The sequence below is a fragment of the Bos mutus genome, unplaced genomic scaffold (assembly GCF_027580195.1).
Source record: "Bos mutus isolate GX-2022 unplaced genomic scaffold, NWIPB_WYAK_1.1 CTG243, whole genome shotgun sequence".
NCBI classification, from domain to species: Eukaryota; Metazoa; Chordata; class Mammalia; order Artiodactyla; family Bovidae; genus Bos; species Bos mutus.
Window position 1 is genome coordinate 1 of NW_027219749.1, and position 214973 is coordinate 214973.

Sequence of the window (214973 nt, forward strand, 5' to 3'; positions counted from 1 at the left end):
ATAGTTTGATGTAGCACAAATGGTGAGATTATAGAGATTGGATGTAACTATATCAGGCAAAACTTTATGAATCATTATTATTCATTCCAAACAGAGACATGAAAACACTATGTTGTTTTCTTTGTAGAGTACTTTTCTACATTCTCTTGTCTATGGTATTTTTCTACATCTTTCATTTAAATATCTGATGAGTGTTTTACTCCAGCACAGGGTACTTAGAATTCTCTGGTATCTCCCTGTCACTTCTTACTTTGCACCTTTGTGGGGGCCCTCCCTCTGATGGGAATACACTCTCATCTTCCTTATTCTCTGGCCTCTGCCAACCCTGACTTCAGCTTATCTTCTCAAGATCCACATTCATGCAACTTGCTCTCACTCCACTGCTCCGTGTTACACAACTCTGCTCTGAGCTCCTGTGGGGGCTGTGTGGCTGCCTCTGTCTAATGTCTTGGTGTGTCACAGTCTTGGGGTGTCTTATTCTGTTCCTCCACAAGTTCATGAGCTCCTGGAGGTGATGGGCTGTGTCTTTCTGTCATCAGTGAGGAGCCTGGCCCAGGACTTGTGGTTTTGAATGCATGTTGAATGAATGTTCAAACTCAGTCTCATTGGTCCAAAATGTTTAAAAAAGTGTGACTCTAAGTCTTCTTTTAGTTGTAAGAGTGAAGTGGTGCTGCAGAGTGTGGTCCTGGTTTGGGGGCAGACCTCTGGGTGTGCACTGTGTAGTGTTTTCATGATGTGAGGGATAGTTTATCTGTGCCCACTCCCTTGAAAGGGACCACTCACACAGGGCACTTGAATTCATGCCTTGGATGTTGATGATTGTTTTAAAATCTACTTTCTACTCTCTTTTCCAGGAAGGAAATTTCCAAGATTCTGCAAAGTTCCTATCTTAGAGGAATGAATTTGGCATCATTTTTTGCTGTAACCAAAATCATGATTTTTGTCACCTTCATCACCAATGTGGCTCTCAAAAAGGTGATTACAGCCAGCCAAGTGTTTGTGGTGGTGATGCTGTATGAGGCTCTGCGGTTTACGAGCACCCTCTACTTCCCCATGGCCATCGAGAAGGTGTCAGAGGCCATCATCAGTATCCGAAGAATCAAGGTTTGGGAACAAATAACTTTTTTAAGTTGTAGGTGTATTTTACATAAAATGCCTTCTTTTATTTGGTGTGACTGTGTGCCAGTTAGATGAGGTTTAGCTTTCTGTGCCAAAGCTGGTAGTCATTCCAAACTCTCTTATGTACCCCCTCTCTTCTTTGATAGAGTATATTATAAATATCATAAGTTCCCTGCTCATTTATTGGCAGCAGTAGCAACAACACAGGACTCTCTACATACAAGTGATGATGTCAGGGTGATTAATATGTCTAAAAACAAGAGAAGTGAACAGGTTGCCTCTCTTGTGCTAACTCAAATGACTAGATAGGGACTGTGCACAGTCCTGGAGTGAACAGGATTCCTCTCTGGGCTGGGAAGGAAAAAACTTGCTGAGAGCTCCTTGTTCCTTGGGCAGGAAGATTTACTTAGTTCTCTGTTGGAAACGGGTTCTTTCCTGCATAGGTGGTTTGCTTGTTAATTTCTGAGCTTGCCTTTTGGATCTGCCTTTTCCTCTCTGCCTCTTTTCACTGCTTAATTCTGTCTCTAGCTGGACTCTTCCCTTCAAATTTGTGATTCCCACCATACCCACTATGTTTTTTTTTTTTCCCCTGGCTGTCCCTAAATTGCCTTGGGCAAATAATTTACATCACCAAGACAAGGGTCTGGCACACAGTAGGTGATCAGTTATTCATGTGTTTGTGAATAAATCTAAAATTAAAATAAAATGGTTCTGTGAGTCAGCCTGGGCATGAGCTTGAGTGTCTAGGAATTTTGAAAAATCTGACTTGTTTCTACTTCTCCACAGTGATGGGCAACTAGTAATAGATCTCTAGTGAAGTTAGATAGTTCTCCATGTGATTATATTTTATTTTTGGGTCTTGTCATAAAAGCCAATCTTTTCTGTGATGAAGTTTCTATGCTATAAAAAAACCATTTCCCATAAAACACATCAGTCATATGGGGTCAGTTCTGGTCCCCTGAGTTTGTCATTCTTTCTGATGGGGGCTTCTAGCAATACTTATAAGGCTTGGTCCATGCAACTTGTTAAAACATTCCTTTTTCATGGCTTTCACATCTTGAAATAAGACATTTAGGAAAATCCTTGGACTGTAGTGACATTCTTAGTGACACATTAACCTATCCAGATGGAAGCTTCATATGTGTGTTGTGCTATTGTGGTTTTGTTATTACTGCTGCCACAGCTGCTGTCTTTGATCGTGGCTACCAGTGATCTACTTGTGGTCTGGGCCCTCTTGAACTCTTTATGCATCATGCCATCTCATTTAATCAGGAAAGCAATTGAGTGGGTAAACATTAGTGTTGCCACTTTACAGATAAGGAAACAGGTTCCTGTATCAGTTGAAATAGCTCACCCATCCTCACACAGCTTGCAAATGACAGAAGTAGGATTCTGACCAAAGCCTGATTTCTTAACCACTGTTACATTGCTTTCTATGTACCTTCTGTCATGTGGACTATCTCATTAAGTATGGTTTTTATCATCTTTTCTTACTCTGAAGACCTTTGAAGTCCCTGTTTTTTGAAGAATCAAGTTTTAAACTCTGGGCTCCACTGGCCTCTCTGTCTGTTTCTCAGCACATGGGGACTGGGGTGGGGAGGAGGAAAGGGGCTTGCCTGTGACCTGCCTTATCCATCCCTACTTTGAGGTCTTGGCTCACTCTGTTCAGCCTCTTGGATTGATTTCTCTTCTGTCCTTGATTTAAGTAAATGCTTCTGAGCCTCCAGCAGCCCCATGACCCTCTCCCAGCACTTTTGTTGACATTGATCTGGGGTTTCCATCTATGTGCACAGCAGCCTCTTGTCAGGTGGGGTGATGCTGACTCCCTGGGAGTGTTCTGAGCCCCTTGACAGCAGACTGTCTCTAGTGGTTCTTTAGTGTAGTGCCTGGTCCATGCTGGACACATCATGGGTATCAAATAAATGCTGGGTTGACTGAGACAACAGTTACAGGACATGACTGGGCCCCTACAAAGGCCCAGGGTGGGTCAGTCTGCACTAGAAGCTGGAGAAATGCAGAGGAGGGAGCAGATTGGTGATAGGCATCCCTGGAACATTGGGTCTTGATGGGAGTGTCAAATCAGGGGAACTGAATCTTATCCAGAGTGGGGATAGGTCTGAATCTTCTGCTTGTTCTGTGCATCCATCTGTGTATCTGAACCCAGCCCAACTGGACTTGGTGGACCTGCTCTCTAAAGAGAGGAGCTAGCTGTGCCCTGCACAGCCAGGTGTTCATGTAGCTCCTGCTGGCCTGGCTCCTGGGCTTTTTAGTAAACTAGAAACACTCTTACTTGTTTAACAAAAAAGTCTGTCTTGATGGCCATCATAAAAGAAGATTTATACCATGAGGCTTTATGCTAAAATTCATCTCTAGTCTGAAGGTGCTCTTGAGACAGAATTCCCTCCTCTTTGGAGTTGGTCAGTCTAGTTTCTCTTAAGACCTTTGACTAATTGGATGAGGCCTACCCACGTTATGGAGGATAATCTGATTTACTCAGACTCTACTGATTTAAATGTCGATCTCATCTAAAAATGCTTTCACTGTAATATGTGTTTGAGCAAGTGTCTGGGGCTGGTCTGCCAAGTGTCTGGTTAATAAAATTAACCATCACACCCTCTTGAATCCCCATATCTTCCTTTGAGCTCCTGGATATGACGTTGTCCTCACTAAGCCATGTGTTTATGGATTTATTTCTTTCCTGAACTCCAGACTTCTTACAGACAGTGCCTTGTTCATTTTTGTAGTGCTCAGAAATAGCAGATGATCAGAACATGTGCAACTGAAGGGACCTTCCAGCTCCATCATGTCTGGGATCCTGCAAATACCTAACCATTAAGCATGGTTGAAGTGGAGACAGTGATAACTCTGATTCTCTGATGGATGATGTGATGCACCAGAGAGTGTAGTGGGAAAGGGGTCCTGTAGAAGGTTTTCAGAGAATTGTGCTCAAATACTTGGGTGGATTTTTTATTTCTTTTCTACTAAAATGAACTCAATGTCTAAGGCCTGAGACTTCTTCCTGTGTAGGTGTGTGCAGTAACATTAAAATTATGATCTGGGGAGAGCTTTGAATTTTCCAGGTGCTGACTTTGTCAGGCTGCTTTGTGTCCTGATGAAGGACACACCTTTGATTTGGGAAAAACACCTAAATTTTCTCTTCATGGCTGGAAGGTGGTCTTGGAATTTAGAGATCTGTTGATGGTAGTTTGCAGTAAAGGCAGGGCAAATAGCTGAGAATAAGAGTGGTGAGATTGTTTGCATTGGAAACTGCTCCATGGTGTGTTGAAGTAATCTTGGAAGTTTTTTTTTTTCTTTTAGATCCTATTAATAGAAACTTCTTCAACCCATTTAGTTTTACAACCCTATAAAGAATGTAGGTCTCTAGTTCATGAGAATCACCTGGTGTGCTTATTAAAACTAAATTATCACATCTTGGAGTTTCTGATTCACTATTCCTTTGCTGGGGTCCAACTTACCTATGTCTTTAGTAAGTGTCCCTGTGTCCCTGAAAATAAATCACGTTTGGGAAACATTGCCCTAGTTGTAGAAAGAAATCTAAAATGTACCTTAGCAAATGCAAAAGATAACAGGACCTTTTTAAAACTAAAATCAGTTGAGAGGAAAAAGCTGTCTTGATTTATGCTTGACTTTTGCGGGTCAAATTTGAATTTATTCATCCAATCATTCCACAAAATAACAAGTCTGGTGCAGCCTTGAGTATGGTACAGATGAGTATATACAGTGGCAGGTAAGCAACTGCAGAGAAGTCCTTCCTACTTGCAATTTATGTTTCATCAAGTGGGAGGTTAATAAAGTATCAAACAGTGATACCTGATGTGCATTTCTGTGTCAATAGTCCTTGGGAGGAAAAGTCTGAGGGGCCATGAGTTGCTTTGGCAGAGTCACTGGTGTAGTTTTGGAGGTTGTGTTGAGAAGTTTGAGCAGGGAAGGCTAAGCAAGTTACCTGGAGAATTCCATGTGTGGGGGTGTGGGAGATGGGAGGCTGATGCTTCACATTTCCCTGGGGATGGTCATGTGACAAAGGCCTTTTGTGGATAAGAAGGGGATCCGTGCATTTGAGTAACCAGAAATGTCTGAGGCTGCAGAGTAGAGAGCTGAGGCCTGAGGAGGGGCCCATACAGGATCCTACAGGAAACATTAAGATTTTTATCATCTCAAAACTCAGCCTGGCTGCAGCCTGGAGAACAGGGCATTGAGGTGGGTTAGGGACCCAGAGCAGAGTCAGGGAGATGAGTGTATCAGGAGTGTGTGCAGTACATGGTCCAGGGACGAGATGATGTGGTTTGGTTTAGGGTGAAATAGAGAGACTTGGCCATATTTGAGAGCCACTCAGGGGCACATTTTGAGTTGGGTATTAGGGGCGGGGAGGGGAGAGGTGGATGTCAGGCTGCTTTGGTTTTTCAGGCTGTAAAATCACCTGGATTCACTATGATAAGGAATGCTAAGAGAGAACCAAATCTGAGGAGATGACTAGCCTGGACTTAGTTTTGGATTCTGAGAGCATTTTAAAATACTCAGTGTTTGCTGTAAGACCCACCTCACTGAGCAGCCATTGGCTGGATTCAACCTCCTGTCCTGTTATCTAACAGGTAGCAGCAATTATCAGATAATCATTTTCTTCCTTTCCCTGCCTCTCACTTAGATGTGATGATGCCCAACTAGAAGGTGAAAAGGGCTGCAGGAGTGGAAGAAAAGGTCAACTGAGTTTACTGACCAGGTGGTCAGAACTGGGCAAGATTTGACCACAGATGGGCTGGAGGTGTGGTGGGCATGCAGAGTTTAGAACACAGTGTGGTGTGGAGCCCTGCTGCCCCACGGCCTCCTGAAGCCTGGGGCTCAGTAGACTAGGTGGTTCATCATCCAGAATTTCTGCTCAGGTCATGTCTGGCAGCCCCAGGAAGGAAACCCACTACCCCTGCCCACCTTGGATGGGGTGCGGTGGTCCATCCCCATGGGCAGACCTACACATGGTCTTCATAGTGTTGTGTCTTCTTGTTTACATGTGCTTTTCAATGTCATTTTTCCCATGTACAAAATATGAATGATTTACTGTGACTTTATAGGCCCCAGAAGTCCCTCTATTTTATCTTAATAAGGAAAATGGACTGAAGCTCTTTTCTTTGAATGACTCCAATAGGATTGTAAATATCTTGAAAGCACTATAAGTCTTCAGTGACTTTCACATCCAGTAAAATCTGTCTCTGAAGTTATATTATTCACAAAACTGCTTAGATTTTCCTCCACCAGCCACTGGGAAGTCAATCTTTTTGGCTGAAGTTCTGACTTTGATATTTTCCCACATGATCTGTTCTGGGTCTGCACATCATCTGTAATTTATTTTCAGCTTTTTTTTTTTTTTTTTTTTTTTTTAATCAGCCTGAGCCCTAGAAAAAATCCAGCCAGCACTTCTGACACCTTTACAAGCTGGTTATGTGTTGGAATCTCATTTAACCCCTAGAAGATTGTGACATCTTTCCTCACTCAAACCTATTATTTGTGGAGAAGTGTTGGGAATTTCTGTCCTACTATGTACACACTGATGGTGTCTGGTATCACTGACTCAATGGACATGAGTTTGAGCAAGCTCCAGGAATTGGTGATGGACAGGGAAGCCTGGTGTGCTGTAGTCCATGGAGGACAAAGAGTTGGACATGACTGAGTGACTGAACTGAACACATGCACCCACTGAATATTGAGTTTTTGTCTTGGTAACATATTTAAGCTGAAATTGTCATTTGATTCTGTCTAGACAAGATGGCAATGGCACCCCACTCCAGTACTCTTGCCTGAACTGATGGATGGAGGAGCCACATGCACCCACTGCAATATTGACTTTTTTTTGTGCTTGGAGAAGGAAATGGCAACCCACTATTTGCCTGAGAATCCCAGGGACGGGGAGCCTGATGGGCATTTGATTCGAACAGAGTCGGACATGTCTGACGTGACTCAGCAGCAGCAGCAAGACAAGATGTACAATATATGCATACAACTTTTTGCTTGTTGCTGTGTTAGCTCAGTCTATGTAAAGCTGTAGCAATGCAGGTTGGATGGATTTGAAGAGCCCTGTAATCTATTCCTTCCCTTACCCATGATTTGCTGACTCTGTACAAGGCTTGGTCTCTGTTGGAGTTGGAACTAGTGTCTGTAAGTGTGTGAGTGATGTAGTGTCTATATCTCCTGTGTGACATATAGGAGAATCCCTCATGGGATTCAGGGGTAGGGAGGGCAGTGCCAGCTGGTGATGTCCTGACAGATTCCCAGGAGGATTAGCTTTTGAGATGGACTGGAAGGGTGGGTGGGTTAGTACTCAGGGTGTCCAGGCAGAGGCCACCTGGGGAGTGTGGACTTAGGTGCTTATGGATCACTGGGGGATATTAAGTATGGTGGACATTCTCAGAGGTGTTGTAAAGAGATCAGGAAGGAGTGCTGTTGGGGAGGGCAGGGAAGGAACTAGGGAAAAAACCCAAGAACATTGTATCAGTATTTGAAATGATTAATAGTAAGTTAGACTCTGAAATTATGTTGCTTCAAGAGAAAAGGAAAATTGGGAGATGAATGAGCTGTGGCAGAACAGACAAGAGCTGCTACATGACTGATGATGGGAGAGGTGATGTGGAGAGAGAACTCAGGCTGTGGTGATTGAGAGCCTGCAGAGGAGTCCTCAGACCACCGTCCATCCATCCTGCCCCCTGCTGGACAAGGGCCTGGGGGGGGAGGAGTAGCTGTGCCCCATGTTAGGTTCTCAGTGAGCCTGGATGAGAGGAGGAGGAAACGAGAGGATCTTATCTCCTGACTGCTGGTCTTTGAGAGAAATGCAAGGGTACTGCTTTCTTTTTCCTGCACAGAAGCAGGTTTTCATGATCAAGTTTTTGCCAATTGTTCTTTGGAAGAGGAAGATTGCAATCACATTTGTAGCTCTGTGGTGTGATAGATGAGAATGTCAAGGACTTGAAGGATGTTTATGATTTTAGGGGAGTAGGTTCCTATTCAAATGTTTTCTTTCTCAAACATCCCCAGAAGCTTTTATCAGTTGCCCCTGTGTTGGTAGGGATTTGGTTTGCCTCTGGGTCCTAGAATTGCCCATATTAAAGCTGCTTACAAGGATAGTTTGCTTTTCTCTCATGCAAGAGTCCTTGTAAGGCTCTATATTCTCTTCCTGGGGCTGCCTTTACAAAGTAACACAAACCACAAGACCTAAAATCACAGAAATATATTGTTTCACAGACCTGGAGGCTGAAAGTCTGAAATCAAGGTGTCAGCAGGGCCACGATCTCTCGAAATCCTGTAAGGGGGACTCCTTTGTCAGCTCTGTTAACTTAAATGGTTTCAGACAAACCTTGTTTTTCCTAGGCTTGTAATTGCCATCACTCCAGCCTCTGTCTCCATCATCATCTGCCTGTTTTCTGCTGGTGTGTCTGTCTCTGCATCTCTCTTCTTATAAGGGCACTAATCATGTTGGATTCAGGGCCCACCCTACTCCACTGTGATCTCACCTTAATGGATTACACCTATAACAACCCTGTTTCCAAATAGAGTCACATTTTGAGTTAACTGGGGTTAGGACATATCTTTTTTTGTGGTGATACAGCTCTCCCTATAACAAGTCCCATGGCTAGTGTGAACCTCCGTGGTGTTGGGACCCAGACTCTTTCTATCTTATTATGTTACTCCACTGCATGTGACCTTGACCCGCTGGCAGCCTCCAAGGCCCAGGCCGTGGGGTGGAGGAAGGTCCTGGTTGCTGTCACTCTCCACTGACCTCGATTTAGCCACATGGCTGTGCCTATCTGCTTGTGAGGCTGGAGAGAGAGGTCCTCCTTCCAAACTGCCATGTGCAGCCAAAATCCAGGGTTTGTTACCACAGAAGAATGAGAGCAGATTTTGAGGACAGTCAGCAGTCTCTGCCACACATTCATAGTTCTTAGGGGTGTGGGTAATGGAGGTGGTCTCAGTTGTTTACTCAATTTCTCTACCACTGTAGTTTCTTTCATTGAGTTATTAATACATCTAACATTTGCAGGGCAAGAGAGAGTTTTCTGGTATATGTTTATGTTAGCTTTGTAGTGGTTCACAGGACTTGGTTTTATTCAGCTAAATCACATTGAATGACTGCTAAGTGCTGTGAAAATAGCAAGAAGTGGAAGATGCAGCCATTCCTGTCGAGCTGGAGAGAAGGCACTGACTAAAGAGAAGAGATAAGTGACAGTGAAAAGATGCTTGTGAAGTATTTTTAAGAGGTAGAAATTTAATAAGAACATTTTCTTTTTAGAATGATAACAAGTGGTAGTTAATGAAAAGCAGTGATATTGATTTAACACACATGAGAAAAGCAGAGTGGTCTTAAGTGCTCACATGAGGGTCATGACCCACAATAGAGCCAGAGTTTTCATTCAGCATCTCTGCTATAGGTCTTGTGTTTCCAGCCTGTCTTGTGCCACCGGATTGAAGAAGGCCTGGGAATGGCCTTCCTCTTTATGTTCCTAGCAGTGTCACATGGTGCTTGGTGCATAGTGGGATTCAGTAAATATGTATGGAATAATTTCCTATCAGCTCCCATGTTTATTGCTGGTAACACAAGACTAAAGCAATATAAATATCCAGGTTCTAAATGTGTTGGATTTTAGAGCTATATTTTCTCCTTAGGGAAAAAATTTGTACACTGAGAAATGTTGAGAACATTGCAGATAGACTCATGGCCAGGCACTCTATTTATGTCATATATACACATGCATATACACATATTACACACACACACACACACTCCCTTATATAAAGAACTCTATGTATACTATATGTACTATATTATGAATGTACACACTATATGCTGTAATAATAGTGTATATTATCTATATATTAGTTTGTTCTGATGTGAACCAACACTTCAAATACAAATGACAAAAAAATTTGTAGGTTGTATAGATTTTTACTGCAAATTCCAGGGAAGCAATTATTTTTGTTTGTATTTCATCCTGCAGACTAAACTGTCTATGTTTTTCCTTTTTCTGTAGAACTTTTTGTTACTTGATGAGATATCACAGCTCACCACTCAACTGCCATCAGATGATAAAACAATCGTGCACATGAAAGATTTTACTGCTTTTTGGGATAAGGTAATAAGTCCTCCATTCCTAGATCATGACTGCTAATAGATAACTGTGACATAGATTTATTGGAGAATTTTGAGATTTTACTCAGGGTGTAAAATGTGACTTGCACATTTACTGAAAGTATGTTATAAAAGTTCTCAAAATCAGAGATAAAATTTGCAACTAACAGAGATTATGTGTAAAATCAGCCTAAGACATTTGATGCATTCTCTATATCATTTTCAAGAGAGCTTTCAACATATTAGCACATCTTGAACTTAAAGTACATATGTTTGTAATGTTAGAATTTACAGGACTGGAGAGACAAAATGGCAGAGCAATGTCAGATTCTGAAGCCTGAACAGGGAGGGAGCTCAGTGTCTGGCCCTGGGAAACTGTGAGGTGTGGGGACAGGAAGCTGAATGTATGTGGCTCATTATTTTGTTGTCATAACTGAGTGAAAGTAGTAAAATAGAACTCTCAGTATCAGACAAGAAAGGAGTTGAGAAGCTTAAAAAATTTCTCATGTTTAAAAATCTAGCTTCTTATTGATAGATTTGTATTCCTATAATATCCAAGTCTCCTTTTTAGTGATGAAAAATAATTGTCATTTTTTAGTATGTTAATATTTTAGACATATTTTAGAATGTTTTTTAGGATTTATGTTCAAGACAACATAAACAGATGAAGAGATATTCCATGTTCCTGGGTAGGAAGAATCAATATTGTGAAAATGACTATACTACCAAAGATTCAATGCAATCCCTATCAAGTTACTAATGGCATTTTTCATGGAGCTAGAACAAAAATTTCACAATTCTTATGGAAACACAAAAGACCCCAAATAGCCAAAGCAGTCCTGAGAAAGAAGAATGGAGCTGAAGGAATCAACTTTCCTGATTTCAGATTATACTGCAAAGCTACAGTCATCAAGACAGTATGGTACTGGAACAAAAACAGAAATATAGACCAATGGAACAAGATAGAAAGCCCAGAAATAAACCCATGCACCTATGGGTACCTTATTTTTGACAAAGGAGGCAAGAATATATAATGGGGCAAAGACAGCCTCTTCAATAAGTGGTGCTGGGAAAACTTGACTGCTACATTGTAAAAGAATGAAATTAGAACACTTCTTAACACCATACACAAACTCAAAATGGACTAAAGACCTAAATGTAAGACCAGAAACTATAAAACTCTTAGAGGAAAACATAGGCAGAACACTCAATGAGATAAATCAAAGCAAGATCCTCTATGACCACCTCCTAGAGTAACAGAAATAAAAACAAAAGTAAACAAGTGGGACCTGATTAAGCTTAAAAGCTTTTGTACTTCAAAGGAAACTATAAGCAAGATTTAAAGACAATCTTCAGAATGGGAGAAAATAATAGCAAATGAAACAACTGACAAGGGATTATTTTCAAAAATATTTGAACAGCTCATACAACTCAATGCCAGAAAAACAAACAACCCAATCAAAGAGTGGGAAAAAGACCTAAACAAACATTTCTCCAAAGAAGACATACAGATGGCTCACAAACACATGAAAACATGCTCAACATCACTCATTTTTAGAGAAATGCAAATCAAAATGACAATGAGATATCACCTCACACTGATCAGAATGGCCATCATCAAAAAGTCTACAAACAATAAATGCTGGAGAGGATGTGTAGAAAAGGGAACACTCTTGCACTGTTGGTGGGAATGTTAATTGATACAGCCACTATGGAAGACGGTATGGAGACTCCTTAAAAAGCTAGGAATAAAACCACCATGCTGCAGCTGCTGCTGCTAAGTCGCTCTAGTCGTGTCTGACTCTGTGTGACCCCATAGACAGCAGCCCACCAGGCTCCCCTGTCCCTGGGATTCTCCAGGAAAGAACACTGGAGTGGCTTGCCATTTCCTTCTCCAATGCATGAAAGTGAAAGTGAAGTTGCTCAGTTGTGTCCGATCGTCGTGACCCCATGGACTGCAGCCTACCAGGCTCCTCTGTCCATGGGAGTTTCCAGGCAAGAGTACTGGCCATATGACCCAGCAATCCCACTCTGAGGCATATACCCTGAGGAAACCAAAATTGAAAATGATACATGTATCCCATTGTTCATTGCAGCACTGTTTACAATAGGTAGGACATGGAAGCAACCTAGATATCCATTGACAGATGAAGGGATAAAGAAGTTGTGGTACATATACACAATGGAATATTATTCAGCTATTAAAAAGAACACATTTAAATCAGTTCTAATGAGGTAGATGAAACTGGAGCCTATTATACAGAGTGAAGTAAGTCAGAAAGAAAAATACCAATACAGTATATTAAAGCATATACATGGAATTTAGAAAGATGGTAATGACGACCTTATATGCAAGACAGCAAAAGAGACACAGATATAAAGAACAGACTTTTGGACTCTGTGGGAGAAGGTGAGGGTGGGATGATTTGAGAGAATAGTATTGAAACATATATATTACCATATGTGAAATAGATGACCAGTCAAAGTTCGATGCATGAAACAGGGCATTCACAGCAGGTGTACTGGGACAACCCAGAAGGATGGGATGGGGAGGGAGGTTGGAGGGGGTTTCAGGATGGGGGACACATGTACACCCGTGGCAAAAAATTTCTAAAAAAGAAAAAAAAGTTAATGTTTTATAATTCATTTCTTCCCAGAGAAATTTTTTCATTTTGAAGATTATTGCAATAGTTTGTTCAGACTTTGTACTTTAAGTTTTTTGGGCATTTTACTGATGAACTGTAACCTCTCTTTAAAAACAAAAATTATCAGTTACTGACAATTTTCTTAACACTAAGAACATGTAAAGACATACACACACCCTTAAGTCTCTCAGGAATATGACCTGTAATTGGCATGACTTCTCCCTCACACTGGATTGTGTGCTGTTGCATGTACCTCCATATTTTTTTGCTTTCTTACAGCAGAAGTACTTTATGGCCCCTGTTTAGCCAGGACAGGTAACACATTTAACACATATTAAAATTGAGGTCTCAACACTCTGACCCACAAAGTCATAATTAATTTCTTAATTCCCTATTTTATTTTTGTTGTCATTGTTGGTGTTAAATTAGAGCTCTTGTGAAATTAGAGCTTTGAAGGGTATTTATAAGAGTTACTTTGCCAAGAAAGACTTCATCATGCAAAGTGACCTGCTCCCTTAGCATTACTGAGATTCATTCTTTATCAAATGAAAATGGAGAGATAGTGGAGGTTTCAATTTATTAGTCGAGGGCAAGGCTCATCATGTACTTAAGCTGCCACATCGTGGAGATTAATGAAATAGTTAAAACCAAGGGTCATAATGAAAACATAAATGATTAAAAACTTCCTATATTGACTATTCTATTAAGTATATTATTCTAATAAGTTATAAAATATGATGTTTAGTATACATCATAAAATTTGCATTTCAAATTTCAGCTTGTCATTTCAACTGCTAAATTCTGTGGCTATCTAATACTGTGTCCATATGGATAGCTGGTAAAAGGAGCCTTCTAAAGGCAACTGAAGTTGTTTCAGACCCTGGAGGAGAAAAGATTGGATGAAAAGTCCTGTAGAACACATTATCTTAAAATAGGAAGGAGAAAAATGTGGGCTATGTTTAGCATATCAATGACTATTTTGTTATTTTCTCCATTTTCTAAAGTAATGTGTGTTCCTTTATTGAAAGGGGCACATCTTTATAAACTTTAATTTGCAGGAATCAGAAACCCCAACCCTACAAGGCCTTTCGTTTACTGTCAGACCTGGTGAACTGTTAGTTGTGGTTGGACCTGTGGGAGCAGGAAAGGTAAGCCATGATACCTTGTTCAGCTTGCTGCAATGCCACAGCCCCTGTTAAATTCTCAGAGTTGAGGGACTTCCCTGGTGGTCCAGTGGTTAAGAATCTGCCCTCCAATGCAGGAGACACGGGTTGGATCCCTGGTCGGGGAACTAAGATCCCACATGCCTCGGGGCAACTAAGCCTGTGTGCTGCAATGAAAGATCTTAAGTATTGCAACTATGACCCAACACAGCCAAAAATAAATAAATAAATATTTTAAAAAATTCTTAAGAGTTGAGCCTAAAGCTGTGTATAACACAGTTTGAACTGGGCAAATCTAGAATCGCTTTCCTCTAGGTGTGTTCCATGGGACATTTGTTTTGCAAGAAGGTTTCATGGCCACATAAATCTGGATAAATGCACACTGTGTTTTCCTTCTTGGTGCTTCATGTTGCACAGTTGGGAACTGCTTGTCGGATGTTTGGACATCTCAGTGAAGGACATTATTTATGTGACATCTATTCAGGACAGAATGAGACAGTGGGGACTTCTTTTTGTGACGGTGGTCCCTCCAGGAAGTCTGGAGGTTGTGAAGGCTCTTCCAGGAAGCTTTGAGCGTTTTCTCACATGACTTGACTTGATCCTCTCAGTGCACATGTAGTGAATGTGCAGCCATGTGCTGGAGCTAAAGAAACAGATGTGAGCGAGACCCTGACACCTCTGCCATCCAGAGACAACCAGGTTCTGGGGTGAGACAGATATGCAGGCAGATTATTTTAGCCCAGTGCGCTAGCACTGTGATGTGGGGACACAGACACACCACATCTGTGTGGTGTACAAGATTTGAAGGACATATGTACATTCACTTAGTCTCTTGTGTTCTGTACAACAAAATACAGAAATCTAAATGTAAGTGTGTACATGAGAGGTTGATGATTTCTTCTGTGATGGACTTTTGCTCTTTGGACACAACTCACTTCAGAGTTCTTTTAATAATGATCTTTGGATATAGTTTTTACATGTAGCTTTTTAAGAACAAGTATTTGCCAAGTGAAGGATACTCAGATGTAGGAACAGCTGCATAAACATCAGATGCAAGAAATACACATCCTGCTGGGCTGCTCTGCTAGTTAAGAATGTTAAACATTTTTATTTAGTCTTTGTTGAGTATAGTGCTTCATTTGGGGGAAATTCTTGGGCACAGTAGATTGTTATAGCATTTTATTAGTATTTCTTGTCAACTGTGGGTTTACATTGACCAACAGTGTTATTTTCAACTTTTTGGTTGCAACTGCCAGAACTATACATTATCGTGTTCTAAACACAAGCGTTCTATCATGTATCAAGCGCCAGGGTGGGGTCGGCTGTGCTGCGGGGCATGTTCCGTCCTGAGTGCTGCCTGTTCATGTGTGTGTTGCTGTCTGTTTCAGTCATCACTGTTATGTGCTCTGCTGGGGGAGCTGCCCCCGAGCCAGGGGCAGGCCAGCGTGCATGGGAGGATCGTGTATGTTTCTCAGCAGCCTTGGGTGTTCTCAGGAACTGTGAGGAGTAACATTTTATTTGGGAAGAAATATGAAGAAGAACGATATGAAAAAGTAATAAAGGCTTGTGCTTTGAAAGAGGTGGGTAATGACTCCTAAGTTGGATATACTTGAATTTTAAATAATAATAGTATTGGTTTAACCTACAAGATTTGTTGAGAGTTTTTATTTATTTTTTTAATTTGAAAAATCTTTGTTGCTGATTATTTAAAACTGGTCTTCTGGGTAAATATGCAGGTATATACATTGCTGTTTTAATCCTGATGTGATAACACTCACAGAATGCCTTTTTTTTTTTCCCCTTGAGGGGATCAGTCCATTCTATGAAGTTTCATTCACTTTTAACAATTATAGAAATTTCTAAAATAGCAAGCACAGTGTAATGAATCCTCATGTACCACTCCCAGCTTCAGCCAGGATCAGCTGGTGGCCGGTCTTGCTGCATCTCTACCCCTGTGCTCTGCCTGCCCCACCCCCAACCTACATTATTCTGGAGCAGATCCTAGACATCATATTAGTTCATCTGTCTACATTTCATTAGTTTCATCTAAGAGAAAAAAAAATCTTTTCCCTTTGGAAAAAAATCACCACATTATTTCACCTGAAAAATAACCCAAATTCCTGAATGTCATCAACCTTCTAATCTGAGTTTACATGTTGTTAGACATCCCACTGAGAAATCTTGTTCACTGTTGTTGGAATCAGATTCCACATAAGGTCTGTCCATTGTGCTTGGTTGTTGCCTCCTCGATCCCTTTCAGTCTGTAGGTTTCCTGCTTTACTTCATTTTTTATTTATAATTTATTATTTAAAGAAAATAGAATGCTTATGTTTCTTCTTAATACTGTATCATTTTGTTGGAGAAGAGATTATTTTCAGAAAGGGCATTGATTTTCACAGAAAATGGCAAAGTGAAATGTTTAACTCTACATTAGGATTTAGATGAAATTAGTGAATGAATGAGGAAAACTAAACTTATCTGATAGAATATAATTTGGCAGAAACAAAGAAAAATGTAAATACCGATAAATAGTTTGTTATTCTCTTGGGTTATAAACATCAGTGAAAAACAGTTTTAAAGGGCTCCCCCTGGTCTCTTCAGGGCAGTTTGGACATCTGAATATTCTTTTATACAGTGAGGAAAAAGCTGGGACAAACTTTCAAAGGTTTGGTGTTAAAGGCTGCAAACTCTCTTTGTGAGGAAATAGTAATTCTGCTTGAACAATGGCTTGAACACCATAGACAGTATTAGGTGAGCAGCATTTTATGATAATGTGGACAGAACAGAATTATTCATTTAATGGCTGCTATTTCTTTCTCTTGGGCTCATGTTAACAGGAGATTGTGCTTTTGCAGAAATGATGTGAAGTTAGGAGGAATGAGCTAGATTTTTATTAAATGGTACATAGACTGGGTAAGAAAAGAAGAGGGGAAACAAATGTGAAACAGTGAGACAATAGCTCCTATTTATTCAGAGTTCATGTGCAAATCATTTTTGTATCTGTCTCTGACACGTGTGCATGCACACACATAAACAGGAAACAGTTCGGTTCAGTTCAGTCGCACAGCCGTGTCCAACTCTTTGTGACCCCATGAATTGCAGCATGCGAGGCCTCCCTGTCCATCACCAACTCCCGGAGTTCACTGAGACTCATGTCCATCGAGTCAGTGATGCCATCCAGCCATCTCATCCTCTGGCGTCCCCTTCTCCTCCTGCCCCCAATCCCTCCCAGCATCAGAGTCTTTTCCAATGAGTCAACTCTTCGCATGAGATGGCCAAAGTACTGGAGTTTCAGCTTCAGCATCATTCCCTCCAAAGAAATCCGAGGGCTGATCTCCTTCAGAATGGACTGGTTGGATCTCCTTGCAGTCCAAGGAACTCTCAAGAATGTTCTTCAACACCACAGTTCAAAAACATCAATTCTTCAGCACTCAGCTTTCTTCACAGTCCAACTCTCACATCCATACATGACTACTGGAAAAACCATAGCCTTGACTAGACGGACCTTTGTTGGCAAAGTAATGTCTCTGCTTTTGAATATGCTATCTAGGTTGGTCATAACTTTCTTTCTAAGGAGTAAGCGTCTTTTAATTTAATGGCTGCAGTCACCATCTGCAGTGATTTTGGAGCCCCTCCAAAAATAAAGTCTGACACTGTTTCCACTGTTTCCCCATCTATTTGCCATGAGTGGTGGGACCAGATGCCATGATCTTAGTTTTCTGAATGTTGAGCTTTAGGCCAACTTTTCCACTCTCCTCTTTCACTTTTATCAAGAGGCTTTTTAATTCCTCTTCACTTTCTGCCATAAGGGTGGTGTTATCTGCATATCTGAGGTTATTGATATTTCTCCCGGCAATCTTGATTCCAGCTTGTGCTTCTTCCAGCCCAGCGTTTCTCATGATGTACTCTGCATAGAAGTTAAATAATCAGGGTGACAATATACAACCTTGACGTACTCCTTTTCCTATTTGGAACCAGTCTGTTGTTCCATGTCCAGTTCTAACTGTTGCTTCCTGACCTGCATATAGGTTTCTCAAGAGGCAGGTCAGGTGGTCTGGTATTCCCATCTCTTTCAGAATTTTCCACAGTTTATTGTGATCCATACAGTCAAAGGCTTTGTCAATAAAGCAGAAATGGATGTTTTTCTGGAACTCTCTTGCTTTTTCAATGATCCAGCGGATGTTGGCAATTTGATCTCTGGTTCCTCTGCCTTTTCTAAAACCAGCTTGAACATCTGAAATTTCACGGTTCATGTATTGCTGAAGCCTGACTTGGAGAATTTTGAGCATTAATTTACTAGTGTGTGAGATGAGTGCAATTGTGTGGTAGTTTGAGCATTCTTTGGCATTGCCTTTCTTTGGGATTGGAATGAAAACTGACCTTTTCCAGTCCTGTGGCCACTGCTGAGTTTTCCAAATTTGGTGGCATATTGAGTGCAGCACTTTCACAGCACCATCTTTCAGGATTTGAAATAGCTCAACTGGAATTCCATCACCTCCACTAGCTTTGTTCATAGTGATGCTTTCTAAGGCCCACTTGACTTCACATTCCAGGATGTCTGGCTCTAGGTGAGTGATCACACCATCGTGATGATCTGGGTTGTGAAGATCTTTTTTTGTATAGTTCTTCTGTGTATTCTTGCCACCTCTTCTTAATTATCTTCTGCTTCTGTTAGGTCCATACCATTTCTGACCTTGATCGAGCCCATGTTTGCATGAAATGTTCCCTTGGTATCTCTAATTTTCTTGAAGAGATCTCTAGTCTTTCCCATTCTGTTGTTTTCCTCTATTTCTTTGCATTGATCACTGAGGAAGGCTTTTTTATCTCTCCTTGCTATTCTTTGGAACTCTGCATTCAGATGCTTATATCTTTCCTTTTCTCCTTTGCTTTTCACTTCTCTTCTTTTCACAGCTATTTGTAAGGCCTCCCCAGACAGCCATTTTGCTTTTTTGCATTTCTTTTCCATGGGGATGGTCTTGATCCCTGTCTCCTGTACAATGTCACGAACCTCCATCCATAGTTCATCAGGCACTCTGTCTATCAGATCTAGTCCCTTAAATCTATTTCTCACTTCCACTGTATAATCATAAGGGATTTGATTTAGGTCATACCTGAATGGTCTAGTGGTTTTCCCTACTTTCTTCAATTTCAGTCTGAATTTGGCAATAAGGAGTTCATGGTCTGAGCCACAGTCAGTTGCCAGTCTTGTTTTTGCTGACTGTATAGAGCTTGTCCATCTTTGGCTGCAAAGAATATAATCAATCTGATTTCAGTGTTAACCATCTGGTGATGTCCATGTGTAAAGTCTTCTCTTGTGTTGTTGGAAAAGGGTGTTTGCTATGACCAGTGCATGCTCTTGGCAAAACTCTATTACTCCAAGGCCAAATTTGCCTGTTATTCCAGGTGTTTCTTGACTTCTTTCCCCTATAATGAAAAGGACATCTTTTTTGGGTGTTAGTTCTAAAAGGTCTTGGAGGTCTTCATAGAACTGTTCAACTTCAGCTTCTTCAGCATTACAGGTTGGGGCATAGGCTTGGATTACCATGATATCAAATGGTTTGCCTTGGAAATGAACAGAGATCATTCTGTCATTTTTGAGATTGCATCCAAGTATTGCATTTCAGATTCTTTGTTGACCATGATGGCTACTCCATTTTTTCTAAGGGATTCCTGCCCACAGTAGTAGATACAATGGTCATCTGAGTTAAATTCAGCCATTGCAGTCCATTTTAGTTTGCTGATTCCTAAAATGTTAATGTTCATTCTTGCCATCTCCTGTTTGACCACTTCCAATTTGCCTTGATTCATGGACCTAACATTCCAGGTTCCTATGCAATATTGCTCTTTACAGCATCGGACCTTGATTCTATCACCAGTCACATCCACAACAGGGTATTGTTTTTGCTCTGGCTCCATCCCTTCATTCTTTCTGTAGTTATTTCTCAACTGATCTCCTGTAGCATATTGGGCACTTACCAACCTGGGGAGTTCCTCTTTCAGTATCCTATCATTTTGCCTTTTCATACTGTTCATGGGGTTCTCAAGGCAAGAATATTGAAATGGTTTGCCATTCCCTTCTCCAGTGGACCACATTCTGTCAGACCTCTCCACCATGACCCGTCCGTCTTGGGTGGTCCCAGATGGCATGGCTTAGTTTCTTTGAGTTAAACAAGGCTGTGGTCTGTGTGATCAGATTGGCTAGTATTCTGTGATTATGGTTTCAGTGTGTCTGCCCTCTGATGCCCTCTCACAACCCTACTGTCTTACTTGGGTTTCTCTTACCTTTATCATGGGGTATCTCTTCACGGCTGCTCCAGCAAAGTGCAGCCGCTGTTTCTTACCTTGAATGAGGGGTATCTCTTTACGGCCGCCCCTCCTGACCTTGAACGTGGAATAGCTCCTCTCGGCCCTCCTGCGCCCATGCAGCTGCCGTTCCTTGGACGTGGGGTTGCTCGTCTCTGCTGCCACCCCTGACCTTAGACATGGGGTAGCTCCTCTTGGCCGCTCTTGCGCTGTCGCGGTCTGGCACTCTTGGTTGTCGCCCTTTACCTTGGGCGAGGGGTAGCTCCTCTCGGCCACGCTTCTGCGTGGTCCTTCGCAGCTGGTGTGCTTATGCATGGTCACGTGATTTATTAATTCTTTATGAGTATCCTTGATGTTCCTATCTTAATTTTATAGTAGGAGAAACTGATACTTGAGGGATCAAACAGCTCATCTCTGAGTTTACAGCTCAAGTTCAGATCTGTTTCTGCATAACCCTAGATTCCATGGAAGGTGGGGTGTGGAGTAAACAGATTTCAGGCATTTCCTCTTTGCCTTAATCACATCCAGCTCCTGACACCCAGATCAAATTCCAGAGACCCAGCCAGGGTGTGCCCCTTTCTTTGGTGACCTTGCTTTTCTGGTGAAGGAAGAGACACACCCTGGTTAGGGTCTCTGTTTACATGCCCCCTTACACCTTCATCCATTGCTCACTTTTTAAGAAGTTCTTAATTCTAAACTTCCTCAATTGAAAGGCAGCACAACACCATGGATAAGCATGGAAACTAGAGGCACTATGGTGTGAAAGAGCAGAAGTCTCTGAACTGACATGAGCTGGGTCAGATTCTAGTTCTTCTGTTCAATAGCCAAAAAGGAAACATATACCTATTTGAATGCAGAGTTGCAAAGAATAGCAAGGAGAGATAAGAAAGCTTTCCTCAGTGATCAATGCAAAGAAATAGAGGAAAACAACAGAATGGGAAAGACTAGAGATTGCTTCAAGAAAATTAGAGATACCAAAAGAATATTTCATGCAAAGATGGGCACAATAAAGGACAGAAATGGTATGGACCTAACAGAAGCAGAAGATATTAAGAAGAGATGGTAATAATACACAGAAGGACTATACAAAAAAGATCTTCACCACCCAGAAAATCACGATGGTGTGATCACTCACCTAGAGCCAGACATCCTGGAATGGAAAGTCAAGTGGGCCTTAGGAAGTATCACTATGAACAAAGCTAGTGAAGGTGATGGAATTCCAGTTGAACTATTTCAAATCCTAAAAGATGATGCTGTGAAAGTGCTGCACTCAATATGTCAGCAAATTTGGAAAACTCAGCAGTGGCCACAGGACTGGAAAATGTGTTTTCATTCCAATCCCAGAGAAAGGCAATGCCAAAGAATGCTCAAAACCACACAATTACATTCATTTCACATACTAGCAAAGTAATGCTCAACATTCTCCAAGCTTGGCTTCAACAGTACATGAACTGTAAACTTCCAGATGCTCAAGATGGATTTAGAAAATTCAGAGGAAGCAGAGATCAAATTGCCAACATATGCTGGATCATCAAAAAAGAAAGAGAGTTCCAGAAAAACATCTATTTCTGTTTTATTGACAATGCAAAACTTTGACCGTGTGGACCACAACAAACTCTGGAAAATTCTTCAAGAGGTGGGAATACCAGACCACCTGACCTGCCTCTTGAGAAATCTGTAGGCAAGTCAGAAAGCAACAGTTAGAACTGGACATGGAACAACAGACTAGTTCCAAATTAGGAAAGGAGTACATCAAGGCTGTATATTGTCACCGTGCTTATTTAACTTATATGAAGAATACATCATGAGAAATGCTGGGCTGGATGAAGCACAAGCTAGAATAAAGATTGCCGTGAGAAATATAAAAAACCTCAGATATGCAGATGACACCACTTTTATGGCAGAAAATGAAGAAGAACTAAAGAGCCTCTTGATGAAAGTGAAAGAGGAGAGTGAAAAAGGTGGCTTAAAGCTCAACATTCAGAAAACTAAGCTCATGGTATCCGGTCCCATCACTTCATGGGAAATAGATGGGGAAACAGTAGAAACAGTGACAGACTTTATTTTTGGGGCTCCAAAATCACTGCAGTTGGTGATTGCAGCCATGAAATTTAAAGACAGTTACTCCTTGGTAGGAAAGTTATGACCAACCTAGACAGCATATCCAAAAGCAGAGACATTACTTGCCAACAAAGGTCCATCTAGTGAAATCTATGGTTTTTCAGTAGTCATGTATGGATGTGAGTTGGACTATAAAGAAAGGTGAGCACCGAAGAATTGATGCTTTTGAACTGTGGTGTTGGAGAAGACTCTTGAGGGTCCCTTGGACTGCAAGGAGATCCAAACAGTCCATCCTAAAGGAAATCAGTCCTGAATGTTCCTTGGATGGACTGATGCTGAAGCTGAAACTCCAATACTTTGGCTACCTGATACAAAGAACTGACTCATTAGAAAAGACCCTGATGCTGGGAAAGATTGAAGACAGGAGGAAAAGGGGACGACAGAGGATGAGATGGTTGGATGTCATCACCGACTCAATGGACATGAGTTTGAGTAAACTCTGGGAATGGGCGATGGACAGGAAGGCCTGACCTGCTGCAGTCAATGGGGTCACAAAGAGTCAGACATGGCTGAGCAACTGAACTGAACTGACCCTCAGAACAGTGATGTGACCTCACTTAGTCTCAGTTTCCTCATCTGGGAAATGGGGTCAGTACTTACCATGTAGCTTGTTGCAAAGATTAGAGATAATCAGTATTAGGGTGCAGCACAGTTCTTGGTTCACAGATCTTACCCACCAGGAGCTGAGAGAAGCTATGTGCATGCATACAAATTATTGAGCAGAATAGGACAGGTCCTTCAGAAGAAATATATGCAAAGCCTTAGGAACCCAGCAGGAAGAGAGTGAGTCCAGGATGGTTTCCTGGGAGAGTGTGTTTGGGCTGAGCCTGGAAGGATGGGCAGGATATTGACAGGCCATGAGAGGAGGGGCAATTCCAAATGGAAGACAAGCAGTAAATGAAGGTGTGGGGTTCCATTGTTTGACTCCAGAATCCAGCCCTCATCTGCCAGGGTGCTCATCAACTGTTTCAACAGTCTGTTCCATAGCATTTCTACTGTTAAGTCTCCACCATTGCTGAAGGGTCCTTGGTATGTTTTTGGTAGATGGTATCAAACCAGTTTCTTCATTTCCTAGTTCACCTCTAGTTTGTGTATCTGCTGTTCAGTGAAAATTGGTTAAATTTAACTTAGAGGAAAATAACATGAATAAGAACACTTTCCTGTCAGTGGGAAGAATTGTAATATATGCTCAAGTCAGGCTTTTCCCTTTAACCTAATCAGAAAATCCTGGCTGGGAAATTAGCCTGACTTGGATTTTACCTCAAATCCTTTAAAATGTTCTTCCCATCTGGGACTTGTCCATTAATAATTTGCAAAGTCAACAACACACTCAAAGTCCTACCACCAGAGTTGAAGAGAGCCTGTTTCTTATGCTCGAACTGAGCTAAGTGAAAGAGTGAACTTTTCTAGAGCATGTTGCGATTGCTGTACTATAATGCAATGCTATTTGGGAAGGAAACCAGAAAAATACATTAATAAAATTAAAGGATAAAAAGTAATAACAGTTTGCAAGGACTGTCAACAGTGAAACGGAGGTCCAGAAAACAGTGTGTGTGTATGTATGGCTGGAGCCTATCTTAAAATGGTATGAAAACCAGGAGGGAGAGATGGTATTAACTTCTGAGCTTGATGAAGAAATAAGATGAAATAATGAATTTTCATGACAGAACAATTGCTGCTTTTCATTTGATCCTCCCTTGTTAAGCTTTGAGTGAGCAGGGAACCTGTGTCTGTCTATGTGTCTTTGTGGCTGTCAGGGAGGGTTATGATGGAGACACCCTCTTTCTTGTCCTCATGGTCACAAGCTTTGAATGTTGTGATTCACACTGTGAATGGGGTCCCCCTGTTGGATTAATGAGAAAACAGGCATCAATCATCAGTAGCAGAGCTTCCCTGATAGCTCAGTTGATAAAGAATCTGCCTGCAGTGTGGGAGACCTGGGTTTGATTCCTGGGTTGGGAAGATCACCTGGATAAGGGAAAGGCTACCCACTCCAGTATTCTGGCCTGGAGAATTCCATGGAGTCACAAAGAGTCAGACATGACTAAGCGACTTTCACTTTGACTTTCATCAGTAACAACTCAGTAAACGGTGACCCTGTTCTTCCTCATGCTCCAAACACCATGGTGCTCTTCTTACAACCCACACCCATCCCATCAGTAGGTCTTGCAGACTCTGCCTTCAGAATGTGTCTGGAGTGTGCTCCATCTCTCCATCCCTGCTGCTCCCACTGTGGTCCTGGCCACTGTCATCTCTTACTTAGATTATTCCAGTAGCCTCCATACTTGTATCTATCCTCACTCATTCTCCCATATTGCTTGTTTTCTGCAAAGCACAGAAGTGATTCTGTAGAAATCTCAGACCAGGTCAGTCCTCCCTTCTCCCACTCCTCCTGTTACTGGAGTGACCCCAGGCTCCTCCTGCTCTGTCTCTGCCCTCACTTCCCTCATTCTTACTCAGCTCTGCTCTCCTGCCTCCTTGCTTGTCCTGAACACCTTGGGCACCTCCCCGTGGCCCCTGCACTTGCCCATCCCTCTGTGTGGAGCAGCCTCTCCAGGTCTGCCTGAGCCCCTCCCCCTCTCCCGGATCTGCTCACCCCCGCTCTGAGCAGAGCCCTCACACCCCAGTGTGGACTCACTTCCCTCCTTTACTCTCTGCCCCCTGAGCCCACTTCCTTTTCCTTCTCATCCTCAGTACTTGCACTCAGGTTAATTTTCCTTATTGTTCATCCTCCACTGTGGAGAGAAACTCTAGGGGCTTTGTTTCCTCATGGCTGAATTCATTGTGCCCAGAACAATGTCTGGTGTATATTGATACACAATAAATATCTGTTAGAATGGTCAGATGCATAAATGTTGTGAAAAACTACAGAATGAAAACAAACAAACAAAAAGAAAACCTGAGGATTTTTTAAATTGTTCAGTGTTATGGTTTAGCCACTATGAAATATACTCGTTGTTGTTGATCAAACACTGTGGGGAGAACTGATGCTAAAAAGTTAGGATGGCAGGAGAACATATTTTAGATCTTTTTTTTTTTTTTTTTCTTCTCCTTTTCTATCTCCATGTAGGATTTACAGCTTTTGAAGGAAAATGATCTAACTGAGATAGGAGACCGGGGAACCCCACTGAGTGAAGGACAGAAAGCCCGGGTCAGCCTTGCCAGGTAAATGGGGTTTCAGTTGCCATCCTGCCCCTCCTCCTCTGCACCTCCCAGTGGACGTGAGCATGCAGACCCCGCTCACCGGGTTGGCCTGTGTGAAGCAGGGTCTTGGCCCTTTCCCTGGGCTCCTGGAATGAACCTGGAGTTGTTGGACGCCGTCATGAATTCAGAGGTGGGACCCAGGGAGTGTGTAGTATCCTCTCCTGACGTCTCTCTACGTTTTCTAGAGCCGTGTATCAGGATGCAGACATCTACCTCCTGGACGATCCGCTCAGCGCAGTGGATGTAGGAATCAGCAGGCACTTGTTCAAACAGTGAGTTAGCTCCTGTTTTCTATCATCTCTGCTTTCCAGGAACCCTGTAGAGATTGGGGAAGAGAGCTCAGGAAAGCCTTTGTGCTTCAGGAGACTCAGCTCGCTCTGCCCTGGTGTCCCTCTCTCCCCTCCCTTCCCTCCACAGAAGATCCATCTTAGAGAATTTTGCATCATGATGAGGTCAGGACAGGAAAATACAGCAGGTGCTTCCAATGTGTGAAGGACAGTGGGGTCTGTGCTTTAGGGAGTGAGGAATAGATGGGAGATTTCCCCGTGACCTGCAGTTAATAACCAGACACTGTGATGGATCCAGAGCCTTGAAGTAAGAAAGATGGTGAATGGTTTTTAAATCGTAGAGTTGGACCCAGTAATCTAGTACTTAGTGTCAGTCCTTTTCCTCCATCATGTGTTTAAGGCACATTAGAAGCAAAATTTTCAGTACTGACACAGGGCTTCTGTGGAAAGGCCCTGTTGGTTTATGCTTATTATTCTGTAGGTTTGGAAATTCTTAATAAGGCCTAGAATTAAGACTAACTTATTCCACATCTAAGTATGAATTTAATCATTTAGCGTTGCTTCATGGATGCTTATTTGATTTAATACTTAGACCCATGATGTAGGGTTAGCCTGAATGTGGAACTAGAGATCTAGAATCTGGTGGAAATCTTGACTCTCATTTTTGTGTTTCTGGAATACAAATTGCTTTTGCCTGGCCACAGAATGACTGAAGTAAAACAACTCTTATGCTTTTCTGTGAATAATGTGTCCTAATACACGCTGACTGAAGCCTCTGATGGAGTCTAGACTGGCCTTTTTGAAAGCTGCATGAGCTTGCTTTTGCTACAACAGCATCCACATCTACCCCATGGTTGCTTACCTTGCTGTTGTTCACCTTGTTAAAGCCAACAAGCCTTCCAGCTGCACTTATTAATGCCCTGCTGTGTGCACTGGGATCAATGCCCTTACAGATGTCCCTGCACAAAACCTCTTAGTTTATAAGGAGGACGGAGAGCCAGGAGAGGGGAAGGACCCATACTGGGCAGAATAAGGGAGACTAGGATGCCCAGCTCTCATTTCTGCCTCTGAGGAACCTGTCTCAATGTGGAGCTTGTTAAGACAGATGCCTGGGAAAAGGTCAGCTGAGTCAGGGTTTAGAGGTTTCTGCTTCCCTGGTGGCTCAGAGGTTAAAGCGTCTGCCTGGAATGCGAGAGACCTGGGTTGGATTCCTGGGTCGGGAAGATCCCCTGGAGAAAGGAATGGCAACCCACTCCAGTACTCTTGCCTGGAGAATCCCATGGAGGGAGGAGCCTGGTAGGCTACAGACCATGGGGTCGCAAAGAGTCATACATGACTGAGCGACTTCACTGTACTGGATAGTAAGTGCTGAATGGAAGTGGATGTTGGAAAGCTCCCTGTGCCCCGGGCTGGGCGGGAAGTGCCCTGGGGGCGTGCAGGCTGGGTATGTATGTAGAGGCTGAAAATAAGACCCAGTTCCCTTTGCTGGAGGAAGAGTAGAAGCACAGGAAGCGAGGCTGTGAGAACAGAAGGCACGTCCTCGCCTGGACAAGGCAGGTTGTACAGCAGAGAGAAGCTGTTTGGGAATTCTCGCTGTCAGGTCCTGTGTTAGTTTGCTGGGGCTATGTCTGTCCAGGCTGATCTCACAGAGACCAGAGCTCAGGCAAGTCCAAGGTGAGGGTGTTGGCAGATTTGGTGTCTGGTAAGGACCCAATTCCTGTGTCCTCATGTGGTGGAAGGGGTGAGGGAGCCGTGTGGGTCCCTTTTATAAAGGCACTAGTCCCATTCAGGCAGACTCCACCCTCATGACCTGTCACCTCCCAATGGCCCCATCTCCAGTACTTTCACAGTGGGGATTAGGTTTCAGTGTGTGTATTTTGAGGGCATAAACATTCAGTCACAGCAGGCTGCCAGAGATGGCAGAGCTGGGGGAGCAGTGCGTAAATAATAGAAATTCATTCTCTCACAGTTCTAAAGGCTAGACTTTCATGATCAAGGTGTGGGCAGTTTGGTTTCTCCTTAGACCTTTTCCTTATCTTCTGATGACAGCTTCCTCACTGTGTCCTCGGACATGGTCCTCCCTCTGTTCATGCACACCCCTGTGTTTCTGTCCTTATGTCTTAGTCTCCTCTTCTAAGAACACCAGTCATATGGGATTAGGCCCACTATAATTGAGGGTAACAACTACCTCTTTAAAGGTTCTGTCACCAGATTCTAAGGTTCTGGTGGTCAATGTGCCATCATATGAATTTTTGGGGGAACAGAATTCATTCACAGCAAATCTTAAATAGCAAATAAAGAGACTTAAGCAGATTAGTGGAGTGAGTGAGAGAGATATGTGAGGAGCTCTGAGCTCTGGATATGAGGAGCTGGGATTCCACATCCATTAAGCAGGGGTCATGAGGCAGGTACCACTGAAGGCTGTATGTGAAAGGTGCTTAGTGTTGGGGCAATGAAAGAGCTCTGGAGATGGATGGTGGTGATGGTTACACAATGATGTGAATGTACTTAATGCCATTGAGCTGTATGCATAAAAAATAGTTAAAATTGTAAATTTCATGTTATGTATATTTTACCACACACAAAAATGACACATTAGCATTGAATCTTTCAGAACAAAAGAGAGCAGGGCAGCTGACATGTGGCATGGCCCACACTCCGATCTGACCCCCCCTTTCCCACCCTCCTTTGATTGTGATTTGATAAATTTTCTCTTATTTAAAGCACCTAGTGGCTCAGATGGTAAAGAATCTACCTGCAATGCAGGAGACCTGGGTTCAATCCCTGGGTCAAGAAGATCCCCTGGAAATTTCTTGCCTGGAAAATCCTGGGGTTGCAAAGAGTCAGACATGACTGAGTGACCAATACTTTCACTGATGACTTTTCCCTTAGGTAGTGCCTTGTGGCTTGTCATGAGTTCAGTGATGGAATACTAGTAGTGAGACATGAGTTTCCATCCCCCACTCTCCTGGCATCATGAGTAGCTCAGCCTCCCTGTTCCCAACACTCCACCCTGAACTTGCAAGTGTCTGCTACCCTGTCTTGTGTGCCTCTGCACAAGTTCCCCATCACTGCAAGAGCAGTTTCTGCTGGCTCTTGTGTCTGTGTCACAGGGAGGGGAAGGGAAAGTTTATGGATTGCCATGTATCAGTGTGCTGAACACAAAAACTCTCTTAGGTGTTTATAAAGGTGAGGTGTTTATAACATGTTTATAAAGTTCTCTCCAACCTTTCGGTTTAATGACCTTGGATGTACACTTAATAGAAGCAAGCTTGTTAAGACTTGTATGCTAATCAGAACCACATTCTCTGGGGAAACTTAGGGCAGGGATCACAAAGGCAATTTAGGAAATCACTCAACAGTGACTGAGAATGTTCTCAATGAGTTAGGCATTTGGACAGAACAATATGCTATGAGAGATGGTGGTCGTGTTGAAGCTTATTTGTGGTGAATATTTTCTATTAAAAGTGAATGAATCACACTTCTACTTGCCATTTTCATCTTCCTTTAGTCATGAGTATATTAATATATACCAGGTTACTAATATTTGTGATTTTTATAACTATATTTTGTGATAATTAAGTGGGTTCTATTACCTATAGAAGGTGAGAGTCCTTAGATGAACTGATGCAGTCTCATTTGTGTCCAGCCATGGACCTTCTCCTGGATCAGCCCCACATCACCAGACCCCTGCCTCCTGCGTCATCAGTTTTTCAGGTCTGTCCTGATCAGACTCCCATGCTGCTGTCTACACAGCTCACCCTCCTGGTCCAGCCCTTCATAGACCTCCCCCTGCCCTCCCCTCCCATTCCTCCCATGTTTAGGAAGCAGCTCCAGGTCCTCAGAGAACAGGCTTCTTTGCCATCTGCCCCCATCAGCCTTTCTAGCTCTTCCCCACACCTACTCGGTAATCCACTGTGCTGGCTTTGTGGGGGTCCTTTCTCACCCCTGTCTGTCTATACATAGTGGTCCCTCTGTCCCAGAGCCAGGGAGCAGTGCACCAGGACACAGAAGGAAGATGGAAGACAGGACCTGACATTCCCTCCTCCTCCTCCAGGTGCAGCCCGTGCCCTCTGTCTTCTCACTGCCCTCAGTGGGTGCACTTGACTATTTATGAGTCTCCCCACCCTCTAGAAGCTATGAATGCAGGAAGGTGCCTCAGCCCAGCATGTTCTGTCCCAGACCCCTGCACCTGCTGTGTCTTCTTCCAGGGATGTTTCCCCAGAGAATCTCAGGGCTCCTGTGTCTCCCCAACTACAGCAGCCCCCTTGCTTTTTCTTCAGAGCACACATCATGGCCTGATAGTACATGTCCTGTACTCATTCAGTGTATCCCCCTTTTACATGGTGCAAAGTAATGTCTGCTTTCTTGGCCTGTGTTGTACGTCAAGAGAGTGGCACCTCAGTAAACCTTTGCTGATTGAATGGATGAAGGTGCGGTTTCTGAATTATTTGTATCCCCTCTACCATGGAATGTATCTCCTCTTAACACAGCCCCTATAGAGAATGATACTGGATTGGCCAAAAAGTTCAGTTGGGTTTTCTGTAAGATGTTATGGAAAAACCTGAAGGAATTTTGTGGCCAACCCAATAAATAGAACACAGCCCTTATATAGATTTAATAGCTAACTTGTTTTTGAATCATTTTTATGACATAACTTGGAAATCTTTACTCTGAAACTTGAAAAATAGACTATCTTCTTCAGTTCAGTTCAGTTCAGTTGCTCAGTCATGTCTGACTCTTTGCGACCCCATGAATCACAGCACGCTCGGCCTCCCTGTCCATCATCAACACCTGGAGTTCACTCAGACTCAACGTCCATCGAGTCAGTGATGCCATCCAGCTATCTCATCCTCTGTCGTCCCCTTCTCCTTCTGCCCCCAATCCCTCCCAGCATCAGAGTCTTTTCCAATGAGTCAACTCTTTGCATGAGGTGGCCAAAGTACTGGAGTTTCAGCTAGAGATGGATAAAAAGCATTATTTAGGAAAATTTCAAAGTCATTAATTGGCCACTTTGTTGTAATTATTTATATTACTTCATCTCTGATGGAATGTTAGGAAGCAAACATTTTACCACTTTTGGGTGGCTCCATCTTGGACATAGAAACCCATCAGATTTGATTAACATCTGCCTTCAGGGACTGTTGGCAAGTAATTATGAATTAAGGAGAAACAGTTCCATTAAAAGCTTTAGTACTAAGTCTGAAGAGGTTTGCTCACTCAGGAATCTTAGATACAAATGCTGAACTAAGATATGTCAAAGGGCAAAATGAATCCTTTTGGACTTAATGAAGCAATGGTGTATGTGTCTACATCCTGGGGTCTTGCTTCTCATCACAGACCCAGTGTTCAGAGTGTCCCCTTAGGACTTTTCTGTCATGAGTCCAAAGCACATGACTGCTCATGGTTAGGGAGGAGTGGAGAATGGGGCTGACATTTACTGAGTGGATTGGTGGTTTCATTTCTCAGCACCTGTGGGTGAGTTGTCCTTGGCCTTGTTTTGAGATGAAGAAACTGAGGTTTCATCACTCATCTGACATCAGGCTCGTGAGAGGGACTGAGCTGCAGTCTTCTGCCTTCACACTCTTCATTTGACTCACTCACAGACTGAGTTCTGGCCCAGGTTCCTGAGATTTGCTCTGTGAGGGACTTGGGCACCCAGAGTACCTGCTTGCAGCCCTGACTGTGGTCACCAGGGCCCCAAATCCAGCCACTTGCTTCCCTGGAGAGGTTGTGGACCTTGTGGGATGAGACTGGGGCTGAGTTCCTAGGGGTTTGCATTAAAAATGTGAAGCAGTTGGAGAAGTTACTGTAAAAACACTTAAGGTTGGATACTGAGAGAGGTTGTTGGCCTTCCAGACCTGCCAGGCCTGTGACTTGCCCAGGTTAGACTTAAGAAAGAGCCCAGAATCAGTGACAAACACACATATGGTTTAATTATTAGGGCCCACTTACATGTGCAAAGGAAATCCTGGAAGGGCATCCTATCATTTGAGGCCCACGTTGGAAGAGGACATGGTGGTAGTCTTTGCTCCCAGGGCAAGGCGGCAGGAGAGGGGGGACATGACCTGTTATAGGGGAAGTTGATGTCAGGGTGGGCCATTGGTCACCATGAAAACCAGCAGAGGGTCATGTCCTTCTTGCCCCTTTGACAAGCATCATGGAGGATTGTGATCTGAAGCTAGAGCCGTCATTAGCTGGGCTGGGACAAGCATATAGGAAGGTCAGTCATGTAAGTAGGTGTAGGTGAAGCAGACACTGGTCGAGAAGGGGATGTATAGAGAGCAAGAGAACAGCCATTTTGGGTGGCCTGATCACACAAGGGTCTTGGGTAAGAGAACTGGTGTGTCTTTTGGCCATTGGATGATTCCCATTGTGCTTTGGGCCATCTGAATTCTGTTCTTTAATTTTCATATTTGGAAGGTGTTCAGTCCTTATGAAAGAAGACTGATTTCCTGGATGGGACTGGGACTGTTGTAGAGACTGATGGAGGCCACGTTGGCATTCATTTTCTGTTTAATATTATTTGGGAAGAAGTGTCTAGAAAAGGCACTCTAGCAAAGGTTACCAAGATTCTATTAATTTTTTGTTGTTAATGTATGCATCATAAATCATAAATAATCCCCTAGAAAATTGTCTAAGGAAAATGCACACGTTTTTATATAACATAGATGCCTCTTTTCCCCTTCCCACATAGTGATAAAATATTAAGTTCAGTCAAGTTTTGGAATCTCAGTATTGCTCAATTATTTTTCATTATGAAATGTAAATTATTGTTAAGCTGAGTTTTCAGAAAATATTTAGCAAGTGCCTCCTTCACTGGACTGTTTTTTAGAATTTTTTTTTAGCAGAGCTGGGTTCACATTTGCTGCTGATAAATTTGAGGACCTATTCAGGATCATTGACATATTTGTATTTAATTTGTATTATTTGTTTTTTATTTAAACTATAGACCTTTGCTGTGTTGTTTTTGTCTCATTATGTTTTCAGAATATGTGTTTTCAGTTTGGAGCACCCCCACTAATGTGCATTTGCATTCTATACTTTTTACATTTGTAGGTGTATTCGTCAAGCCTTGAAGGAGAAGATCACAATCTTAGTGACTCATCAGCTGCAGTACCTAAAAGATGCAAGTCAGATTCTGATACTGAGAGATGTAAGTAGTTTCTAGAAGCCTGTGAAATTGCTAGCACTCAGGTGTGTTGAAGGCCAGACCTCCCAGCAGGTCACTCTCCTTGGATTCATGGTAAATGTCCTCTTCTCCCTCAATTTAACTCCCTCTTTTTCTCAGAGCTGATGCTATTCATGTTTTTGAGGATCAATCCAAAGACCTGTAAAGTGTCACTATTAAACTTGAAGCCACATAAACACTAAAGCATATAGGAGTGCTACCACAGGACTACTGAAATATGACTGTTCTATTGAAATTTGTTAAGGATAATGATGCTATTTTATTTATAACTTGTGTTTTCCCCTTATATAACTTAAGTCAAAGTTTTTTACTTGGAAATTAGAGCTACTGAGACCTGTTTGTATCCACATGATTGTCAAGCACAATTTGCCTAAAGTGCATCTTCCATTAACACTAGAAGCAAGGTTGGGTAGCTAAGCACCTGGGTCAGAGATGCCCACTCTGCAGGTCTCCCTGCCCAGGTCTCTATGTGCCCAATATGTGTGGGAGCCTGTGCAGCAGGAGGACAAGGCCCTGCCTTCATGGGACTCCTGTTCTTATGGGGATGGATGTAATAAAGAAGGTGACATCCTGGCTGTCTCCTTGAGGAGCTGGTGCCTCATAGGGTCTGAATGACATGAAGGTGGGGGCCATGCAACACCTGGAGGAGGGGATCTGAGGCAGGGAGTCTTGAGGAAGGAGCTGACCTGGCAGATTGGAGGAACGGCAGGAAGACCAGTGTGTCTGAGGAGAGTGAGCAGGGGGATTTGGAGGGAGATGGTCCCTGAGCAGTGGGCAGTGAGCCTGGAAGTGGGATTGAAGCCTTGGATGGTCCAGAGCAGAGAAGCGAAGTGTTCTTATCCTGGAGTTAAGATATTCCTCTGATGGTCATTGGAGGGGCGACAGCAGAAGCAGTTAGAAGTCTTAGTAAAGCTTAGGAGACAGAAGTGTGGGCTCAGGATAGGGTATCAGTTTCTAGAGCTGCTGTAACAAAGCACTGCAAACTGGGTGACAAAACAACAGAAGTTTATCTTTTTCCTGTTCTGGAGGCTATAGATCCCAGATCCAGGTGCCGGCAGGGCCATGCTGTCTCTGAAGGCTCCAGGGGAGAATCCTTCCTTCCAGCTGGTGGTGTTCACGGATCTTCCTTGTGTTCCTTGGCTTCCAGCTGCAGCACTGTGGTCTCTACCTCTGATGTCACATGGCTGTTGTCCCCGTGTCTGAGTCTCTTCTCATAAGGATATCATTCACATAGGATTTAAGGTCACCCTGTTCCAGTGTGACCTCATCTTAACTTCATTACATCTACAAAGACACTGAATGCAAATAAGATCATGTTCACAGGCATCATGTTTAGGGCTTGAACTTACTTTCTAGGGGCTACCAATCAACCCCAACTCCTAGCATGGCTGGGGATGGGGTGGAGATTAGTGAGAATATTTCAGGCTTACTGGTTGTTTGATGCTTCAGACCTTGGCTTCTTTGTTTCTGAGCCTCAGCACCTCCGTCATTAATCCTTGCCTGTTCCACAGGCCCTTGGTCAGTCAGTTCAGTTGCTCAGTTGTGTCTGACTCTTTGCGACCCCATGGACTGCAGCACGCCAGACCTCCCTGTCCATTGCCAACTCCCAGAGTCTACTCAAAGTCACTGAGTCGGTGATGCCATCCAACCTTCTCATCCTCTGTCATTCCCTTCTCATCCTGCCTTCAATCTTTTCCAGCATCAGGGTCTTTTCAAATGAGTCAGCTCTTCACATTAGGTGGCCAAAGTATTGGAGTTTCTGCTTCAGCATCAGTCCTTTCAATGAATATTCAGGACTGATCTCCTCTAGGATTGAGTGGTTTGATTTCCTTACAGTCCAAGAGTGTTCTCCAACACCACAGTTCAAAACCATCAATTTTTTGGTTCTCACATCCATACATGACCACTGGAAAAACCATAGCTTTGACTAGTTGGAACTTTGTTGGCAAAGTAATGTCTCTGCTTTTTAATATGCTGTCTAGTTGGTCAGATCCCTCATTTGTCAAATGAACTTCTGTCCTAAGAAAGATTATTAAATGCAGAACCTCTGCCTCTCTAGAAGCAATATCTCACGTCAACTGTTAACTGCTCTTTCAGGAATGGGGAGTTCAGGTTTCTCAGATTTGATAACAGTTAATTTCATGTTGGAAGAGGGTGATACTAGTGTGTAAAACCTCAACGATGACAATATTATGAGCACAGGATCAGTGGGAGACAGAGTAACCTATTTAGTTTGTCCCTAGATCTTTTAGGGTCCCTTATTGCTTCTTTTGAGGACACTACCCTCAATTTTAGTGCTATTAGAACAACTATTTGTCCACTCGTGAGCACCCCTGGATGAGTTGGGGTCCATCCTTACTCTTTGTCTGGTTCATCTCTAACAGCAGAAAGGGAATGGTTGCCCTCTCATCCCCTCAGAGTTGTCTGTGCTTGGCTGCTCAGTGAAATTCCTATCCTTGTACCAATACTTGTTTCCTTGTGCGTCTTATAGGTACTATGTAGAAAATGGTAATTTCATTAAATAAAGTCTTTGAATTTTGCTTCCCAAGTGGAACAAGGCACAGTATACCCTGAATAGTTTTCTAATTCTGTAGTATAGACAGTACCCAAATGCTTCATTGAGTTTCGCACAATGGATCACCTTAGGAGATAGGGTGAGAGAGGTCCCAGCTAGGGTCCTGGGGCACCTTCTTCCATCTGACCTGCCTTAACCAGAGATGCTCTCCTCTGTTTAGTTTTGCATCCTGTGATTTTTCTCTATATTTTGTTTGACATTGAGTGAATGAGCTGAGCCATATTTCGTGGGGTCAGAATATAGTGAAGATATTTGCACATTATTTTATAGGATTTTGTAAGAGAGGGATGAAGATTAGATGGTTGGATGGCATCACTGACTCAATGAACATGAGTTTGAGCAAACTCAGGGAGATATGAAGAACAGGGAAGCCTGGTGTACTGCAGTCCATGGGGTCACAAAGAGTTGGACATGACTGAGAAACGGAACAACAACAAAAGGAGGGAAACTGCAATGATGTGTCACATGTGTTCAAAGAAAATGATTAGATTGACTGTAGCTTAAACAGTTGCCTGAATAGAGGATACCTGGTTGACTGCTTGTGACTGGTTGTTCTTATGTTTTATTTTTTAATTTTTTTGTTAGATCTGAGTGCATTGGTTCTTAGTTGTTGGTTTGCTGGCATGGGAGGTCAAGGATTTAGAGCCACCTCAGTCTCATGGCCTCTTTGTTTAAATACTATGGCAGGTAGAATATTGAATTTTCAGCTGGGAACTTCCTGCATTTGTGGGGAAGTGGTAAAGACCATGAAGATAAAGCTCATAGGTACTCTGTTTAGGGCTGGTTCCTACATGTCTTTCTCCCAGTGGAGCACATGATACTATAACAATGGTCTGTGAAGATTTGATGAGAGAGCATTACCTCTGGAGATGTGCTTGTTGCCACATCTGGGTCAGCCTTTTTAAGTTTCTTTCCTGGAATATCTTCCCAATTAACTGTTTACTTGCATTTTAACATGATGCTTCTCTCAATTTCCATGTTGTCCAAAAACACTGTACTGATACTTCTACCCACATCAGTAGTTTTAGCATCCATGAGTTCCCATGGTAGTTATGTCAATGGCCTCCATTTTTAAAACATGAACATACATTTCTTTCATATCCCCCAGCACCTAGCGTAGGGTTTGACAGTGAATACCATGCTCATTTTGCTCTTTGGAAGAAAAGCTATGACCAACCTAGACAGCATATTAAAAAGCAGAGACATTACTTTGCCAACAAAGGTCCAACTAGTCAAAGCTATGATTTTTCCAGTAGTCATGTATGGATATGAGAGTTGGACCATAAGGAAAGCTGAGCATTGAAGAATTGATGCTTTTGAACTGTGGTGTTGGAGAAGAACCTTGAGAGTCCCTTGGACTGCAGTGAGATCAAACCAGTCAATCCTGAAGGAAACCAGTCCTGAATATTCATTGGAAGGACTGATGCTGAAGCTGAAACCCCAATACTTTGGCCACCTGATGCAAAGAACTGACTCATTGGAAAAGACCTTGATGCTGGGAAAGATTGAATGCAGAAGGGGATGACAGAGGATGAGATGGTTGGATGGTATCACTGACTTGATAGACATGAGTTTGAGCAAGCTCCAGGAGTTGGTGATGGACAGGGAGGCCTGGCATGTTGTAGTCCATGAGGTCACAAAGAGTCAGACGTGACTGAGTGACTGAACTGAACTGAATCTAGATTTTTTTACCAGAATTCCAAACCTAGAGATAATTTTCTTAGGAAAATAATAATTTGAGACTAGTTAACTTTTCTTAATTAGTATGTAGATTGGATTAATATTATCAAATGTAAATGAATTCCTCTCAAATTCTTTATTTTAGGGCAAAGTTATGCAAAAGGGGACTTTTGCTGAGTTTTCAAAATCTGGGATAGATTTTGAAGATATTATTTTCTGGGAGAAGGTAGAGAAGGCTGAACCATCTCCAGGTCCAGGAACACTCACTCTGATCTCCGAGTCTTCAGTTCAGTCTCAACCGTCTTCCAGACCCTCTTTGAAAGATGCAGCTCCAGAGGACCAAGATGTGAGTTTCTCATCCTGCAACATGCCCTTGTCTGTCTGCTCTTGGTGGCCTCGTGGACCTTCAGTCTGATTCTCTCATGACATCTTTGTTTATCCCAAAGTAGATCCTAAGATTACAAGCCTAATTCCATGGAATTGGTAGAATTAGAAGAGCATGAAGGGAGCAAGCCTGCTTGGTGTTCTCCTTTGGGTGTAGGATGAAGAATCTTATGGAGCTCAGTAGGGGTGCACTGCTATGAATTTCCAGCTGTTTGTGGCTCATGCTGATATGAGAACCCATCAGTTTACCGTAGTTACATCTACTCACTCTGGTGGCTCCCAGCTTCCCTTATGCATCCAGAGGTTTAATGTGAAGATCTCTTTAGACTGAGTCTTTCTGTGACCACATTAAATCAGCTACTTTTCCTATATGTTGGAATGTTCTGCAGGTGATTGATGGTAATATTTTGCCCCTTTGTTAGATCATTTGTTGTAGGCCAGACACTTTAGAGTTAGTTCTTGTCTTCCTATTTTTTATTACCCTTTGAGACCTAGAGCCACATTGTATTCATCTTGAATGCCCAATGGTCAGCATAGAGTTGAGTACATCTTTGGCTCATGTGACTCTATAATGCATTCTAGGTCCTACAGACAGAAATGAAGAAAAGCAGTAGCTCTCTCTTAAAAACATACACAGGTTCTCTCTTGGTATCCAAGCCCACAATATCCAGACCTAGGAACCTGGATGATTCTGATAAATATTCAAATTAGTCCCTCACATTCTACATTCAGGAATCACTCCCTGAAATTCAGGAATTAAATAGATTTGGGTCATATGCCATCCTGTGCTGTCCAGACTCACATTATTTCAACTTCCTGTGTGAACTCATGTTGCTGTATTTGTCTAGGATTTGGAACACCAAGTATGGTTTACATTTCTATCATTGGAAGTGATACAAGTCATTTAGAGGGATATGTTAGTGCCATATCACTTTGTGTATTATTTTGGAAGAAGCTTCTGCATTTGTACTTGAATCAGGTAGTTGTGCTTGTGCTGAGTCATGATTGACTTTAAGCAAAGCCACCAACAGTGAATAATTTCATGCAAATGATGTTCTTTTTCTAATAGATTTCTGAAAGTAGGATGGCTGAGTCCAAGGGTAAATGCATATGTGGTTTGGCTAGACATTTGCCCACCCTTTTTGTAGGAAATGGACCATCCTGCACTCCTACGAGCATATGAGATGTATCTGTTTCCTCACAGCTTTGCAGTGGAGGGCATTGTAAACTTTTGAAATTTGAGGGTTCCTTACTTAAAATTTTGTTTTCACTGCTGTTCTCCCTCCCAGACTGAGAATATCCAGGTTACATTACCACTGGAGGGCCGTTTGGTTGGAAGAGTTGGTTTTAAGACCTATGAGAATTACTTCACAGCTGGTGTGCACTGGTTTATCATCATTTACCTTATTTTAGTGAACATTGGAGCTCAGGTAAATAAGAACATTTATTTTGGTTTTGTGCCCTCTTCTTGGTATTTACATATTTTTTATACTGTATTTATTTAATTTATTAATATTAACATGTTTAATATATACATTAAGAGATTTATTTCAGAGATTTGGCTCATGAGGTTGTGCAGTCTAGCTGGTCAATGTGAAATCAGAAAGGCAGGCCTACAGGCTGGAACCTCAGGCAGGAGCTGACCCTGCAGTCTTGAAGCAAAATTTCTTCCTCCTCCAGGAAGCCTCAGGTTTTGTTCATCAGGCCTTTGACTGACTGGACAAGGCCACCACAGTGTTGAGGGTGATCTCCTCTACTTCAGTTCCGAGGATGATGTGAATCATATCCACTGAATACCTTCATAGCGACATCTAGACGAGGGTTTGGTTGAACCACTAGAGACTGGCCTGGCCAAGCTGACAAAGAAACTTGATCATCACAGTTTCTATCAAATTTTTTTTTCTTTGAAAAGTCCTGACTTTTATACTGTTTTTATTATGCTTTGCAGTCCATTTTGGTTTGCACTGAGTGAAATCTGTGAGGAAAATAAGTGAGGCTTACTTATTGAGGTGAGGTTTTGTTTGTATATAACAGAAAGATTCTAGGAAGAAAAAGAATGTCTTGTAAAGATATTAAAATGTAGCATGCCCTCCCCTGACCTGTGGTCATCTGGGGTGTGGGGCTTGGCACAAACCTGAGCTGGAAGGACCGTCTCCACGTTCTGGAGCCTTTCCATCTCCCAACCTAGTGAGCGGGGTGTGAGGCTCAGTGATGTCAGTGTGTGAGTGACTGTTGTTTCCTGCTCCAGGTTACCTATGTCCTGCAGGATTGGTGGCTTGCATACTGGTGAGTGATTCCTGGTCTGACCCAAAGGGCTGTGAAGTCTACATGAAGCCTCACTTTCCCACAGCAGGGGGGTTAGTTGGGGCTTGTTCAGCCTCTTCTTCTGACTCTCACATAGTTTCTCTGAAAAAGAAGTAAACTTCTGGCTGATGGAGTGAGACTATCCCCGTATTTGACCCTCAGCAGCTTCCTCAAATTCTTAGAGCTGACAGTTGTGATTCAAATGGACTTTTTATAAGGTAGACGGACACAGGGCCCAGTGAGCTGGGAACCATTTTCCACCATAAAACACGTCTTCTAAATCGAGGTTAATTTTTCTGTTATTTACCTAAATTCTATCTAGAGTGTAATATTTTTTCTTTGTCTTCCCTTTTCCCTAGGGCAAATGGACAGAGTACCCTATATGCCATGAAATATGGGAAAGGAAGGGTAATTGAGATACCTGATTCTGGCTGGTACTCAACAGTTCACTCAGGTAAATCATCTGGTCTGTTATACAAGAGTCTGAGGTGTTTACTAGGAGCCTGTGTGAACAACTAGAGCTCCCAGGAGTAATTCAGTAATGTCTTAACAGATGAAGAGTCTGAGTTGCATTTACTCTGTGAATTAATTAGAATGAGTATTTTTAAAATCTACTAGAAGAAAGTGGGTGCATGAAGACTCTTAATTTGCTCTGTACTGGATTTTGGTAGTTAAACCAGAATTGCATATTGAGAAAATCAGCCACTGGAAATATGTGCTATTGTCTATTTTAATGGGTTGCTTTAGCTAAAGCTTACATCATTACATGAATGGGCAAAGGGATTAGAAACGGATCCCTACCCTCTTGTTTGGATTCTTTCAATTCTTTCCGAATAAACCATGGCTTTTATTGATCCTGAAAGAAATCCTTTGGCAGCAAGTGTCCCATGTAAAAGTGTTATTCCCTTGTAGGTATGCAAACTCCCCTTCAGTACACTCATCTCTTGGGCTTCACTACTTAACAAAGAAGTTAAGCAGGGAGAAATCCAGTGTCTAGAAATTAGAATTCCTTCTCTTTCTTTCCTTGAGATCACAATATTATTGTGTCCTCAACTATGTGATTAATATCTGGCTTGCCAGGCCAATATTAACACAGCTCTCTGTGTTTTCACAGGAGTGCTTAGAATATATGTAGCATTATATACTTTTTAAAGGAAATCCTCACCTAAAATATTATATATTTCCACAGGAAACCTTCATACAAGCTTTCTACAAAGGTAGAGTGTGTTATGTTTGTTAGAACCCACTTATTGAAATTTGGTGTCTATTATGTTGATCACTTGCTGAGAAATGTGAATCTATTAGTTGTTTACCTTCTGAATTGAGGAACTATGGTAACTTAAAGAAAGATGGACTTATATTATATATTCATATAAGATGGTGTGTTAGTCGCTCAGTTGTGTCTGACTTTGTGACCCCATTGCCTGTGGCTCACCAGACTCCTCTGTCCATGGAGTTTCTCAGGCAAGAATACTGAGTGGGTTGTGATTTCCTACTCCAGGGGATCTTCCTGGCCCAGGGATCAAACCAGGGTCTCAATGCACTGCAGGCAAATTCTTTACCATCTGAACTGCCAGGGAAGCCCAGTAGGCTAAGGCAAATGCCCATTGATGGAATTCAGGAATTTGAACAGCTTTCAAAGCTGAAATAACAATGACACATCAGCTAAAGAGGAAAACAAAATATTTGATGGAATGTATATTACAGAGGTTTCTCCACTCTCTTTAGCATTGTGAATTCAAGAGATGTTAGGAGGGCTATTTTCATTTTTGTATGCATAGCAGGTACTAATTTATGTCATTAATAAAGTTAAATTTAGGTTATTGTATTCATTTCCAAATGCTTTGTGTTTCTTTTTTTAATTAATTTAATTGGAGGCTAATTACTTTACAATATTGTAGTGGTTTTTGCAATACATTGACATGAATCAGCCATGGGTGTACATGTGTTCCCCATCCTGAACCCCCTCCCACCCTCCCCATCCCATCCCTCAGGGTCATCCCAGTGCACCAGCACTGAGCACCCTGTCTTATGCATTGAACTTGGACTGGTGATATGTTTCACATATGATAATATATATGTTTCAATGCTATTCTCAAATCACCCCACCCTTGCCTTCTCCCATAGAGTGCAAAACACTGTTCTATACATCTGTGTCTCTTTTGCTGTCTCACATATAGGGTCATCATTACCATCTTTCTAAATTCCATATATATGCATTAATATTCTGTATTTGCTTTTCTTTCCAACTCACTTCACTCTGTATAACAGGCTCCAGTTTCATCCACCTTATTAGAACTGATTCAAATGCATTCTTTTTAATAGCTGAGTAATATTCCATTATGTATATATGCCACAGCTTTCTTATCCATTCATCTGCCAATGGACATCCAGGTTGCTTTCATGTCCTAGCTATTGTAAACATTGCTGCAATGAACATTGGGGTACATGTGTCTCTTTCAATTCTGGTTTCTTCGGTGTGTATGCACAGCAGTGGGATTGCTGGGTTGTATGGCAGTTCTATTTGAAGCTTTTTAAGGAATCTCCATACTATTCTCCATGGTGGCTGTACTAGTTTGCATTTCCACTAACAGTATAAGAGGGTTCCTTTTCCTTCACACCCTCTTCAGCATTTATTGTTTGTAAACTTTTGGATAGCAGCCATTTGACTGGAATGAGATGGTACCTCATTGTGGTTTTGATTTGCATGTCCCTGATAATGAGTGATGTTGAGCATCTTTTCTTTTTTTAAAATTTTATTTTATTTTTAAACTTTACAATATTGTATTGGTTCTGCCATATATCGAAATGAATCCACCACAGGTTTGTTAGCCATCTGTATGTCTTCTTTGGAGAAATGTCTGTTTAGTTCTTTGGCCCATTTTTTGATTGGGTCATTTATTTTTCTTGAATTGAACTGCAGGAACTGTTTCTATATTTTTGAGATTAATTCTTTGTCAGTTGCTTTATTTGCTATTATTTTCACCCATTCTGAAGGCTGTCTTTTCACCTTGCTAATAGTTTCCTTCATTGTGCAAAAGCTTTTAAGTTTAATTAGGTCCCATTTGTTTATTTTTGCTTTTATTTCCATTACTCTGGGAGGTGGGTCATAGAGGATCATGCTGTGATTTATGTCAGAGAGTGTTTTGCCTATGTTTTCCTCTAGGAGTTTTATAGTTTCTCATCTTACATTTAGATCTTTCTTCCATTTTGAGTTTATTTTTGTGTATGGTGTTAGAAAGTATTCTAATTCATTCTTTTACAAGTGGTTTACCAGTTTTCTCAGCACAACTTGTTAAAGAGATTGTCTTTTCTCCATTGTATATTCTTGCCTCCTTTGTCAAAGATAAGGTGTCCATAGGTATGTGGATTCATTTCTGGGTTTCTATTTTGTTCCATTGATCTATATTTCTGTCTTTGTGCCAGTACCATACTGTCTTGATGACTGTAGCTTTGTAGTATAGTCTGAAGTCAGGTAGGTTGATTCCTCCAGTTGCATTCTTCTTTGTCAAGATTGTTTTGGCTATTCGAGGTTTTTTGTATTTCCATACAAATTGTAAAATTATTTGTTCTAATTCTCTGAAAAATACCATTGGTAGCTTGATTGGGATTGCATTGAATCCATATATTGCTTTGGGTAGTAAACTCATTTTCACTATATTGATTCTTCTGATCCATTAACATGGTATATTTTCCCCTCTATTTGTGTCATCTTTGATTTCTTTCATCAGAGTTTTTTTTTAGTTTTCTATATATAGGTCTTTTGTTTCTTTAGGTAGATTTATTCCTAAGTATTTTATTCTTTTCATTGCAACAGTGAATGGAATTGTTTCTTTAATTTCTCTTTCTGTTTTCTCATTGTTAGTGTATAGGAATGCAAGGTATGTTAATTTTATATCCTTCAACTTTACTATATTCATTGATTAGCTCTTGTAATTTTCTGGTGGTGTCTTTATGGTTTTCTATGTAGAGGAACATGTCATCTGCACACAGTGAGAGTTTTACTTCTTTTCCAATCTGGATTCCTTTCATTTCTTTTTCTTCTCTGAGTGCTGTGGCCAAAACTTCCAAAACTGTGTTTAATAGTAGTGGTGAGAGTGGGAACCCCTGTCTTGTTTTTGCCTTTAGGGGAAATTCTGTCAGGTTTTCACCATTGAAGATAATGTTTGCTGTGAGTTTATCATATATAGCTTTTATTATGTTGAGGTATGTTCCTTCTATGGCTGCTTTCTGTAGAGTTTTTATCATAAATGGATGTTGAATTTTGTCAAAGGCTTTCTCTACATCTATTGAGATAATCATATGGCTTTTATTTTTCAATTTGTTAATGTGGTGTATCACATTGATTGATTTGTGGATATTAAAGAATCCTTGTATCCCTGGGATAAAGCCCACCTGGTCATGATGGTATGATTTTTTTTTTTAATAAGTTGTTGGATTTTGTTTGCTAGAATTTTGTTAAGGATTTTTGCATCTATGTTTATCAGTGATATTGGCCTTTAGTTTTCTCTTTTTGTGGCATCTTTGTCTGGTTTTGGTATTAAGGTGATGGTGACCTCATAGAATGAGTTTGGGAGTTTACCTTCCTCTGCAATTTTCTGGAAGAGTTTGAGTAGGATAGATGTTAACTCTTCTCTAAATTTTGGTAGAATTCAGCTGTGAAGCCATCTCATCCTGGGCTTTTGTTTGCTGGAATATTTCTGATTACAGTTTTGATTTCCATGCTTGTGATGTGTCTGTTAAGATTTTCTATTTCTTTCTGGTTCAGTTTTGGAAAGTTTTACTTTTCTAAGAGTTTGTCCGTTTCTTCCAAGTTGTCCATTTTGGGGGCATATAGTTGTGATAGCAGTCTCTTATGATTCTTTTGTCTGTTGTGATTTCCCATTTCTCCATTTTCATTTCTAATTTAGTTGATTTGATTCTTTGCCCTGCTTTTCTTGACTAGTCTGGCTAATGATTTGTCTATTTTATTTATCTTCTCAAAGAACCAGCTTTTAGCTTTGTTGATTTTTGCCATAGTCTCCTTTGTTTCTTTTTGATTAATTTCTCCCCTAATTTTTATGATTTCTTTCCTTCTACTAAACCTAGGGTTCTTTATTTCTTCCTTTTCTAGTTGCTTCAGTTGTAGAGTTAGATTATCTATTTGATTTTTCTCTTGTTTCTTGAGGTAAGCTTGTATTGCTATGAACCTTCCCTTTAGCACTGATTTTACTGAGTTCCAAAGGTTTTGGGGTGTCGTGCTTTCATTGTCATTTGTTTCTATGCATAGTTTGATTTGTTTTGTGATTTCTTCTGATTTGTTGGTTATTCAGAAGCGTGTTGTTTAGCCTCCTTATGTTTGTATTTTTAATAGTCCTTTTTTCCCCCTGTAGTTGATATCTAATCTTACTGCAAATATCTAATCTTGTGATCAGAAGAGATACTTAGAATGATTTCTTTCTTTCTTTCTTTTTTGTTTAATTTACTAAGGCTAGATTTATGGCCCAGGATGTGATCTATCCTGGAGAAGGGTCCATGTGCACTTGAGAAGAAGGTGAAAGTCATTGTTTTTGGATGAAATGTCCTATAGATATCAATTAAGTCTAACTGGTCCATTATATCATTTAAAGTTTGTGATTCCTTGTTAATTTTCTGTTTAGTTGATCTATCCATAGGTGTATTAAAGTCTCCCACTATTACTGTGTTGCTATTAATTTCCCTTTTCATACTTGTTAGGACCTTACATATTGTGGTGCTCCTATGTTGGGTGCATATATATTTATAATTGTTATATCTTCCTCTTGGATTGATCCATTAATCATTATGTAGTGTCCTTCTTTGTCTCTTTTCACAGTCTTTATTTCAAAGTCTATTTTATCTGATGTGAGTATTGCTACTCCTGCTTTCTTGTGGTCTCCATTTGCATTAAATATATTTTTACAGCCCTTCATTTTCAGTCTGTATGTGTCCCTTGTTTTGAGGTGGGTCTCTTGTAGACAGCATATGTAGAGGTCTTGCTTTTGTATCCATTCAGACCATCCCCATGGAAAAGAAATGCAAAAAAGCAAAATGGCTGTCTGGGGAGGCTTTACAAATAGCTGTGAAAAGAAGAGAAGCAAAAAGCAAAGGAGAAAAGGAAAGACATAAACATCTGAATGCAGAGTTCCAAAGAATAGCAAGAAGAGATAAGAAAGCCTTCCTCAGTGATCAATGCAAAGAAATAGTGGAAAACAACAGAATGGAAAAGACTAGAGATCTCTTAAAGAAAATTAGAGATACCAAGGGAACATTTCATGCAAAGATGGGCTCGATAAAGGACAGAAATGGTATGGACCTAACAGAAGCAGAAGATATTAAGAAGAGGTGGCAAGAATACACAGAAGAACTGTACAAAAAAGATCTTCACGACACAGATAATTACGATGATGTGATCACTGACCTAGAGCCAGACATCCTGGAATGTGAAGTCAAGTAGGCCTTAGAAAGCATCACTACGAACAAAGCTAGTGGAGGTGATGGAATTCCGGTTGAGCTATTTCAAATCCTGAAAGATGATGCTGTGAAAGTGCTGCACTCAATATGCCAGCAATTTGGAAAACTCAGCAGTGGCTACAGGACTGGAAAAGGTCAGTTTTCATTCCCATCCCAAAGAAAGGCAATGCCAAAGAATGCTCAAACTACCACACAATTGCACTCATCTCACACGCTAGCAAAGTAATGCTCAAAATTCTCCAAGCCAGGCTTCAGCAATATGTGAACTGCAAACTTGCTGATGTTCAAGCTGGTTTTAGAAAAGGCAGAGGAACCAGAGATCAAATTGCCAACATCCGCTGGATCATTGAAAAAGCAAGAGAGTTCCAGAAAAACATTGATTTCTGCTTTATTGACTATGGCAAAGCCTTTGACTGTGTGGATCACAATAAACTGTGGAAAATTCTGAAAGAGATGGGAATACCAGACCACCTGACCTGCCTCTTGAGAAATGTGTATGCAGGTCAGGAAGCAACAGTTGGAACTGGACATGGAACAACGCACTGGTTCCAAATAGGAAAAGGAGTACGTCAAGGCTGTATATTGTCACCCTGCTTATTTAACTTATAATCAGAGTACATCAGGAGAAATGCTGGACTGGAAGAAGCACAAGCTTGAATCAAGATTGCCGGGGGAAATATCAATAACCTCAGATATGCAGATGACACCACCCTTATGGCAGAAAGTGAAGAGGAACTCAAAAGCCTCTTGATGAAAGTGAAAGTGGAGAGTGAAAAAGTTGGCTTAAAGCTCAACATTCAGAAAACGAAGATCATGGCATCCGGTCCCATCATGTCATGGGAAATAGATGGGGAAACAGTGGAAACAGTGTCAGACTTTATTTTTGGAGGGCCCCCAAAATCACAGCAGATGGTGACTGCAGCCATGAAATTAAAAGACGCTTACTCCTTGGAAAGAAAGTTATGACCAACCTAGATAGCATATTCAAAAGCTGAGACATTACTTTGCCAACAAAGGTCCGTCTCGTCAAGGCTATGGTTTTTCCTGTGGTCATGTATGGAAGTGAGAGTTGGACTGTGAAGAAGGCTGAGCGCCGAAGAATTGATGCTTTTGAACTGCGGTGTTGGAGAAGACTCTTGAGAGTCCCTTGGACTGCAAGGAGATCCAACCAGTCCATTCTGAAGGAGATCAGCCCTGGGATTTCTTTGGAAGGAATGATGCTAAAGCTGAACCTCCAGTACTTTGGCCACCTCATGTGAAGAGTTGACTCATTGGAAAAGACTCTGATGCTGGGAGGGATTGGGGGCAGGAGGAGAAGGGGATGACAGAGGATGAGATGGCTGGATGGCATCACTGACTCGATGGACATGAGTCTGAGTGAACTCCGGGAGTTGGTGATGGACAGGGAGGCCTGGCATGTGGTCACAAAGAGTTGGACACGACTGAGTGACTGAACTGAACTGAACTGAGCTGGGCCCATCTTTGTCTTTTGATTGGGGCATTCAACCCATTTACATTTAAGGTAATTATTGATAAGTATGATCCCATTGCCATTTACTTTGTTGTTTGGGGTTTGAATTTATACACCTTTTCTGTGTTTTCTGTCTAAATAAGATCCTTTAGCATTTGTTGAGGAGAAGGCAATGGCACCCCACTCCAGTACTCTTGCCTGGAAAATCCCATGGACAGAGGAGCCTGGTGGGCTGCAGTCCATGTGGTCGCTAAGAGTCGGACACGACTGAGTGACTTCACTTTCACTTTTCACTTTCATGCATTGGAGAAGGAAATGGCAATCCATTCCAGTGTTCTTGCCTGGAGAATCCCAGGGATGGGGGAGCCTGGTGGGTTGCCGTCTATGGGGTCGCACAGAGTCAGACACGACTGAAGCGACTTAGCAGCAGCAGCAGCAGCATTTGTTGAATAGCTGGTTTGGTGGTGCTGAATTCTCTCAGGTTTTGCTTATCTGTAAAGCTTTTGATTTCTCCTTCATATATGAATGAGATCCTTGATGGGTATAGTAATCTGGGTTGTAGGTTTTTCTCTTTCATTGCTTTAAGTATGTCCTGCCATTCCCTTCTGGCCTGAAGAGTTTCTATTGAAAGATCAGCTGTTATCCTTATGAGAATCCCCTTGTGTGTTATTTGTTGTTTTCCCCTTGCTGCTTTTAATAATTGTTCTTTTTGTTCGATATTGGTTAATTTGATTAATATGTGTCTGGGATATTTCACCTGAGGTTTACCCTGTTTGGGACTCTCTGGGTTTCTTGGACTTTGGTGACTATTTCCTTCTCCATTTTAGGGAAGTTTTCAACTATTATCTCCTCAAGTAGTTTCTCATGGCCTTTCTTTTTGTCTTCTTCTTCTGGGACTCCTATGATTTGAATGTTGGGGCATGTGACATTGTCCCATGGGTCTCTGAGGTTGTCCTCATTTCTTTTAATTCTTTTTTCTTTTTTTCTCTCTGCTTCATTTATTTCCACCATTCTATCTTCCACCTCACTTATCCTATCTTCCACCTCACTTATCCTATCTTCTGCCTCAGTTATTCTACTGTTGGCTCCATCCAGAGTGCTTTTGATCTCAGTTATTGCATTATTCATTATTGATTGACTCTCTTTTATTTTTTCTAGGTCCTTGTTAAATATTTTGCACATCTTCTCAATCCTTGTCTCCAGACTATATATATGTAACTCTGTTTTGTTCACAAAATTTTGGATCATTTTTCCTATCATTATTCTGAATTCATTTTCAGGTAGATTCCCTATCTCCTCCTCTTTTGTTTCATTTGTTGTGCATTTATCATGTTCCTTTACCTGCTGAATATTTTTCTGCCTTTTCATCTAGTTTAGATGTCTGTGTTTGGGGTGGCCTTTCTGTATGCTGGAACTTTGTGTTTCCTCTTTATTGTGGAGGTTCCTCCCTGTGGGTGTGGTTGGAGGAGTGGCTTGTCAAGGTTTCCTGGTTAGGGAAGCTTGCGTCAGTGTTCTGGTGGGTGGAGCTGGATCTCTTCTCTCTGGAGTGCAATGAAGTGTCCTGTAGTGAGTTTTGAGTTGTCTATGGGTTTGGTGTGACTTTGGGCAGCCTGTATTTTAATGCTCAGTGCTATGTTCCTGTGTTGCTGGAGAATTAGCTTGGTATGTCTTGCTCTGGAACTTGTTGGCTCTTGGGTGGAGCTTGGTTTCATTGTAGTTATGAAGGCTTTTGGATGAGCTCTTGTTCATTAATGTTCCCTGGAGTCAGGAGTTTTCTGGTGTTCTCAGGTTTTGGATTTAAGCCTCCTGTCTCTGGCTTTCAGTCTTATTCTACATTAGCCTGAAGACTTCTCCATCCATACAGCACCAATGCTAAAACATGTAGGTTAAAAGAGAAAAGATTCTCCACAGTGAGGGACACCCAGAGAGGTTCACAGAGTTACATGGAGAAGAGAAGAGGAAGGAAGGAGATAGAGGTGACCAGGAGGAGAAGAGGATGAATCAAAAGGGGAGACAGAAATCTAGCCAGTAATCAAATTCTTATGTGCTGTCCACAGCCTGGAACATCCAGAGAGTTTCACAGAGTTACACAGAGAAGAGAGAGGGAGGAAGGAGATAGAGGTGACCAAGAAGAGAACATGGGGTGTCAAAAGGCAAGAGACAGATCTAGCCAGTGATCATTTCCCTAAGTGTTCTCCAAAGCTCAGAATACCCAAAGAGATTCACAGAGTTGAGTAGAGAAGAGGTGGGAGGGAGGAAATGGATGTGACCTGGGGGAGAACAAGGAGAGTCAAAAGAGGGAGAGGGCAATCAAGCCAGTAATCACACTCCTAAGTAAAAATGGATACTGAAGATTGGATTCTTAAAGGTACAAAATTGATAACAAATACCCAAAAGAAAAGATTGAAAATCAAGAGTAGAGGATAAACTCTCAAAAATACAATATTAAAAAAAAATCACAAAAATTATAAAAAGTATATATGAAATTTGCTTTAAAAATAGGTTCTTTTTTGCTAGATAGTTCAGTTCAGTCCAGTCACTCAGTCGTGTCCGACTCTTTGCAACCCCATGAATCACAGCACGCCAGGCCTCCCTGTCCATCACCAACTCCCGGAGTTCACCCAGACTCATATCCATCGAGTCAGTGATGCCATCCAGCCATCTCATCCTCTGTCGTCCCCTTCTCCTCCTGCCCCCAATCCCCCCCAGCATCAGAGTCTTTTCCAGTGAGTCAACTCTTCACATGAGGTGGCCAAAGTACTGGAGGTTCAGCTTTAGCATCATTCCTTCCAAAGAAATCCCAGGGCTGATCTCCTTCAGAATGGACTGGTTGGATCTCCTTGCAGTCCAAGGGACTCTCAAGAGTCTTCTCCAACACCACAGTTCAAAAGCATCAATTCTTCGGCACTCAGCCTTCTTCACAGTCCAACTCTCACATCCATACATGACCACAGGAAAAACCATAGCCTTGACTAGACGAACCTTTGTTGGCAAGGTAATGTCTCTGTTTTTGAATATGCTATCTAGGTTGGTCATAACTTTCCTTCCAAGGAGTAAGCATCTTTTAATTTCATGGCTGAAGTCACCATCTGCAGTGATTTTTGAGCCCCCAAAATAAAGTCTGACACTGTTTCCACTGTTTCCCCATCTATTTCCCATGAACTGATGGGACCAGATGCCATGATTTTTGTCTTCTCAACGTTGATCTTTAAGCCAACTTTTTCACTCTCCACTTTCACTTTCATCAAGATAATAGTGGGTTATAAAAATGAAAATTAATGGAGTAATAAAGTAGTTAGAATTAAAAAATTTAAAAAATGATAATAAAATATATCTAGGAATTTCTCTGGAGCTATTGCAGGCAGTGATGGATGGGTCATTTCAGTTTCAGATAATTCCTTGTTCTAGCTTATACTTCCTCTCAAGGTCTATAGGCCCCTTCCAATGTAGTCAGTGCTAACTACAGGGTTTTAATCTGTTGCACCTGTCACTTCCAAAGCTGTTCCCTCTGTTTATTTTGGTGGCTTTTGTTTGCGAGTCTCTTCGGTGTCTAATTTCTGCCCTGACACAAGGTGGCGAAGGTGGTCACTTATTTAGGCTCACTTGTTCAGTTGTGCTGTGGGGAGGGAGGAACACTGCAAACAAATATCACTGGCGTGTGTGGGGAGTGCTCGCATTGTCTGGACCACACTGGGTTTGCCCCCACTCATGGAGACTGTGCTTTCCCTGTCTACACTGCTCAGGCTCTGCAGGGGAACTGTCCAAGCGGGTCCTGGGTTGCGTGCACTTCCCAGGTCTAAGCTGCTCAGGTTCAGGTTCTCAGGTACTCCACAAAGGCACATACTTGGTTGGGCCTGTGTTTTGTGCCCTTCCCAGGTCCGAGCAGCTCAGGTGACGAGGCGCTTGGGGAGCACACTCCCCAAGTGTGCAGTGTGTCTCATCGCCTCCCCGGTCCCAGCCACTTGGTTTCCTGGGAGCGTAGTGGGAGCACCGTCCCACGTGTGCTGTGTGTCTCCTCTGGGGAGCTGATCTCTGGCTGTGACCCTCCTGTTGGATGTCAACCGTCCAGTTTCCCAGGAACATTTGGTTAGCAACTGGGAGCCTGCTTGCAGTTTGGTGGAGGATGCCATCTCTGGGGCCGAGATTGCCCCTTTCCAGCTCTGGCTGTCACCCGCCTGCCTCTCTGCCTCTCACGGGGGATGGGCCAGTCCGCAGCAGGCTAGCTCTCCTCTGGTATTCACTCAGTCCTTTGTTCTGTGAGTGGGCCTGGCAGTGCCTTAGGTTAGAGCTTTTCATGGGAAAGTTCTCTCTCGCTCTTTCTTTTTTTCTCTCTGGCTATCCCACAGTTTGGGTTGCTGTCTCATGTTAGCTCCCTGAGATTGTCCTTAGGGCATTCAGGCCTGGTCCTTACCCTAAGCAATGCAGCCCGTGCCTTCCTGTTCAGCCCCCGCTTGCTGATGGCAGATGCGAGCATCTGGGCTACTTCTCTGCTGGGAGTTGTGGTTAGGCACATAATCTGTGGGTTTTATTTACTTATTTATTTCCCTCCCAGTTATGTTGCCCTCTGAGATTCCAAAACTGCCCACCTACCTGCTGGTAAGAGTGTTTTCCTGGTGTTTGGAAACTTCTCCTCTTTTACAACTCCCTCCCCAGGACGGATCTCTGTTCTCTACCTCTTTTGTCTCTCTTTTTGTCTTTTATATTTTGTCCTACCTCCTTTTGAAGACAATGGGCTGCCTTTCTGGGTGGCTGATGTCCTCTGCCAGCATTCAGAAGTTGTTTTGTGAAATTAGCTCAGCATTCAAATGATCTTTTGATGAATTTGTGGGGGAGAAAGTGGTCTCCTTGTCCCAGTCCTCTGCCATTTTAGAACCACCCCCATGCTTTGTGTTAAAAAAAGAAAGTATAGCGTGATGCATCCAGAAGTACAGCGTAAAGATCTGGGCGTCCTCGGAGGCACCTGAATGGTCTCAGAGAAAAAATAAATAAATAAATAAAACAGTGAGAGATTACTTGCTCATTTTGATTAATTATCTCATGGTAAAATATAGTACATGTTTTCTTTTTAATTTAATTTTATTTTTAAACTTTACATAATTGTATTAGTTTTGCCAAATATCAAAATGAATCCGCCACAGGTATACATGTGTTCCCCATCCTGAACCCTCTTCCCTCCTCCCTCCCCATACCATCCCTCTGGGTCGTCCCAGTGCACTAGCCCCAAGCATCCAGTATCGTGCATCGAACCTGGACTGGCAACTCGTTTCATACATGATATTTTACATGTTTCAATGCCATTCTCCCAAATCTTCCCACCCTCTCCCTCTCCCACAGAGTCCATAAGACTGTTCTATACATCAGTGTCTCTTTTGCTGTCTCGTACACAGGGTTATTGTTACCATCTTTCTAAATTCATATATATATGCGTTAGTATACTGTATTGGTGTTTTTCTTTCTGGCTTACTTCACTCTGTATAATAGGCTCCAGTTTCATCCACCTCATTAGACCTGATTCAAATGTATTCTTTTTAATGGCTGAGTAATACTCCATTGTGTATATGTACCACAGCTTTCTTATCCATTCATCTGCTGATGGACATCTAGGTTGCTTCCATGTCCTGGCTATTATAAACAGTGCTGCGATGAATATTGGGGTACATGTGTGTCTTTCCCTTCTGGTTTCCTCAGTGTGTATGCCCAGCAGTGGGATTGCTGGATCATAAGGCAGCTCTATTTCCAGTTTTTTAAGGAATCTCCACACTGTTCTCCATAGTGGCTGTACTAGTTTGCATTCCCACCAACAGTGTAAGAGGGTTCCCTTTTCTCCACACCCTCTCCAGCATTTATTATTTGTAGACTTTTGGATTGCAGCCATTCTGACTGGTGTGAGATGGTACCTCATTGTGGTTTTGATTTGTATTTCTCTGATACTGAGTGATGTTGAGCATCTTTTCATGTGTTTGTTAGCCATCTGTGTGTCTTCTTTGGAGAAATGTCTATTTAGTTCTTTGGCCCATTTTTTGATTGGGTCATTAATTTTTCTGGAGTTGAGCTGTAGGAGTTGCTTGTATATTTTTGAGATTAGCTGTTTGTCAGTTGCTTCATTTGCTATTATTTTCTCCCATTCTGAAGGCTGTCTTTTCACCTTGCTAATAGTTTCCTTTGATGTGCAGAAGCTTTTAAGGTTAATTAGGTCCCATTTGTTTATTTTTGCTTTAATTTCCAATATTCTGGGAGGTGGGTCATAGAGGATCCTGCTGTGATGTGTGTCAGAGAGTGTTTTGCCTATGTTCTCCTTTAGGAGTTTTATAGTTTCTGGTCTTACATTGAGATCTTTAATCCATTTTGAGTTTATTTTTGTGTATGGTGTTAGAAAGTGTTCTAGATTCATTCTTTTACAAGTGGTTGACCAGTTTTCCCGGCACCACTTGTTAAAGAGATTGTCTTTAATCCATTGTATATTCTTGCCTCCTTTGTCAAAGATAAGGTGTCCATATGTGCGTGGATTTATCTCTGGGCTTTCTATTTTGTTCCATTGATCTATATGTGTGTCTTTGTGCCAGTACCATACTGTCTTGATGACTGTGGCTTTGTAGTAGAGCCTGAAGTCAGGTAGGTTGATTCCTCCAGTTTCATTCTTCTTTCTCAAGATCGCTTTGGCTATTCGAGGTTTTCTGTATTTCCATACAAATTGTGAAATTATTTGTTCTAGCTCTGTGAAGAATACTGTTGGTAGCTTGATAGGGATTGCATTGAATCTATAAATTGCTTTGGGTAGTATACTCATTTTCACTATATTGATTCTTCCAATCCATGAACATGTTATATTTCTCCATCTATTAGTGTCCTCTTTGATTTCTTTCACCAGTGTTTTATAGTTTTCTATGTATAGGTCTTTAGTTTCTTTAGGTAGATATATTCCTAAGTATTTTATTCTTTCCGTTGCAATGGTGAATGGAATTGTTTCCTTAATTTCTCTTTCTGTTTTCTCATTATTAGTGTATAGGGATGCAAGGGATTTCTCTGTGTTGATTTTATACCCTGAAACTTTACTATAGTCATTGATTAGTTCTAGTAATTTTCTGGTGGAGTCTTTAGGGTTTTCTATGTAGAGGGTCATGTCATCTGCAAACAGTGAGAGTTTTACTTCTTCTTTTCCAATTTGGATTCCTTTTATTTCTTTTTCTGCTCTGATTGCTGTGGCCAAAACTTCCAAAACTATGTTGAATAGTAATGGTGAAAGTGGGCACCTTTGTCTTGTTCCTGTCTTTAGAGGAAATGCATTCAATTTTTCACCATTGAGGATAATGTTTGCTGTGGGTTTGTCATATATAGCCTTTATTATGTTGAGGTATGTTCCTTCTATTCCTGCTTTCTGGAGAGTTTTTATCATAAATGGATGTTGAATTTTGTCAAAGGCTTTCTCTGCATCTATTGAGATAATCATATGGTTTTTATTTTTCAATTTGTTAATGTGGTGTATTACATTGATTGATTTGCAGATATTGAAGAATCCTTGCATCCCTGGGATAAAGCCCACTTGGTCATGGTGTATGATCTTTTTAATGTGTTGTTGGATTCTGATTGCTAGAATTTTGTTTAGGATTTTTGCATCTATGTTCATCAGTGATATTGGCCTGTAGTTTTCTTTTTTGTGTGGGATCTTTGTCAGGTTTTGGTATTAGGGTGATGGTGGCCTCATAGAATGAGTTTGGAAGTTTACCTTCCTCTGCAATTTTCTGGAAGAGTTTGAGCAGGATAGGTGTTAGCTCTTCTCTAAATTTTGGTAGAATTCAGCTGTGAAGCCGTCTGGACCTGGGCTTTTGTTTGCTGGAAGATTTTTGATTACAGTTTCAATTTCCGTGCTTGTGATGGGTCTGTTAAGATTTTCTATTTCTTCCTGGTCGAGTTTTGGAAAGTTGTACTTTTCTAAGAATTTGTCCATTTCTTCCACGTTGTCCATTTTATTGGCATAGAATTGTTGATAGTAGTCTCTTATGATCCTTTGTATTTCTGTGTTGTCTGTTGTGATCTCTCCGGTTTCATTTCTAATTTTATTGATTTGATTTTTCTCCCTTTGTTTCTTGATGAGTCTGGCTAATGGTTTGTCAATTTTATTTATCCTTTCAAAGAACCAGCTTTTGGTTTTGTTGATTTTTGCTATGGTCTCTTTTGTTTCTTTTGCATTTATTTCTGCTCTAATTTTTAAGATTTCTTTCCTTCTACTAACCCTGGGGTTCTTCATTTCTTCCTTTTCTAGTTGCTTTAGGTGTAGAGTTAGGTTATTTATTTGACTTTTTTCTTGTTTCTTGAGGTGTGCCTGTATTGCTATGAACTTTCCCCTTAGGACTGCTTTTACTGTGTCCCACAGGTTTTGGGTTGTTGTGTTTTCATTTTCATTCGTTTCTATGCAAATTTTGATTTCTTTCTTGATTTCTTCTGTGATTTGTTGGTTATTTAGCAGCATGTTGTTCAGCCTCCATATGTTGGAATTTTTAATAGTTTTTCTCCTGTAATTGAGGTCTAATCTTACTGCATTGTGGTCAGAAAAGATGCTTGGAATGATTTCTATTTTTTTGAATTTACCAAGGCTAGCTTTATGGCCCAGGATGTGATCTATCCTGGAGAAGGTTCCATGTGTGCTTGAGAAAAAGGTGAAATTCATTGTTTTGGGATGAAATGTCCTATAGATATCAATTAGGCCTAACTGGTCTATTGTATCATTTAAAGTTTGTGTTTCCTGGTTAATTTTCTGTTTAGTTGATATATCCATAGGTGTGAGTGGGGTATTAAAGTCTCCCACTATTATTGTGTTATTGTTAATTTCTCCTTTCATACTTGTTAGCATTTGTCTTACATACTGTGGTGCTCCTGTGTTGGGTGCATATATATTTATAATTGTTATATCTTCTTCTTGGATTGATCCTTTGATCATTATGTAGTGACCTTCTTTGTCTCTTTTCACAGCCTTTGTTTTAAAGTCTATTTTATCTGATATGAGTATTGCTACTCCTGCTTTTTTTTGGTCCCTATTTGCATGGAACATCTTTTTCCAGCCCTTCACTTTCAGTCTGTATGTGTCCCCTGTTTTGAGGTGGGTCTCTTGTAGACAATATATGTAGGGGTCTTGTTTTTGTATCCATTCATCCAGTCTTTGTCTTTTGGTTGGGGCATTCAACCCATTTACGTTTAAGGTAATTACTGATAAGTATGATCCCGTTGCCATTTACTTTATTGTTTTGGGTTCGAATTTATACACCTTTTTTGTGTTTCCTGTCTAGAGAATATCCTTTAGTATTTGTTGGAGAGCTGGTTTGGTGGTGCAGAATTCTCTCAGCTTTTGCTTGTCTGAAAAGCTTTTGATTTCTCCTTCATACTTGAATGAGATCCTTGCTGGGTACAATAATCTGGGCTGTAGGTTATTTTCTTTCATCATTTTAAGTATGTCTTGCCATTCCCTCCTGGCTTGAAGAGTTCCTATTGAAAGATCAACTGTTATCCTTATGGGAATTCCCTTGTGTGTTATTTGTTGTTTTTCCTTGCTGCTTTTAATATTTGTTCTTTGTGTTTGATCTTTGTTAATTTGATTAATATGTGTCTTGGGTGTTTAGTCTTGGTTTTATCCTGTTTGGGACTCTCTGGGTTTCTTGGACTTGGGTGATTATTTCCTTCCCCATTTTAGGAAGTTTTCCACTATTATCTCCTCAAGTATTTTCTCATGGTCTTCTTTTTGTCTTCTTCTTCTGGGACCCCTATGATTGAATGTTGTAGCATTTAATATTGTCTTGGAGGTCTCTGAGATTGTCCTCATTTCTTTTAATTCGTTTTTCTTTTATCCTCTCTGATTCATTTATTTCTACCATTCTATCTTCTAATTCACTAATCCTATCTTCTGCCTCTGTTATTCTACTATTTGTTGCCTCCAGAGTGTTTTTAATTTCATTTATTGCATTATTCATTGTATATTGACTCTTTTTATTTCTTCTAGGTCCTTGTTAAACCTTTCTTGCATCTTCTCAATCCTTGTCTCCAGGCTATTTATCTGTGATTCCATTTTAATTTCAAGATTTTGGATCAATTTCACTATCATTATTTGGAATTCTTTATCAGGTAGATTCCCTATCTCTTCCTCTTTTGTTTGGTTTGGTGGGCATTTATCCTGTTCCTTTATCTGCTGGGTATTCCTCTGTCTCTTCATCTTGTTTAAATTGCTGCGTTTGGGAGTCCTTTCTGTATTCTGGCAGTTTGTGGAGTTCTCTTTATTGTGGCTTTTCCTCACTGTGTGTGGGTTTTACAGGTGGCTTGTCAAGGTTTCCTGGTTAGGGAAGCTTGTGTCAGTGTTCTGGTGGGTGGAGCTGTATTTCTTCTCTCTGGAGTGTAATGAAATGTCCAGTAATGAGTTATGAGATGTCTATGGTTTTGGGGTGACTTTGGGCAGCCTGTATCTTGAAGCTCAGGGCTGTGTTCCTTTGTTGCTGGAGAATTTGCTTGGTGTGTCTTGCCCTGGAACTTGTTGGCCCTTGTATGGTGCTTGGTTTCAGTGTCAGTATGGAGGCGTTTGATGAGCTCCTGTCAAATAATGTCCCTTGGAGTCAGGAGTTCCCTGGAGTCAGGGTTTGGACTTAAGCTTCCTGCTTCCAGTTATCGGTCTTATTTTTACAGTAGCTTCAAAACTTCTCCTTCTATACAGCACCATTGATAAAACATCTACATTAAAGATGAAAAGTTTCTCTACTGTGAGGGTCACTCAGAGAGCTTCACAGCGTTACATGGAGAAGAGAAGAGGGAGGAGGGAGTTAGAGGTGACCCAAATGAGATGAGGTGGACCCAATAGTGGAGAGAGTGGGCTAGCCAGTAGTCACTTACTTATGTGCACTCCACAACTGGACCACTCAGAGATGTTCACGGAGTTATACATAGAAGAGAAGAAGGAGGAAGGAGACAGAGGTGGCCTGAAGGATAAAAGGGGGGAATGAAAAGGGGGGAGGCAGATCCAGCCAGTAATCAGTTCCCTAAGTGTTCTCCACCGTCTGGAACACACAGAAATTCACAGAGTTGGGTAGAGTGGAGAGGGGTTAGGGAGGAGACACAGGCGACCTGGTGGAGAAAAAGGAGAGTCCAAAGGGAGATAGAGCAGTCAAGCCAGTAATCTCGCTCCCTAGTGAAAAATGGGTCCTGAAGATTGGGTTCTTAAAGGTACAAAATTGATAACAAATACATAAAAGCAAAAATTAAAAACCTAAAGTAGATTTTGGAATTTCAAAAATACGATATTAAAGAAAAGAAGAAGGAAAAGAAAGAGAGAAAAAACGAACAAAGAAAAACAAACAAGGTCGTGAAAATTATAAAGAAAATACAGGTACAAAATTGATAACTAATACCAAAAAGCAAAAATTAAAAATCTAGAGTAGAGTTTGGAATTTCAAAAATACAATGTTAAAAAAAAGGAAGAAGAAAAATGAAGAGAGAAAACAAACAAACAAACAAAAACAATGTCGCAAAAATTATAAAGAAAATACAGGTACAAAATTGATATCAAATACCATAAAGCATAAATTAAAAATCTAGAGTAGAGTTTGGAATTTCAGGTATACAATGTTATATAAAAGAAGAAGAGAAAGAAACAGAGGAAGAAAAAAAAAAGTCACAGAAATTATAAAAAAACTATAGGTACAAAATTGATAACATATACCAAAAAGCTAAAATTAAAAATCTGGAGTAGAGTTTGAAATTTCAAAAATACAATGTTAAAGAAAAGAAGAAAAAAAACAAAAAAAAAAAAACAAAACAAGGTCAAAAAATTATAAAATATATATATATGAAGTTTGCTGAAGAAGAAAAAAATAGGGTTTTTTTTTTTTTTTTTTGCAAAGTAATAGGTTATAAAAGTGAAAATTGAAGGAACAATAGAGGACTTAAAATTTAAAAAAAAAAAAAAAAAAGAAAAGAAAGAAAGAATGATCGTAAAAATAGTAAAAATATATCTAGGACTTTCTCTGGTTTTGTTGTGAGTATTGTGGGTTCAGTTCATTTTTGGCTAGTTCCTTGGTCTGACTTATATTTCTCAAGATCTATAGGCCCCTTCCTATGTAGTCCGTAGTAACCATGGGGTTTTAATCTATTGCCTGTAGCTTCCAAGGCGTTTCCCTCTGTTATAGCTTCTTCTGATTGCTGGTCTCTTCAGTGTCTGGTTTCCGCCCTGACACAAAAGGGAAGGTGGAGGACACTTTTTTTTTTTTTTTTTTTTAAAGCTCACTTATTCAGTCGCGCTGTGGGGAGGGAGGGAGGGATGCTGCAAACAAACAACACTGGCGTGCACTCGCAGTGCCTCAACCACACTGGGTCTGCCCCCACTCACGGCATGTGTAGCCTCCCTGTCCACACTGCTCGGGCTCTAGGTTGTTCCGCCAGGAACAATCCAAGGCTGGCCCTGGGCTGCATGCACCTCCCAGGTCCAAGCCGCTCAGGTTCAGGCACTCGGGTAGTCCTCAGAGGCACAGACTCAGTTGGGCCTGCGTTTTGTGCTCTTCCCAGGTCCGAGCAGCTCAGGTGATGAGGTGTTTGGCGAGCGCCAATGCTGCGACTTATCGCCTCCCCGCCACTCGGTTATCTGGGTGTAAAGCCGGCGCACCTTCTCAGGCAGATGTTGACCGTCCAGACCCCCAAGAAGTTTTAGTTAGCAAAGAAGCCTGCTTACAGTTTTACAGATAATGTCTCTCTGGGGCTACAATTGCCCCCTTCTGGCTCTGGCTGCCTGTCACCAGAGGGGGAAGGTCTGCAGCCGGCTATCTCTGTTCAGTCCTTTGTTCCGTGCATGGGCCTGGCGGTGTCTTAGGTTAGGGCTGGCTTTTCGCATGGTAGATATCCCACAGTATGGTTTGCTAGCCCAAATTATTTCGCTCAGATAGTGCTCAGGGTATTCAGGCCAGATTCTTACTCTAAGCGATGCAGCCCACGCTGCGCCTCCCTGCTCAGCCCCCACTTGCTACTGGCGTGTGCAGGCGTCTGCGCTGCTTCTCCGCTGGGGGAGTTACTGTAGGGCTCGCAATCTGCGAGTTTTAATTGTTTATTTATCTTTTCTCCCTATTATGTTGCCCTCTGTGCTTCCAAAGCTTGGCACAGTTTCGGCAGTGAGAAGGTTTCCTGGTGTTTGGAAACTTCTCTCTTTTTAAGACTCCCTTCCCGGGATGGAACTCTGTCCCTCCCTCTTTTATCTCTGTTTTTGTCTTTTATATTATTTCCTACCTCCTTTCGAAGAGTTAGGTTGCTTTTCTGGGTGCCTGATGTCCTCTGCCGGCATTCAGAAGTTGTTTTGTGGAATTTACTCGATGTTTAAATGCTCTTTTGATGAATTTGTGGGGGAGAAAGTGTTCTCCCCGTCCTACTCCTCTGCCATTTTGGCTCCTCCTCCCACATGTTTTCTTGTAATTCAATTATTGAAGAGATTGTCTGCTTGCAACTTAATATGGTCTTTTTATACTCTTTAAAGCTGCTTGGGCATGGAAATAGTTACTTTACATGGAAGTAAATTTCCATATACATTTACCATTTATAAGGAAATGGTAAGTCATCTCTCTTATTCCCTTTTAATTCATGGTGGTATCAAAACATTTCTCAGTTTTAGATTATGGGACATGTTGTAAATAATGAGATTTGAAATATGGCAAAAGGAAGATACTAGTTTTTATCATTTTCTTTCTTCTGAGGTTTTATTAGTACTTGTAATTGGATTAGGAAAATCTGAGTTTGTATTTTACACCTGATTTTTTTCTCATGTTGTTTCTATTTAATAAGAGAACCATACTTATTTTTATATTCTTCTTTGTAAATATACCTAGTGAATGTATTAAACTCAAATAGAATCCATTATATATTTATTCTATAGTCTATAGGTGAATTTATATATAAATTATATTTATAGAATAAAGCGCATAACATTTTTGTAAGCTGTCTGCCATGCTTTCACATAATTGAAGGAAAGACAGAGATCTTTTGCTGAGTGATGCTGCTTTATTTCAGTTCTAACCATAGGTATCATCCTTTATGGCATCATAAGATCTTTGTTGATATTCTACGTCCTTGTTAATTCTTCACAAACTTTGCACAACAAAATGTTGGAGTCCATTTTCAGAGCGCCAAAGCTGTTCTTCGATAGAAATCCAATAGGTAAGTCAGACACCAAGTTTCTCAGTAAGTATGTCTTATTAATGCATTTAGTTCCTGATTACATTTGATATTTGACAATGGATGAGATACTTAGAAGATAATCACTGTGCATATTGATCTATTTTCTACATAAAACTTTACTGATCTGAATATGGGGGCATATAAGTTTTTATTCCAATTTTAGTGTGTGTGTAAAGATAAATGTTCACTTTGCAGAATGACTTAGAAACCCATTTGTTATGTGGCATATAAAATATCCTATGTTAGATGCAAACATGTTTTAATGTTGTTGACTAGTTTCTAAAAGCTGGCTGTGTCATACAGTGTTAAGTTAGGCTGTTGTCTAGATAGGACCTTCTTACAATGAATCTGCAAGAGACAGGCTGTGTGTTTCTTTCTTTTCCCATCCATTTCTGGAATCACAGAGCTCTGACATATGCCCATGCATTGAGGTTTACATAAAAATAGTAATAAAAATTCATTAAAATATCAAATTGGTAAAATGTAAGCATCTTTTTCAAAGAAACTAACTTTATAGTTTTACAGTGGACACTTGGTGACATGTAAGACCCTTTGTAGTACATAGCACATGGATCTTCAGTAGTAAGTTTCTCAATATGAGTGTCCCTGGAGGTTTCTCAGTGGTTTTTTCTTCCACCTTGAGGCCTTTGACTTGTTTTGCTTCTAAAGGTAGCCTCCTGACCTGGGTTTCTATGAAGCGTTATTTCATCAGTGTACATGCTCCTTTGTTCAGTTGGTTGGACTTGTGCTGAGGTCCAGGGCAGCTTTATTTTTGTAGGCGATGATTGACAGGACTTGTTGAGGCAGGTATGTGGACTGGAGGGAGGATAGGAGTAGCCTTGGCCTGGCCATCAACTCACCATGTGACCAAGGCCAAAGCAGATGGATCCTATTGGACAGGCAAATCTCAAGGCAGGATGTGGTCTGTCTTGATTTAAAAGTGTGACTCTGCCTGAAGTCAGCTGCCTGGGTTCAGTCCTGGTGCTAGTTACAAATGGTAATAGTAGGTTATAGTTATATTAATATAATTCTTATGTGCTGGTTACTTAATTTCTTTGTGTCTGTTTTCTTATCTCTAAATGGGGATTCTATTAATACACTTTTTGACTGTGTTAGAAATAAGCTTATTGATATACTCACAACACTTAGCTCATGGTCAGTGACTAGTGAACCTTACTGATGACGAGGAAATGCTATCTGGGAACTTCCTTTCTTGTGAAATGGGAGTAATTTCACATGCCCTTCCTGTTTCACAAGACTCTTGTGAGGATTAATGCAAACTATTCAGGGAAGCATCTTGTGTAGATGTATTCAAAACATATTGTTTGGTCCAGGTAGTGAGCCAAGCACAGAATGGTTAACTACAAAGGCCCATACAGATCTCATTTTATTATGAAGCTGTAGTGAGGAAGTATTTGGAGAAGTCCATACTATTATGGCTGTGAAGTTGCTCCACTTTGTCAGTTAACGTAAAAACTATGGGCATCAAGTTGGGAGCCTCTGTTATTTCAGCCTCTGGGTGCTCATGACCACAGTTAACCAGGTTTTTCATGTTTAAGACCTGTAGGCTTCTCCAAATGCTGATTTATTTATTATTCAAGGATTTGGGATCAAGTTTAAATCTTCAAAGTCTCTAATCTTAGAGCAGTCAGCACACTGGTGCTTGTCTTCCTCCCCTTCCTCTATCTCTTAGCAGAATCTCATTCTTTCAGGAAAATAGAAGCCCAAATAAGTATTATACTGCAAAGATTATAGGCCTGCTTTGCACAAAATGCTTCAGGGCCATCAATTATTTACTCCTTCAGTGATATATTCAGTTGAACTCTTTCCTATAGTTTATTGTCAAAGTAAAATTTACAATAGATTATTTATGGTGGACTTGATTGCTGGTTTGTGATCACATGAAGAGAAAACCACATGTATTTATACTTTGGAAGCTCTGGTTCCTAGAACCAGACTATCTAAGCTTCCAAATTCTGTGTCTGTCAATCAAGGAAATGAAACCGTCAGACATGTAATACATTTCCCTGGGGTTTAGTTGAGCATTGAAGGCAAATCGTGGTGCTTATGTGGGTGAAATATTTGGTGCCTAATAGTTTTGTCTTTGGAAAAGGCAATGGCACCCCACTCCAGTACTCTTGCCTGGAAAATCCCATGGACAAAGGAGCCTGGAAGGCTGCAGTCCATGAGGTCGCTAAGAGTCGGACATGACTGAGCGACTTCACTTTCACTTTTCACTTTCATGCATTGGAGAAGGAAATAGCAACCTACTCCAGTGTTCTTGCCTGGAGAATCGCAGGGATGGGGGAGCCTGATGGGCTGCCGTCTATGGGGTCACACAGAGTCGGACACGACTGAAGTGACTTAGCAGCAGCAGCAGTTTTGCCTTATAAACTAAAGGAAATTAAGAAATAATGAGGAATTCAGCCATTTTTAAACATAAGTAGACATTTAAAAACTATTGTTGGACAGGCTTCAGCAATATGTGAACTGTGAACTTCCTGATGTTCAAGCTGGTTTTAGAAAAGGCAGAGGAACCAGAGATCAAATTGCCAACATCCGCTGGATCATGGAAAAAGCAAGAGAGTTCCAGAAAAACATCTATTTCTGCTTTATTGACTATGCCAAAACCTTTGACTGTGTGGATCACAATAAACTGTGGAAAATTCTGAAAGAGATGGGAATACCAGACCACCTGATCTTCCTCTTGAGAAATTTGTATGCAGGTTAGGAAGCAACAGTTAGAACTGGACATGGAACAACAGACTGGTTCCAAATAGGAAAAGGAGTACGTCAAGGCTGTATATTGTCACCCTGCTTATTTAACTTATATGCAGAGTACATCATGAGAAACGCTGGACTGGAAGAAACACAAGCTGGAATCAAGATTGCCGGGAGAAATATCAATAACCTCAGATATGCAGATGACACCACCCTTATGGCAGAAAGTGAAGAGGAACTCAAAAGCCTCTTGATGAAGGTGAAAGTCGAGAGTGAAAAAGTTGGCTTAAAGCTCAACATTCAGAAAACGAAGATCATGGCATCTGGTCCCATCACTTCATGGCAAATAGATGGGGAAACAGTGTCAGACTTTAATTTTCTGGGCTCCAAAATCACTGCAGATTGTGATGGCAGCCATGAAATTAAAAGACGCTTACTCCTTGGAAGGCAAGTTATGACCAACCTAGATAGCATATTCAAAAGCAGAGACATTACTTTGCCAACGAAGTTTCATCTAGTCAAGGCTATGGTTTTTCCTGTGGTCATGTATGGATGTGAGAATTGGACTGTGAAGAAGGCTGAGCGCCAAAGAATTGATGCTTTTGAACTGTGGTGTTGGAGAAGAGTCTTGAGAGTCCCTTGGACTGCAAGGAGATCCAACCAGTCCATTCTGAAGGAGATCAGCCCTGGGATTTCTTTGGAAGGAATGATGCTAAAGCTGAACCTCCAGTACTTTGGCCACCTCATGTGAAGAGTTGACTCATTGGAAAAGACTCTGATGCTGGGAGGAATTGGGGGCAAGAGGAGAAGGGGATGACAGAGGATGAAATGTCTGGATGGCATCACTGACTCGATGGACGGAGTCTGGGTAAACCCCGGGTGTTGGTGAGGGACAGGGAGGCCTGGTGTGCTGTGATTCATGGGGTCGCAAAGAGTCGGACACGACTGAGCGACTGACCTGATCTGATCTGATCTGATCGGGCAGGGAATTGGAACGTAGGTGGAGATGTTAGATATTCTGGTTCTGCTGGAACAGAGCTTTGGAAGAGCTGTGCTAGCCACTTCTCTTGGCCTCAGGTTCTAACAGGTAAGAAGAGGGGGCCTTTTCACTCATCAAGCATTTACTGATCATCTACTGGTTATTAAGTTGTGGTCCCCAGCATTGAGACAAACAGTCCCTGTCTTTCTTTTCTTCTTCTTTTTTTTTTTTTTTTTGTAGTTTTCCAAGTTTATCTCAGTTTATAACATAAGATATTTCAAATAAACCCTTAATTATACTGCATCAAAAAAAGTGCCCCCAATTAAAGTCATCATGTGCAAAGGTTATTGTGATGTGGCCCATTGTTAAATAGATAGTTAGAAAGTTATTTTTTTTTTTCCCAAATAAAGAAATTGTGTCTAAATGAGAGGGAGAAAGAGAGATTCCATTATTAAACTTGGAAACAAGGAAGTAGTGATATCAACTTGCTGGGCTGAAAAAAATTTGCAAAAGACCATCCAAGAGCATCTGAGAGCAAGTGATTGGGAAAAATCATGTAAGGTAATTTCCCAACACCTGACACCCACACAAGAAGGATGTCATTGTTAGTACTGTGGTGTTAGACTGTTGGACCTCTTTCTTTTTTTGAAGTGTTTATTTTTAACTTTTTTTATATATATATATATTTATTTATTAAAACATTGTTGACTTACAATGTTTCAGGTGCACAACAAGGTGATTCAGTTATACATATATATTATTTTTGAAATTATTTTCCATTAAAGCTTATTGTAAGATATTAACTATAGTTCCCTGTGCTATACAGTAAACCTCTGTTACTTGTTGCATGTCTATTTTTTTTTTTAAATTAGACATCTAGCATTCTATTCATACTAAGTCAAACAAGTGGAATCAAAATGTCATAAATTTTTAGTTAGGCAAGAATTGTTCAGTTTTCTAAAATACATATATTATACATATTATTTATATATATGTATACACAAATTTTTCTACTATGCTTGATAAGGGTTTGAGAAAGAACATCAATAAAAAAAAGATGGAGAAATTGGAAAACAAATAAATGGAATGGGAGTACTGAATATGAAATAGAAATAGTGAAACAAGCTAGGTAAAATTAAAAGATCACCATATTGTCCAATTGTTTTTAAACATGGCTGCTTATTAGAAACATCTGGAGTTCTGGAGGAAAAAAAGCAATACCTGGTTATTTATATTTTTCAAAACATTCCAAGATAATTCTGATATGCATCTGGATTTTAAAAAATGATTACGGGTTTTTTAAATAGCAGTTTTGATGATACAGATTTCTATTATTTTTCTGTTGACCAATCATGATACAATGGTATTATGTGAGTAATGGTTACATAATCACAATAATAAAAGATGTTTATCAAATAAATCAATAGCCAGACCCCCCCCAAAAAAAAAAGATAATTAAAATTGCAAGTCATAAAGGGAACATGATTAACTTAATAATATACAATAATCACATACAATTTGGGGGGATCAAGCAGAGTAACATGATAAGTGGAAATGCATCCATGCAACATGTTCTCATCTGCTCAGCCAGTCTCTGTCTTTTTTGGTGCATTTAATCCATTTATATTTAATGTAGTTATCCACATATGTGATCCTATTACCATTTTCTTAATTTTGGGTTTATTTTGTGTAAGTCTTTTCTTTCTCTTGAATTTCCTGCCTACAGAAGTTCCTTTAGCATTTATTGTGAAGCTGGTTTGGTGGTGCTGAATTCTCTGAACTTTTGCTTGTCTGGATAGCTTTTGATTTCTCCATCAAATCTTAAACAAGAGTCTTGCTGGGTGGAGTATTCTTGGTTTTGCTTTCTTCCCTTTCATTACTTTAAATATATCAGGCCATTTTCTTGTAGAATTTCTGTTGAGAAATCAGCTGATAGACTAATGGGAGTTCAGATCAGCTCAGTTCAGTCGCTCAATCGTGTCCGACCGTTCATGACCCCATGGACTGCAGAACATCAGGCCTCCCTGTCCATCACCAACTCCCAGAGCTTGCCCAAACTCATGTCTACTGAGTTGGTGATGCCATCCAACTATCTCATCCTCTGTTGTCCCCTTCTCCTCCACCTTCAATCTTTTCCTGCATCAGGGTCTTTTCAAATGAGTCAGTTTTTTGCATCAGGTGGCCGAAATACTGGAGTTTCAGCTTCAACATCAGACCTTCCAATGAACACTCAGGACTGATCTCCTTTAGGATGGACTGGTTGGATCTCCTTGCAGTCCAAAGGACTCTCAAGAGTCTTCTCCAACACCACAATTCAAAAGCATCAATTCTTTGGTGCTCAGCTTTCTTTATTATTTTTTAATATAAATTTATTTATTTTAATTGGAGGTTAATTACTTTACAATATTGTATTGGTTTTGCCATACATCAACATGAATCTGCCACAAGTATACAGGTGTTCCCCATCCTGAACCCCCCTCCCTCCTCCCTCCCCATACCATCCCTCTGGGTAATCTCAGTGCACCAGCCCCAAGCATCCAGTATCATGCATAGAACCTGGACTGGCGATTCATTTCATATATGATATTATACATGTTTCAATGCCATTCTTTGCTGGGAGCCGGCATGAGGAGCTCCGCCCATGGCAAAGGTCATGAGGAAGGAGGCTCGGCACACGCAAAGGCGGGATCAAGCCTCAGGAGTCCCCCTGGATATTCTCGAGCATCTACCCCAAAAACCAGAGTCTGCCTACTTTATTGTTGTGTGCTCTCACCTCTGACTTTACGGGGGCTGTCCTCCACCACCATCTCACTTTCTCTAAAAAGAGTTAACTTACAGCTCCAGTTAATAAGTTCCTGGGCATTAGGAGTGTTTAAATCCAAACCCCTCAGATAGCTCTCTAACTAGCCTGACAAGTTTACCTGGACTCCTACAGTTATGCATACTATTGTTTACAGTCTCTCAGCCTCGAGAGGCAGAGGAAGCTTAAGATATTCAAATAGCTTAGAGCCTCTCAGAGAGTTAGAAACTGTCAGAATAAAACTAGTAGAAGATTTCATTGATGAGCCAATGCTTGTGGCCAAGTTTCCACATCCCATGTATTGTATCCTTGAATGTGTATTAATTAATATAGTTGGTATGTAGAAAAGATAAGTAGTGGCCTTGGTGTTAGCAACTTTAGACCCTTAAGGTAATAAATTCTTTCCTTTGTTGTAAACCCACTGCACCTCTGCCCTATAGGAATGCAACTTTATTTAACACCTTCGGAGGATGGTGCCAAACCTTAAAATAATTACTTTTAGAGAAAATAAGTCTTATGGATTGACAAACCTTTGTCAAGAGTCATAAAATGTTAATAGGCCTTCTGGCCAGAAGATGATGTAAATCACCTAAATCATTTGTATACAATAAATTTGCAGGAAAGAAACCCTGGTTTCGATAAGGATCAAAGACTGCTGACTTTGCATGATTTCACATCCCCTATTATCCTCTATGTACAACTTATGGTATAAAAGCCCCTGTTGAAAATAAAGCTACGGGCCTTGCTCACTGAAGCTTGGTCTCCCCGTGTCATTCTTTCTTGTTTCCTTGACCTCCTTTTCTCTTCTGTTCTTCCTTCATGCCAAAATAATTTGGAGCGCGGGGGTCCTCTGCGACCACTTATTTGCCTGGGCTTCTAAGACCCACTCGAGAAGGTGCCTAAGGTGGGGCACCTTCCGCTATTCGAGAGGGCGCCTGCGGCCTCCATGGTCAGAGCAAGTTTGGTGTCACGAACTTTATTGATTTCCTGTGTAAACCAGTTATTATTGAGCATCTAATAAATCTCTCAGCCTTTGCTATCTCTTAATCGCCAACGCTGTCATCCTGAGGGAATCCCTGGATCCAACCGGGGCAGGACTGGCAATTCTCCCAAATCATCCCACCCTCTCCCTCTCCCACAGAGTCCAAAAGACTGTCCTATACATCTGTGTCTCTTTTGCTGGCTCGCATACAGGGTTATCATTACCATCTTTCTAAATTCCATATATATGCGTTAGTATACTGTATTGGTGTTTTTCTTTCTGGCTTACTTCACTGTGTATAATAGGCTCCAGTTTCATCCACCTCATTAGAATTGATTCAAGTGTATTCTTTTGAATGGCTGAGTAATACTCCATTGTGTATATGTATCACAGCTTTCTTATCCATTCATGTGCTGATAGAAATCTAGGTTGCTTCCATGTCCTGGATATTATAAACAGTGCTGTGATGAACATTGGGGGTACACGTGTCTCTTTCAATTCTGGTTTCCTCGGTGTGTATGCCCAGCAGTGGGATTGCTGGGTCATAAGGCAGTTCTATTTCCAGTTTTTTAAGGAATCTCCACACTGTCTCCATAAGTTTCAGGATATAAAATCAACACACAGAAATCCCTTGCATTCCTATACACTAATAATGAGAAAATAGAAAGAGAAATTAAGGAAACAATTCCATTCACCATTGCAACGAAAAGAATAAAATACTGAGGAATATATCTACCTAAAGAAACTAAAGACCTATATATACTACTACTAAGTTGCTTCAGTCATGTCTGACTCTGTGCGACCCCATCAACTGCAGCCTACCAGGCTTCTCTGTCCATGGGATTCTCCAGGCAAGAACACTGGAGTGGGTTGCCATTTCCTTCTCCAATGCATGAAAGTGGAAAGTGAAAGTGAAGTCGCTCAGTCATGTCTGACTCTTAGCGACCCCATGGACTGCAGCCTACCAGGCTCCTCCATCCATGGGATTTTCCGGGCAACAGTACTGGAGTGGGGTGCCATTGCCTTCTCCAGACCTATATATAGAAAACTATAAAACACTGGTGAAATAAATCAAAGAGGACAGTAATAGATGGAGAGATATACCATGTTCATGAATCAGAAGAATCAATATAGTGAAAATGAATATACTACCCAAAGCAATTTATAGATTCAATCAAATCCCTATCAAGCTACCAATGGTATTTTTCAGCTTTCTTTATAGTCCAACTCTCACATCCATATATGACTACTGAAAAAAAAAAAAAAAAAAAAACATAGACTTTGACTAGACAGAACTTTTGTAGGCAAAGTAATGTCTCTGCTTTTTAATATGCTGTCTAGATTGGTCATAGCTTTTCTTCCACGGAGCCGGCATCTTTTAATTTCATGGCTGTGGTCACCATCTGCAGTGATTTTGGAGCCCAAAAAGGTAAAGTCTGACACTGTTTCCACTGTTTCCCCATCTATTTGCCATGAAGTAATGGGACCGGATGCCATGATCTTCGTTTTCTGAATGTTGAGCTTTAAGCCAACCTTTTCACTCTCCTCTTTCACTTTCATCAAGAGGCTCTTTAGTTCTTCACTTTCTGCCATAAGGGTGGGGGTCATCTGCATTTCTGAGGTAATTGATATTTCTCCCGGCAATCTTAATTCCAGCCTGTGCTGCATCCAGCCCAGCGTTTCTCATGTAAATGAGAACTTTGCATATAAATTAAATAAGTAGGGTGACAATATACAGCCTTGACGTACTCCTTTTTCTATTTGGAACCAGTTTGTTGTTCCATCTCCAGTTCTAACTGTTGCTTCCTGACCTGCATACAGATTTCTCAAGAGGCAGGTCAGGTGGTCTGGTATTTCCATCTCTTTCAGAATTTTCCACAGTTTATTGTGATCCACACCGTAAAAAGCTTTGGCATAGTCAATAAAGCAGAAATAGATGTATTTCTGAAACTCTCATGCTTTGTCAATGATCCAGCAAATGTTGGCAATTTGATCTCTGGTTCCTCTACCTTTTGTAAAACCAGCTTGAACATCTGGAAGTTCACAGTTTACATATTGTTGAAGCCTGGCTTGGAGAATTTTGAGCATTATTTTACTAGCATGTGAGATGAGTGCAGTTGTGCGATAGTCTGAGAATTCTTTGGCATTGCCTTTCTTTGGGATTGGAATGAAAACTGACCTTTTCCAGCCCTGTGGCCACTGCTGAGCTTTCCAAATTTGCTGGCATATTGAGTGCAGCACTTTCATAGTATCATCTTTTAGTGTTTGAAATAGCTCGACTGGAGTTCCATCTCCTCCACTAGCTTTATTCATATGCTTCCTATTGCCCCCTTGACTTTGCATTCCAGGATGTCTGGCTCTAGGTGAATGATCACACCATTGTGATTATCTGGGTCATAAAGATCTTTTTTTGTACAGTTCTGTGTATTCTTGCCACCTCTTCTTAATGTCTTCTGATGGGAGTTCACTTATATGTAATTTGTCATTTTTTGCCTTATTGCTTTTAATATTTTATTTTTGTCTTTAATTTTTGTCAGTTTGTTTATTGTGTGTCTCAGTGTGTTCCTCCTTGGGTTTATCCCACCTGGGACTCTGTGTGCTTCCCAGATTTCGTTGACTATTTCATTTTTCATATTAGAGGAGTTTTCAGCTATTATCCCTTCAAATATTATTTTCAGGTCCTTTCTCTCTCTCTTCTCATTCTGGAACCCCTATATTGTGAATGTTGTGTGCTTAATGTTGTGTCAGAGGTCTCTTAGGCTGGCTTCATTTCTTTTCATTCTTTTTCTATATTCTGTTCTGTGGCAGTGATTTCCACCATTCTGTCCTCTAGGTCATTTATCTGTTCTTCTGTCTCAGTTATTCTGCTATTGATTCCTTCTCTTATATTATTCATCTCTGCTTGTTTCTTCTTTAGTTTTTTAGGTCTTTGGTAAACATTTCTTGCATCTTTTCAATCATTTGCCTCCATTCTTTTCCTGAGATCCTGAATCATCTTCCGTATCATTATTCTGAATTCTTTTTCTGGAAGGTTTCCTATCTCCACTTCATTTAGTTGTTTTTCTGGGGTTTGATCTTGTCCCTTCATCTGGGACATAACTTTCTACTTTTTCATCCTGATTGACTTTCTATAATGTGGTTTTTGTTTTAGCCACTGTGGAACTGTAATTCTTTTTGCTTCTTCTGTCTGCCCTCTGATGGATGAGGCTAAGAGACTTGTGTAAGCTTCCTGATGGGAGGGATTGGTGGTGGGAAAAACTAGGTCTTGCTCTGGTGGGCAGAACCTTGCTCAGTAAAGCTTTAATCCAGTTATCTGCTGATGGGTGGGGTTGTGCACCCTCCTTGTTAGTTGTTTGGTCAGAGGCGACCCAATCCTTGGGTCTTTGGTAGGGTTAATGGCCACTTCCAAGAGGGCTTATGCCAAGGGAGACCTTCCCGGGCTGCTGATGCCAGTGCCCCTGTCCCTGTGGTAAGCCCCTGCTGACTCACGTCTCCTCAGGAAACGACCCAACAGTAGCAGGTAGTTTTGGTTCAGTCTCCTGTGGGATCACTACTCCTTTCCTCTGGGTCTTTGTGTGCACAAAGGTTAGCTTGTGTCCTCCAAGACTGGAGTCTCTGGTTCTCCTAGTCCTGTGGATATAATGAAGTCCTGCTGGTCTTCAAGGTCAGATTCCTGGGAATTACCAGTCCCTTTGTTGGATTCCCAGGCTGGGAAGCCTGATGTGGGGTTCAGAACCTTCACACAGTGGGAAAATTCTTTGGTATTATTGTTCTCCAATTTGTGGGTCACCCACCCAACTGGTATGGGATTTGATTTTATTGTGATTGCCCCTCCTACCATCTTGGTGCAGCTTCTTCTTTGTCTTTGGATGTGGGGTATATTTTTTTGGTGGTTTCCAGTATCCCCTGTCAATCAGAGTTCAACAGCTAGTGGTAATTTTGGTGCTCTTGCAGGAGATGAGTGCACACCCTTCTACTCTGCCATCTTGACTGAAATTTTGTCAGTCCCTGTCTATCAAGGCATTTACACATGTAAATAATAAAAAAAAAATTGCTGACAGTGGATTGTTTGTTTAAACTAAATGGTGTCAATATTCTGTGATTCCATATAGAAAAGATACAGATTCACATTTTAATACAGCTGTCAGTTGGAGATCTCAATTCATAGATATGCACCACATACACACTGACAAGCATAGCCCTATGCTGCAGATCTTTTTCATAGTATGTTATGTAAAGGTTGCCCTCGGCTTCAGAAAATTTTACAAAAACTGTTCTCCTGCAACTTTAAGATGAATTGTTTTCAAAATGAAATCACATCAGTGGGAGTCAGAGGAATTTAGGAAATAAAGTAAGTAATTCTTTATTTAAGATCATCATCTCTAAGCTTACAGCAAATGCATCCCAATTTCTAAACAGTCTTAGCGATACTGAAATGTTCTCCTGACCCATCAGAGACTGTCTAGATGCTAGAGGTCATCTCTGAAAATGTGTTAGGAAAAGAAGAGGGAAGCCAGCACTTCTAATGTTGCTTTTTACAAATATCTACACACACTTCTCTTCAGGCTTTATAGAAGTGTGTTAAAATGCTTTGACAGTAGGTGAAATGTAAGCAATGATGTTTTCTCCATAAGTAATGAAATCAATTATGATCTGTTGAATGTTCTTTTCATTCTTGGTAACCAGGATTAATTGGTTAGAAATTTCCCTCTTATTTAGGGAAAACTCTAGTACCTAGAATAAAGATGATAATGTCCAAAGTACACTTTGAGTGGAAGTTTATTAAAATAATGTAGTTATGTGGAAAGCTATCATGAAATTAAGTTCTCTGTTCTGGAAATATTTTCTCTTCATTTCTTTTTGGCATTTGCATTTTCATAGATTGTATCATATGGGGAACTAGTTCAACCTCTTGAACACCTGGAAAGTCTATTTTAGACTTGTTACATGTATAGGAATCTTTATCCAGGCATTATTCCAAATACAGTCATGCTCCTCATGATGGGAAAGTCCTGCCTTTGGGTCTACTGTTGGGAGAAAGTAGTGCTACAGAGTGGCATATTGTTACTATATCAGTAGAAGGAGAAGAGGGCAACAGAGGATGAGATGGTTGGATGGCAACACTGATTCAATGGACATGAACTTGGGAAAACCCCGAGAGATGGTAAGGAACAGGGAAGGCTGGCATGCTGCAGTCCATGGGGTCATGAAGAGTCAGATATGACTTGGCAACAGAATAACCAGAGTGTCTGCCCTGGGTGATTTTCAGTTGAAGTCCCTAATTTTGGGCTCAGTCAATAATTAGTGATTTCTCTTTGAACTTCAAGTGGATGTTTCTAGAAGTGTTCTTTTGGTTCAGTGACTGATCTTATCTTCACTCTGATTGGGGCATGTAATGAAAATGTATACTTTTTGAGCATGTGGTAAGGAAAACAAGGTATTCATTTCTTTCTTTTCTACACAAAGATGTTTGAACAGATACCAAAGTACATCTGGATTTGTCCTTATATGTGTTTTCTCACAATAAAAAATTCCATAGATTTAGCTTTGAGAAGTTCTTAGGATCATGGATTAATCTTTTTATTACCTTTAAATATTTAGAAAGAAATTAAGGAGGAAGAGACATAGAGACCAGACCTATGGATATGGAGAGAGGGGAGCAGGGAGAAGGGGGGATGTATGGAGAGAGTAACATGGAAATTTACAATACCATATATAAAATAGATAGCCAATGGAAATTTGCTGTATGACTCAGGGAACTCAAACTGGGGCTCTGCGACAGGCTGAAGGGTGGGATGGGAAGGCAGATGGGATGGAGGTTTGGGAGGGAGGGGACTTGGGTGTACCTATGACTGATTCTGGGTGGCTACGACGGCTCACAGAGCACGGCCGAGAGGAGCTACCCAGTGTCCGAGGTCAGGGGAGGCAGCTGAGAGGAGCTACGAAGCGTCCAAGGTCAGGGGCAGCGGCCAAGAGTGCCAGGCTGCAACAGCGCAGGAGCAGTCCAGAGGAGATACCCCCACCTGAGGCCAGGGGCAGCGGCTGGGAGGAGCAGCTGCATATCAAAGGAGCGGTGGCTGCGCGGGCACAGGAGGGCCTAAAGGAGCTATTCACGTTCAAGGTCAGGAGGGGCGGTGGTGAGGAGATACCCCTCGTCCATGGTAAGGAGCAGTGGCTGCGCTTTGCTGGAGCAGTCTTGATACCCCACGTCCAAGGTGAGAGAAACCCAAGTAAGATGGTTTGTGTTGCAAGAGGGCATCAGAGGGCAGACACACTGAAACCATAATCACAAAACACTAGTCAATCTAATCACACTAGGACCACAGCATTGTCTAAATCAATGAAACTAAGCCATGCCCCGTGGGGCCACCCAAGACGGGCGGGCATGGTGGAGAGGTCTGACATAATGTGGTCCACTGGAGAAGGGAATGGCAAACCACTTCAGTATTCTTGCCTTGAGAACTCCATGAACAGTATGAAAAGGCAAAATGATAGGATACTGAAAGAGGAACTCCGCAGGTCAGTAGGTGACCAATATGCTACTGGAGATCAGTGGAGAAATAACTCCAGAAAGAATGAAGGGATGGAGCCAAAGCAAAAACAATACCCAGTTGTGGATGTGACTGGTGATAGAAACAAGGTCCGATGCTGTGAAGAGCAATATTGCATAGGAACCTGGAATGTCAGGTCCATGAATCAAGGCAAATTGGAAGTGGTCAAACAGGAGATGGCAAGAGTGAACATCGACATTCTAGGAATCAGAGAACTAAAATGGACTAGAATGGGTGAATTTAACTCAGATGACCATTATATCTACTACTGCGGGCAGAAATCCCCTAGAAGAAATGGAGTAGCCATCATGGTCAACAAAAGAGTCTGAAATGCAGTACTTGGATGCAATCTCAAAAATGACAGAATGATCTCTGTTCGTTTCTGATGCAAACCATTCGATATCACAGCAATCCAAGTCTATGCCCCAACCAGTAATGCTGAAGAAGCTGAAGTTGAATGGTGGTATGAAGACTTCTAAGACCTTTTAAAACTAACACCCAAAAAAGATGTTCTTTTCATTATAGAGGACTAAAATGCAAAAGTAGGAAGTCAAGAAACACCTGGAGTAACAGGCAAATTTGGCCTTGGAATACGGAATGAAGCAGGGCAAAGACTAATAGAGTTTTCTAAGAAAATGCACTGGTCATAGCAAACACCCTCTTCCAACAACACAAGAGAAGACTCTACACATGGACATCACCAGATGGTCAACACTGAAATCAGATTGATTATATTCTTTGCAGCCAAAGATGGACAAGCTCTATACAGTCAGCAAAACCAAGACCAGGAGCTGACTGTGGCTCAGATCATGAACTCCTTATTGCCAAATTCAGACTTAAATTGAAGAAAGTAGGGAAAACCACTAGACCATTCAGGTATGATCTAAATCAAATCCCTTATGATTATACAGTGGAAGTGAGAAATAGATTTAAGGGACTAGATCTGATAGAGAGAGTGTCTGATGAACTATGGATGGAGGTTTGTGACATTGTACAGGAGACAGGGATCAAGACCATCCCCATGGAAAAGAAATGCAAAAAAGCAAAATGGCTGTCTGGGAAGCCTTACAAATAGCTGTGAAAAGAAGAGAAGCAAAAAGCAAAGGAGAAAAGGAAAGATATAAGCATCTGAATGCAGAGTTCCAAAGAATAGCAAGAAGAGAAAAGAAAGCCTTCCTCAGTGATCAATGCAAAGAAATAGAGTAAAACAACAGAATGAGAAAGACTAGAGATTTCTTCAAGAAAATTAGAAATACCAAGAGAATATTTCATGCAAAGATGGTCTCAATAAAGCACAGAAATGATATGCACCTAACAGAAGCAGAAGATATTAAGAAGATGTGGCAAGAATACACAAACTGTACAAAAAAGATCTTCACGACACAGATAATCACGATAGTGTGATTACTCACCTAGAGCCAGACATCCTGGAATGTGAAGTCAAGTGGGCCTTAGGAAGCATCACTACGAACAAAGCTAGTGGAGGTGATGGAATTCCAGTTGAGCTATTTCAAATCCTGAAAGATGATGCTGTGAAAGTGCTGCACTCAATATGCCAGCAAATTTGGAAAACTCAGGACTGGCCACAGGACTAGAAAAGGTCAGTTTTCATTCCAATCCCAAAGAAAGGCAATGCCAAAGAATGCTCAAACTACCACACATTGCACTCATCTCACAGGCTAGTAAAGTAATGCTCAAAATTCTCCAAGCCAGGCTTCAGCACTATGTGAACCATGAACTTCCAGATGTTCAAGCTGGTTTTAGAAAAGGCAGAGGAACCGGTGATCAAATTGCCAACATCTGCTGGATCATTGAGAAAGCAAGAGAGTTCCAGAAAAACATTGATTTCTGCTTTATTGACTATGGCAAAGCCTTTGACTGTGTGGATCACAATAAACTGTGGAAAATTCTGAAAGAAATGGGAATACTAGAACACCTGACCTGCCTCTTGAGAAACCTGTATGCAGGTCAGGAAGCAACAGTTAGAACTGGACATGGAACAACAGACTGGTTCCCAATAGGAAGAGGAGTATGTCAAGGCTGTATATTGTCACCCTGCTTATTTAACTTATAATCAGAGTACATCATGAGAAACGCTGGGCTGGAAGAAGCACAAGCTTCTTCAAGATTGCCAGGAGAAACATCAATAACCTCAGATATGCAGATGACACCACCCTTATGGCAGAAAGTGAAGAGGAACTCAAAAGCCTCTTGATGAAAGTGAAAGTGTAGAGTGAAAAAGTTGGCTTAAAGCTCAACATTCAGAAAACTAAGATCATGGCATCTGGTCCCATCACTTCATGGGAAATAGATGGGGAAACATTGGAAACAGTGTCAGACTTTATTTCTTTGGGCTCCAAAATCACTGCAGATTGTGATGGCAGCCATGAAATTAAAAGACGCTTACTCCTTGGAAGGCAAGTTATGACCAACCTAGATAGCATATTCAAAAGCAGAGACATTACCTTGCCAACAAAGGTCCGTCTAGTCAAGGCTATGGTTTTTCCTGTGGTCATGTATGGATGTGAGAGTTGCACTGTGAAGAAATCTGAGCACCAAAGAATTGATGCTTTTGAACTGTAGTGTTGAAGAAGACTCTTGAGAGTCCCTTGGACTGCAAGGAGATCCAACCAGTCCATTCTGAAGGAGATGAGCCCTGGGATTTTTTTGGAGGGAATGATGCTGAAGCTGAAACTCCAGTATTTTGGCCACCTCATGCGAAGAGTTGACTCATTGGTAAAAATTCTGATGCTGGGAGGGATTGGGGGCAGGAGGAGAAGGGGACAGCAGAGGATGAGATGGCTGGATGGCATCACTGACTCGATGGACATGAGTCTGAGTGAACTCCGGGAGTTAGTTATGGACAGGGAGGCCTGGCGTGCTGCGACTCATGGGGTTGCAAAGAGTCAGACACGACTGAGTGACTGATCTGAACTGAACTGATGACTGATTCTTGTTAATGTATGTCAGAAAACCACAAAATTCTGTAAAGCAATTATCCTTCAATAAAAAATTTAGAAAAAGAAAGAAATTAAGAAGGAAATTTCTTTCTTTCTTATGTGTAGCCATTATTTTTAGAATTTTGTTCTTTTTTCTCCTGTTGGTGTCAGCATGCCTGGGCTCATAAAATTTAATTTCCTTTGGAGAACTATAAGTTTATTAGTCTTTATTTTTGGAGAATAAAATGATCCTATTAATAACATTTTAAAATTATGCCTCATCCTAGTATAAATCTTCCCTATATTCTCCTTTTTATTTAGCTGAAAAGTGAAAAGATTATCAACTATGGCTTAATCCATTGTACCAATGGGTGATAGAGTAGGCAGAAATATTTATTATTGGTATTAACTTTTAAATGTTAGTCTTGACATAGCTCTATCAATGGAAGAAAAATAAATGCTGATTTTAAGATGATGAATAATTTGTATTATTACAAAATTGTCCTTCCTTGATTCAAAATTAAATAGATATTTGTTGACAGAAATATCCAGGGAAATAAAAGGTAACACCTGTGTAATCCAGCTAATCATAGATTTATCAGATAAGCTACAATCAGATGAGCTCTTGTTTATTAAGCAATTGTTAAATCTTTATACAGGGTGAATAGATTTCACTCCTACATTGCTGCTGCTGCTGCTAAGTTGCTTCAGTCGTGTCCGACTCTGTGCGACCCCATAGACGGCAGCCCACCAGACTCCACTGTCCCTGGGATTCTCCAGGCAAGAACACTGGAGTGGGTTGCCATTTCCTTCTCCAATGCATGAAAGTGAAAAATGAAAGTGAAGTCGCTCAATCATGTCTGACTCTTAGCGACCCCATGGACCACAAGCCCACCAGGCTCCTCTGTCCATGGGATTTTCCAGGCAAGAGTACTGGAGTGGGGTGCCATTGCCTTCTCCACACTCCTACATTAGGAAGTTCTAAAACTCGAATGCAGAAAGTTTAATTTCACTTGGTGCCAAATGCTCTAACCATTCACATCTTTCACAAAGGAGGCACTATAGGAGTTTCATACCTAATTGAGCTAGCCTTCAAGCTAGCCATCATCTCTTGGTTCCTGTTATATCCAAGTTGCTAAATTTTTTAAGGTGAGGTTAAGGTTTGTAATATTAGGTAAAACAGTGAATACCTTATATATTTTAGATAAACATTAAGTATTAAAAAAATATATATAGCTTTATTTTCTCTCCCCTTAGTTCTTATATCCATTTTTTTGTTGTTGTTGTTTGATATAAGAGAGACAACTTTGGTTGTCACCAGTAAGCAGTTTTAAACTATTAATGGACAGGGAGTTGGGATGTAGGTGGAGATGTTGTGATGTTTCAGTTCTGCTGGAATAGAGCTTCAGAATAACTTTGCCAGTCACTTCAATGGCACAGTCAAGATCTTGATTGAAGCACAGTTATCTTAAGCAGCACTATGTGGGATAGCTGTGTGTGTGTGTGTAGACCTCTTTTGTGTTAGATCATCACACAAATATAAGCTTCATATTATTAGATTCCATTAAAGAGATGTGAAATTTAAAGTTTGAAAATTGCCCAACAAAAAGATTGGTCATTGACTTTACCCAGAGTAAACTGAATGGGTTTCTTTTATTTTTCAATAGTGGTTTTGAACCACTGTGTAATTTGAGATCTGTGGTGCCCTGTGCTCAGAAAAATAGACTTTGGTGTGAGCTCCTCTGAATGTGAATCCCAGCCCAGATGCTGACAGACAGCCTTTGTCAAGCAATTTAACCTCTGTCTCCCTCAACTCTCTGTACAGTAGGGATGAAAGTACAATAATAATCTCAACAATTTTTGTGTGTGTGAAAATCAAGAGAATTAATGTATGTAAAGCATTTAAAGCAATGTCTGGCAAATAGCTGACTTAACTTGTTTTTTGGACTAAGTGACCTGATGAAATTTTAGAGATTTTAAAATCTCTCTTTTTCCTACAAAACTGAATGAATATGATAACTTGATAAAAAGGTTGAGAGTGGGGAAGGATATGTGTGTTTTCCCAGATGCAAGAGAAAAACAGATAAGTGAGTAAGACTAACAAGTCACAAAACAAAATCTGCAGATTGCTTTCACTTTGCTTGTTTTTGTTTTTGTCAGGGCTTGACTTCATTCCTGAGCTCGTTTTATTTTTTTAAATTTATTTATTTTAATTAGAGGCTAATTACTTTACAATATTGTATTGGTTTTGCCATACATCAACATGAATCTGCCATAGGTATACACGTGTTCCCAATCCTGAAACCCCCTCCCACCTCCCTCCCAATACCATCCCTCTGGGTCATCCCAGTGCACCAGCCCCAAGCTTCCTGTATCCTGCATCAAACCTGGACTGGCGATTCATTTCTTATATGATATTATACATGATTCAATGCCATTCTCCCAAATCATCCCACCCTCTCCCTCTCCCACAGAGTCCAAAAGACTATTCTATACATCTGTGTCTCTTTTGCTGTCTTGCATACAGGGTTATCGTTACCATCTTTCTAAATTCCATATATATGCATTAGTATACTGTATTGGTGTTTTTCTTTCTGGCTTACTTCACTCTGTATAATAGGCTCCAGTTTCATCCACCTCATTAGAACTGATTCAAATGTATTCTTTTTAATGGCTGAGTAATACTCCATGTATGGATGTGAGAGTTGGACTGAGAAGAAGGTTGAGAGCCAAAGAATTGATGCTTTTGAACTGTGGTGTTGGAGAAGACTCTTGAGAGTCCCTTGGACTGCAAGGAGATCCAACCAGTCCATTCTGGGATTTCTTTGGAAGGAATGATGCTAAAGCTGAACCTCCAGTACTTTGGCCACCTCATTCGAAGAGTTGACTCACTGGAAAAGACTCTGATGCTGGGGGAGATTGGGGCAGGAGGAGAAGGGGACGCCAGAGGATGAGATGGCTGGATGGTATCACTGACTAGATGGACGTGAGTCTGAGTGAACTCTGGGTGTTGGTGATGGACAGGGAGGCCTGGCGTGCTGTGACTCATGGGGTCGCAAAGAGTCGGACATGACTGAGCAACTGATCTGATCTGAATACTCCATTGTGTATATGTACCACAGCTTTCTTATCCATTCATCTGCTGATGGACATCTAGGTTGCTTCCATGTCCTGGCTATTATAAACAGTGCTGTGATGAACATTGGGGTACACATGTCTCTTTCAATTCTGGTTTCCTCAGTGTGTATGCCCAGCAGTGGGATTGCTGGGTTGTATGGCAGTTCTATTTCCAGTTTTTTAAGGCATCTCCACACTGTTCTCCACAGTGGCTGTACTAGTTCACATTCCCACCAACAGCGTAAAAGGGTTCCCTTTTCTCCACATCCTCTTAAGCATTTATTGCTTGTAGAGTTTTGGATCACAGCCATTCTGACTGGCATGAAATGGTACCTCATAGTGGTTTTGATTTGCATTTCTCTGATAATGAGTGATGTTGAGCATCTTTTCATGTGTTTGTTAGCCATCTGTATGTCTTCTTTGGAGAAATGTCTATTTAGTTCTTTGGCCCATTTTTTGATTGGGTCGTTTATTTTTCTGGAATTGAGCTGCAGGAGTTGCTTGTATATTTTTGAGATTAGTTGTTTGTCAGTTGCTTCATTTGCTATTATTTTCTCCCATTCTGAAGGCTGTCTTTTCACCTTGCTTATAGTTTTTTTTTTGTTGTGCAGAAGCTTTTAATTTTAATTATATCCCATTTGTTTATTTTTTTTATTTCCAATATTCTGGGAGGTGGGTCATAGAGGATCCTGCTGTGATGTATGTCAGAGAGTGTTTTGCCTATGTTCTCCTCTAGGGGTTTTATAGTTTCTGGTCTTATGTTGAGATCTTTAATCCATTTTGACTTTATTTTTGTGTATGGTGTTAGAAAGTGTTCTAGTTTCATTCTTTTACAAGTGGTTGACCAGTTTTACCAGCACCACTTGTTAAAGAGATTGTCTTTTCGCCATTGTATATTCTTGCCTCCTTTGTCAAAGATAAGGTGTCCATAGGTGTGTGGGTTTATCTCTGGGCTTTCTATTTTGTTCCATTGATCTATATTTCTGTCTTTGTGCCAGTACCATACTGTCTTGATGACTGTGGCTTTGCAGTAGAGCCTGAAGTCAGGTAGGTTGATTCCTCCAGTTCCATTCTTCTTTCTCAAGATTGCTTTGGCTATTCGAGGTTTTTTTTTTTTTGTTTTTCCATACAAATTGTGAAATTATTTGTTCTAGCTCTGTCAAAAATACCGTTGGTAGCTTGATAGGGATTGCACTGAATCCATAGATTGCTTTGGGTAGTATACTCATTTTCACTATATTGATTCTTCTGATCCATGAACATGGTATATTTCTCCATCTATTAGTGTCCTCTTTGATTTCTTTCACCAATGTTTTATAGTTTTTTTCTATATATAGGTCTTTAGTTTCTTTAGGTAGATATATTCCTAAGTATTTTATTCTTTTCATTGTGATGGTAAATGGGATTGTTTCCTTAATTTCTCTTTTTATTTTCTCATTATTAGTGTATAGGAATGCAAGGGATTTCTGTATGTTGGTTTTGTATCCTACAACTTTACTATATTCATTGCTTAGCTCTAGTAATTTTCTGGTGAAGTCTTTAGGGCTTTCTAAGTACAGGATCATGTCATGTACAAACTCAGTGAGAGTTTTATTTCTTCTTTTCCAATTTGGATTCCTTTTATTTCTTTTTCTGCTCTGATTGCTGTGGCCAACACTTCCAAAACTATGTTGAATTGTAGTGGTGAAAGTGGGCACCCGTGTCTTGTTCCTGACTTTGGTGAAATGCTTTCAATTTTTCACCATTGAGGATAATGTTTGCTGTGGGTTTGTCATATATAGCTTTTATTATGTTGAGGTATTTTCCTTCCATTCCTGATTTCTGGAGAGTTTTTATCATAAATGGATGTTGAATTTTGTCAAAGGCTTTCTCTGCATCTATTGAGATAATCATATGGCTTTTATTTTTCAATTTGTTGATGTGGTGTATTACATTGATTGATTTGTGGATATTGAAGAATCCTTGCATCCCTGGGATAAAGCCCACTTGGTCATGGTGTATGATCTTTTTAATGTGTTGTTTGATTCTGATTGTTAGAATTTTGTTAAGGAATTTTGCATCTGTGTTCATCGGTGATATTGGCCTGTAGTTTTCTTTTTTTTGTGGCATCTTTGTCAGGTTTTGGTATTAGGGTGATGATGGCCTCATAGAATGAGTTTGGAAGTTTACCTTCCTCTGCAATTTTCTGGAAGAGTTTGAGCAGGATAGGTGTTAGCTCTTCTCTAAATTTTTGGTAGAATTCAGCTGTGAAGCCGTCTGGACCTGGGCTTTTGTTTGCTGGAAGATTTCTGATTACAGTTTCAATTTCTGTGCTTGTGATGGGTCTGTTAAGATTTTCTATTTCTTCCTGGTTCAGTTTTGGAAAGTTGTACTTTTCTAAGAATTTGTTTATTCCTTCCACATTGTCTATCTGAGCTATTTTAATTTGGTTTCACAGGGAGAGCTTAATTTTGCATATAAACACTGAGCATCTGATTTATTTTTGTTTGAATATGATATGGCAAAGTTTATTACAGAAGTCTATTGTATAATTAAGGAAAGAGAGTGGGAAATTTTATAAAGTTGGTTCTGTTTAAATGGAACATTGTAATTATTCCAGGAAAGTGGATGTAGTTATTAGTAGTGGTAACTTAACTATTTTTTAGAAAATTCTTTAACTGGTGAAAATGGAGAGCTTCTATGTATTCACCTTTTTCAAATAGCATGGAAAATGGCAAATTTCACAAGTGAAAGTTGAAGTTGACCTAAGGTAAACGCTGGGCTGGATGAAGCACAAGCTGGAATCAAGATTGCCAGGAGAAATATTAATAGCCTCAGATATGCTGATGATACCACCCTTATGGCAGAAAGTGAAGAAGAGCTAAAGAGCCTCTTGATGAAAGTAAAAGAGGAGAATGAAAAAGTTGGCTTAAAGCTCAACATTCAGAAAACTAAGATCATGGCATCTGGTCCCATCACTTCATGGCAAATAGATGGGCGAGACAGTGGAAACAGTGGCAGACTTTATTTTTTGGGTTCCAAAATCACTGCAGATGGTGACCACAGCCAGAAAATTAAAAGATGCTTCCTCCTTGGAAGGAAAGTTATGACCAACCTAGAAAGCATATTAAAAAGCAGAGACATTACTTTGCCAACAAAGGTCTGTCTAGTCAAGGCTATGGTTTCTCCAGTGGTCATGTATGGATGTGAGAGTTGGACTATAAAGAAAGCTGAGCACTGATGAATTGATGCTTTTTAACTGTGGTATTGGAGAAGACTCTTGAGAGTCCCTTGGACTCCAAGAGATCTAACCAGTACATCCTAAAGGAGATTAGTCCTGGGTGTTCATTGGAAGGTCTGATGTTGAAGCTGAAACTACAATACTTTGGCCACCTGATGCAAAGAGCTGACTGATTTGAAAAGACCCTGATGCAGGGGAAAATTGAAGGCAGGAGGAGAAGAGGATGACAGAGGAAGAGATGGCTGCATGGCATCACCAACTCAATGGATATGAGTTTGGGTAGGCTCCGCAAGTTGGTCTTGGACAGGGAGGCCTGGTGAGCTGAACCTCCTGGGGTCGCAAAGAGTTGGACATGACTGAGCAACTGAACTGAATTGAACTAAATTTTAGATTTTCAAGCCTTCAAATGTTATTTGCAGAATGTTTTTAGAGACATTTAATGCTTGTTCACTCCAGTTAATTTCAGGCAGCTCTTCTACATTTCTATTAGATGGGCATTCTGATAGTTAGGAACTTCTCCTTTGGTAAAATATGGTTAAAACAGCCTGGGACAAAAATAGGATTCTTGGTTAGTTCTTATCAGATCAGATCAGATCAGATCAGTCGCTCAGTCGTGTCCGACTCTTTGCGACTCCACGAATAGCAGCACGCCAGGCCTCCCTGTCCATCACCAACTCCCGGAGTTCACTCAGACTCACGTCCATCGAGTCAGTGATGCCATCCAGCCATCTCATCCTCTGGCGTCCCCTTCTCCTCCTGCCCCCAATCCCTCCCAGCATCAGAATTTTTACCAATGAGTCAACTCTTCGCATGAAGTGGCCAAAGTACTGGAGTTTCAGCTTTAGCATCAGTCCTTCCAAAGGAATCCCAGGGCTGATCTCCTTCAGAATGGACTAGTTGGATCTCCTTGCATTCCAAGGGACTCTCAAGAGTCTTCTCCAACACCACAGTTCAAAAGCATCAATTCTTCGGTGCTCAGCCTTCTTCACAGTCCAACTCTCACATCCATACATGACCACAGGAAAAACCATAGCCTTGACTAGACGAAACTTTTTTGGCAAAGTAATGTCTCTACTTTTGAATATGCTATCTAGGTTGGTCATAACTTTCCTTCCAAGGAGTAAGTGTCTTTTAATTTCATGGCTGCAGTCACCATCTGTAGTGATTTTGAAGCCCAGAAAAATAAAGTCTGATACTGTTTCCACTGTTTCCCCATCTATTTCCCATGAAGTGGTGGGACCGGATGCCATGTTCTTATAAACTGTCAATTATATTTTAAAGCTGTTAAAGGCATAATGTACACAACAGAACAAATACAACTCTCCTATAAATACTGCCCAATTAGCACTAATAAATGAATCATTTAAATGCAGTAAATTGCTGGCTGGGTTATATAGTGGTATTGAGGGAGATGAAGAAATATATAGTTCTTGGTTAAGAGTTCTGAGTGAAGAAAGACAGCACTTACTTCATTAACACCAAGCTGCTAGTAGCTGTTAGGCAGGCAGGAAGTGAGTCTTGACCTCAGTCATATCTGAGAGGCCTGAAGCTCTGAAATCCAATGATTCTATCATCCTGCAGAACTTACTTGGAAATAATTATGTGAAAAAGAAAGCCAAAATAGGTTGTAAGGACTTCAGAAGATTTTTGTGATAGTAGTTTCTGTACACTGTCTAATGTTTCAGAGATCTGATGAAGGACAGAGGTTTCATCTGTTGGCAGTTAAAATTCTCCCAGAGATATGAGATGGAGACTGTGCATTTTGCCTTGAAAGATAGTTGAGATGCACTGTGCCAGCAAAAATACCCTTCTTGAAGATAGTTGTGCATTTTGTAGCAGGAGGAGCCTGTGACAGGTGGTGTCCTGTTCCCTCAGAATCAGCAATTCTTACCTGGTCCACATCTCTCTGTGGCCACCCCACTTCCTGTGGTTTATGGTTTAGAATCCTCAGAAATCATGAAGCTGAGTCCATGAGCATTTTCTAGCAGACATGCTCCATAGCTTTCATCAGATGTGCAGTGTTTCAGAGTCACTGTCTTAGAGACTTTTCTGCCTGTTAATTTCTCCACTGTCCATTCCTGACAGTGAGTGAGCTGTTAGCCAAACTCCTATATGATAGTGGTGTGTTATGTATGGATGGGATCCACAGGTAAAGGAACTAATCTGGTCTAGTTTCCCAGTACCCTACCCCTGCCTCTGATACTTAGGAAAAGTAAAGTGTCAGTTACACCCTGTTGCAAAGCATTTATGGTGGCTGTAGCAGAGGTGTTCCCTGGGGCCATGTGTGAGGTGTGTCTACTCCTTCAAGGTCAGTCTCCTACCATATTTAGCAACAGGCAATGTGACTTGCCCCAAGTTACAGGACATAACAAGACCTGGGATGAAGGGGTCTCAATTCCTGGACTTTCCTAATCAATTATGCTTTTTTTAGACCATCTGTCCCAATTCATTCTTTCAGTCATTTGTTCATTTGTTAATAAAATAATACAACCATAAGTAATTTACATAATATAATTTTGAGGTGAAGTTATTTTAAATGTTTTACTTTAATTATGCTTTGGTAAGAGAGAATTCCTCTAACTTTTAAAAACTCTTTTAATATTTAAGGTATTCAGCATCCAGTGGAGCAGGCAGTACCCAATCAGAAGGGCCCAGGCTGTCAAAGGCTGGTTGGCCATCACTGTTCATATCAACTTAACACCAGCCCTGCCTATGATGTTACTGGCTTATCTTTAGTAGTAGATATTTAATAGAGGTTTCCAGTGTGTCCAGTAAAATGGCTGTGTATCATAGATGTGTTGATATGAATTTTCTGAGTCTCTATAACCTGGGTGAATCAGTCTCCAACATGTGTCTTTCTACCTGGTGTTGCTTGTGCCAACAGAATGAGGCTGAGTTCAGTTCAGAAGTAAAGGAAATCTTTATTCCTTGATCAGAGAATGGAGAGGTACGAGCTTGCACTCTAAAGTTCTTGTTCTCTCCCCTAAAGGTGGCCCTAAACAAGGATGCTTTACAGGTTTCTTGTCATTGCACCTGCCCTCCACCACCATCTTAAAGCCATTTCCCACTAGGGACTCTGATCTGAAGAGTTAGGTGCAAAGCTTCTGCATGTAGTACTCTATGAGCACATGAAATTTGACTAAACTGAAAGGGAAAAAGGAGTTAGACTTTATCTTATTTCCCAGATTCTACCTTTATTTCATGAGAATCATTAATGAGTTTTGTTGGTGACAATATGATGGACCAGATACTTCACTTTGAAACGAATTTCCCCAGGTTAGAAAACAACAGAGAGAGAGAGAGAGAGAGGGAGAGAGGGAGAGAGGGAGATTGTTTAAAATATCAATAGAGACTGGAATTTGAGGACAAACTGTTTATTTAGAGCAGAAGAGCTTGTTTTATTGATTCACTCAGAATATTCAAGTGCCTTCTATTTGAGGTGTTCCAGTGAGGCATTGGTCCAGGCACTGGGGTAACAGCAGTGAATAAAGTAGACAAAATCTCTGTCCTAGCAATGTCTGTTATTATTGTTAGTTGCTAATTCATGTCTGACTCTTTGCAACCCCATAACTGCAGGACACCAGGGTTCCCTGTCCTTCACCATCTCCCCAAATTTGCTCAAACTCATGTCCATTGATTTGGTGATGCCATCCAATCATTTCATCATCTGTCATCCCCTTCTCCATATTCTAATTTAATTTGTGTGAATAAAAAGAAGACAAGGGGTTGTTAGCCCCTGAAAGTAAAGAATGGAATTTAAAAGGGCAATAGTTATACATGTAGATAAGACAAGATCAATTTAAATATTCTTGAGACAGAAGGTATAGCTAATTCCCATTGGGTCAGTGACTCCTGAATGGGTTCTTTGCCTGGAATCACAAATGCTACTTTTTAAACCTGGTTGTGTATAGTAGAGCAGAAACTTTATTCATTGATTAAGGAATAAAGGGAGAGCTCATGCTCTAAACACACCTTCTCCCCAAGGGGAGAGGGGAGTAGAGGAACTTTAAGGGATAGGAGGCAGGCATGCCACTGGGGCTCTAGGAAAGGGGCAGAGATTTCTGGGAACAGCCAGGTTAGCTGGAACATGTGCAGTCTTCCACACTCCTTTGCACATGGCAGGAATTGTGCCTAGTCCAGTACAAATTCCCACCTTGGGTAGAAATCTTAACATGGTAATGAAGCAAAAATAACTTTCAGACAGTTCCAGTCTCATCTGTGCATGGCCATTCCTGTAGTTAAGTCAGAGGTGGTTCAGGGCAGTTGGCCACAGCATATCTCTCAAAACACAGCTGCAAAACATCTCTGTCAAATACTAGATGCTTTAAAAACAAACACAGAGGTAAATTAAGACAAAGATCCTTTAGCTGCCAGGGGTAGGTATGAGTGACAAAGGAATGTTATCAGAAATGTTTAGTTTCTTCCTTGCTACTCAAAGTGTGGTCCCTGGACCCAGCAACATCAGCATCACCCTAGAGTTGTTAGCAATCCAGAATCTCAGACCTCACACATGCTCTTGAGAATTTACATTTTAAGCAGATCCCTGGGAGATCTAAGGAAGACACAAGCATTGGTAGACTCCATAGTGATCAGAATTAATCTTTCCAACTTTTCCACATATTGACATGTACCAAGATGGTCACTGAGTGGGTTACATGTCTTACAATCTCACTTCAGTAAGAGCCACTTTTAAAATACTCATTTTACTAATATGTTTTCTATTTTTGTGTAAGAGTCCAGAAGCACAGAAGTCTTCCCATCTTAAACCAAAAACGGTTGGAAAGCCACTGGGTTTATGGTGTATTATTAGTAAATGCCAGTTGACCACTAACACCTGGCAGTTTCCTTTTTGTTATAGATTGTATGTGAAGTGTGGTCCATGTTTACAAAAGGTGTATAATCTAGATGTGAGTTCAAGGCTAGTAGACATAGACAGTAGTTAAACCACTAAATAGATTATACCATAATATGTCCTGAGGATAGACCCAGGTCTCTGGTGGAATCTGAAAGGACACTGAAACAGTTTCTCATCAAATGAAGTGTCAGAAAAACTATGTCTTTAAATATGAGAGTTGCTTATGGCTTTTCTAAAAGCCTGTGAAGTCTTCTTCTGGGCCCCACTTGGTTTCAGGATCTCCTTGATTCTCAGCTACAAACATAAAGATTGAGGGTGGAGTCAGATGCTGACAACAGCAAAATGTATCAGCTGAAAGCATAGTGTTATAAATTTTTTAAAGAAAATAGTGGATAGGTGGGGGTTGGGTGCATTTTAGGCAACCAATATTAACCCCAAAGGACATTGCCATATTTAAAAACAATTAAATCAGACCAAAAGGGGGAAAAAGAAGAGAAAAACCCAATGAGACCATTGATGCTCAAAATTTTAGATCTGAGTTTCAAGAAAAGATGTATTTCTGTTAGCTTTTAAGATGACAAAACTATGCAGTCCTCATGAAGAAAGGTTCTCACTAATAGTTTCTTCCTAAGTAGTAATTTGAAAATTTAACTTTACAAAAACATCTCATTTTCCCAACTAATTTTAGTATGCAGTCTTTTGTTGTACTTGTGGTAACTGTTTTAGTCAAGGCTTTTGGGTTGCTAGTGGCAGAATCTACCCAGGTTAGTTCAAAGGAAGAGGGCTTGATGGAAAGGAAATGGGCGTCTTGCGCAGCTGGAGCAATGCTGACTTTCCTGGAGCTAGGAACTGGGGTCCTCGTGGGTATTGGAGCCACTGCCACAGGATGCATGCATGTGCCCAAGCTTCCTGGTCTCTCAACTTTGCTGGGTGCGGTGACTCTGCTCTACTTTCCTGCTTTTTCCTGGCCTTATAATTCTCAGGAGGGGAAATCAGAATGACTTGGTGGCTAGTCATGGGTTAGGATCCCCTGGTACTTTGGTCCATTAGCTGTGGTCAAGGCTCTAGCAGTTTCCTGGGAGAGGAGCAGTTATTCCAAGCCCATCTGATAAAGTTAAAGGAGTTTAAGTGAGTGGCAGATTCCTGGGAGCTATATTTGTCATCAAGAGTCTTAGGAAAAGAAAGGGCTAAGGTTGAGATCTGGACAGAGTGGGTGGGGACTTAAGGACCTTCTTAGTGGGTGAACAGAGGAGAGAAAAGAGTATTTTATCAGAATAAGGGTACACAGTCAAGAGTGATGGGAGGTGAGACGGGCACTATCCCTAGTGAAAATAAGAGGCAGTGAATGATATTGCAGGAAATTGCCCTGAAAAGTGAGGTTCCTTGTCTCCTCTCTCTGCTGGATGGAAATCTCAGGATGGCTTGGCAGTAGCACCCACCCCATGATGAAATATTGTATGCTTAATACTATTGCATCATCCTGAGCAAGGTGGGACCTTGTCTCCTCCATCATCAGAAGCTTGGTCTACAAAGGGATTTGAATATTTCTGTTTGCTGTAGAACCCCTTCTTGAAATACCATCTCTAAGGTGAACATCCAGATGAATGAAAAGGGCTCTGTTTGCAATGGATGGGCAGTAAGGGAGACAGATGGGGTGTCTTTTTCTCTACTTCTTCTCCTTCATTTTCCAAGGCACCTCTGTTAAATCTCAGATGCTTCCCAGGATAAACTTTGGGAAGACTAGGCATGGTTATCTTTTATGTCCCCTCAAAGCTCTAAAATCCCAAAAGGATAATAAGAATAACACATGAGAGGTGGCAAGAAAACTAGAAATAACAGAAAAACTATACAAAAAAGATCTTCATGACCCAGATAACCATGATGGTGTGATCACTCACAAACATCCTGGAATGTGAAGCCAAGTGGGCCTTAGGAAGCATCACTACAAACAAAGCTAGTGGAGGTGATGGAATTCTAGTTGAGCTATTTCAAATTCTAAAAGATGATGTATGGAAAAACCAATACAATATTGTAAAGTAATTAGCCTCCAATTAAAATAAGTAAATTTATATATATATAAATAATAAAAATACAAAAAATAATATATACCTCAATAAAAATATACCTTGATATTTTATGATACATAAATATTTAATTTTTGTAGCTTAACAAAGATAGAGCAAAGACCAGATGTAGGAACTTCAAAATTTTAAGTTACAGTTTGGTTATAACTAAGCTGAGACATTCTAGTTGTGGGTCAGGTGTCAGAATTCTAAAGGTGACTGAATCCAGCTTAGAGTATAGACTTGATTCTTAAAATACAATCATTATGAATTTGTATTTTGACAAGTTCAATGGCATCTTTTGTGATATTCTGTCTTATGGACAAGACAGAAAACTGTGAACCAGAGCAGTTAGGAGGACCTTGATTGGTTCTTGGATGTCATGGTCTTCAAGGGGGTTATCTCTCTACCCCTGTTTCTCTCTGCCTTTCTCTCTTCCCTTCCCCTGATCCTCCATATCACCCCTTTCTTTCTCCTCCTTCTTGTCCCCCCTCTACTTTACATTTTTACACAAGTAATACACAGTGTAGAGAAATAAGAATGGAAAGAAAAAAAAATTAAAATTGTGCGTAATACATTACAGACTTGTTTCAGACTTGTTCAGGTTGTTTTCTACTAGTGACTTTATAAATATGCCACATTCAACAGATTGATGCACTTACTGACTCCTGGGGATGTAATCCCAGACATGAATTTTCTGGGTCAGAAGGGATGCACTCTTAGAATGGTTTACACATATTGTTCAATTGTTCCCAAAAATCGACCTGTGCTTACAGATGGAAGTGATCTGGCCTGTAGAATTTACTGTGGTTGTAGCTTTGTGACTGGCTATGCAGGACGAGGGGAGGTGGTGATACCACTTTACCCTAAAGTAATCAAGACTTGGGCACAAGGCATTAGCTGAGACTGGTCTGAGTCTGGTCAAGAGACTGCAGACAATATAGGGCCATGCCTTATGAGGGATCATTGAGGCACCAAGGAATAGTTGCTAGAAAGAATATGATTCATTTCATTCAAGTGTTTGCAAGGCTGTCATATCAAGAGAAATTAGATTCACCTTGTGTGGTTATAAGGGCAGAATAAGTAGGGATGTTCCAGGAAGACAAGATTCAGTTTAATATGAGAAATCCTTAAACACAGACAGTCTGAAAATGGATTGGGTTCCCCCTGTTCATCTGAATCCCTCTTCCCTCTATATCCCTGGAGATCTTCCATCAGGGGCCTCATGTTATTTGGATGAAGAGTTATGGCATGTATGTGAAAGGAATGCATGATAAGGATTTAATATTTCATTTGGAGACTTCTGAGAAAACTTTATTACTACAAGGCTGTGGGCTTGGAAATCACAGCTGCAGTTAAAATGTGCTCAGTCGCTCAGTTGTGTCCTCCTTTTTGCGACCCCATGGACTGTAGCTCACCAAGCTCCTCTGTCCATGGGATTTTTCAGGCAAGAATACTGGAGTGGGTTGCTATTTACTCCTCCAGGGGATCTTCCCAAGCCAGGGATTGAACCCCTGTCTCCTGCTTCTCCCTACATTGGCAGGCAGATTCTTTACTACTGAGCCACTTAGGAAGCCCAGTCTATCCCAAAGCCAGAGGAAATATTCTGCAAACACCATATGTTCTCTTAATGTTTCTTAGAGCAAGGAAGAAACTGTTGAACTTTCTGATCTCACATTATTTTACACTCAGCTCACTGGTGAATAAGTGCTTAGTTTTTTGATGATCTTTGATATTAGGTTCAGTTTGTGTAGTCATCGTGTGGGGAGATATTTTTTCTCATTGTTTCTGTTCTTCTTGTATTTTGCACTCTTTGCCAACCCTTGGTCTCTCAGACCTTAAGGTTCACATATCCGGAGAAAGATAAAGTGGTGTGTGTGTGTGTGTGTGTGTGTGTGTGTGTGTGTGTTGTGTGTGTGTGTGTGCCAAATCCTCTTTGTGACCCCATGGTGTGTGGGTGTGTGTGTGTGTGTCAGGGTCAACCTGTGTCTCGTGCATTGCAGGCAATCCTCTGTGTGCAAACTTGTCTCCATGTTTTGCAGTGTGTGGACACCTAGCTGAGTGCTGAGTCCACAGTCAGTGGAGAAAAGGGAACCCTCTTACACTGTTGGTGGGAATGCAAACTAGTACAGCCACTATGGAGAACATGGACCTTAAAAACTGGAAATAGAACTGCCTTATGATCCCAATCCCACTGCTGGGCATACACACTGAGGAAACCAGAAGGCAAGAATACTGGAGTGGGTTGCCATTTCCTTCTCCAGGAATCTTCCCAATGTCCTCAGGGATGGATAAGAACCTGGGTCTAAAAAGAATACATTTGCAGGCAGACGCTTTATCCTCTGAGCCATGCAAAGCAGCCAATTACATCATTCTCTGCAAACTTGTCTCCATAGTTTTCAAAGCAGCTATTGGTGGACTTCTTCCCAGTGCCTCTGTAGCCATAGGAGAAAGGCTCTTCACCTAGCTGAGTGCTGAGTCTTACACACTGTTCATTTAATCTTAAAAAATTTTCAATACTTCCTTCAACACTTTCTAAGCCAAATCATACTTGTAGTGTTTCTGAATCTTGCCAGTGTTAAAAAGTTGCATTTTTCAAAGAATTACAAGCACTTAAACCACATTTTAAATATTTTTGACATATATTTTCTTTATTTAAAAATTGCTACTTTGAGAAGTATAAAAATGACCAGAGTGGTCACAACTTTTGTAAGAGTATCTGCAAAACTGCCCATCTGATTTTAATGTTCCTGAAGCACAACTGATTAAATAATAACCCAGTTTCTTGCCCCTCAAAACCGCCTGGGCAATAGCAGAAAGGGCATCACCTGCCAGCTTGGAGGGAATGCAGACTCTCTGGCTCCCCCAGCACTCCTGAGTCAGAATCTGCATTTTACCAGGTTGACCTTCCTGCAGCTCCTGGTGGACTTTCCCAGGAGACGTGATGCTGCAGAACCTGGGGCTCAGAGTCATCATCTCACGTTGGTGGTTGAGCACTTGGTAATTTATGTGGCATCATGACTGGGTTTTTTCACCTGCATGAGCCTGTTAAATCCTGAGATTTGCCCTCTAAAGCAGGCATTCCTAGAGGCTCAGAAAAGTTGTCACTGGGCCTGCAAAAGTGTCACTGAGAGACAGTTTCTGGAGTCTGTATTTCCTAAACCTGAGAAAGGAAAATTGAGACACAGGCTGTGATGGCCTGGCCAAGGGTGAAATATTCCAGCAGCTCCAGCTCCTGGCATGGGCACACCCTGTGCTTCTGCCAGCTAGATGCCCTGTGGAGGACAGCAGAGCCACATTCAGGCCACATAAACTCAGCCCTCAGCTGCTGCTCATTCATGGTCTTGCTAGCTTGCTGTGCAGGCCTTGGGAGGAAGTCATCTCTGACAGAGGTCAGAAAGAGCAGGTCAGGTTCCCATGTCTCACCTGCAGCCTGGCTTCCTGGAGTCTCAGTTATAAAAGAAATTCAGGGGTCTAGGTAACAGGAGTTGCTATACCAAAGTCGTGTGTGTCTGCACGCATGTGTGTAGCTTCAATTTCTTTAAATTTGATCATGAAAGGACTAGATATTCATTAGAAATCAATTCTAATCTTCCAGTCTTGCAGCCTTTAGGATATACTGTTTTAGTGGATTTTGAGAAGGGAAATAAAATCAATAATGATAAGTGATCTGTAGTCATCACATAATATTGCCATTTTCCTGCCTACGTCCCTCTGGTCTTCTTGGATGCTTAAGCATGAGTCTATGTTTGTCACATCGGGTACACCTGTGAAAATAATGACATTACCATGATAGTAAACTCACAACATGAAGACGACAGGAATCTACAATTTCCTGAAATGTGAGTTGTTGGGAACCATTTTGTGGGGGAAAAAAAATTACAGAGAGATTATAATAGTGTTTATTTTAAAAGTATCACATCAAAATTAATTTTGATAACTAAAGCAAAATTAGTATAATGATTAGGATTAATTGAAGTATTTTGCAAGTGTTTATTCACTGACTTAGCACTTGGAATGAGTCTTAGATAGGATGGATCTAAAAGGAGAGAAGATTCTCAAATCCACCAACTCTTCTTGATGCTGCCACAAGATTCCCCCCATTCTTTTAAAAATCAGGGCTCAATTTCAACATCCCACCCACTGCTATTTGGTAGAATTTTATCTCTATTTAGATATCATCCTATTTTCTCTTTCTTTACCACTGACATCAGCTTATTTCATATGACGCTATAATAAATGCATATAGTTTAAAAATATTGTTTTAGTTTGTTCATGAGTTATTTCTCTTAAAGGGCTTATCTGGGGAAGTAATTTCTTGTGTCCTGTTCTTGCAGGAAGAATTTTGAATCGTTTCTCTAAAGACATTGGCCATATGGATGACTTGCTGCCCCTGACATTTCTTGATTTCATCCAGGTAATGTAACAGTCCTGTCAGAGTTCTCACAGGAGGAGCACAGAGTCTGTTTCTCAAGGTCTTTTCACAGGGGCTGAGGGTGATCCTTTCAGCCTGGCAATGTGTCCTATTATCTTAAGTGAAAGGTCATGTTTGTAAGAGAAAGGTGCAGTTGTGATTGGGAGGCTGAGTTAACATGAGGAACACCTGGGGCAGGAGTGTCTACACAGTCACGTCAAGGTTGGTCTGAAGCAGTGACATGCTGGGTAAGTGGTTCTCCCTCTGCCTTCCAGGTGTCTGGCATGGATTCCTTTTACTGTGAGGGCATTTAATAACAGGATCACCTCTCATGGAAAGATAGCCTAGATGAACTAAATTATGTGTCTTATGACCACAGAAAAGAGAAAGTGTTAGTTGCTCTGTCATTTCTGATTCTTTGTGACCCCATGAACTGGAACCACTAGTTTCTTCTGTCCATGGAATTCTTCAGGCAAGAATACTAGAGTGGATTCAGTTCAGTTCAGTTCGGTCACTCAGTCATGTCTGACTCTTTGCAACCCCATGGACTGCAGCAAGGCAGGCCTCCCTGTCCATCACCAACTCCCAGAGCTTGCTCAAGCTCATGTTTATAGCGTCACTGATGCCATCCAACCATCTCATCTGCTGTCATTCCCTTTTCTTCCTGTCTTCAATCTTTCCCAGCATCAGGGTCTTTTCCAATGAGTTAGTTCTTTGCATCAGTTAGCCAAAGTATTGGAGCTTCAGCTTCAGCATCAGTCCTTCCAATGTATATTTAAGACTGTTTTCCTTCAGGATAGACTGGTTTGATCTCCTTGCAGTCCAAGGGACTCTCAAGAGTCTTCTCCAACACCACAGTTCAAAAGCAGCAGTTCTTCGGTGCTCAGCTTTCTTTTAGCCATGCCCTTCTCCAGGGGTTCTTCTTGTGAGCCCCCAGGGAAACCCATTACCACAGAAGACAAGTATTTGTTGCACCATTTTTTTTTTTTTTAAAATAAGGCCAGGTGTGGTTACTTACAAAGAAAAGGTTAATAAATGATAAGTTGAAAAATAATAGCTGAACAAGGACAATAAAGAGCAGTTATTGAGGATACAAAATCTTTAAGCCAATAATTTGAGTAAGGGATCAAAGTCATCTCAGAAAATGTCTTTTTTGTTTGTGTAAGCATTTCTTTTCAAGTGGAAATTGCTCTGTTGTAAGGTGTCTTTAAAACAAAAAGTTAGAAATACCACAGACATACCTTCTATCCAGCCTTTGTTTTGTCTGTGAACTTGAGATTCTAAAGAATGGTGTTGGATCCTCTCAGCTCTCATCTCCTCATTTAGAATGCTTATTTGGAATGACTTTTTTGTTGTGGTTTAGTTCTGTCTGCTTTTTAGTGATTCAAGCTGTGGCAACTTTCCACATGTTCATTTTGGAAGTGAAATGCATTTATCAAAAGCTACACACAGAAATGCAGCAATGAATTTCTGTGCAGTGCAATCTACGGGCAAAGGCTTCCACTGTTACCAGTGAGAAGTAAGCTGAGTCTCAGAGGCAGAGTACTTTTACTGCAAAGATATATCTTTTTATTTTTTCTTTGCTGCAAACTTATTTTGTAAAGGTGTCCTGTTGGGTTCAGCTATGTTACTTATCCCCAGAAGCAGTCTTTCAGTAAAGCAGTGTCACATCTTGACAGTGATTGCTAATTTGAAAAGATTTTGTGAAAGTTCTGTTCCTTAGCTACAACAAGCTAGGCCAAGGTTGGTTTTCCAAAGCTGGCTGGCCTGCTGTGTGCTTAGCACATGGTTCATTAGCCCTTATAATCAGAATCGATTGCATGTTTTTGTATGATGTATAGAAGGACAGGGATAGATACTGCCTGATTTCAGGATAAAACATTCTCAGTAATGAGGAGAGAAAACTTCAGTTTCATTGATTTCGAATCCCAGCTCCTTTGTACTTCCATTGATATCAATATACCAGTTCATGGTGCATGAAATAGAAAAGGTCAAATTGATCTTATCTTTGGAATATATTATTGAATAATCTTGTTTGGTTTAGTTAATTCAAAGGTCCACCACTTTTTTCGTTAGTCTCCCATAAATGCTCAAGAGTGTCATAACAGTAAGTCTTTACCAAGAAGAAGCAGAGCTTGAAACAGAGAATATGGAATAAGAAAATAAACATCTCAAAAAATGTTGACTTGCTGTCATATTCCTAAGGTGATCAATCTTTGGAAGGCCTAGAGCTGAGAAGAAAATACAGAGAGGACAAAAACTGTAGTAGGCATGAGGTTTATTGGTCATAGTATTTTTGAAAGTACATCTTCAAACAAAATAGACCTCAGATTCAATTCTCTTTGTGGCCAGAGAAAAGCAACAGTCACTTTAGTACATGTGACATCATCACCACATCTAGAAAAAAATAACACGACTATGATACATCCTTGGATATACGAGGCTGTTCCAGTGGTGAGCATGAATGACCTCTAAGGGTCCAAATTCATTGGATTCTTAAGCCTTTTGGGCCTTAAATCTATGAATACACCATCTTCCCTCTCCCAATTGATGGCACCCAGAGTACACTGAAAAGTGGTAACAATGGGCTTAGAGTTTCTATTCTATTTGTCATACATAGAATGGTAAGCACTTTATATACATAATCTCATTTAATTCTCACCACCGTCCTTTTAAAGTGTTGATATATCCCAGATTTTCCTAAAATTAAGAGTGGGTGTATGGTCTTACCATCCCTGTCAATTTTTGAGAGAATGAGCCCTAATCCCTGTCTCAGATACCTCAATATTTGGCTAATGGGGATTTCTGCTCTAGGTGTAGGTTGTCATTCTCTGCAAACTAAAGAATTATTCTGACTGATGAAAATCACCATGTACTCTCAGTGACTTTATCTTAGAATTTTTGCACTTATTCATATGGAATCATAGGCTTTGGCTAGAATTCTCAAATGGTATGCTCCAAATAGGTTATAAACATATTAAATAATGATTCCCCTTATTTCTTGGGGCATCAGGACTAGGGTCACTTGGTTCTGGGTCAACATGTTTCTTGTGTACACATCATTGTCTCTGTGCCGTAGTGAGACAGATGTGCAGAAGCATTGCCCATGGTGAGGTGGGCCATCAGATGGGCCTGAAATCCAATCAGATGGTGAGAATTGTGTGTGTAGCTTGGATTAGGCTCCTTGGAATTCCTAGGAATGTGGAAGGAAGAAATAAAATGGGCTTCAAGGAAGGGACGTTTATTGCACCCAAGAAATCTTCTGTTTCCTTCTTCAAGAGTGTTGACATTTTGCTTAGATACTATTGTTGCCTTCTACCAACTTCTGTAAAGGCTTTGAGAGAGCTGGCAATAAATAAAAGATGCACAAATATGTATACATATATATACACACACAAATATAGATGTAAACCCATATATTATATACATATGTTTGAATAATATAATACTTAATCCTCTGTGAGACTGTATATAGTATGATCTGCAAGTAGAAAAAAAAATCTTAGAGAAAGTCTATTTGAATTGCTTTAGAATTTAGGGGCATGAAATCTGAAGGACTTAACTTAAGCTAGGAGCAGGAGCTTTTGAGAACAAGTTACCAGTCTATAATTGGTATTCAAGGAAAGAGCATTGGCATAGTTCCCTTCATTTTGATCTTACCTCTGCTTCCCAGGTTATCTGCCAGGCTGGGTTAATCATTAAAGGCTTTAAATTATATAGAAAAACAGATTACTGAAACTGGTGAATATTGTCCAATCAAATAATGTGAATCTGCTAAACTGTAATTGGGGTTTTTCCTAATTGAAATTTCAGCAGATTTTTTTCCCCTGACAACCACTGATAACACCCCAGTGACTTTACTTAAGATCAGATGTGGAAGGAGCTGGAAGGACCCTTCCCCATGAATATGAAGGTTGTAAAAGGGTGGGATGCACAGTTAAACCAGTGGTTGTTAAGAAATTGTTCATCTGTAGGTCTAATAGAAGAGAGAACAGACAGCCCTGTTTTTCCCCATTTATGATTAGAATTTATTCTTTCAGAATTCTATCCTCTTAACTTTTTTTTATATTGATACCATGACACAGATGCAGTTTTGGTTCACAAGGGTTCTTGGCCACAGAGTCACAATTCTGGACATTTCCTCCTCCTTCCAGACTCCTCTACCTGCAGTGGTGGGTCTGGAATTCCATGACTGCAAACTGTTCCTGGCTTTCTCCATGACCTATAATACCTTAGGAAAACTTAGGACACCACGTGGCCTTCCAACTTCATGTCCTATCTGTAAATAGAAACGATAGTACTTACTTTGCTCATTCACAAGGTAGTTGTGAGGATCCTCTGAGAAAGCTGATCAGGAAGAGCTGTTACTGGGGTCCAGCCCCAGTTGGATCCAGGGATTCCCTTGGGAGGACGGCATTGGTGTAAAGGATAGCACAGCAGAGAGATCAGAGGCTTGATATGACTGGTTTACATAGGAAACTAATAAAGTTCGTGACACCGAACTTGCTAGGACTATGGAGGCCGCAGGCACTCTCTTGAATCGCGGAAGGTGCCCCCTCTTAGGCACCTTCTTGAGTGGGTCTTAGAAACCCAGGCAAATAAGTAGTCTCAGAGAGCCCCCACGCTCCAGTCATTCATCCTGAAGGAAGAACAGAGAAGAAAAGGAAGGAAAAGGAAGCAAGAATGACACGGTGAGACCAAGCCTGATGAGCAAGGCCCACACTTTATTTTCCAAAGTAGTTTTTATACCTTAAGTTGTGCATAGAGGATAATGGGGAGGGGGGGGTAGAGTCATGCAAGGTCAGCAGTCCTTGATCCTTATCGAAGCCAGGCTTTCTTTCTGCAAACTTATCTATGCAAAAGCTTTAGGTGATTTGCATCATCTTCTGGCCAGGAGGCCTGTTAGCATTTTATGACCCTTTCTTCAGAAAACTTATTTTTCTCTAAAGGTGATTATTCTAAAGACAGGCGCCACCCTCTGAAAGCATTAGATAAAGTTGCATTCCTATAGGGCAAAAGTGTGGTGGGCTATAACAAGAAAAGAATTAACTCAAGGGTCCAAGGTTATAAACATTAAAGCTATTACTTACATTTCTATATACCAACTATATTAATCAATACACTCCCAGGGACATAGTAGGTAAGGGATATGGAAACTTGGCAGCAAGCATTAGCTCAACAAAGAAATCCTGTACTAATTCTATTCTAACAATTTTAACTCTCTGAGAAGATCTGCGTTGTTAGAATATCTTAAGCTTCCCGTACCTCTCATGGTTGGGAGGCTGTGAACAATCACATGCATAGCTGCAGGAATCTGAACAAACCTGTCAGGCAAGCTAGAAAGTCATCAGAGGGGTTTGAATTGAAACACTCCTATTATGCCCAGGAGACTTATTAACTAGAGCTCTAAGCTAATTTTCTTCAGAGAAAGGTGGTTGGGGATAGCCCCCCGTTAATGTCAGAGGAGTTGGTAAAAGTCATAAAATAGTAAAACAGACAGATTCTGGTTTTGGAGTAGACGCTCAGGCAGATCCAGGGGGGCCCTTGAGCCCTGACTCGCCTTGCCTATCAGGGCTCTCCCGCATGACCTTGTCATGGGTGGGAACTCCCGTGCTGGCTCCCAGCAAGCTGTGAAATGATAAAACACAAATCTCTGTGATACAGGCATTACCTACCAACCCATCCCTTAGAGATGCATCAGGGCCAGGGACCCTGGGTGACAAGTTGGCGAGGCCCTGGGCTGGTAAGCACAGGATTCAGGTGCTGGTGCTGAGAGGACTCAGAACAACCAGTGTTAACTCAGACAAGCATCTCAACCTTCTTATCCCAGCTTCTTTTTGGTCAAAATTTCTATCAACTGTGATTCTGACAGAATGTGGTTCACTGGAGAAGGGAATGGCAAACCATTTCAGTATTCTTGCCTTGAGAACCCCATGAACAGTATGAAAGTGCAAAAAGGTAGGACACTGAAAGATGAACTCCCTAGATCAGTAGGTGCCCAATATGCTACTGGAGATCAGTGGAGAAATAACTCCAAAAAGAATGAAGGGATGGAGCCAAAGCAAAAACAACACCCAATTGAGGATGAGACTGGAGATAGAAGCAGGGTTTGATGCTGTAAAGAGCAATATTACAGAGGAACCTGGATTGTTATGTCCATGAATCAAGGCAAATTGGAAGTGGTCAAGCAGGAGATGATAAGAGTGCACATATACATTCTATGAATCAGCGAAATAAGATGGACTGGAATGGGTGAATTTAACTCAGATTACCATTGGATCTACTACTGTGGGCAGGAATGCCTTAAAAGAAATGGAGTAGCCATCGTGGTCAACAAAAGAGTCCAAAATAGAGTACTTGAATGCAATCTCAAAAACGACAGAATGATCTCTTTTCGTTTCCAAGGCAAACCATTCAATATCATGGTAATCCAAGTCTATGCCCCAACCAGTAATGCTGAAGAAGCTGAAGTTGAACAGTTCTATGAAGACCTCTAAGACCTATTAGAACTAACACCCCAAAAAAGATGTCCTTTTCATTGTAGGGGACTGGAATGCAAAAGTAGGAAGTCAAGAAACACCTGGAGTAACAGGTAAATTGGCCTTGGAGTACAGAATGAAGCAGGGCAAAGGCTAATAGAGTTCTGCCAAGAGAATGTACTGGTCATAGCATACACCCTCTTCCAACAACACAAGAGAAGATTCTACACATGGACATCACCAGATGGTCAACACCAAAATTAGATTGATTATATTCTTTGCAGCCAAAATGGAGAAGCTCTACACAGTCAGCAAAAACAAGACTGGGAGCTGACTGTGGCTCAGATCTTATTGCCAAATTCAGACTGAAATTGAAGAAAGTGAGGAAAACCACTAGACCATTCAGGTATGACCTAAATCAAATCCTTTATGACTATATAGTGGAAGTGAGAAATAGATTTAAGGGACTAGATCTGATAGAGTGCCTGATGAACTATGGACGGAGGTTCATGACATTGTACAGGAGACAGGGATCAAGACAATCCCCAGGAAAAAGAAATTCAAAAAAGCAAAATGGCTGTCTGAGGAGACCTTATAAATAGCTGTAAAAAGAAGGGAAGCTAAAAGCAAAGGAGAAAAAGAAAGATATACACATTTGAATGTGGAGTTCCAAAGAATACCAAGGAGAGATAAGAAAACCTTCCCCAGTGATCAGTGTAAAGAAATAGAGAGAAAAAATAGAATGGGAAAGACTAGAGATCTCTTCAAGAAAATTAGAGATACCAAGGGAACATTTCATGCAAAGATGGGCTCGATAAAGGACAGAAATGGTATGGACCTAACAGAAGCAGAAGATATTAAGAAGAGGTGGCAAGAATACACAGAAGAACTGTACAAAGAAGATCTTCATGACCCAGATAATCACGATGGTGTGATCACTCACCTAGAGCCAGACATCCTGGAATGTGAAGTCAAGTGGGCCTTAGGAAGCATGACTACAAACAAAGCTAGTGGAGGTGATGGAATTCCAGTTGAGCTATTTCAAATCGTGAAAGATGATACTGTGAAAGTGCTGCACTCGATATGCCAGCAAATTTGGAAAACTCAGCAGTGGCCACAGGACTGGAAAATGTCAGTTTTCATTTCCATCCCAAAGAAAGGCAATGTCAAAGAATGGTCAAACTACCACACAATTGCACTCATCTCACATGCTAGCAAAGTAATGCTCAAAATTCTCCAAGCCAGGCTTCAACAATACATGAACCATAAACTTTCAGATGTTCAACCTGGATTTAGAAAAGGCAGAGGAACCAGAGATCAAATTGCCAACATCTGTTGGATCATCATAAAAGCAAGAGAGTTCCAGAAAAACATCTACTTCTTCTTTATTGACTATGCCAAAGCCTTTCACTGTGTGGATCACAACAAACTGGAACATTCTTCAAGAGATGGGAATACCAGACCACCTGAACTTCCTCCTGAGAACTGTGTATGCAGGTCAGGAAGCAACAGTTAGGACTGGACATGGAACAACAGACTGGTTCCAAATCGGGAAAGGAGTATGTCAAGGCTGTATATTGTCACCCTGATTATTTAACTTACATGCAGAGTACATAATGTGAAATGCTAGGCTGGATGAAGCACAAGCTGGAATCAAGATTGCCAGGAGCAATATCAAGAACCGGAGATATGCAGATGACCCCACCCTTATGGCAGAAAGCGAAGAAGAACTAAAGAACTTCTTGATGACATTGAAAAAGAAGAGTGAAAAAGTTGGCTTAAAGCTCAACATTCAGAAAACTAAGATCATGGCATCCAGTCCCATCATCACTTCATGGCCAGTAGATGGGGAAACAATGGAAACAGTGACAGGCTTTATTTTCTTGGGCTCCAAAGTCACTGCAGATGGTGACTGTGGCCATGAAATTAAAAGATGTTTGCTCCTTGGAAGAAAAGCTATGCCCCACCTAGACAGCATATTAAAAAGCAGATACATTACTTTGCTGACCAAGGTCCATCTAGTCAAAGCTATTGTTTTTCCAGTAGTCAGGTATGGATGTGAGAATTGGACTCTAAACAAAGCTGAGCTTGGAGAATACTCTTGAGAGTCCTTTGGACTGCAAGGAGACCAAACCAGTCAATCCTAAATGAAATCAGTCCTGAATATGCATTGGAAGGACTGATGCTAAAGCTCCAATACTTTGGCCACCTGATGCAAAGAACTGATTCATTGGAAAAAGACCCTGATGCTGGGAAATATTGAAGGCAGAAGGAGAAGGGGATGATAGGGGATGAGATAGTGGGATGGCATCACCGACTCGATGGGCATGAGTTTGAGCAAGCTCCAAGAGTTGGTGAACGACATGGGAGCCTGGCATGCTGTAGTCCATGGGGTGACAAAGAGTCAGACATGACTGAGCGACTGAACTGAACTGAACTGAATACTTAGTCTAATGATAGAAGGATGGCTGTATGTTGGGGGTTTAAATGTGTTGTAATGGCACATGACATGGGCTTCCCAGCTCCATGACTTAGTCTCCATCAAGTTGCTTCTTCTCACCCTGTGCCTCACTCCTCCATTTCTAAACTTAGAAAATACTATTACTGAATATTTTACACTGAATTTGTAATTAACCACTTCTTTATCCCTACATGCATAGCTAAGGTGTCTAGATTCCTCATCTGTGATACCTGCTCACTCATCTTTTTAGTAACACCTGATGACTCCTGATAGTTTGGGATTCAACTCCTACTCTCTGAACCTCAAATATTCTAATCTGTTGAAACTAGTCATGCCTGCCTCAAAGGACTACTGAGTGTATCAGAAGAGCTGATACCTAGAAAGTTCTTATCAAAGTGTTGGTGCATGCAACAAATATCATGAGGGCCAACTATAATTTTATTTCTTTGGAAGGGAAAGCATTCCCTGCTGTTCAAACAAGTTTTTCAAGGAAAGGAGTTTAATCTTAAGAGCAAATCATTAAAGTTTATCTTTGGAAAGTATCCTTGACATGAAGGCCTCTGTATTTTTGCTATTTCAGACATTTCTACTTGTGATTGGTGTGGTGGGTGTGATGGTGGCTGCAATTCCTTGGATTGCTATACCTGTGATTCCCCTTGGCATCCTTTTCTTTGTTCTTTGGCGATATTTCTTAGAGACATCACGAGATGTGAAACGCCTGGAATGTACAAGTGAGTACCTGGGCTCTCAGTTTGGGATGACAGTGCCTGCTGGCTTCCATTTGTACGGCAATTAACCAGACCCCTGAAATTCCTTAGACTGTTCTGTGGAATTTCTTACTGTTAACATTAGGTGATTGAAAGTTATGGCCCCTGAGAGTAGGTTTGGCCCTTAAGGTAAATGGAGCTGATGGTGGGTCAGCTGCACTTTGCATTTTAGCCCAAGGAGGACAGATGTGAGCACCATGAGGACAGGGACCATTTCTGTCTTGTTCACGACACACTTCCTTACACAAGAGTATCCACCCTGTGAATACTGTTCTTGAAAGTATTTCATCATGTTGGAACTAATATAGAGGATTTTTCTTCTCCTGAAGTTACCAGACCTGACAAAGAAAGGAAAAGATTAGGAGACCTCAGGAAATACGTGTCAGAAGTGATATATTTGAAAAATACATTGTTTAACACATTCAAGTAAATTGTAATTGTTAAATGTATTGAAAAGATGTGTGTTAGTCATCAGTTATGTCGACTCTCTTTGTGACCCCATGGACTGTAGCCCACCAGGCTCCTCTGTCCATGGATTCTCCAGGCAAGAATACTGGAGTGGGTAGCCATTCCATTCTCCAGAGGATCTTCCTGACCCAGGTGTTGAACCCAGGTCTCCTGCATTGCTGGTGGATTCTTTAATGTCTGAGCCACCAGGGAAGTTCTATTGAAAAGATAAGCCCTGTTAGTTTCAGGTTTGTTCTTTATCATTACCAGTATTTGGGTGATACCACACTGTTTGTATACCCCTTTCTCAAAACTATTTATATAAATGATGCTGAAAATAATCCCCTATGAGAACACAGGATGGGGATCTGTTCAGTATGCATTTAGTTGATTACTCCATACACCTTCCTAGTTTTAGAATAATGGGGAACAGGGACTTCCCTGGAGGTCCTGTGGTTAAGACTCTGTGCTTCCACTGTGGGAGCCACTACTTCAGTCCCTGGTTGTGGAACTAGATCCTGCAAGGTCTTGGTTTTGGCTGCAAGGTGCAGCCAAAAAACAAAATAATGGGGAACACATTTTATGATTAATTATTCTATTCTACAGGTAATCACAGATGATGGAAGAATTGAATTTATGTCATTCTTAATGCATACATTTCATCAATATTAATAAATAATGAAGAAAATACATTGTTACATATTTTTAAGTTATAAAAACAATAGCTAAAAAGTAAGGAGAGAATATGTTTGTAGCAGAGACCTCAAACATGAATAATTATTGCAAATTAATACCAACTTTACTTTCTAGAAACCAAGCCAAGAACAGAAGCATATTGAATCCTATGATTCTCTGTACTTACTAAATGGAAAAAAGTCTCAGTTAATCCAGTCAAAGGAGTTTTGTGTGTGTGTGTGTGTGTGTGGCAATTGTGTGTTTTGTTTTTAATAGTAAACACTTGAGGTACTTATCTTTATTTGTGAAAAGGATAGTGATCATCAATTTCATAAAATCTATAAAAGAAATTTTCATTCATCAAGAGAAGCAGGTGACCTCCCATGAGGTCTGGTCTTGTGAGGTGTTTGGATGGAGGGAGAGCAGTAGAGTCCAGGTGTGTGTGACATTCTGCTGATGACTTGGTAGGATGGTAGGACCTGGGGAGGCAGAAGAGGAAGCGATGAGCTCCATCCAATCTTCTGTGTAGTCAAGGTTTCAGATGTTTTATACTTTGAGGCCACCCATGAAAGGAAGTCATTCAACAGTTTTGTTGCAAAGCAGGTCTATGGTATGTTCAAAGAGGGTTTATTCCAGAAAAAATGTTTGACAGAAATTTTTGCCTGGGACAAGGGCCATCACCCATTCATATGAAAGTGGAGAGAAGAATTTCTCCTGAGGCTTTTATCAAGAAGCAGTACAGAATTTTCTCAATATTTGATCTGGAGAGTCTGAGGACTTTGGCACCATCACTGTGGAATATTTGGATTTTTTGCACCTAGTAGGCTGCAGTAAGTTAGACAATGAATTTAATCCAGGTACTCCTCCTGCACACCCCAGATAACCACATGTGGTGGCCAGTTGATTAGAACTGTTTATGTTTTCTCTCTAGCTGCTGGTGGTGGTAGTGTTAGGTCCCTAATTCAAGTCCAAGACCTCATGGTCTGCAGCACACCAAGCTTCTCTGTCCTTCATTACCTCCCAGAGTTTGCTCAAACCCATGTTGGCTGAGTTGGTGATGCCATCCAACTATCTCATCCTCTGTCATCTACTTCTCCTCCTGCCTTCAATCTTTCCCATCATCACGATCTTTTCCAATGAGTCAGCTCTTCACATCAGGCAGTCAAAGTAGTGCAGCTTAAGCTTGAGCATCAGTTCTTCCAATGACTATTTAGGGTTGATTTCTTTTAGGATTGACTGGTTTGATCTCCTTGCAGTCCAAGGGACTTTCAAGAGTATTCTCCAACACCACAGTTCAAAAATATCAGTTCTTCTGTGTTAAGCTTTCTTTATGGTCCTACTCTCACATCTATATATGACTACTAGAAAAACCATCAGTTCAATTCAGTTCAGTCCTGTCTGACTCTTTGCAACTCTATGGACAGCAGCACGCCAGGCCTCCCTGTCCATGACCAACTCCTGGAGTTTACTCAAACTCATGTCCACTGAGTCGGTGATGCCATCCAACCATCTCATCCTCTGTTATCCCCTTCTCCTCCCACCTTCAATCTTTCCCAGCATCAGGGTCTTTTCCAATGAGTCAGTTCTTGGCATCAGGTAGCCAAAGTATTGGAGTTTCACCTTCAGCATCAGTCCTTCCAATGAATATTCAGGACTGATTTCCTTTAGGATGGACTGGTTGGATCTCTGTGCAGTCCAAGGGGCTCTCAAGAGTTTCCTCCAACACCACAGTTCAAAAGCATCAATTCTTCTGCACTCAGCTTTCTTTATAGTCCAATACTCACATCCATACATGACTACAGGAAAAAATATAGCTTTGACTAGATGGACCTTTGTTGGCAAAGTAATGTCTCTGCTTTTTAATATGCTGTCTAGTTTGGTCATAGCTTTTCTTCCAAAGAGCAAGCATCTTTTAATTTCCTGGCTGCAGTCACCATCTGCAGTGATTTTGGAGCCCAAGAAATTAATGTCTCTCACTGTTTCCATTGTTTCCCCAAACCATGAAGTTATGGGACTGGATGCCATGATCTTTGTTTTCTGAATGTTGAGCTTTAAGCCAACTTTTTCACTCTCCTCTTTCACTTTCATCAAGAGGATCTTTAGTTCTTTGCTTTCTGCCATAAGGGTGATGTCATCTGTATATCTCAGGTTCTTGATATTTCTCCTGGCAATCTTGATTCCAGCTTGTGCTTCCTTTAGCCCAGCATTTCTCATGATGTACTCTGCATGTAAGTTAAATAAGCAGGGTGACAATATACAGCCTTGATGTACTCCTTTCCCGATTTGGAACCAGTCTGTTGTTTCATGTCCAGTTCTAATTGTTGCTTCCGGACCTGCATACAGATTTCTCAGGAGGCAGGTAATGTGGTCTGGTATTCCCATCTCTTGAAGAATTTTCCACAGTTTGTTGTGATCTACACAGTCAAAGGCTTTGGCATAGTCAATAAAGCAGAAATAGATATTTTTCTGGAACTCTGATGATCCAATCGATGTTGATGATCCAATGATGATCCAATGGGCATTGGCAATTTGATCTCTGGTTCCTCTGCCTTTTCTAAATCCAGCTTAAACATCTGGAAGTTCATGGTTCATGTACTGTTGAAGCCTGGCTTGGAGAATTTTGAGCATTACTTTGCCAGCATGTGAGATGAGTCCAGTTTTGTGGTAGCATTCTTTGGCATTGCCTTTCTTTGGGATGGGAATGAAAAGTGACCTTTTCGAGTCCTGTGGCCACTGCTGAGTTTTCCAAATTTGCTGGCATATTGAGTGCAGCACTTACACAGCATCCTCTTTTAGGATTTGAAATAGGTCAGCTGGAATTCCATCACCTCCACTAGCTTTATTGGTCGTGATGCTTCCTAAGGCCCACTTGATTTCACATTCCAGGATGTCTGGCTCTAGGTGAGTGTGATCACACTATCGTGGTTATCTGGATCATGAAGATCTTTTTTGTATAGCTCTTCTGTGTTTTCTTGCCACCTTGTCTTAGTATCTTCTGCTTCTGTTAGGTCCATACCATTTGTGTCCTTTATTGTGTCCATCTTTGCATGAAATATTCCCTTGGTATCTCTAATTTTCTTGAAGAGATCTCTAGTCTTTCCCAGTCTATTGTTTTCATCTATTTCTTTGCATTGATCACTGAGGAAGGTTCTCTTATCTCTCCTTGCTATTCTTTGGTACTCTACATTCAAATGGGTATATCTTTCCGTTTCTCCTTTGCCTTTTTGCTTAACTTCTTTTCATAGCTGTTTGAAAACCTCCTCAGACAACCATTTTGCCTTTTGAACTTCTTTTTCCTGGGGATGGTCTTAATCCCTGCCTCCTGTACAATGTCAGGAACCTCTGCCCATAGTTCTTCAGGCATTCTGTCTATCTGATCTAATCCCTTGAATCTATTTCTCACTTCCACTGTATAATCATAAGGGATTTGATTTGCATCATACCTGAATGGTCTAGTTTTCCCTATTTTCTTGAATTTAAGTCTGAATTTGGCAATAAGGCATTCATGATCTGAGCCACAGTCTGCTCCTGGTCTTTTTTCTGCTGACTCTATAGAGCTTCTCCAACTTTGGCTGCAAAGCATATAATCAATATGATTTCAGTGTTGGCCATCTGGTGATGTCAATGTGTAGAGTCTTCTCTTGTGGTGTTTGAAGAGGTTATTTGCTATCACCAGTGTGTTCTTTTGGCAAAACTCTATTAGGCTTTCCCCTGCTTCATTTTGTACTCCAAGGCCAAATTTGGCTGTTACTCCATGTGTTTCTTGACTTCCTACTTCTGCACTCCAGTCCCCTATAATGAAAAGGACATCTTTTTTGGGTATTAGTTCTAGAAGGTCTTGTAGGTCTTCATAGAACGATTGAACTTCAGCTTCTTCAGCATTACTGGTTGGGGTATAGACTTGGATTACTGTGATATTGAATGGTTTGCCTTGGAAATGAACAGAAATCATTCTGTCATTTTTGAGATTGCATCCAAGTACTGCATTCAGACTCTTGAGTGTGATGGCTACTCCATTTCTTCTAAGGGATTCTTGCCCACAGTAGTAAATATAATGGTCATCTGAGTTAAATTTATCCATTCCAGTCTATTTTTGTTCACTTATTCATTTCAATGTTCACTCATTCATTTCGATGTTCACTCATTCACTCTTGCCATCTCCTGTTTGACCACTTCCAATTTGCCTTGATTCATGGACATAACATTCCAGATTCCTATGCAATATTGCTCTTTATAGCATCAGATTTACTTGCATCAGCAGTCACATCCACAACTGGGTGTTGTTTTTGCTTTGGCTCTGTCTCTTCATTCTTTCTGGAGTTATATCTCCACTGATCTCTAGTAGCATATTGGGCACCTACTGACCTGGGAAGTTCATCTTGCAGTGTCCTATCTTTTTGCCTTTTCATACTGTTCATGGGGTTCTCAAGGCAAGAATACTCAGTGGTTTTCCATTCCCTTCTCCAGTGGACCACGTTTAGTCAGAATTCTCCACCATGACCTGTTTGTCTTGGGTGGCCCTACACAGCATGGCTCATAGTTTCATTGAGTTAGACAAGGCTGTGGTCCATGTGATCAGGTTTGTTCATTTTCTGTGACTGTGGTTTTCAGTCTGTCTGCCTTCTGATGGAGAAGGATAAGAGGCTTATGGAAGCTTCTTGATGGGAGAAACTGACTGAGAGGGAAACTGGGTCTTGTTCTGAAAAAACCCTAGCTTTGACTAGACAGACATTTGCCTGCCAAATATTCCACTCTCCTCTTTCACCTTCATCAAGAGGCTCTTTCATTCCTCTTCACTTTCTGCCATAAGGGTGGTGGTATCTGCATATCTGAGTTTGATATTTCTCCCAGCAATCTTGATTCCAGTATGTGCTTCATTCAGTCTGACATTTTGCATGATGTACTCTGCATAGAAGTTAAATTAGTAGGGTGACAATATACAGCCTTGACATACTCTTTTCCCAGTTTGGAAGCAGTCTATTGTTTCATGTCTGGTTCTAACTGTTGCTTCTTGACCTGAGTACAGGTTTCTTAGGAGGTAGGTAAGGTGGTGTGGTATTCCCATCTCTTGAAGAAATTTCAGTTTATTGTGATCCACACAAAGGCTTGAGCATAGTCAATGAAGCAGAAATAGGTGTATTTCTGTAATTCTCTTGCTTTTACTATGATCTGATGAATGTTGGCAATTTGATCTCTGGTTCCTCTGTCATTTCTAAATCAAGCTTGTACATATGAAAGTTCTTGGTTCACATAGTGTTGAAGCCTGCCTTGAAGGGTTTTGAGCATTACCCTGCTAGCATGTGAAATGAGTGCTACTGTGTGGTAGTTAGAACATTCTTTGCCATTGCCCTTCTTTGGGATTGAAATGAAAACTGACATTTTCCAGTCCTGTGGTCACTACTGAGTTTTCCAAATTTGCTGGCATATTGAATGCAGCACTTTAACAGCATCATCTTTTAGGATTTGAAATAGCTCAACTGGAATTCTATTACCTGCACAAGGTTTGTTTGTAGTGATGTTTCCTAAGGCCCACTTGACTTCACATTCCAGGATGTCTGGCTCTAGGTTTTTTATCCCACCATAGTGGTTATCCAAGTCATTAAGATATTTTTGTATAGTTCTTCTTGTATTCTTACCCCCTCTTCCTATTATCTTCTGCTTCTGTTAGGTTCATTCCATTTCTGTCCTTTATTGCACCCATCTTTACATGAACTGTTCTTTTGTTATATCTAATTTTCTTGAAGAAATCTCTAGTCTTTCTTATCTGTTGTTTTCCTCTATTTCTTTGCATTGATCACTGAGGAAGGCTTTCTTATCTCACCTTGATATTCTTTAGAACTCTGCATTGAAATGAGTATATCTTTCCTTTTCTCCTTTGCCTTTAGAGTCTCTTATTTTCTCAGATATTTGTAAGGCCTCCTCAGACAACGACTTTGCCTTTTCACATCTCTTTTTCTCAGGGATGGTTTTGATCACGCCTCCTGTACAATGTCATGAACCTCTGTCCATAGTTCTTCAGGCATTCTGTCTACCAGATCTAATCCCTTGAATCTATTTGTTACTTCTACTGTATAATCATAAGGGATTTGACTTAGGTTGATTTAGGTTATACCTGAATGGTCTAGTGGTTTTCTATACTTTTTTCAATTTAAGTGTGATTTTTGCAATAAGGAGTTCATGATCTGAGCCACAGTCAACTCCCGGTCCTGTTTTTGCTCACTGTATAGAGCTTCTGCATCTTTGGCTGCCAAGAATATAATCAATCTTATTTCAGTATTGACCATCTGGTGATGTCCACGTGTAGAGTCTTCTCTTGTGTTGTTGGAAGAGGTTGTTTTCTATGACCAGTGTGTTCTCTTGGCAAAACTGTTAGCCTTTGCTCTGCTTCATTTGTAATCCAAGGTCAAACTGTTACTCCAGGTATCTCTTGACTTCCTACTTTTGCATTCTAGTCCCCTATGATGAAAATGACTGTGTGTGTGTGTGTGTGTGTGTGTGTGTGTATTAATTCTAGAATGTCTTATAGGTCTTCATAGAGCCATTCAACTTCAGCTTCCTTGGCATTAGTGGTTGGGGCTTAGGTTTGGATTATCGTGATATTGTATGCTTTGCTTTGGAAATGTATGGAGATCATTCTCTCATTTTTGAGATTGCATCCAAGCACTGCATTTTGGACTCTTGTTGACTATGAGCGCTACTCCATTTCTTCTAATGGATTCTTTCCCACAGTAGTAGATATAATGGTCATCTGAATTAAATTCTCCCATTCCCATCCATTTTAGTTCATTGATTCCAAAAATGCCAATGTTCACTCTTGCCATCCAGCACCTATTTGACCACTTCCAATTTACCTTGATTAATGGGCCCAACATTCCAGGTTCCTATGAAGTATTGTTCTTTACATCATTGGACTTTTTTTCACCACCAGACACGTCTACAACTAGGCATTGTCTCTGCTTTTGCTTAGCCTCTTCATTCCTTCTGGAGATATTTCTCTGCTCTTCTCCAGTTGCATATTGGACACCTACCAACCTGGGGAGGTAGGTCTGTGCTGTAAATAATAACACTGCTGCTTCCTCTAAATAGTAACTGATAGTGTATTTTAGGGCTTCCCAGGTGTCTCATTGATAAAGAATCCACCTTTCAATGTAGGAGACACAGGAAACAGGTTCAATCCCTGGGTTGTGAAGATCCCCTGAAGGAGAACATGGCAATCCACTCCAGTATTCTTGCCTGGATAATTCGAGGGACAGAGGAGTGTGGCAGACTACAGTCCATGGGGTCTCAAAGAGTCAGACATGATTGAGCAACTGAGAAAGTGAGAATGATCCTAATCCATGATCCTAATACACCTGTTTTAAGGGGTTCTCATGCCAGATTCCCAGGGGCTTTGTTCAACATAAGGTAATTAATGGGGCTTCCCAGATGGTGCTAGTTGTAAATGCAGGGGATGTCAGAGATGCGGGTTCAATCCCTGGGTTGGGAAGATCTAGGTATTCTTCCATGGAGAATTCCATGGACAGAGGAGCCTGGTGGGCTACACAGTCCATGGGATTGCAAAGAGTTGGACATAACAGAAGCGACTGAGCACAAGGTGATTAATAAGATATGCAATAATGGCTAAGGCTGTTGGATATTAGCTGAGTAAGATTTGGTGGTTTTCTGAACACAAATAACAAAGTCTGGAGAAAAATGCACATCATCACACACAGGCATTCTTAACCCTGATTATTCTCCCTCTGAGACACTGCAGCTGTGATTAAAAGCACAACCTTGGGAATAAGATAGTGTGGGTCTTATGCCCAGATCTATCACTTAGATGGGTTAATATAGTTAATACTGGGCAGTCAGTGCTCTTAATCCCTTAGTCTCTGGGGTCTCAAGAGGATTTCTTGAGTAGATTCTTGTAGAGTGCCTTCTGGCCACTACCAAAGGCATTAGAACCTTGAACAAGAGGCAACTGAGAACTTATTCAAAACTAGCAGGTCTCACATAGCTTGAATAATAACCTGCAACAGGGCTATCAGCCAGAGAGATCCCCTGTCAAGGAAGATCTGCACCCCACACTTGTGGGGTGTGTTCCCAAATGTCCTCAGGGTTATGGGAAACACAGCTGTCAGTCCTGTGAACAGTAGGTTTATACATGTGACTGTGGGCTGAAGCTATGGCTGTGACATAGTCTGCTTCAAGACAGCGAGCTCAGTGCTTGTGGGAAAAAGATGCTACTTTGGGCAACATAACAACAGAGCCTTGACATCCCCTCTCCCCATGTTCTACTTAACTTTTTGGTAGACCTTCCAGTTCACTCATCCTGGCATTCTTCTCAGCCCTAATGGGGTTTGAAAGAAAAAGGATAGATTTTCATGGCTCCAGATTCCCTGGACTATAACTCTTGGGTTTGAGGTGAAGTAGGTGATGGGGTGTTTGGGTTCCCTGGTTTTCAAGGATGAGATGATACCTGGTTTATAAAGTCGACCCCACCTTCCATCCCTGCTGGAGAGAATCAGCTGCACTTTGATCTCCTGACAGGGAAGCAGGTGAGGGAGGCCACGCCAAAGAGTTCACTCCAGGACTTTCCCTGGGGGAACAGCCACGTCTGCTTCCTGTTCAGAAGCCCTGTCTGTGATGAACAGTGTTGATGTCACTCTCTGTGGAGTGGAAATGGGAGCCTGGTTCTTGTGAGTTTTCTCTGCTCTCTGGAGCTGGGTTTTCAGGTCCTCCTGACAGAGTGATGAGCCCCAGAATTCACCTGTATCATCCCTGTGAGCACCCAGTGTCCAGACTGGATGAGTTCTGAGGGTGACTGGGACATCTGGTAGGGATACAGAAAAGACCTGAACACAGCTCCCAGAATTTCTTATTTGGAGCTTGAGCTCAATCTGAGTTTATGTTGCTCTTACAACACAAAGTTATAGGCAGCTAAAAAGTTACTCAATAGAGTGAAGAGAGAGAGCAGTGTGGATGCTGAAATGAGAACACAGTTACATAACTGGATGATCAAAAGCATCACTGAATCACTTTCAGCTCTGTGCCTAAATGAAGTAAAAAGGGGAAAGATTAGAACATATCGCTGGTCAGAGAAGGGTTTTTCTTTAAAGCAATATTACAGCTGAGCATCTAACAGTTAGGTTCCCGGTCAGATGTCCCAGGCAGGAAAGAGTCCCACTCAGAGCTGAGTGGATGGTCACCTGGCCCCTAGCCCAGGCTGTCCTCCCTAGCCCAGGGCTTTCCACCCTCTCTGAGCCCCAGTGACTTACAAGAGGAAGCCAGCTCCTTCCATCATCTTTTTTTTTTTTTTTAATTCATTTATTTATTTTAATTGGAGGCTAATTACTTTACAATATTGTAGTGGTTTTTGCCATACATTGACATGAAACAGCCAAGGGTGTACATGTGCTCCCCATCCTGAACCCACCTCCCACCTCCTTCCCATCCCATCCCTCAGGGTCATCCCAGTACACTGGGCCTGAGAACCCTGTCTCATGCATTGAACCTGGACTGGTGATCTGTTTCACATATGGTAACATACATGTTTCATACTACTCTCTCAAATCATCCCACCCTCGCCTTCTCCCACAGAGCCCAAAAGTCTGCTCTTTACATCTGTGTCTGTTTTGTTGTCTCTCATATAGGGTCATTGTTACCATCTTTCTTCAGTTCAGTTCAGTTCAGTCACTCAGTCGTGTCCAACTCTTTGCAACCCCATGAATCGCAGCATGCCAGGCCACCCTGTCCATCACCAACTCCCGGAGTTCACTCAGACTCACGTCCATCGAGTCAGTGATGCCATCCAGCCATCTCATCCTCTGTCGTCCCCTTCTCCTCCTGCCCCCAATCCCTCCCAGCATCAGAGTCTTTTCCAATGAGTCAACTCTTCGCATGAGATGGCCAAAGTACTGGAGTTTCAGCTTCAGCATCATTCCCTCCAAAGAATTTCCGAGGGCTGATCTCCTTCAGAATGGACTGGTTGGATCTCCTTGCAGTCCAAGGAACTCTCAAGAGTCTTCTCCAACACCACAGTTCAAAAGCATCAATTCTTCAGCGCTCAACTTTCTTCACAGTCCAACTCTCACATCCATACATGAACACCAGAAAAACCATAGCCTTGATTAGATGAACCTTTGTTGGCAAAGTAATGTCTCTGCTTTTGAATATGCTATCTAGGTTGGTCATAACTTTTCTTCCAAGGAGTAAGCGTCCTTTAATTTCATGGCTGCAGTCACCATCTGCAGTGATTTTCGAGCCCCAAAAATAAAGTCTGACACTGTTTCCATTGTTTCCCCATCTATTTCCCATGAAGTGATGGGACCAGATGCCATGATCTTCGTTTTCTGAATGTTCAACTTTAAGCCAACTTTTTCATGCTCCTCTTTCATCTTCATCAAGAGGCTTTTTAGTTCTTCTTCACTTTCTGCCATAAGGGTGGTGTCATCTGCATATCTGAGGTTATTGATATTTCTCCCAGCAATCTTGATTCCAGCTTGTGCTTCTTCCAGCCCAGCATTTCTCATGATGTACTCTGCATATAAATTAAATAAGCAGGGTGACAATATACAGCCTTGATGCACTCCTTTTCCTATTTGGAACCAGTCTGTTGTTCCATGTCCAGTTCTAACTGTTGCTTCCTGACCTGCATACAGATTTCTCAAGAGGCAGATCAGGTGGTCTGGTATTCCCATCTCTTTCAGAATTTTCCACAGTTTATTGTGATACATACAGTCAAAGGCTTTGCCATAGTCAATAAAGCAGAAATTGATGTTTTTCTGGAACTCTGTTGCTTTTTTGATGATCCGGTGGATGTTGGCAATTTGGTCTCTGGTTCCTCTGCCTTTTCTAAAACCAGCTTGAACAACTGGAAGTTCACAGTTCACGTATTGCTGAAGCCTGGCTTGGAGAATTTTGAGCATTACTTTACTAGCGTGTGAGATGAGTGCAATTGTGTGGTAGTTTGAGCATTCTTTGGCATTGCCTTTCTTTGGGATTGAAATAAAAACTGACCTTTTCCAGTCCTGTGGCCACTGCTGAGTTTTCCAAATTTGCTGGCATATTGAGTGCAGCACTTTCACAGCATCATCTTTCAGGATTTGGAATATCTCCACTGGAATTTCATCACCTCCACTAGCTTTGTTCGTAGTGATGCTTTCTAAGGCCCACTTGACTTCACATTCCAGGATGTCTGGCTCTAGGCCAGTGATCACACCATCGTGATTATCTGTGTCATGAAGATCTTTTTTGTACATTTCTTCTGTGTATTCTTGCCACCTCTTCTTAATATCTTCTGTTTCTGTTAGGTCCATATCATTTCTGTCCTTTATCAAGCCCATTTTTACATGAAATGTTCCCTTGGTATCTCTAATTTTCTTGAAGAGATCTCTAGTCTTTCCCATTCTGTTGTTTTCTTCTATTTATTTGTATTGATTACTGAGGAAGGCTTTCTTAACTCTTCTTGCTATTCTTTGGAACTCTGCATTCAGATGCTTATATCTTTCCTTTTCTGCTTTGCTTTTCACTTCTCTTCTTTTCACAGCTATTTGTAAGGCCTCCTCAGACAGCCATTTTGCTTTTTTGCATTTCTTTTCCATGGGGATTGTCTTGATCCCTGTCTTCTGTACAGTGTCACGAACCTCAGTCCACAGATCATCAGGCACTCTATCTATCAGATCTAGTCCCTTAAATCTATTTCTCACTTCCACTGTATAGTCATAAGGGATTTGATGTAGGTCATACCTGAATGGTCTAGTGGTTTTCCCTACTTTCTTCAATTTCAGTCTGAATGTGGCAATAAGGAGTTCATGATCTGAGTCACAGTCAGCTCCTGGTCTTGTTTTTGTTGACTGTATAGAGCTTCTCCATCTTTGGCTGCAAAGAATATAATCCATCTGATTTCAGTGTTGACCATCTGGTGATGTCCATGTGTAGAGTCTTCTCTTGTGTTGTTGGAAGAGGGTGTTTGCTATGACCAGAACATTTTCTTGGCAAAGCTCTATTAGTCTTTGCTCTGCTTCATTCTGTATTCCATGGCCAATTTTGCCTGTTACTCCAGGTGTTTCTTGACTTCCTACTTTTGCATTCCAGTCCCCTATAATGAAAAGGACATCTTTTTTGGGTGTTAGTTCTAAAAGGTCTTGTAGGTCTTCATAGAACCTTTCAACTTCAACTTCTTCAGCATTACTGGTTGGGGAATAGACTTGGATTACTGTGATATTGAATGGTTTGCCTTGGAAATGAACAGAGATCATTCTGTCGTTTTGAGATTGCATCCAAGTACTGCATTTCGGACTCTTTTGTTGACCATGATGGCTACTCCATTTCTTCTTAGGGATTCCTGCCTGCAGTAGTAGATATAATGGTCATCTGAGTTAAATTCACCCATTCCAGTCCATTTTAGTTCGCTGATTCCTAGAATGTTGACATTCACTCTTGCCATCTCTTGTTTGACCACTTCCAATTTGCCTTGATTCATGGACCTGACATTCCAGGTTCCTATGCAATATTGCTCTTTACAGCATGGGACCTTGCTTCTATCACCAGTCACATCCACAACTGGGTATTGTTTTTGTTTTGGCTCCATCCCTTCATTCTTTCTGGAGTTATTTCTCCACTGATCTCCAGTAGCATATTGGGCACCTACTGGCCTGGGGAGTTCCTCTTTCAGTATCCTATCATTTTGCCTTTTCATACTGTTCATGGGGTTCTCAAGGCAAGAATACTGAAGTGGTTTGCCATTCCCTTCTCCAGTGGACCACATTCTGTCAGACTTCTCCACCATGACCCGCCCATCTTGGGTGGCCCCATGGGCATGGCTTAGTTTCATTGAAGTAGACAAGGCTGTGGTCCTAGTGTAATTATATTGACTAGTTTTCTGTGAGTATGGTTTCAGTATGTCTGCCCTCTGATGCCCTCTTGAAACACCTACCATCTTTCTTGGGTTTCTCTTACCTTGGACGTGGGGTATCTCTTCAGGGCTGCTCCAGCAAAGCACAGCCGCTGCTCCTTACCTTGGACGAGGGGTATCTCCTCACCACCGCCCATTCTGACCTTGAACATGGAATAGCTCCTCTAGGCCCTCCTGTGCCCGCGCAGCCACCACTCCTTGAGGTGGGGTAGGTCCTCCCAGCCGCCACCCCTGGCCTCGGACTAGGGTAGCTCCTCTCGGCCGCCACACCTAACCTCAGATGCGGGGTAGCTCCTCTTTCTAAATTCCACATATATGCATTAATATACTGTATTGGTGTTTTTCTTTCTGACTTACTCCACTCTTTATAACAGGTTCCAGTTTCATCCACCTCATTAGAACTGATTCAAAAGCATTCTTTTTAATAGCTGAGTAATATTCCATTATGTATATGTACCACAACTTTCTTATCCATTCATTCACTGATGGACATATAGGTTTCTTCCATGTCCTAGCTATTGTAAGCAGTGCTGCAATGAACATTGGGGTACATGTGTCTCTTTCAATTCTGGTTTCCTCAGTATGTATTCCCAGCAGTGGGATTGCTGAATCATATGGCAGTTCTATTTGAAGTTTTTAAAGGAATCTCCACCCTATTCTTCATAGTGACTATACTAGTTTGCATTCCCACCAACAGTGTAACAGGGTTCCCTTTTCTCTGCACCCTCTCCAGTACTTATTGTTTGTAGACTTCTGGATAACAGCCATTCTGACTGGCATGAGATGGTACCTAATTGTGGTTTTGATTTGCATTTCTCTGATATTGAGTAATGTTGAGCGTCTTTTCACGTGTCTGTTAGCCATCTGTATGTCTTCTTTGGAGAAATGCCTGTTTAGTTCTTTGGCCCATTTTTGATTGGGTCGTTTATTTTTCTGGAATTGAGCTGCAGGTGCTGCTTATATATTTTTGAGATTATTTCTTTGTCAGTTGCTTCATTTGTTATTATTTTCTCCCATTCTGAAGGCTGTTTTTCACCTTGCTAATAGTTTCCTTCATTGTGCAAAAGCTTTTAAGTTTAATTAGGTCCCATTTGTTTATTTTTGCTTTTATTTCCATTACTCTGGGAGATGGGTCATAGAGGATCCTGCTGTGATTTATGTTGGAGAGTGTTTTGCCTATGTTTTCCTCTAGGAGTTTTATAGTTTCTGGTCTTACATTTAGATCTTTCATCCATTTTGAGTTTATTTTTGTGTATGGTGTTAGTGTTCTAGTTTCATTCTTTCACAAGTGGTTGACCAGTTTTCCCAGCACCACTTGTAAAAGAGATTGTCTTTTCTCCATTGTATATTCTTGCCTCCTTTGTCAAAGATAAGGTGTCCATAGGTGCGTGGGTTTATCTCTGGGCTTTCTATTTTGTTCCATTGATCTATGGTACTTTGTGCCAGTACCATACTGTCTTGATGACTGTAGCTTTGTAGTATAGTCTGAAGTCAGGCAGGTTGATTCCTCCAGTTCCATTCTTCTTTCTTAAGATTGCTTTGGCTATTCGAGGTTTTTTGTATTTCCATATAAATTGTGAAATTATTTGTTGTAGTTCTCTGGAAAATACCATTGGTAGCTTGATAGGTATTGCATTGAATCTATAGATTGCTTTGGATACTATACTCATTTTCACTATATTGATTCTTCTGATCCATGAACATGATATATTTCTCCCTCTATTTGTGTCATCTTTGATTTCTTTTATCAGTGTTTTATAGTTTTCTATATTCAGGTCTTATTCTTTCTTTAGGTAGATTTATTTCTAAGCATTTTATTCTTTTCATTGCAATGGTGAATGAAATTGTTTCCTTAATTTCTCTTTTTGTTTTCTCATTGTTAGTGTATAGGAATGCAAGGGATTTCTGTGTGTTAATTTTATATCCTGCAAATTTACTATATTCATTGATTAGCTCTAGTAATTTTCTGGTGGTGTTTTTAGGGTTTTCTATGTAGAGGATCATGTCATCTGCAAACAGTGAATTTTATTTCTTCTTTTCCAATCTGAATTCCTTTTGTTTCTTTTTCTTCTCTGAGTGCTGTGGCTAAAACTTCCAAAACAATGTTGAATAGTAGTGGTGAGAGTGGGCACCCTTGTCTTATTCCTGATTTTAGGGGAAATGCTTTCAATTTTTCACCATTGAGGATAATGTTTGATGTGGGTTTGTCATATATAGCTTTTATTATGTTGAGGTATGTTCCTTCTATGCCTGCTTTCTGGAGGATTTTTATCATAAATGGATGTTGAATTTTGTCAAAGCTTTCCTCTGCATCTATTGAGATAATCATATGGTTTTTATCTTTCAATTTGTTAATGTGGTGTATCACATTGATTGATTTATGAATATTGAAGAATCCTTGCATCCCTGGGATAAATCCCACTTGGTCATGATGTATGACCTTTTTAATATGTTGTTGGATTCTGTTTGCTAGAATTTTGTTGAGGATTTTTTGCATCTATATTCATGAGTGATATTGGCCTGTAGTTTTCTCTTTTTGTGGCATCTTTGTCTGGTTTTGTTATTAGGGTGATGGTGGCCTCATAAAATGAGTTTGGGAGTTTACCTTCCTCTCCAATTTTCTGGAAGAGTTTGAGTAGAATAGGTGTTAGCTCTTCTCTAAATTTTTGGTAGAATTCACCTGTGAAGTCTGGGCTTTTGTTTGTTGGAAGATTTCTGAATACAGTTTCCATTTCTGTGCTTGTGATGGGTCTGTTAAGATTTTCTATTTCTTCCTGGTTCAGTTTTGGAAAGTTATACTTTTCTAAGAATTTATCCATTTCTTCTAAGTTGTCCATTTTTTGGCATATAGTTGCTGATAGTAGTCTCTTATGATCCTTTGTATTTCTGTGTTGTCTGTTGTGATTTCTCCATTTTCATTTCTAATTTTGTTGATTTGATTCTTTCCCCTGTTTTTCTTGATGAGTCTGGCTAATGGTTTGTCTATTTTATTTATCATCTCAAAGAACCAGCTTTTAGTTTTGTTGACTTTTGCTATAGTCCCCTTTGTTTCTTTTTCATTAATTTCTGCCCTTTTTTTTATGATTCCTTTCCTTCTACTAACCCCTGGGTTCTTCATTTCTTCCTTATCTAGTTGCTTTAGGTGTAGAGTTAGGTTATTTATTTGATTTTTCTCTTGTTTCTTGAGGTAAGCTTGTATTGCTATAAACCTTCCCTTAGCACTGCTTTTACTGAATCATATACTGAATCAACAATCATTGGGTTGTTGTGTTTTCATTTTGATTTGTTTCTATGGGTATTTTGATTTCTTCTGTGATTTTTGGTTATTCAGAAGTGTGTTTTTTAGCCTCCATATGTTTGTATTTTTAATAGTTTTTTTTTTTCCCCTGTAGTTGACATCTAATCTTACTGCATTGTGATCAGAAAAGATGACTGAAATGATTTCAATTTTTTTGAATTTACCAAGGCTAGATTTATGTCCCAGGATGTGATCTATCCTGGAGAGGGTTCCGTGTGCACTTGAGAAACTCCTTCTTTGTCTCTTTTCACATCCTTTATTTCAAAGTCTATTTTATCTGATATGAGTATGGCTACTCCTGCTTTCTTTTGGTCCCCATTTGCATGAAATATTTTTTTCTAGCCCTTCACTTTCAGTCAGTATGTGTCCCTTGTTTTGAGGTGGGTCTCTTGTAGACAGCATATATAGGGGTCTTGTTTTTGTATCCATTCAGCCAGACTTTGTCTTTTGGTTGGGGCATTCAACCCATTTACATTTAAGGTAATTATTGATAATTATGATCCCATTGCCATTTACTTTATTGTTTTGGGTTTGAGTTTATAAACCTTTTCTGTGTTTTCTGTCTAGAGAAGATCCTTTAGCATTTGTTGAAGAGCTGGTTTGGTGGTGCTAAATTCTCTCAGCTTTTGAGTGTCTGAAAAGCTTTTGATTTCTCCTTCATATTTGAATGAGATCCTTTCTGGGTATAGTAATCTGGGTTGTAGGTTTTTCTCTTTCATCACTTTAAGTATGTCTGGCCATTCCCTTCTGGCCTGAGGAGTTTCTATTGAAAGATCAGCTGTTATTCTTATGGAAATCCCCTAGTGTGTTATGTGTTGCTTTTCCCTTGATATTTTTAATATTTGTTCTTTGTGTTTGATGTTTGTTAATTTGATTAATATGTGTCCTTGGGGTGTTTTGTCTTGGGTTTATCCTGTTTGGGACTCTCTAGTTTTCTTGAACTTTGGTGGCTATTTCCTTCACCATTTTAGGGAATTTTTCAGCTGTTATCTCCTAAAGTATTTTTTCATGGCCTTCCTTTTTGTCTTCTTCTTTTGGGACTCCTATGATTCGAATGTTGGGGCATTTAACATTGTTCCAGAGGTCTCTGAGATTGTCCTCATTTCTTTTAATACATTTTCTTTTTTCCTCTCTGCTTCATTTATTTCTACCATTCTATCTTTGACATCACTTATCCTATTTTATGCCTCAGTTATTCTACTGTTGGTTCCCTCCAGAGTGCTTTTGTCTCAGTTATTGCATATTCATTATTGATTGACTCTTTTTTATTTCTTTTAAGTCCTTGTTAAAATTTTCTTGCATCTTCTCAATCCTTGTCTCCAGACTATTTATCTGTAACTCCATTTTGTTTTCAAGATTTTGGATCATTTTTTCATTTTTACTGATCATTCAGATCATTATTCTGAATTCATTTTTAGGTAGATTCCCTATTTCCTCCTCTTTTGTTTGGGTTGGTGGGCATTTATCATGTTGCTTTACCTGCTGAATATTTCTCTGCCTTTTCATTTTGTTTAGATTGCTGTGTTTGGGGTGGCCTTTCTGTATGCTGAAAGTTTGTGGTTCCTCTTTATTATGAGGGTTCCTCCCTGTGAGTGTGGTTGGACGAGTGGCTTGTCAAGGTTTCCTGGTTAGGGAAGCTTGCGTCAGTGTTCTGGTGGGTGGAGCTGGATCTCTTCTCTCTGGAGTGCAATGAAGTGTCCAGTAGTGAATTTTGAGATGTCTATGGGTTTGGTGTGACTTTTGGCCACCTGTATTTTAATGCTTGGGGTTATGTTCCTATGTTGTTGGAGAATTAGCTTGGTATGTATGTCTTGCTCTGAAATTTGTTGGCTCTTGGGTGCAGCTTGGTTTCAGTGTAGGAATGGAGGCTTTTGGATGAGCTCTTGTTGATTAGTGTTCCATGAGTTTTCTGGTGTTCTCAAGTTTTGGATTTAAGCCTCCTGCCTCTGGCTTTCAGTCTTATTCTTACATCCCATCCATACAGACTTTCCCATCCATACAGCACCAATGATAAAACATCTAGGTTAATGATGAAAAGATTCTCCACAGTGAGGGACACCCAGAGAGGTTCACAGAGTTACATGGAGAAGAGAAGAAGGAGGAGGGAGATAGAGGTGACCAGGAGGAGAAGAGGGGGAGTCAAAAGGAGAGAGACAAATCTAACCAGTAATCAGTTCCCTAAGTGTTCTCCACAGCCTAGAACACCCAAAGAGATCCAACAGATTTAGGCAGAGAAGAGAAGAGGTAGGGAGGAGATAGAGGTGACCACCTTTCAAAGAGAATGGGCTGCCTTTCTAGGTGGCTGGCATCCTCTGCCAGCATTCAGAAGTTGTTTTGTGGAATTTGTACAGCATTCAAATGATATTTTGATGAATTTGTGGGGGAGAAAGTGGTCTCCCCATCCTATTCCTCTGCCATCTTAGGACCACCCCTGCTCCTTCCTTCTTTATAGAACTGGGGACACTAAACACAAGAGGAGGTTCTGTGTCTTTACTTGTTTGTACCTCAACCCCTCCAAATGTGCAGTGCCCAGGTACACGTCTGTACTGACTGAACTGTCACCAGACAGGCATTCAGATACTGGACTAAGGAGTGAGGACCTGAAAACAGTTTGGAGTTTCCCCTGGATTCTTTCCCCATCATTTTATAAAATCTCTGTAGCCTCATGTAAGATGCATTACTAACTTCCCATAAACAACCTAGTTGTACTAACAGGTCTTCTCTAGAACCCACACAGGTAACAAAGTGATGTCAGTATTTCCTGCTGATACAGCTCAAGTTATCACTCATTCCAGACAGAGGTCAGAGGCTCACCATGTGCCCCTGGCAATAGCAAGTTGCATCCTCATTCATGGTGGGGAATGAGAAATGTAAGGGTCCTCCCTGCCTGGCAGCCTGCAGCCCAGCTGTTCCCTGACAGGCAAGAGCCTGACCCTGGTGCTCATGGTCAGTGTGCTTTTAGAGAAGATGGCAGGAAATGAATGGGAAGTCATGTGACATCAGGCCCCCAACCACATGAAGTCACTCAAAAGATGGACACTGAGGCCACTGTCAGATTCTAAAAGGGTGATGTGAGTATCACAGGCCACAGTGCCCTCCAAACAACAGGACAGGTGTCCAGCAGGCAGATATAAAAACATCCATCATGTTCCTGGAGCAGAAGTCAAGACTATTCAAAGGCTCCTCATCTGCCAGGTCCTGTGGGCACAAGGGCAGTGCAGAACCAGGTGCTCCATGACCTGTACAGAGAATCCTGGCACAGGTGCAGGGAGAGTCCCAGGATGGGGGAGGTGGCAGACTGTCCACTTTCTTACTCATCTCATTCCTGTCCTATGTCTGGCTCCGGTCCAGGGTGGGGATGCACTGACTCTATCTCAGCCCTTGGTTACTCATCTAAGGTGGAATCAATGCACAGGTAGCTCATCAAAATTCAGTGTGGTGAGGACTCTAATGAGGAATTAAAGTTTAAAATGCTACTGGTTAAAAAATTAGTGAATGATAATTACTCACCTATGGAAAAAAAAAGAAATATTGCCATTTGCAGCAACATGGATGGATCTAGAGAGTATTATTCTTAGTAAAGAAAGTCAGAGAAAGACACATATGATATCACTTATACATGAAATCTAAAAATAATACAAATGAATCTATACACAAACTAGAAATAGACTCAGTGGCATAAAAAACAAACTTGTGGTTACCAAAGGGCATTGGGAAAGAGTGAGGAGCAAATTAGAAATATGGGATTAATAGACACACTACTATTAATACGTCAAATAGATAACAAGGATTAAGTGTAAAGCACAGAGAATTTTATTCAGTGTCTTGTAATAACCTATAATGGAATATAATCAGAGAAAAGAACTGAATGACTATACTGCATACCTGAAACTAGCAGATTATTGTAAATCAACTATACTTCACTATACTTTTAATAAATTGTGAGCAATTTCCACCTGGAAAGATACCAGAAGAATATGGAGGGAGAAATATTTGAGAGGATGTTGATGAAAGAACCAGTAAAGAATTTCTTTATCTAAATCTAGCTGGGATTTTGAATTTGATCAAAGATAGTTTCAAAGAGAATCTCTCATTCCCAGGTCATTAAAGTGAAGCGTGGTGTGAGCAGGAATTTGAGGGTCACATGGAGGATTCCCTTTGGTAGGACGTGTGACCTCAGAGCCCGGGAGGCAGTGGTTTCCTCGCATCCAGCCTCCCTGACTTTCTCTGATGTGTGTCTGTCTCTGCTTCCCCAGCTCGGAGCCCGGTGTTTTCCCACTTAGCATCTTCTCTCCGGGGACTCTGGACCATCCGGGCATACAAAGCTGAACAGAAGTTTCAGGAGCTGTTTGATGCACACCAGGATTTGCATTCAGGTCTGTAAGTTTCTGGAGATGATTTCTAAGGATGGGATGTGCTCCCTTCTGAGGCCTGACCTCTGTCTCAGGTAGCCTGGCTGGCCAGCGCCTCTCTGTGTGTCAGCCCATGTTGCCCTCTGCACACATGCCTCCCCCACCCCTTCCTCTCAGCATCCCCTCTGTGCTCCCCTCTTCCCCCCTCACAGCCCTGCTTTTCTCCCCTGACTGGCCTGCATTGTCCTTCCATCACTGTGCCCTGTGGATGTCTGTCTCTTTAAGGCAGGATTCAGTAAACTTTTCTTTTTTCCAAAGGTCCAGATAGAAAATATTGTAGGCTTTGTGTGCTGTCTCTATTGTAACTACTCATCTTTGCCATTGTAGCACAAAGACAGGCAAAGATCATACATTAGTCAATGGCTGTATTCCAATAAAACTTTATTTTCAGAACCAGGTGGTGGCTGTTCTTCCCCCTCAGGGTGTGCTTTGCCAAGTCTTTTGAGAGCATAGATTGAGGGTAGCAGAAGTGTTGAGGAAAATAAGTTCCTGATTTGCTACCCACTTGATTATGCTTTGTATCAGTGAAGTTTGTTTGTTTGTTTTCCATCTAGGTAGAAAATTCAGAATTTCTTCTAAGTATATAAAATCCTGGCCAAACTTTCCAATCATTAATATATTTTGAAGATAACATGGCATTTGAAAGTCACATACAGACCCTGTTAGCTGATGGTCATGTGGACACTGACTCCTAAGAATAACCACCTCAGGCCCTGTAGTGAGGGCAGAAGGTGCTGGAAATGGTGTGAGCTGTGCTCTCTGCTGTCAGAGCTGGGAACAGCTGACCCTTTGAGAGGAGGATCTTCATGTTGAGGCCCAGCACTGCAGGGAACACACCAATGAGATGTTTTTCCATCTTCTTTCTTATGATGGTATTTCTCTTGATAACCCGTGGGTTGAAGTTTTCAAAGCATGCTTCCTGGACTGATTCCTCTGTGTCTCATATGTTGTTTTGTGTTGAACCTAGTTTTCTGGAATCTTTAGGTTCCTTTGAAGTTACAGGTGTGTAACTTTGCTGTCCTACCTTGTGTAAAATCTTCTGTAGCTCAACTGAGAAAATGCTCTCCCTCATGAGAAGCAGCTAACATGTTTTTTCTGTTTATGTATTACACTTATTATGGTTTACAAATGCAGAGGCTTGGTTCCTGCTTTTGACGACGTCCCGATGGCTCGCTGTGTATCTGGATGTCATCTGTGCCATCTTTGTCACTGTTGTTGCCTTTGGGGCCCTGATTCTGGTAGAATGTAAGTACACATGTGAATATTTGTGGTATGTTTGCATTTGATAGCTTTGTTTGTAGTTATTAAACTGTTGTCATCTTGTCTAATATATACTCTTTGGTTCTAATGAGTTGTATTAAAATGTCTGCAGCAGGAGACTCCACAGTGTGTCCATGTAAAGTAATTTGTGTCTTGATGAGAACTTTTATTTTTTTTTTTACTTTTAATTATTTATTTACAGTAAGTCCTTGTTGAGATAATTTAAAATATTTTTTTGATTGGCAAATGTTTGATTTATGATGTGTTGGCTTCAGGTGTATAGCCAAGTGAATCTGTTATACATATATTCACTTTTTAAAGATTTTTTTTCCATACCCCATGAACATTGGGGTGCCTGTATTCTTTTTAGTAATTTGCATTTTGATTAATACTTCAAATGAATAGTCCTTTAGAAAAGAATTTCTGGTTTTGACTTTTGGAATCTTCAGGAGCAAAGACCAGGTATGACATGCCTGCTGCAACAGACCTGTGGTGCCTTGGGCCCCTGCTTTGGCTCACTCAGGCCATTCTTTCATTTTTATTTTAAGTTTTATTGGGGTATAGTTCATTTACACTGTTGTCTTAGTTTCCGATGTACAGCAAAGTCAATCTGCTATACACATACATATATCCACTCTTTTTTAGATTCTTTTCCCATATAGATCATTACAGAGTTCTCTGTACTTTACAGTAGTTTCTTATTAATTATCTATTTTAATATTTTATATATAGTAGTATGTATGTGTCAGTCCCAGTCTTCCAATTTATCCCTCCCCTCCCATATCCCCTGGTAAACATAAGTTTATTTTCTACACCTGTTACTCTACTTCTGTTTTTTAGATATGTTCATTTGTAGCCTTTTGTTATATTCCACTTGTAAGCAATATCATATTCTATTTTTCTCAGACTTATTTCACTCAGTATGCAAATCTCTAGGTCCAGCCATGTTGCTGCAAATGGCATTATTTTGCCATTTTTTATGGCTGAGTAACATTCCATTGTATATATGGTACCGCATCTTCCTTGTCCATTGCTCTGTTGACAGGCATTTAGGTTGTTTCCATGTCCCTGGCTGTTGTAAATAGACCTGCAGTGAAGACTAGGGTGCATGTATCCTTATAAATTATGGTTTTCTCTGGATATAGGCCCTGGAGTGAGATTGCTGGATCTTAGTAGTGAGAGAGTCAATTCCTAGGCAGATTGATAAGTCCAGGGGTCCCCAAGGAGAGAGGGGTCTGGAATTCTTAAGGAGGAAGAAAGGACAAACTTTTTTTTGTCCTCTACATTCCTTAGGATTATATAATAATGTATCCTGCTTGAGGACAGTCTCTGGAAAAAAACCTTCTGGCTAATCCTGTTATCTTAAGGTGCAAATTATGGGAGTAGACCTATTGAGGTCTTTACAACCTCCAGACATTCTTTTGATTAACTGTAATAACTAATTAGAGAGTATATAACTCCATGGATAACACTAGCAAGGGGGTACTCTTTCTGACCCCTTCTGATGCCTATCTCAAAAGCTTTCTCTATCTCCTTTATACTTTAATAAAACTTTATTACACACAAGCTCTGAGCGATCAAGCCTCGTCTCTGGCCCTGGACTGAATTCTTCTCCTCCAGAGGCCAAGAATCCTGGCATCTTTTTGTGTGTCTATTTTTAGTTTTTAAAATAACCTCCATATTGTTCTCCATAGTGGCTGGACTAATTTACATGGACTAATTTACATGTACTAATTTAATTTTCTCCACATCCTCTTCAGTACTTATTGTTTGTAGACTTTTTGATGATGGTCATTCTGACTGGTGTGAAACCTCACTGTAGTTTTTTAAAAAAAAAATTTTTTTTTTACTGTAGTTTTGATATTCATTTCTTTAATAATGAGATGTTGACCATCTTTTCATGTGCTTTTTGGCCATCTGTATGTCTTCTTTGGAGAATGTCTGTTTTAATCTTCTGCCCATTTTTTGATTGGGCTGTTTACTTATTTATTTTTGATATTGAACTGCATGAACTGTTTATATATTTTTGAGAGTAATCCCTTATCAGTCACTTCATTTGCAAATATTTTCCCCATTCTGCAGGTTGTCTTTGTTTGTTTGTTTTTTTTGCTGTGTAAAAGTTTTTAAGCTTAATTGGGTCCCATTTGTTTGTGTTTTATTTATTTTCATTGCTCTAGGAGGTGGGTTAAAAAGTTTGCTGCAATTTATGTCAGAGAGGTTCTCCCTATGTTTTCATCTAAGAGTTTTCTAGTGTCTGGTCTTACATTTAGGTCTGTAATCTATTTGAGTTTACTTTTGTTTATGGTCTTAGGGAGTGTTCTGATTTTATTCTTTTAGATGTAGCTGTCCAGTTTTCCCAGCACCAATTATTAGAGAAACTGTCTTTCTCCATTGTATATCCTTGCTTCCTTTCTCATAGGTGACACAGGTGCATGGGTTTATCTCTGGACTTTTGTCCTGTTCCATTGATCTATATTTCTGTTTTTGGTGCCAGTAGCATATTGTTTCAATTACTGTAGCTTTGTGGTATAGTCTGAAGACAGGGGACATGATTCCTCCTAGCTTCATTTTTCTTCTTTGTTTTTCTCAAGATTACATTGGCTATTCATGGTATTTTGTATTTCCATACAAAATGTAGATATTTTTGTTCTAATTCTGTGAAAAATGCCGTTGGTAATTTGATAGAGATTGCACTGAATCTGTAGATTGCTTTTGAGTAGTTTGCTTGTTTGTTTACAGTAGGTCTTCATTGAGATCTTTTATCTTTTTATCTTTCTTTGAATGGGTTGAGATCTACATAACTGTAGCAAGATGACCTCTGAACATCCTAGGTAGTGTCCTATAGCTGGATGGAAAGAACCAGGTTTACTATTAAGCTTTTTGTACAGATTAGGTTTTAGGTTTTAGCTTTTGGGTTACTTGGAATCCTTGGTTGTAGGGGTCTGAGAAAGATTCTCTATAGCAAAAACAGTATCCTCACTGCTGTGTGGGTCCCAGATGAGCAGTTGTTGGAATTGTGTGGCATGAATTCACCACCCCTCACTATACCATAGAAATAGCCCTGAATTACAGTCTTTAATAATGGAAAAATGAAAGTAATATTTTAGATTTAAAAGCACTGGCTCTTAGAATCCATTGCCTTGTTTTTGTGATTTCAACTGCAGCTACATTGGATGTAGAAAGTGAAATTACATAATGATAATTGTAGTATAAGGACAAAAATCTGAACAATGGCATCCTCAACTATATTATACTGTCAAGTGTATCTCACTCCAGGTGGGATTAAATGATAAAGGACAAAAATGGTAAGGACCTAAGAGAAGCAGAAGAGATTAGGAAGAGGTGGCAAGAACACACAGAAAAATTGTACCAGAAAGATCTTAATGACCTGGATAACCATGATGGTGTGGTCACTAATCTTGAGCCAGACATCCTGGATTGTGAAGTCAAGTGGAACTTAGGAAGCATCACTATGAACTAAGTTAGTGGAGGTAATGGAATTCCAGCTTAGCTATTTCAAATCCTAAAAGATGATGCTGTTCATATAATATGCCAGAAAATTTGAAAAACTCAGCAGTTGCCACAGGACTGAGAGTTGTTTTCATTCCAATCCCAAAGAAAGACAATGCCAAAGAATGTTCAAACTATCATACAATTGCACTCATTTTACATGCTAATAAAGTTATACTCAAAATCCTTCAAAGATTTCAACAGTATGTGAACTGGGAACTTCCAACTATACAAGCTTGTTTTAGAAAAGGCAGAGGAATCAGAGATCAAATTGCCAACATTCATTGAATCATAGAGAAAGCAAGGGGGTTCCAGAAAAAACATCTCCTTAATTGACTATGTTGAAAGGCTTTGACTCTGTGGATCACAATAAACTGTGGAAAATTCTGAAAGAGATAGGAATACCAGACCATCTTACCTGTCTCCTGAGAACCTGAAAGCATTTAAAGAAGAATCAGAACTGGACATAGAACAATGAACTGATTCAAAATTGGGAAAGGAGTATGACAAAGCTATATGTTGTCACTATGTTTATTTAACTTATGTGCAAAATACATCATGCAAAATGCCAGGCTGGATGAAGCATAAGCTGGAATCAAGATTGCTGGGAGAAATATCAATAACCTCAGATATACAGATGATACCATTCTAATGGCAGAAAGTGAAGAGAAACTGAAGAGCCTCTTGATGAAAGTGAAAGAGCAGAGTGAAAAAGCTGGCTTAAAACTCAGCATTCAAAGATCTAAGATCATGGCATCCAGTCCCATCTCTTCATGGCAAATAGATGGGAAAAAATTTAAAGCAGTGACAGATTTTATTTTCTTGGGTTCCAAAAATCACTGCAAACTGTGACTGCAACCATGAATAAAAAGACGTTTACTAACACATATATATGGAATTTAGAAAGATGGTAACAATAACCCTGTATACGAGACAGCAAAAGAGACACTGATGTATAGAACAGTCTTTTGGACTCTGTGGGAGAGGGAGAGGGTGAGATGATTTGGGAGAATGGCATTGAAATATGTATAATATATATGAAACGAGTCGCCAGTCCAGGTTCGATGCATGATACTGGATGCTTGGGGCTGGTGCACTGGGACGACCCAGAGGGATGGTATGGGGAGGGAGGAGGGAGGAGGGTTCAGGATGGGGAACACGTGTATGCCTGTGGCAGATTCATTTTGATATATGGCAGAACCAATACAATATTGTAAAGTTTAAAAATAAAATAAAATAAAAAAAAAAAAAAAAAAAAAGGACGTTTGCTTCTTGGAAGGAAAGCTATGACAAATCTATACAGAATATTAAAAAGCAGCAACATCACTTTGCCAACAAATGTCCATATTGTGAAAGTTATGTTTTTTCCAGTAGTCATGTAAGAGTTGTCAATGGATGTAAAATTTGGGCCATTAAGAAGGCTGAGGGCTGAAGAATTGATGCTTTCAAGTTGTAGTGTTGGAGAAGACTCTTGAGAGTCCATTGGACAGCAAGGAGATCAAATCATTAAATCTTAAAGGAAATCAACCCTGAATATTCACTGGAAAGACTGATGCTGAAGCTGAAGCTCCAATACTTTTGCCACCTGACTCAAAGAGCTGATTCATTAGAAAAGACCTTGGGTACTGGGAAAGATTGAAGGCAGGAGAAGGAGGTGACAGAGGATGAGATGGTTAGATAGCATCACGAACTCAATGGACATGAATTTGAGCAAACTCTGGGAGATAACAAAGGACAGGGAAGCCTGTAGTGCTACAGTCTATGGTGTCACCAGAGTCAGACATGACTTAGTGACTTAACAACAACCACAGCTTTGTTAGGTCTTTCTAAATTCATATTTTAAAAAAATTTACTTAATTATTTGGCTGTATTGGGTCTTAGCTGGGCATGTGGGACCTTCAGTCTTAGTTATAGTAGGCAGGACTTTAGTTGCAGCACGTGAACTCTTAGTTGTGGCATGTGGAGTCTAGTTGCCTGACCAGGGATTGAACCTGAGCCCCCTGCATTGAGAGTTTGGAGTCTTAGCTATTGGACCACCAGGGAAGTCCCTCATAGCGTTTTTTCTTTTTTCTTTTTTTCCTACTGTACTATTGTCTCATGCAACAGAAGTAATATTATGAATGATACTATCATTACATGCAAATGATTTAAATATTATAAAGAAGTCTTCTCACTACTATATAATAAAATAGATAACTAAAAAGGACCTACTGTATAGCACAGGGGATTCTATATAATACTCTGTAATGACATATATTGACTTCCCTGGTGGCTCAGATGGTAAAGCGTCTGTCTACAATGCGGGAGACCTGGGTTCAATCCCTGGGTTGGGAAGATCCCCTGGAGAAGGAAATGGTAATCCACTCCAGTACTATTGCCTGGAAAGTCCCATGGACAGAGAAGCCTGGTAGGCTACAGTCCATGGGGTATGGACTGTATGTAATGACATATCTGGTAAAATAATTTAAAAAGAACAGATTATATGTATATATCTGGCTAATTCACTTTATTGTACACCTGAAACTAACACAACTTTGTAAATCAACTATATACTCCAATAAAAATCATAAAAATAAATGAGTCATCTTTCTAAAGTGACAGAAGGACCTGTGTGAGGGGTTGAGAAGTAGACTAATTTTATTCCTCTTCTTCCTCATTTAGCCTTGGATCTCGGGCAGGTTGGCCTGGTCCTGTCTCTCTCTCTAGTACTCACGAGGATGTTCCAGTGGTGCGTCAGGCAAAGTGCTGAAGTTGAGAACATGGTGATGTTTATTTTTCTGTTCTTAGCCTTTTCAGGTCTCCTTGCTGTTATATGGCATAAAAGCAATTCTTACATAAAATAATAAAACTTTTTTTTTTTTACATTATCTTACAAAGTTTTTTTATGTTCTCCTCCATTTGCTTAAGGGCTTCCCTGGTGGCTCAGATGGTAAAAAATCTGGCTGCAATGCAGGAGCCACAAAAGAGAAAGATTTTATCCCTGGGTTGGAAAGATCCCCTGGAGAAGGGAATGGCTACCCACTCCAATATTCTTGCCTGGAGAATCCCCATGGACAGAGAAGTCTGGCAGGCTACAATCCATAGGGTTGCAAAGAGCAGAACATGACTGACTGACTTTCACTTTCCATCTGCTTAAAGTTAATAAAAATATATACATATTTTCCCACATATGTATGTCATGTCAGAGGGTTTTATATTCATCACAAACTGTCTTCAAATACAATAAATGTCTCTGTAGGAGAGAGGTTCTGAAATTCTGGAGACAACATAAGCTCGTTTCTTAGCAGCTAGTTTATCTTTGCTTCTTAATGGGTAATTCTTTATTTTTGGTAAAAGAAAAGAATCCAGTATTTTAAAGTTTATTTAATTAATATGTTCCTCCACTCCTCCCCTCCATTTTGTCACTTATTCATGTGTGTATTGAGCACCTGAATTTGCTGAGAGCCCTTCTCTCTGGTAGGATAGGCTCTCTCCCAAAATGTGCTCTTAAAGGTGTGGAGTTATGGTTGTTTAAGCCTTTGACTGTGTTGATCACAATAAACTGTGGAAAATTTTGAAAGAGATGGGAATACCAGACCACCTGACTTGCCTCTTGAGAAACCTGTATGCAGGTCAGGAAGCAACAGTTAGAACTGGACATGGAACAACAGACTGGCTCCAAACAGGAAAAGGAGTACATCAAGGCTGTATATTGTCACCCTGCTTGTTTAAATTATAGGCAGAGTACATCTTGAGAAACGCTGGGCTGGAAGAAGCACAAGCTGGGATCAAGATTGCCGGGAGAAATATCAATAACCTCAGATATGCAGATGACACCACCCTTATGGCAGAAAGTGAAGAGAAACTAAAAAGCCTCTTGATGAAAGTGAAAGAGGAGAGTGAAAATGTTGGCTTAAAGCTCAACATTCAGAAAACTAAGATCATGGCATCTGGTCCCATCACTTCATGGAAAATAGATGGGAAAACAGTGGAAAGAGTGTCAGACTTTATTTTTTGGGCTCCAAAATCACTGCAGATGGTGATTGCAGCCATGAAGTTAAAAGACGCTTTCTCCTTGGAAGGAAAGTTATGACCAACCTAGATAGCATATTCAAAAGCAGAGACATTACTTTGCCAACAAAGGTCTGTCTAGTCAAGGCTATGGTTTCTCCAGTGGTCATGTATGGATGTGAGAGTTAGACTGTGAAGAAAGCTGAGCACTGATGTATTGATGCTTTTGAACTGTGGTGTTGGAGAAGACTCTTGAGAGTTCCTTGGACTGCAAGGAGATCCAACCAGTCCATTCTGAAGGAGATCAGTCCTGGGTGTTCTTTGGAAGAACTGATGCTAAAGCTGAAACTCCAATAGTTTGGCCACCTCATGTGAAGAGTTGACTAATTGGAAAAGACTCTGATGCTGGGAGGGGTTGGGGGCAGGAGGAGAAGGGGATGACAGAGGATGAGATGGCTGGATGGCATCACTGACTCAATGGACGTGAGTTTGAGTGAACTCTGGGAGTTGGTGATGGACAGGGAGGCCTGGCATGCTGCGATTCATGGGGTTGCAAAGAGTCGGACATGACTGAGCGACTGAACTGAACTGAACTGAAGAGGCCTTAGTCATTAAGTAAATTATACACTTTTGAATATTTGTACCTTCTCCTAAAGGGAGAAAAACAATAAAAATGAAGTTTCTCCATTTATTTCTTCTAACAGAGTAGAAAGTGACTAATTATTAAAATGATGTTTGATGACTGTCCAGTTCTGGACATCTGTAACACGTGGCCCTTCTGTAGCCACACATACTGATTGATGTCCATAAGTGTTCTTCTCTTTCAAAAAAATTCTTTGTGTTTTTTTTTTTATTTAGATGTGAAAGGTGGATCAATAAAATCTTACCATTCATTTCTCTATTTTTTTTTTTAGCTTTTATATAAAATTGAAGGAAGTAGTCATGTGTAAAAGTGTTGAAGATGATGAGCAAGTTTGCAAATCATCCAAGGCCTCATCAGACTCCTACTTTTGTCCTTTGTGGATGTTGAGACCTGAGATATTCTGAACCATAAAAAGCAGGAGGTTTCATTTACAATCTCTGAACACCTATAAACTAGATCCTCTGATACTAACTCATGTGATGTCATATGTCTTTCAGATGATTTCAGTAGAAAGGGTAATTGAATATACAGACCTTGAGAAAGAAGAGCCCTGGGAACTTGAGTATCGTCCACCACCATTCTGGCCCCCAGACGGAAGGATTTCCTTTTTCAGTGTGAACTTCAGATATAACTCGGACAGTCCTCTGGTATTGAGGAACCTGGAAACATCCATTTACTCAAGAGAAAAGGTTAGTTTAAGCCATTCGCCTCTTTGAATCCAGCTAAAGATTTAGCACCACATCTGTTCTTGGCTTCCTTACCACTATGTCAGGGGGACTGTTTGCTCCTAATGGATGCAGATTATATCAGTGACATTGTAGGTGAATCTTTCTTGGAAACTGACCATGGCATGGGTATACCAGCAATTTTTCCCCTGTGTTGTGAGCTCCCTCATGGTGGTTGATGGGCTCTGGGGTTCCATCTTAACCTGACTCAGGACACTATATGTGACACCTGATTATTCATACAAAGTCTGGGACGTCAGCCTTGTCTTCCTGGCCCTAACTCTCCAATATCTCATTCCTTTCCATCTTTTCTTGTTTGTATTTCTGAGATCTCCTCCTCCTCCCATGGTGCCCTCTGGTTGCAGCCTCCTTCCCTATCCCTTAGCCCTTCCTGTAGCCTTGTCCTCCACTCACCCACACTGAGCTGCTGCCCCCCTGCCCTCCCCCAATAGACTGCTTCTTTCTTAGCCCAGATCTGATCCTTACTGGGCTGTGTGAGCTGCTGCTGGAACCATAGCATAGCCTCAAGTCCACTCCTGCAGGGGCCGTGAGGTGACCTTGTGTCCACCAGAGAAGAGCCTCAATAATGACCCAGTCAGGAGTGAGGAACCAGGGCCTCAGATAGAGGTAGGGTCTAGAGACTGGCTCAAAGTCAAAAGCAAATTGAAGGGAGCAGAGAAGATCCTTGTGAAAGATGGCAGAGAGGCTTGTGACCTGGACCTGTCAGCATCCATGTCTGCTGGTGATGTTCTTTCTGCACTCAGCTTGAGGCCCTCAGCTGGGACCAGGACAGAGTCTTGAAGAAGACACTAAACCAGAACAGACAAGGTGTTAGGAGCTCTTCCCCACCTTACTCTGCAGCCAGTTTGTCTGACACACACCCCCTGCAATGGGACTGCATGCAGGTTCTCCCAAAGCACCATGTCCTCCCTGTTCCCTGTGCACATACTGGTCCTCTGCCTCAGAGACCCAGGCCCTCCATCATCTGGATGGTGAAAATCTCATTTTTTGAGTCAACTTGAATGCATCTTCGAGACCCTCAGTTTAATGTACCCTTAATATACCCTTATATATACTAATATACTAATATATATTATATATATTTAATATACATACTTAACTAATATACTTAATGTACTAACATATACTTAATATACTAATATACATATTAGTGTATATATATAATACTTTTAGTATTAGTGTATATATATACTTTTATACACACACACACTAATATACCCTTAGTGTCTTTTATATTAAGGTAGCATTTATGGTACACCTATGTTCATAGCAGCCAAAAGTTGGAAGGAACTAAATCCTTACAATGAAGTATTATTCAGCCTTAAAAAGGAAGAAAATTCTGACCTATGGATAAACCTTGATGACATCACAAAATGAAATGAAAGACACAAAAGAAATGAATACTCTCATTCCATTTATGTGAGATTCCTAGAGTAATCAAATCCAAGAAGACAGGAAGTAGGATGGTGGTTTCCAGGGACTGGGGAAGGGGAAATGGGGAGTTGTTTTTAATGGGTAAGAATTTCAGTTTTATGAGGCAAAAAAAAAAAAAAAAAAAATCTCAAGCTTGGTTGCACAACAATGTGAATGTACTGAACACCAAAACTATCCACTTAAAAATGGTTAAATTTTATGTTATGTGAATTTCATCATAATTAAAAGATAGCACCTGTGGCATGCTTTGTAATTTGGGATCTGCATCTCACAGTACTTTGAGGCTTTTTATAATCAGGGAGCCTCTTGTTTTCATTTTTGTTCCCAGAAAGTAGCATTTTGCAAGGCACAGAGAGGGTGCTGAGGGACTGCTGGTTGTGAGGGTGAGTGACTTACACAGGTGTGAGCAAGCAGGAACCAGCACACACACATGACAACTCCGTAAATAACTGAAAGAACTGCTCTTTAAAACTCTTAACCACCCCAGACCCATCTAATGGCTGTAGCTGTGATTTAATGAATGAAACCCTTGTAATATGAAAGAATATTCAATGTAATGCCCGAATGCTACCCAGGGAGCAGCTTCAGTTAGTCACAGGGCAAAAGCTCCCTCCTAATTATTTCCAGTTTCAGTGTAGGTCAGGAAAAATGTGAACTGCTGTGTCAGGAAAACATTAACCACAGCTCTTAATATAATCTTTTCCCTGAGAGCACTGTAGGTGGTGTTTACTTACTCTCAGACAATGTGTGTGTCAGATTTTCTGTTGTAAATGTAATTCTGTTAACCTGCACTTGTCTTAAATTCTCCCCAAAGCCATAAAATATGACTTATCTGTAGTATAACTTAGGAATATAACAGATTCTTATTCTTCCTTCTAAAACCTGAAAATCATGGGATTGAGATTCTGAAATGTTTGAGGGAAAATTGAATTTGGAGACTGAATTAATAACTGCAGTAACTTGATTTTTGATCTGTACCTTGGTCCACTCAGTATCACTTTTAGTTTCATTTCTGTGTTTGGAGATGATACCTGGGCAGTGTGTTCATGAATTGATTTCACTCTACCTGTCTACCTTCTAGGTTCCCTCTCAAGCTCACCTGTCCCAGCCCTCATCACTCCAGGACAACCCTTTGGTGTTGGATTTGATTGAGAGAGGCTGTTGTGGAGGGGGGGGGGGGAAGGGTGTGGTGGGCAGGGGACATGAGAGTGAGCCAGCCCAGCAGAAGTGGGGCTTTATTCTCTTTCTCTTATTTCCTCTTCTGTCCTGATTTCTGGAAGTTAGTCAATAGGAAAGTATAGTAGGCACTATTCAAGATTGCCGGGAGAAATATCAATAACCTCAGATATGCAGATGACACCACCCTTATGGCAGAAAGTGAAGAGGAACTAAAAAGCCTCTTGATGAAAGTGAAAGAGGAGAGTGAAAAAGTTGGCTTAAAGCTCAACGTTCAGAAAACTAAGATCATGGCATCTGATCCCATCACTTCACGGGAAATAGATGGGGAAACAGTGGAAACACTGTCAGACTTCATTTTTTGGGGCTCCAAAATCACTGCAGATGGTGATTGCAGTCATGAAATTAAGACACTTACTCCTTGGAAGAAAGTTATGACATCCTAGATAGCATATTCAAAAGCAGAGATATTACTTTGCCTACAAAGGTCTGTCTTGTCAAGGCTATAGTTTTTCCAGTGGTCATGTGTGGATGTGAGAATTGGACTGTGAAGAAAGCTGAATGCTGAAGAATTGATGCTTTTGAACTGTGGTGTTGGAGAAGACTCTTGAGAGTCCCTTGGACTGAAAGGAGATCAGTCTTGGGTGTTCATTGGAAGGATTGATGCTTAAGCTGAAACTCCAGTACTTTGGCCACCTCATGTGAAGAGTTGACTCATTGGAAAAGACCCTAATGCTGGGAGGGATTGGGGGAAGGAGGAGAAGGGCACGACAGAGGATGAGATGGCTGGATGGCATCACCGACTCGATGGACATGAGTTTGAGTGAACTCCGGGAGTTGGTGATGGACAGGGAAGCCTGACATGCTGTGATTCATGGGGTCACAAAGAGTCGGACACGACTGAGTGGCTGAACTGAACTGATGCGGGATTTTAATTTACAGAAGAAATAGCAAGTAAAAATAAGGAACTAGGACTCCCCTGGTGGTGCAGTGGATAAGAATTTGCCTGCCAATGCTGGGGACACTGGTTCAATCCCTGGTCTGAGAAGATTCCACATGCTGCAAAGCAACTAAGCCCTGCACCACAACTACTGAGCCATGTGCCACAACTACTGAAGTCTTTGCTCAGCATCAGTAGAAGCCCCCTCAGTGAGAATCCCGTGCACTGCAACAGGGAGTAGCCCCTACTCACCACAGCCAGAGACAGCTCTTCGAAGGCAATCAGGACTCAGAACAGCCAAACATAAAAGCCAACGTGAGATAAATAGGACCCTAGACTTCTTTGTTAGAGTCTGAAAACAGGCTAAATTTTTCATTTAGATGATTTTGTGGTTGATTTGATCATTTTAGAGAATCCTGGGCAATAAAGTATTTTCCAGCTCTCGAGGTAGATTGATTTTGCTTTGTTTTTGCTCACAGCTATTATTTGGATGATACATTTTTACAGATGCTTAGTAGAACATGCTATAATGTGCAAAATATTAGTTTCTTACATTTTCTCCTTTTTTACATAATATTTTCTTAAAAGCCACTCTCCTTACTCCCAGATTGTCCCCCTTCCCCTGCTGGCTTCCTAATTCCTTGTGACTCAAACTGTGGTGCCAGAGCCAGCAGCACCTACATCTCCTAGAGCTTCTTAGAAATGCAGAGTCTCAGGATCACCCAGACCTCTTGACTCAGCATTACAGCTGAACATAACCTCCTCCTTTCCCTCCCATGGGCAGTTTTTATGAGTGATAACCTGTGATTCCCAAGAAATGTGCTTTGACAGTTTGAAATTGAACTTAAGAATTCTCAAATCTCTGTTGTGACTGAGCAGGAGGCTCTAGAATATTCTGTGCCACTAGATTTCCTTACCTTTATGCTCTATAAATTTCACTTTTACATTATAATCTAATTCTGTGTGATTCTACTGCATTATTTGTGTCTTTCCAGTGGAGTCTGTCTTCCATCACAGGCATTTTTCATTCCACTGTACCACCTTCCCCACACCAGCCTCCTGCAGGGACCAGGGGGATTTCCCACAGGCTCAGCCCTGTCTGGACCTGGAGTCAGAGACAGCCCAGTGCAGCAGTGTATGTGTGGCTGTTTCACCATCTGATGGGATAAAAAATGAGTCTTGCTGCCCCTAGCAGGGCATGAGGTCTCTTTGACCTGTTCCCCAGGCATCATGTGTCCCACTTAACTGCAGGTTTCTCTTCAATCTGGCTGTGGATGCCAGTTCTTTCTGCTGACAGCTGGTCAACCTGACTTCAGGTACCCTCTTTGCTCCTGTTCACCATATATACACTTGTGTCCACGTCATGCTTTAAGTTTCTGACTGTAAGTTCTCTATGGTAGGCCTGTTTTTTTTAACTGAAACTACACCTATCCCCACTCTCTGTGTTCTAGCTACACAGAGGGACATGATAAAATGTCAGGCCATCCAAATAATAAAGAGTCCCATCAGCAGATGGAAAAGAGGCCAAAAGATGTGGATTTGAGTCCCATACTGCTATTTATGGACTCTGATAGTTCAGACAGACTAAGTTATCTAAGCCTCAATCTTTTCTTGTGCAAAATGGAAGTGATAGGATGTAACCTGTAGGGTTGATGTACAACTTAAAGAACATAAGACATGTAAAGCACCCAGAGTAAATGCTTGGACAAAATGGTCATTATTTTCATAGGGTGTAAAATGACCATAACCACTTGCATTGCAGAAAGTGTTGTCTGTCCCATGAAAATGAGCTGTTGGCCATTTGAAATTCTATTTATGGCTATAGGATCCATCTGCTGTATCTGTCTCTGATTTATCTTATACCTAAATAAAATGGTAATAGATTTTTTCCATAAATTTCTCTGGCCTGAGTTAAAAATCTCATCTTCCAGTGGAAGTTTCTTTGTCTCAGGACACCACAGGTAATACAAATAAGAAAAAGTCAAATCCAATACAGATCCTGATGTCAATGTATACAGTCTAGTTGAAGAAACAAGAAAATGGCTATATTAACTTTGTAAGCTAGAAGGAGGTCACAATTTTTATAGACATTTATATAAAATGACATAACATCAGCTAGAGTTGGAACAAGCCCACATCAGGAGACAGGGAGAGCATTTTCAAGGAATTAGACATGTGAGACAGACTTAGTGATGTGTGGTTAGGGTTTCAGCAGGTGGAAATGCATGTGAAAGGCATTCTGGGAGGTAAGACCAAGATAAGCAAAAGCATGATGCTCTGATCCAGTGAGTGAAGACCTAGACATCTGCAAAGCATTCAGGAAAATGAACTACCAAGTGCGTAACACACGTTTTTGCATTCAACCCTCACAATTACCTAGTGATGCCAAGGAAGCTGACTCATGTACATGAAGTATGAGAGGACAGTTTTGTAGAAGAGACATCCTAGGGTGTAGTGTTGAATGCTGAGCTGGCATTTGGGAGTTTAATTTGAGAAGTGAGAGCACATGGACCAGAGGGGGCAGGTGCAGGGGGCGGGAGGCGGGAGCTGTTTTCCCTCCAGTAAGACATCGTGGGAAAGTGATGCCACTTTTTGGAATCAAATTGATGTCAATTAAAACAAAGCTCTAACACCTGGATTTGTGAATGTGCAGGGAAATGGGTGGGAGTAAAAAATGGTATCATACTTCTGGAGGGTAGGTTAGCAGCTTAACAGCTTCCTCTGAAAATGTTTATACTTTGTTGTTGCTGTTCAGTCACCTAGTTGTGTCCGACTCTTCACAACCCCATGGACTGACACACACCAGGTTTCTCTGTCTCTCACCATCTCCTGGAGTTTGCCCAAGTTCATGCTCATTGTATCAGTGATGCCATCCAGCCATCTCATCCTCTGTTGTCCCCTTCCCCTTCTGTCTTAAGTCTTTCCCAGCATCAGGGTCTTTTCTAATGAGTTGGTTCTTTGTGTCAGGTAGCCAAAGTATTGGAGCTTTAGCATCAGTTCTTCCAATGACTATTCAGGACTGATTTCCTTTAGGATTGACTTGTTTGATCTCCTTGCTATCCAAGGGATTCATACTTGCTGTCCAAGGGGTTCATACTTGACTCTCAGCAGTTCCAAATCTGAGAATTTATGTGAAGGAAATGCTTAAGGTTGTTTGCAAAGATTTAGCTTCAGGGATATTTAACACAGAGTTATTTCCAGTAGCTAACTATTTGACACTGCCTAAATATCCAGCAATAGAGGATTTGTTAAATAAATGATCACATGTACTACAATATTATGAAAGCATTACAAAATACTAAATGAAAACACATATAACAGTATGTTCACATTAATCCCATTTTGCTTAAATATGTGAACTGTGTCTTTAAGAACACATACAAAAAAATACAGAAACAACAAAAAGAACACATGCAGCAGCCTAGAAAGTAAAAATATAATTTTAAGAATTTTTTTCAGAGTGCTGGGCTATAGCTAGTATTTATTTACTTTTTAAATTTATTTGCACTGATTATGATTAAGGAATTTAATTTGTTTTTTAAACACTGTGAGCCTGGGAAAGAAGTAATGAGAATAAAGTAGGGAAGACGGATGAAGGGATTGTTTTGTGTGGGGCATTGGGTGTTGAATATGTTGAGTTTGGTGTGTGAAGAGAGATCCAAAAGCAAGTGTGTAATAAGTTGTGTCATCATCAGAGACCAACCTGGTTGGAAAAACAGAAAGGGGCCATTGCAAAACCAATAACAGAAGATTTTCTTTAAGAGTCTTTATAATTTTATTTATTTATTTATTTTTGGCTGTGCTGGGTCTTTGTTGCTGCTTGGGCTTTTCTCTAGTTGCCACATGTGAGCCTCTCATTGTGGTGTCTTCTCTTGTTAAGAGCATGGGCTATAGGGTGCAAGGTCTTCAATAGTTGTGGCATGTTGGCTCAACAGTTGTGGTTCCCGGGTTCTAGAGCGCAGGCTCAATAGTTGTGGTGCACGGGCTTAGTTGTTTCACAGCATGTGTGATTCTACTAGACTAGGGATTGAACCCACGTCTACTGCATTGGCAGGCAGATTCTTTATCACTGAGCCACCAGGGAAGTCCCCCAACTGTCTTTAGATTGAAGAATGTAAGGTTACTGATACTGGTGACACTCTTCATGGGCAATTGGTAGAACCCTTTGGTTACTCAGAAAAGACATTCAGACTATAGCTTTGAAGACTGAACTCTGGAATAATAGAGTCAGGTTTTCTGTGAGTTGCTTTTTTCTTTTTGGGGTGTTTGGGGCCATGCAGCATGTGTGATCTTAGTTCCCTGACCAGGGATCAAATCCATGCCTCCTGCAGTGGAAGCACAGAATCTTAACCACTGGAATGAATGCCAGGGAAGTCCCCTGGTTTTTTAGTTCTCTTCACTGGAGTTTGGAACTCACAGTCCTGTGGTCATGAGCAGTCCTTGGTGCCCCAACATATCTCAGTCCATTTACCTAAAGTGTACAGATGTTCCTATTTGCACAGATGGGTCAGTTACAGTAGAGCTGGTAACATGGGAACATACACACATTCTCACAGATCAGTTCTCACCTGTGTCCTGATGTGTGTTGATTTATGTATGAGAACACACAGAAATATAGGCACACCTGTTTAACTGTGCTTCACAGATAATGCTTAAAAAAAAATTGGACATTTATGGCAATGCTGTGTCAGGCAAGTAAAATGGCACCATTTTTCCTATAGCATTTGCTCACTTCATGTCTCTGTCTCATTTTGATAATTTTTGCAATATTTCAAACCATTTCATTATTATTATATTTATTATTCTGATCCGTGATCAGTGGTTTTTAATGTTACCCTATAAATGCTCAGATGGTTAGCATTCTTTTAGCAATAAAGTATTGGAAATTAAGGCATGTACTATTACCTTATATAATGCTATTGTGCCTCATTAGACTACAATATAGTATAAACATAACTTTTATTTGCATAAAGAAACAAAAAATTCATATATCTTGCTTTATTTTGATATTCACATTGTTGAGGTAGTCTGGAGCCAAATACAAAATATCTTTGAGGCCTGCTTGTACACAGAACAGATGAGCCATATATATACACACTACAACCTGCCTGCATGCAGAGAATGGCACATCTATATTATATGAATTAGGGATTAATGTAAGGTACAAAATGTCCTGAGAAGCCTGTATGCAGATCAAGAAGCAACAGTTAGAACTGGACATGGAACAATGTACTGGTTCAAAAGTGGGAAAGAAGTACTTCAAGGCTGTATATTGTTACCCTGCTTATTCAACTTACATGCAGAGTACAGCATGCAAAATGCTGGGCTGGATGAAGCTCAAGGTGGAATCAAGATTGCCAGGAGAAATATCAGTAACCTCAGATATGCAGATGATATCACCCAAATGGCAGAAAGCAAAGAGGAACTAAAGAACCTCTTGATGAAGGTGAAAGAGGAGAGTGCAAAAAGCTGGCTTAAAACTCAGCATGCAGAAAGCTAAGATCATTGCCTCTGGTTTCATCGCTTTATGGCAAATAGATGGGAAAACAATGGAAACAGTGATAGACTTTATTTTCTTATGCTCCAAATCACTGTGGGCGATGACTGCAACTGTGAAATTAGAAGATGCTTGTTCCTTGGAAGGAAAGCTATGACAAACGTAGACAACAAATTAAAAAGCAGAGACATTATTTTGCCAACAGAGGTCCATCTAGTCAAAGCTATGCTTTTTCCAGTAGTCATGTATGGATGTAAGAGTTGGGCCATAAACAGTGTGGGCGCTGAAGAACTGATGCTTTTGAACTGTTGTGCTGGAGAAGGCTCTTGAGAGTCCCTCAGACAGCAAGGCAATCAAACCAGTCAATCCTAAAGGAAATCAACCCTGAATAATCATTGGAAGAACTGATGCTGAAGCTGAATCTCCAATACTTTGGCCACCTGATGTGAAGAGCCATTTCATTGGAAAAGACCCTGATGCTGGGAAAGATTGAAGGCAGGAAGAGAAGGAGATGGCAGAGGATGAAATGATTGGGTGACATCACCAATTCAATGGACATGAATTTGAGCAAGCTCCAGGAGATAGTGAAGGACAGGGAAACCTGGCATGCTGCAGTCCATGGGGTCGCAAATAGTCAGACATGACTGAATGATTGAACAACAATAAAATGTCTTATAGTCATTGTATTACCTTTATAAGATAATAAAATTAGGTAAACCCACTTTTCTTATGTTTAATCTCTATAAAGATAAATTCATTTTTGAAATGCCATGATTTATTTGACAGACTAAGATTTGAAACTTTAGAAGTATTCAAATCAGAAAACATGAAACATTCCAAGCATTCTGATTATATTGCTCAGAAAGATTTAGTAGTTCTTTTTTAAAGTCATGAGTTTTAAAACTTAAAGCATATCTTTTTTTTTTTTTTCTTCCAGGGGATCGAACCTAGGTCTCCTGCATTGCAGGCAGAGGCTTTACCACCTGAGTCACCAGGGAAGCCCACTTTTATTTATGGCTTTATAGTTAAACAAGTCTGCTTCATTCCATGGCATTCTGGATAGCTTTCTTGAGTGATCATTAACTTACAGTGGTCTCCCAAATTTCCCCAGGTTTCCCCTTTCTACCTATAATCCCCTACTGGGACTTTTATAACTACCTGTATAACTATTCTATTCTATCTCCATTACTTTGGGCAAGCCTCGAACTCCTTATGCCTCTCTTTTTATTGATGTATGAAATGGGTATAATAATAGTGCATATATCATATGTTATTTATACTATTTATATTCCTTAATCCCACAAAGTATTTTCTCCCCTCTACTGTCTCAGATCTCCCCTGTCAGAGAGAGAGAAAAATTCTCACCACGGTCTTCTTTTTTTTTTTTTTTTTTTGAAAATATGTACCATGAGGTACTTTAGTTACAATAAAGTATTCATCCCACTTGCATAATATCTAAGACATAAAATTATGTCATACCATATTCTTTTTTTTTTTTCTATAAAAAATTTCACAATATAATGTTGATTGTTTACAGACTAAGAAGAAATTAAGAAGAGAGAATAGTTTCTAATGTTTATCCATGTATTGACTGTCAGAATAGTGTAGTTGTTCTTTTACTCCTTCCTGTATTTCCCAGTTTTGTTTTGATATTATCAAATCATATCAAAAGATATCAAAGCATATCTTACACTATCATCAATTCCAGATTTTAAATATAGATGAAATAATCTCTTGGAAAGCTTCCTTCAGAGAATTTGCAGTTGGGCTTCCCCAGTGGCTCAGAAGGTAAAGAATCTGCCTGCAATGTAGGAGACCTGGGATCCATCCATGGGTCAGGAAGATCCCCTTGAGTAGGAAACGGCAACCCACTCCAGTACTCTTGCCTGGAGAATTCCATGGACAGAGGAGCCTGGCAGTCTACAGTCCAGGGGGTCGCAAAGAGTTGGACACAAGTGATTAATACTTTTTTCACTTAAAAATTCATTGGTAAAAAAGGCCAGTTTCTGCATATATATTTGAATGCAGTTTTATTCCTCACCAGCATTTTACATGGGAGAAGGAAATGGCAACTCACTCCAGTATTCTTGCCTGGAGAATCCCATGGACAGAGGAGCCTGGCAGGCGACAGTCCATGGGGTCGGCAAGAGTTGGACACGACTCAGTGACTAAACCACCAGCCACCAGCATTTTACCTACTCTGTACTGATTCTTGAATCTTACTGTTAGTGCGTTTAATTTCTCTCTGCTCTGGTTTTAGTAAATAGACTGACACCTGACATGTGTTTTTCCAAGGTTCAGTTGTTAAGTATTAATTTATTTATAAAATGCCTTTTGACCTACTCCGATGAAAGGTCCCATGTAAATAGCAAACATTATTTATATCATTGTTGATCTCATTATGGAAATTTTGTCTACTGGCCTCTTTCAAGACTGAGACCTGCATTTTATATTTGAAGATGTTTCCTTTCAAGATAGAATATGATTAAGATATTTAATATCAGGAAGTGATTTCATTTTTCTACCGAAGAATAATTCCTCTTAAATAAATAACACAGAAAGTGAGCACTTGTTTGGGTTAACACTCTGTCTTGACTTGTCGACATCCTGTAAAATTACCCATGGTCAATACTCAAGGTCAAATTATCCAGGGAGTAGGAATCAAACTAATTTAAAAGCTGACTTCTTATGGACCACTTAGGAGACTGCTAGTTTTTCACTGCAGGCAGATTATTTTTCAGGTCTTTTTCCTTCACTTGTGAATGTTAGTTACACACACACACACACACACACACACACACACACACACACTGCATACACATATATGTCTCCCCCTTTAACATACCACATAATGATCAGTTCAGTTCAGGCACTCAGTCGTGTGTGACTCTTTGCGACCCCATGGACTGCAGCACGCCAGGCCTCCCTGTCCATCACCAACTCCCAGAGTTTACTCAGACTCATGTCCATTGAGTCAGTGATGCCATCCAACCATCTCATCCTGTTATCCCCTTCTGCTCCTTATATGATAATTATAGAAAACAAACAATTTTCAGCATATTAAACTTTTATTCAGGGAAATCTGAATAAAATTGCCTGACATTTTTAGAAGGCATGAAAATCACTATAGTTTATGTTGTGTATTCTTAGGATGATGGTGATCTTAATCAGGGACATTTGTGAATTTCTGTCATTTTTGGTTGCCACAATTTGGGGGTTGCATCTGGTGTCTAGTGGGTTCATGGCTACTGTCAATCATCACACAATATACAGGACAGGCCCCTGAGCCTCAACAATGAATTATCTGGTCCAAAATGCCAGCAGGGCCATGCTTGAGAAACTTATGAAGTTGCTTGGTCATCTCTGACTCTTTGTGACCCCATGGACTGTAGCCCACCAGGCTCCTCGGACCATGGGATTCACCAGGCAAGAATACTGAAGTGGGTTGCCATGGCCTTCTCCAGGGGATCTTCCTGACCCAGGGATTGAACCTGGGCCTTCTGCACTGCAGCCAGACACTTTACCGTCTGAGCCACCAGGGAAGCCCTGGGAAACTTATAGACTACTCTTTATGTATAATAGAACCTTAAAAATTCGTCTTCAACAATCAGGGTTCTCCTGTGTTTTGTGCATCCTGTTAATTCTTCATCCCCCCTGGGTCTCTTTACAGTATGGCATCGTGGGAAGAACAGGAGCTGGAAAAAGTTCCCTCATTGCTGCCCTTTTTCGATTGTCAGAACCTGAAGGTGGCATTTATATTGATGGAATCTTGACAGCACATATTGGACTGCACGATTTAAGGAAGAAATTGTCAGTTGCACTTCAGGTACGCACAGCAGAGCGCTCTCACATGTTCTTTGTATAAGGCGTCTAAGTTTAAGTGCTTTTAATTTGATTGTTTTTTTCAAATTAAGTGAATGAGTTGATCCTTTTTTTTCCCGGTAGAGCATGTTTTTAGCAGCAGGTATTTTCAATAGACACTTTCATCAGATACCAGGTTTTTTTTTTTTGTTGTTGTTCATTTGTTAGTTTTGTGTGCATGTGATTTAATAACTTACTGAGATAGATTTCTTGACTCAGACTTCCTTAGTTTCCACAATTTTATTCACTGATAATCACATAATTCTGAGAACAGAAGGATAAATTGTTTAGCGCTGGAGAGGTTCCTATAGGGAAACATGAATTTTGTTAATAAGTGTCTTACAGATGTAATTTTGTTGTGGGAAACCAGGACATCTTTTAAAAAGTGATATCTCCTTGGAGAACTTTCTATGAAATTGTGGGGCTTTGAGAATTATAGGATATTTAGATGCTTTGGGGAGACTTTGACAATTTAGCCATTAATGAATGATTTTCACCAGGGAGGCAGTACAGAATAGTGAGGAAGAGCAGGGGACTCAGAATTCTGTCTCTATGTACCTTGGTTTTCTCTGTCTTACAAGGCAGATAACAGTATCACCCCCTCAATCTGTTGTGAGGATAAAATAGGTCAATGAGTGTGAAGTGTTTCATGTAGACCCATATGTGCCTGCTGTGATGGTGGAGTGTTGAGTTGGCCATCTCTTCCTGGGCTCTGATTCTGTTCTCTTTTCTTCTTCTTTGTAAAGTAGTGTAACTTTCAGGGAGAGTTTGGAGACTGGATTATATGCATGGTAGACACTGCTGTCATTCCTGTGGTTCATTCATTCAACATAATTCTGTGATATTTACTGAGAGATTACTATCCTCCAGGTATATAGCCAAGCGCAACCTTGATCCTGTGTCCTCATCTATCATCCTGCCCTCTGCTTTGACAGACTTGCTGATTAAAAAAAAAATGAGTTTTTATTTATATACTTAGCAATTATCTGCCTATCAAAGGAAGCTCAGAAAAATACCCTCTTGAGATGAGAAACAGAGAGGAGATGAGACAGAATGAGCCAGGCAAATGTGCTTCCTGGAATGTGGGTGTAATGTGTCCTGAAATACCTGTTATCAGGAAGCATGTACAACATGGCACCCAAAGGACGGTGAATGTGGACTTGGGGACAGCTGTTGCTACCTGCCCGTGACCTTGAAAATACCTGGGATTACTCTAAGTAATTTTTAAATCAAGATAGTTTTTTAGACTCTAGTGAAATGCCACCTCACACCCCTTAAGATGTCTGCTATCAAAGAAAAGAGAGAGAAAAAAATAAAGTTACTAGTGTTGGCAAGGATGTAGAGAAATTAGAACCCATGTTTATTGCTGATAGGAATGTAAAATAGTGCAACCACTACAGAAATCAACTTGTTGGTTGCTCAGAAAAGTTAATGATGGAAGTATCATATGACCTAGCAATTCTGCATTAGAATATAAACCCAAAAGAATTGGAAGAAAGGTCTTGAAGAGATACTGGGACATGCATGTTATAGCAGCATAATTCTCAACAGCAAAAAGGTGGAGGCACCCAAGGGCCCATTGACAGATGAATCAACAATCAAAACGTGGTGTGCATACATACAGTAGAATATTACTCAGCCTTAATAAAGAAGAAAATTCTGACACATGCTACAGCACAGATGAACCTTGAAAACATTAAGTGAAATAAGTAATTTACAAAGGACAAATACTGTATGATTCTACTAATAGGAGTTACCTAGAGTAGTAAATTCATGGATACAGGATATAGAATGGTGGGTACCAGGAGTGGCCAGGAGAGGGGAGTTGTTTAATGGGTACAGAGTTTCAGTTCTTCAAGATGAAAGGAGATCTACAGCTGGATGGTGGTGATGGCTGTACAACAATGTGAATGTATTTAACACCACTGAAGTGTGCACTTAAAGTGGCTAATCTAGCAAATTTATGTGCTGCTGCTGCTGCTGCTAAGTCGCTTCAGTCGTGTCCAACTCTGTGCAACCCCATAGATGGCCTCCTACCAGGCTCCTCTGTCCCTGGGATTCTCCAGGCAAGAACACTGGAGTGGGTTGCCATTTCCTTCTGCAATGCATGAAAGTGAACAGTGAAAGTGAAGCCGCTCAGTCATGTCCGATTCTTAGCGACCTCATGAACTGCAGCCTACCAGGCTCCTCTGTCCATGGGATTTTCCAGGCAAGAGTACTGGAGTGGGGTGCCATTGCCTTCTCCGAAATTTATGTATATTTTATCACAATTGAAAAATATTTTTCCAAAGGTATCCTTTTCAGAAAAACTGGATAGTCCCCATATTTAAAGATTTCCTCTGGCTATTAGATTTATGACTTATGGTTACAGTAGAAAATAAATGAGCTTAAATTCCCAAGTTTTATGCTTTGATGGTACTCATCTCTGAAATGGCCATGTGAGATTAGTTAGTAGAAATAAAGGGCATGTCTGTAAAGTCCTTTCATATCCTTGGATATAAAGCTTTTCCCCCATTTTTCCTACCATCCCACTTGAAAGGACTCCCCAAACCATAGCAAGAGTGAATAAGCATAGAACAAAGCCAGAAGATACTACTCCTATTGCTCTGTCCCTCATTTGGAAATATCAGTTTAGAAATGGGTTTATGTACTTGTATGTCATGGGTTGATATGTGTCAGGAGAAGATACTCAAAATCTTATCCCTCCCCAACCAAGAGCCCTTTGTCTTTACAGTGTCTTGCTAGCTGCAGAGGTGGAGAAAGCCTGTTAGTTTGGTTACTGGAATTTACTTGTCTAAGTGCAAAAACTTACATTCCTCTCCCCCAAATGAGTAGGAAGCATTGATGCTTGTGTCCCAACACCCCAATTTAGGGAATTTAGGAAGCTGAGAGCAGACTCTGTGGAGGGGGAGCCCAGTGCTGTTTCTTTGAGTTGCCTCTCTTAGGTGAGCCAGGCCCACACCATCTTCCTTGGATCCCTGGTCCCTGTGATCCTGGAAGCAGCAGAGAGCTTCCATGGTGGTCTCTCTTCCTCCCAGGCTTATCCCCATCACTGCTGACCCTGCATGAACAGGTCAGAACTGGGGAAGATGTGATGATAACAAGGACCTGGGTAGGAGCAGAGACAGGGGAGTGGGGACATAGACCATCAGTCATGGGGGGAACTTTCAAAGATGAATACTGTGTTATTAAGAAGGTACTCCTCAACTTCTGTTCAAAATTTCAGGAATAAGCAAAAATGAAAGTTCTTCTTAAATAATTTTCTTAAACACAACAGGTAGCTGAAGTATGTGTGTTCTTTATGCTTAGGATCTGAAGTAGTTAAATATGTCCCCCAGAAAGACCACCGGTTGAGATTATATGCAGGGAGTAGCCTGCTTACTTGAAAGAACCTAGAAAATGGAGGGAAGGAAGAAGAATATTGGGGACCAGCCTCCCCTCGCCTGGCTATGTCGCGTGTGTAAACCCCATGGAGACATGCAGAAGATACCTGCATGTGGGAATCTTAAGGTTGATAATTACAAGAAGTAACAAGTTTTTATAAAAATCTGAAGTAGAATGATGGTTAGTCCCCTGACAAGGAATGCTTACCATTGTTTAGATGGTTGTTTAGTCTTTGATCCTAAATTCAAATTTTAAGGGAGACCTTAAATTTGTGTTTTGAGTTTTTTTAGTTCAGTTCAGTATTCATTCTGAAATATTGTATGACTAGTGATTTTCAGTGCTTTGGAGACATATTGGCTACTTAATCAACTTTGTGCGAATAAATCTCCCTTTATAATGTCTTTTTAATTGTGGATTTGCTCAGATATATCTCTTTTTTGGTGGCACATCCTGAGTTTTCTGTATTCTTTCCTCTCTCACCAGACTTAAAACTTAGACCATATTGAAAGAAGGTTTGGAAGGCTTCCTGAGTATCATTCTTCCTTATGATTAGGGGAAAGAAATGTCTGTCTATCTTCATCTTTCCTCTCAGGCTTTTGTGAAGTGAGGAGGAAAGTCCAGCCCCAAGGCTGATTTGAACGTGTGATTCAGAGCAGTTCCGGGCACTTGTGGAAGAGTCAGTTCTCCTCTTGTTCCCACACGAGTGCATTCCCTTGTTCTGCCTCCTTCACTGAAAGGAGCTTATTGGGCTCTTCACTGCTATCCATATTCTTATGACCTGGCTTACTAGAGCCTTCCAGAAGAAAATGTAAATGGCCTACATGAGCTTATGTACAGGATTCTCTCTCTCTCTTTTTTTTTAATTTTATTTTTAAACTTTACATAATTGTATTAGTTTTGCCAAATATCAAAATGAATCTTGAAGCCAAGAGGACACATATATTTCCAGAGTAATTTACTTATGGCTCCTCCTGAAGCAGATGGATAGGAAGAACTATTTAAATTAAAGTATCATGACACAGGTCAAGGTGGGTTTCAGGTCCTCCTGGCCTTGCAGTTAGTAACTGCAAGTTCTAGGTTCTGTGAGGTTCTGTGAGGCAGGTTATCCTGACACACAGGTGAGAGAACGTGGGGACCAGCTGACGCCAACATCAGAGGTGATCTCTCCATGGACAGAGGTGCTGCAGACCCCAGGAGCTTACGTTCCCCTTGCACATGTGGGGATGTTCATTTCACACATGTGGAGAGATTCCAGACCCTAGAAGACAGTCTGACCAATGGAGAAAATAGCCTACTTTATTCTTCAGTGCTAATGTGTAAATATTTAGTGGTTTGCTTTGAGACACAAACCTCTACTAATCATGCTGTTGGTATTTCCCAGTCATACCAGCATTGACAGTTAATTTATGTAGATCTTAATGTTAAGTTTCTCATGTTTGTGTGAGTGTTTAAGCAGATATTTATTAGCAGGGTGGTATTAAAAAAAATCAAATCTTCGTCTTCAATTTTTTCCTTACAATGAAAAAACTTCTTCAACACTTTCTTCTGTTAGTGTTCAGTAGTCCAAATGATATTTTGTAGCACACTTTGTACAATGGAAAATTATTTTAGAGATGCTTTTTTGTAATCATACATTTGCAACTATGTTATTAATAATTAATGAATTTAGATGTTTCTGCATTTTAATTTTGACATTCTGTACACATTAGAATAAAATGAAAACAGGTTAAGGTAATAACATTCACTATTTTGGGGTATTTAGGAACCTGTTTTATTCACTGGAACAATGAGGGAAAATCTGGATCCCTTTAATGAGCATACGGATAATGAACTGTGGAATGCCTTAGAAGAGGTAATTTATTAATAGTAACTGTAATTAACTTGTTAGCATCTGTATATGTGTGTTTACATTTAGAGCTTTGCAGATAATTAAGGGGAGCGTGTCAGTTTCAGTGACTTGGTAATAGGAAAACACTGATGACATGGGTGCACTTAAAATGTGTGTATTGATGATGATGAAAATCAACAATATAATGTGACATGTTTTCATTTTAGCTATTTTCCTAGAACCCTGAACAAATAGACACATTATCTTGTCCTTAGCAGAGTACTTATATCAGATCAGATCAGATCAGTCGCTCAGTCGTGTCCGACTCTTTGGGACCCCATGAATCACAGCACACCAGGCCTCCCTGTCCATCACCAACTCCCGGAGTTCACTCAGACTCATGTCCATCGAGTCAGTGATGCCATCCAGTCATCTCATCCTCTGTCGTCCCCTTCTCCTTTGCCCCCAATCCCTCCCAGCATCAGAGTCTTTTCCAATGAGTCAACACTTCGCATGAGGGATCAAATTCTACTAGTGACCTAGTGAATTAATTACTCCATTACACTCCAATATTCATTTTATTCCTCTGGTCTTGGGAAACATCTCCTAAGTGGAGACAATAGTAGTTTTTTTCTTATTAACTAAAAGATATAAACAAGATCATACTAATAAAATGTAGAAGTTTCATAGGAAAGTGTTTATAAAGGTCAATTATATAGTCGGAATTAATGATGATTATTTATTGGCAATTATGTCATTTTAATGCTGTAGCATGAATGCAGATAACAGAACCCTGGAACATCTGCTCAGTTTTTACATGGGAGGTTCATTTCTAGAGAATTTTCTGTTATTTGTGTCATGTTTTTGCTTGCTCCACTTCTTTGAATTTCCTCACCCTTGCATGAAAAAAATTTTGACTATTAAGTTGCTGTCAGTTTATATTTTAATACAAATCATTTTGTGTATTTGCACTAGTTTTATAAATCAATTCTACTGTTGGAAGAAACCCTAGACTTCTAAGCCATAGACAGATTTCTAATTTCTCCTAGGACCTAGCTCAGTCTTTTGATTTTAAAAAGTAAGAATGAGTATTCCTATGCATTAACGATGAAAGATTAGAAAGAGAAATTGAGAAAGCAGTCTCTTTACCATTGCAACAAAAACAATAAAATACCTAGGAATAAACCTACCTAAGGAGGCAAAAGACCTGTACCCATAAAACTATAAGATACTGACAAAAGATATCAAAGATGATGCAAAACAGATGGAGGGATATACCATGTTCTTGGATTGGAAGAAACAATATTGTGAAAATGACTATACTACCTAAAGAATCTTCAGATTAAATACAATCCCTGTCAAATTATCAATGGCATTTTTCATAGAATTAGAGCCAAAAAATTTACAGTTTTAATGGAAACACAAAAGACCCCAAGTTGCCAAAGCAGTTTTAAGAAAGAAAAACGAAGCTGGAGAAATTAGGTTCCCTGACTTCAGAATATATCACTGAGTTGGCCAAAAATTTGTTACATAAGATTTTATGGAAAAACTTAAACAAACTTTTTGGCTAGTTCAATACAGATCTAGAGTAATCACGATGGTGTGGCACTGGCACAAAAACAGAAATATAGATCAATGGAACAGGCTAGAGAGTCCAGAGATGAACTCACACACCTGTGGTCAGCTAATCTGTGACAAACAAGGCAGGAATATACGATGGAGAAGAGGTGGTCTCTTCAGTAAGTGGTGCTGGGAAAACTGGACAGCTATGTGTAAAAGAAGAAAATTAGAACACTCCTTAATACTGTATACAAAAATAAACTCAAAGTGAATTGAAAACCTAAATGTAAGACCAGATACTATAAGACTCTTAGAGGAAAACACAGGGAAAACATTCTACATAAATAACTACTAAATGTTTGATTGATCTTTTCATTTCAGAGAAGTGTGGCATATTTTTAAAAATCTTTTCTGTTTGTTTGTTGTTTCACAAATCTGAGAGATTGATTGTTCATGTTGGTTTGAATTGGTATGTTTGTCATTTAGTGTCACCCTCCCATGGAAGCTCTGAAATCTGTAATATACAGATGAGCCTTGACTGTGAGCAGGCAGATTTGGAGGTATGACCATTTCTAGTCAGTAATTCTGGTTTCTGAAGGATATTACCACTGAGTCTTTAAACACCCACCCTGCTTTTCAGCAACATGTGGATTTTGTTTTCTTAAATTAGGTTGATTGCTTCACCTTCTCCTGCCTGAAAAGCAGTGCACCTCTGATTTCATTTAAATTTGTGAGTCTTTGCTTCAGCTTCAACATCAGTCCTTCCAGAGAATATTCAGGGTTGATTTCCTTTAAGATTGACCAGTTTGATCCCTTGTTTCCAAGGGACTCTCAATAGTGTTCTCCAGTACCACAGTTCAAAAGCATCAATTCTTCAGCGCTCTCTTATTGTCCAGCTTTCACATCTGTACATGACTACTGGAAAGACCATAGGTTTGATTATATGGACCTTTGTCAGCAAAGTGATATCTTTGCTTTTTAACACACTGTCTAGTTTTGTCATAGCTTTCCTGCCAAGAAGCAATCATCTTCTAACTTCAAGGCTATAGTCACCATCTGCACTGACTTAAGAGTCCAAGAAGAGGAAATCTATCACTGTTTCTAAATTTTCCCCTTCTATTTGCCATGAAATGGTGGGACTAGATGCCATGATCTTAGTTTTCTTAATGTTGAGTTTTAAGCCAGCTTTTTCACTCTCCTCCTTCACCCTCATCAAGAGGTATCACTAACTCAATGAAGTCAGTTTTTAAGTGAACCAAAAACCCTAGTTATTAATTTGTAAATGATGCCTAACTGGATATGTGAACCCAAACTCACAGAGTTAAACTGAGAATTAGTAGGAGGAAACCACTGTTTTCCTCTTTATGAGGAAAGGAAAAGATGGCATAAAAACATTTAAGGTCCTCTAGTTCTGTTTCTTCTTCCTCTGCAGAGATGGACACTCAGGAGGAAGACATTCCTATGGATGCTGCCTGTCTCATTTTGTTATTTTTCTAAATATGCCTAAAGTACATTTTTCATGTACTGAAAACTTTCCAACTTACTGTAAACTGATAAAAGTTCATCAGAAATTAGTGCTATTGGGGAGCTAAAAAGCAAAGGCAGCTCCAAAAATATAACATGAGTAGTGCCTGAAGATGAAGCACTGTATCATTCAGAGGTTAAAAGGTCATAGTAGATAAATCTCTGGAAGTGAATCATTGATGTGTTGCTTCCATTAAAAAGCAAAAATGAAACACCTTAGATACTGGGATTTGGAATTAAGAGTAGAGTATGGGGGCTTCCACAGTTGCTGAGTGATGAAGAGTCTGCGTGCAATGGAGGAGAAGTGGGATTGATCCCTGAGTTGGGAAGATTCCCTGGAGGAGGAAATGATAACTGACTCCAATATTCTTGCATGGGAAATCCCATGGACAGAGGAACCTGGCAGGCTACAGTCCATAAGGCCCACGACTTAGCAACTAAACAATAACAAAAATGTCCTGTCAAAACTGGGAAGAAATAGTACAGGTAAATGTCTGACATTGATAGTGTCTCTGTTAGGACACAAGCGTGTCTCATCACACAGGAAACAAAGATACAGAAACCTGGGCATCAGCAGCCTGTGCATAAGGAACCACGTGGTTCAGTCCTTGCTGTGGAGACAGGTCACATGTCCATTTCCCGGGGCCTTGTGTTAGGTGAACTTCCTTTACTGCTGGCCCTGCTCTGGTAAAAGCTCTTTCCCATCTGTTGATTGCATTTCAGTGTCTCCTTCTGAGCCACACCAGATTTTCTTCTTGAAAAGTAAGAAAGTTCCACAAAATGTGGAAACCACCTGACCTCTGTGTTCCCCTCCTGTGAGGGGTGACAGCACCTACTACACAGAGTGCACACAGCGATGATGGAGACAGGATGCCTTAAAGTCCAGTTTATTATTCTTCAGTTTTGCTATATTCTATTATTTTCCCAAGCTCAAAAACAATCTGAAGTATTCTATATTGAGATGTATAGTTTTGAATAGTAGTTATTTGTTCTATTTTCCTTAAATTATAACTTTTTCAGTGCTTTCCTTTATTTAAAGTGTGATATGATATCTTGGAGCCAGTTAATTGTTATAAGAATATATCCTTTTTACAATTACACTTAATAAGAAAACAGTGTTATATATAAATTAATTATCCATATGAATTTAGTTTCTATGGTATATTTATTTTTTTAATATAAATTTATTTATTTTAATTGGAGGTTAATTACTTTCTAATCTACAGAAACAGATAAGTCACACAATTACAGTCACTTATGCCTTCATTCATGTTGTTGCTGTTTGTCGCGTCTGACTCTTCTGCAACCTCATGAAGCCTGCCATGCTCCTCTGTCCATAGGATTTCTCAGTCAAGTATACTGGAGTGGGTTGCGATTTCCTTAGCCAGGGAATCTCACCCAGGATCGAACCCAAGTCTCCTGTTTGGCAGGCGGATTCTTTACCACTGAGTCACCAGGGAAGCCCACCTTCATCTAGCCAACAAATATCTACTGAGAGCTTGTTAGGCAATGTTGCAGGTTCTGGGGCTGTCACAGTCATCAAGAGACAAAATGTCTGTCCTTCTGGAGCTTAAATTCTCCTGAAGAAGTTGAAAAGCAGGCCAATGCATATGTAATGAAATCTCAGTGCTGATACATGCAAAGTAGAAAAGTGAAGCAGAACTTGAGGAGGGGCTAGCCGATAGCATTATTAATAATGGGCAATATATATTGATCTGTTACAAATTCTGCATGTACTGACTCATTTAATATTCTTAACAATGTTAGGAGGCGCACACCTTTATAATTATGGTATCATAGTCTTAGAGTTTAGGAAGCTAAGATAGAAGGTTCAGGAACTTGCCCAGTTGGTACAGCCAGGCAAGACTTAATCCCCAGGCTGCCTGGCTTCAAGTCTCGAATTTATTTTTGTTTGGCTGCAAAAAAAAAAAAAAAAAAAAAAAGTCAACAAAAGAACCTAAAATGCCGTACTTTGGTGCAATCTCCAAAATGACAGAATGATCTCAGTTCATTTCTAAGGGAAACCATTCAGTATCACAGTAATCCAGGTCTATGCACCACCCTAATCGTAGAAAGTGAAGAGGAACTAAAGAACCTGTTGATAAAAGTGAAAGAGGGGTGTGAAAAAGCTGGCTTAAAACTCAACATTCAAGAAGCTGAGATCATGGCATCCTATCTCATCACTTCATTGCAATAGATGGGGAAATAGTGGAAACAATGACAGACTTTATTTCCAAAATCATTGCAGATGGTGACTGCAGCCATGAAATTAAAAGATGCTTGCTCCTGGGAAGAGGAGCTATAACAAACCTAGACAGAATATTAAAAAGCTGAGACATGACTTTGCCTACAAAGTCCATGTAGTCAAACTTATGGTTTTCCCAGTAGTCATGTACCAATGTGAGAGTTGGACCACAAAGAAGGCTGAACGCTGAAGGACTGATGCTTTAGAACTGTGGTTCTGGAGAAGATTGTTGAGAGTCCTTTGGACAGCAAGGAGATCAAACCAGTCAATCCTAAAGGAAATCAACCCACATTTTCCTTGGAAGGACTGATGATGAAGCTGAAGCTCCAGTACTTTGGCCACCTGGTGTGAAGAGATGACTCATTAGAAAAGACCCTGATGCTGGGAAAGATGGAAGGCAGGTGGAGAAGGGTATGAAAGAGGACAAGATGGTTGGATGGCATCATCAACTTAATGGACATGAGTTTGAGCAAACTCCAAGCAATAGTGAATGACTAGGAACACTGGTTTGCTGCTGTCCATGGGGTTGCAAAGTGTTGGGCATGACTCAGCAACTGGACGACAATAACCTGTATCCATATACTGGGGGAAATAAGATGTTGTGTTTTCTTTTTCATGTGTTTTCATTCACAAACAATGCATTTAAGACACTGAAGAAAATGCACTTGACTGGTCCACTATTTGTAGGATTAAACTTGGGAAAGAACCATCATCAGAATGGGCTCCAGGATTACTAATGTATAAGTGGCAGTTTGCTATTGCTGGAACTTGCATATATTAAACTTTAGAAAATAGTAAAGGGCCAATAAGCTTATATCTTCAGAGAACCAGATTTTCTGTAAAATTTTTGAAAACTTTTCTCTAGTGTATGAATTCTTATGCAAAATGTACTTTAGGAAGCTTGACTCAACCATAAAGATCCTTTTAAGTTTTCTGTTTCAATCATATTGGGAGAAATAGCTTCACTTTTTGAGAAACTTCCTTAACTAACCCCTGGGGTGGGTGGTTTGGTGGATGTCCTGTGGTGGGAAAGGGGGACACTGAGATCTTTTTGTCCTGAGTTGACTCCACAATCTTTCTCAGTGAACACTCATTGGAAGGAGCTCTCCCCATCACCTGGCTGTACATGTAAGATACGTAAGAAGTCCTGAGGATGTCAAAGCTCTAATGTCTAAAAGGCATGTCTACTTCAGTAGCAGTTTGCTTAGAAAAATGTCATTCTTTCTGTATCCACAGGTACAACTCAAAGAATCTGTCGAAGGTCTTCCTGCTAAAATGAATACTGAATTAGCAGAATCTGGATTGAACTTGAGTGCTGGTCAGAAACAACTGGTGTGCCTTGCCAGGGCTCTTCTCAGGAAGAATCAGATATTGATTCTTGACAAAGCCACATCATACGTGGATCCAAGGTGTGGAGCTGAGCCCCAGGAAATCTTAAACTGACTTGTAAATGTGGTAAATGGAAAACATTTAGTGAATCTTAGAAATGTTTCTAAGTGCTCGCTTGGCCTCATGGATATCTGTTGATAATATTAATTCCAGAAAATAAACATAAAAACCAAGACATGTTATATGGTGTTAATATTGTTATGAAGGCACCTAAGAAAGCTGAATTCCTAAATCCAGCTCCTGATAGTTTCAAGCAATTTTGAGGGAAGACTAATTTTCCATCATTTTATGAAAAATAGTAAATTTCTAAGTAGACTTTTTATACTTAGTTTTTTAGGAACAAGACTATATGTTAAAGTATTGATTTAAAAAAACATTGTAAAAATATCATAGGATGTTTTTAAGTCTTAAGTCTGCTTTTCCTGTCTTTACTGAATTAAATCAACTTCTTTGTTTCTAGAACTGATGAGTTCATACAAAAAAGAATTCGTGAGAGATTTGCCCAGTGCACTGTGCTGACCATTGCACACAGGTTGAGCAACATTATTGACTGTGAATGGATAATGGTAAGACCCTCTCCATTTTAGTTGTTTCCATTTATGTTCAATTTTCAGTGTATCCTTCTGTGTAAAATTTGATAGAAACCTCCATTAATTTTTCTCTTAGTTTCTTCTCTCATTCCTGAAAATTACTCAAGTACTTAACTATACTTTTAGAATGCACTATTAAGTAATATATCCAATAATCTTATATTTTCATATTAAAAGTTTATTTGAATTGTCATTTTTTTATGATGGCCAACCATTAAAATATTCCAAACCCAAGTTATAGCTCCATATTTTAGTGGGGTAGAACTCAGTCATTTTCACTGTGTCAGTTGTTTCAGCATTTTTTGATTCCCTTATAAAAAAAATTAGCCTCTAGTTTAGACTGCCAGGAGGTTTATGACTAAAGTTGTAGATTTTCTCAGGAGTCCATGAGAAGAAAAGGCCTAGTGAGAAAAACAGCATTTATTACATAGGGATTAGAGGGCTAGAAAAGTGAAACACTGGGGTAATGATTTTAGAAAGCAGCTACCATATCCTAGGACAGATCTCCAGACCTGAGAACTCAGAAAAGAGGCCCTAAGGAATTGATACTCAGACCTCCAAGAAGTCACTGCCTGGTTGCTGGTCATATTTGTGAGGGGGCAAGATGGGACTGGTTCTCCAGGTGCTAATAGCTGGGGGCTGAGTCAGGTCCCAGTGCTGAGGTGACGCTATCAAGTAGAACATTAGCGGTGTTTCCCACCTTCAGTCTCCCTCTAGTGCCCCCTACTGGCAACCTAACAAAGGCCACCTGGCAAAATAGTCTGAACTGCTGCAGTGACTTGCAGAGACCCAGCTTCTGCATCACAGATGAGAGTTTGGAAAGAAAGGCAAATTAGGGATGAGAGGCTAATTAAACAACCAGCGTTTGTGTAATTGTATTGTATTGTGTAATTGTATAATTACACAATAGCTCTGTTCTGCACACATGGCAAGCTCCAGGCTTTGGTCTCTGGATATCTGTCTAGTATATTCCTTCCAGGTTTGGTTGGCTCCTTCTTCCTTAGTAATTTAATATTTCCTTCCTTAGCTTCATTTCCTTCCTCCATCTATTCCTTTTCTCTCTCTTTTTCATTTTCTCTCTTTCTTTGTCCTTTTCCTCTATTGCTTGCTCAGTTTCAATACATGTTAGGATGTGCCTTTATAAAACAAGAAAAGCATTCTTCAAAGGATAAACTTTGGCAGCAAATAATCTCAAGGAATGCAAGATACTTTGAGGTATTTTGATGGTCCATACTGTCATGTGAGTGTATGTTCCTTGGTTCTTTGTCTCATCACAACAAAGATTTGGAGCAACGGACATTAAAGCCCTTGGCGCATCACAGCTCTCGGGTCTTGGACAAACCGTGTTACAGCTCTTAGGCAAATCAGTGTTACAGCTCCATTTTATTTAGAAGATAGCAGGAGAATCCAAGACTCGAAGAGAAGACAGTGGAGGAGTGCGTAGGGAGGGAGAGAGAGACAGCGCACACACGAGAGAGCGAGAGCGTGTGCGTAGGGAGGGAGAGAGAGAGAGAGTGCCTGCGAGTGCGCACGCGCGCGCAAAAGAGAGCTAGAGCGTGTGTGCACGTGGGAGAGAGAGTACGTGAGAAAGTGCTTTGGCTCTTCCTTTTATATGTTTTTTCCTCCACTTGGGCCTGCCCTATGCAAATTGGGTTTAACCAGGAGTGTTGTTTGTTCTGTTTGTTCTGTCTGAAGTCTTCACTCTGGTCCTCGGACCTTCCTTGTCTTTTAGCCACCGCCATTTTGGACTCCTTTTCCCTATTCTACCTACCTAACAATACAAAACAGGCAATAATCACTAATGAGTGGCCAGTAATACCCACAGTTCTTTATGTCTCATGATAATAGAACTGTCTTTTTTGACTTGGACAGTTCCTGGAATATCACTTCCCACCCTACCTCACATGCATTGTCAGATGGGACATCAGTGGGGACACTGAGTAGATACAAGGTTGTCAGAACTGAGGCAGTGCCTGTAGCCTCACTCCCTGAGCTGGATGTGCCCAGGAGTGAGGTCTGGGGAGACAGACGACAGGAGTGGGGCATCCCCAACCAAAGGGATGCCCTAGGCGCCAAACCATGCATCTGGTTACCTGGACTAGACATCACAGTAGGAAGTGGGCTCTACCTGCAGACTTTCATGAGGCATGGGGTGACATTCAAGACTACCCAACAGTGACTCTTAATTTCCAGAAATGTTTTGTGTCAGGCATCCTTAATTGTTCATTTTGTGTTCTTGATGCTAATTGGAAAAGTAACCTTTTATTGCTAGATTTTACCTGTCACTTTGTTCTTACCTCTCAACATTGCATTTCAAAGATTGTCCCCTAAAGCATCATTCTTCCATTATAAATAAATGATGCTGTGAAATTTACCTATTTCAAGCCCTTTTCCAGGCTTTAGACAGAGTAGCAGAAACATGGCTTGATCTCCAGCTCAATTAAGGGTCTGTTCAATTAAATTCTTTGCTCCTAAATGTACCCTAAAGATTTATTTTTGGGTTTTGGTATTATAGCATTAATGGTAGCAGATTCTTTTTATTTTCTAATTCTTAGAAATACTGTCACCTTGGAGTGTGTGGTTGGTTAGGGAAACTGAGGAAGGACAGAATTTGGACATGTCATCTGGTCTCTAGTCTTTCCCATTCTATTGTTTTCCTCTATTTCTTGGCATTGATCACTGAGGAAGGCTTTCTTATCTCTCCTTGCTTTTCTTTGGGACTCTGCATTTAGATGAGTATATCTTTACTTTTCTCCTTTAGCTTCTCTTCATTTATCAGCTATTTAAATAACCTCAGATATGCAGATGACACCACCCTTGTTTCAGAAAGCGAAGAGGAACTGAAGAACTAACTTCTTCATGAATGTGAAAGAAAAGAGTGAAAAAGCTGACTTAAAACTCAGCATTCAAAAAACTAAGATCAGTCCCATCACTTCGTGGCAATAGATGGGGATACAATGGAAACAGTGACAGACTTTATTTTCTTGGACTCCAAAATCACTGCCGATAGTGACTGCAGCCATGAAATGAAAAGACACTTGCTCCTTGAAAGAAAAACTATGACCAACCTAGACAGCATATTAAAAAGCAGAGACGTTACTTTGCTGACAAAGGTCTGTCTAGTTAAAAGCTATGGTTTTTCCAGTAGTCATGTATGGATGTGAAAGTTGGACCATAAAGAAAGCTGAGTGTCAAAGAATTGATGCTTTTAAACTGTGGTGTTGGAGAAGACTTTTGAGAGTCCCTTGGACTGCAAGGAGATCAAACCAGTCCATCCTAAAGGAAATCAGTCCTGAATGTTCATTGGAAGGACTGATGCTGAAGCTGAAACTCCAATACTGTGGCCACCTGATGTGAAGACCTGAAAAGGCCCTGATGCTGGGAAAGGTTGAAGGCAGGAGGAGAAGGGGACGACAGAGGATGAGATGATTGGATGGCATCACTGACTCGATGGACATGAGTTTGAGCGAGCTCTGGGAGTTGGTGATGAACAGGGAGGCCTGGAATGCTGCAGTCCGTGGGGTTGAAAAGAGTCAGACATGACTGAGTGACTGAACTAAGCTGAACTGTCACCTGGTCAGTCCTAAAGTGTTATCACTCAGCACCTGATCTGCAGATGTGAACATATGTATCCTCTGAACAAAGCAGCTTTGTTGCTATTATCAAAATATGTTCATTTATTTAATGCTTTACTTACCGATTTGTTGTTTAGTCACTCAGTCATTTCCACCTCTTTGTGACCCCATGGACTGCAGCACACCAGGCTTCCATGTCCTTCACTATCTCCTAGAGCTTGCTCAAACTCATGTCCACTGAGTCAGTGATGCCATCCAACCAGCTCATCCTCTGTTGTCCCCTTCTCCTCCTGCTTTCTATCTTTCCCAGAATCAGGGTCTTTTCTAATGAGTTAGCTTTTCACATCAGGTGGCCAAAGTATTGGACTTCAGCTTCAGCATCAGTCTGTTCAATGAATATTCAGGGTTCCTTTAGGATTGACTTGTTTGGTCTTCTTGCAGCCCAGGAACTCTCAAGAGTCTTCTCCAGCACCACAGTTCAAAAGTATCAATTCTTCAGTGCTCAGCCTTCTTTATGGTCCAACTCTCACATCTATACATGACTTCTGGAAAAATCATAGCTTTGACTAGATGGACCTTTGTCAGCAAAGCAATGTCTCTGCTTTTTAATACACTGTCTAGGTTTGTCATAGTTTTTCTTCCAAAGAGCAAGTGTCTTTTACTTACCAATATCTCCTGGTAAATTTCCATAATCTCAAATTTTTCTCTCTTGATCAATGCCTATGAACAAATTAAAGAACTTTTATGAAACAATGTCTGGCCAGTCCCTCCCCAACTTTCTAGTTTTGTCCCACTCTGCTCACCCTCCTTCCTTTACAGCTAAAATCACACTGATGGTCTTTCAGTTCTACAAATTCAGTATTCGCTATCTTACAGTGTGCCCTCTCTAGACTTTTGGATTAGTCTAAGATGACTGTGGTGGCAATGGTGAGATGGTGGGGCTTGGGGTAGATAAGGAAGTGAAGCCAAGTGGACTGCATGATGGATTGAACATGGGATCTGAGGAGAGAGAAAGAAATTGATGTTGGTTTCTGGGTACAGAGACTGAGCATCTGGGTGAGTAGGGAAGACAGAGGGAGAAGGGAGATGCTAGGGTTCTCTTTGGAGCCTGTCACCTTTGTGATGAATGACCTTATTTCTAGGAAAGGACCTTACCCTTCACTGTGGAGCTTCCCTTCTCACTCCTGTGTTGGGAGACCTTCAGTGTAGGACTCCCTGGTTGCGTTCATCATTGATGTCACAGGGAGGTCCCACCAGGAGATGTAAACTTGGCTACTTGTTTATATTTTGTTCTGAACTGCTTGTGGTTGCTGACTCCTCTGGTAGGAATGGCAGGATTAGACCTCAGGGGACCTCTGCACCCACCAGTTACAGAGTTGGGGATTGTCCTCTGTGCTCCATTTACCCCAGGTATAAAGCTTGTATATTTTTCTAGAGCTTCTGATTACCAGTTGGCTTTCAATTCAGCAAAAACATCACCAGTAATGTTCTTTCTCAAAACTTTAATTTTTGAGGCAATCTTATTTTTATTGCTTGCTTTAGAAATATAGACATACCTTGTTTTATTGTGTTTCCCAGATACTTTTTTTTTTTTTTTTTTTTTACAAATTGAGAGTTTGTCAAAAACCTACATTAAGCATGTCTGTGGGTGGCATTTTTCCAACAGCATTTGCTCATTTTGTGTCTCTATGTCACCTTTTGGTAATTTCTTACAATATATCAAACATTTTCACTATCATTGAAGTTGCTCTGGTGATCTGTAACATCAATGATCTTTGATATTGCTACTATGACTTACTGAAGTCTCTGATGATAGTTAATATTTTTTAGAAATACTTTATTTTTAAGTTATGTACATTGTTTTTTTCATTGTTCTTTATTGTGCAATAATGCTATTGCACACATGCTTGGGTACACAATAATGTAAACAAAGCTTCTATGTGCCCTGGGAAACCAGAAAATTCATGTGACTCACTTTACTGTGATGTTCATTATATTCTGGAATTCTGAAACTGAACCCACAATAGCTCTGAGGGATGACTGTACCTGTTTCCTTTCTGGAAAGCAAGTGATTGTCTGTTCTGAAAGCTTTAAGGACATAAAGACAAGTCAATCTACTACAAAGTCTAATGTTCCAGAGGGCAGGTGGCCAGCCTGGAGGAGCGGCTGTGGAAGTGACAGATGTTTGATTTTCTTGAATCAAGACATTTCCCAACGCTGTGTATCTTATAAATAGCCCTCAAAGCTCAGAGTCTGAGAGCTAAAAGCACTAACTAATGATAACAACCCCAAAGGCCCTGGGCAGAATATAAAACGCTACAGAGTGTTCAGTTCCAGTAATCATAGTCATGATTAAAGCTTTCATTTTTCTGAAAATGAAAGAATTTTCATTTTCTTCCTTTCCTATAACCATATAATAATGAAAGGCTTGGCTGGGCCCTTGTCTCCCAGTGAAACATGGGAATCAAACCATGTAAATACCACCAATCCTACCGCCCAAATTCTCCCTGTCCTGCCCCTTTTTGAGATATTGCCTGAGTTATGTTACTGGGGGATATTGTATGCTAATGGGTTTCTTTCTGCTGTTAACAGGTTTTGGATTCAGGGACACGAAAAGAACATAATCAGCCAAATAATTTGCTGCAAGATAAAAACAGCCTATTTTACAAGATGGTGCAACAACTGGGTGAGGCGAAGGCTGCTGTCCTCAGTAAAATGGCAAAATAGGTGAGGCTGTTGCGGGAAGCTGTAATTAAAATTCGCCTCCAGGATTCACTATTCTCAGGATCTCCACCAAGGGTCTGGGAACAAGCACTCTGTGTTCTTTTCAATAGAAGCCTCCAGAGAGGAAGCTTAATGACTGGGTCTTTGACAACACATGGCAGGTGGAAGGCAGGTCTGCTGGGAATCTGCAGCAGTGCTGGGGGTGGGGTCGGGATGTGTGAACCCTTCTGTGTGCGTGCACCTGTGCCTGAGAGAGAGATTTTGGATTTGACTTTCCACATGTTTGGACTCTAGGTTCAGATTCTCATGGAACATAAGAAGATTTGTTTTTTTCAGACCCTTTACATTCATTCTGATTGGTACTCAACATATTTGTGATACAAGTTCCATCAAATAATATCCAGGAAATTTGAGAGTTTAGGGGAAAAAAATGGAATATTTCGATTCTAGGAAGATCTTCCAGAGAAAGGTGTAGGTCTCTTCTGTTTCCTAGTCTGTAAAGAAAATTCTTACCTGAAATTATCACTTTCTACCTAATTCTTTGTTGTTTAGAGTTAGGTCCATTTACGCCCCCCTCCACATTTCCTCTACCTTCTGGACGATGAAATTGTCATCAGGACAAATCAAGAACTCACAATAGCTTCACACTGTAGTCTGAATGGTGCCTGAAGGTTTACAGAGCACTTTCTCATAGATGAGGTGTGTGAGGCACTAAGCACTGTGTGTGGTGTGAGGAAGGGGCTCAGTGAGTAACATTCAGGTCACGTGGTATCTTCCTAACAGAGGTGTAGTGGTAACCAAGGTCTGGCTTAAGAGACTTAGCCACTGTCATGCAGCCATCTGCAAGTCTTTCTGGGACCAGGTGGGAGTGGGATTGGGGTTGATGGGAAGATGGAGGGAAGGAAGGTCTGGTGTTCTTGTCCCTTAACATGTGTGACTCAGGGTGGGATGTGGCTTCCTCATTGAAAATTTATCTCTGGGTGTTAAATTATAGATGTATATTCCATTCTTCATACTTTTCTGTCTTCCCAAGATTTTCACTTTTAAACAGAATAAGATTATTTGTATAATATTTAAAATGCCTTAAAGAAAACATGTTCCAGTATCTTAAGTACTTGTATATGAAAGATTTATCTAAAATGTGGCCTGAGTTCATCACTGTCTCCTCTCAATCCTCTGTAGAAATGAGGAAATGCAGAGCAGGACCTTCTGATGCTCATCAGGTAGGAGACTTCCTGGGTCCCAGAGCTGGCTGAAGAGTTGACAGAACTGGAGTTCATGCTTAGGTTTAGGGAAAAGGAAGTCTGTGTTTTGAACTTTTCATGAGTACTTACATTGTGTGCAAATGTTGAGAAGATGAACAAGGAACTCTATATTTTTTTATGCCTGAAATTCACAGAGTACTTTTATCCACTAGAGTGTCTCCCAGTCAGGCCATCCCTCCTGACACCTCGAGAGCCAGGAATCTCCCAAACCCTTTTGGTCTTTTGACCTTAGGCATTTCACATCAAAAAGTGGTGTTCCCACCTGTATGTCAAAGTCTTCATTTTAAAACTATATCATCATAACATTGAGTAATGAGAAAAGGAACACAGAATTTTAGATTGGTCCAGATAATAAGATAATAGGATTCAACCCTCTCTTTGTACAGGTGAGGAAACTAAGGTGCTTTAGAAGGAAGGTGGTCCTATATACATAACTGGTGTTAAGCTAGTTTGCAGCAGACACAGAATTAGAAATTTGGTCTTTTAGTAAATATTTTAAATCAAGTGTAACATACATAATGAAGCAGACATAGGTCATAGAATTAGATATCTTGTGATTTCAGGTCTAGTAATCCTGCACCTACTCTAACAATATTAATGGTAAGTTACATTTGTGTAGTTCTTTATAATTTATATAGTTCTCACATGTATGATTTCATTTACTCTCCTGATGGTCCATTTTTATTCCATGTCATGAATGAGGAGAGTGTGTCCTGAGTGCACCCAAGGTCACAGAGCTGGTCCAGGGAGCACAGAGGGGGAATTGCTGAGGGAGGCTGAGTGCTGTCCTCTGTACTACCTTCTGTGTCGAGCCTGAGAACACTGCTCCTGTCACCTGGTAGCCAAGGTAGGGCCAGTCACTGAAGTTCATGGTGACAGAACCTCTCTCTTGGATTTCATTCCTGCCACTGGCTCAGGTCCCTCTACAGAAAAAAATACATTTCTGAATTCTCATGCCATCTTGACATTATTTCTGCATACTCTGCATCCTCTTAGGAGGAGAAGCTGTCAGATTATCAGTTTTTTTAATGTGCAAGCATCAGATATCAATGCCTTGTTCAGAGCTATAACACGGGGCGCATTAGCCTAAGTCATGAGGTTTCACTCTATTAGAACAGAATTCATTCATCTGAAAAGAAAACCCAACATCTGGAAGAAGGTGCTTCCACATCATATTTTGAATGTGATTGAACTTGTAGCTCAGGAGAGCTGATCACTGTCTGATTGACTTTTTTGGATGATCCATGAAATAGTAGAGAAAGTACCTTTTAGATACAAAAAGCTAAAGGGGGCTGGAGTTCGCTAGGGCTGCCATACAAAAACCAAAGAGTAGGTGACTTATAAAACAGAAACTTATATCCTCACAGCCCTGGGGGTTGGAAGTCTGAGGTAAAGGTGTCAGTGGGGTTGGTTTCCTCTGGGGTCTCGCTCCTTGCCTTGTAGACACCATCTTCCCTCTGTGTCTTACATGCTCTTCCCTGTGTGAACCTGTGTCCTGGTCTCTTCTTATGAAAACTCCAGTCTGTTAGATTAGAACCCACCTGTATGATTTCATTTTAACTTTATTTAATTTACTAATTTATTGCCTCTTTAAAGATGTCATCTCCAAATACAGTCACATTCTGAGGTACTGTGGAGTTTAGGATTTCAACATGTAAAATTGGAGGTGAGAGGGTAACAGGCAAGAAGGCCAGGGGTCTCCAAAAGGAGGAAGTAGTCTGCAAGTTTCAGACATTTTTTAATTTCTCTCTTAAGCTGCATGAGGAAACAAACTACTAGTGTTACATTTTTTCCCTTCTCTGTACAAACTTATATCCGTTGAAAAACAAATGCAAAAAGGCAAAATCATTGTCTGAGGAGGACTTACAAATAGCTGAGAAAAGAAGAGAAGCTAACGGCAAAGGAGAAAAGGAAATATATACCCATTTGAATGCAGAGATCCAAAGAATAGCAAGGAGACCTAAGAAAGCCTTCCTCAGCGATCAGTGCAAAGAAATAGAGGAAAGCAGTAGAATGGGAAAGAATAGAGATCTCTTCAAGAAAACTAGAGCTATCAAGGGAACATTTCATGCAAAAATGGGTACAATAAAAGACAGAAATAGTATGGATCTAGCAGAAGCAGAAGATATTAAGAAGAGGTGGCAAGAATACACAGAAGACTATACAAAAAAGATCTTCATGACCCAGATAATCATGATGGTGTGATCACTCACCTAGAGCCAGACCTTCTGGAATGTGAAGTCGAGTGGGCCTTAGGAAGCATCACTATGAACAAAGCTAGTGGAGGTGATGGATTTCCAGTGGAGCTATTTCAAATCCTGAAAGATGATGCTGTGAAAGTGCTGCACTCAATATACCAGCAAATTTGGAAAACTCAACAGTGGCCACAGGACAGGAAAATGTCAGTTTTCATTCTAATCCCAAAGAAAGGCAATGACAAAGAATGTTCAAACTACTGCACAGTTGCACTCATCTCACACACTAGCAAAGTAATGCTCAAAATTCTCCAAGCCAGGTTTCAACAGTATGCGAACTCTGAACTTCCAAATGTTCAAACTGGATTTACAGAAGGCAGAGGAACCAGAGATCAAATTGCCAACATCCATTGGATCATCAAAAAAGCGAGAGAGTTCCAGAAAAACGTCTGCTTTATTGACTATGCCAAAACCTTTGACTCTGTGGATCACAACAAACTGTGGAAAATTCTTCAAGTGATGGGAATACCAGACCACCTTATCTTTCTCCTGGGAAATCTGTATGTAGGTCAGAAAGCAACAGTTAAATCTTAACATGGAACAACAGAGTGGTTTCAAATCTGGAAAGAAGTACATCAAGGCTGTATATTGTCACCCTGCTTATTTAACTTATATGCAGAGTATATCATGAGAAATGTTGGGCTAGAAGAAGCACAAGCTGAAATCAAGATTGCCGGGAGAAATTTCAATAACCTCAGATATGCAGATGACACCACCCTTATGGCAGAGAGCAAAGAACTAAAGAGCTTCTTGATGAAAGAGGAGTGAAAAAGTTGGCTTAAAACTCAACGCTCAAAAAACGAGAATCATAGCATCTTGTCCCATCACCTCATGGCAAATAGATGGGGAAACAATGGAAACAGTGACAGACTTTATTTTATTGGGCTCCAAAATCACTGCAGATGGTGACTGCAGCCATGAAATTAAAAGACGCTTGCTCCTTGGAAGAAAAGTTATGACCCACATGCTGCTAAGTCACTTCAGTCGTGTCTGACTCTGTGAGACCCCATAGACAGCAGCCCACCAGGCTCCCCCGTCTCTGGGATTCTCCAGGCAAGAACACTGGAGTGGGTTGCCATTTCCTTCTCCAATGCATGAAACTGAAAAGTGAAAGTGAAGTCTCTCAGTCGTGTCTGACTCTGTGCGACCCCACGGACTGTCGCCTACCAGGCTCCTCCGTCCATGGGATTTTCCAGGCAAGAGTACTGGAGTGGGGTGCCATTGGCATATTAAAAAGCAGAGTTGACATTACTTTGTCAACAAAGGTCCGTCTAGTCAAAGCTATGGTTTTTCCAGCAGTAATGTATGGATATGAGATCAGATGAGATCAGATCAGTCGCTCAGTCGTGTCCGACTCTTTGCGACCCCATGAATCACAGCACGCCAGGCCTCCCTGTCCATCAACAACTCCTGGAGTTCACTCAGACTCACGTCCATCGAGTCAGTGATGCCATCCAGCCATCTCATCCTCTGTCGTCCCCTTCTCCTCCTGCCCCCAATCCCTCCCAGCATCAGAGTCTTTTCTAATGAGTCAACTCTTCGCATGAGGTGGCCAAAGTACAGGAGTTTCAGCTTTAGCATCATTCCTTCCGAAGAAATCCCAGGGCTGATCTCCTTCAGAATGGATATGAGAGTTGGACTATAAAGAAAGCTGAGCACTGAAGAATTGATGCTTTTGAACTGTGGTATTGTAGAAGACTCTTGAGAGTCCCTTGGAGAGCTAGGAAATCCAACCAGTCCATTCTAAAGGAAATCAGTTCTGAATATTCATTGGAAGTACTGATGCTGAAGCTGAAACTCCAATACTTTGGCCACCTGATGCGAAGAACTGACTCATTTGAAAAGGCCCTGATGCTGGGAATGATTGAAGATGGGAGAAGAAGGGGATGACAGAGGATGAGATGATTGGATGACATCACCAACTCAATGGACATGAGTTTGAGTAAGCTCTGGGAGTTGGTGACAAGGAAATCTGGTGTGCTGCAGTCCATGGGGTCACAAAGAGTAGGACAGGAGGACAGGACTGAGGGACTGAACTGAACTGATGCAAATTTAAAAAGAGGTTTCTTTTAAAATTCTGTTTGCCATGAAGATACCTCGTTCCACCTGAAGTTAACTTTTCTCAAACTTTGAGCTAACCAATGTGTTTTTCCTATTGAAATGTTTATCTTAAGCTATGTTGAGGAACTATGCATTTACCCTAGACTCTGTCTTCAAGTGGGCTCCCCCTAAGACTCAGAACAGACTTGACAAACCAGTGTGGTTTACTCATGCAAATGTTCTCTTAAGCTATGTCAGTGAGACTATATTTGCTTGGAAACCTGAGTTTCCTCAAGATTCATGTCAATCATCTTATGGCCAGGGACAATTCACTTTGTGCCAATGTTATCTCAAAATGCATGTTGTGTGTGAGGGGCCTGGTGCCAGTCTCTGAGTTTTGACACATTTCCTTTCTCTAATTAGCAGACTGCTAGCAGCTATATGGCTCTTCCCTGTAGCTCAGATGGTAAAGAATCTGCCTGCAATGCAGGAGACCCAGGTTAGATCCCTGGGTCAGAAAGATCCTCTGGAGAAGGGAATGGCAATCCACTCCAGTATTCTTGCCTGGAGAATCCCATGGACAGAGGAGCCTGGCGGGCCACAGTCCATGTGGTCACAAAACACCACTACTACTGGTAGCTATATACCATTCGCCTAAAGACTATCAGGGGACACTCTTTCTGCCCCCTTCTGATGTCTATCTCAGAAGCTTTCTCTATCTCTTTTATACTTTAATAAAACTTTATTACACAAAAGCTCTGAGTGATCAAGCCTCGTCACTGGCCCCAAATTGAATTCTTCTCCTCTGGAGGCCAAGAATCATGGCGTCTTTCGTGGTTCAGCAACAGCCTTTCAGAAGGGACATGATTCAGCTCCAAGAATAAATGTCTGCCATCCATTCTGTGGAGAAAGCAATGGCATCCCACTCCAGTACTCTTGCCTGGAAAATCCCATGGGAAGAGGAGCCTGGTAGGCTGCAGTCCATGAGGTTGCTAGGAGTTGGACACGACTGAGCAACTTCACTTTCACTTTTCTCTTTCATGCATTGGAAAAGGAAATGGCAACCCACTCCAGTATTCTTGCCTGGAGAATCCTAGGGATGGGGGAGCCTGGTGGGCTGCCGTCTATGGGGTCGCACAGAGTTGGACATGACTGAAGCGACTTAGCAGCATCCATTCTGTTCTGTGATGAAACAGATGTGGTTGAGGATTTTTAAAGTTTCTTTGTTCCCAGTGTGTAACAGAGGTGTCATTTTGTCTATATGAAATCACCTAATACAGCCCAGAAGTTATAAAATTCTCACATCCTAGCTCTAGGCACCTGGCCCAGTTGGATAGATGGAGCAGGCACTTAGCATCCATGTAGCCTTGTGTCCCCCAGGGCCTCTGAGCCTCAGGTCCTCACCTGTGTGTAGGGCAGGATTACAGCCCTGCTGGCTTCTTCACACTTATCACAGGGATCAGATGAGAGAGAAGATGCTTAAGGGCTTTGAGAATATAGAGGGGTTTATAGAGAATATAGAGAATAGTGGGATCATTTTATAAAAGGCTGTAAATAGAAACCTTGCCTCCCAATAATAAAACAAATATACCCATAGTTCTTCTAGGTCGCTTTTAAGACTCTAAATCAGGGGTGCCCAACTGCTGAAGATCCTTTGCCATATTCAGTTCAGGTATTTCAGACCATGAAGCAACGTCCTTTTCAGTTAAAAGTTGCTAAAAACAATATTTTCTTTATAAAAAATTGTATGGAGAAGAGTTATAGAGAAAGGAACCAGATGATTTTGGAAAGAATGTTAAGCAGTAGAAAGTGAATTTTCTTTTGTTCCTTTAACTCTTTTTAGTTTCACCAGAAGAGTACATACATATATAATCACAAAATATGTCTAGCTTAAGAAAATGGAGGGTTATGATATGCAATTAACCACCCTCCCCACTCCCACCAAAGGTTTTATTACTAAATGCTTCCATTACAATGGAAATAGCCTCAGATTTCAGCCAGTGCAGCCAGTGGCCCCAAGCATTCTTGGAGGGTTTATTTTTCTCCTTAAGTGACATTTAAATATATAGCATTTCATGTGCAGAGCAGGATATGTTAGCAACAAGAGAGTAAGAAAGTGCACTTACTATGAAGGTAGGTGTCCTAGTGCTTTTCTGTTTCGTGTGTGAAGTTCATTCTGTCTCATAATACCTTTGTTTACAGCACCCACAATGCACTTGCGGTCAGGTTCTATAAAAGAGACCTGTAATCATATGTCTAAGCAACTCAGTTTGTGACATGAGTTAGCCTCTGATAGACGATACATTTTTTGTTTTAAAGACTCAAATGAAATTTTTCACATTCTTCTTTGAGGAAAGAGTTTCACTTGAAGTTGTTTTTTGCCCAAACATGTTCAGAGAAGGTTTCACAAGCCCTGACATTATTTTATTTTGTTATGTGCATCTGTAAGGAACTGAGATACAATACAGCTACTAAAACCTGATGATTGTGGAACTTGACAGCACTTCCTTTCCTTTGTGTTCTGATTATACACTGAGAAACCAGTATCTCTTCCAGTTCAGCTAGAATCTGGTAGAATTCAAGAGCTCAAAGGTCTGGCAGAGATCTGTCCTATTGTTGGGTATCATCTTATATTTTAGAGAAGTCTCTTGGTTGAGTCATTGTTAAAGCATTTGCTTTTCTTTTCATTCTTGGAACCCACTATCCACAGGTCACATTTCTATAGGACTATAACTGCTTTGCCACACAAATTAAACACCAGGATATTTCATACATATATGCCAGTGTTTCAGTGCTTGTCAATCAGAGTTTATAAAATATAAAGATAATAACCCAATATTAATATCCAAATCTGTTATGCTCCTTTTATGTGTGAAAATAACAAACCCTGTTCAGATGTTAGATTTCCTATCCTCTTTGTTACCCTGTTTTTAATTTATTTCAGGGAATAAAATGATTTTGCATGTCAATTTACTGTAGTGATAAAGCATATCTGTGAATCAGAATGATCAGAAATCTAGTAGATCTACAGGTTATTTGGCATTACGTCCAGCCCCACTGAGGGTTTTAATGGGGCTACTTCCTCCATAGAATAAATACAGCCCTGGTTTTTTAAAACTGTGCCTCCAACAGTAATATGATTGCTGCACATGAAGAAGGAAACCTGGAAATGTGTTGCCTTAGGAGGAGGACTTTAAAACTTTTAAACATGTTGTTTTTGTCTTTTTTTCCCTCAGGGGTACTTCAAAAGGAGACAGCCAGATATCACTCACAGTGACCATGTGGTTATGAATGTTTCCAGTGGACAGCCCTCAGCCTTCACAATTTTTGAGTCAACACTGTGATTCTCCCATGAGTTCATGTCTATTCCAAAGGCCTTTTTCCAATAGGTTTTGCACTGCATAAACTATATTCTACTTTTTTTTTTTTTTTTACACCAGCAACAAATATTTACACATTACAAAATGGGAGATCTCCAACCTCAGTGATTTCAATCTCTTGAAAAAGGATTTATGATGTTTATTTAAATGTTATATTACTTGCTTTCTTATCCAAATCAGAGGTGCAGGCCACCAATAAAAGCTGTCTCCCAGGTTTTGTGTCTTGAGAGACTCCAGAGCCAAACTCATTTTCTAAGATTTGAGACAAAGTTGTCACAGATGTTTTTTTACTGTTCCCAGAATTACATATTACTTTCCAATTATATCAGGGATTCTGTTTATTTGAAGACTGTGTGAAGTTACTGTTTTGTGTCCACTTCCTTTAACATGACTAGGATCCATTTTCCCACCAAAAGACCTCTGATTAAAATACTATAGAGAAAACTGATAGGATAAACATACAATATACTATAGTTTAAGTAAAAAAAAAAAAAAAGGGGGTATATGGTTAAATACAGAAGGACAATATCATATGTTCTGAAAGAGAAGAAAGAGAAAATACGCTTTCTTAAAATAGGAGCCCTTCTAGGGGATTTGCTAATGAAGGACAGACATGTGCTAGACTGTCTTCTAGATAGAGGATTTTATTTTTTTACGTTAAAAATTGTGGTAAAGTATATATAACATAAGGCTTCCCTGGTGGTGCAGAGGTTAAATAAATTTTGCCATATAACCATTTTCAGTCACATAATCCAGTGGCATTAATCACATTGACAGTATTGTGAAGCCACATTGTCTGGGTAACTTTTGGTAATTATGTGCTTCCTCTTCAGTGTGTTATTTCTGCAGAGTCATTTTGATAAGTTTCATTTTTCTAGGAGGAATCTGTTTCCTGTGAGTTTTGAGCTTGATTGGCATACATTTATTCACAATGTCTTATATGTTTAATCTCTGCAGCATCTCTAACTGTGTTCTTTTGGCTTTTTAATTTTATTTTAGCCTTCTTTTTTATGAATTATCTTGTATAACTTTTTCATGTTTTCAAAGAATCACCTTTCTGCTTGATTGATGCTCTCTTTTTCCCTAGTTCATCATATGATTCTTTCCTTCAACTTTTCCTTAACTTTGAGGTTTTTCCTCTAAATTCTTAAATTGAAAAGAGATTAACATCATTATTTTTCTAACATAAATATATAAAGCTGACTTTTCCCCCCTAAAATCCACTTTAGCTACAATCTGCAAGTTTTGGTACTCACCACTGTCAATAGCCATAGTATTATGTATTTTCTAATTCCTAATTTAATTAATTAACTATATCTTTTACCCATGAGTTATTCATGAGTATAATGTTCTCTAAATTTCAAATGCTAATGGATTTTTTTATTAGATTCAGCCATGTGGAACTGCTAACATTCAATCTTTTTATAAACTATAAAGTAGCAGTTTCATATGGTTCAACATATAGTTTTCTTTTGTTATTAACATATAACTTAATTTCATTTGGTCAGACAACATTAGATTGTGAATTTTAAACCAAAGGTAACCACATTCACACTAAAGGTCCTTGTTTCTACCATTTTGTATTTTATTGGGGTTTTTTTAAATGTTATATGTACATGTGTAACCAGTAATTTTCAATAAAAGTCCTCCCTGAATACTGGAATGTTTTCTGATACGTGTTGCAGGCTGGCTTTCTGGGATGCAGACTCGGATGGAGTTTAGTTCTGGGATGTGTATTGGGGGTGCCCTTGGGGTCAACACTGTGGAATCAGGAGGGAAGAAACAGGGTAAAGCAGAGGGAAGGATCAGGCTGGATCACTGGCCAGACGACCTGAGCTCACCCCATGAGAGTTTGGAGTGATGCTGACCTTTCAGGGTTGTCCTGACACATTCAATGACCAGGCCTTTATACCTCCATCTGGATGGATCATTGCACTTAGGCTGCCCCCACAGGGGCTAGTGGTTTAAGGTTACCCACTGGCAGCACTAACAGCTGCTGGATAACAAGTCCTTGAAGGGAGGTCAGGACAGTATGTCTTCATGTTCTCCCTGGGCATGTATCACAGCTCCAGAGGTAGGTGATGAGGGTGTACTGTGGGGGAAACTCTTGATGACTGATGTTTAAGGCAAAATGATGACTCAGCGATTCTCCTCAATACCCTCTGGTCTGAGAAGGTCCATGTAGTAGAGAAATCCTCATTCTCCAGGGTCAGCCCAGTTGTCGCCTCTTCTAGGAAGTCACATTAAGATCAGTCATCATCCTAGGTAACTCAGATTTGTGTATTACTCTGAGCGCCTCTCATGTTAAACTGAACCATACTTGGTTAGTGTCCTGTTGTCACCATCTTGAGATACTTTATTTTTAAACAAGGGGCCTGTTCTTTCTGTTATGCATGTAGCCTGCCCTGAGTGTGACTGGTTACACGTGGTCTTTTTCTCATCTAGTATAGGGCACTTGAAACTGTGCCCTGTTCACTTTTTAATTATGTCTTCCAGCAGAGTATCTGTACATAGAGGGTGCTCAGCAAATGTTTGTTGAATGAATAAATGATAACCTAGAGCAAGCCTTCCTTCTCAATTTTATAATTTTGAGCTTTTAAGAGGTAGCCTGGGATAACAGAAAGCCCTGGTTTTGGAGTCAGTCACACTGATCTGTCCTTTACTACTCACTAGCAGTGTGGGTGTGGGAAAGCAGTAACCAGCCAAGGTGCCAGGACATTAGAATGGCACCATCCTTGACAAAATAGGCTCTGGACACTTACAGTCATGTAGTCTTAGTTACATGCTCGGGTAAGCATCTCAACCTCTGAATCTCAGCTTCTTTGTCTGAAAATTGAATATAGTTTCTGCTCTTGAACCATCGCTTTGGTTGGGATGATCGACGGACTAAGAGCATCCAAAGACCCAGGGTGGAATCACTGACCTTGGTTATTCTTATCACCAGAAGAGCATAACAGGATGGGTGTGGATGAAGGAGATTTGTAGATTGAAGAAAGTGTACTTGAGGAGGTCCACATCTGATGGCCTAAACCAAACTGTTCTTCCTGCACATGTAGTTAAAATGACACAAGCACACGGGGAGAAGCACAAACTCTGGAGTCAGGGACGAATACTGGCTCCTCTGGGCACTGATTTGCTATGGATTCAAGTTCTGCTACCTGGTAAATATGGGCTCTTAAGGTTGGGAACTACACAAGAGAAGACTCTATACATGGACATCACCAGATGGTCAACACCGAAATCAGATTGATTATATTCTTTGCAGCCAAAGATGGAGAAGCTCTATACAGTCAGCAAAAACAAGAGCAGGAGATGACTGTGGCTCAGATCATGAACTCCTTATTGCCAAATTCAGACTTAACTTGAAGACAGTAGGGAAAAATACTAGACCATTCAGGTATGACCTAAATCAAATCCCTTATGATTAAACAGTGGAAGTGAGAAATAGATTTAAGGGACGAGATCTGATAGAGAGAGTGCCTGATGAACTATGGAATGAGGTTCGTGACATTGTACAGGAAATGGGGATCAAGACCATCCCCATGGAAAAGAAATGCAAAAAAGCAAAATGGTTGTCTGGGGAGGCCTTACAAATAGCTGTGAAAAGAAGAGAAGTGAAAAGCAAAGGAGAAAAGGAAAGATATAAGCATCTGAATGCAGAGTTCCAAAGAATAGCAAGAAGAGATAAGAAAGCCTTCTTCAGCGATCAATGCAAAGAAATAGAGGAAAACAACAGAATGGGAAAGACTAGGGATCTCTTCAAGAAAATTAGAGATACCAAAGGAACATTTCATGCAAAGATGGGCTTGATAAAGGACAGAAATGGTATGGACCTAACAGAAGCAGAAGATATTAAGAAGAGATGGCAAGAATACACAGAAGAACTGTACAAAAAAATCTTCATGACCCAGATAATCACGATGGTGTGATCACTGGCCTAGAGCCAGACATCCTGGAATGTGAAGTCAAGTGGGCCTTAGAAAGCATCACTATAAACAAAGCTAGTGGAGGTGATGGAATTCCAGTTGAGCTATTCCAAATCCTGAAAGATGATGCTGTGAAAGTGCTGCACTCAATATGCCAGCAAATTTGGAAAACTCAGCAGTGGCCACAGGACTGGAAAAGGTCAGTTTTCATTCCAATCCCAAAGAAAGGCAATGCCAGAGAATGCTCACACTACCACACAGTTGCACTCATCTCACACGCTAGTAAAATAATGCTCAAAATTCTCCAAGCCAGGCTTCAGCAATATGTGAACCGTGAACTTCCTGATGTTCAAGCTGGTTTTAGAAAAGGCAGAGGAACCAGAGATCAAATTGCCAATATCTGCTGGATCATGGACAAAGCAAGAGAGTTCCAGAAAAGCATCTATTTCTGCTTTATTGACTATGCCCAAGCCTTTGACTGTGTGGATCGCAATAAACTGTGGAAAATTCTGAAAGAGATGGGAATACCAGACCACCTGATCTGCCTCTTGAGAAATTTGTATGCAGGTCAGGAAGCAGCAGTTAGAACTGGACATGGAACAACAGACTGGTTCCAAATAGGAAAAGGAGTTCATCAAGGCTGTATATTGTCACCTTGTTTATTTAACTTATATGCAGGGTACATCATAAGAAATGCTGGGATGGATGAAGCACAAGCTGGAATCAAGATTGCCGGGAGAAATATCAATAACCTCAGATATGCAGATGACACCACCCTTATGGCAGAAAGTGAAGAGGAACTCAAAAGCCTCTTGATGAAAGTGAAAGTGGAGAGTGAAAAAGTTGGCTTAAAGCTCAACGTTCAGAAAACGAAGATCATGGCATCTGGGCCCATCACTTCATGGGAAATAGATGGGGAAACAGTGGAAACAGTGTCAGACTTTATTTTTCTGGGCTCCAAAATCACTGCAGATGGTGACTGCAGCCATGAAATTAAAAGACGCTTACTCCTTGGAAGGAAAGTTATGGCCAAGCTAGATAGCATATTCAAAAGCAGAGACATTACTTTGCTAACAAAGGTTCGTCTAGTCAAGGCTATGGTTTTTCCTGTGGTCATGTATGGATGTGAGAGTTGGTCTGTGAAGAAGGCTGAGTGCCGAAGAATTGATGCTTTTGAACTGTGGTGTTGGAGAAGACTCTTGAGAGTCCCTTGGACTGCAAGGAGATCCAACCAGTCCATTCTGAAGGAGATCAGCCCTGGGATTTCTTCGGAAGGAATGATGCTAAAGCTGAAACTCCAGTACTTTGGCCACCTCATGCGAAGAGTTGACTCATTGGAAAAGACTCTGATGCTGGGAGGGATTGGGGGCAAGAGGAGAAGGGGACGACAGAGGATGAGATGGCTGGATTGCATCACTGACTCGATGGACGTGAGTCTGAGTGAACTCTGGGAGCTGGTGATGGACAGGGAGGCCTGGAGTGCTGCGATTCATGGGGTTGCAAAGAGTCAAACACGACTGAGCGACTGATCTGATCTGATCTGATCTGAAGGTTGGGAAGCCCACTGTGGTTCAGTGTCTTTGAAAGTTGAGGTGGGGATAGTATGATTCACAGAGGGCTTCTGCAAAGATTAACTGTGACAGTGATCCTCACAGTGTGGACTGTGCACTAGTGCCAGTTCATGACCTGTTTGTAACCCAGTTAGAAGTAAGTACAGGAAATTCAAAAAAGCTAGAAACTCACGAACATCTGTGTTGTGACATCCACCCTCAGGATAGGTGGGATCCTGAACACCCTGGGGACCAATGTGAGGGTTGCACAATGGGGGTAAGGGCCCATGGCTGAGCTGCACATTAGCCGTGCATAGTGGATCATTGATTAGGTAGCAATGGGCTGAAAATGTAAAGTTAGATAATCCCAGACATATAAGAAACAATGTGGGATATGTTCAGTGCTTTTGAACAATGCTGTATATGGCATTAGCTGTCAATTAGTACTACCCTTTATAGCACTATCCACTTTATTAATTGTTACCATCATATTGAACTTAAAATTAGAGCACACAGGCTTTCAAAAGGCCCTATTGTACATTATCAATATTTTCACTTCAGTTAAGTTCACTCAGTCATGTCCGATTCTTTGTGACCCCATGATCCACAGCACACCAGGCCTCCTTGTCCATCACCAGCTCCTGGAATTTACCCAAACCCATGTCCATTGAGTTGCTGATGCCATCCAACCATCTCATCCTCTGTCTTCCCCTTCTCCTCCTGTCCTCAATCTTTCCCAGCATCAGGGTCTTTTCCAATGAGTCAGCTCTTTGCATCAGGTGGCCAAAGTATTGGAGTTTCAGCTTCTACATCAGTCCTTCCAATGAACAACCAGGACTGATCTTTAGGATGGACTGGTTGGACTTCTTTGCAGTCCAAGGGACTCTCAAGAGTCTTCTCCAAGACCACACTTCAAAATCATCAATTCTTTGGCACTCAGCTTTCCTTATAGTCCAACTCTCACATCCATACATGACCATAGGAAAAACTATGCATAGCCTTGACTAGATGGACCTTTGTTTGCAAAGTGATGTCTCTGCTTTTGAATATGCTATCTAGGTTGGTCATAACTTGCCTTCCAAGGAGTAAGCATCTTTTAATTCCATGGCTGCAATCACCATCTGTAGTGATTTTGGAGCCCAGAAAAATAAAGTCTGACACTGTTTCCACTGTTTTCCCATCTATTTCCCATGAAGTGGTGGGACCAGATACCATGATCTTCGTTTTCTGAATGTTGAGCTTTAAGCCAACTTTTTCACTCTCCTCTTTCACTTTCATCAAGAGGCTCTTTAGTTCTTCTTCACTTTCTGCCATAAGGGTGGTGTCATCTGCCTATATGAGGTTCTTGATATTTCTCCAGGCAATCTTGATTCCAGCTTGAGCTTCCTCCAGCCCAGTGTTTCTCATGATGTACTCTGCATATAAGTTAAATAAGCGGGGTGACAATATACAGCCTTGACGTACTTTTTTTTTTTTTTTTTTTTTTTTTCCTATTTGGAACCAGTCTGTTGTTCCATGTCCAGTCCTAACTGTTGCTTCCTGACCTGCATACACGTTTCTCAAAAGGCAGGTCAGGTGGTCTGGTATTCCCATCTCTTTCAGAATTTTCCACAGTTTATTGTGATCCACACAGTCAAAGGCTTTGGCATAGTCAATAAAGCAGAAATAGATGATTTTCTGGAACTCTCTTGCTTTTTCAATGATCCAGAGGGTGTAGGCAATTTGATCTCTGGTTCCTCTACCTTTTCTAAAACCAGCTTGAACATCTGAAAGTTCATGGTTCATGTATTGTTGAAACCTAGCTTGGAGAATTTTGAGCATTACTTTACTAGTGTGTGAGATGAGTGCAATTGTGCAGTAGTTTGAGCATTCTTTGACATTGCCTTTCTTTTGGGTTGGAATGAAAACTGAACTTTTCCAGTCCTGTGGCCACTACTGAGTTTTCCAAATTTGGTGACATATTGAGTGCAGCACTTTCACAGCATCATCTTTTAGGATTTGATATAGCTTAGGTGGAATTCCATCACCTCAACTAGCTTTGTTCATAGTGATGCTTCCTAAGGTCCACTTGACTTCACATTCTAGGATGTCTGGCTCTAGGTGAGTGTGAGTGATCACACCATTGTGATTATAAGGGTCATGAATATCTTTTTTGTACAGTTCTTCTGTGTATTCTTGCCACCTCTTCTTAATATCTTCTGTTTCTGTTAGGTCCATACCATTTCTGTCCTTTATTGAGCCCATCTTTGCATGAAGTGTTCCCTTGGGTTCTGTAATTTCCTTGTAATATCGCTAGTCTTTCCCATTCTATTGTTTTCCTCTATTTCTTTGCATTGATCGCTGAGGAAGGCTTTCTTATCTCTCCTTGCTCTTCTTTGGAATTCTGCATTTAAATGTGTATATCTTTCCTTTTCTCCTTTCATTTTCACTTCTCTTCTTTTCACAACTATTTGCAAGGCCTCCTCAGACAGCCATTTTGCTTTTTTGCATTTCTTTTTCTTGGGGATGGTCTTGATCCCTGTCTCCTGTACAATGTCATGAACCTCCGTCCATAATTCATCAGGCACTCTGTCTATCAAATCTAGTCCCTTAAATCTATTTCTCACTTCCACTCTATAGTCATAAGTGATTTGATTTAGGTCCTATCTGAGTGGTCTCGTGGTTTTCCCCACTTTCTTCAACTTAAGTCTGAATTTAGCAATAAGGAGTTCATGATGTGAGCCACAGTCAGCTCCCAGTCTTGTTTTTGCTGACTGTATAGAGCTTCTCCATCTTTGGCTGCAAAGAATACAATCAATCTGATTTTGGTGTTGACCATCTGGTGATGTGCATGTGTTGAGTCTTCTCTTGTGTTGTTGGAAGAGGGTGTTTGTTATGACCAGTGTGTTCTCTTGGCAAAATTCTATTAGCCTTTTCCTGCTTCATTCTGTACTCCAAGGCCAAATCTGCCTGTTACTCTAGGTGTTTCTTGACTTCCTACTTTTGCATTTCAGTCCCCTATAATAAACGGACATCTTTTTTGGGTGTTAATTCTAAAAGGTCTTGTAGGCCTTCATAAAACCATTCAACTTCAACTTCTTCAGTATTACTGGTTGGGGCATAGACTTGGACTACCGTGATATTGAATGGTTTGCCTTGGAAATGAACAGAGATCATTCTGTCGATTTTTGAGATTGCATCCAAGTACTGCATTTTGGACTCTTTTGCTGACTATGATGACTACTCCATTTCTTCTAAGGGATTCCTGCCCACAGTAGTAGATATAATGGTCATTTGAGTTAAATTCACCCATTCCCATCCATCTTAGTTTGCTGATTCCTAGAATGTCGATGTTCACTCTTGCCATCTCCTGTTTGACCACTTCCAATTTGCCTTGATTCATGGACTTAACATTCCAGATTCCTCTGCAATATTGCTCTTTATAGCATTGAACCTTGTTTCTATCACAAGTCTCATCCTCAACTGGATGTTGTTTTTGCTTTGGCTCCATCCCTTCATTCTTTCTGGAGTTAATTCCCCACTAATCTCCAGTAGCATATTGGGCACCTACCGACCTGGGGAGTTCATCTTTCAGCTCCTATCTTTTTGCCTTTTTATACTGTTAATGGGGTTCTCAAGGCAAGAATACTGAAGTGGTTTGCCACTCCCTTCTCCAGTGGACCACATTCTGTCAGACCTCTCCACCATGACCCACCTGTCTTGGATGGCCCCACATGGCAAGGCTTAGTTTCATTGAGTTAGACAAGGCTGTGGTCTGCGTGATCAGATTTTTAATAGCATTAAAAAGTTAGAAATAAGTAAACTCCTGTTTAAGTTTAAAGTGTTTGTTTCAAGTCTAAAAACAATACTGTGCATGTATTTTTACCGATTCTATTCTTGAATCAACAGCATTGTCCTAAGTTTGAAGAAGGTCTCTGGAAGCACAACAGACCACTTTTAAACCTTCAGAGATTTTTAAAACACAAGGTTTTAAGTGTAAGCTATTAATTTTCCTTTAAAAGTAGAAAGAATATGGATTAACTGAGTTTTTGTTTTTTAAACCTAATGTTCTAAGGAAAGTGTTTCTTTTCTTAAAAAAACTAGAACAGCAATATGTGTTGAAAACTGGGAGAAATATATATTTATTTGAATTTAGACCTAAAAAATAACATTACTAATAGGAATCACATGCCCCAGCCCTATGAGACCTTCATCTGTACTTCAGGCCCATCTGATTTGACTTAGGAGTCAAACTGGGATGTGTGTTTTTTTTTTTTTTTTTTTAAGAAGAACCAAGGTTAAGACTTAGGCACACTAAGAATGTTCTACAAGAAGTTTACATTGGATGGTTCTGACTGAATTCACTCTTTCACTCAGCAACCATGCTCACAAGTATCCATTCCAATAGGTGGAAGCCTTGGGTATTCCAAAACAGTGTTTGATCCAAAAGCTTATCATATTTAATTCTGGAGGACATTACATGAAAAACTTTTTTTTTTTTAGGTAATTTCCCCCTTTATTTTATTTATTTATTTTATTGGAGGCTAATTACTTTGCAATATTGAATTGGTTTTGCCATACATCAACATGAATCCGCCACGGGTGTACAAGTGTTCCCCGTCCTGAACCCCTCTCCCACCTCCTTCCCCATCCCTTCCCTCTGGGTCATCCCAGTGCACCAGCCCTGAGCACCCTGTGTTATGCATTGTACTTGGACTGGCGATTCATTTCACATATGATATTATACATGTTTCAATGCCATTCTCCCAAATCATCTCACCCTCACCCTCTCCCACAGAGTCCAAAAGACTGTTCTATACATCTGTCTCTTTTGTTGTCTTGCATACAGGGTTATCATTACCATCTTTCTAAATTCCATATATATGCATTCAGTTCAGTTCAGTTCAGTCGGTCAGTCGTGTCCGACTCTTTGCGACCCCCTGAATTGCAACATGCCAGGCCTCCCTGTCCATCACCAACTCCCGGAGTTCACTCAGACTCACGTCCATCGAGTCAGTGATGTCATCCAGCCATCTCATCCTCTGTCGTCCCCTTCTCCTCCTGCCCCCAATCCCTCCCAGCATCAGAGTCTTTTCCAGTGACTCAACTCTTCGCATGAGGTGGCCAAAGTACACGAGTTTCAGCTTTAGCATCATTCCTTCCAAAGAAATCCCAGGGCTGATCTCCTTCAGAATGGACTGGTTGGATCTCCTTGCAGTTAGTATACTGTATTTGTGTTTTTCTTTCTGGCTTATTTTGCTCTGTATAATAGGAGGCTCCAGTTTTATCCACCTCATTAGAACTGATTCAAATGTATTCTTTTTTAATGGCTAAGTAATGGTCCATTGTGTATATGTACCACAGCTTTCTTATCCATTCATCTGAATTTTGCAGACTTCCCAGACAAAAAATGAGTCTCTGAAATGGAGTTTATCTCACATTAGAAATGTCATAAGTAAATAATGATAAACAGAGGACTGATGGCTTTTAAATGCTACATTTTACAACACTAAAAATTTTAAAAATCCATGAGTTTATACTGATTTTTATAAGACATAAAATAGATAATAGGAAGGGAAAGCCCTTTTTTGCAGTAGAAGGTCAATTGACAAATGTAGACAGATTGACAGAAAAGTAGCAGCCATCCTTGTCATAAATAATTCAGACAAAATTCATCATTGTCTGAATGTACAGTGAAAGTTCGGGGGTTGGAGGAGTCAGCATTTTCATGGACTCCAAGTATCTTCTCAGACTAATTCTTTAGGAAAGAATTATATTTTCAAAGTAGAAATATCTGGCAAGCACCTGGCTAAGCAAGTAACCAGAATAAATATTAATAGTGAACCTACTGACACCCTTGGCTTTTTTTCTTGTTCCTTTAAAAATTTAAGTATCATTGATTTACAATGTTGTGTTAATTTCTGCTCTACAGCAGTGATTCAGTTACACATACATACATTCTTTTAAGGTTAAATAAGCAGGGTGACAATATGCAGGTCATACTCCTTTCCCAATTTTGACCCAGGCGGTTGTTCCATGTGCAGTTCTAACTGTTGCTTCTCCACCCACATACAGGTTTCTCAGGAGACAGGTAAGGTGGTCTGGGATTCCCATCTCTTTAAGTTTTCCAGTTGGTTGTGATCTACAGAGTCCAAGGCTTTAGCATAGTCAACGAAGCAGATGTTTTTCTGAGCAGAAACCATATGGCCCGCAAAGCCTGGAAATGTACTTCCTGGTCCTTTACAGGAAAACTCTGCCCACCCTGCCCCAGAGCTCTGCTGTTCCAAGCGAGGCCTGTGGACCAGCAGCATCGGCTGGCCTGGGATTAGAACACGGAATCTTGTCTTTACCCCAGACCTACTGATTCAGAACCTCCAGATTCCAGGTAAGTCCTGCTCACAGTACAGTTTGAGAAGCGCTAGTTTACAGGCCCTGCTCTATCATCCTGTGGTTGCACCCTCCCCAGGGGCAGACAGCCAGAGAGGACCAGGGGGTGTGGCCACCTGGAGCCCCGCCCCCTCCAGGCCATCCTCTCAGCACCTGGACCCTAGAACCCCTGCTCCCAGCCCCAGTGCAGGCCTCCGTCCTGGTGCCCATGTCCCAGCCCGACAGGTGGTCAAGATACAGCTGTTTATGGGTGGGGAGAGGGTGGCCTAAGCTTGAACTTGAAGGCTGGGGGCACTCTTTCTTGAGCAGCAGATTTTTCAGCGCACAGAGAGTGTCAGAGCCAGAGATGGGAAGAGCAGGGGGAGGGCTGGGGGCTGGGGCGGCCCCTCCCTCTGTTGTCCTGCCTTCTGGCTTGGAGCTCAGTGTCTAAAACCCCAGTCCACCAGGTTTTAATAGTTATGTAGGTGTACTTGACAGGTTTGTTTGATTGATTTATAACTTTTAAATATTTAAACATATAGTATGGACTTCATTTGCACTCTTGACCCAGGGCTCACAGATATGAGTGGCAGGTCTGCTAAATGTTTCTCAGCATGTGTTCAGAGAATCCCCCTGCATCAAAACCGACTGGATTTTTGGTTAAAAATTCAAATTCCCAGGCCCCACTTGTGTAACCCTCTGGATCAGATCTCTGGGGCTGGAGCCCAGTAACCTGCATTCTGACCCCTCCCCTGGTGACTCTGATCCACAGCAGAGTTGTAGTAACACTTGTAATGAGGGAGGGGGGGATGTAGAGGGGAGCTGTCATGAGTGATGGAGGTCTCAGATCAGAGCAAGATGCTGACCACAAGCTCATACCTTTCTGCTTCTCTCATGATTCTTCTCACAACCTGGCCTGACTCCACCCCTGGGGAGTTGGCTGCAGGGAGAAGCTGCCAGAACAGGACAAGGGTGTCCTCCTGCAGACCGTAGGGCTTTCGGTGGGTGGGTGGGGTTACCCTGCAGAAGGAGGGATCCAAATCAGGGGCAATAGGAGCAAAGGGGCTGTGGGAGCCTGGAGGGACCATCCGGACCCAATGGGGGAGTCGGGCTGAAGGGCTGGGAAGATCTTTGGACAGGACAGAACTCCGGGTCCTGCCAGGACACGGGAGTAGCTAGAACAGACTGTGCGGTCCCACCTGCCTGGGCTCAGAGGCTGCATCTGTCAGTTAGGAGTCATATGATCTTGAGCAATTTCCTTAAGCTCTGTAGGCTTGTTTCCTTGTCTGTGAGATGGGGATCCTAACACCCTCTAGGCTTGTGTTACAGGTAAACATGGTAATTACGTAAAAACACACCTTTGCTATACAGGGCAGAATATACAGCAGGGCGGTAGCTGTTTACTATGAAGCTTGTCACCTTACACCTCTGCACTTCTTGATACTTAATATCATAGGCTCTTGTCATTGGCTGTTAAGACCAATTTCCTCAGACCACAGGCACAGGAAGGCTCCAGTCACAGATACGTGTCAGACCCGCACTTGGCCACTGACCTAGAGCTCCCTGAGCTTCCCTGTCCGGAGCGACTCCTGAAGTTTCTGCCGAGCTGCTCCCTGGCTTCGGTTCCCAGCATTTCCCTCCCGGCAAACCACATCTTGGGAATCCTGCTCATGGGTTTGTGATGAGCCAAGGCTGGGCTTGAATGAAACCTCCAGGGGCAACTGTACCATACTGAAAATCACCACCAGAGGGCAGCAGACTCCACGAGTCCAGGTGAGGAGCGTGGAAAGGCCATGGACTGAGGGACCAGGAAAGCCTCACAGCAGGCAAGAGGGGCCTCTAGCATTGCCAAACCCTCATTCACCCCACCTTCCACACACAGAAAGGCACGCTTCTGCTCCTGCAGAATCACCTGATCCCTGTATATTCAGTTATGTCCTCCAGGTACAGTCCTTTATATCCTCATTATGGCAAAGGCCAGTGGTTTGTAAACTTGGCTGCAAATTCAAATCACCAGGAGAACTCTATAAAATCCCAGTGCTGAGGCCTCATCTCAGCTAAATCAGAATCTCAAGGAGGGAAGGCAGGAGTCAACACTTTGTATTAACGAAACCCTACAGGTGATTCCACCCTGCAGCCAACTGAGAACCACTGCTGGAGGCAAAAGATTTCATTTCTTCCCAAATGACAAATGCTTTCATTCACATTTCTGAAAAACATGGTCCATTGAAGAAGGGAATGGCAAACCACTTCAGTATTCTTGCCTTGAGGACCCCATGAACAGTATGAAAAGGCAAAAAGATAGGACACTAAAAGAAGAATTCCCCAGATTGGTAGGTACCCAATATGCTACTGGAGAAGAACTGAGAAATAACTCCAGAAAGAATGAAGAGACAGAGCCAAACAGAAAACAATGCCCAGTTGTGGATGTGACTGGTGATGTAAGTAAAGTCTGATGTTGTAAAAAACAATATTGCATAGGAACCTGGAATGTTAGGTCCATGAATCAAGGTAAACTGGAAGTGATCAAACAGGAGACGGCAAGAGTGAACATCAACACTTTGGGATATCAGTGAACTAAAATAGACTGGAATGGGTGAATTTAATTCAGATGACCATTACTTCTACTACTGTGGGCAGGAATCCCTTATATGAAATGTAGTAGCCTTCATAGTCAACAAAAGAGTCCTAAATGCAGGTACTTGGGCACAATCTCAAAAACAACAGCAGGCTCTCGTTCCTTTCCAAGGGAAACCATTCAATATCACAGTAATCCAAGTCTATGCCCCAAGCACTAAAGCTGAAGTTAAGTGGTTCTATGAAGACCTAGAAGACCTTCTAGATCTGACACCAAAAAAGATGTCCTTTTCATCATAGGGGATTGGGATGCAAAAGTAGGAAGTCAAGAGATACCTGGAATAACAGGCAAATTTGGCCTTGGAGTACAAAAAGAAGCAGGGCAAAGGATAACAGAGTTTTTCCCAGAGAACACACTGGTTATAGCAAACACTCTCTTCAAAGCAATGCAAGAGACAACTCTACATATGGACATCATCAGATGGTCAATACTGAAATCAGATTGATTATATTCTTTTCAGCCAAAGACAAGAAGCTCCATACAGTGGGGGAAAACAAAACAAAACAAAACAAGACTGGGAGCTGACTTTGGTTCAGATCATGAACTCCTTATTGCAAAATTCAGACTTAAATTCATAAAAGTAGGGAAGACCACTATACCATTCAGGTATGACCTAAATCAAATCCCAATGACCTAATTCAAATACAGTAGAAGTAACAAATATATTCATGTGATTAGATCTGATAGACAGAGTGCCTGAAAAACTATGGATGGAAGTTCATGACATTGCACAGAAGGCCATGGTCAAAGTCACCCCCAAGGAGAAGAAATGCAAACAGACAAAATGGCTGTCTGAGGAGGCCTTACAAATAATTGTGAAAAGAAGAGGAGCTAAAGGCAAAGGAGAAAAGGAAAGATACACCCATCTGAATTCAGAGTTCCAAAGAAGAGCAAGGAGTGAAAAGAAAGCCTTCCTCAGTGATCAGTGCAAAGAAATAGAGGAAAACAATAGAATGGGGAAGACTAGCGATCTCTTCAAGAACAGTAGAGATACCAAGGGAACATTTCAAGCAAAGAGGGACACAATAAAGGACAGAAGAGTTATGGACTTAACAGAAGCAAAAGATATTAAGAAAAGGGGGCAAGAATACACAGAACTATGCAAAAAAGATCTTAATGACCTAGATAACCACAATGGTGTGATCACTCAGTTAGAGTCACACAACCTGGAATGTGATGTCAAGTGGACCTTAGGAAGCATCACTATGAACAAAACTAGTGAAGGTGATGGAATTCTAGTTGCTCTATTTCAAATCCTAAAGATGATGCTGTGAAAGTGCTGCATTCAAATGCCAGCAAATTTGGAAAGCTCAGCAGTGGCCACAGGACTGGAAAAGGTCAGTTTTCATTCCAATCCCTAAGAAAGGCAAGGCCAAAGAATACTCAAACTACCACACAATTTGCACTCATCTCACACACTAGTAAAGTAATGCTCAAAATTCCCCAAGAGAGGTTTCATCAGTACATAAACTGAGAACTTCCAGATGTTCAAGCTGGCTTTAAAAAAGGTAGGGGAATGAGATATCAAATTGCCAACATCCATTGGATCATAGAAAAAGGAGGAGAGATCCAGAAAAAACATCTACTTTGGGTTTATTGACTATGCCAACGCATTTGACTGTGTGAATCACAACAAACTGCACAGAATTCTTCAAGAGATGGGAATACCAGACACCTGACCTGCCTCTTGAGAAACCTATATACAGGTCAGAAGCAACAGTTAGAACTGGACATGAACCACAGACTTGTACCAAATTGGGAAAGGAGTACATCAAGGTTGTATATTGTCACCCTGCTTATTTATTTTATATGCAGAGTACATCATGCTAAATCCCAGGCTGGAAGAAGCACAAACTAGAATTAAGATTGTCGGGAGAAATATTAGTAACCTCAGATATGAAGGTGGTACCACGCTTATGGCAGAAAGTGAAGAACTAAAGAGCCTTTTGATGAAAGTGAAAGGAGAGTGAAAAAACTGGCTTGAAAATCAGCATTAAAAAAATGAAGATTGTGTCTTCTGGTCCCATCACTTCATGGCAAATAGATGGGGAAACAATGGAAACAGTGGCAGACTTTATTTTGGGGGGCTCCAAAATCACTGCAGATGGTGACTGCAGCCATGAAATTAAAAGACACTTGTTCCTTGGAAGAAAAGTTATGCCCTGCCTAGACAGTATATTAAAAATCAGAGACACTGCTTTACCAACAAAGGTCCATCTAGTCAAAGCTATGGTTTTTCCAGTAGTCATGTGTGGATGTGAGAGTCGGACTATAAAGAAAGCTGAGCGCTGAAGGATTGATGCTTTTGAACTGTGGTGTTAGAGAAGACTCTTGAGAGTCCCTTGGACTGCAAGGAGGTCCACCCAGTCCATCATAAAGGAAATCAGTCCTGAATATTCCTTGGAAGGACTGATGTGGAAGCTGAAACTCCAATACTTTGGCCACCTGATGTGAAGAACCAACTCATTTGAAAAGACCCTGATGCTGGGAAAGATTGAAGGCAGGAGAAGGGGTCAACAGAGGATGAGATGGCTGGATGGCATCACCGATTCTATGGACATGAGTTTGAGTAAGCTCTGGGAGTTGGGAATGGACTTGGAGGCCTGGTGTGCTGCAGTTCATGGGGTCACAAAGTGTCGGACATGACTGAGTGACTAAACTGAAAGGAGTTGATTATGTGAGGGGTTTTATTTATTTCTTGTAGTCTTTAATTTTATCTATGTCTTAGGTATATTCGTTGTGGTTAAAATTTGGTGTTTCAAAAAGAACATAATTACATGGCCCCCTTATTAGGAGGACTGAGTATTATTACTTTTCCCTCCATATCTAGTCCCAGGCCTGCCCTAGTAGGTGCTGAGGAAGGTTGGATTTTAACTACTCAGTGAAAAACCCTGATGGGGCATGTAAGGAGTTGGGAAAGGACTCCTTTAGGACAGAAGGCAGTGTCCGCAGGAGGAAGTGGGAGTGACTCTAGTCTGTCCAGAGGGACAGGCCTCCACCAGCTGAGTCCTGCCTCTTCTCCTGCTTCATCTCCAGACTTTCTCTCACTCTAGCCTGAGCTCCAACGTGTCTTAACTGTTTTAGTTTCTCAAATCCACTAACCTCTCCTTTGCTCTGGACTTTTGGGTTCATCCTTTTCTGCCAGGGAACCCCCACCCCCACCCCCCCCCGCATCTTTTATTGACTGACTCTTACTCATCTCTCAGGTCACAAGTGAGACATGGCTCTACCCAGCAGGACTCTTTCTCCCTGAAATGAACCCCCCTCTTCCCTATCCCCCTCCTCTCCTGACTCCCCTGTGTTGGCTCCTTTCTCCTCTCCTTCAGCCTGGAAGAGTGGCAGCTGTGTCTCCTCCAGGGACCCCAGCACCTGTCTGGGAGCTTGGGCACAGGAGGGCTCAGTATTCAGTGGCTGACTTTGAAAGCACCCAGGCGGTAGGTGAACAACTTTCCAAGTCTCAAATGTGTCCACTTGCTTCTCTTTTCCCCTTGGACTTAGGACTTAGTGGCTAATAAACTTCAGGTGTTTGGGGGAGGGTAAGGACACATGCATTATTTAAATAGAAGACAGTTGGTGAGAGAAGGGAGAAAAGAACCGGGAACTTCAGGAAGAGCATGGCCAAGAGCCAGTTGCTGTGATTCGCACAAAGCCTGTCCTGTGTGTGTGAAAGAGGCTCCCAGGATGAAGATGCCATGGAGGTGTTCCCTGAGGGCTCACTCTGGCTGGTTCTCTGATAGGCTGAGGCTCTGAGGTCAAGGCTTTGAATGGAAATTCAACTCGAGGGAAACATGTGTTGTGTCTCTGTATAAATGGTTGCTACCCTAGCACCCCCAAACAAGCTGCTTAAATAGGGATGTCACACATTTTACAGTGTCCAAATCTCTCATCCACTCCCACGGAAGGAAGGACTGGTTATCCCTGAGTCCTACCCTTCAACCTCTGAGAACTCTTCACTCCCTTTCCCCAGAAGAACAGGGCTGAGGGTAGGAGAAGGCTTGTCGTGTCTCTATCCCCAGCCCCCTGACTGTTGAGTCAGCCCGTGACTGAGAGGTGGGGAGGAGGTGAGATGAATGAGTGTCCTCTGGTCCCACAGCCAGTGCTCCCCGCCCTGCCCCCAGCACCTCCACCCTTCCATTTCCTCTGCCCTTGGACTTGCCCTTGGATTTCCTCTCATATTCATGCAAGGTTTCCCAGAGTTCTATCTCAGAGCTGAAATCTTTCTTAAACCATCTTCTTTGTTGTTTAAAAGCTTATTCCTTGATAGTTGAGTGACTTCACTCAGGAGGACAAGGGGAGAACCTGGGAGTATGGAAAAGGCAGGAGGGTCTGAGGTGTTGATTAGTTTCTTATCTCACTTTTAAACGAGGGTGTGGGGCACTTAACACACAGCAAAGGCAAACATCACAGCATTTTCACCAGAACCAGATCCCCTACAACTGTGACAGGGAGGAAAATTACCTTTGTTGGCCCCTGACCTCCATGTCACCAGCAGCCCCTCCCAATATACTCCAGGTCTTTGGTCTGTTCTTATCTCTCCTCAAAGTGAAAGTAAAAGTATTAGTCACTCAGTCATGTCCTATTCTTTGTGACCCCATGGACTGTAGCCTGCCAGGCTTCTCTGTCCATGGATTCTCCAGGAAAGAATACTGGAGTGGGTAGTCATTACCTTTTCCAAGGGATCCTCCCAATCCCAGGGATGAAACCCAGGTCTCCCACATTGCAGGCAGATTCTTAACCATCTGAAACACAGGGAAACCCTCAAACTCATGTTTATTATCTGATTCCATTTGTTGGGTGGACAATTATCTCATGAGCTTATTGCATAATAATGACAAAAGAAAAGCAGTGGTATCAAGATAAGACTTAAGCTCTTTATCCAGTGTTTCAAAGGGAAGAAATAAATCATTCCAGAAACTGCCCTCATGTAAAATTCCAAAGAAAAAGTGAAATAAAGTGAAAGTGGCTCAGTCATGTCTCGCTCTTTGAGACTCCATGGATATAGTCCATTGAATTCTCTAGGCCAGAGGACTGGAGTGGGTAGCCTTTCCCTTCTCCAGGGGATCTTCCCAACCCAGGATTGAACCCAGGTCTCCCGCATTGCAGGTGGCTTCTTTACCAACTGAGCCACCAGGGAAGCCCAAGTGCAGTATTAAACCAATGGCTTGTGATGATTTAGAAAAGGAAGCAGTCATAATTGGAACAAGCTCTTGGGTTCAATAAATAAAGGATTGTAATGCTGAATTAAATGCATATGCTTATAAAGGCTGATGGATCTGAAGAAAACTGTAGTGAAATCCTAGCATTAAGATTTTAGCAGACAGCTGTCAGTTTCTTAAGATGTTCTTGAGATATAGTAATGAGTATGAGTATATATATCCATCAGTTCCGTTCAGTTCATTCATTCAGTCGTGTCCAACTTTTTGCGACCCTATGAATCGCAGCACGCCAGGGCTCCCTATCCATCATCAACTCCCAGAGTTTACTCAGACTCACGTCCATTGAGTCAGTGATGCCATCTAATCAGCCATCTAATCCTCTGTTGTCCCCTTATCTTTCTGCCCCCAATCCCTCCCAACATCAGAGTCTTTTCCAATGAGTCATCTTTGCATGAGGTGGCCAAAGTACTGGAGTTTCAGCCTTAGCAAAATTCCTTTCAAAGAAATCCCAGGGATGATCTCCTTCAGAATGTACTGGTTGGATCTCCTTGCAGTCCAAGGAACTCTCAAGAGTCTTCTCCAACACCACAGTTCAAAAGCATCAATTCTTCTGCACTCAGCTTTCTTCACAGTCCACCTCTCACATCCATACATGACCACTGGAAAAACCATAGCCTTAACTAGATGGACCTTTGTTGGCAAAGTAATGTCTCTGCTTTTCAATATGCTATCTAGGTTGTTCATAACTTTTCTTGCAAGGAGTAAGTGTCTTTTAATTTCATGGCTGCGTTCACCATCTACAGTGATTTTGGAGCCCCCAAAATAAAGTCTGATACTGTTTTCACTATTTCCCCATCTATTTCCCATGAAGTGATGGGACCAGATGTCATGATCTTCGTTTTCTGAATGTTGAGCTTTAAGCCAACTTTTTCACTCTCCTCTTTCATTTTCGTCAAGAGGCTTTGTAGTTCTTCTTCACCTTCTGCCATAAGGGTGGTGTCATCTGCATATCTGAGGTCATTGATGTTTCTCCTGGCAATCTGATTCCAGCTTGTGCTTCTTCCAGCCCAGCGTTTCTCATGATGTACCCTGCATGGAAGTTAAATAAGCAGGGTGACAATATACAGCCTTGATGCACTCCTTTTCCTATTTGGAACCAGTCTGTTGTTCCATGTCCTGTTCTAACTGTTGCTTCCTGACCTGCATACAGGTTTCTCAAGAGGCAGGTCAGGTGGTCTGGTATTCCCATCTTTTTCAGAGTTTCCCACAGTTTATTGTGATCCACACAGTCAAAGGCTTTGGCATAGTCAATAAAGCAGAAATAGATGTTTTTCTGGAACTCTCTTGCTTTTTTGATGATCCAGCAGATGTTGGCAATTTGATCTCTGGTTCCTCTGCCTTTCCTAAAACCAGCTTGAACATCTGGAAATTCACAGTTCACATATTGCTGAAGCCTGGCTTGGACAATTTTGAGCATTACTTTACTAGCATGTGCGATGAGCGCAATTGTGTGGTAGTTTGAGCATTCTTTGGCATTGCCTTTCCTTGGGATTGGAATGAAAACTGACCTTTTCCAGTCCTGTGGCCACTGCTGAGTTTTCCAAACTTGCTGGCATATTGAGAGCAGCATTTTCACAGCATCATCTTTCAGGATTTGAAAGACCTCAACTGGATTTCCATAACCTCCACCAGCTTTGTTCGTAGTGATGCTTCCTTAGGCCCACTTGACTTCACATTCCAGGATGTCTGGCTCTAGGTCAGTGATCACACCATCGTGATTATCTTGGTCATGAAGATCTTTTTTGTACAGTTCTTCTGTGTATTCCTGCCACCTCTTCTTAATATCTTCTGCTTCTGTTAGGTCCATTCTATTTCTGTCCTTTATCAAGCCCATCTTTGCATGAAATGTTCCCTTGGTATTTCTAATTTTCTTGAAGAGATCTCTAGTCTTTCCCATTCTGTTGTTTTCCTCTATTTCTTTGCATTGATCGCTGAGGAATGCTTTCTTATCTCTTCTTGCTATTCTTTGGAACTCTGCATTCAGATGCTTATATGTTTGCTTTACTCCTTTGCTTTTCACTTCTCTTCTTTTCACAGCTATTTGTAAGGCCTACTCAGACAGCCATTTTGCTTTTTTGCATTTCTTTTCCATGGGGATGGTCTAGATCCCTGTCTTCTGTACATGTCACGAACTTCATTCCATAGTTCATCAGGCACTCTATCAGATCTAGTCCCTTAAATCTATTTCTCACTTCCACTGTATAATCTTAAGGGATTTGATTTAGGTCATACCTGAATGGTCTAGTGGTTTTCCCTACTTTCTTCAATTTAATTCTGAATTTGGCAATAAGGAGTTCATGATCTGAGCCATAGTCAGCTCCTGGTCTTGTTTTTGTTGACTGTATAGAGCTTCTCCATCTTTTGTTGCAAAGAATATAATCAATCTGATTTCAGTGTTGACCCTCTGGTGATATCCATGTGTAGAATCTTCTCTTGTGTTGTTGGAAGAGGGTGTTTGCTATGACCAGTGCATTTTCTTGGCAAAACGCTATTAGTCTTTACCCTGCTTCATTCCGTATTCCAAGGCCAAATTTTGCCTGTTACTCCAGGTGTTTCTTGACTTCCTACTTTTGCATTCCAGTCCCCTATAATGAAAAGGACATCTTTTTTGGGTGTTAGTTCTAAAAGGTCTTGTAGGTCTTCATAGAACCGTTCAACTTCAGCTTCTTTAGCGTTACTGGTTGGGGCATAGACTTGGATTACTGTGATATTGAATAGTTTGCCTTGGAAACGGATAGAGATCATTCTGTCGTTTTTGAGATTGCATCCATGTACTGCATTATGGACTCTTGTTGACCATGATGGCTACTCCATTTCTTCTAAGGGATTCCTGCCTGCAGTAGTAGATATAATGTTCATCTGAGTTAAATTCACCCATTTCAGTCCATTTGAGTTCGCTGATTCCTAAAATGTCAACATTCACTCTTGCCATCTCCTGTTTGACCACTTCCAATTTTCCTTGATTCATGGACCTGACATTCCAGTTTCCTATTATTGCTCTTTACAGCACTGGACCTTGCTTCTATCACCAGTCACATCCACAGCTGGGTATTGTTTTTGCTTTGGCTCCATACCTTCATTCTTTTTGGAGTTATTTCTCCACTGATCTCCAGTAGCATATTGGGCACCTACTGACCTGGGGAGTTCCTCTTTCAGTATCCTATCATTTTGCCTTTTCATACTGTTCATGGGGTTCTCAAGGCAAGAATACTGAAGAAGTTTGCCATTCCCTTCTCCAGTGGACTACATTCTGTCAGCCCTCTCCACCACCACCTGCCTGTCTTGGGTGGCCCCACAGGCATGGCTTAGTTTCATTGAGTTAGACAAGGCTGTGGTCCTAGTGTGATTAGATTGACTAGTTTTCTGTGATTATGGTTTCAGTGTGTCTGCCCTCTGATGCCCTCTTGCAATACCTACTGTCTTACTTGGGTTTCTCTTACCTTGGACGAAAGGTATCTCCTCACCACCACCCCTCCTGATCTTGAACGTGGAATAGCTCCCCTAGGACCTCCTGTGCCCTTGGAGCCCCTGCTCCTTGGATGTGGGGTAGCTCCTCTCGGCCGTCGCCCCTGAGCTTGGACTTGGTAGCTCCTCTTGGCTGTTCCTGCAGTCACAGCCTGGCAGTCTCAGCCACTGCCCCTGACCTCGGACGTGGGGTAACTCCTCTTGGCCACCACTCCTCAGGCATGGGGTCCTCCCGGCTTCTGCCCCTGACCTTGGACGTGGGGTTGCTCCTCTCGGCCACCACCCCTGACCTCGGACATGTGGTAGCTCTTCTCAGCTGTGCTATGTGCGCCTTCGCAGCTGCCCGCGCTACATACATATATTGATGTTAAGGTGATTAGCAAAGGGATATGGTACTGTGTTTATCTTTCTCAAGTGTTTAGCTCTTATAAATGTGTACTGGAGTATCAGTTGGTAAAATTATATGTATCTTGGAGTCGTGCTAAATACTGGTGGCACTGCGGCAAAAGAGGAGAGTTTGATGAAATGAGATAGACAACATGAATAATTGTTGAAGCTTGTTTCATGGAAGTTCATTGTGCTATTCTACTTTTGGACATTTTTGAAATTTTCCATAATAAAAAGTTCAAACACCTACTTCCCATGATAGGATATGAACAGATAAGAACTAAGGACAGGGTCTTTGATCAGGTGAATTCCTAGTGTTTTAGGGTTGGGAACTCACCATTCCTCATGATAGTTCCTTAACAGGTGGGCACAGTATAGAGAATTATTATTCATGATGTAAAAAGAAACCTGTAGGTGGGTCAAAAAGCAATAGTTAGAACCAGATGTGGAACTAATTAGTTCAAAGTTGGCAAAGGAGTACAGCAAGGCTGTATATTGTCACCCTGCTTATTTATCTTCTATGCAGAATACATCATGTGAAATGCCTGGCTGGATGGATCACAAGTTGGAATCAAGGTTTCCAACAGAAGTATCAACAACCTCAGGTATGTGGATGATACAACTCTAAGAGCAGAAAGTGAAGAGGAAATAAAGAGCCTCTTGATTGAAAGAGTAGAGTGAAAAAGCTGGCTTGAAACTCAACATGAAATAAAACTAAAATTATGGTATATGATCCCATCACTTCATGGCAAATAGAAAAGGAAAAAGTGAAAGCAGTAACAGATTTTCTTTTCTTGGGCTCCAAAATCAATGCAGACAGTGACTGCAGTTATGAAATTAAAATACATTTACTCCTTGGTAGAAAAGGTGTCACAAAGCTAGATAGTGTATTAAAAAGCAGACATTACATTGCCAACAAAGGTGCATACAGTCAAAGCTCTGGGTTTTCCCATAGTCGTGTATCTATGTGAGAGTTGGAGCATAAAGAAGGCTGAGGGCCAAAGAACTGATGCTTTCAAATTATGGTCTGAGGAAGAATCTTGAGAGTCACTTGGATAGCAAGGATATCAAGCCAGTCAATCCTAAAGGAAATCAACCCTGTATATTCATTGGAAGGATTGTTCCTGGCCAATACTTTGGCCACCTGATGTGAAGAGCTGTCTTATTGGAAAAGACCCTGATGCTGGGAAAGACTGAAGGCAAAAGGAGAAGGGGGTGGTAGGGGATGAGATGGTTAAATAGCTTCACTGACTAAATGTATATGAATTTGAGCAAACTCCAGGAGACAGTGGAGGACAGAGGAGTCTGGTGTGCTACAGTCCATGAGGTCACAAAGAGTTGGACATGACTAAGTGACTGAATAAGAACAAGAAAAACCAAGGGAATGAGGATACAACTATATTTTAAAAGAACATGGTTGCATCTGCAGACAGATGTTCTAAGGTTTGCTACCAGTTCCTCAGCAAGTTCATTCCAGAGCACTCTCTCCATTGCCCTCACATCTCAGTTTGCTCTCCAGACCTTTACACTACCCTCATTCAAAAATAAGCCTGGGACGAGTTCCCTGGTGGTACAGTGAATAAGAATTCACATGCCAATGCAGGGGACACAGGTTCGATCCTGTGGAACATCCAACCCTGTGTGCCCCAACTATTGAGTGCCCATGCTGCAGCTACTGAAGCCTGCATGCCTAGAGCCTGTGCTCCACAACAGGGGAAATCACCACAACGAGAAGCTCACACACCACAATGAAGAGTAGCCCCTGCTCTCCTCAACCAAAGAAAGACGCATAAAAGCAACAAAGACCAAAAGACCAGCACAGCCAAAAATAAGTAAACAAACAATCCTGGGAATAACCAACCTTATTTCTTTCTCTCTCTTTTTGGTTTTTAATGTCACACTGTGTGGCAGATAGGACCTTAGTTCCCTGACCAGGGAAAATAAGATTAAACCTGTACCTCCTGCATTGGGAGCATATAGTCTTATTAACAACTGGGTCACCAGGGAAGTCCCTTTTGTTGTTTTTTAACTTTTGGGGGTTTTTGCCCTGCCTTGCTGATTTTCAATCAGTTCCTTGATCAAACTTTGGCCCTACATGAGCAATCAATTCCTTGATCAGACTTTGACACTATATGAGTGTTGCATCAACAAACTACAACAGGGTGAAAGAGAAATTTACATTCCACATACTAACCTTTTGCCACCCAACTATGAGTATCCCCAACACAAGACCAGACTCTTTCTTCAGAGCAGGTGGAATGCTGAAGGATGGAAGCAGAGAGAGGATTGAGAACTGGATCATCGTGATGGGTCTGTCCCCCCAAGTACTGCTGAGTTCATCTCCTGGTCTCTGCAGTCCCATCTGCTCATCTCAGGTCCACCTCCACCACTCAAGCCCGGTGAGGAGTATTTCTCTCCCAGAAGACAGAGGAAACCCTGCATTCACTCCAGCCCAGTGTTTCTCAACCAGGAACTGGTTTCCCAGAGGATATCTCTCTCTGTCTGGGCACATTTTTGGTTGTCACGACTGAGGGATAGGTGACTACTGCATCCAGTGGATAGAGGTTGGGGACGCTGTGACACACCCTGCAATGTACAGGTCCCCTCACCAAGAAAGACTTGTCTGGCCCAAATGTCAACCCTGCTAAGGTTAAGAAAGTCTGCTCCAGTCCCTCTGTAAAACCTGAAATGCATAACCATGTTCTTTCTTTAAAGAGAACATCAGATGTCACCCCATTATTTAAAAATTTTCAACAGTTTCCCACTCTTGGTACAAAGATTAAAAACAAAGAAAAAACTCCTTAGCTCCTTTAACTTGCATGACCTGACACTCACCTCCCTTCTTTTCTTATATTACTTGCACTAACCAACCTAACCTTATTCCTGTTTTTCTAGAAACTGTCAAACTTCCTCCTACCTCATAGGCACATGTTATTCTCTCTTATAAGTCAATTTCCACCCTCTCACTAGCCTCTCCCCCTTTTCCCTGCTCACTGCTGCCTTCTAATCATTTAGGAGACCTCAGCTTGGAGGTGACTCCATCACAGACTCCCTCCCTGACCACTGAGCTGTCAGCAGCCTGAGATGAGAGGCCACGTGGGGAGAGAAACCAGGCCACCCCAGGACCTCCGGCCATCCCAGATCAGCCCACAGTGGAAGTGAGGCCCATCTGGACACTCAGGGCCAGCGGTGCCCCCGGCTGTGTGCAGGCCTGTGAGTGAGCCCAGGAGGCCAGCAATAGCCTTGCCTCATCAGCCCTCATAGCTGTACTGAGTAATGAATAAGGGATCACAGCTTTAGGCTACTGATGTCTCAGGTGGTTGATGTAGTGACAGACAGCAGATTCATTCTCCCTGGTGTTCCTGACTATACAGTAAGGAGAACTCCCTGCTACTGTGGGGAATTCCCCCCTCACCTCCTGCTCTATCCCCTTCCAAGGACTGCTGATACTGTGTGGAATTCTCCCCTTACCTCCTGCTCTGTTGTGTTCACTGGACTGTTCTCAGGACCTGAGTTTCTGAGTCACAGTCCACTTGACAGGATGTCCACTTGACAGGATGACACTCTCTCCGCAGTAGATCAGTGAGTGGAAGTGGGGAGACTGTTCCCCTTTCCCATGTCACCATCCTGTCCCATCAGCCTCCCTGGAACTGCAGTCCTGCACTGGGCAGGAATTGTCTCAGTTAACTCAACAACCAGAATACATTTAAAATATCTACTTCAGTAAGCAGGGAAATAGCTAAAGTTTTTCCAATAGTCTTTCCCCATATTCTAAAGGGAAAATCACTTAAAGAACTGAGCCTTTAGGCTTCCCTTGTGGCTCAGATGGTAGAGAATCTGCCTGCTATGTGGGAGACCCAGGTTTGACCCCTGAGTTGGGGAAGCTCCCCTGGAAAAGGAAATGGCAACCCACTCCAGTATTCTTGTCTGGAAAATCCCACAGACAGAGGAGTTTGGCAGGCTACAGTACGCGGGGTCACAAAGTTGGACAGGACTGAACAACTACACATTCTTTCTTTTGGGGAAAATCCCCAGGGCAACACCATCCCTCTTGAACTTTTTTTTTTTTTTTTTTTTTTTTTTAATTGAGGGCCCCTTTCTGCTCTCTTCACATGAATCTGTACCTGCCTCCTGAAGGAGATACATCCTCATAGGAAAATCTCATCCTTATGAAGGTCTCATCACTTGAGTCAGGCTCCATTCCCTGGCTAGTCACCAAATCTCGAGTTTAAATCCTCAGATTAGCATGACAGGGTATTTCCTGGGGCTCAGGTCAGGAAGAGTGGGAAAGTCTGAAGGAGAAAACTGTCTGAGGCTCTTGGCTTCTGGGTCTAGTGTGAGCCTGGGTCTCCCAGACAACGGATTTCCCTCAAGAATCCCACTCTGAGAGGTTCCCGAGTTTCTGGTTCTTTATGTCTTTAACCTAATAGGACTGGAAGGTCTATAAGTATCACCTGGCTTCTATCAGGAGGGGAGGCACGTTTCCAAGAGTAAACATCACTTTTAAAGGGAATGATGCAGACTACATGGGTATTAAGTAATAGTTTTCTAAACTAGTCTGCTGCTTCTCCTTTATCTAGGTTTCTTGGAGAATCACATTCTGTTATTGGGCAGAAGAGGGTTGGATTTCTTCCTAGTCTGTTACCCACCCTCCCACGTCAGACCCCAAGAAGTGTCCTTTGCCAGGTTTGGCTTGTTCCAATAGAACTTGCTCTGGAGCACATGCTCTCCCCTAAAAGCCCTCCACGGGGCTGCTGCTTGTGGCTCATGTGAGCGGAGAGGGTTGCGGTTCTCGCTGGGTGGGCTCAGCTGTGTAGCTGTGCGCCCAGATCACAGGGCCAGGTGCATCATTTCTGTACACGGCCCCCTGGCCGCCATCTTCAATTACAGCACCCTAAGCAGCATCTTTCCACATGGCCCTCGGAGCTGAGGTGTCAGCGCAGCCATTTCTTCCCAGGAAGCTGGTCTAAGTGGCTGGGAATGTGAGGCCTCTGCAGGAGGTGACCTGTGAGCAAGTGAAAGTCAACTCAGCACAAAGGGAAAGAAAAAAGGTTAAATTTTTATTTTGTGACCCAGATTCTACTTTTTGTTGTTTAGTTGCTCAGTCGTGTCCAACTCTTTTGTGAGCCCATAAACTGTAGCCTACCATGCTCCTCTGTCCTTGGGATTTCCTGGGCAAGAATACTGGAGTGGTTTGTCATTTCCTTCTTCAGTATATCTTCCTGAACAGGGATCAAACCCGTATATCCTGTGTCTCCTGCATTGGTAGGCAGGTACTTTACCACTGAGCCACCTGGGAAGACCCAGAGTCTACTTTTACACCAGGGAATTGATGGGCTTTTCTAGTGACTGCTTTATCAGCGCCCAGCCTCCTGGAATATTAAGGGCACTGCCTCACCTTTAATGACTGCTTCCTTTGTTTCCTGTGGTGATCACCCTGATGAAAAGAAAGAAATCAATTTGTTTCCTAAACCTGAAGAAAGGTAGTCATATAATCAATTTTGTTTGTTTTGTAGGTTTCTTACCCATAAAGTAACTCCCTCTTGGCAGGGGCTTGATGTTGCTCCTGAAATGAGTGGAAGTCCTTGGTGTCCATCAGTTGAGGAAGACAACTGAGTATTGTTTAAATAGGGAAGGGAAGGGCCTAGGCATCAGGGTGCAAGAGAACCAGGTCTGAGCTCCTGAGAAAAGGGCTAAGATGGCCCCTTCACTATGGAAACAGTGTATCTATGCTCACAGCCTTGTCTAACTCAATGAAACTATCAGCCATGCAGTGTAGGGACACCCAAGACAGATGGGTCATGCTGGAGAGTTCTGACAAAATGTGGTCCACTGGAGAAGGGAATGGCAAACCACTTCAGTATTCTTGCTTTGAATTCATGAGCCCCATTTACAGTATGAAAAGGCAAAAAAGATAAGACACTGAAAGTTGAACTCCCCAGATCCGTAGGTGCCCAATATGCTACTGGAGATCAGTGGAGAAATAACTCCAGAAAGAATGAAGAGATGGAGCCAAAGCAAAAACAACACCCAGTTGTTGATGTGACTGGTGATGGAAGCAAAGTCTGATGCTGTAAAGAGCAATATTACATAGGATCCTGGAATGTTAAGTCTGCAAATCAAGGCAAATTGGAAGTGGTCAAACAGGAGATGGCAAGAATGAATGTCAACATGTTAGGAATGAACAAACTAATATGGACTGCAATGGGTGAATTTAACCTAGATGACCATTATATCTACTACTGTGGGCAAGAATCCCTTAGAGGAAATGCAGTAGCCATCATAGTCAACAAAAGAGTCGGAGATGAAGTGCTTGGATGCAATCTCAAAAACAACAGAGTGATCTCTGTTCATTTCCAAGGCAAACCATTCAATATCACTGTAATCCAAGCTTATGCCCTGGCCAGTAATGCTGAAGAAGCTGAAGTTGAACAGTTCTAGGAAAACCTGCAAGACTTTCTAGAACTAACACCAAAAAAAAGATGTCATTTTCATTTTAGGGTACAGAAATGCAAAAGTAGGAAGTCAAGAAACACCTGGAGTTACAGGCAAATTTGGCCTTGGAATACAGAATGAAGCAGGGCAAATGCTAATAGAGTTTTGCCAAGAAAACACACTGGCCATAGCAAACACCCTCTTCCAATAAAACAGGAGAAGACTGTACACATGGACATCACCAGATGGTCAGCATCAAAATCAGATTGATTCTATTCTTTGCAACCAAAGATGGAGAAGCATTATACAGTGAGCAAAAACAAGACCGGGAGCTGACTATGGCTTAGATCATGGACTCCTTATTTGAAAATTCAGTCTTAAATTGAAGAAAGTAGGGAAAACCAGTAGACCTTTGAGGTATGACCTAAATCATATCCCTTACGATTATTCAGTGGAAGTGAGAAATAGATTTAAGGGACTAGATCTGATAGACAGAGTGCTGGATGAACTATGGATGGAGGTTCGTGAAATTGTACACGAGACAGGGTTCAAGACCATCGCCAAGAAAAAAGAAGTGCAAATATGTAAAATGGCTGTCTGAGGAGGCTGTACAAATATCTGTGAAATGAAGAGAAGTGAAAAGCAAAGGTGAAAAGGATTTTCATTTGAATGCAGAGTCCCAAAGAATAGCAAAGAGAGATAAGAAAGCCTTGTTAGTGATCAATGCAAAGAAATACAGGAAAACAGTAAAATGGGAAAGACTAGAGATCTTTTCAAGAAAATTTGAGATACCAAGGGAACATTTCATACAAAGATGGGTACCATAAAGGACAGAAATGGAAGGACCTAACAGAAGCAGAGGACATTAAGAAGAGGTGGCAAGAATACACAGAGGAACTGTACAAAAAAGCTCTTCACAACCCAGATAATCACGATGGTGTGATCACTCACCTAGAGCCAGACATCCTGGAATGTGAAGTCAAGTGGGCCTTAGGAAGCATCACTATGAATGAAGCTAGTGGAGGTGATGGAATTCCAGTTGAGCTATTTCAAATCCTAAAAGATGATGCTGTGAAAATGCTGCACTCAACATGCCAGCAAATATAGAAAACTCAGCAGTGGCCACAGGACTGGAAAAGGTCAGTTTTCATTCTAATCCCAAAGAAAGGCAATGCCAAAGAATGCTCAAACCACTGCACAACTGCAATCATCTCATACACTGGTAAATTAATGTTCAAAATTCTCCAATCCAGGCTTCAGCAATACGTGAACTGTGAACTTCCAGATGTTCAAGCTGGTTTTAGAAAAGGCAGAGGAACCAGAGATCAAATTGCCAACATCTGTTGGATCATCAAAAAAGCAAGAGAGAGTTCCAGAAAAACATCTCTATCTGCTTTATTGACTATGCCAAAGCCTTTGACTGTGTGGATCACAGTAAACAGTGGGAAACTCTGAAAGAGACGGGAATACCAGACCAACTGACATGCCTCTTGAGAAACCTGTATGCAGGTCAGGAAGCAACAGTTAGAACTGGACATGGAACAACAGACTGGTTCCAAATAGGAAAAGGAGTGCATCAAGGCTGTATATTGTCACCCTGCTTATTTAACTCATATGCAGAGTGCATCATTAGAAATGATGGGCTGGAAGAAGCACAAGCTGGAATTAAGCTTTCCGGGAGAAATATCAATAACCTCAGATATGCAGATGACACCACCCTTATGGCAGAAAGTGAAGAAGAATTAAAGAGCCTCTTGATGAAAGTGAAAGAAGAGAGTGAAAAAGTTGGCTTAAAACTCAACATTCAGAAAACTAAGATCATGGCATCCAGTCCCATCACTTCAAGGCAAATAGATGGGAAAACAGTGTCAGACTTTATTTTGGGGGGCTTCAAAATCACTGCAGATGGTGACTGTAGCCCTGAAATTAAAAGACGCTTACTCCTTGGGAAAAAATTTATGACCAACCTAGACAGCATATTAAAAATTGGAGACATTACTTTGTCCACAAAAGTCTATCTAGTCAAGGCTCTGATTTTTCCAGTAGTCATGTATGGATGTGAGAATTGGACTATAATACCAAAGAACTGAAACTTTTGAACTATGATGTTGAAGAAGACTCTAGAGAGTCCCTTGGATTGCAAGGAGATCCAACCAATCCATCCTAAAGGAAATTAGTCCTGAATATGCATTGAAAGGACTTATGTTGAAGCTGAAACTCCAATAATTTGGCCACCTGATGCGAAGAGATGACTCAATTGAAAATACCGTGATGCTGGGAAAGATTGAAGGCAGGAGGAGAAGGGGTCAACAGAGGACGCGATGGTTGTATGGCGTTACCGACTCCATGGACATGAGTTTGAGTAAACTCCGGGATTTGGTGATGGACAAGGAGGTCTGGTGTTTAACAGTCCATCTTTTAACAAAGATTCAGACATGACTGAGCAACTGAACTGAATGTTTGAGATGGGAAGGAGGGGGCAGAGTTGTTAACAGAATGAGGAGGGGGCACAGGTCAGTTCAGTTCAGTCTCTCAGTCTTGTCTTACTCTTTGCAACCCCATGAATCGCAGCACGCCAGGCCTCCCTGTCCATCATCATCTCCCGGAGTTCACTCAAACTCATGTCCATCGTGCAGGTGATGCCATCCAGCCATCTTATCCTCTGTTGTCTCCTTTTCCTCATGACCCAAATCCTTCCCAGCATCAGAGTCTTTTCTAATGAGTCAACTCTTCGCATGAGGTGGCCAAAGTACTGGAGTTTCAGCTTTAGCATCATTCCTTCCAAATAATACCCAGGGCTGATCTCCTTTAGAATGGACTGGTTGGATCTCTTTGCAGTCCAAGGAACTCTCAAGAGTCTTCTCCAACACCACAGTTCAAAAACATCAATTCTTTGATGCTCAGCTTTCTTCACAGTCCAACTCTCACATCCATACATGACCACTGGAAAAACCATAGCCTTGACTAGACGAACCTTTATTGGCAAAGTAATGTCTCTGCTTTTCAATATGCTATCTAGGTTGGTCATAACTTTCCTTCCAAGGAGTAAGTGTCTTTTAATTTCATGGCTGCAATCACCATTAGTGATTTTGGAGCCCCGCAAAATAAAGTCTGACACTGTTTCCACTGTTTCCCCATCTATTTCCCATGAAGTGATGGGACCAGATGCCATGATCTTCGTTTTCTGAATGTTGAGCTTTAAGCCAACTTTTTCACTCTCCACTTTCACTTTCATCAAGAGGCTTTGTAGTTCCTCTTCACTTTCTGCCATAAGGGTGGTGTCATCTGCATATCTGAGGTTATTGATATTTCTCCCGGCAATCTTGATTCCAGCTTGTGCTTCTTCCAGCCCAGCGTTTCTCATGATGTACTCTGCATAGAAGTTAAATAAGCAGGGTGACAATATACAGCCTTGACGTACTCCTTTTCCTATTTGGAACCAGTCTGTTGTTCCATGTCCAGTTCTAACTGTTGCTTCCTGACCTGCATACAGGTTTCTCAAGAGGCGGGTCAGGTGGCCTGGTATTCCCATCTCTTTGAGAGTTTCCCACTGTTTACTGTGATCCACACAGTCAAAGGCTTTGGCATAGTCAATAAAGCAGATAGAGATGTTTTTCTGGAACTCTTTCTTGCTTTTTTGATGATCCAACAGATGTTGGCAATTTGATCTCTGGTTCCTCTGCCTTTTCTAAAACCAGCTTGAACATCTGGAAGTTCACAGTTCACGTATTGCTGAAGCCTGGATTGGAGAATTTTGAACATTAATTTACCAGTGTATGAGATGATTGCAGTTGTGCAGTGGTTTGAGCATTCTTTGGCATTGCCTTTCTTTGGGATTAGAATGAAAACTGACCTTTTCCAGTCCTGTGGCCACTGCTGAGTTTTCTATATTTGCTGGCATGTTGAGTGCAGCATTTTCACAGCATCATCTTTTAGGATTTGAAATAGCTCAACTGGAATTCCATCACCTCCACTAGCTTCGTTCATAGTGATGCTTCCTAAGGCCCACTTGACTTCACATTCCAGGATGTCTGGCTCTAGGTGAGTGATCACACCATCGTGATTATCTGGGTTGTGAAGAGCTTTTTTGTACAGTTCCTCTGTGTATTCTTGCCACCTCTTCTTAATATCTTCTGCTTCTGTTCGGTCCATACCATTTCTGTCCTTTATGGTACCCATCTTTGTATGAAATGTTCCCTTGGTATCTCAAATTTTCTTGAAAAGATCTCTAGTCTTTCCCATTCTAATGTTTTCCTCTATTTCCTTGCATTGATGGCTGAGGGAGGCTTTCTTATCTCTCCTTGCTCTTCTTTGCAACTCGGCATTCAAATGGGTATATCTTTCCTTTTCTCCTTTGCTTTTCACTTCTCTTCATTTCACAGCTATTTGTAAGGCCTCCTGAGACAGCCATTTTTGTCTTTTTTAAAAAACTATATTTGGAGGCTAATTACTCTACAATATTGGAGTGTTTTTCTGGGTGATGGTCTTGATCCCTGTCTCCTGTACAATGTCATGAACCTCTGTTCTTAGGTCAGGCATCCTGCCTATCAGGTCTAGTCCCTTAAGTCTATTTCTCACTTCCACTGTATAATCATAAGGGATTTGATCTAGGTCATACCTGAATGATCTAGTGGTTTTCCCCACTTTCTTCAATTTACATCTGAATTGGGCAGTAAGGTGTTCATGATCTGAGCCACAGTCTGCTCCTGGGCCTGTTTTTGCCGAGTGTATAGAACTCAATTTGAAGGAAGGATGTAGCTGGTTCTCATCCACTCCCCAGTTGGAAGACACATATTTCATCTCCCTCTATGGCATTCTCTCACTCTGGCTGTAGACTCCATAAGCCTGTTTTCTCCCTCTTTCTGAATTTTTCAGACTCCAAGTGGGAAATTGGGGTTTTTTACTTCACTCATAACACAGGTTTATGGCATGGGAATCTCCTCTACAAAGCTGATAATGCTGCTGGCTTCTAGCAGGAGGTAAGGCATGAGCCATACTTGAAGGGGTTTCTATCATATCCTGTGTCCCCTCTACTTTGGGTTGGTCATCACTGGGGACAGGCCTCTCCAGCTTTCTGCCTCTCATTCCCAGACCTTTACTCGCCTCTGACTTGGGTTTTGATCTCTCTTCTGTGGAGGAAGTCTTGGTTGTCTGTTTTCTTGCCAACTGTGCTCTTTATAACCAGCTAAGGTTATACCTTAGCTATAACCTCAAGAATTCCATGTTCATTCCTTTTACACAAGCATTCACACCACAGCAAGGGACAGTCAATTTAATACTCTGGTAAAATAGTTTGCTGTAATAGTTTCTACTTACTGATTTTCTCTTCTGTGCTATGAACTGCAGTAAGCACTTTCACATCAACAATAACTCCATGAAATTGATATTACTTTTCAGTATGCAATTTACAGATGAGAAATCTCATTCAGAGAATATAATTATCAACTGGAGTTTGGAAGAGTGCCCGTTTTAGGAGGTAGCCTCCCTTATTTATCTGATAAATCTGCTGGGAACCTAAGAGTTTCCAGTTTTTGGAGGAATCAGGTAGAAAGAAAAGATATGTTTTAATTATACTTACAAAGGTCTAATTTTCCAAATTGTTTTTTTTTTTGTTGTTGTTGTTATTGTTGTTTTAAATAAATTTATTTATTTTAATTAGAGGTTAATTACTTTACAATATTGTATTGGTTTTGCCATATATCAACATGAATCTGCCACAGGTATATACGTGTTCCCTATCCTTAACCCCCTTCCTCATCCCTCCCCGTACCATCCCTCTGAGTCGTCTCAGTGCACCAGCCCCAAGCAACCAGTACCATGCATTGAACTTGGACTGGCGATTCATTTCATATATGATATTATACATGTTTCAATGCCTTTCTCCCAA

At 41.0% G+C, this 214973-nt stretch overlaps 1 protein-coding gene across 1 annotated transcript; it reads left to right on the top strand.

Moving 5' to 3' along the window:
* Positions 1-834: 834 nt before the first annotated feature.
* Positions 835-179574, top strand: LOC138986896 (ATP-binding cassette sub-family C member 4-like; the record flags this gene model as incomplete). The annotated part of the gene is given in 24 exon segments (XM_070366898.1): positions 835-1104; positions 10149-10250; positions 13950-14039; positions 15443-15634; positions 25549-25643; positions 25868-25954; positions 33029-33125; positions 37562-37762; positions 39090-39230; positions 40049-40086; positions 40464-40558; positions 62066-62212; positions 96798-96877; positions 106395-106545; positions 128153-128272; positions 129443-129553; positions 135740-135840; positions 138209-138400; positions 151175-151330; positions 156512-156601; positions 163143-163315; positions 163756-163861; positions 170053-170187; positions 178981-179574. Coding segments are annotated over 24 exon segments (3078 nt in total), but the record flags the coding sequence as incomplete, so codon positions are not given.
* Between the last annotated feature and the right edge of the window lie 35399 nt (positions 179575-214973).